Below are 259,248 nucleotides of genomic sequence, written 5' to 3' on the forward strand. Positions count from 1 at the left end.
ATTAAATCACATTATAAACGGTATCCAGTGGTCAGCGTCATTAGTATTTTTGGTTCCGTACAAAATAAATTCAGAAATAAGCCTTATATGACTTGCCCTGTATGTTATTGAAATGTTTAAAAAATCCTATGTCAATAAATTAAAGGACATTTATTTTTTGAGCCACAATTTTTTTAATTGCTTTTAGTCTTCTACGTTGTCCCACAACCTCGTAGGTAAAATTTCCGTACATTTTAAAAATATACCCTGTTTATCATATTTTATATAACGTATACCAATCCGGTTTCCTTGTTTTAAAGCATATTTCCTAGAGGTTACTTCGCATTGGCGTACATTTTATAAAATATGATATACCAGGTTGTGGAGTAACGTAGAAGATTAAAAACAATTAAAAAAAATTGTACCTCAAAAATAAAATGTCATTTTATTTTTTGACATAGAATTTTTTAATCATTTTTTCCGAGTTCTATACATAAAGCCAGTAGCTCGTGGTTAAAATTTGGTCACCATGCATATTATATTTTTTGGAATATTTAGTTTTTAGAAGAGATAATCCTTTTATCAAGAAACAGTTTATAACGAAATGGTTAAAAATATTCAATAAAAACATATTGAAGTCCTTTTACAATGATCGGTATTCAGTACCTATTTATTACTTATTTATTACTTATTTATTACATATTGTAAACATTTCACTCATACATTATTGTAACAGTGCAACAAAATTCAAACAATTACATGCACTGGAAAATCTACAGCACATTGCCACAGCAGAAACGTCAAATTCAAGAAAACCCTAGTTTCTCGTCATGAATCGATTTGAAGATATCACAGAACGAGAAATTCTGGAAAATGTCATTAGAAGTGTACCCAGAAATACGGAAAAGAGCAAGAACAGTGTCTGGAGACAGTGTATGTCGTTTTGGGCCCAAAGTTTTTAAAGTTCTTTTACATACTACCTAACTATCTGAATATAGAGGAAACATTGGTTTCAAGTATCCTGTATTTTTATTCGAGAAATATTCTGCCTAAATATCACTTGTGCTTAAAAATTAACCGGATAATTTCCATTCAAGCTTGTTTTATAATTCCACTCGTTCTTCGAACTCGTCGAATTATTAACAACAAGCTTTAATCAAAACTATCGGTAATTTTTAAGCACTCGTGGTATTACCTCCGAATATTTCACTCATGCATTGTTGTAACAATGCAACAGGTACTGAATTGTTATGTGGAAATTAAAAAAATTAATGTTTATATGTTGTTTACTGCAACTGAAATTTTTATTATGCAATAAATACATAAATAATGTTAAGTTTGTTATATCACGTTACTGGTTCAATAAATAAATAATTTGTTTTTTGTTGAGATTTTTAAATTTGTTACCTACGTCACACTATTTATCTGAATATTGGGGAAATATTGGTTTCAATTATTCTGTATTTTTATTCGAGAAATATTCTCCCTAAATACCACTTGTGGTTAAAAATTAACCGGATAACTTCCATTCGAACTTGTTCTCTAATTCCACTCGTTCTTCGAACAATTTATTAACAAGCTTTCATGAAAATTATCGGTAATTTTTAAGCACTCGTGGTATTATGTACCACCGATAATAACTTATCTCATGAAATGATAACGTACAGAGCGCCCAGAAATGTGGTAGCAAATTTTTCGATTGGTCCCGCAAGATGACACTTTTTTACAGAGACCTTTTTTTATGCATGGCAACGCCACTATCTAAATTGAGATAAGTAAATGTCAAGAATTGTCAAACGTAAAACATTCAAATTTAAATTTTATTGAAAATGTTCAATGCATAACCATAACTGAACCCTTCGAGCAACATCTCGACAAATTTTAGTAGGTACACAAATCGGGGGTAAAAATTGTTCGGAAAACGTCCTTAACATATTCTTTTGAAAAAATTCAAAAATTGAATGTTGCAAGATTGAACAAATTTGGCTTTTCGAAAGTGCCATCTTGTGACACTTTGTGTAAAAGTTGCTACCACATTTCTGGGCGCTCTGTAGTTACGGTAATTATGTAGCATGTTGGCTAGGCTTTGTCAAATAAAAATAATAAAATACGATAATTACAGGATTAGGCTTAATAAAATTTTAAAATCGCAGTGAACTGGACAGAGCGTTATGACACTGACGTGACAAATACAGCGTACAGATAAAAATGTCGGTAAATTATCTACACAAATATCCCGCGAACTTTGATAAATTATTAAAATTATTATTTTTCGTGCCCGTTACCTTCGTTTAGTAATTCATCTCGAAAATGATATGTGTTGTCAAGCGGCCAGCTGCGCTGTCGGTTAATATTCATACAAATATCATTTTCTCGATGATTTACTATGCAACTAGGCATTGCAAAAATTAGTATTTCGATAATTAATCTAGCTCTTGGTATATTACTGCCGATAATGAATTTAAATATCTGCGTAGGTATGTTATATTAGTGCGACTCTAAAGTATACCTGAGGACTAAAGGATAAGTTAATTTTTATTTCTAAATGGTTAGCTTTTAGCATAAGTTGCATTTTACATTTCATCCAGTGGCGGAAGTGGAGAGTGGTCAATTAAAAAAAAATTAAATGGCACAAAAATATTTTTGTTCTGTATCTAGTGAGAGCATCTTTTAAATCGATCTGTTGAAACGAAAAAAGTTGGTAGAGCTCAATGTGAGAATTCAGTTTGATGAGATATCGGGTGTTCATTTAAATTTCCGGTCAAAGTTGACGTTGAAGAATCGATTGTGAACGCACCACTCCTGTAAAAACCTAAGATTTAAACAGCTGATCCGTGATTCCTAATCCGTAATGCGTTCACAATCGACTCTTCAACGCCAACTTTGACTGGAAATTTAAATGAACACCAGATACATATTTTCATTCATAGGAAATTTTTCTGATACACTATTTTTTTTAATCGGGCGATATAAAATAGTTATTTGTATCACAAGGCTAGAAAATGCCATTTTGCAAGTGCAAGCACGGTTTGTGGGGCAGAGGCGTTAGCCGAGGCCCACAAGTGCGAGCACTTGCAAAACATTTTCTAGCCGTGCAATACACACATTTTTTTCGGCCGACAATTTATTTAAAGCAAAATATGATCATTTTTGTTAAAAAATTACCAGATAAGGAATTTATTTTTCTTCCATTGGCAACATTAAAGATTCAAGAAGCGACTGTCACGACAAAAATCAACCAATTCCTCAAATATTCAAAAGCGTCGTCGTCGTTTCTGTTATTCCTAACCCATCGCTTGATACCCCCCTCGGCCCCTACTGCTATACACAATGTACAGCTTGCGATAAGGAACACAAATTTGACCGACATCAATATTTTACACTTAAAAAATTGTACAAAAATGCCACATGACATTGACATTTTGTGCTGCCAACCTAAAATCTCTCATTAAAAATTCCTGTGTCGATTTTCTTGCCTAGGCAGGGAAATGCTAGTTTTCAGACGATTTAGACAAATGAAAAATCAGTGTTTCTAGACGGAAGCCGAAAAAATACTTGAATCGCTGATTGCAGAAAGGATACACGTAATGTTTTCTAGCATTTTGTGATTATGTATTACTTGAAAAATCACTAAGTCTTAAGCGAGTAAAGCAAATATTTTGAAATACTGCTGAAAAGGATAATGTTTCAATATGTATTTGATTTTTGATTGAAGTTCCATCAATTATCATACGCAAGTCCCAAAAAAAGCAATTTTTTTGCGTGTCTCTCAAAATTTCTGTTCACTGACTTGTACCCTTTCTGCAATCAGCGATTCACTTGCGTTATTGAATAGAGCATGAAAATACATATGTATATTTAAAAAAATATAAAATACGACCTACACTGCCGTTTAAAATATACTGGGCGGAATAGAAAAGTATAATTTATATCAAAAGATGACTTTTCGGAAATGTACAAATTGATCTGTTCGAGGACAAATTTATGGATTTTGTTCCTTACTTTCACTCGTACTGTATAATTTGATACGAATACAATTAAAGTATTATTATTATTCAGGATGCTCAATTATTAATTTCTAAATTTTTAATTGGCTATTTGAGGAGTACTAATAAGTTAATAACAAATCAGGTAGCACCGAACTCATTCATTATGTGAAAAACTAGATGTTAACCGGCTAAGTAGGACTTGGGATTAAGACATCAGTAAAGACTGTTATTCCTCAAGTGTGACACTCATACTCATCTCAAAAAACGGTGATGATATATATTAGTTTTAATATTCAAAGTTGTTGGTAACAACAATCAAGGAATAGAATAGCTTGCCAGAGGCTGCTGCAGATTGATTACAAATTCAAGGTATGTACTTAAATATTATAAAGAAATTCTGTTAAATTGATTTGTTAGACTAATTTCATTTTATTCATACAAACATTTTTGACATGATTCAACCGATCTTTAAATAAATTTTTTGGCAATGCAAAACGAAACCTCACTTTCAAATTTATTTTAATGGATATTAATTGTCATTTGGAGGCTTAAAGTAAAAGTAGAATGTATTTTTTGATAGCATTCAAGATCAAGAATAAATTCGTTAACCAAAGGACATTGTTTTGCATTTTTTTTTCATTTTTAAACTTATGTACTTACATATTTTTCTTTATTGTGTACATATGGTTATGTCGAGGAGATTGCCAGAGTGCGACATTTAAAGTAAAGTACACATTTTTTCATTTCATTTTGTCATTTTGTTTATGAAAAATTAATTTGTCTCTTTAGCAATTCAGAACATTTCAAACAATGTTTGTTCAGGACAAAAAACGAAAGAGTCTGAAAGTGATACGTAGTTGATACCTACTTGCGGCTTGTAATAAAAATAATCTTGACAATCTCACTTAATTAACGTAAAATGTGTCAACGTTTCCATTGTTGTCCACCGACTTGACCCACATTTACTTTGACAGATGATGAATTAACACCCGTGCGAGTCAATCTACGAGTCGCCGTCTGTTTTTCACAGCGTGCGGACTTTTAAGTCTCTTCGTCGTGGTGCAATAAATAAATTAACTCCTGTCAGTTACGGTCGTACGTCAAACGCCAATTTTCGTCAGCGACTTTTCCGGTTCCGTTTCCGGGATGGTGGTCGGCAGTCAATCGGGGCGTACGTCTTGGTGGCGGCTGTGGAACTCCTTCGTACGCCCCTGTACGCGGGGAGGGGAGCGGAGTTCGGCGCAAGACAGTCTTTGCCGGTCAATACTCCACTAGCCGTATACAGCGACTGGATTTCTGTACACGGTCTACTACGACGAGAGTCGCACTGCATAGCCGCGCGTGTGAGTGTGTTCTGTCTCTTGTGACACATGTGTGTACTTGTGGCAGACTCTTTCACTTAAAATTTTTGCCGAAGGAACTATCGTCCCCGCAGCTCTGTACGCTCAGTGATCAGTAAACAATCAGCACTGATATGTGGTTGTTAAGGTTACAACGTCACATGGAAAACCTGTAGACGCGACATGAAGAAGAAATCCTTGTTGCTTTCTTTTTGGATATTTTCGTTTGCACTCGGTAAGTGGCAGAGACGCCGAGATCAAAACTACCCCCGTCGAGGGGATTGTTTTCCGTGTCGTGTGGGAAAAGAGGGGGTGCGAGAGCGGACTCCTGGGGGGCGCCGGACGCGTCCGTCAACAAATTTTAAAGAGCCAATATTTGACAGTCGGAAGTACCGGCGCGGTGGTCGGCACTCTACATATGGGAAATCGTGTACAAATGCCGAAAAAAATACACTGGATGTTTATGGAGTAACGTTGCGTGTTAGAACGAGTGGGTCTAAAACAAAACAAACAATTCGAACGAGTTAGAGCCGCCAGCTATTTTTACTGAATTAGGTGGTGGTTTCGGGATGTGCGGTCGGATAAGGGCGGAATCACCCCGACCGGTGCACCGACTCCAAGATCATAAATAATTTATCGAGAGGGGCATATGTCGTCCGCAATCGATTGCCGTTTTTACGGCCCGATCGAATATTTTACGACTTCCAGACGAAGTGTCGCTCTGATTACGTTAAGCGTGAAGTTTTCGATCAATTAAGACATTCTTCCACGGTGTAATCACCAATCAGACAAGGAAATAATTAACGCGCCTCGCACCTAACTCACAGATCCCGTTCGACCAATCGCGGCCGGTTCCCTTGTTTGGAAGTTTTAGAGGGTTTGCGTTTACGACCATAAATATTAATCGGAAGTTTTCGTGGTTCGACACCGTGGTCCGTTTCGAAGGTTCTCCAGGTGTGCGGGGGGGAGAAGATTGATGATAATTACAAAGTCAGCTGTGGATTTTTGTGGGGAGTTGTGCTGTCGAAGCTGTAGGGATTTACGTAGTTTTTGAAGAAAAGTTAATTTCTCCCGAGCTTCGACTCACGGCTTAGGATAATTTCTCTTGAGCTTTCAACTTCGGGAAGCCGACCAGCAACTAACTTTTTCGTTTTTGCAAAGCCGCTTTCCACTTCTCGGCTTGGACCCGCCTGACTAACATCGATTCGCGGAGATACTTGATGGCATAGTTCGGTCGTTTTAAAAATGGACGCTGATAGGCAATCAGTGGTTCCGAAACTTTTTTAATCCTTGCCTCAATAGATCTTTATCCATTTCACATAATTTTCAGCAAAGGCTTGTGTTACTCTGTTGTCTGTTTCCAACACATCAAATTACTCGTGTTATGTTTGTATGTTTCGGATAAACTCGCCAACCACCCAACCGACTTCCAAAATTCTTTCAGTATTAGATACCTTGGTTCTTCAGGAGTAACACCGGCTGCGTATTATCACGCTATCACGTAAGGGAAGCCCCGGATTCTTGGACTACCTACTTTGAACAACGAAAAGCGTTGTGCGAATATAATTTAATTTTAATACACTACGTAATGCTGTACGATTAAGAGAATTTGGATAGTAGGTTGTGAAAAACAGCAGGCGATTGATTCGTAGAGTAAGGCCGGCCTGAGATATGACATTTGGTGGGGGAAATCTGCGCCGACAAAATATTCCAGTGGCGTGGCAAAACCGGTCAAAGCAGAGAACAGCGGTCACAGTAACAATCAGCTGATTTTTAATCTGCTGAACACCCCTATTTTACGAAAGATGGACTCGTCCGACTGTTTTCCGTGTACGCACACCCCCACCAAATGTCATATCTCAGGCCGGCCTCACTCTACGAGTCTGATTGATACTTGTGTCAATAACATATTAGGCTTTTAACCAATTTACAAAAGGGTTGCCAATAATCAAAAGTGTTATTGGCAGTGTACCCAGCTTTAATTTGCGTAATATAATGCGACAATATTTAAGTAAGTGTACATGTTTGAAAATTTTGAGTGACGAAGTTAATTCTGGGAGATGGATAACGTTTGACAGTTCCACTTTAGACCAGGACGAATTTTCATGCGAACCACTTGTAATGTGTGTATTTTGCCGATACTCAATCAAACTTTGTGTTGTCTTTCCAGCGATAAAGATGTATCAACTTTATTTAAGACGGGAGCGCTTTCCAACTTATCCCCACGTTTACAGCGGACGAGCTTTAGTGCTCGGCGAGAGTTTTCTCGTGGGGATCCTCGGGAGGGCTGTCAACTTGGACAACATCACCGACTCGTGTGGTGTCTATTCGGTTTTGTCGGTGTCTGCTTTTGTTGTGGCCGTTGCGACTGCGATAACTGTTTGATGTCGGCGCCTCGGAGACCAAACACATTCAGTTTGGTCGGTTTGTACACAGTCCAGTCGTTAGTTTGTCTGTCGTGTACGACTATTAAAGCACGACCCCGTCTCTTAACACTTTTTTAACTGCGCCTTAGTTCAGGAAATTACATTTTGTGGTCGTCGGACGTCAAGGAGGATTCGGGTTATAATTCTGGCGTTCTGCCAACGAATAAGGGAGGAAGGCGGAATTTTTTTTCCATGTTTGTTCGGCTGGCAAAGGGAGAATATTAAAAAAAACACGTCACAGGTTATCGGGATTAACGGGCAAGGGTGGATGTAAAAGAATACATTTTGCGTGCGACGGTTTTTTAAATTTATTCGTTCGTCAGAAATCCATACTGCATGCGTGAAATTTACAACTATGTGGCGTATCAAGTTGTTTAGTAAAAAAGTTTGTTATATCAGGCTCGGAGACGTCTGCTGGTACAGAGTTACGTGTCGTGCAAGATAACATTAAGGTGAATTATTTGCATAATTAGGAGAAGTTTTAGAATTATTTTATTACATTCAAAACTTCCTCATCCAAGATTAAAAAAATACTCGGTCTAATAAACTGCACTATCTAGGAGAAATAATGGCCGTGGAACTTTGGAAAGATGTTAGACTTTAAGACTGGTATTAACCAAACGACTCTTTTAAAGTTGTTAGGATACGAAAAAGTGTTACCTAGGGAGATTTTTGAAACAGGAACTTTTTTTTTGAACAGCATTGAAAACAACCTTTGATTTGGAGCTTTGGAAAATTTAGTTTAGATGCGGGAAATTTGTGTTCGAGCTTGACGGAAATGTGGGATTATTTAACGGTGAAGTTGTCTAAAGCTTTGCATTTGCACGCTGTTACATAAATGAAGAATACTTTATTTAAGTTGTTGGTAAACGAATTTGAATTCCCCAGATTTTAGTTCTGACAGTGTGCAAACACAAACATTTGCACTGTTCATCCTTTTTTAATTTTAAATACGAAAAACAAAATATTTGCTGGAAATTTCTGGACGAGGCTTAGCCGAGTCCATCAACAGCAATGAGTACGAAATATTGTTTTCGTCCATATATCATCCATTATTTTTTATTCGATTGCAATAAAAATACTCGTAACAATTTTCATTCCGTTGTGAAAGTGACGTTTAATGCATTATGATTTTGAAAAAATGCGAGCCGTTAAAAACTTCCTTAGCAACCCTGAGTGTTGCCAGGGTGTTATTGACAACTTAACTGTTGTCGATTGTTGAACGGTACTCATTGCTGAATAAAATAGCGGACGAAAAATAATGCTTTGACGAAAAGATGACATTTTTGTCCAGATATTCACACCGAAAACTACAACTTTATCAAAACAAGGAATTTTTTGAAATAGAAATCCAATTTCACCCTGTATAATAATAATAATTTGGTTACATCACTGATTACATAATGTGTGAGCAATTACCCAATTAGCAAATTAAACAATTACAGCATGCATTTTAACAAACGATAAGGCTTCAGACCATCCTTTTCCAAAAATGCAATATTTTTCTGCAAATAGCAATAAGGAAGTTATCTGTTACACACGTAGTCACAAGAATGTTGCGATAAGAAGCGACGACTTTATCACTCTGCTCACAAATTATTTTGGTAATGTGATTTAAAAAATGTACCTACTCATTTACGAGACCGTAAATACCAAAGCAACATCGTGATTCATTACGTCTTTAACCATCAAAGTTGTATTTAATTGTTGAATGACTCGAACCGAAACCTATCAGTAATTTTAAACATTTCGACTGAAGTGTTTTGATACGCTTGTTCAAATATTGTCTCAAGTACATACAACACCGGGTACTGTTAGGTAATCGCGCGAATACTCAAAAAATTTCCGTCGTCGTGTCTTTTATTTTCATTCCGCCGCTGAAAAGTATCCCGGGATTTTAATTTACACAAACCCACGCATTTCGAATGTGAATGTCGGTGTAATGAATCATAATTGCATTTCCATCGAATGAGTGCATTCGGTGGAGCTGTGCTTTCTGTGGTGCATTTAGGACTTTGCAAATTTAAAAAGCGATCGCTGGGATATGTTTCGTTTTAAAATTGGATTTTAATTAACGGTTTGAACACACAAAGATTTTTTGGTGAAATTATCAAAGTGGGTATGTATTAAAATTTTGCATTAAAAATAACTTCTATTATTAAGCTTGAAGTCTGCTAACTGGTCTATTTTAATAAAGTTTATTAAGAAAGTGTGGTCTGCGGAAAGATCAAAGGGCCTTGGCTGAATAACGCCACGTTTATCAGTTTATTGTCTTTGGAGCTTTTGGATGGGCTTTCATAAACAAACCTGCACTAATTAATACAAAAGTTCGCACAAATACACATTTCACTTTACGCAGCAATTAGGGGAAACTTTTTGATAACAATACACCTATCTAAAAAAATTAAAATTTTAATTACATTGTTTAATCTAAAATTATATAATGCTAGATAAAATATAAACAGAACAATATTGGACGTTTTTATATCGTTATTAAATTCATTCATGTGTTGATTGTTTACAGAATTTTTATCAATGCTTGCTTCTTCGTGGAACAAAACGCATGTACTGTATTTAACCGTCGTAATTATTGTTTTATTTATTTACCAAATACATATTTACGAGTATATGCGATTAATTTTATAAATATGTAACTTGTGATTTTATCAGAAATGAATATTAATTGAGACAATCAAACATATTTTCTGTGGGAAAACCAAATGTGTTGTCAAAATATGGAATAGAATTAATAGAAATGGAAAATGTTGGTTACAGAATATCGGAAAACCATTAGCGAGATATAATCGTAATGACATGACCATTTTAGATATTGTAACAACAGTTCGTTATGGATTTGAAGAAAAGCATTTTCATACACGTACACATAAATGGAAACCATTTTGTAGCATTTAGATACTATCAGCACTTGGTTGGTCACTTTTCCTTTTAAAACCTGTTGAGGCCATCAACGTAAATTAATTTAGTTTTTGAAAAAAAAGGGGGCACGGCATCGAGCCTGGATTATTTATCAGGTACACGACAAATCAGACATAATGTTCGTTTCAAAAAATATTGTACGAACTTCGTTGCGAGAAGACCTATTCGGCACATTCGCGCAAATGAAGCACTCGCTCCTTCGTCGCTCGTGCCTCAAATAATGCGCTCATGTGCCAAAAATGTCTTCCCGCACTCGTTTCGTAAATAACTATTTACTACGAGCCCACTTTTTACTCAGCATCTACGTCAGGGTTTCTTGATACGACAGACAAAACTGAAATCAAGTGTTAAAGCTGTGAAGTATCGAAATTACAACTGAACACATTTTCCCCCGGCGTCACCCATCCAAACACTGACCGCACCGGATACTGCTTAACTGAAATTTTGATTATGATTTTTACTTCTGTAAGTATTAATTGTAAACTGTTTTCGCTTCTTTTTTAGCATCCCGATTCCTTTTTCCACCGAGTTGACCTTAAGCTTTGACGGGAGCTTTTACAGCAGTTTTTTCCGTTGTTAATCATGATTAAATTTAAGATCCATTAAGGAGATCGGAGTTGGTTGAAACTTATTACGAACAGGTGTGCTTTTTTAGATCCACGTTATGTATCAGAGCGTTTTGACAAATGGACTTTTTTAATAACCCCGATGTATTAGTAAACACGCGTTTAATATTATATTTAGTTGCAACTAATCGTCTATTCTGACTAACCTTTCGTTGCCGACATTTTTACAAATAATGCGAGTGAAGTCAAAGCAACAGTCGTATCTAATTAAAATTCTCGATGTTTGTGTCACCGAGTACGTTTGTCCCTCGGCGTTGAAAAATACGCCATATATTAGACTTAATTGTAATCGGAAACCATAACATCGATTTTATTGCAGATGATTATATGCATCGTTTGTGCAGATAACAAGCAATTTATTTGATAATAACAAGCCGGAGCGGCCTTTTGGACGACGCATAAATAAAATATAAATATTTATTGATGTTGTCGGGGCACGAGGCGTTCAATTCTTTTGGGGTGCGCCTTTTTTATTATTTGCATATTTTCAGCGGCGCCGTTTTCAAGGGTGGAATTACTTAGTGTAACTTTTATCTGGAATTGGATAATAAAAAGGCCGTTAAAAAACAAACGTCGCCGTATATTTTCCGTTTCGGCCGTCTGCTCCAGATAACGAAGGAATAAGACAAGATAAAAACAAGTCAGAATAATTAATTTCTTACCGAACTAATGGACCTATAAAATTCTAAGAGAGATTTCAGGAGTCGCGTTGCCGCGGAATTCATACGAATTGACGATGATAACTTACGCAGCGAACATTTTGATAAGTGGAAATTGGTCGATAAGAATTCTACGAAATGTCAACGGATTGGTAATGGAATAAGATGAATGTGTCAACGATCTCGGTGCCAAACTGGAAGAAGAAGATTGAACACTGTTGAAACTTAAATAGATAGAAGTTGATACAGATACAAGATATCTCAGCTCTATACAGTACAAATTGTTTTTTCTATCATTGTCTTATTCCTTTAGATTTCTACAGAAACGGTTGAAGTGGCTTTTTTTTGTAACCGGACTTGAAACACTTCAAATTCAAGGAGTTGAACTTCAGAGTAGAACGTCTTTTTGTGCTTCGCCCAGTTGCCGACCTCGACTTCGTCTCGGTCTTCAATCTCTGGGCTTAGCACAAAAAGGCACACTTCTACTCTTTATGATATAATCTACTACATTTTACAAATAAACATGTTGTAAAGTACAATTATGAGTTGGTGAAGAACACTTCTAATACCTCTGTTGGCGTTTGTTGAAAGAAGTTCAAATTTCATTTAAATTTTCTAATTTTATTTTGGTTTTGGTTTGTTTAGATGAAACTTTGGTTTCGTTTTCGTATCCGTTCGTTGCAAGAAGTCACGACTCTTGAGCCAGCATCCCGTCCCGATCTCGCTCCCGTTATTATTTCAATATCTGCAGTGCCTGGCCCAATTCCGAAGGTGGCTGGGCGTGTGTGTAGAAAATATTTAACGATTGCTATTTCCTTTTTGTTTCCCTTTACAAAGGAGAGATAACCGAAAGGGGCACGTACCGCTGCGGTTCCCGTCGTCGTTTTCCTAACGCAAATTTCCCCATTCTTGCATTTTAATAAAAAAAAGAGTGGTCGTGGCGCGTCCGCATGAATAAATATTGTCATGTAAATTACAGGCCCGGCTTTGTTCAGGGGCAAAAATTGATTCGCCTGTCGCATCCTGACGTCATTATTGGGCAAAATCAGGACGCGTGAAAGGAGTCGGCGACGACCTCCGGTGTCGTCACAGTTTTAGGGGGATTCCCTGTCCCCATAAAACATGCGTGTCGTACATAATAAAGCCGAGTCGAAACCGGCGCGTAAAAATACGCTTAATCCCCGGAGACTTGCGACGCGTAAGCATAAAAGAGCCTTTATTCACATCTGGGTTCCCACTCAACTGACTCAATTCGAACGAAAATCCTCGACATTGTAAAAAGTGTTTTGAGGAGGACGTATTTTCTTCACGGACCGATTTTATATATCCGGAGAGGAGGAAACGAAATATTTGTTTTCGCAGGTGAAATTTGTTTGGAGCAGACGAAAGGTTTATGTCGGGAATATGGAAATCAGGTGGACGTCCTGTTTTACAAGGGGACTCGGAAACGAACAAGGACGACGGGGGCGGCGGTGGGTTTTACTGCCTCCGTCTCTGTTCGATTGTTGCGAATCTTCTGGTTCCTCCACTAGCGTGAAACGTATCTCTTCGCTGCCACCGACACTCTCATTATCGCAACTAAGAAAGTGTCGATCAAACTAACACAGAAGATCTGAAGGTTTCTGTTTCGGCCTTCGGATGCATTATCTAGTCGGCAAACCAAATGTGGATAAAACAGATCGCATTTTTGTTAATATTTCAGCGGCTGCGTTCTTTTCTCATGTTATATTTACACCAAGGCTTCTTCGCTGGAATAATAAACAGGATTTTTTGTCCATAGGAGTGAATTTACGCGATCCAGATTTGGGGCATAAAGTACACATGGACTAGTTCACTGCAGAGAGTTTGTTTTAATAATTCGAGTATTCCTGTTTGCTTCGTTCACCGCTTGCAATTATTCATCCTTTACCGCAACCGATGCGTCCAGCCGGTTCTAAATTTAGATAAACCGAACTGAATTTAATGGCCTTGTCAGAATACATTTATTCCATAAAAAAGTAGGATGCGCTCGGTTTTGGGGTAACGTTTCAGAAGAATGAAATTTTTCGGACGGTTAAAAATAGAATAATGCATTTTCCTGCAAATTCGAATGAGCAACTTCCGTCCCTGTTTTTAGTTGAAAGAAAGTCGACGGGATTATTTTTACTCAACATTGACGACGCGTGGGGAACTTGTAGAAAATAATAATTTGACGAAATTTGATTCGTGATTATTGAAGCCGCAGCTTTCAGGTCTGTCCTGTCGGTGGTACATATTGTCTTCTGTTTTCAATGAAATGAAATGATTTTTCAATAGGGTTGTAGAGGAAGCCGGATGATATGTTTGTTGGGATATTGATGTTTTTATTGCAGCAGTGGTTTTTCAAAATTTTTGGATAGCTGTTTCCTGATTTCAAAAACACCATTTTCAAGGAACCTGTCCACACAATTGATGATTTGAAAAGCAGAACTAAGGAAGAATGCGAGCCTCAGATATTAGTGCGTGTTTTTGAGAACATGAAAAGGCGTCTTACTCGAAGCTCAAGGCTATCATTTAGAACACTTGCTCTAGAGTAATTTAAAACACATTATTGTTAATTGTTGTGTATTTATTTATTGTTATTACATTACTTGTTTACACGTATTGCGCGGATTTATTTGTTTTTATTGATCTGGGTACATAACCTAACTTTAACCTGTTACGTTTACGTATACCACATATACGACGAAGACGTCTGCGGCGGCAGTTTTAAATCTTGGCGTCAACGCCAATTCTCGTAGAATCGTTCTCAAGCTCTCAAGCTTTTCCTGAAATTGTCATTTTATGACAGTTTGTTCGAAACAATTATTGTGATAAACACATTTACGCCTGAATTATTCAAGTTACGCCATACGTTCTTAATGTTTTTGTTTTTCATGACCAGAAATTTTTTGAAACATTGGTCCAACATACCAGTTTTTTTAGTCACCCAGTATATCTATTTTGAAGATATTTACAAACTCGAATAAATTCATAGAGAATGTATTTATAGCATTTCAAACAATTTCATTCATTCTAATTATTTAAACTACTTCCTCGACGAGTGTATAGCGGTGTTGCAATGTAGTAAAAGTCGTATCAACTCCGGTGGAATTTCTACGAGTTTAGTGATTACATGGAAGACGAGAGCGGTAAAATGTTCATCTTTTTATCGAGGCGATCGTTCATTTCCGGTTTAATTGTCTGAAACGAGCCCTCACGTATAATTGCAATTTTTGTCGAGGCGAATTGTAACAGAAGGGCCGTAACGACTGGGCCATTTTCCGGGGTGAAACTGTCATTTCTCATTCATAATGTACAAAGAAAATGAAACTTGCGAAGAATTTCCAAGACGGATACGGCGCCGTTATCCTGGTCGATAAAAGGGTGGTTCGTTTCCAGCTTTTTACGTTGTAATTGTGCGGCGATATTGCCCCGTCACAGGAATGCGGAATTTCCCTTCTTAATCTGCGATCGAGTTCGACACGGAAGGTAAAAATGACCCACGAACTGCACCGATTCGGGTCATTCGGAAAATTAATGGATCCGCCGCGGTCATGCAACCGTTCGCTCCAGGAGTATTTTCGTCCGGGAAAAACTATCGAGATTAACAGAAGGAGATAAGCACGCACGTAGCCTATTACCTGGGAAGGGATTTTCGTAGGGAGCACCTGCAGGTGTGCGCGGCCCCCCTTTTCTCAACTCGAAACTAAACGTACTTCATGTATAATTCCGTGATTTTCATTACAATTACGTTAACAACCGCTCATAACCTCAAATGCAGCCCCGGTCCCCCGTTTAATTAACGAAACCGACTAATTGCCCAACTCGACGATGTCCCTTTAATGTTCATTTACATTAGAATGACGTACGGGGAACGGTGTACAAACGAGTTATCGGCATGACTGCCTGAAAATTTCTGCACAAGTGCATTTGAAGTTGATTAGTTCACAGAGAAGGTCGCGGAAGCGCGAACAAATTCTGTATAAACTTGTGACTTTTAAACACTCTCGTTCGTGTAAACTTCTAATCGAGCCACTCACTTGCACTTTTCAGTTTTTGGCCTTCTGGATCCTTGATCTGGATAATTATGTCATTGTGGTATGTTTTTTGGGATGATCAAGCGAATTGGTACTGTCAGATTGACAGTTCGGGCTGTTTGGTGCGCCAACGGCTAAATGATGAACTAGTATGTGTGTCTTCAGTGTTTTTCATCTTTGCTGTGATCAGCAAACATTTTATATATTTAATTTGAGCAAATAATTGCCATTTTTGAAAAATTTCTGTCGAAGCGAACATTCCGGACATAATAAAGCAGACCCAGTCGTTCATTCGGAACCAATTTGTGGAATTCTGTCACTCGAGAAAGCCTGAATTCCTCGAAGATGTTTCTGTATAAGTGATTATACACTTTTTAGAACTTACTGTCGTTAACTTGTTTCTCGAAGTTACTTTTCTTAGAGAAATAAATATGCCATCTACTCCACTCTAAAAAATATAACATAAATCCATGTGATCTCTATAAATTTTCCAAATATATTCTTCCTGTACGGAAATTAAATCAATGTTTTTTTCATTTTATTATTTATTCCAGAAGAGTATTTTTTATTTTTTATTCAAATGAAACTTAGAAAATTTTGAAAAGCTTACGGATTTTATGAAGAGAAAAAAATTATTTTGTTCGAAACCTCCTTAGAAAGTGAGTCTGTATCCATAGTTATCAGTGGGTGAAGGTTTTTTTTTCGTTCACTTCACTTTCGCTCATCGTTTTTTGCTCACTGTCTTTCACTCACTGCTTTTCATTCACTTGTAAATTTTTCCAATTCTTTCTGATAATGTAATTTTGATTTTTTAGGCAACATTTAATTCTTCATCATCCATTTCCACAACGTACACACAGCCACTTTATTGACGTTACACAACTTTGTTTATTTTCTATTTTATTTATTTGTTTTCATAGCAACAGATCAGTCTAAAAATGTGCTTTATTTTTATTTAAAATTTTGTATACAAAGTTACAGACTCACTTTCAAAAGAGGTATCGAACAAAACCAAATACAGCACTCGAGAGTACAGCTGCTTTCGGTCACTTAAATTGCATCGTTCACTCAGCTCCGCTCTGTCGACGAACACATAATTCGCGTGAACGAAAGCTTTTGCCTTATTCATTCTTACTGTAAATAACTATTGGTTTCTCGGTACCCACCTGGGAATTTACAAAATTTGCCTTTTCTTTGACTTTCTTGGCATAATCACTATTTTAAAGGGGAGAAATATTAAAAAGTGGGATATTGTTATTGATATTGACCAATATCATTCTTTAATTTCTATATCTCAAGTTGCCAAATTTATCAAAAATTTTGTCGGAAAAATCTAGAACTTGGTCTACTTAAATCACTAAAAAAAGCTTTGGTGGTTATCCGACCAAATATGAAAGTTTGACAGAGTTGCAACTTATTTCCGGAAAAAAGTTTTTAATGGACCACTCTGTATCCAAAAATGATAATAAAAACGAAGACAGAATATTGTGGCGATTACACGAGACGAGATAACCTTGAAGAGATACTAAATTAACAGAGGTGATGAGGGAAATGTTGCCTTTATGATCCAGTAAGGAATTTGAGTGTTATTTTAAGTGAGCCGCACAGGCTTGTCGATGTAGAACCACCAATGAAAAGGCTTCATTGTTACAGTTTTAAATCTTGCCACAACTCACAAGTGACAGCAATGTGGTCTACCCACACAGGTATTATTATTTTAACCACCACACGTAGCTAATTAATTTGGGAGTAAATTGGCTCTTTTAATGTACCTAAAGACCAATTATACGTTAGTGTCGTTCTTGGGCAAATGACGTAAAACAAATACATACAACAGAGTTAATGGAAATTTACTGAAGAAACAGGCACAGAATTAAATACAAATGAGAAAAACAAAAATACAACTGGAATGAACTGTCAGAAGAGAGGGGTAGATAATTAAAATACGAGTAAAGGAAAAAACTTTAGACGGGATGTCAGTATTGATTTTACGAAAAGTGATGAAACGAGAAGTGAAGAGTGGAATTTCAGCATTGGAGATGGGAATAATTAGAGATTTATTATTTAAAGATGTAGATGTTGGATCAATTAGGTGGAGTGTCTCATGAGCAGACATTAAACGTTGTTCAGTTGGTGAAGAAACCAAACACCTTAACGATAGCTTACGGAGGAGAGAAAAAATTGGATTAATTCAGCAAGCGTGTTCAGCCTAATGGATCCTTTACAAGGAGCTGTTTTTACACAAGTAATCCATCAATTTAGATTTCGCAACGAAAATATTATAAGAGGACACGTGCGAGAACTTATTGGAAAAATTTCCAAAACGGAAACACACCCATAAGCATTTTTAAACCCTAGGCTTTCCCACTTATCCAGCGTAGGCGTCGACGCCTCTGTCAATTCCTATTTTGGCGTTTGTCCATCCGAGTACATCGATTTCGCTAATATAATTCGAGGAAGGGGTCCCCTCCAATATGTCATTCTTTTTATCTTGTAAAAGTGGAGTCTGCCAGCTTATTTTTATTTTTTGCTCGGTCCTCCCCACGAAGCGTAGGAAGAGCCCAGACCGATAAAGTCTCGTAATGGCAGCGATGGTTATTTATGTGTTTGGGGTGGTTATGAAAACGAACGAATCCAGAACAAGTTGTTCGGGGTCGTGCTCATGTCGGATCGCTTCTGACGCAATCCATTACGTAATTAGACATCGTTGGTATGCGCCGTTCCCGGTTTGCGGCTGGATTAAATATAATATCCCGGTTGTTGATGAGTCCTTAGTCCGAAACTGTTCGGAATGCGGCCAATAAGGACGGCGATAGTGGTCAGCGAATTTTGTTTCCGCCTGGTTCCCCGACGGGTTCTTTAATCCTGTTGTTCTCCCCGTACCGCACGTCGGTATTCCTTCGGGTCTTGTCCCATTAAGAATTGATTATTCATTAACGATAGATTTAGCGGCGTGCTCAAAAAGTAATTGTGGCAAATGGCACCCATGATTTTTGTACGCAATTTTCTGGATTTATTTTATTTCTCCCCTGGAATTAAGAAATCGGTATACACAGGTATATTTTCTAGGTTTGTTGCTTATTAAACAATTTATTGTTATAATAAAAAACCAAATTTTAATCCTATACGGCAGAACGGCTGTGTTCTTTCAGTAATGATAAATTCCTGGGTTGGTCAAAGGTTAATTCCGGAAAACCGCTACAGGTTATTAAGAAGAAGAATAATGTAAATTCCGCTGATTACATTTATTATGCTGGAGTACCAAAGAATTTAACATTGCGAGATGTAATATTTCTACCAGTGACGTGTTATTTACAATAACTTTATGGCAGAAGAATAGTTTTCTTTCTGTTTCTGAGGGACGAAAGCGTAGGATATTTTCCTGTGGGTTGGCTTTATTTTTTTGGTCTATAAATCCACCGAGTGGGAGTTATTGTATACTTCCAATCAATACGGATAATGTGTTCAAAGAAGATCAAAGTAACCGTCCAGAATTTATAGAAGATTATTTCGATATAGCATATTCGTTTAGTTTAAAGGGATAAATAAAAATACTAGTAAAGCACACTAGACAATCTAATTATGATTTTTTTTTTGCAGACGAAATCTTTATTTAACTAATTGCAATTTGTGCAGTTCATGAAATAATTTGTTTGCTTTTAATAAAAGCCAAACATGGTAATGCGGGTAATGGCTATTACTCACTAGGATGAATTACGTCACTCGCCTTCGGCTCCTGACACAAAATCAATCTCATGAGTAATAGCCATCGTTATCCGCTCGTTGAATAATATACTATTATGCACGTTTTGTTTTTTATCACTATTGTGCATATTTTTTTAATAGTGTGAAATAAAGTACTTAGTGGCGTATTCTGCGACTGTTCCGCTAAATTTTAAAGGGCATTAAATTAAGTTGTCATAGCAATGACCAATCAGGGCTTGAAATTTTAAATTTTAAACGACTCTAAAATTTTAACGCCCTTTTAAAAATTGCAGAATACGCCCCTTAATCTACTATCAATACATAGTGTTAAACTTTATAACATTCATTTGAATATTGATTTAGGACATTCATTTGAATGAATGAATACTTTACCGCGCTAGTGTGGTAAAGTGAGATATTTGTACTTTTATCATGATTTCGCTGGTATCGATGTTGCAATAGCCACATTTGCGGCAATCTCCGCGTCTGCGGCAATACTTTGTTGGTTTGTATCGCGTATATCGCAGAAGCGTGACAGAAATAAAACATGTCTCCAGCCTACTACTTTGGTTTGTTATGAAAGTAAAAAACTATGTAATTTTTGTATAAACGAAAAATCCTTTTGTGAAATTTTATACGGGAATAATAAAGAAAAAAGTAATTATTGCGAAGATGAAATTTAAATAAATTTAAATAAAGCAAAACAGAAAATTTTCGGACGATGCGTAACGTGTGCGTGTACTTACGCATTCCATCGTTTTACGAGCGCCTCCGCTGAAGTGTAAATTCGCTTTTGATGAGGTTCCGTCGGCTCTGCGGACTCGCTTTAATATGCATGTTAATCTTTATAATCTGGAGTATTCCGCGTTTTGAATATTTATCAGAGGACGCATCACATGAAATATGCAGAGAGTGCTCCGAAAAAACCCTCCCTGACCAGGTACCGAAGGGTTGAACTTGCATATTTATCAACACTTGCCGGTTAATTTCCGCAGGTTATTAGAACAATTTGCAAGCTCTTAACATGCGATCCGGTAATAGGTTCAGTGCGAGATCGCATAAATAAAACGACTAAAAGACCAACGGACGGTCGCTTTGAAGCTGCATTTCATAGAGAAAACTTCCGAGAACACTTTCGGGAGAGCACAATGCATTTGGCAACGTTTCAAATTATTTTGTTCGGAAAATTGCAGAGTAATTTGTCGGCAACTCCGGCTTATTTTAGAACAGACAGCCGAAGATGGACTCTCGGAAGAGCGACGAGAGAGCACCTGCACCCCCAACCCTTTCATTAGCCGGAGGTGGTCACACGAGGGCCGCTTCTTTGTTACCTCGAGCACCCTTCTGCGAAACAACAAGACTCCACTCTGCCTTCACCAAGAATTCGGTTACACGGGCCTTTCATCTCAGTTTTTTTTTTATGTCGAAGAATTGAACTTCTTTATGGAAATTTAACAAAAAAATCAGGTTTAGCCAATCCGAGATCATTACAAGTATCGGGTGCCTAAATAAAAATCAGATCAAGAATGCTTCGGCAGAAATTTTGCGTATCTTCCGGATGTAGCTTATGAATCCTGTCGCTGTCATTGTTGCCAAATTTAACATACAATTTGTGTTTAAGTGTCTTTGTTTCTCATTTTGTGTTCTATTTTTATAAAAAAAAAACCTGTGTTTTTGGATACACCCTGTATAAACCATACAGGGTGTTTCTGAAATACGTGTGTTAATTTTAACCAGTGAAAGAACTCGCCAATTTATGAAACTTTTCTCTATAACATTTTGTAAAATTCGTAAAAATATTCCAAGATTTTTTGCCCCACAATTTGTACCAAACGAGTCGTTTTGTGTGATTAACTAGTTTCTATTTTTTGTAACCATGAGAATCTAAATTTTGATTATTTATTTTTTTCTATAACAATGGAACTTTTTAACAAAGCTCTGTTTCTATCACAACAGAAAATTTTCGCCCTTACCCATAGGCGGGTATACACTTTGATGGTTAGTTAATTTATTGCAAATTTTAAATCAATTTGTATTGCTTTTTCGTAAAAATGTTATAGAGAAAAGTTCCATGATTTGGCGCGTTCTTCCACTGGTTAAAATTAACACACGTATTTCAGAAACACCCTGTATCAGTAAATGAGATACGTAGCGAAAAAGTTCCAATGGGAAAAATTTTCGTTGCTTCACACTCCACATTATAATTCGAAAATTAAAAAAAAGAAGGGTACAGCAAGGTAACCTTTCTTATCACCTAGATGTAAGAAGTGTTCGTAAAATATTTCAAAGGGCTCATCAAATTTTTACACTTGATATGATAGTGATAAAACTTTATCATTGGAACTGTTTCAATTGAGGTTAGGTTTCTCGAGGTTTCTGACCCACAGTGTCTGTGTGGCCAATGTTTCGTTAGTTTTCACTTGACATCGTCAGTGTTACGTCTTGAATTAAAATAAAATGAAGCGAGGAATATCTTCTTATCATTGAAATTAAAAAAAAAATGGCGGCGTCGTTGCTCGATCGATCTCCTTTGATTTTTCGGAAGTGGTTACAAATCTTTGACTGTTTTGTACAATGTTTTATGTGTAGTTTCAATTCCAAACTAACAGCTCTGATAATGTTAAGTGAAAACTAACGAAACGTTTTTTAAATATGGGTCGATTAAATTTCACCGACTTAGAGATCAAATAGAGGAAAAGTAGGGAAACAGTTGTAACGAAAGAATGTAGCCAACAAATTTTTAAACTAATCTACCCATTAAGGATAAATTAATGATAATTCTTTGGTCGGTTCTCTTTGACAGTCTGTAATGTCAGATATGACGCATGTGGTGACTGTTTCGTGTCACTGTTGCTGGTATTGTGCTTTTTAAATTATCATAAATGCGATAAGCTTCATGGGGGGGTGGGACCTAATTGGAGAAGATTTCACCAGTGAAACAGACGTTATTGTGAAGTCGTAAAGTTAAAGACTCGACTGTCTGAAAAGTTTAGATTAGAAGAGTACAAGTGTTGCACAGTGTCGCGACATCACTCTTCTTCCTTGGTTTTTTGTCGGTGTTTTTCAGCAGCTTTTAGCTAATGTGCGCCCTCGATTTTCTCGTCTCCTTCATCCCCCGGAAAGATTTAAAATTCTCAGCTCATTCTCGCAGACTCCATTCAGATCACGTGCGTATCACACACGAGTCGATGCAAGAAGTGCTTGTTCTCTGTCGGATTATCCATCGATCTTGCATCATTCGAATTTTTCCTTCTCCATCACCAGCTTGATTTACTTATCGAGGTGAACTCGACGCTGCAAATTGAGAGAGAATAATCGTCGACGGCAGGCGTCGTTATCTTTGGAAGTGTTAACCCCCCGGGCGGTCGGGGGTGGGCTGGTTTCCCGATCGCGATATGGAAATCCTAGCTTGCAACTCCGGAAATCGAACGTCGATATCGGAAAAGTTATCCCATTGAAACTTAATAAGCTGCCCTAATTGATACACCGTCGAAAAGCCGTAGGGTTAGCGGCCGGAAGCTCGCTTACACGTTTCCCACACACGTACTCTTTGAGGGCGCCGAATAATTAGAGAAATGTGGCGCCCGGTTGGTGCACGCCGTTGGATTTCTAGATGATTAAAAGAGTTACGAGTCCATCAAAAGTCCATTTAGAGGCGGGTTTGTGTGACAGCGCCGACACACAAGGACCGAAAGTCATAGCCTACAAGTCGATTCCATTCCGTTAAATTTGCCCTTCAAAAGGGGAAAACGATGTGGAGGAAACGGGACGGACTTTACAGAGAAATAAAAAAAATGCAATCGTACTCGTAAATGATTTGGAACCAATTTCCAAATCATTTGCACCTTTCATACAGTTTCTCAGTTTTGAGGACTTGATTATTTTCATATTAATTTGCTGTATTTGTACGGCATGTTTTTTAAGATATCTTAATGAAGGTAATAAAACAATTTAAGTTACAAATGACAGCGGTTCTGATTTCATGTCAGATGTTTATTGTTTCTGAAATATTACTGTAGATTAATTTCAAGACTAAAATAGATGTAGCTATTCTTTTTTAAATTATGTTTTGAAATATCTAACAGAAAATATATTGTTAAAAAACTTGTAATAGGTTTGAAATGAAAGAGAATTCCAAAATTTGACGATTTATATTTTTACAGTTGAGAAAAATTGAGCTGCAGCATAAAAGCAGATTGTTTCAGTTCATAGGCGCAGTAACAAAAATCAATCGAAAATCTTTACGGATCAACTACGGACGTTCAAATGAAATCCTGGGTGGGAAGGCGTTGGAAATCGTCAATTCAGTATTTTGATTTTTTAAAGTGTAAATTGACAGTTGTAATTAGAGCATGTTGACAGCTAACCTAAAATTTATCTTTCTTTGCAATGTTTTAAATTAAAAATGAAAAAACTAACGATTCCTATTCTTTGCTAAAAACAAACATGTTCAGTTATGTGTTTATTAAACATAAACAAAATGGCATTTGTGTCAAATGGCGCGAAATTCAAACTTGACACTGTTCCAAATAGTTTACTTTTTTCAACGCCTGCTCAGCCCAGGTTTTCATTTGAACGCATGATATTTTATAAGTTTGAGCACGACCGGCGATAATTTGCCGCCCCGAGCAAAAAGTAAATTCACCCGTTGATTTTTTATGGTTATGAAATACTAAATTCTGTACGTTTCACTATGTGTACTGAGGTGGTTTAAATGTTTTAAGTTCACTTAAATGAGTTGACGCCTAACTCTGTCGTTCTAGATTAAAGTAGTGAAAATAGTACATTCTTTAATGATCGCTATTATTCAAGGGGATGAAAATTCCAACACGAGCCGTAGACGAGTGGTGGAATCGTCCGAGTGAATAATAGCCATTATACGCGAGTTGAAGACTATACTTTCTATACGACTATACAAAGAAAAAACAATCTTTAAAAATTGAATTTACACAATTTGATTTTTAATATTTGACAATTAAAATTGTGCAACGTTTAGCGGTTGCTACGCGGTGCGCGAGTGATCTGATTGACGATCTGCCCGTGATAGAATGAAAATACCACATCCCTGGTTGGCCGACAGCCGTGGATTTCAGTATATTTTCTCACGGGGTGTGGAATTGACATTTTTCCATTGAATATCGAACAAGAATGCATTCATTCTTTAACAATCGTGGAGAAAAGATAGTATTATCCTTTTGATAACAAAAGAGAAAAACACGAAGACTTATCAATAGTTTCATTATTGCGCGATTCGATTTTATACAAATGTGGTGAGAATCTTTTGTTTGAGTGATCTGAATTCCAGATTAAACTTTAAATAGAAGAATTTTATGGTTTGACTTTCGAAACTAATTTAACAAAATGCTTTATGGTCTATAAAAATCTTCTATTACTCCTGAGAAATATTAACCGACTAACCTTTATTAGTTTCAATGAAAATTGATAGGGACATTTTGCTACCTCAAATATTTGTCGCTCTATGCAAATTATTTTGACAAGGTTTTTTAGAAATTCTTTTAGAAAAAATGTGGGGAAGTTGGAACTTAAATATGTTGTTTATTTTTCTGATTAAATGAAAATTTATATAAATCAAGGAAGTTCAAATCTAAGATCGGATGAACGAGGAGAATGTTTCTATAGCTACATTTCTTTTTCTTTTAAAACAATTTCTTATATTAACCACTTTGTGTGATTTGACGTGAAAAAGTACTACTCAATGGAAGTTGGCATTTGTTCATTCAAAAATGAAATTAAATTTTTTGATGGTAATGATCAATAGAAGACAATTTCATCAATCTCCATAGTCATCACACGTATACGTTTGGTACCATGGATGTTCTGCTTGGTCATATTTGGTGCTTATTCATCTTTAGATTAACATAAACAAAGAGAAGATGCACATTGTTTCCCAAGAGCAAGTAGTCGTACTTCAGCAACATTTAAATTATGATATTCCTCAGACGTATCATCATTTTAATAGTCCATTTAGAGGCTTTGTAATTACGGTATTGGTATGAATATTGATGTAACCAATTTTATCTACTTTGCATCTTTTTCGTTTATTTTGTTTTTGATAATAATTATCACGTATCGTATGTATGGTCCACAATGGACCATATAGTCTTCCGGAAATACCGCTGATCCGGTAGTTAACCGGCATTCGGCTGAATTATCATTACCGGTATTGCTACCAAGTAATAAAAGAGCAAATAGATGATTATAAGAGAAATAATGATGACCCCCAAATCCCAGGCCAACCATCCAGCACACTTCTGCTGTTACTCAAATAATATTAATTGCTACTATCAAACTTAAGGACATAAGACAGACCCTGTTTTATTATTATTATTATTAACCCATTGTCGGTGGTCTCTTAACCCAACTTTAACGTCAGTGTACATTCGAAGATTCCGCTCTTTTAGGTTATGTCTGATGTCTGTAAATTAATATTCGATGTTTCCGCCGTTTTCTCTGAGGATCGAATGCAAATTCAATGTTGAGAGTTCTCTTTATTGATAAAAATCCTCATAGGCCACGTGTGATTGATCCGTTCCTTTTTGATTTCATCATCTATGTAGTTTCGACTGGTGGACCCAGAACTCTAACCTTTTATGATAGGCAATATAGTTATGATGAAGTTAGCTAGCTTAACAAAGAATCAGGTAATGGACGTAAATAAACGGACCTTTAGGGCAGACGGTATACCAGGTAGTCTCCCTTGCACGAAGTGCTCGTCTTCGCACTAGGAGGTGTCAAATACTAATCCCTCATTATTAGTACATATTACCTATCATAAAACATTAGAGTTCTGGGTCTAGTATACTAGTATTTCCTATATTTTGTCGCTAGATTCTTGTTTGGCGTCAAATGGCGTGTAAGATATCCTAAAAAACTTTATTCGGAATCGTATTGTAATATGCACATTCCTAACCTTATACGAGGGCGGAAAGTTAACCATTCCTTTTTATCTTTACTTCCCTCTCTTGGTCAGTAATAGGCCACTTTCCCCCCTATTATAAGGTTTTTCCAGTGGCGTACTTACTGAAAGTCGAAAAACAGTAGAAATGAAACTGCATCAAATTAATTGTTTATTTGCTAAAAATGTAATTATTTCGAATAAAATAGTATACAAACCTCGGTGGGAATGTGTTTCATTCCTGTCTCGAACATTAGTTCTTAGCTCTCGACAGGAATGCAACACTTCCCACCTCGGTATGTAATCTACTATTGCGAGTCAAGTAAACTAAACTAAATAACTTTTTTAACGTCTGTCAAAAAAGTGCAAGTTTTTTCATTCGTTTGCGTTCATAAAATATGTGATTTTTGAATCGGTCAAGTAGTGTGCCATAGCGGTTTATTTTTGCACGCAGTTTGCGTTAAAAAAAGTGCTGTAGTGTCATTTTTTAACGCAATTATAAAATTTTTCTTTCATAATTAGTAGTTTTTTTAACGAGTTCGTTTGTAAATTGGGATTTTTTTGGCATGTGTGGACCAATTTAAATCGCGAGTAAAACGAGCGTTTTAAAGGTCCACGGGTTCACACAGGAGAAAATTTTGAAATTTTGTGAGTGTCGAAAAAATTGTTGTCTAAACTTACGGGCGCCAAAAATTTTTTGTATGCAACTCGTTAGTAAAGTTTCTTTTTTTTACTCGGCAAAATTTCCTTCTCATAAAAAAAAGTATTACTTTACTCACTTGTTGCATAAATAACTATTATTCCATCCTAAACGATAAAATGGTATTTTATCTACTGTTTTCTTCATGGTAAAATGAAATTTTATCGTCTAGAAAAATAAAATAAGTACATTTTTACAAGTTTCTTTATTCTTTTTTAATCAAAATTACAAACATCTCAATTAAAATAACCGGAAATAACATTGTTAATAAAAATTAAATGTGCACTTTTTAAAGACTTTTCCACCACATTTGACAGTATTTTCGTTAGCGACATCTTTGCTTTTAATGAAGTTAGCGACATCCTCACTTTTGATATAGGTTAGCCCCACTGCAACCAGGTAATTCGTTTGAAAATTCTTGACAATTCTTTGTGCTGCTTGTTCCCATCAAAATCACCTTTTATGTTTCTGCTTTTCCTCCAGGCACAGAAAATATTGTATCTTTTTTCATACAATGATACAGATTTTCGCGGCAATACGTTTTCAACAACAGACGTGGCTTCTTTAATAATATCTTCAAGAATATACAATTCATCTTCATTAAGGAAAGATTGGGTTATTATTTCCTCAAAATTGAAACACTTTCACAACCCTTTCACGAAACTGCTTTTAACTTTGTTGATAAACAAATTATCTCGGTAACCGACTCCTGTGCCAACAGCCCCCGCTTTGAGTTTCTAATGTTTAACATCCATTGTTGTTTTTCTGTTTTTGACGTTTTTTCGATTGTTTTGATTGCGGTACTATTCCCGTTGCTGAAATTATAAGTGGTAAAATCGAAATTTTTTCTAAACACCAAAGATTTCTCATAGCAACGGAGAGTTCTAAATATTTATTAATTTTTATATTATATGTCTGTGTTATATTGTGTGAATTTGGAATAGCTATATCTAAAAGATATACTTGCTTTTGTTGTTTGTTTAAAATAATAATGTCTGGTCTGTTATGCTGAATATGAATGTCAGTTAAAACTGTACGATCAAAATATAATTTGTAATTGTCATTTTCCAAACAACTTTCTGGTTTATAAATGTAATGTGGTTGTGTATCGTTTAATAAGTTGAATTTAACTGCTAAATTCATGTGTATAATTTTAGCGAATATATCATGATTGACGTTTCTTATATTCGCTTTGAGCCAAACAAGGTAATTATTATCGAATCATTTTCATAAAACTTTATAAATGAAAATTTTCAAATTTTATCGATGTACCTAATTAAGAAACAAATAATATGTTTTTTGAAATCGTCATACCAACTAAAAATTTGTGCTTTTGGCCCAAAATTCTCTTCATAAGAACTAAGCTTTTGCATTTTGTCTAATATTGAAAATTGGAAGGAACACGTACTTCTGCACCTAAAAGAGAATAAGAGTCTTGAATTCTTCTATTTTTTGCACAAAATTATGGTCTTGTAACAATTCTAAATATTTATTAATGGCGGTATTTTTTTTTTAATTGAAAATTCGATATTGATTGATTAATTAATGTTTTGTATTGTAAAAAAAAATCTTTTTATTGCGAAGTAGCCCATTCTGACTAATCTAAAAGTATCTAATATACTCGTAATTCCAAAAAAAAACCATTTTTGGTCAAAAATTTCTCAAACATGAATAGTTGTAGCACTGGATTTTATGAAGAACATTTTTCCTTATATTTTCTGTAAATAAAAATGTTGAGTCGGCCCTAACTGAATATACATTAAATTATTTTAAAATTTAGTTGGCTGTAAAATTTTCCATCTTCAATCGTCAATACATAGCGTAACAGCACTGTACTATAGACAGGGTGTATCTAATATGCGTGTATTAATTTTAACACGTAACAGAGCTTGTTTAATGAAACGTTTTTTCTGTTTGAATTTTTTACAAAAAAGCATTAGAAATTAACTAAAAATTTGGAATAAATTAGCCATCAAAATGTATACGCGCCTATGGGTAAGGCCGAAAACTTTCTGTTGTTATAGAAATGGAGCCTAGAAAAAAATAAATAATCAAAATTAAAATTGTCGCGGTTACAAAAAAATAGAGACTAGTTAATCATATAAAACAACTTGTTTAGTAAAAATTGGGAGGCAAAAAATCTTGGGAAACTTTTTCGAATTTTGCAAAATGTTATGAAGAAAAGTTTAATAAGTTAGCGAGTTCTTCCACTGGTTAAAATTAAAACACACGTTTTTCAGATACACGCTATATACCCAAGGTAAATTTATATGATTACTTGGTTGCCTAAAAACAAGGGGCAAGAAATTTCGTCTGTTTAATAGTTTAATTGGTTAAAAAAAAATTGGGAAATAAGAAAAACAAATGTATTGTCCTCAAAGAAAAAATGTTCACTTATGTTCTAGACATATTTGATTACTTTACTTTACAGATTTTCAAATGTTTTGCCATATTGTCTAGCTAATATTGCCTCAGCAACTTGTAGTTTCTTCCTGTTGCGTTTAAATGACAATTTAAGTAGTGGTGACAATTTAAACTGTCATTTAAACACTTGGTCTTTAACATATGCTTCCAGTCTTCCAGTAGATTTTTCTTTATTACATCTGTAATATAGGGCCATCAAATATTTTTCTTATTTTTGGAATAATGATTTTCAATAATAAGACGTTACAATAAATGTAACCCGTTTTAAACAAAATGTTTACTAGCCGCTACAACTAATGTCGTGTAAGACAGTCTTGAACAGGATCTCTGTTGCTGCCCTAATTAATTCAACGCACGTTAATTTGAAAAATAACGAATGATGAAAACAGCCAAGTGACAAGTGTGAGCCGTCAAATGTCATATTTACTAATTCAGAAAAGGCGGCAAATGTATACCTACGTGTACCAGAAATCACAGGCAACTACGAGGTAAGAAATATCTGTAGCAGCTCTGTGTATGGTGACCTGCAATAAAATAGTTGGTAAAAGTAAATAACAGAAACCAGGTTCGTGTGTGTCGGTCGTCTGGACCAGCCCGAGTTCTGTAAGAGGAGTGTTGTAATGCAAGACGTAAACCGTCGCTCCTCCGTCATTTTTTTTCTGTTTTCCCATCACGAACGGCATGGAAATAGAAGACGCGTTCGAGAGCCGGACAACATCAGTCTTCGTTCCGGTATCGATTCCCAAATTCAAAAAATTGGAATCGATGGGTGTGTCCCCTCCGAACCAATCCAGTCCCTCCGGCGACTGCATTTGGCTCGTCCGCTAATAGGCCAGTTCGTAATTGTTTTATTGATGGTCTGGTAAACGGTATAATAGCGTTTCGACGGTTTGTGCAGCGACATCTCCGAAACAATAAAATTTCCATTTTTATTAACCGCAATCCCATTCCGGTCCCGGCCAACTCCGAGAACACTACGCCAAAGCTCTAGTATGCATGAGTCGCGGGACCTGTGCGTATTTTACGGTGTATCCGTTTTGCATAATAATTGCCGAAAGCACGGTGGTCTTTGGCGAGAAACCACGTGACCGCGGTACCCCCGACCGTCGAACAGGGAAGATAATGGCATCGGCGGTCGGGGTGGTTGGGTCGGCTGACAAATATTTGATACAGAAAAAAGCTGAGGGCGCGCTGATAAAGAGGAAACTTGAACAAACTCCGTAATGATTTATTATCGTATTCAAATTTTACGGCCGCTTGATTCTTCGGGTCGAGTTATAAAAAATGTTTGACGGAGATAAGGGAAAAAAGGGTAATTATTTACGGTCCATTAGGGTCGCATCGACTTGTCAGGGCTCTATGAACTTTTCGAGTTGTCGAAACTCGGAATATGAATGATGCGGGATTTTATAAAATTTTTATTATAATGTCTGTTAGTGTTACGAAAGCGTACTAGCCAGTGGCGGCGCGTGAAGTTTTGGTATCGTGGTTCTGCAGGGGAGGTCCGGAGGTCGTGACTCAAAAACGTCTATTTTTCGATACGTATAAAGAATAAAACTGCAATAATAAGCTGTTGGACAGTCTGGAGCCACTGAATCGCCCAGAAATGTTTTGATTAATTTTAATCTGGAAGTTTCGTTCAGCTTCTGGTGTTGTCGTAGGAATTCTAATAATTATTTCCAGTAGTTTCTCTACTACCTTAAGGGGATCTTCTAGAGTCTTGCTAATTATAAAAGTCAATAAAGATGTGGCGCCGCCAATAATTGATTTAAATTCATCTTTCATGTAGATGATTGGAAATGCTCGTTTCTAGCGTTGTTTATCTAACATATTGTATTCAGTGACTGTGGTAATAAATTCATTAAATGATGTGACAATTACTTTAATCCATTATAAAAGACCACCAAGAGAAGTATTTTTGTTCGATACCTCCCTAGAAAGTCAGTCTGTATCCATAGTTACCAGTGGGTGAAGGTTTCTCTTTCGTTCACTTCACTTTCGCTCATCGTTTTTCGCTCACTGTCTTTTTATTTAAAATTTTGAATACAAAATTACAGACCCACTTTATAAGGAGGTTTCGTTCGCTTGAATTGCATCGTCCGTTCAGGTCCGCTTCGCAATTCGCGTGAACGAAAGCTTTGCCTTCTTCACTCTTACTGTCTTACTGTAAATAACTATTTCTAAGTAAATACATATATGTAGTAATATATGTATTAAAAAATCGCCCAATCATAACTACATAAATAGAACTGAACAGGCAACATACACTATATACTTCTTCGTTTCAATTGTATGGTAAAGTGAAAAAACCACTCTTTGGAGCTCCAAGCTGTGATCGAGTAGGGTTGATTTAAGCAGTTTTGACATAAGGTTTTTTTGGTGTTGAAGAATGATTACCTTTCTATTAGACAAACGTAAACCCATCAGGTTTATTGATTAGATATTTACCCGACTCGACTCTTAAAACGTGGGTGATAAGGATAAATGGACGTTCGTTTTATTTAGGTCAGGAATTTATTATGTATTCTCATACAGTTTTTTTTTTATCGTTTTGTGATACAATTTCTCTGTCGAATAATATCGGGCCTTCAAATAAATATATATTTAGAATAGGCGTAGGCGACATTCTAATTCTGTTAACAGTGTAAAGTAATTTTTGTAGGTAACCAATTATTCACCGGAGTTACACAGGTTCCATAGTAAGCTTTTTCCTAATTTCATATTGTCATATTCCGTGGAGGGGGAATAGGGAGAACGCACTACAAAAATTAAAAATATTTTCTAACCTAATTTTATTTCGTCAAAATGCCAGACGTTTCTTGTGTCATTTTCTACGCTGGAAAAATGTTGCAAAATTGAATTTCCATAAGTTGCTCTAAATATAAATTTATTTGAAGGCCCTTTATAATGTTTATTTTTGTCCAAGTTAGATTAATCAGGCTCGTAGGATTTAACTCGTAGCGTGGACGTTATTCCGTTTTCACGACAAACTTTTTCTTTATGTAAATAATTTCTTCAACGACTGGTAGATTTTTTGCACCGCTTAGTTTCAACAAATAAATTGTATTTTTAATAAAGCAATCTGGGCGAAAAACATGTTGCTCGTTTCGTTTAAAATGTTCACATTTTTTATTACACTTTAATTCACAAAATCTTACCGAATCCCTCCCGAATATTCTGGTTCAAAGCGGGGTGATTGTCACAACAGAACATTCGATATCGTTTGAAGCTTTTCCGCAACAGCACTCGACCAATATTTGGATTAATCTTAGGAAAATGGGTCTGGCAGCGGCGTTACAGTTTCTCTGTGGGAGAATCGGTTTGTATGTTTCAGTAGATTAAGCTCGTTCAATTAGTCTTATTGATTAATTGTTTGAGCAAACTACTCCGTACCTACCAAATGTGCTCGAAATTTATAGGTACACATCCGAACTATCTGCTATTTGCATCCCCAGAAGCTCCCACCAGACACACATTTATGCACCATAATTGTATAAATTTAATTTGGTCGAGACCCCTCGACGTCGTCGGAGGGGTTTCTCTCGTGCAGATTGTATTACCATGATGACGCAAGTATTTTTACACCCCCACGAGATGAGTCACGTCGCTACCCTTATGGCATGTCAAAATTACAATTAAATGATTAATTGTCCACCATCACAAACACTTTTCAATCAAGTGCACTCTCGCAGACAGTGACAAAAAGCTAATGATTTCCATTAACCTTCCCGTTTCTAAATCAGTTCCACGAAGACAACAAACGCGTCGCTGCCTGTGCAACTATTTACTCTCATTTATATTCAAATATGATAATCTCCGTTTCAAATGCATTAATTAGGTGCTTACATCAGCACAGTTTAAATCGACGTAAGACTTGATGGATGGGTCGCGTCGGAGGGACCCACTTGCGTTTTGAAATCTGCTCTGGTCCCACGAACTCTCGATTCCAACAGGAAGGATCGATTCGATATCGATTTGAAAACGCGAGCAGAGTGGCCTAATTGCAACCGGAAATTAACGCATTTGACACTTCTCTTTGTTAATGGCAACATAATTGTTATTTGATGTGGTCCGCCCATTGTAGCTGGTAACGATTTTTCCATTAAAAGGTCGCTCACATTCGTAACTCTTTGTGAAGGTAAACAAAATCGATGGATGTGTAATTTGTTTTACATTATCGTGAAAGCAGTCCCTTTTCTTTGTTCTTTAATGTTATTTGTATACAATTGAAGAGCAGGAGGTGCCTAAAACGCTATCTGACGAATCCCGTGTAAACAAGAGCGAAGAAATGTATTTGGAAGTCGATTCTTATTTACAAATCGAGTTACGAGACCAGCTTATTCTGAGATTTCACCGGTCTGACGAATTTCTCAATTTAAGGGGATGACGCGACCTGATGGGCCGCCCCGGGCCCCAAATTTTCATTTCGCAACGAGAAACCGAACTTTTTTCAGATTGTTACAAGTTTGGATTAAGTGTAATTGGCAGCGAGAGTCATGTTCGGCGGCGAGGGTTGTTTGGCATAGTTGGCCAAGAAGAAAAACCGCAAGCGGAGCTCGCCCCGAGAATAATTAATAAACTATGTCCATATTAAGTTAGTCAGAAAGTTATTCTCTTCCGTTACGTCACTTGGGGACAGGAAGTTTGGGATGCGTGCTGATCTCAGATACTGAAAATGAAAGTCGAGACTTGCACAGAGCAGTTAAACTGATACGGGTAGTTAAGAGTTGGGGTTGTAATTCGATGGGGATGAAAAATTGTAAAGTGGCGGTTTGGAAATTAACTGGACGTTAAAAATACATAATACCCTTAGTGTTTTTGCTTTTTAATAATTTACTACCGTACAAATATAAACTCAAAGAATATGCGGTAGGGGTATTTTACAGCACGAAACTAGGTTTCAGGCACGAGGCGGTGCCGAGTGCCTGATTAGTTGGAGCGCTGTGAAATAGCCACCGTACGACATTTGTATTAGCCGAAAGTATTATACATAATAACATTCATGAAACTGTAAAATGACTCCTTATTTATATTATTTTGTGCATTTATCTTATTCAGAACATTTTTGTTGCGACTTTACATTCAGACGAATAAATTTCGTCACTTCTGGTAGGTGCGAAGCAAGAAAAATTCAATATGTCTCACTTGAAGTGGAAATCATTTGAGGAGATAAGAAACGCGTTGGGCTTCAATTTATCATACCCAACACGAATATGTCCAATTACGCCACTGCCTTTGGATAAAAAGGTTGCAGCAGGTGTACCATATAAGTGGAACGTCCTACACGGTAAATATTTTGTAATGTACTTTCGGTTCTGCTGTCAAAACAGAATGGAGGAATTTGACGTTAAAACTTATCTATTTGTAAACAGCCGAAACGCCACTTCATTTCGTCATTCTTTCGTCTGCAACCAAATATTTACTTTCGCGTGTTATCGCCACTAAACTGAAATATTTACGCCGACAGATTGTTTTCAAGAGCGTTGCAGAAACGGCGTCTATGAATTTTAGACGACTCCGAGTTCGCACCTGTACTTCCATTCCACATATGCAATTCCCTTATGAAATTTTAAAGGAGAAACGTTCCAGCGACCGGACGGCTTAAGCGATGATGAATGCGTTCCAAAACTAATATCATAATGGCGAGACATTTATATCTGGAAGGAGCAGAACAGAAGGGAGGGTTCTAGTCGGGCGCAATATCCCGCATCATTTTTTATTTAAGATTAATGATGACGCCGTTGCGTCACCATTACAACCATAAACCGAAATCGACTCTATGAACATAACCTACATAAAAATTGCACGAAGGTGAGGTCGGCAAAGGAAAAAAAAAAGAAGGAAAACAGCGAGGGGGAAATGAAATCCCGACCGGAAGTTCGAACATTCAGTCACGGAGGTATCCAGGATGTCGAGCAACACACCCATGAATTTTGCAGCGAACAGTGAAGCATCGAGGTGATTGGCTGGTGGACCAATTTTTTACTGAAATCAACAAGTTTCACAGTGAAACAACACATATTCGCGATTGAATATTCACTAAATAATTACATTTCTTGTTTTACTGAAAATATGTACTTAATGTAATTTTACCAAAAATGTTTGTGCTAAACGTTATTTTATTATACAGGGTGTTTTTGAAATGCGTGCAGAAATTTTAATCACGAGCTCCTGGCTTCATGCAGAACTTGGAAAAAATATTTAAAAAATTCTATGCCAAAAAATAAAATTATGTACATTTATTTTTTGAGCTACAATTTTTTTAAATTGCTTTTAGTTTTCTACGTTGTCCTACAACATCGTAGGTAAAATTTCCGCACATTTTAAAAATACACCCTGTATATCATGTTTTATAAAATGTACGCCAATGCGAAGTAACCTATAGGAAATATGCTTTAAAACAAGGAAACCGCATTGGTGTACGTTTTATAAAATATGATATACAGGGTGTATTTTGAAAATGTGCCGAAATTTTACCTACGAGGTTGTTTGACAACGTAGAAGACTAAAAGCATTTAAAAAAAATAAATGTCATTTTATTTTTTGACAGAATTTTTTAGATATTTTTTCCGAGTTCTACATGAAGCCAGTAGCTCGTGGTTAAAATCTGTGCACGCATTTCAAAAACACGTGTATAATGAAGGTCCTGTAATTGTTCCCTGGGGTGCTCCTAAAGCCTGAACTTTCCCCGTTGGTCGCCCACGATTTGCATTTATATTTTAATTAATAAGGACATTACTAACTTCAGGATTACGCTTCTTATTTCAATTGTGGTGCTTTTGCATAAACGAGGTGTTCACAATAGGATGGACTAGAGCAATTGTTAGATGACAGTAAAGACAAAAACAAAAGTAAAGTACTGCTAGATGGGGATTAATGAGTCAGTGGGCATAGCTGCTCGTGTTAACACAATTGGGGTGACAAAAGGACCACTCGCACTAAGTGTCCTTACCACCTGTTATATGAACCCCCTAGCCTTGTGAAAGATGCATCACCACTTCAGAGTTTTGTTCGTTGAGCTCGAAGAGATAACAATTTCGCTTCGTGGAGAGTGTAGGATCGGGGCTTTTTAAATTTTTGGTGTTGAATCGCCTGCTAATTTAAGAACAAACATAAATCAAGTCAAACCATTTTTATTTTGTGTTTACAAAACGTGTCGAATTTATGATGAAAGCTATGAAAAACTGATTCACGATAAACATGTTCAAGTTAAAATAAACAGGCTTAAGCTGTCTGTGTTTACTTCATTGTGTTAACAATTTTGACGCTAAATGATAGGTTTGCAAGATTGGTGAGGAGTAAAATGATGTGTGAATCAAGATACGACAACGGAGGGAACAGCAATGTTTGGATAGAGTGTTAAGTGAAGTGTGAATGATGAAGTATAAACGAATAGATAAATAGAGGCTACAAATAGTTTTGAAAATGGAAAGACAAAATGAAGATGAATGCAGGAAAGGGAACAGGGAAATGTGATGAGAAATTGTGACAAAATAGAATCAAAATCTGGGAGAAGACTCGTTGAAGAAGGAGGGAAATGTAATTTTAAGTAAACGAGGTTTTGGTTATAAATCAGTGGACAAGCGGAAACTGACAGAATGAAGGGAAGAGCTGGCAATCTTATTATATTCGACATTTTCTTCTGAAAATTTGAGCATGGGTATAGAATCTCATTGCAATCACCTTTTTATTAAGACTTTTTGCGATATACAGGGTAATCATGAGTGATAATGAACCCGACGGAATTGAAAATGCAACCCACAATACATTTCCTGAATATTTGTTTTTTGATTTAAAAAACATAAAACATAGTTAGCTGTGCAGTTTCGTAAATTGTGTCATAAACGTCATTCGCTTGGTTAAATGAACTTGAAAAAAAAACGATGAGTTTTGGGTCTTCATAAACGCCTAAGACAGAAGCATTTTTATTACATTCTCCATAAATCATGATCATGTCTGTTTTCTCATCGTTCGAATACATTTTAATCGTCATATTTTAACTTTTTCGTAAATGTCAGTTGTGACATAAAATTATTGGAAGCAAAGCCATCATGGATTCATAATTTCATTTTAAAACAATACGATATTTAAGATACTCACATTAGCGTTGGAAATGTACTGTGGGTTGCATTTTTGCATTTTCAATTCCGCCAGGTACATTATGACTCATGAAATACCCTGTACGTATTTAATACAAACTCCATTTTCGATTTTTTTATGTCAAATTTGAGATGTATCGGAGGACAAGTAGCTTAATGGAGTAAAATTTTTGACAAATTAACGAATAAAAATGTTTACCATATGGTGCGAACTTCTTCGTCAACACCGTATAATTATTGAAGTGAAAACTTCTTTAGGCGCGCCACATACATTTTATTCCCGGGCAGTGAATTAGTTTCATGCGACACGGTAAAATCGTTCGCAGCACAAGCTAAAATCGTTCTCAGCACAAGCTAAAATCGTTCTCAGCACAAGCGAAAATCGTTCGCAGTACGACACGGCAAGCTAAAATCAAGGGAGTCGAGTTTTTAGCGGAACGAGCGAAAAACAATCAAAATCAACTGTGCGTCACTTGTCAATTTTAAATTTTCATTGTACGTTGTGTTGTGACCTGACTGACCTCAGTGCAGAGCTGCAGGAGTAACTGTATATATACAGAGGATATTTTATTTTTCACTTTTGTATAATTGCATGATAACTCCTAGGATACGAAATACATAAACATGTCCATAACAACCGGGGAATAATACAGGGCGTAATAAGAATAAGCGAGCGTAATAAGAATAAGCGGGGTAATGAATTCATAACGCCCTCATCAATTCAAAATTGCAAAGATGCCTATTTTTTTTTTTTTTTAAGAACACGTATAGTGAAAAATAAAATCTTGTATGCACCACGGCGTCACCGAATGATTACGCCCATCGATCGATATCCATCTCTCGGGCTAAAGCCCTCGAGCTGGATTCATCGTTCTCCGGGCGTAATCATCGTTGTAACGCCCTTGGTGCATAAATAGCTATTACGAGTGATAACACATTGTATTTCCGAAAAAAGCTGGCTACTGTCATTAAAATGTCCGGCTTTTTTTGAAAATGTATTGTGGGTTAAATTTATTATTCAGTCAGGCTCATTATCACTCGTGAAATACCCTGTATAGTTTTATATAATAACGGGTGACTATTAAAATTTTCACTTAGGGTTGGCTATGGATCATTCTTTGTTTTCCGTTGCACCTTAGACACTGACAAGTTTGACATTTCAATGAATGTTTTTCTCTTAATTTGGTTATGTTTGGTTATGTTTCAATTGTACATTTGTACAATTTGACATTTGTCGTTCGTTCTTGCGTGTGTCTAAAGTAACAGAAAAAAATAAAGATTCGTTCAAAGCCAACTCCAAGTGAAAATTTTAATAGTCCCCCGTTATAAACGATAAAGACACGACAAATATTGTAAGTTTACAGATGAATGTAAGATTTAATACGTAATTCTCAATTATATGGCTTCAACAATTCATCTATTGGAAAAATTTGTGTAGCAAAATGTGAAGAGGAAAATGGACAAATTATTATAATACAGGTTATTGGTATTGCTATGAAAACTTGTGTTGTGTTCAATATCATCGTCAAGAAAATAAAACTTAAACATGCAAACCTAACCTCACAAATTTTGCCAGAGTGTACCTCTCTAGATTTTTGATGTTTATTTAAAAACAGCATTGGATTTAAATAATATTAATTATTTATGCCTTGCTCCTTATTCCTCCAAGTCATCCATAATGATATATTTTTTATAGAATAGGTACATATTACTTAAAATCAGTAACGAGCATCATAGAAGTTTTCACTTCTGTCGTGTGGTCTTAAGCACACACTCTTTTTTTATTTTGTAAAATTTGGGAGATATTTCTAGGTAATTAATAAAAATCAGAAATAACAGTCTTAATTTAAAATCTTCAGAAACCCTGTAGTTACTAGCACATTTTTATGACTACATACGGGTTGTTAAATTCAAATAACACCCAAAGGGATACATTTTCATTAATGAAAAATTAGAGGAAGCATATATTATTTTTTTAATATCTGCAAACATACAAACAGAGAGCGTGAGATATGAATTGGAAGAGGTGGTTTCATGTCTTTTAAATGAAATAAATCTTGCCTAACATGCTTGGGCAGAAGAAAATTACAATTACATATTGAGATAAATATGTCGTATATTCTCCTGTTGTAATAGGAGCAATTTCAAAATCCCACAGGATAAGGAAGTAACTTTTTTCTCCAGGTTTATTTGTAGGTTTAATATCTGTTCATTATCGGAGGGAAGTTTTTAATTCTTTCCGGCTCCGACGACGAACAAGTGGCCCACACAGAGACAGATACGTATGTCGCCTGCATACCAACCATCCAGTTGAATCCTTTGGGAGTTCTCTCGTGGAGTGCGCCCAGACGGCGCTTTTTCGTCGGGTCGTTTGTTTTCAGTCGGCGTCAAAATCACACGCATCGCGACGGATGCACCGGAAATGCACGTCCATTTTAGGAAGAGCATTCCACTCCTGCGGCAGCAGGACTTGTTGCTGACGCACACTGCCCTGCGGCGTGTTTCGTCTCGTTCGGCTCCGTTACGTCGGGAATTTTTGCGCGATTTAATTAAAAGCACGGACCCACTTTCGCAGCCTGGACGCCGTCTTCATTTACTCGATGTAAATTTCATGAAGCGACTTTGGTTGGTAAAGAGCACTTGCACAGAGCCAATTTATTGCACCGAGTGCTCGCTCTGTAGTGCAGAGCGTAGTTTGCGGTCTAATTTCGTCGTTGGGTAATGTTTGTTTTTGTTTTTGTGTGACAATCATGCATCAAGTTTGCAGCGATGATCAAACATTACATCAGCAGAGAGCGAGTTCTAAATCTGGAAAGTTCGTTGAAATTGTGCTCACAGCAAACATTGCCCAACAGGCGGCTGCGACTTTTCTGAAATCTTATTTGGAGTAGGATCAAGATTCTTTATTACAATTGCATCTTGCTTGATCTTGCTTTCACTTATTTTTCTTTTGTTATTTACAAAGCTTTCCAATGGTAATCTCGGGGAGGCGAAAAACAATCTGAGGTTGTAACGGAAATATTGGCTTAATAGAACTTTCAATATTACATTTTCGAACACAATGGAATTGGTGTTCGCAGAAATCTACTACTTTGTTACAAATTCTTTGAGTCCAGTTTAGAAGGTGCTAAACACGGTTTGAAGAAAATATTTTGTCGCAGGGTGTTCCATTAAGTAAAAGATGCTTGAAAGCTGTAAAGCATCCAATGTCGCAAAAAAATTCTAAGAAAATGACTAAAACAGTTTACAACATACAGTGCCTTTTTTAACGCTGGCCATAGGGATTTACATGCTAAAATGTTGAGGGTCTGTTAATAAGCTTTTTAGTAGGAATTTTCAAGTGAAATTTGGCAGGATACTACTAGATTAGTATTTTATAAATCAATTTCAGTTTGGTCCATCGTACAAAACAAAATAATCACGGAATTAGAGCAAAAATAAATTTATTAAATTTACCACGTGGCTTGCCAAGCAGGCTGACATAATGTAAACTCAACAAACGTCAACAGGAATAATTTTCAATGGACACCTTTTCAAATAAAGAAATGATTGAATAGGACAGACTTTGAAAAATGTGCTGGTTTATTTCATAAACATAAAACATAGGAAATTATAATTACAGGCATCAAAATAAATAAAATTCCACTTCAACAACATTAAACTAGGTAGTTTAAATATTTTGAATTTTCATTTCATAAATTGTTCAAACTGTCTTCCATTGGCTGCAAGACATTAACCAAGACGATCATAAAAATTTCGTCGAACATTTTGTAACTGTCTAACGGTTATAAAACCTTCTGGGCAAGAAATAATGTAATAAATTTGATGTACTTTTTTAAAATTAATTCCGTAATTATTTTATTCTGTAGTACAATAAAATAAACTGAAACTGATTTATAAAATACTAATCTAGTATTCTGCCAAATTTCACTTAAAAATTCGTGCTAAAAAGTTTGTATCATGTAAATCCCTATGGCCAGCGTTAAAAAAACCTGGATAAATGTTTTTAAACCGAAACCTAAAACACATTCGGCAGAGTGGATGCTTCCGTCAGATCCTACTGTCGAAGGAATGTCCGTGACAGCACACTAAGTTCCTAATCATGTAAATATTTTGCACTTAGAACCGGAGGGGAAAAAATTATTGTTCATTTTTCTCTTACACCAAACACACTTTTGGAAGCTGACGTGCGTTTCGACAGCAAAGTTCTTTCTGAACACCTGTAAAAAATTGATAACTGTTCACAACTTTTTTAGCTGTCGAGTGTGAAAATAGCGTTTGTTCGATACCTCCCTAGGAAATGAGTCTGTATCCATAGTGACCAGTGGGTGAAGGTTTCTGTTTCGTTCACTTCGCTCAATATCTTTCACTCACTGGTTTTCATTTACTGGTAAATTTTTCCAGTTCTTTCTGATGACGTAATTTTGATTTTTAGGCAACATTTGGTGTTTTTAAAAAATGTGCGCTATCTGAGCTTTTTTAAAAATCGATTTGTTTTGGTAGTTCCTCGACGGTTTTTAAGGGTTCTATTAAAAGTTGATTTTATTTAGGAAGATGGGTATGAAAATCTTGCTATTTAGCCTTAAAAATGCGTTTTGAAAAATCTCCGCTAGAATGTAGCTATATCTAACTACTTAAAAACAATAGAAATATTATAGAATAGATAAAACAGTTTCATTAGATACTTGAAAATGTAGCTTTAGATTAAAAGTCCACATCACCAAAAATGTTAATGTTAGAAAAAGAAATACAAATAAGAACTTTTGGACATAACTTCAATTAAAAGACAACAATGACATTTGATAAAATTTGGGGGCTGTGGACTCAAGGTAATAATATTTAAAAAAGAGGAAATATGACACCATAAAATTACCCAAATAAAAAGGATGCTGGGTGAAAAAAAGAATTAAAAATTGTGCAGACTTTGAAAACAAACGAATTGCCAGAATAACTGTAGAGACGAAGAAAAAGTGAAAAGCGAAAATAAACTTTGGTTAGAAAAAGATGAGAGGAAGCGAAGAATGTGGAATGTAGAAAAATAAATGATAAATTATCTGTTGAGTGACAAATTGATAGAGGAAGAAGAAACAGAGGAAACATATTCATGAAGTCAGAACAAGCTTGAACTTGTTTGTAAATTCGAGACAAGAGAAATATGTGGCTCAGTTTTACATTATTATTACACATTACCCCAGACTAAGACTCCATAGTGGACCGTATCTGCTGAGTATTTGAAAAGGAGACTTGTTTTGCTATTTCCTCAACGTTTTTGAGGGTTCTGTTAAAAATTGCTTTTATTCGGGTATGAAAAATCGTGCTATTTTGCCTTAAAAATGTGATTTGCAATATCTACGCGAAAACGGGGCATATAAATCTAACTACTCTTTTAACATCTTACTCAAATTTACTGAAAGTGAGAAATAGTGAAAAAAATCCGATTTACGAGTAACTATTCATATTTTTTGTTAAACTATTAACAATTTTTTTTAAATTCATTTAGAATAATTGACAATTTTATTAAATGGAACAAAACAAATCCAGTCCAACATTTCTTTTAACTACATCAAAGTATCGGCCTTTCAAATGAAATCCTGGGCTGGGAAGGGTTGGAAACCGTCAATTATTGTGCTTTTTTAAAGTGTAAATTGGCAGTTGTAATTCTGTAGTTCTGTTTTTTTTTCTTTTTTTTTGCAATGTTTTACATTAAAAATAGAATAACTACCGGTTTTTATTCCCGAAACAAATATCTAAGGGCACCCTTTGCTAAAAACAAACATCTTCAATCATGTGTCGATTAAACATAAACAAATGTCATTCGTGTCAAACGGCGGGAAATTCAAACTTTACATTGTTCCAAATGGTTTACTATTTTCAATGCTTACTCAGCCCAGGTTTTCATTTGAACGCATGATGCTTTCCGTACATAAAAAAATTGTGAAATATTATTTCTTAATTATGTAATAATGAACGTTGAACATCTTGCTTTTCTTCTTTAAAATTATTGAATGAGAAATTATTCATACATACGCATGCAAATAAAATACAATTTTACATTGATCGATCTATTTTTAGCTTTGTATTATTAATTCATAAAACAAAACAACTGACAGCGGCGATATCTATTGTTGAGTAAAACCTACAAGGATACACGACTTACGTAGATTCGAAATGAGAAGAACATATCACGTGGTGTCAATTCCAATTTTGACGCAATGCAAATCTAAGCTCCACCTATGTAGTTCTACTGAATAATGTACAAAATCTGGATGAGCCTTTCATAATGCATTTGTATGCTACCGGTATATGACACATCGTTTGTTAAGGTTTGACAGTGAATAGCAAGTATCGTCATTGATTTTATAATAGCTAAATTGCTAAAAGGTTTTATGAATTTTTCATCTTAAGAATCGATTCATTTTCATTATTATTCAAGTGTTCTTGTGACCGTGAATGTTTTCAGAATATATGAGGCCTAGTTTCGTTGTTAGCTCGTCGGAGAATAGCGATAATATTAAATGAAAATATGAACAAAACGTGCACAGGTGTGAGATTATCAAGTTGATTGGATGGGGATGGATGAAATGGAAGATGTTACCATCACACCCATTCCCGTGTAAAACGGTCGGGAACGATCACGATGCAGATTAATAATGCAAAGTTCAAATTAAAACTTATCAGCAAGAAGCTTTTGCATCATATATGAAGCTAAAAGGAAAATCGTGTCGAAAGCTGTGCCCGATTTGGGCGATGTAAAACATTCTTTATTAGTTACAAAGAACCGACCGAAAATAAGGCCATTAGTGTGGTCGGCGAGCATTGTGCTAAAACGTCAAGATTGAAATCTGAATTATGTGTAAACTCGCTTTAGTTATAAAAAGCTCGTTTCGGCACCGCCATCAATTAACGATTTTTATTTCGGAAACAATTTTCCTAGAGCTCTAAAAGAATTAACACGCCATTTATCTTTTCCTCTTAAAAGCTCCAAACAAAAATAAAAATTGACGACGCGATTAAATGGAATTATATCGGAGAGCCTTGGCGGTTTTCGAAGCCGAATTCCAGACGCCCGTTTACATTGTTGTTAATAACTCATCGGCTTAAGTTGTCTTTGGCCGTTGTTACATCAGCGCTTCTGTCAACAAGAGTGAATATTCCGACCGGCCTAAAAGCTTCGATTAGATTTGCAACGGCAACTAGCGCATCTAAAATTAAATGGGTCGTTTTCGAACTAAGCGGTTTACTCGGTGACATAAAGTTTGCTATAATTAGGACGGGCCAGGAGACTGCCTGGAAATTAGTTCCGTATTGGAGTGTCACTTGTGGATTAATGCCGCTAGTTTCTGAAATTAAAGGGCGCCACTCGAACGAATTGGATCGAAGAAAGGAAAAGAAGCTCAATTGGAAATATCGTCGAAAGTAATACGATAACTTCGCCACCACTTTGTCTTCCTATCTCGCTCGTTATAACACATTTCGTACTTTTCTCGGTGATAGTTGTTAATTTTTTTTTATCGGGATAGAAATACTATTTTGCTTAATACAATGGAGCTAGGAACGTAACTTTTCTCAAACAACCCCGATTTGACACAGTTTCACACAGAAGCCTTCAGAACAGTCAATTACGGTTATACATCCTCGACACCAAAACGAGACATTTTCAAATAGTCAGCCATTCATTAGCGACACTAGTTTACAGCAACCCTGACCCTGGACTGCTTTAAAAGTAAACAGAAGTATATACACAACGTGCTACTACAGTGAGCGCCAAAAGTTTGGAATTACGGAAATATTTTCTTCCCGTTGAAAAGCTTGTCCAAACATTTTGCGATAATCTTCATTGTTCCTCCGGTTTCGTTTCCACACATTACATCTTCCGATATCTTAGGTTCCTGAGATTTGGCTTTTTGAATGTGAAAGCATATGATATTCCCACATCAACAAAGTGATTTTGACATCATCCAACTAAAAAAACAAATAAGCAAAACTTTCCCAATGCAGAATATAGCCTAAGGGAGTCCGTTTCGGCTCAGGGACGCGAGGGTCGCGGGTTCGATTCCGACCCAGGGCGAAAAAAAAGGCTATATTCTATGTCGTGATTCGGAAGTCACGTTAAACCATTGGTCCCGGTCTATTGAGTTGGTCATCACGCCCCTGTTAGATTTGTAAACCAATCCTAGACTGTGTAACAACATTTTTACGCTACAAGGTCGGTAAGTGCTTTATAACAGATCGAGAAAATTGCTCGATCTGTTGTAAGCACTTAACTTAACACCAATTTTATTTAAGTTTCCATGAAACATTTTTTTTTTCTGTTCATAGCAGCACCTTGTACCGTTATATTCCATAACAAGTCTGCTGTCATTCATTATATTTCTGATTTCTGTTATATTGTTGTTTCCATAAGAACCGACGTGGATGCGGTAATCTGATCTTTGTGTGCCTGTTAGGAAAACGGGAAGCCGGTAAGAATAGGTTGGTAGCGCAAACAGTTTTTTATGAGGTTATATCAAAAGCAAGGCTTACTTCAATTAAGCTATTGAGAAACTGAAAGAAAGGATCTTTCGGAACGAAATCAAGACAATCCAGCCCGAAGCCCTACAGAATGTTCGTTTTTATTGTGACTTCCCAAAACGATTACCGTACACTTAAGGAAAAAATGAGAATCAATTTGAACATTTATTTCATTTGATTTGCTGGAAGAAGCTTTTTTGGTTTCAAAAATATACGTTGTGGACGTCTCTTTAATTAATTAAATGGGAATTTCACTTCAACTTTATATTACCTTTAAAAATCAATGTCAGGGCAAAGATCATACATGGTACGTGGGTGTGATCTACCCAAATCTTTAAAAATGAGACAGTGCTATTTAAAAAATTACGAAGATGGTATTGCGTGGTAACAGTAAGTGGTGGAAATGTGAAAAATATTGGAGAATCTTGCTTTTTAAAATAAGTAATTTGTTTGAGCTCTTTTCGAAAAGCCAAGAAAGAATATATTTCCGCAACTTATTAATAATGTTAAATTTTTGCTTATTTTTATTTATGGTAATTCAGTTACCCTATTTAAATTATAAATTGTGGGATCTAAAGTAACTGCCTGATTTTTTTACAGTTTTACGAAGGTTATTTGTTTTTTTTTATAGGTAACGTATTTTCGTTATTTTGTCTAATCTCTGCTGTATACTGTTGATCAACTATTGATCAACGTATCTAGAACTACGTAATTGGTTAAACAATGAAAGTATATAAATGTTAAACCCATTTGAAAGAGGATTTGTTTTAATGTTACCGATTCATTTTTTTATGTTATGTTAGGTCAATAAAAAAAACGATTTCAGTTCTTGAGTAGGTATAATATAATATAATAATGATGATAACTACTTATTTTTGTTTTTTCCGTTTAATACAAACGGAAATTGCTTTTAATTTTAGTTTATCAACACTTAACTGAATCACTATTCATTAATCATAATTGGTAATTGTTAAAATAGATCGAAGTTTGCCACAATTAGCACACAATAGTGCGCATTGAATAATTAAATCATTAAAACAGCATTAATCAATGAATACTTTATAAGTGGAATGACGACTTTGAATAATTAAGTAAATAAAAACTGAAGTTTTAAAATTAACCCACATTTCAAATTAGAAATAAATATATTATAAAATTAATTAATAAAATTTAATTAAATTAATTTAAATTTAATTAATTAAAATTATTAATAAATATATTATAAAATTTGATCTTAATAACATGCGCCTTATATTTCGAAGATCAATATAAGGTAAACCCGTCGAAGTGTGACCTAGTTTTTTATTAGTTGATGTTCATTATGCTTGTAAAAAGCGTGTGGTGATTATTACAAGTTGATTTTTTTTTTGTAGGTCTCTTAGGGTCCTGACTTCAAACTGAAGAAGTTTCATAATTTTATAGCTCAGGACAAAAAAGTTAACAATTTTTTTTTTAAATAATGTCCATGGGTCACACTTTCCCTTGAAATTGGGGTAAGTGTGACAATGGATTGTAGCGATGGCTCAGTTAGTAATTTGTCGGGTAAGTGAGAATAATTCAAAAGTGCGTAAAAAAATAGTCTTCTAAGCGAAATTTTATTTTAACATCTAGAAATATAATAAATTTATGAACTTTTTAAGTTTTAAAGAAACAACCCGTCAAATTGAGTATTAAAAATTATATGACCCCTTCTGTCCTTAATCGGTTCTGGTAAAACTCTGATAATGTTTTCGTCCATTATAACGTCGGTGTCTTCTATCTGTGGCCAAGTGAAGCTATTATTTTTCGTATGTTTCAAAAATCCAACATTCCATTCGCATCCTGCTCTGCTTTTAATCTGCCCAATATAGTGTCTTGTGCTTTTCTTGGAGTTGTATTGTATAATAACCCACCGTCCTACAGCAATCTCGTTAATATCCGTCTCACTTTCGTCGTTTTCAAATACTTCAGGGTCCAAATCATCGTCTGTGTCTATAAATTCGGGCTCTACCATTTCTTCTTCTGAGCTTGAGCTGCTAAAAGTTTGTTGTTGTCGTTTTTTGGTCATTTTCGGTATCTTCGTTGCTTCTTTTCCTCTTTTCTTTGTTTCTTTTTTATCTTTTTCTTCTTTATCTTTTGCAAGTCTACTTAATACTTCATTTGCTGTTATCACTTCAGCTCCTGCGGCTACCTTCTTCCTCTTCTTAACGGAAGGAGTTGCATTGGACGTCTGTTTCATGGTATTTAATAATAGGGCTTCAAAACTCGTTGATGTACTGGTTCCTTCTTCTAGTTGAACAGAGGCACGGTTCATTTGGTCGCCTGCAACTACTTGAGCGACAGATTGTACGGTTTGATTGTTTGCAATGGTGTTATCTTCGTCCATATGGTCGATTCCGTGTTCTGCCTCAGCCATTAAAGGTTGTTGTTGGGATTCTTTCCATCTTTTTAGACTCTCAGGATGGTATTTGTCTTCAGAAACTACATCACGATTGAAAGGACAAATACCTGCCTTTCTAAATCCGTTTCTAATTACTTCTGGTTCTATATTTTTCCATGTAGAACCAATCAGTTCCGAAAATTGTTTTTTTGGTATTTTTAGTCCAGCATTGTGTCTTTGCCAAGTTACCAGCTTCTGGTCCCAAATATCCTTTACAGATTTAAATACTGACAAATCCAAAGGTTGCAACAGATGACTGGTATGCGGAGGAAGTTTCAAAATTGTGATATCGTTTGCACGTGCTAGTTCGACCAGTGCAATGTTTATATGCGTACCATGTCCATCATATACCAAAAGTATCGGTCTCACAGGTCCTAATGCGGGAATCAATGTTTTTTTGAAGTAATTGAAAAATATGTCACTTTCCATCCAACCATTAGGGCTGGCGGCATAGGCAGTACCTGGGAAAGACTTATCGTCGTCTGCCACCCAAGAATCCCATACATTTTTCCCCTTGAATACAATAAGAGGTGGAGCTTTTGTAGCTGATGCAGACACAGCTGACAGAACCGTTGTATTTTCCCTTCCTGGCCCTGAAGTTGTTCTGGAGCTCGGTTTTCCTTTGGCTCCAACAACTTTGGTTTTCTTCGGATCGTGTGACACAGATGTTTCGTCTAAATTCCACACTTGTTCTGGCTTGTCGTTTATGTTTAATTCGGCGATTGTTCTTGCCAAAATATTAAAATATTCGTTTATAACGAATGGATCTGTCATTTTCTTTCTTGAATACTCCACTGGTTGTGGTTTTTTAATACTCAGATTGTGTCGTTGTTTGAACGAAGAAAACCATTCATCCCCTGGGATATTATTTTTAAATGGAGTCTTTATCTTATTGCTGGTAACAAATTCACCCACAAGACCAAGAACTTCTGCTCGAGACAACCCGAATCCCCACTGTTCCATAGTCTTAAGCCCTTCAGCCAGTTTTCTTTCGTCTTCTCGTGAAATGCATGTGGGTCTACCTTGGGATTGGCTCTTTTGTCCACGGGTTCCATTCACATGGTAAAATAAGGTAGTTTTAGGAATTTGATACAATTTATGTGCTCGATATATATTTAGGGCCCCTCTCTGGATTTCCGCCACTGCGTGTTGTAATTGAGCTTTGGTATATTTGGTTGCTCTATCGCTCTTTCTCTTGTAATTTCTCACCATTTTTGCAACTAAAAAAATGTTTTTGTTGTATATTTATGTACCGTAAAATAGCAGGTTTACACTTGCCCCATGAACATTGTCACACTTAGCCATAAAGACAATATTTGCAAGGCAAGTGTGACCTACGTGGTAATTCAGCTTAATAGTAAAAATAGGACGATTTTCATAACCACTCAATAGAATCTAGCTCTTAAATGGTACAATACGCCGTAGAATATTTTTACTTACCATATATTATAAGATTTTGCTAATATGCAGAAAGAAACCATGTGCACTCATCATTTGAGTTGATCGCACTAGTACCGACAGGTCGTCAAATGTCACTTTGTACAATAATGCTACAGAGTTCCTACTTATAGAGTTGTATTCTTACAGAGCTTGGGCATTCACCCATGAGATGTCAGCACGATTGGTACACCGGAGGGAATTTTTAAATCTGATAGTCACACTTTCCCCAAAATCACACTTTGACGGGTTTACCTTAAGTGATCTATTTTGCGTTTATAACAAAGCTATTAACAGCAATCAAAAGAGTGCGTTAATAGCTGATTCGAGTGCTGTAATAGACCAGTACAATTTACATTTTCAAGGTTGGCACCTTTCAATGTTAAACATCATTTGAAAACTGTCACAATTTTAATTGACATTTATTTTATAAAGGTTTTTTTTTTTCGTTGCTATGATATGTTAGCAATGTTACGCGTTTGAAAACTGCTCTCCCACATCGAATTCCATCATATTTAACAGTGACGAAGAAACGGATTTGAAATGTATTCGTGAAAGGAATTTTTGGATGGTGCCTTTGAATGTTGACACATACAATTAATTATGTTCCCACATCAATAACAGGATTATTTAGTTTTACAGGTAGTTTAGTTGTAACTTCCAAAAGCTCTTGCGCATTAATTTCTTCATATTCCATGATCACCCTAAATTTTGTACCTTCTTTGGTGTCCGTCCTTTTTGACATACCCGATATAATAAGTATTTGTCAAATTTTTTGATTAATATGGATTAAACCAAATCGGATTACTTAAATGTTATTTCAAGTGTCAAGTTGTTATTTATCAAATAGACTAATCCTTCTAAATTGATTTTCCAAATTAATAAAGCAAAGCTCAAAAATATTGGTAAGATTTTAGAATATGATTTCTAACAAATATTTGTATCATAGAAAAAATATCTTTATCTTTATCTTTAAGTTTTAAGACTTAAAATAACTTCAAATGAAAATTGAAAAAAATAAAACAAAACCATTGTATTGTCTGTTTTATAGATATTTGGTTTAAAGGGACACCCTCCACGTAAATTTGTAAAATCTAGCTTAGAATAACAAGAATAATTTCTACTGCCTATAAATCAACAAATGAAACTCAAGAAAGAAATGTATTTTAAATTAGACTTGTATTTACGTACGTATACGTATTATTAGCAGATTAGCATAAATATGACAGAGTGGTAATTGTACATAATTGCCGGTAGTTATGTATAATTACCAACAAATTTGGCAAATGTAATAAATTTGGTCTAATTAATCACCTTGACCCATGATTACACTCGTACATAATAACCAAGCTTTCTTGGAAATGGTAACAACTTTGAAACATATTTTTATTTAAGATAGATATTTTTTTCTTATTGCGTTCTTTATGTGTAAAATATATTATTTCGGAATTGAAATACAAAATGGATTTTTATATTCTATTTTAATTACGAGAATAACATACATAATCATAATAATAAACAAACGATGAGGAAGAAATAAATTTGATGAAAATGTTTTTTTTTTTGTTCGAAATTGTCAGAATTTGAGAATTTTCTCCTGTGTGAACGGATTTTGATAAATGTGACAACTTGTCAAAACGAAACGTCAAGCTAAATTTAAAGATTTTAAGCGATTTGGAGCCTTTAAGGGGCTCGTCGAACAAAAAAACGATGTATTCAACTCGTTCGTGTGTAAATTGGGCCTTTTTTGGCACTCGTGGGCCTTTAACACTTGTGCCACAAAAGACCCAATTTACCCACGAACTCATTAAATAAACTACTATTTTATTTATCCATTTATACACACTTGTAGAGTTTGGGGAAGTTTTTCGTTATCTCTTTTAGTATTTGAGATACAAGTGGTAAATATTTTTCCAGGGACGATTTCAACCCTTCAATATGCATCTCGGCAGCAAATTTTTTATAAAAATTTATACTTTAGTATGGACTATAAAAAATAAAAGGTGATACGAATCATGGTTGTTATGCACAGATTATGTTAGAATCTGAAAAGAATAAACGAAGAGGAAAACTTCAGAGAGGAATTTTGTAGGATTATATAAAGTTTGACCAAATTCCTCGTCAATGATACAGCTCTGACCTATTAAAGATTTGAAAAACTCTGACTATTTTCTATAATTTTCATTACTAGGTACAGTAAACGCTGTGTGGATTTTGGTGGAGTAGTCCAGTGATTGTAGTAGATTCCTTAGGTTGGAATTCTTCGCTACTTTCTTTCATTAAGATGTACATATGTAGTTTTAAATCATATCAAAACTACCGATCAATCTATCGTACCCTTTCTTGTTTCTTTTTTTTTTTTGACAATTTCCTGAACTACATATTTGTTAATAACTATTTCAGTTATAGGAACAACAGATAACGAGATAATGACCAAACATCATATATTTTTGACAATTATTTTGCAGTGTAAAATGATCTCCGTACCATGAATTGTTGAGTCCTTTTGTAGTGAAAATTCCCAAGCTCAGTATTTTTTGACCATAATGACATGAATGACTGACTGAACTGGAGATTATATTGATAGTAAAAAATACATAAAAAGTGTCTAGATTTATTTATGTCCTCTTGGAAGTAATAATCATAGCTCGGTTTATGATGAACGATTGTTACCTCGTTCTACATAGCTGAAGCTTTTTCAATAACCCGGTCACATGATTCGCGACTATTGTCACTCTACATTCTACAAAACACTAAAAGTGCTGACAATTCTAATTTAGCTTTGAAACGAACTTTTATAACCTTCTCTTCCATTGATAACAATTTGCAAAAAAGGTAACTTCACAAAGAAAACAACACAACGTCTGAACGCTATGACAGTTGGAATAGAACATGATTGGAGAACCTGCGATGTTATTACTTATTACAATCAACCAAGAAATGTTACCACATTTCCAAAAATGAAACAGATTGTTAATGCAATTGTTACCAAAGAGTAAATTATTGCTGATTAGCTTTAAATGTGAAAAATGAAAAATCTATTACATTTATCAAATTTATTGGCAGGTAATTATGCATAATCACCAAATTTGTCACGTTTGCAGCAACACATGCAATAAATAGTTCATGGGCTTGTAAACAAATTTTGAATATTTTATTGTGATGCAGATATCATAATTTGTTAGAAAATCCTGCAGCGTATTTTTTCCGTATCAATTCTTTTATCGGCTTTATTGGTTTCACAAAAAAGCTTGTATCTCTGGTGAAAATTCAAATCTAATTTCAGATCTGTCTCTCCACAGATTATAAAGGGCTTTTATATTTATCCGGCCCTCGTAGTCCATTGATGAGGCATTTGTTATGAACGGCGTATTATTGTAGGACGAGATTGTGAGGGTTCTCGCCCGAATGACAAACTCTCCTCTCTGTATGGTGTCTTTGCTGCATAATTAGCTCCGAGTCCATTACCAGCTGCTGCAAGAAGCCCTCATCTCCCTGGAAGCTAATTAACTCTGCTAAAACATACGAGGGGATATTTCAATTACGCCCTCGACAGATGCCCAAAAAAATTACTTTGTTACATAAACTGCTCCGGATCTTTCGTGGCGCGCTCTTAAACTAATTTTCACCGTGACGCTGTTGAAGAAAAACAAACAGTGTGACTCTCACGCCGACACCATCCCATCCCTATTGGTATGAGAATTTATGGGTCCTATTGTATCACCTGGCTTTTCGAGTTTTATGTGTTAAGACGCCAACGAAGAACTTGTTATCACCCGGGCCAGCCTCCGCTGCACGTGCTCCAGCCAGCACCTATACGTAAATATTTTTTGAGAGGGAGGGAATTGAAGATTGGGTGTAGCCGTGGTGAATTTTACGAGAACGAGCGCCATATAATTACGGAACGAAATTACAAGGGAATTTACATAGCTTCCATGATACGGCGACGAAATTGGAATTTGTGCCGAGGTTTAATTTCGCAAATCACAAGTTAGCACTTCTCATCGAATAAACGCGAACTTCTGAATTAATGTCATTTGAATTTCTATTCGATTCGGAGGAAAATCGCCCGCATCACAAACTTCCCAGGTCGATGTGCCCACTAATGCCTTTTTATCCGGATCGCGGAATTTCAATTGCACCGCACACCCCTGACATCGGCAATCGAGTTAACCACCGACTTGCATTCCATCATCGGATCCGTCTGCACCGATCGACCTCTGACGGCTCATCCCGGATGAGACCTCTTCGGTCCGGCTCGATGCACCGGATTATTGCGGGGAAGATGTTGGGTTAAATTGGCAAAAAATACATTCTTCGTCTTCGAGCGAGGAAGAATTCCTCCCCGGAATCGTCGATCTTGCAGCGCGACAGTTGACCCAGAATTTCACTTTAATGTTGGAGTCGCTGGGGATGTGATGTATGTCCATGGAGTTAATTCGGGGGGATTAAAACCGAAGATTGCGTCGAACTTCCTCTGTGAAAGTTTTTATTTTGTAATCATATTAAGAGCTTCGGACTTTATAATTTACTGTCACGAGACGCTTAGAAGTTCGGTGTTCGTAATGTCGCTTTGGCTACTCAGGGAAAGTTCTCTGTAGTAGTAATCCGATTTTTAATTTGTTGTTCGAGTTACCAACTTGACAGTTAAGTAAATGAATGATGCAGTCTAATAATCACATAAAGTCCATTCACGTTGGATTTTCCCTGCCAAATTGTCGTCACGTTGCAAGCCTGCGCCTCCTTTCCTAGTAATTTTTACATTATCGTGTTTTATTCGTGATAGAGCGATTGAGAGCGATTTGACGTCTTTAATTTTGAATGTTAGTTTGACGTGTGAAATAAAGTCACAGATTTTTTAATAAAATTCTATTCCTGGGTGATTTTACCATGGCGAAAAGACAAAAGGTTAATTTTAAAATTGCGTTAACCTTCCACAACTGACGTAATGTGACGAAACCCGCAAGCTAATACGGACTCAAGAAAAAATAGCTTCAGTTCGAAAATTAATTAGTTAGAATCCTTTAATATTTAATGTATTGTATGTATTAACATGATTATAATCTATTTACGACCTTTATTGAGCAGTTTTAACAATACAACGTTATTTTAAAGGTAATATGTACTTACACCAAAAAAACTTAAATTAGAAAAAAATCATTAAGAATCAAAATACACATTTCTTTTGTGGTATGCAATTGTAACAATACATTCTTGAAACGTCACAACCACAATCAAATCTCTGAATAACTGAAATTTTATTGCCAAATTTGTTCCATCATTTAGATGCATTCCTTACTTCCATCGCTTCCAATGAAAGAAACTTCACACGATTTCGTATTGGGTTCATTTTCTATAACTTATTCTTGCTCCTCATCACTCATCATCTTAGTCGCAGAAGGTTAAGAAGGTAAATGTAGTCATTAAGGGTTTTTTCACTTAATCAACAACGCAAGCAGAAAAATACAACACCAGTACCTAGGTAGGAGTTAGGTATTTTTTTTTAATACCTATTGTATGTTCCTAATCCTATCATACCGATTAACAACTGACACTATTTTTAGTGCAAATGATAACAAAATGGATGTATTATTACCTATTGTTATCCTCTAAAAATGTTAATAACAATATTTGAAAAATGACTGTTTCTTTGCTGACAGCGAATAACATAACCTCTACAATCTACGAATGACTTGGTTACTTTATCAGCCCGTATTGGTGACATACACAGCTAAAGCATTTTTGAACTAAAAATCACACCGCCACAATATTGAATTATTTGACCTTGACTAGGAAAATCCAACGTGAATGGACTTTATTATATCAAAAGTGCCAAATTTTTTGTCGGAAAATTTTTTGCTAATGAACGAAAACATCCATAAATGAGGTCAGAAGACCAATTATTAAAAATTTAGCAAATAAGAGCACGAGACGAAGTCGAGGGCTTTTATTTGATAATAATTGGTCTTCTGACCGAATAATTTATGAATGTTTGAGTAAAAAAACCCAATTTACACAAGAACTCGTCAAATAAACTATGTACTATTATAGTACGCACACGTTTTAAATTTGTTTGTTTTTCGCAGCCACTTTTGATCATAGATGCTTTTAAACATATGGTATTTCTGAAGTCAAGATATTTTTAATATTTTGCGATTGTCCTAAAAAATGCTACTATACAGGGTATTTCACGAGTGATAATGAGCCCGGCGAAATTGAAAATGCAACCCTCAATACATTTCCAAAGTGAACGTGGCTATTTTAAATATCGTATTGTTTTAAAAGAAATTATGAATCCATGATGGCTTTGCTTCCAATGATTTTATTTGTCACAACTGACATTTATGAAAAAGTTAAAATACGACGGTTAAAATGAAAACGATGAGAAAACAGACATGATCCTGATTTATGGCAAATGTAATAAAAATGCTTTTGCTGTTACGCGTTTATGCAGACAATAAACATTTTCCCAAAAACTCTTCGTTTTTTCACAATTTCATTTAACCAAGCGAATGACGTTTATGTCAAAATTTACGAAACTGCACAGTTAACTATGTTTTGGGTTTTTTAAATCAAAAAACAAATATCCACGTTAACTTTGGAAATGTATTGTGGGTTGCATTTTCAATTCCGTCGGGCTCTCATTACCAGTGGTGAAATACCCTGTATTTATATGAAGTAAATTAATTCAAATCAACTTCATTTCCATTTTTTTAACAACATTTAATTCTCTGTTGTATTAACATTTTTACTTTATGTTAAAAGTTCTTGTCATTTTTTTGAATTGAAATTGAATTGAAAAAAAAAGAAGTCAAAAGAAGATATTCTTGTAGGTAGACATTGGTCATGCGTTGACTTTAGCGTGTTTTCGTATGATATTTACAAACAAATCTCGCAGCAGGCGACTGTCGACAATGGGCAGCGAAGAGTTATGCTCTATATTAGAGGAACATCCTGGCTTAAGAATTATGCTGGGATCTTAGTGGTACCTATGTTCTATACATGGCTGTGTTTATCGCCTTTATTTTGTTAGCAATCGCCGCAGAGAAGATCTACACAAGTTGTTTCAAGTACCTAATTTGCACTTAATAGTTGGAAAATTCTTCAGATGGCCTCGTATTTAACAGAAAATAGAAACGAAGGCGATGGATTCTTTGCGGTCAAACTACTAGTTCGATAAAACTGTTTTAAAGAAAAAGTTAAAGATCTGGGATCTTGAAGAATTTCCACGGAGTATGTACTTACATTATTTATTATGAGCGGTTGTATCGGGTGTTCATTTAAATTTCTCGTCAAACTAGGCGTTAAAGAGTCGATTGTGAACTCATCACGGATTACGGATCACGGAGATCCACAAAAAGACGGACAGTTGTAGAAAAGACTGAACTTTATTTTGCGAAACAGTTGTAATTTATTACGAATAAAATTTTGTCTTAATACTGCTTTACTTATTTTTATTTATTTATTTACTTAAAAAAATTGACTCGACCTATATTTTTTTAAATTTTTATTTTGTTTTGACACTTTATTTTAATCAAATGTAAATGTGTTCTGTTTTATTAAATCTCTATTGTCTTCATTTTAATTCCACAGGATTTTTTAACGTATTGTTTAGCAGATGTTTGTTAGACAACTGGATTTTCATTGTATTCAATACAACATAAATACGAGTAAGATTTAAGCAGGCGTATATTTTTATGTCGAGCAGAAACGTAATACATATTTTCAAAATAACTTTATAGTATTGAATACATACTATCAAAGTATACTAAGTATCAAAAAATAAGTTTTAATTCATTACGACAGAGACAAAATTGGCCAATTCTGGAGAACGCTACAGTTGATCAAGATTTTCAATTATTTTTTATGAATCTGAAAGGTACATTTCTTGTTACAGTAAATGCGTTAATTCAGTAACTATATACACTTACTAGTCAATGTATGTACATACTAATTTGGTAAGTAAATGTATTCATGAGCAAGCAACGAACTTTTACTCCAGCATACATTTTCCCATTTCATTTTGTAAAATTGTCCATAAATCAAAATGCATCAATGAACAATCTGCAGGAACAGGTCGAAGTTTTGCGAAATGTTACCGCAAAACAAAATGATTACAAAAAATGTATATGTGTAAAAAAGAGACTGTTGTTTAACTCAAAATGCCGTCCTCATTTTACTTTTACCTAAGTAAAAGGGTAGATATTATTTCTTTTCGTTGGAAGTATTTTCATATTTTGTTCAAGAACGTTACCAGTTTTGATGAAATAGATTTTTATGTATTTTGAATACGGTGCGATTAACAATTACTTAGATGACTATGACTTTGATCGTGTCAGATTTTTCGTATTTTTGCAAACTTAGCTAATAAACGTCAAACAACTGTCACTATGAATGAAAAGTGGTTTTACTTCGAAAGATAAAAGCTCGATCTTACTTTCGTAATGGTGTTTTCAATAATGGAGAATGGACATACAGCGCTGTTGCCTGTTGGACCGAGTTTCGACAAAAATTCCCAAATTTAAATTGAAACAAGTATATGCAACCAAAAATACTTCCATGCATTCCAAGGGATCTGTGGACATACGTCCAAAATCTCAAAGGCTTCTTTGATCTAAGTAATTGTTGATCGCACGGTAAGTAAGAGTGAGTGATACAGTGAGTTTTTTTAAAGACTGGCCATAGGGTTTTACGTGCTAATTTTTCAACCCCCTGTTAACGTTTATTTTTGTGAAAATTACAAAGCCTAGCGCTGGTTTTAGATTAAACAATTATATAATCGAGTCATTTACTTCATTTTGTGATACCTAAATGGTTGTAATAGACAATTTAAAAACAAAATGTTATTTGTAAAAAATAGTCTTTACATTACATTACATTTATAACGATAGATTAATTATTTATGGCATAACAAGGCTCTTTCCTTCAATAAAGATTAAATGTTGTTCAAAATGGCCTCCATAGGCAGCTAAGCAATTACACAATCAATTGCATATCAAAATTACAAATTTCAGGTGAAATTTTACCCTACTGAAAATTTAAAAATGAAGCAAACGGAATTCAAAAATAGTTATTTACATAAAAGTCAGGAAAATCTCACATTACTGAAGAGGAGCTAAATTGAAATACGAGGCACTTTGTGCCGAGTATTTTAAAGCTCCGAGTCAAGTAAGAGACTTTACTGACGTGTTTTGTATTAAATTTTTCCGGAAATCGTAAAAAATACGAAATTTACAAATTTTAGAATTTTTTTTTACAAATTCCACAAAAATCAAGTTTGTCAATTTTGTTGGTAACTATAGTTATAAAGTAAAAAACATTGAAAAAATTTATTTTGCGTCTTGTAAAGTCATATATATATTCGTATGAAGAAGAAAAATACAATTAAAATTCGAAATTCACAAAATAATTATGGTAAATTATATGTTTTTAATTTGTTATATATTTCAGTGAAACAGCATATTATTGCATTTGCCATGCCCGGTTCTAAAACGATTTAATTTACACCAGATTTTCCTGGGTAGGTGTACTGTAAAGTCTTTACAGTACTAGACCAGAAAATTCAATTTTCCTGCGCGTAAATAAGTAGGAAAATGTTGTTTCCTCCAAGACTATTTCCGGAAAACGTTTTTTTGCTAACTTATTCCTTGCTTCTAGTTATTAAATTGAAATTGTTCCAATACATTATCATATCCCACAACTTTACTACAAAACTGGGTTGAATATTTTCATGAGGATGAAAGTTGAAAAATTAGCATATAAAATCCTATGGCCAGTCTTAAAAAAAACTCACTGTATATTTATATTAAATTTTACTCTTTTACTATACAAGACATCACTCGTGTAAAATAATGGAATGTTGTTTTTTTGAAGGACTGACTTGTCTTTCCGAAAGTAAGCTACGAGTACAAGTCAAGATTTAACAAAAATATTCATTAATTTCTTAAGATGGTTAAATGCCTCCAACAAATTAGTTTATCATTATTTTATTAAATTTCTTTACAATTTGTTAATTTTGGTTGGTTTTTGGTTATAGCTCCTCTCGATCAGAAATTGTTACCGTCAAGATTTTTTTTTCACCTCATCTTTATTTATTTTCTCTTTTCTCTGCTCATCTCTGTCATGTTTTGTGAAATTGAATTTAGTATTTTTTTATTATGTATTTTTCACGTCTTGCTCGTATTTAGCAATTTATTTGTTTGTTGAACATTGCATCATACACAAAAAACAATATTTCAAATTCTGAAAATTGCCAAGTTTGGTATTGAATGTGCTTATTTCATAATTTGCGTAACATTGATAATAATTCAATAATTGTACAATGTACATGTTAGCAAAGTAACTTGAACTTTTGGAACAGTGACCCAACAAAACAATTAATTAAATAGTTGTTTGCATCAACGACTGTGCGAAATCAACAAGCCAGTGATTATTTCACGAAATTTGTAAATCGTATCCCTTAATACTGATTTAAATCAGGACGGATTAATGGCCTCTATGTTGCGATCCCCTCGCCCTCTAATTTGTGCTTTAGATTGGCACCAACACTCAACAGTCGTCACAACAAAATCAATTTCGAATTTAATGCAGCGATGTAGATTACATCGGTGATTAGGTTGGCAGGATTCGGAATTTTACGGCGAACGAAATGTCAGATGCGATTTATCTGCGCAAAATATGAAGGAAGAAATTATATTGAAAATTTATGTCGGAACACGGAGCCCCAACAATAAATGTAATGAAGTTTTTATTCTGTTGAAGATTTCACTTTATAAATGGGGACAGATATTTTCACATTTTAAACGCTGAAATTTCGAATTTTTGAGCAACAGAAAAATAGTGATAGACATGTTTCAGCGTCGTGGACATTCATGTGTGTGGAATTAATTCACATTAGTTCTGACACGCGTGAATTGTAACAAATGTCTTTTTGACTATCATAGTCATGTGAAATACATATACTTTGCATTATTGTTGGGCATTCGTTATTCAGTTCGGTGCATTTTACAGTAAAAATATTAAATTATGTATTAATATCAGCATACAAGATATGCGCTTAGGGGGTTTAAACTGTCTACTGTTTTATTCATATACTTTAATGCAACCAGTTAAGAGAAATTAGGAAATCTATTTTATTTGCAACACAACTCTATATGTGATGACGTTATAATTGACATTTAAAAAGTTTGAAAGTGAGCTGTTCAGGGCCGTCTTGATCTCTTATGGATTATCGGGGCTGTGGTCCAGGGGTGGTGCTTAAGTAAGAGGGGATTTTTCCTTTCCATTTAACCGTAAAAGCTCATAACTACCGCTTTAGATCACAGCTATGACACAGTGTAAAAAACATAAGACGTGATGTGACAGCACGCCGCGCAGATTAGAAATAGAAATAAGAGACGCGTGCTCGTTACACCATGATATACTCGGCACAGATTTATCGTTCGTGCCTAGCTCCCTGACGGTATATCGTGATGAGACGAAGTGCAGAACACAATCTGGCATTTCCCCGTCTTGGCAAATTTTGTTTGAAGGAAATCGATCTATTGGTTTTTGAGTTAAGAGGATCCAAACAGAGAAACAGACAGACAAACATTCTAAAACCTGGTAAAATGTCTTTTGTATCGTGGAAGCAACCTAGAAGTTCTGAAATTTGCGACATTTCAGTTGAATTTATACAGGGTGTTATTGAAAGATGTACAGATATTTTAACCACGAGCTACTGGCTTCATGTATCTAAAAAAAATCTATGCCAAAAAATAAAATGACATTTATATATATTTAATTGCTTTTAGTCTTCTACGTTGTCCTACAACCTCGTAGGTAAAATTTCAGCACATTTTAAAAATACACCCTGTATATCATGTTTTATAAAATGTACGCCAATGCGAAGTAACCTATAGGAAATATGCTTTAAAACAAGGAAACCGCATTGGTGTACGTTTTATAAAATATGATATACAGGGTGTATTTTTAAAATGTGACGAAATTTTACCTACGACTTTACTACTTTACCTAAAAGCAATTAAAAAAAATTGCAGCTCAAAAAATGTCATTTTATTTTTTGACAGAACTTTTTAGATATATTTTCCGAGTTCTACATGAAGCCAGTAGCTCGTGGTTAAAATATCTGTACAACTTTCAATAACACCCTGTATGTATGGGTTTATAGATTAAACAGTTCAAGTTCAACGCAACATTCTCTTGCTGCAGTTGGTTACGTAGGATGAAGTTATTATCTTTGTGAGTGACTCTATTGTTTGTCATCAATAGAATCACTCAATATGCAGCACAATTGTGCTCAGTGCAGTGTAGAATCGGCCACAACGGCAGTGACTACTTGCTTTGCAGTTCACGTTATCTGGAACCAAAACAAACTCACGCTGACCATGCTCTTTTCCAGGTTACACAGAATGCGTGAACGTACATTTCGAAAACAAAGACGGAGGCTTCTTCCTGAAACAATCCCCCCGTCAGCATTTCATGCCGGTGACGGAGTTGGGTGGCAGCTCGACGACGACGGGTTCTCCCTTATCGACGGACCGCTTCACCGTGTTCCAGAGTTCGCAACCGATATCTGTGCGAGCCACTTATGGACCATTCAGCACAAAACAAACCGTACCGGCCAGGTACGTCGTGCCCGACCCTCTGCCACTCAACACAACAGGTGAGTTCCGATAAATTGTCATCGTGTTCGGTATTAGACTACGTAGGTTTGCTGAAATATGCGAGTCTGTGCTACACCTGGCGGCTCATTTCTCTTCGTTGAACTGTTACAGTCGTTCGTGAACAAGGGCTCGAAGACGGTTTGTAATAATGAGCAAATTGATTGTCCGCATAATGATTTACATCCTCTTCAATATAAACACCGGTTGTTTTTTCTAAATATTATCAGTCTTGTGGGTTCTTGCAAGGGTTCAGTTTTGGAGATTCATTGTTTAGTACATGAATGGAATTGGCCCTGTCCTGCTAGAATTAGGTACTTGAGTAAGAAGAATGAAATTTTGCAAACTCAGATGCTTTTGAAATTTTAATCTCTAAATAGTCACTAAAATTTTTTGCCATTTTTTACTATACATCCTTTTCGAATTAATGAAAACAACAGGTACAGACTCTAAACAGTGCCCTGACTTCATTAGTCAACATGAAACTGTGTGAAAATGTTTATAAACGTCACATTTTACTTAGTTCGTTTTAAACGATTTTGATCGGTCATTGTTCATTCATAACACTCATCTTTAACCACAGCTGTTTTACCTTTCACTGCTTTTCGGTAACTGTTTTACCGATATAATTTCTAACCCGATGTCCAGGATCAAAGTTGTGTTGCGGGGAATCACCGGTGACTGGTATTTGCTTTTGGGGATACCCCTAGCCTGCCTGCGTTAGGCCGAGTGACTGTCACCAGATGGAATGCGCTTCTACTTGAAGCCAAATTTGCATTTTTTTTTTCATTAATTCTACTTTCGTCCAGAAAAAATGTCCATGCGAATGAAACACAGCTAGTCTCTCATTTGTTTTACTCCATCCAGAGGCGAGGGTAGTAAAATAAACATTTTGCAATGGATAAATTAGTCTTTTTTCAAACGTAGGACAAAACTGTGCTTTGGTGCTATTTCTGCCCTTCCTTTGGGAAAAATGGCGATTCAGTGTGTTCCATCTACTTTTGGATTTAATCCAGACAATCGAATTGCTGTGCCTGTTTGTGAATTTAATGGTTGCGTAAGATAGATCATTTGTATGGAACTTAATGGCGTTTTGACAATGGAGAAGCTTCTTGCAAGTTTTTATACTGATTTTATGTTATCCTTGCGCAGGCGTCATGCTGATTTTCTCTTTTCCTTGCGCAGGGGCCACACTACTCTGTTTACACCACACTTTTTTTCACATCCTTTTCCTCCGAGAATGTGTAGAGCCAGGACAAACAGACCTGACCTTTTTTTTTTTTTTCTTCCGGAGGAGGGGAAATAGATTTTACGTGCCCCAGACAACCCGGTGCCTTCTGAGAGTGTGGAACTCGCCGGGAGCTTCCTAACGATACTAACTAAAACCCTTTCTTCTGGAGTCCACCCCCGGTACCACCTTTTGGCATTGCTTCAGGAGTGGTTCTCGTCTCTGCTCTCGCTCCATCTTTATCGCTTTGTTTAGCTTTGCCTTCATTATGCTTCTCAGCATGTTCAGGATTACTTTGCTTGATTCTTCATCCCCACAGGGCAAGATCTCCCCCACATTGCTTGCGTCCACGATTGCTCCAACTAAATTCGTCCTGTTTCTGACTTCATTGATTCCATTCTGGGCACTGGAACACTATGTGCTCTGGGTCCGTTGCTTTCTTCGGCGCAATACCAACAATGACTCTGTACCTGCTTTTTTATTCTCTGCAGATATGTTCCAAACATCCCATGCCCCTTCAGGGCTTGGGTCACGCGGGGGTCCACTCCACCCCATGGCGTCAACTACTACCTTTTGACGTTCGGTAGGAACACTTTTGCCCATCCGTCATATCGCCGCCAATGTTGCTTCCAGGATTTTAACAGTTCGTCTCTCATCTCGGTGTTTGCTTCTGTTCCCTTCTCGTAGGTGTCGTACCCTTAGTTGTATTGACGGGACTCCTGCTATTGCCAGGACTGCATCTTTTGGTACTGTTTTTCACGCAGCGCAGATTTTCTTCTATTGACCCTTTCCATCATCTTTTGGTAGTGTTTGAAACAGACTTGGCCTTTTTGGGAGGAGGGGAAAATACATTTGCGTACAACCCCCAGGGTACCAAGCTGCCCTGGGGAGTGTGCGATTCCTCACTATGGTGTTCGGGGCGAGGCTACCCACTAAAAACCCCTCCTCGTTTATTTTGCCCCGCAGGGTTCCTGCTCTTGAAGGGCCTACCTCCTGCGACTGTCCCGTGTCACTGCGGTTGTTACATTGCCATCTCCAGTTCGTCTTTTTCCTTGGTGTTCATAACATTTTCGAGGAAGGCTACGACCTTCTTCCACCTTCCTTTGCTTCTTATCAATTCCTGCACTAAGGTTTCCGGCAACAATTCACAATCGGGTCTTTGCTCCAGAAGCATCCACCCGATCTCCCACCTTGGACAGTGGAAGACGGTGGTCCTCCGCCTCGCAGTAGGGACACCTAGCATCCTCCCGCTTGCCTTTCCTTTTAAGGTATTGACCGAAGCTACCATGTTCCGTCAAATATTGGCTCAAGTGAAAATGTATTCGGCCGTGTCGTCTCTCTACCCACGTCCTGACTGTGCGTCCATCTCCCGTTTGTCGACGCATCCCATTCTTCCTTCCATTTGGCTAACGTGTCTTCTCTGGCCTCCCTCCGGTCGGACAAACAGACCAGGAGGTCAGTTCTTGAAAATTATGAAAATTTTCATATCATATCATATCATTTTCATATCATCAGTTATCATCATATCATAAGAATAGTTTGCATCAATTCTTGAAAAATTGTGATATGATATATGACACCAGTCCAAATTATCACCCTTTTATAGCGGATCATAATTCGCCATAAAAAAAAAACAGAGTAATCGCTATACCTTGTTCGGCAGTCATCCGCTCGTTGCCAAGGGAACCAAATTATTATTGATTGTTGGGTGTGTATTAATTGCTTCTGTAACTTCTTTTAAACTTCTACACAGAGGACTGACTTATTCCCAAGTGAATATCATACCCAACTCCTGTCTGGTAGCCTCCACGCGCCAAAAATCTGAGAGTAGATAACACTTTCACAGTTGTAGACAGTGCAGAAGACCTGCTAGGAGGGTCGATAAATTCTTCAAGGGAATTAATTAGATTTTCAGCCAAATTCTTATTGAGCCTAAATAGTTTTATAAATTTTTTATCAGAAATATCGAAAGGATCATTATGTTCATAAAATCTCCGCCGATGCCCTTGATTTAGTTCTTGGAAACCATCCAAAACTGCAAACATTTCTTCCATATTTGCCATATTTTAATTTTTATCAGTGCAGACGACAATTTTTATATTCACAAAACGTCACTGTTATTTAATATCACATATATATCACCGCCTCAGATATAAGTGAAAAAAAAAAACGTAAATGAGATGATATGATATGATAAAATTTTTCAAGAATTTCAAATATGAAAATAGGTGATAATCACGGATCACGTGGTCAAAATTTCACCGGTGATATTTTTCACAAACTTCAAGAATCGGCATCCTGGCCTGACCTGACCTTCTTTGATCTGATCTGACTGCACCTGCCCTCCTGCAGCAACTTTTCTGAGCCTTATATTAGTAAATTTCTTCTATTTCTTACCCACCTAGTACTCGTATTCGTTGTACTGTCCTATTTAATTTGATCTGTTATTATAACAATATTTGCACAACATTTTATTATCTGAATGGCATTGCGGCAGTGCTGTGAAAACGTTTCCAAAGAAGTTTTTTTAAAATTCTAAAAGGATGTGTTGTGAAATTTTTTTTTTTTAAATATTTTTTATATTAAAAAAAAACATGTAATTAGTAGGATGTCATAATCTTACAGAGCTAATCGTTCCTCATTAAGTCATTAAAATGGTTTGACTGCGAAAATTAAAATTTTGTAGAGAATTACATACCTGACATTTTAAACTTCTCCTTCAATTGTTTTTTAATAACGTTTTAAATCCTAGATCTTTCTGCAACAAATACAGAAAGAGAGCTAATAATAAAACTAAATATAATATACATAATTTAGTGGAGAAATTTAAATGAACACCCGATATAATATGATACAGAAAAAATAGAACGTCATTTTAAATTTAGATGATAGATGCTTAAAATGTTTCGTTCCTGACTGCAATCAATTCTGTGGATAAAACCTCCTAATGTATTCTTTAACCAGCTTCTGATATTTCTGATTTGATCTTCAATGTGTTGTTTTAAATCGTCCAAAAAAGTTTGGTCTGTTAAATGCGTACACAACTTTTCAAATATTCAAGAAGAAGTCCTGCGTGTTTAGATCAGGGGATATAGCCGGTCATTCAATAGTTCAACGTCTCCGAATTTATTTTTCAGGAATTGTATTATTTAAGTAATTACATACGTACGAGTACATAACATCCACAGTGATGATGATCGTGTTGAAACTAAACACGTAGTTTCCTCGATGGATTCTTCTTATATGAAAAATTGATCCATGATATTATGGTCGATAAAGTCAGCCCATGGCATCTATTGACTTTTTATGGATGTTGGTTATGAATCTCGTCCAATCAGAGATGATTAATATCTTTCAATTGTGCCTATTTACAACATCATTGAATTGAATCGTTGTCTCATCTGAGCAAACAATGCTTTTAACAAAATTGTCATTGTCACAGATCACCTGTCATGATTGTTTCACTGCATTCCAACCTTCGCGTAACTAGTGAATTTTGTATCGGTGGAGTTTTGTTCGTTTTAGATGTTTGAAGCGATCATCGGCACATTTAATGATTTAAAGCCACTTGTTTGTAATACAGACATGTTAAAGTACTCTACATCTAATAAAACATTAAAAGAATTTTCTCCATTTGTGCATGTTCTTGGTCGTCGTAATTGAAGTTAATTTTTTACACCACCACCAGTTTCATTAAATATTTTAATGTACTTGTTACTGTTGACTTGCTAATGGGATTCTTGTCAGGATGGGTTTCCTTACATAGTGCACAGGCTTCTTGATGACTTCGTTTTCTACCTCCATACTGAATTATCATAATAATTTCAATTATTTTTCTCTTCTGTTAAATGATTCATGTCGAACTTTATTAGAAATACCAAATTGAGTGTCACTTATGCATGTCTTTCTACATTTGAAGTTTTTACTAAAACTACTTGTTTTGTGACCGTATTTATTACACATGATTGTATCGAGCGATCAAATTAATTTGTAATCGAGTCATCCATGGATTTGAATCCGTATGTCTTTGCGATTGATATGTCGAGATCTAACCTGTGTTTCGCGCTGTGATTATTGTAGCATGAAGTTCAAGTAACGACATACGGTTGCGGATTCATGGATAACTCGATTACGATTACAAATTAATTTGATCACACTTTACTTACAATTTACGTGAAACTCCTAATTCTATCAAATGGATGTAAAACATTATGATTGTGTAAATATAAATTATATTTTCTGCTTGATCTTGAATATTGGTCTAGTGTCTGGTGTTTTCTTTACACATACACATTACAAACATGGTATCTGCACAAAAGCCCTTCCTTTAAAATGTTAATCTTCCTTATTTGATGATTCTTATCCGGTAGAAAGTTTGGAAGCTTCATTATTATAATCTAGATTTAATTCTTATTGAGTGTCACAAGAAAATATTGATTCGGTCGACGATGTGATTCTTCACAATAGACGAGTCACAGTGCACAGTGTATAGCGTAAGGTTGTGATTTTTGTGTAGGTAGCACAGTAGAAAATTTTCACAATGGGTTATGCTTAAAAAAGGTGGCTCTCCGATTCGTATCAAAATGTTAACACCTGATTAGAAGCCATTGTACAACATCATTAGCCAGGGTCTGAATAGGTTTCTTGATGGGTTTTTGTGGAAGCGTTCCACGGAGTATTTGCCGTGTGGACAGAACATAAGGGGAGAATATTATACCAAATTACTTTTCGAAATACGCCAAAAAACAGAAGAAAACTGAAATGTGCTGTTTCATCAGGACAACGTTCCGAGTCTCAAAAACTGTACTTTCGTGGCTGTTGTTTATAGCACTGGTCGCAAAATATGGGAGCATCTCTAGTTGTTGTCCAGATGTAGTTCCCATTTAATCATGACTTTTCTCTAAAATTAAAATAACACCTTCGTAGTCCATATTTAGTTTCTGGATGATGAAGGTAAACGACTAAATCGAGAAAAAGAATTTTTTGTTGGCTTCAAAGCACGACAATATTATTACAGTAAAGGAGTGATTGTAAAAGACTGTTTAATGCGACAAATATGTACAATTAACCATTTCTGTGAATAAAAGAGCAATGTGTACGATAAACGGAATTCTCAATATGTGAGCTAATATAACTGGACTATTGTTTCGTAATCTCCGGCAGTTATATTGACTGATAGGTCAATTGCAAAAGTATTTGGTGGAATTAGGTTTCTCATAGTTTCAGTGCATACTATAAATAGTATCAAAGTGTTTTGTGCTTCGAGTAACTAAATTATTGAATATGTGGTTTGTACAACCATTCAGTTCTACTTCCCAAATGTCAGTCACAAGAGCAGAACTCGCTTTTATAAACCTCTTTGCAACTTGACCCAATAAGATATAGTTTAAATGAATAATATTCTAAATTCATAATTTTCAAACATTAAGATAAATTATTGATCTTTAATTGTCGTAAACTAACATAATAATTAGTACGATCAAAAAGTGCCTATATTATTTCCATTTTAAAAGGTAAAAATGTTCTGTAATTGAATTACAGGAGAAAATACGTGATAAATGAACCAATCGAATCCAATATCTTTCGAGGGAAATTTGTGGAAAAATTTTGACAAACAATTTTTTTAAATTATCGCTGGTTCAAATGAAATCCTGGACTGGGATGGCGTTGGAAACCGCCAAGTGTAAATTAATTGGAGTGTGTTGACAGCTTACCTAAAATTTAGAAACAAAAAATCTTTCTTTTTTTTTTCTTTCTTTGCAATGTTTTAGATTAAAAATAGAATAACTTAACGATTCCTATTCTCGAAACAAATATCTAAGGGCACCCTTTGCTGAAAACAAACATGTTCAATTACGTCCCGATTAAACATAAACAAATGTCATTCATATCAAACGGCGGCAAATTCAAACTTTACAGCCCTTTCACAATGACGTTAACGTTACGTCGATGTTAAAACGTTAATGTTAACGTTAGATCTAATTACATGTATTTTAGTATTTTTTTTAAATTATTTCCGTTGGCTAATGTTAGAATGTAACGTTAAGAATCCAGAACATTTCTGGGTCTAACGTTAACACTAACAATATCATGTAACATTAACTTTCATCATAACGCCATTGTGAAAGGTCTACACTGAAATACATGTCATTTTGAATTTCTAGATCTAACGTTAACATTAACGTTTTAACATCAACGTAACGTTAACGCCATTGTGAAGGGGCCTTTACACTGTTCTAAACGGTTTACTTTTTCCAACGCCTACTCAGCCCAGGATTTCATTTGAACGCATAATATTATTATTCATAGAAATCACGAGTGGTTTGTTAAATATTGTTCCTAACAGAACCATAAGACGAAGAAAATTTTAACAACATTATTTTTCAACATAGTTACCAAAACATTTGATGTAATGAACATTAGTTGTGTTGTGGCAGTCATGGAAGTGCTACTCTTGGTTTGTAAATCTTGCGAGTTGGAGTGTTGTCTTGATGGAACAGCACAGATCATGATAACTTTATTTTTTTTATTTTTTCATTTATACTTTGATATTTTGACTGACTTTTGACTAATTGAGCAATTTCAATCACAAACTTGCGATTCGGAACGTCTTTACTTTGATTTATGTGATTTGGAGTTGTAAAAACATTTTTAGAGAAGAACTAGCGCCTTAAAATCACGATTTCAGTAGTAATTAGGACATTTTCATTTCCAAAGAGCAATTTCAATCACAAAATTGCGATTCGGAACTTTTTCATCGTAATTTTTGTGATTTGGCGTTGTAAAATAGTATATTATTTAACGAGTTCGTGTGTAAATTGGACTCTTTGTGGCATGAGTGCGCCACTCATGCCATAAAGAGCCCAATTTACACACGATTGAGTTGAACACGACGTTTTTTTGTTCAACGAGCTTCTTAAAGGCGCCAAATCGCTTAAAATCTTTAAAATTAGCTTGACGTTTCGTTTTGACAAGATGTGACATTTAGCAAAATTGTTCACACAGGAGAAAAGTCTCAAATTCTGACAGTGTCGAACAAAAAACATATTTAGAGAAGAACTAGCGCCTTAAAATCACGATTTCGGTAGTAATTGGTACATTTTGATTACCAAATGAACCACCAGAACAAATATTTCAAAAAATACATCTGGACCCTGAACCCTGATTAATATGTGGTATGCGGTATTCATTGGGCAGCTATCTTTTTTAAATTTAATGTATTGCACATTTTTTTAATGCATCCAACTCCTCTATATTAGGTTGTTTGAAAAATATGTGTTGACTTCTTTCTTCTTGCACTTCCTTCCTGCAGCTTGAAAATTCCTTTCTGACTTTTTTGATTTCTACATAATGAACTTGCCGGGGTGATTTTTATATCCTTCTAAAGTTTCATCTTTTTCCTCTTGGGGGAATTTAGAACGACCTAAATCAATAAAAATCTGAGGGGGTTAATTCAAGTGAATATGGACGATAAAATAGGACATTCCAGCTTAATTCCAATAATGTTTGTGGTCTGACGGTGTCTTGGTGAAATACAACGCTTCTCCTCTTTCTCAAATCATTCCGTCAATATGATGTTTTTAGGAGCAGAATAGTTTGTAGAGTAATAAGGGTGGCATATTTCGCTGTTTCCAGGATGTTTTCGACTCTACATTCTTGTACCAGTTAAGATTAGTTTCAAAGATGGATCAATTTCGTTACTTTTATTCAACAAAAAGCACATGCTCAGATTCATTAGATTCCGGTTTGATTATTATCAAATGAATTATAATTTATTTGATACTTCAACATCATATCGATTGCATCCTATTTTGTACGACTGCTCACAAACAGTAGGTACTATTTGTTGATATCATTTTGTGAAAGCTCCCTCATTACGGCGCGTGTATTATTCATGGTGTAAGTTTAATGTGGTCTTCATCCAAGATGGAGGATCAACCAGAGCGTGGGGTCTCTTCTAAGTTGAAATTCTTATGTTTGAAGTTTACAGAGCACTTTGCAGGGGTGAATTCCAGGAGAGCACGTTTGTTGTAAAGTTGACGAATTTTGTCTGCTGCCTGAGCAGTGTTTTTGCTTTTACTGTCTCAAAAATTCTTTTTAAATAGGTCTGTTTGTGATTCACACTCTTGTTAAAACTGTGCTGAGTAAACAAATTTCCAGGCATTACGCTTTTCAATGTTTCGGTTTAATTTAACGTTTAATATGTTAAAAGCTGTGTTTACGAATCAAACTCCACCATTCACTTCAAAGTAAACACGATTTTAAAACATCACTGGGTAGTCAAATACTTTGAGCCCTCGACGTTACGTTTCATTTTAAATCCATTATGTAACGAATGCATATGAGCGACTTATTTCGGGTACAAATGTATTGATGTTGCTGTTATTAGATGTTTTTTTCAACAGGCCCAGCAATCGATCTGCAAGATCTGGCCACCCATCATCTGGACATGTCGGCCCACATAGTACGCAATGAAATCCCCCGCGATTCCCCCGTGTTGAGGGTGCTATTCCACACGGGGACCGACCCCGGGGGCCGCAGACAGATCCTGTTGGCACGCCACCACCAGCGAGTATGCATAGTCCTGCACGCCAGCCTCGGAACGAGGCCACCCCTGCACGCCGCCTGCAGTCCCGACGGCGAAGACGGCGTCTGCTTGACGCAGATCACCATACCGTCGTCGTGGTGGCCTCCTTTGCCGTCGCCCGATAAAGACGGCAGGCCGGGCAAGATCACCAAGACGCCGCCGAGACTCGTCCAAGTGGCCTACTCGGTGATGGAACCGCGCCCCGACGACGCTGAAGGGTGCCACGCCAAGATGCAGATACAGCCGTCGACCGTGCTCGGGAACGTCCCGCTTGTTCCGCCGAAAGGTGCTTACAAGGAATTGAAACTGACAGATGCGATCATGATGTTGCTGCCACATCCCCCTCTGTTTCCCAAATCCAGGATGCACGTTCCCGTTTTTATTGACAGGGAGAAGGCCAAGTTGCTCACGGCTATCGTGATCAGGTGAGTTTCCGTAGGTGTTGGTTGTTCATTGCGGTGCCAGATGTGGTTTGTCGACATATTTTATTTTTATGGATTTGCAGTCGCTCAATTTGTTAAGGATTGTTTTCTTTTATCAGCACTACTCACGGTTCCAAAAACTTCGTTGAATTATTTGAAAGCTTGTTCCAAAAGCTGTGCTGTAAGAATTGTTTCCTTAGGGCAGATGCATAGATTGGAACTAATCCAAAGAACAGATAATGTTTGTTTTGCAATGTAGTGACATTTAAGAAGGTTATCTTGTGAATTCTTGGCCATCTTTGATACTTTTATGTCGTGTTTTAGACTTTATTTCATTATCATTACTTTATCTTCAAGCAATCGAAAATCGCGCCTTTGTGTATGTCTATAGAAACAGTTGAAGTGACTTTTTTTTGTAACCGGACTTGAAACACTTCAAATCCTAGGAATTCAAATGTCCACAGGTGGCTCGACCGTGTCAAATGTAAAGTCACTTGAAGCATTTCTCACGATTTATTTATCAATAATTACACGAAATATTTAATAATGCATTTGTGGAGCCTCGGCTGACGCCTCGGACCACAAACCGTCCTCGTACTTGTGATACATACAGGCTGTTTGATAAAAAACGCCTCATCCCATAACTTTTTTATTTATTATCCCATTTCAATGAACAAAAAAACCAAAGATATGGTTTTTTATGCGCTACGAAGCAGCCGTAAAATAATTTTTTTTGGCGTTATTTTCAGTAGCTAACGATAGTCAACTTTTTTTTTTTTAAATGGACATATGTAGTTTTTTAGGCTCAGTCTGGTAAAGTTTTTTTTTCTGAATCTAATCATGTATTAAAAGTTATCGTTTGGTCCATAGCTGACTGAAAAAAAAAATAAAGCATTTTTAATTGTGGTTCAGCTTATTATGAAATTTTCAAGTGTGCCGTGAAAAACAATTGACATTTATCGTACTTTGTATTCTGATTGTTTTCCACAGCACTCTTAAAAATTTTATAAGCTGAACCACAAAAAAATGTTTTATTTTTTTTTTCAGTTAACTATGAACCAAATGATAACTTTCAATACATAATTAGATTCAGAAAAAAAAACCTTACGAAACCAAGCCTAAAAAACTACATATGTCCATTTAAAAAAAAAGTTGACTATCGTTAGCTATTGAAGATAACGCCAAAAAAAAATACATTTTATGGCTGTCTAGTAGCGCTTGAAAAACCATATCTTTGATTTTTTTGCTCATTGAAATCGGGTAATAAATAAAAAAGTTATGGGTTGAGGCGTTTTTCATCAAACAGCCTGTATAACTATTGTAGTAACACTGTTTTTATGCATCTCCTTGTTTTTAATTGAGTAATCTACGTCTTAAATTTTATTTAAATAGCTTAAAACATGTCGGTATAAGCCGGAACTTTTAAATAAATTAAGTGCAGTTTTTGGAATATCCTTACGCTCCTAACACTTTGTTAGGTAATAGTTCCGGGACGTTAAAGTTAAAATACATCGAAAAAGTTCGGATCTAGTTTCAGTTTTTAAGAGCGAGAACAATATGGAAGCGTTAAAGTTTTTGACTAGTTCAATTTCGGAAGTACGAACATGCTTGACCAACATCGCTTGAAGTTTCAAGCAAAAAGTACAATGACAAGTACAATAGCTGTTTATGCAGCAGATTGGAACATGTAATCGCATTACAGTTTTTTTCGGTTTTTAATAAAGTTAATTAGTTACTGCAGAATGCATGCAACACTGTCGTAATAATCTCCGAGTCATGAAAATGTGATTAAAAGTAATCACCGTTTCAAGTTTAATAACGTTTAAATTTTCATACTCATTGAGGAGCATAAAAGAAAATTTAAGTCGATTTATACAATGGTTGCGAATTGAATAGAATAGGAACACGACAGGAAGTTTGTATTATTTTTCAGTTTTTGGTGATCGATGTAAAAGAAATAAATCCGCAAATTAATAAGGCCATCCGCACCCTTGGAAAGTAGCAGAAGCGGTGGAAAGATGTGCGTTTGCTATACTTTTTGTTTTATTCTTGAAACATCGGGATTGTGATTAATGAGATTATGCGGAAAGATAAGCAGACCTTGTCGTACGAATGTCAATTAAATGAATTAAATTGACAAGCGTCCAATGAAAACAATCTACAATCGGTATGTGGCTAATTAAAGAACATGTTCAAAGAAGTCGTTAAGAAGTTGGGATTTAAAGTGATAAAATTCGAAGAAGAATTACGATGTACCAGGATGATGGTATCACTTAAGATCTTAATTCTATAAAATTTTACATCTGAGTATTTTCTTAATAAAGTGTCAAATCTGTATCGAGCCATATCTTTATACGATCCCGGGTAATGGTCTAGTAAAGGCCTTAATAGACATGATAAATTATCAGACGATTCATCGATTTCAGTACATTCAATAAAACTGTCGATTGAGCTGATTTCATTGAAAACCCTTAGGCTGTATATTGGACGTTGTGAATTAAGCTTTACTGAAATTATGAAGTGCTGAAACGGGTCGGTTATAATTAAACCATTTGTAAACTCGATCTGGCCGCCTGCTGTTTAGAATTTGCATAGCTCGTTTCAAACGATGTAAATTTTCTGAAATGCGTTCCAAGAGTTGTGAAAACTGTTGTGTTTTCATTCAGTGAGCGGAAGTGACTTCATTCGAGGAATGCTGAAATTTTTTTGCCGAGAATAAATCCGTGGTGGTTCACATGTGGCGTGGCAATTTTCGTTCGGCGAATGAACAGTATTAAATATTTGACTCATTTTCTGACCACACAAAAAGTTTGGTTCTGACGTAAAGTATTAAAAAAAAAAAACACAGAAAACCAAAATATTACATCACTACATCAGAGTTTAAGATGAATGCCACATGTTTTTTTAATTTGTAAGGTAAGGAAGTGTTCTTCTTATGTTAAAGTCTATTTCCACATGATGTTGGTTTGTATTAAATACATACAGGGTATTTCACGAGTGAAAATGAGCCTGGAGGAATTGAAAATGCAACCCACAATACATTTCCAAAGTGAACGTGGCTATTTTAAATATTGTATTGTTTTAAAATGAAATTATGAATCCATGATGGCTTTGCTTCCAATAATTTTATCTGTCATAACCTGACATTTACGAAAAAGGTAAAATACGACAATTAAAATGTAGGTATTCCAACGATGCGAAAACAGACATGATCCCGATTTATGGCGAAAAATGCTTCTGCCGTTTTGCGCGTTTTGCAGACAATAAACATTTTCCCAAAAATTATCACTCGTGAAATACCCTGTATACCTAGTACAATTCAAAAAAATTTCTGAATAATAATAATAATACGTTTATTTCCAACAGGTTATACACACAAAAATAGGAAAACAAAGTAAAAGGAAAAAGATAATGTCTGAATACCCTAGACAGGAAAAATAACAACCAACTTATTACCTTAATAAGAATAAGACCGACCGTGAAAATTGAAAGCAATCGGAAACGTGTGGCGTAGCTTTAGCCACAAAATCGTAACGTAATCCGAACTGTGTCGACTGTCATATCATGATAGTGACAGTTACGCCACAAGCTTTCATATATTTGTTCTTCACAGTCGATTTTGATTAAAATTCTTTTTTCTGTCGTGTTTTAATCGAGTTGAACTGCAACAAAAATTGTCAAATGAAATTAAAGAACAAAAGAAAAAATGGCGGACATGGTAATTTGTAAATAGGGTTTTATTAGTAGGTAAAGATAAAATATGTGAATTTTCAAAAAAAATACTTCGATTTATTTAATTAAATTGCAGTAAATATGTACTGCATTGACGTTTAAACAAGTAAAGAATTTGACGAAATATTTTAAAAGGCCTGTGCCTTAACTTATTTCTTTATTTATTTGCTTTTGAACGAATGTGAATGGAGTTGCCTCCATAATTTCTCTCACATCATCTCAACCCCAGCTGTTCTTTTGTTTGGTTTTCCCTTTTTGATTTTCTTTCAACATTTCCTTTTTCTCTACATAATTCAACAGTTCTCCTTGGTGAACGTCGTCATAAAAGTGGTCGACTACTTCGGCCGGAAAATATTCCTGAAATTCTTTATAGCAACAATATTAAATTTAAGATAAAATATGGGATTTTTTAATGTATTAATTTAAACAATGGACCTGAAGGACATTGATTTGAAGCAAAATTATGACTACTAGGCAATTATTTGTGGTTTTGTTAGTTTTTTTTTCTTTTTGCGTTATATCGTGCGATTAACAATTATTTAAATAAGGAGCGGTTATGACCTTGACAGTGTCAGATTTTTCGTATCTTTGCTAATTCAGCTAATAAATGTCAAATAACTGTCACTGTGAATCAAATTTTAACGCAAAAATGGTTTTTAATAACGGAGAATGGACATACATTGCTGTTGCCTGCAACCAAAAATACGTCTGTGCATCCAGATCATCCAATTGTCTAGATTCGGACAGATGTTTCAAATTCCAAAGCCTTCTTTGATCTAAATAATAATTGTTGACCATACGGTATTTGCATTTCACAGTGAAATGTAATTTGGGTTGCATATTAGGCTCGTACTCTTGTATGAATAACCCTGTATATGATAAGTTTAACTATACTTAAGTTTTGGGTATATCGATTAACAGTTTTTTAATTTTTCTGTTCGTCTTGAACCACATAAATGCGACACTAATGATAAAACATAATTGCGTAATAGTAATTTATTTAATGAGTTCTTGTGTAAATTGGGCCTTTTTTTGCACAAGTTTCACTCGCGTTTTAAAGGCCCACGAGTGCCAAAAAAGGCCCAATTTACACACGAACGAGTTGAATACAACGTTTTTTTGTTCGACGAGCCCATTAAAGGCTCCAAAATCGCTTAAAATCTTTAAAATTAGCTTGACGTTTCGTTTTGACAAGTTGTGACATTTATCAAAATCCGTTCACACAGGAGAAAATTCTCAAATTCTGACAGTGTCGAACAAAAAATAAGTCTTTCGCTAAACAAACTGGTCCTGTTCGTTAATGCGGTGCAATTTTTTGCTCCTGTAGGTGACAGCTTGATCCTATTCCAGTATTTGTTCAGCAAAGCACCTCGCCGAGAGATCTCCAGCCTGCCGGGATTCCCAAATTTTCTTGTTCTCACACCAGGATCGATTGTTGGAGAAAATAAACAGACTCTGCTGACTTGATTATCAACGGTTCCTTTGTCCCGTCCACAAAATATTGTAACAGACGCATTAATCAGGATAGAAACGCCGTGCTTGGCACACAAGTTCACCATTTAATCACTGTATTCAATTAAAACATGACAGGGACACGTTCCGTACCATTGCTATATCGTAAATTTGATTTACGATCAAGTGTAAAAATTGCGGTTTGTTTTTGAAAAAATTGCGTTTTTGTTCCGGTCCGCGTGAAATTATCGGGAAAGCGTTGGCGGTGGTGGTTTTTTCCATTTAACAGATGGCAGAGCGCTCTTTCTTGGATGTTGCGAAGTCGGGCTCCTGCAGATGATGTCTCGGAGTTGGCGGCGGTGTAGGTATATCAAACTGAAAACGTAATTAGGTTTTGATGATGTGACATTTCCAGATGACGCACTCGACTAAAGACACGCGTTTTACTGTAACTCCGGAGCGATTTTGTCGTACCCCGCTGGATTATAACGAACGCGCGCCGGATTATTCTCCGGCGCTTGTAAAATTATCGAATAATGTGTGACAGCCTCAACTGGTTAATTCTCTTTTTATTTTATTCACAGACGCTTTATAAAACTCGGTACGAGGAGCCAGTTAGAAACTTTCAGCCTTGTAAAATATGTTGCAAGCGGTTTTTCTCTTTGAGTTTCGACGATCGTGACTGCAGTTTAATAGTATATTATATATTGAGGGAAAGAAATGCATGATTTTTCCTAAGGTGCAGTTTGTAGCCAGAGGGCGAAGCCCGAGGGCTACAAAGCACCGAGGGAAAAATGAGCATTCTCTCCAGAAGTATATATACTATTTTTTTCACGGTAGGGAGTAGAAACAGCACAAAAATCTCAAATTTTAAGAATAAAAAAATGATGACAAATGAGTTGTCATCTTTCGATGAATTTAATGGAATTAGTAGTTGCCTTGACAACACAATTAGATTTTTGTCACAACAGTCAAAAAAAATGAAAACTCCCATTAGATTTTTGTCACAACTGTCAAAAAAATGAAAACTCCCTAGGGAGCAAGTATTTGCAAATATTTGCTCCCTAGGGAGAAAATGCTCTACTTCTGTCACGATGTTGACATCCGAAAAGTTGATTTCTACTCCCGATCGTGAAAAAAAGTTCTTTCAACGGGACACTATGCCTTAAAAAGATTCCTTTAAGCGAGTTTAGTTATAATTTTCATCACTTCATTCACGGCGATTTTAAACTTCTACAGATAAGAGGATGCTCAGAACATCTTTAGTATTATTTAGTGGTATTTCTGTTAGAATTTTTCCAAGTTCAGTTTAGAAGGAAGTTCACTGAAAAATATTTTTTGTTACTTCTTTGTAGCATGTAATATGTATGGCTACCGGAATTATACAGGGTGTCTCAACTAAGACTTTCGAGCCTAATATCTCGGTTATTTGCCAACGGATTTTTATAAAATTTAAAATGCAGATATTTTAGACCGTGAAGGTTCAATCAGTAATAATAAAATTACCTCAAGTTAAAAAATGTAATTTTCCGACGACCACTATGAAAAATGCGTAAATTCGCACAAATAACTATTATTGAAAGTTGGCTATTGCATGCAAATAGCGAACCCGTGTGCAATGAAACTGGTTAGCCAATCAGATACCTTCTAGCCTGTGCGCAATGAAATCATTGCACACAGTTGTAGTAACCATGGCCACCAATGTATGTTTTGTCCGCAGCTCTGTCGAATAATATTTGAAGTTTGAAGGAATACTGAATATTAGCGTTTTTTTTTGTGGTCGTCGGAAAAATATCGTGTATACCACGTGTTGAAAATTCGATTTCACACTCGTTTGCTTAAGCCACGCGCCTACGGCTTGTGGCTCAATTCTGCAAACTCGTGTAAAATCTTTCATTTTCAACTCTTGATATACAATATACTATTTAACACATATCTCTCGTCTGATTCAACGAAAAGATTAGATTTTGTTGTTAAAAATTTAATGTAAAATTTGAAGGTATTTGAGCAGTTACCTTTTGAAACAACTGATGAAAGATTGCCAAGCAACATTTTGTACACCCTTTAAAATCTGTCAAAATTGGGCGCGCGTTATTAGAAACGTCAAATTGTGTAAATTTATTGAAAATACTCTAAAAATAGACTACAATGGCAGAAATTTCAATATTGCGAAAAAGGAAACAATTTTTGCCTATGGAGAGTGTCGTAAGAACTTCAATGACACAGTTCGTTTTCTCGTGGAACACTATCCAAATGTAGTCTTTACAAAATGTAAGGTTAAGAGAGTCGTCAATTTATGAAGACACACGAAGCGTACGTGAACTAAATTACCTTGCTAAAATATCCCGATCGTGTTTTAGTCCTTTATGGAAGAATTAAAGCATCCAGTACATATAATAAATTACGTCCAAATGTTGTCTTTAACTTTGTAAGTGTTTGTAAGGTTAGCAAGATAAACGTCAAATATATCACCTGCGCTTCTGCGAAAAGGGATGACCAAAATTCTGCAAAATTGCGCGTCTGTTTCTATGTTTTTGCATTTGCAGCCACAGTTTTTTGCTTTTTTCTTGCAAACCAGACTTCTTTCAAGAACGAGTTTTTCCCTACAGCATTTTTTATTGACGATCAATTTTTTATGTAAATCTTAATTGATTCAACATTTTAAAAAGGCATGTAAAAATTACGTTTTTAAGACTTGGGTGATTGCATTAATGGGATTTTATTCTTCACCGTCTAAAATATCTGCATTTTAAATTTCACAAAAATCCGCTGGAGTTATTAGGCTCGAAAGTCTTAGCTGAGACACCCTGTAGTTTTGGAGAATTTGGGGGTAAATGTAAATGAGTTGAAGTTTGAAGTAAACTATGCTTTTGTTGTTGATAAACAGTGAACTTAGAAATATCAAAATTAATTCAGTTTGGTTTGTATTTTTCGCAAAATATGATGTTTTCAATGTCTCCGTGAAAGAATCGGAGTGATTAATATGTATATTGGCGGTTACGTAAGATACATTGTTTGTATCTTCTCCATATTCTAATCGGCGATTCTTAAAAAAACTGATTAAAATAGAATGTATCTGTGAATAATACAAGATATTATTTTTGATATTGTTTCGCAATTTAGAGATCCAGATTGAGTTCATTTCTCCTGGGAACCTGGCGGACACAGACAGTGCTGACAATTTCGGATTTGTATGAGAAATATTTTTTTTTTATTATTTTAATTTTTGTAATTCTTAAATTAGCGAGACAGCACGCGCTGTAATAACTAAAAAAATGTTTCATAAAGTAAAAACGTTTGATATGCCTTTTCAGACCTCGATGAGCTCTACATTTCTAATGAACTTTGTCGGACACTAACAGTTTAGCCACGATGCGCGTTTAAAATGTAAAATTAGCTAGTCGGCACGCGCCGCAAAAGCAAAAAGTGTTATATCTCATTTAAATGCCACGGAAGCGAGATGAGAGAGGCCACAAAATTGGATAAATAATTAGTTGGAAAAACAGCCAACACTGTCAACAGCTGACATGTATTCCCACACCATTCGAAAAATGTTAGTTAACGCCACGCCACATAAGCACCATTGTGCCTAGGCCGATTTTTTTAATGGAGTAAGAGAAAATAGGAAATATTTTGGTAGAGTCGAAGTTGTTTTTTAGTATACCTCTCTACAGTCTAGTGGATGAGTTATCCATAGTTTTCACGTCACTACTCGGTCCTTAGCGGCACCCAGCCACCCCTCTTCAAAATATTAAATGACGGATTATTTTTCTACATGAATATTGTGCTTAGAAGGAATCACAAATATAACAATCTAGTTTAATAAAAAAATATCAAAAATCAAATGATTTTTTATTACAAACTCACCGGCAATCAGCAACAGAAAATGACCCTGCCATAACATGCCTCTATTTTCCCCTTCCATTTACTAATTATTGAGTGGATATAAATAGAGAGTTTTCACAGGTCCTGTTGGATTATCAATTATGTCAAATTTCGGTCTATATTTTTTTTGGAGTTTTAACATAAATCTTTTGGCACTTACCTTTTTATCAAAACAGGACTTAATAACATTTTGGATTCAGAATTTTATCATTGTTGACCACAATGAAACATTTTTAGAAAGAATAGTAGATCATACGATTAAGAGTAGAAGTGAGTTTGTTTGTGCTAAGCCCAGAGATTGAAGACCGAGACAAAGTCGAGTATACGGTCTGTGACTTGTGTAAAATACTTCTATCTATCCATCTATGTTTACTTGTCATCCACTTTGTTTGGTGCAACTGAACAAAGTAAATTAGTCTAATTTGGAACCGAATAAACCTTTCCCGGGGGTAAATTTGACAGAACGATTTAATTTCCATAAAAATTTCAGTAGCACATATCACATACTGGAATTGTCATAATTACTGCTCATTATGAGTTTAGTGCTGGGGAAATAATCAGAATGAAACCGTCGGTGCTCATCGATTACCTCCTTCCTCCTTCCCCTTATCAGTTTCGGTACGTCCGTTAAATTTTTAATTCAGAACGCACACGCTCGACGAAATATTTATGAACCGCGAGCATATCACCGGCACCGAGAACGGGAAAAAAAGCAACAAAACTCAATTTATTTTTGATTAGACCGCGTGTACGTCTCTCGTTGAAAGCTACAACGTGTCACGAAGATAATTCTTTTGCTCCACAGAACTAATTATTTCTCGAGTCGGCAACAACAAATATTTTCCGTGTCTCTTCCATCGTTCACTTACTTGTCACCAACAACTAGAGTAGAGGGGTTCTCGGAAGGGAATTTCATTTTGGTAGTTCGCCGGCGAGATCTATCGGGCAATGTGTCCTCTATATTAAATTCAAAGCGATATTTCTCTTTTTTCCCAACTTTTACTTGGGGGCATTAAGCCGACGCGTCCGTGGGGATCACGGTCGAGACTAATCTCCTGATTTAGTATTTGCCCTGTACGCGGTTTCATAGCCTTTCCACCGTTTCCATCATTGCGTCGAAGGGGTGCGCTAATATGAAAACATTTGCGGAGGGATGAATTTTTTCGGCTTGCAAAAATCGGTGCCACGAACGGACGTCGATCCACATTCATAGGCGACGTTCGAAAATCAAAAACGACGATTTATAGATGAGTCTAGACGTGCCATTAGGGTAATTTATACCGATTTATTCACGGTGGGGCCGTTGACACAACGAACTTTGAAATCAACAAGAAATTGATCGATTGTGTTGGACGGATATCTATTTCGGAACGATTTAGAAACAATACATTTTCTGCGTTGTGTAAGTGGTGCATTCCATTTATTTTTGTTATTGATCGGATGTTACCATTTATTTAATGCTTGCCAGAAAAACGCTAATATTCTCCAACAATTTATCGAAACCATTAGGTTTCTAGTGGATTTACATTTATCATAGTTTTTTGTACTCCACACAATTGTGACACTAATGTTAACGAGGGACTAAAGAGGTTAATGGAGGTTAACGAAGGTTAAATTTGGTATTTACATCGATAATTTTGTACTATGACTCTTAACGTCGATTAACTGCAAAACCAACAGTCTTTTAAACAATAGAAGAAAATTAATTGCTTTTAGGAACACATTCTTCTGCTGTCGTACTTTATCATTCCCATAAATGGTAATGATAAATGGTTACCTACTGATCTTAATATATTACTTACGGAATTTTGTTGTTCCACAAAACACATTTCATTATCTCGATCAGCATATTTCTTATCTACTAAAATGGGTAAGTACTCTTTAAAAAATGAATTTTGCGCTTTTGGTTCATTCATATCGTTAACAAAAGCTAGATTAATTGATCATTTAGATAGCTACACAATATGACAGGTGACACGACATTTGTAGAAAATTCAAGAGTGGTAGATGTTATACAGGGTATTTCACGAGTGATAATGAGCCCGGCGGAATATAAAATGCAACCCACAATACATCAGGAGGAAAATCCGAATATTTATCGCCTCCATGTCCAGGTTTACGTTCCAATGTATTGTGGGTTGCATTTTCTATTCCGCCGGGCTCATTATCACTCGTGAAGTAGCCTGTATAATATTGTTATATGAAAACACCCCCTTTTCAGCAACCTTTCTTTTATTCGAATAGACTTATAAAGTTCTATTATTCAGTATTGAATTCGACATCACTGAATATTTTACTTAATTAATATTTTAATAACCTGAACGATTTTAATAAATTAATATTAGTAAACATACCATTGCCCATCAGTTTTATGCAAATCCATAACTAAATGATACATTCAATGAACATCGTAAATGCAGTGCAAATGAATTGAAAAATGCAAAATAAATAATTACATTATTTGATTAAAATTAAAATTGATAATAAACAAAATTGCATATATTGTATTAAGCCAAGCTATGTATTATACTGTTCTACAAAATGGAAAAATAAAATAGAATGACAAGTAGGTATAGTCGTTTTCAACGACATCCGTGCTGTCAATGTCATTTTTAATATGTTTGTGCAGATTGTACATAGAAATTCATAACTAGGATTCAGAGTATAAGCAAATCCTAGTTAAAAAAATGTCAAACAAGAAATTGAGGTTATGGTAAAAGAAAATTGCTATTTCGTCAAACATCAACAACAAATAATAAAACTCAGTCTTCAACATGGTGTAAAACATGGTTAAACCAGGTCATCCTCAGAATCCAAATCAGACTACATGGTTTCTTTGATTTGTTTGAAATTATAGAAAATAATTTGAATTTGTCAATTTGCCGCGTCAAGGTAAATTGCCAAATTAGGAAATTCAAAATTACTAAACTGAAACAGCAAATAATGCCAACATTCTGTCATAGTGACAGCACGGATGTCACTGAAAACGACTATAGTAAGATTAACATATTGGAATTAGAAGACATTGACAGGTTAAATCCCAACGAGGTGTACCACAATGAATAGAAATACGGTAACGACGACACGTTCTAGGAAAGAGAACAAGATAAATGAACCATTTTATTAAGGTAAATACATTAGGACAGTAACAGTCAGATATATTGTAGAAACTTTTTAAGGGACTTTGAAGAAAATATTTCAGTTTTTTTCTTTAAATAATTCTAAACGGTTAAGAATATTGGAAAATATGTTGCTATTACTCATAACGAACGAACAGTGAACCTAAATTGTTTGTCAAAATAAATTCTTAAGTGTAAGATTTCTTATGATGTCACATCGCTGTAAAACATAATTACCAGCTAAGTATAACATAATAAGTGGTATGAGAAGTGCTATTATCGGGGATAATATAATTAGTGTTATGATTATTATCATCGGTGATAGCACGAGTTAACATATGAAAATTGACCGAGTGCGTAGCACGAGTTCAATTTTCTATAGGTTTTAACGAGAGGTATCACCGTTGATTAATCATAACACGTGTTATATTTGGTGAGAGAATATAATGAACGCTAACAGAAAATAAATTTTTTTAAATGTCAAAAATTTTAAACGATCTGTCAGTTTGACAGTAAATAATTACAGTTACAGAATACTCACTACAACATTTTTTTGGAGTTTTCTTCTCAATTAACTTTCGGATCTCTTCCTCACTATAGAGCATTCATTTTAAATGTTGTTGAATAGGAATCGTTAGTTATTCTATTTAAAAAAAAACAGAAATATTTTTTTCTGATACATTTTAGGTTAGCTGTCAACATGTTCTAATTACACATGTCAATTTACATTTTCAAGAAGCAAAACAATTGACGGTTTCCAACGCCTACCCAGATCCCAGCCCAGGATTTCATTTGAACGCCCGATATAAACTATGTTTTGCTAACTAGTAGTATAGGCCGTGCCAAACCCAAATAACCACCACCTGTTGAATTATGTTGGTGAAAACAAAATTACACTAAGTGTATAATGGCAATTTTGATATTACTAGGATGCTAGACCAATCAAATCTAAGTGTACAACGTTGCCGGTTGATTTTTTGGGTAGAATGCAGTGTTGGTGGTTATTTGGCTTTGGCAAAGACTATATGTATAAGTCAGAATCACGAAGCAATGCGTATACGTTACTACACATCCATGACGTCACGACATTACTACGTTTATCTGCGTTAGTCAACGCGAATATTTGGCATCTTCGAATGTTTTAAAACTTGCAGGGATCGTAAAAAACACAGGCAAAAGTTAGCTCTGAAAAGAATTGTTTTATTACACGTAGGAAAGCAATGAAACGAGGATCTCCAGAGGAACGAAAACACTAAACAACAGCGACGACTTCTTCTAACCTCACAATTTGCTTTAATCGTTATCGATCAACAAGATGATGTAGACTGACTAAAAACTGGTTCCTCGGCATGCCAATCCTCAGGGATAAAAATTACCAACAATTGAACGATAGAATTCGCAGTTCTACAGTTTTAAGTTGGTACTGCAAAACTTTACCTAATGTTATCATTTCTGAATGAAATAGAGCTGCAGATGAACGAGTAGTGTAAGTTGAATGTGCTGCTTCGGTTTTACAAGTCATGTCACTAGTTTATATTTTATGAGAGAATATAATGCGGAACATTGAAATCCATAAACAGACGCCACTGGCTTTGCTTTTAGATAACTGTATTTTTTGGGACGCCCTTACTGATTGCTTACTTCTATCAATAACGTCTACCCTACGCTTAGTACAGTTAGAGACACGGAATTTCGGGCATCACTGTCAATGTACTGTCAAAAAATGTAAAATAGACTTTACATTATTAATAAAACAAAAGTCTTTACATGGGAGATATTTTAAAGAGCTAGAACAGCCAGAAATTAATATTCAAGCTTCTCATGCATGGCTTAAAAAATCAAATATTCATCCTGAGACTGAGGGTTTTATATTTGCAATACAAGATCGTGTTATAAATACAAGAAATTATAAAAAACACATATGCGGTTTACAATCGATCATTGATAAATGTAGGATTTGCGGAACTGAAGGGGAAACCATTGAACATATCATTTCTTCTTGCACCGTTTTGGCTCAAAGCGAATATAAAAAACGTCATGATATATTCGCAAAAATTATACACATGAATTTAGCAGTTAAATTCAATTTATTAAAGGATACACAACCACATTACATTTATAAACCAGAAAGTTGTTTAGAAAATGACAATTACAAATTATATTTTGATCGGACAGTTTTAACTGACATTCACATTCAGCATAACAGACCAGACATTATTTTAAATAAACAACAAAAGCAAGCATATCTTTTAGATATAGCTGTTCCAAATTCACACAATATAATACAGACATATAATACAAAAATTAATAAATATTTAGAACTCTCCGTTGCTATGAGAAATCTTTGGTGTTTAGAAAAAATTTCGATTTTACCATTTATAACTTCAGCAACAGGAATAGTACCGCAATCTCTTTTTAAAAATTTAAAAATTTTGGACTTAGAGAACACATTGGTGGTTGAAATTCAAAAAGGTATATTATTATACTCATGTATATAACACAAAAAAGTCAAAATGTGGAGGCGAGACGCCGGTAATTATGTTGATAAGCACTGCACTATTACTTGATAGTATTATCCGTAATAGTGTATGTACTCCGGCAAAATTGCCGTGCCGCCGGGTGGAGGTGGGATACGAAAACGTCAATGATTGATATGCGATTGACGTGAATAGAAAATAAATTTCAAAAATTGATTTTTCAATGTCACGTTGACAATAAAGAGTGATTTACAACGTAATTTTTTGAAGTGACAGAAAAATGACGCCCGAAATTCCGTGTCCCTAACTGTACACCTTTTTTCAGCTTATTATATTTGAAGAAATCTTTTTAGCTGTCAAATTTGACAAATGTCGTTACCGTTAGAAACGGACCAAAACAGGATGATAGTTTCTGTTCTTTTATGTATTATCACCATGATATCTTCTTGCTACCTTATTTCAGTCAATTAAAAACGTTGAAAAATGATCATGTGACACAGAATTATAATCTCAGTGTTATAATTAACGATTTGGGATCTTTCTACGAAAATGATTTTATTTTTCATTTGGAACTACAACTAAAGTGCAGTTTATTTGTCAAAATTAGACTGAAGTTTGACAGTATACTCCATACACTGATAGATTGCACGTTTTTTGACAGAAAGGCAGACAAAGGGACAAGTGTCTACACAGTAAAAAGTACATTTGTTATATCATTGATACTCGAAGAATCAATCATTTGAACAACAATTTATAACAATTATTGAAAACACTTGTTCTGAAATTTCATTCGGATTGACAGCTGCAATTCTGTAAATAATATCATATAGGCGTAGGATTATTACTGGGGGAAATGAGTCTGCAAGGCTACAATGCGTTCGTAAATAACGTGAAACAATTGAGATGGAGAGTTTAGTATTTTTCACTGCGTTATGTTTTGGAACTAGAATTTAAAAACCTGCAATCTATCAGTGTACGGACTACATCATCGATAGAAGTGACGGAAATGAAATGAATGAATTGACAAGTTTAAGACACGAAACAAATGCCTATACGAAAATAAGGCAAATTAAAGTACTCGGAATTGAGTCTTAAGAAGTCCGGAACTTGCAACATAAGAAATATATGTGTAACAAATAGTAATGAAATATGACTTTAAATAAAATAAGAAGCATGTTCTTGGGCCCAATAGTTTTGGTTTTCTCAGAATACTATAAATAGTATACCTCAGGCATCTATCAGAGTTTTCAAGATTTTTCAAAATAAATCACAAAAAATAAAGTAGATTGGTGACTGTGATTGTAATATGTGATATAAGAACCCATGTTGTGAGGGAGAGACAATTTTTCGCACAAAGATAAATTGATCTTGAATCAGAGACTTTGGCTTGTAAGTTGTAAAGGTCATCGACTCATTATATTTGAGAATCGAACAGAACTGATTCGGTACGTTCATTAAAAATATATTTGGTGGGTGGGGAAATCCATTACGATAGGTCTTAAACAAAAAACTTTGAGTACGGTTGAACCAGAGGTTACCAGGTCGCAATGAATTTATTTCTTTTCCAAATTTGTATTGGTTTAAGATTGAGTTGTAATCTTTGTACACCTCATATTTGCAAATGCAATGCGAAAGTTGACGAAATCGGCATCCACGGTCTAAGTTGTTCAAAAAGCAGTGGTAGATTTTCCAGACACTCTGAAATCAATTCTATTATCAACCGGTCTTTGACTTCTATTCATGATAATTCAACTTTAGAACCAAACGGAAAAAGGATACATCTTTCATTCCCCCCCGAAGGGGGGCGGGCTGCTGAGGCTTTCCAGAGCCTTTTCAGCCACATTGACGGGAAGATTCGGGATGGGTACGGTGTGGATGGGTGCGGAAGGAAGGTGGTAGGTACTGCAGAGGTTGATACTGACCCAGCAATCGCCTTATCTGTGATATGAGACATACCACGATGTGATGGTGTAGGGAAACCTCTGAAAAAAACCCACACCTGGTCAGGCGGCACCGGGGTTAGAACCCGGGACCTCCCGAATGTAAAGTGGCGCGCTAGACGCTTGGCCACAGTACTCGGTGAACCAAACGGGATGATGGAAAACGTCCAGATGGGATGACTTTAGTACCATGGATTAAAGCTCAACCTTTAGTTTGGGACGTTACTATTGTAGATACACTTGCAGATAGTTACGTTTTGAAAACTTCTGAAGATTCAGGTTTTGCCGCTGAAATGGCTTGCAAACGCAAACATAGCAAATATAGTTCAATTATTTCGTCAGATTACGTATTTAAAGGTTTAGCCTTTGAAACCTTAGGCCCTTGGTGCAAAGAAGCCATCGATTTCATTAATGTCATCGGAAACCGACTTATTGCGGAATCAGGCGATTCAAAATCAAAGAAATTCCTTTTCGAGAGGATTTTCCTTGCCATTCAACGTGGAAATGCTGCAAGCATTCGGGGCACTTTTCCAGATTCCGCATTATTATCGGAAATTTTTGTATTGTAAAACAAAAATGTTATGTACTTAAGTTGATTTATTTATCTATCTAATTATTAAAATCTCTAAACTTTTAACTGTTTCTGTTTGCGTATTACATTTAATAAACGAATGTATAAGTTACGTCAAGAGACCCGCAACTGACATACTATCAGGTGCACTTATTGCAAGTTTTTTTTCACCATTTTACAATCTCACAGTAGGTGTTGCCACCACAGCCCAAGATGGAAAACGTTCTGTTTGTCATAAAATATTCGCTCCGAAAGCGGTAACACTGGTGTGAGCGGTTCTCGAGAATTCGTTACCATAAGGTGTCAATCTTGAGGCCCTCTAGAGGCCAATTTAACATTTAACTTTAACCGGTCCCTTTGGGAAAACGTGACCAGTAGATTTATCCGATGATGAAGGTGTTGGTCAAAGTTAGGGGCTTATCAGACAGTCACTCCTTTTGCATTGTAACTTTGGTTCCTTGTAGCTCCCTTCCCAGGTTTTAAAGTTTTGGTCTCAATGGACAATGGGTATATTTTTTAACTTAGACAAGGGTTTTATCTGTCACAAAGATAACGTTGCTCATGAGAAGGACAGCAGATCTTATAATTGGTACCTGGTTTTACAATATTTTTAGTCTTTGGGTCAAGTTTATTATTTAACAGGTGTGGGGGTGAGATTTTTAAAGTTGCCGCAGCAAGGTTTTATCAGAATGCTTTGTAATACTTTATGTAATACGTGTTCGCTATTATTAACAATTTCTAGGTAGTATAGGTAATGTTAATTGTTTTCTACTTGGCTTAGCGGTTTTGGGCATTGTCTACACTCTACATTCTCCACAACGCCGGATTTCTCACTTTAACATCTACATTTTTACCAATACATATAATTTGGCTAAAATTCTGCCAGAAATTGGGAAAAATTAAGTGCGAACTTACAGCTATCAGTATTTTTAAAGAATTATCTGCTTTTGATGTTTCCTAAATAATGAGAATATTTATTAGGACAAATAAAAAAAATGACATCATTCTTATCTTCTAAGGGCCGGTTTCACCACCCTGAGTTAAATTTCACTACATATTAAAATATACGAAAACATTGTTATAACAATAGGTAACTAAAGTAACGAAGCATTTTAATTGGTCCCAAGTAGGCACTACAAACCGACCGGATTTTTCACTGGTTTATCGCTCCGCCTACGCGCAGATATTTCCAAGGTCACAGTCCATGAGAGAATCCATTACTTCTAACAGACAAGCATATTTTCCGCCATGTCTTATCTTATAAACTATTGGCCGTACAAAAATTTTGATAGTAAATCGCCGCTACGCTACGTAAATTGAAAGGTAAAAGTGTTTTACAGTTAGGGAAGCTGAAATAGCTATTTATGTAACCAGTTAGGAAATGCGTTATTTTGTGTAACGAGTGGAATATTTGCGGGACGAGCGCAGCGAGATCCCGCAAAATCACACGAGTTACACAAAATTGCATTTCCAAACGTGTTACATACAAGATTTTTTCTAATTTTGACAAAAAAAGTTTCTTCAAACGTTAAACGAAGTAATGAATTTCATTAATAATTAATAATTATTGTGTTAAAATATCAAGTAGGTAAGTAGGCACGGTTATTTTGCTTAAAAACAAAAAATATGACAGTGTCAAATTGATGGTACAATAAATTTTTCGTAACCAGTTAGGAAAGATTTTACTTTTCGTAACCAGTTACGAAAAGTGTGACGTTTCCCAACGTCAATTAATTTTGAAAAGTGTCACTTTATATGTCAAAATTAGAAAAACATATATTTATGTCTCTCGTTGTGTAATTCTAAAATTCCAAGAGCGTATAAATTATTACCATGGAGGAATCTATAAAAAAAATCCACCTTCAATGAACATGTTTCAGCAAAATCAAAAAACGATAGCGTCAGTACCGGCAGATTTTCATGAAGTGAGCCCTCGCTTTACTCGTGCCAACTGAAAAGCTTTTGAGGAGGACGAAGAAAGGCATTTCTTGGTTCTTTTAAAACAATTGAACAAATGTTCTCCTTGGTGTAATTCAGTATTTTGTGTATTATTTAATTATTTCTGGAATAATTAAAACTCAACTCCTTTTGGATGTTCAGTTTCCAATTGTGTAATCAAATCATTCTCCGCTCGTAGTTAAATTAAAAACGAAACTCCTCCCGATATTTTATCACTTGTAAAAGAATATAAGTTAACTTCGCCATTGCAGTTTTATTGTTCGTCGTTCCAAGATGAAAAGATAAAATTAATGCGAATGTTTTCTTGACTGCGGACGGATTTGTCCCACGACCTGCCCCTGAACGGACCGCGGCGCAGACCCGGAAAAATCAACGTCGCAATTGTTGAACTCCGCCGCAGAGGAAATTCGTGATTTAGGAGGAAGAAGGTGTCGTATTGGAGATTTTGCGTACACTCCATTGGCCGGGCCATTATTTATCTGAAAAGTGAATAAGTTTTAAAGTTGCAAGAAAATGCGAAATTAATTTCCGTCCTGGCTGCCAAACAAGATGTTTTACGGCGATAGTTTTAAGTCCTCGTCGGTGACTCGTCAATTTATTGTTGAGTTAGAAACTTCCCAAAACTAATCCCGCTCCGGGTCGTATAAGGCCGTGAAAAAAACACCAGTCCATTCTGTTGGTAATAAGTTTGGCGCGAGAGAAATGACGTGTACAAGCAGCGACAGTGCCAATTGAGCACGTAACTGACATTTTTATACTTTTTTTCCCGGGGAAATTTATTATCCGAATAATATGATCTCGGCGGGATGCGACGAAACATCTCATTCAAAAATTTATATGTTTTGTATTAATTTTAAAGAGAGCAAGGCAGAGATGATCTGGTGGGACGAGCAGATTCAAATCTTGTTACAAGTGTTCGGTACAAAAATTTGCCTTAAATTTATAAATAACTGGAAAACTGTAAATCGTGGAGAAGATTGATTTATGGGCAATCAATGTTTGTGGGGCAGCTTTACGACGCCAAGTACAGTGAAAATTTCGCAAAACTAAAATCATAAATAAAATCTAAGTGCGGGTATATCAAGCCCAGTTTGCGTGGTTGGTGATATTTTTATCAAAGTTATTATTTCAGCGTTTTCGCAGAGAATTATTCTGTTCCGACAGAAAAAGAAGTATTAAACATTTTAAAATGGAGTTAAACTTATCGCAGACTGTACTGAACCGAACTAATGGGTCTGTCACAATAGTGTTAATGTTAGTGGTAATGTTATAATATTAGTGGAGATGGCAATGGTGATGTTAGTAGTCCAGTGTTCACAATAATGTTAACGGAATGTTACTCTTACAGCTGTCAACGTGGTGTGAACTGTCACTGCGCCTGCGCGTGCGTGAAATTCTCGATAGTGATTGGTAGATGTTAAAGAACCAGACATTTTCTGGATCTCTTAACATCGTTTCTAACATTAACATCACCATCACCATTATTGTGAACGGTTGAACATTTCACCAATGTTCTGAAGATTAACATTCTGGCTAACATTAACATTAACATTACCATTAACACTATTGTGACAGATACATAAATCTAAGTAACTCTAGTAGTAGGAAACGATATTTGGAACTCATTATAAAATAAGGGGGTTGCCTTTTACAATGGTTTATGGCTTGTTCGTAAATACTACCTGATTTCGGTCGCTTCGGCACGCTCCGAATGTTTACAGCATACAGTTTAGCATATTTTATATTGTACTGTAAAGTTTTGGCGGCAGTTTTGGAACACCCTGTATATTTGTTCTATGCTTAGGTACATGTACATGTTTGTTACCAAACTCCTTATTCATATGGAAATCCAAATCCCGTAAGAGATAAATAAATACAAGGAAATTGTAAGGACCTCGATTTTTTAAAATTTTTACCTTCCATGTTTTTCTTTTTTATAAAAGAAAATTAAATTATCGTAAAAAATTGAGAATAAACGAAAAATCCCTAATTTGTTCAAGTTTAAAGCAATTTAATGTACGAATCGAATAATTCGTCGTGATGGTTAAATTAAAAAAAAAAAAAAAAACAGGATACAAAGTAAGAAACTTATTCCATTTAAACTACAAGAAATTTTTATTCTGTTTGTTCAGTTTCTTTCGTTATCGCAAAATCCAGATCTTATTAAAGTTGAAAACGTAAGTCATTTAGCTTTTATTACAGTTTACAGGAAAAAATATCGTTGTAGAAGTACCTTCATTATTCTTAACGTGCTGGCAATTTTATTTTTCTTGTACGAGTACATCCGCGTAATTACAATGTTGTACTTTTAATAACCTTTAATTAAATCTTCCACATTTTCAACTCGTCCCTGCACTTACCCATTCACGAGGCTGATACCGTTATAAAGACGATTTGTTCTTCGTATTAAAATTATGTAAATTGCTTTGCAAGCACGAATTTTCAGGTGTTTAATTATTTTTGCAACCGCAAACTTTGCTAATTTGCCCCATTTTAGTTAATGACTTCATGAAATATGTTTTATTTGCCGCCATAAAACGGAACAAATTGATCAACATCTCTGTGCAAGTTCTTTCAGCTCTGAATTTAAAAACTGAAATGTCGTCGGAATTCTAAAGAAGCTTCAGTAACTCGCGATGATATACACAAACGACGACAGTGCTAATTGAGCACGTAACTGTAATTTTTTTCGGGGAATTTATCGTCGAAATACGTTCCCCTTCAGAAAAAATAGTGCTTTGTGAGATTTGGAGCGGATAATTGCGTCAGTCGCGAATTATAAGGGAACCGTAACGTGGTCCTCTAATTTGTACCTGTACGTCCTGAAGGTCCCCCGAATAAGCGAGTTTGTAAGGATAATGAATAAGGTTGCGGTTTTGTTGCAGGGGTCGGGTGAAGAGCGGCGTCCGTCTGCTGGAGGCGGCGTCGGCGGGGGATCCGGCCTGGAACATGACGGTGGATATCAACCCCCGACATACAGGAGCCACAGTCACTCTGGTCCGAAAGGAGCCGCCCGATTCCGAAATTGCCAATTCTGATGCAGAGTAAGTTTTCGAATTGATTAGTTATAAGGAAAATATGGAAATTTCACTGTTCAGATTCATAAAAGACAGAGAACATTAGGTCAAGCTTTGACCTAAGCTTGAAAGCGAAAAGACCGCTTCCTCGGCCAATCTTATGATAACAAAGCAGAAAACGCTAGCTAAAAATACCAAGTGACTATAGGACGTTTTTTTTTTTTTAATATGTTGGCAACGCAAATGTTGGTCATTCTGATGACAATTCCGTATTTGACAATAGACATAAGCGTAAGGAAAAATCAAAATTCATTGAATTGATTGTACAAATAAACAATGTATATTTTAATTAAATTAACTTCTGCAACTTCTTTGTTGCAGTTCAAATAGTTAATAGGATTTCTGAATACTATATTTTGTAAATGGCGGAATAAAAATTCCTTTAAATAATTAATTGTTCGTACCGTGTGAGCAATAGTTCAATCTTGTTGGAATTAGCCGCAGTCAATAATTTGCTTTCGGGACGTTGTAATTCAAACACCAGTTGAACGATAATTGGATTATATCTCAATAACATAGTCGGGTTTATACGCTGACAAAATTCTATAATTTTGAGAGAAAAGTGAAACCAAGCCTCATCAGAAAAAAAGTAATATCTTCCATGTCATTATTAAGTAAATTGTAGTACCAATGGTAAAACTGGAAAGAATATTTGTAATGATGTAAGTGTAAATTTTTTTAATGATTTTTTGCAGGAAGGATAAATGTTATTAACTCAGATCTATTTATTTGTTGAGAGAAACGACACACACGAAATTTGTGGATTTCGTTGAATAATTTGATCAACATTTTCCACAACATCAGGTGTAGCTACTGTGGCACGTCCAGCAGATTTGCCTGTTGCTACATTGGCAGAATATAAAAAGCCTTCAACCACTCTTCCACAATGTTGTGAGAAAACACGAGATTTTACTTCTTCTTTTTGATACAAAACAAGAAACTGATGATATAAAGATTGTCCTAAATATTCTCAATACCAATAACTATTTCAAAAATATCATAATAATCAATATTCCAAAAAATAGTCACCTGTTATTAATGTATGACATTTTGTTCGTTGTTAATAATAATTATTATTGCTAAAATATAAGCAAAGGACGCAGTAGAATAAAATGTTTTCTTAAGTTCAGAATCTGTTGCGTGAAATGTATATAAATTAAGCCTCTCTAATACAGATGCCCCGTAGTTCTAACATTAAAACGCCATCAAATTGTTTAAAGTACCTCCTTACTACTGACAGTTTGCATACATTTCTCGGGTCAGGGTAAAGGAGTTGCCGCAGACATCCTACGTAAGATTAAAATAATACTTCCTTCTTTACCGAGTTCTTTACATACTTTTACAGTAAGCTCCACCATAATCCACAGGAAATGACCGCTGAGCGAACTTAAAGCAAATTCCTTTAAGTTTTTTTAAATGGTTTTTGTGATAAATATTTAGACTTGAAGACTATTTCGAATCTTATTGGTTAGTGATGGCAAATTATTATTACTACTGATAAGATAAGCAAAGTTTTCTTTGAGTTACCAAATTTTGGTTCAAATACTTGTTCTATTCTACAGGCTACCCGACGAGTATTAACTCTAACAACATGGTTCTTTGATAAGGAATCACCAGTAGTTGAAGATTTATCATATGTTGATTCAAATTAACAGCTTATCAGACCCGTTTGCCCGTTTCGTATTGTGCTTTTGACCCTTTGGCTCCTACACCCTTCTGGCTCCCAGATTCAAAAATTTTAGTCTTCCTTATATTGTTTTAACGTAGATTCATAATATTTATACAGTGCGAGTTTAAAGTAAGGAATAAAATATCGTGAGATCGAAAAAAGAAAAAATTAGAGTTGGCTGTGACCAAAAATTTAAGTTGGCAATTCGTTAAGATTATTAGATGTCAGTCTTAAAAGTTAGGTTAGTGATTTTGAGAACGTTGAAATCTTGATTTTCATAAAGGTGTGAATTATGTGTGACCTGTCTTTTGTAAAAGAATGGTTGTAAAAGAATGAATCAATGCAATACGATCGAATTTTGGTAAATAAAAAATTGATCAATTGAACAAATGTTGTTTCCAGGATGAAGTTTATGCAAAAGGATTATACATGAGGAACTCCAATCGTATTCTTACAAGAACTAGAGTAAATGTTCGAAATGTCTGCCTTCAGCTTCCAAACATAATGTTACTCTTCGCTTCATGTTTTCAAATGACCTTCGCAAAGTTAGGATATAAATTAAATTGCAGTTATCAGTAATTACTTGCATTAATTCGGGAATTGTGCCAGACCTGTTTTTGAACACGTTGTTTTTCAGGGATGGAAAAACAAAATAATCAAGGCAAGTTGTTGGTAAGTGCCTTGAAAGTCCGGAAACTGTTGTTGAAATTCCTCAAAAACTCGAGGTGTCGAATAGGACCATTCGCCGTTCTCAAGTCTTTCTCCATTTCTGAAGTAACACTGCACAATGAACATTTTTTGCTCTAAAATGAACATATTGTAATAGCAAATTTTAATAGTCAATAAATAATAATGACAGTTACGATTGTAATGACATCTGATGACATTTGAATTAAATTTTTACGTGTTGCCAGCTGAAGCGTATTAATCACGGCCCTATCGATTTTTTTTATTTTCGATCGCACGGTAGCTTAAATATCGTATGATCAAAAAGTCTTGGGATCAGGGTAGCCGTGGAATTAACGAGCTATCGATGAAATTATTTATTTCAATTATTTTTGACATTTACTTGACAACTTTGAAGTTAGCAGGTTATAATTCAAAATGTTCCAAAAAGAACATAAAATTGAGTGAGTGAGAACTAAAGAATCTGCAGACAGTTAGAAATGATAAGTTCTTGTTTTGGATGGTCAAAAAGTCAAAAATTCCAGACCTCGTAAAATATTACACTTAAGCATGTTGAGATGAAAGTGGAGCTTTTTATAGTGTTTAACTGGAAAGAAACATGTCTTTAACTTTAAAAACGGTAAACGGATTCACGAATAATATAAATATCTACCTCCCATATAAAAAATAACATAAGAATTTATGCAAGAGTAAGAAATTATGCAATAACATCACTTTACAGACTTATACACTAAATACATATAACAGTTATAGAGTAACTTAAAGCCATCTAAAGCTTTTTTTCTTCATGTAAAATGTTCTCAACTGTATTTGAAACTACATAATGTGGCAAAAATGTGATTTGCTAATTTTGGCCCGAATTCTCTATTTTTTAGCTGAACAATTACCCAAATGTGGACTGAAGTTTGCTCTTAGCTAAGTTCCTAATCTATCTGTTGACTTTGCGGCACGATACTCTTACTTCAGTTACTCTTATTTTGTTTCTAAATGATAATAGTGTATCCAAATTTAATTCATGATTACAATTTCACTTAAAAAGTCAGTAAAATTGTCTTTAAGCAGTTTACAAATCCTCTTGGATGTTGCTACCTTTGAATATTTTTGTTGATTAAGTATTTTTGTTTTTATTTAACCAATAACTTCTGCATATTCTGCAGTTTAGTGTGTCTGCTTCTGCCGAAGCGGTCATGGTCAGTTCAGGTACTGATCAATGAAATTCCACCTTTAATGTTTTTCAAACGGTGAGTCCTCCATTCCTGCGTTCTTTGATATTTTATTCTTTGTGAATACTGCAACTTAATTTTCATTGTAAAAGCGAGAGGCATTTATCTTATAAAGAATTTTCCATATCCATATTTTCGAATAAATTGTAAAAATTCACAAAAGAGAGTGGCCGCACTATCAACGTTGAATCCTTGTCAATAACGTTGAATAAAAAATCTACCTATTCATGGGAACGGATTTTATTAAATAACTTTTGTGAAAACGCCAAATACATATCAATACACTCGTATATTTTGAAGTAGCGGCTATGTTTTTTTAAAATTAATTCAAGCATCTTCAGCTATCCATCAATTACAGGGATTACTGAAGTAAGGGAAACATTTTACCACAATTAATAAGGTTTTCTAATTTATCCCGGAAAAAATGTCTCGTATTCATTAATTTATGTTCTTCAAAAAATAGCAGGCAAGTTATATTTGTATAGTTTGTCCAGTGAGAGTTTATTCATTTATTTACAATTATACAGGGTGTCTCAGCTGAGACTTTCAACCCTAATATGTCGGTTATTTGCCAACGGATTTTTATGAAATTTATAATACTGATATAATGTTTTCTGGGTCTTCGTGAAGTGCGAATAAAAACTATATTGTGTTTCTCCTGTAACAAGAGTTTTTTATTGATACCTAACAATTTTTCTTAATCTACCCATCACCAAATTTATTTACAATATAAAACAATCTTACCTGTAACAAGAGAAACGGCATTAAAGCTATTATTCGCTTTTTTTCGTTTCGAACAATCTCGAACGTTGGTCCCCTCTCTTCTTACAGGCTAACAACGACACGCCGCCATCTTTGTCGTCACATGTCGCGCGCGCCAAATTCAAATGTACCGAAGTACAAATTAGAAAGAACTAAAAAGAAGTACGACGAACTTTTTACACTGATATTTTAGACGGTGAAGATTCAATTAGTAATAATAAAATTACCTCAAGTTAAAAAATGTAATTTTAACACATGTTTCCTTTATTGAAAATTAAGCGCAATTATTACAAGATTGTTAAACATTAAAAAATAGGTGTCTACACAAACAATTAACAAAATCACTTGTCTGATCCAACGAAAAGATTATATTTTGTTGTTAAAAATTGAAAAAGGAAACAATTTTTGCCCATGGAAAGTGTCGTAAGAACTTCAATGACACAGTTCGTTTTCTCGTGGAACACTATCTAAATGTAGGCTTTACAAAATTTAAGGTTCAGAAAGTCGTCAATTATTTGAAGACACAGGAAGCGTACGTGAACTAAATTACCTTGCTAAAATATCCCGATCGTGTCTTAATCCTTTATGGAAGAATTAAAGCATCCAGTATAATAAATTCTTCCAAATATTGTCTTTAACTTTGTAAGTGTTTGTAAGGTTAGAAAGATACACGTCAAATATGTCACCTGCATTTGTGCGAAGAGGGGTGACCAAAATTCGGCGATAGGGCGCGTTTACGTTTTTGCATCTGCAGCCACGTTTAACATAGTTTTTTTTCTTTTTGCAAACCAGACGTCTTTCAAGGACGAGTTTCTCCTTACAGCATTTTTTTACTGATGATCAATTTTTTGATATAGGTACTTACATACATATCTTAAGTGATTCAACATTTTAAAAAGGCATGTAAAATTACATTTTTACAATTTGGATTATTTCATTAATGGGATTTTACTCTTCACCGTCTAAAATTTTAAATTTCATAAAAATCCGTTGGAAAATAACCGAGATATTAGGCTCGACAGTCTTAGCTGAGACATCCTGTATAAATCACAGCCCACTGTGATGTTAGAAACATTTGTAATAACCTTGTAAAACTCAAGCAACTTTTTCAAAAAATTAGAAGCGCTGATTTTTGTTTTATATTGCGAAGCTACACGTGTCAACTTTCCATTTTTTGATTTATATTTCTTTTTATTAGCATTTGTGACGCATTCGCTTCCCTCGTTAGAAGAACTAACGAACCGTGTGATAGAACTTGTGAATCACACAGTCATATATGATCATAGATTTTTCGTTGACTTTTCAGAACTGAATGGAATATCAAATAAAAGGGGACATATTATTGAGTGTGTGCGCCGAGTCGGTGATAAATTAAAAATCGGAAGGTTCCGAATAATTTGTCTAACGACCATCGATTGTAAAAGTTGGGAATTGGTCGTCGGCCCCGGGTTCGAACCGCCCCCTTTTAAGCACAATGCGGGAGAGACGCGTATGGAATTTGAATCGATCCGGTAACATCTGCGGAACGAGGCGAATTTGTAAAAAAACGTAACGATCACACGATCCAATAATGAAACTAAATACTTTAACACGTTATGAAGATGGCGACGGTGGACGTGAGACTTCCCGATTTTACGACGACCGTTCCGTCCTCTCCTGATTCCTGTATTGCTCTCAAAGGATTACGGTCTCGACGTTGCGGCTATGGCCAAGAATGGAGTCCTTTTTCAAAGGATCACGACCATAAATACATATAAAGCCGAAGTTAACTCGACTTTGTGAAGAGTAAATACCGGACCTATTGCCAAGGAGTCGACAGACAGCTAAAAAAATTTCACTCGTGTTTGCGGCAGACTGTTGAATATTAGCTCGTGGACGTTGGATTATCTTATTGATTTATGAAAATGCAGACAAACCGGCGACGACAGTTCAGACAACTTTCAACAATCATCAAGACTGTAGTTTGGGGATTGTGGACTTGTAATTCTTAAGAAATATTAAAATCCCAGGCGGCGCTTTTAATTTGTTGATATCAAAATTGCTTGCTGGTATCTGAAGATCATTTTCTTATAAAGGAGTTTATTATTGTGGAAAGTAGAATTTCACGACGACCCTGTTTTCACATTTAAAAATCGATCAAACATGCAAAAAAATTGGGGGTGCCATTTAAAAAGAACAATGGCGATGACGTCATTGCGCGGAAACGGAAAGGGACAAGGAATTGAAAATGATCGGAAAATGTTTATTTGAAAGATAACAGCTCAACGGGAAAGCAAATATTTACATTATTCCGAAGTTACTGGTCGTATTGCATTTAGTAATTATTAAAAAATATGCTGTCAGAGTTCATACAATACAAGCCATATAAAGATAACAACACGTAAACCTTTTTTTCTACTCCTATTGGATAGTACTGTACTTATTAAACTGTTTTTCATTGGATAACGGGATTCTTTACCCACGGCCTGTTGAATAATAATTTCAAAACTCACTGCAAATATCATAGCAACTAGTATATGAACTCCAATCGCAAATTTTAATGCAATGGTATCAAGTATGTAAAGTAATAATTTTAAAACGTCAGTTTCATTTTGTCTATCAATTTTTCTTCATAGTCGTAGAAAAAGTATGGTATTCTATTCGCGGATAATGGCTATTACTCGCTCGGGTGAATTACGGCACTCGCTTGCGGCTCGTGACACAAAATCATCCTCACGAGTAATAGCCATCATTATCCGCTCATTGAATAATATGTACAGATTGTCTATAAAAGAATGTGGGATCGCAGAGGGCTCTGGAATTTAAATTTGCCACGCCCTTTAAATTCATCCATTACTACATTACTATTAATTGCAAATTGTCAAATATTCACAACATGTCAACAAAAAGTCAACTTAACTTCATTTCCGCTTTCGAAGTCCTGCTTCGTTGTTTCTTGCGTTCCTGGTCTATTTATTCTTAAAAGAACAGCATCTTCCAAAGCTAGATAATTTCCGGTGGTGTTACAAAGGTATTGTCTTTATCTGTTTTTATATTGAAAATCAGAATAATTTTATAACCTCGCAAATATTTTAGAAGTAATTGCTGAAATGATGGCTTATGATGTCTTATTATCGCAACGGTGTTTAAAGAGACGAGGAATGGACATAAGCGTTCAAGCTTGCAAAGAAGTAGTGTAGTGGTAGTGTTGAAAAGGGGAAATCGTCAGGTCGTCCCAAGGTGATGGAAGATGTAGTTGAAAATATACGAGATCATTTAGAAGCACATCCGAGAACTTACTAGACTGTCTCTTCAAACTGTCTCTTCTGCAGTACATGTCGTAAAATTGTTAGAAGAGAACTTGCATTTACATCCATACAAAGTAACAACTGTACTGTCGCGAGCAAAAAAAAACTGGTCGTCAAAATCAAGCTTTGGCACAATGGAAAATGCTCCATTGTAAAACGGTCGTAAATATTATAACCTACCATCATGTTGAATGACATTAATTGTCATTTTTTTCTCATTTTTTTGATACTTTGTTGACATGGGCATAGTCAGGCAGGGATTTTTTTTTAATTTGTGACCATCTAACCAAATTTTGAAATGACAATTGACGACCAGAATTTTTTGCTCGCGACAGTACAATAGCCGCATAAATTTTTGTAATTGGTTTCAGAATAATCTGTTCACCTGACACAACTCTCTGAGACTTTTCTGTGTTCAGCTATGTGAAAAATGAAGTGTATAAATGAGAAATTAGTAATTTAAATGATTTAATAAGAAGAGATTACCATGTTGTCGTAACATCAATGAACAGATGTTACAAAATGGAGACATTTCGAACCATTTCTTTAATTTTCATTGTTACTTTTTTAACTGAATCACTGATGTTATTCATCTTCTTAAGTGTTTAATAAATACGTAATTTGTTGAGAGTGTTGAGACTTATCAATGATGCATTTCATTAATTTATTTTTGTACCTAATTTTTTTTTTGTGAGCATCAATTTTGTCAAGCTAGGCAATAGGCAACCAGAAAAACTAGTTTGTTCTGGGGGTTGCATATCGTAGATCAGACATATTCGATTTCTGGTGAAAGAGTCGGCACACTTTCAAAGCCTACTTCGATGCCACAATCATTTGCAGACACTCTGCATATGTACAGTTGCGGAATTAAAATTTCGGGCACTATTGTCAATGTCATGATATAAACTCTAAAACAACCTTTACGTTAATAACCTTATTTTTTACTCTTGTCATGTTTTTGTCTTTTTGGCATTCAAAAATTGTCATTTGTGGCATAATAACGGGTAGGCAACATATCAAAGCGATGATTTAATGTCAGTCATGATGACAGTAGAAGGTACTTTATAGAGATTTTGTTGAAGTGACAGAAAAATAGTGCCCGAAATTTTAATTCCGCAACTGTACTACAGTAACATTATAAATTAAGAAATTATCGGCCTAAGTCCATAAAATCACTATATTTCTGGGCCTACTATAGAGCTGCTGGCGGTAGTGTAAATTTGTCTACTAGTTTGTCTAACGTTGCGAAGCTAGCGGCACATCCCAAATTTGTGTGGGTTTTCAACGCCAACTGCGATGGGACAATCATTTATAATGACCCTGTATTATTGAAATTTCTTTTATAATTTTTGTGAAGATTTTTTATTACAGAAAAAATAAAAATTAATTAATATCTGTGAAGACGCAACTGAAATAATGTATTACCTTTTTTTAATCTATATCGGGAGAAAAAGTGAAAACATGAGAAACAGGCAGTATGTTTTAATTATATCGATATATCAATGTTTACTCCCTAAGGAACTCTTGCGAGCCAGTAATAATAACGTATTGTTGGCAACTTTTATCGGTATGTCGATAAAACGTGTAGATGTACTTAACACGTATTGACACATCATACCGTTTTTAAAGCACAGTGAAATCGTTTTTCACAATAACTTCAATAACTAAAATGCACATGCATGAAGGTATGTGCATTTTATGGACATAATTTATTTGACTTTTGATTGATATGTGTTTTGCTTTAATAGTTATAAATTCTTCTTTATCAATATCATATAACAATAATAACATACTATTTTTTCTTCAAACCTTCATAACAAATTATTTAAGAAATGTTAAGAAACCAGGTAGGAGATTGGGTAGACTGATAAATTAATATAGCTCGTTTTGCAAAGCGTTACTATGACTACGACTAGTATAAACAACGCTGTGAACAAAATGCGAAATAATTTTCCGTCTGTCAAGCCGTTTTAATTTAGATAGATTTTGTAAGTACGTTTTGCAATAATGTACAAGTTTCTTGAATAAACCTTAGTTATTCACTTCAGCTTTCAATATCTCACATTCAGACACGAATTTGTTACAATTTGAGGTAGGGATTCAAATGATTTAGCTAGTTTACTTCACAGCCGCTCATCAGCGGAGATAACTTCACGGACGCTCCTCAGCGGAGATAATAACTTCACGGACGCTGGTCAGCTCGTTAGATGCCATGACAATGAAGTGATACTTTAGCATTATCAATGCAGCAGTATAATGTCATAATTTACGGACGTTTGAAGAAAAAATTGATTTATCGGATAGGTGTATCCTGATATACCGGGTGGGGCATCGTATACGCGCACGCGAGAAATCGCGACTTCTAATTAATTAAAATTGGCGAAATTTTATATACGTGACTAATTATTGATAAGGTATATTTGAGAATTTTTAAAATTTTTTTTAAAGGCCGTAACAGTTTTATTAGTTTTCTGAAATTAACTGTTAATTTACCTATAAAATTTTTAGACTAAATGAAGCTGTATCTGCTAGCTAATCAAACCCTGGTGGCACAATTACAAATTTTGACTTGGTTAGCTAAATAATTCGCTTTTTTATTTAAACGTAAACCAGACGGGTGATTTACAGCACAATGGTATAATTTCCCAACAAAGGTATAGCCGACCGTTTTAAACCTTTTTGCCATAAAATTGACAGTTTCCATTGTCACCTAAATTTACGACAGCACAAGTAGCAGGTCATAAATAAAAATGATTTTGAAAGTTGAAATGTAAAACTGCGTTTAATTCAAAATCTAATTGGTATTTTTTTCCGTAGATTTCGTAAATAATTGTAGGAAGTGAATCTGGGTAGGTTAGTATAAAAATCAGAATTTGACTTTTTGGTTGAAATTTACATTTTAATTTTTTTTTTTTTGGCTTTGTTTGTAAGTGAAAAATTATCAAAAAATTATGAAATGTACCTTACCAATAGCCAGGTAAGTCTGAAAAATTTCGACAATTTTATTTAATTAGAAGTCGCGATTTCTCGCGTGCGCGTATACGATGCCCCACCCGGTACAGTGAGCGCCAAAAGTTTTGAATAATGAAAATATTTTCTTTCCCGTTTAGTTTTTCCAAAATAACTGGGACACGTCAATATTTTGAAACTAACTTAGGATATTAAATTTCTCCTCAAAGTTAGGGTTGAAGGGTCGATTGTGAGCGCACCACGGATTACAGATCACAGATAAATTGTTTAAATCTAACCTCACTTTTTGCGTTGTCTGTGTTTTTACTCTGTAGGCTGACGAGTGGTGCGTTCACAATCGACTCTTCAACGCCAACTTGGAGGATCAATTTCAATGAACACCCTATATATTATTGAAAAACCAAAAATTCACTTTTTATGAATTATTTTTTATTACTTGTAATTATATGGCGCCCTCTGACCTACGTAATAAAATAATATTTTTTTAGAATTTCGGGGCACACTCCGCTCGTTACACTTTGTTCGAAACAATAATGTGTTGCATTTTACATGAAATTTCAACGACCTTCATTCTACTTTATCTGCAAAATTCCCCAAGAGCTCTCTTTAAAAATTCATAAAATCCACAAACCTTTTCCCCGACCGTGAACTTCCAAGAAAAATCCGACCACTTTCGATTGTAGATCACAATCACGATAGGACCGTCGACGAAAATTTGGCATTTTGCCGTGTCACATTTACGCATCTTGCGACATTTTTGTCGTTCTTTATTACCGTGGTTATGGGAGCATTGTGTAAAGCTCAGACATGACTTGCAGGGGTAACAGCATACCGGGTTTTGTTTACTGTTTTTAATGTACGCACTTCAAAATACAAGAGAAAAATAACATAATTCCGAATATGTGAACGCATTTCTGCCGTCTAAAATATTGAGTAGTAGCATAAATAATGCAGCTTTTGCGTAACGTAACAAGTACATGAGTCAGCATAAGACTTGGCTGGAGAGAAATACGAAAATAATATGAATACGTAGGTTATTCTAAAAAATTCATCAAATTAATATACAGTGACAGTTTATAATTTGCCTTTTACAATTATTGTTAGATTTGCATGGTGAAGATGCAAATTTAACACGTGAGAATTTTAGAGTAATCATTTATTGTGGTTTTAAATGGAAACATACAGGCTGTCCCAAAAGATCAGATTTAAAGGGCATATTCCTTTTAGTCGTGATGGAGGTAAAAAACGTTAAGAAAAATATTCAGGGTGCAATAACTTCTTAGTTACGAATTTTTCAAATTGAGCAAGAGTGTTCGAGCAGTTTTCACTTGTAATATCCCTAGTGCATTGATTATTTCCGGAAATTTTTTCGAATGCATTTCTAAAACGTATTAATTAGCCCGAGTGGAACACGAGGGCTAATTACGTTTTGGAAATGCATGAGAATAAAATTTCCGAATATTAATCAATGCACGAGGGCATATTCGGTAAGAAAATCGCAACGACACGGACATTATGCTTCTTAAATTATAAATTTTTAAATCGTACGACACTCATTAAAGACCAATAGAAAAATTAGTTCACGAGCCATAACCAAGACAACAAAATAAATGATTTTGATTGGCTGAAAAAATTTCCACTTATTAATCACAGTTAGGTTGGTCTACCTACAAAAAATTTCCAAGAAATTTTTTTATTGCCATGGTTATGGCTCGTGAACTAATTTTTCTATTGGTCATTAATGAGTGTGTACGATTTTCACCAGAAAACTGAGTTCTTTCCTTCAGTTACTAAGTAACGTGTAATATAATACGCATGAATAATAAAAATTACTACATACTAGAATTATCTTGCTAAGCAATTTAAAGTTGAATTTACCTGAAATTGAACAGCGATCTTCTGATTGGTCAAATTTAATTGTTAATCACAAAAAAACTACTACACTCTGACCATTTTTTTGAACGCTATTGTTTTCATTTATCACCAAGGAAAACACACTGTAAGTTTGATCCACGAATTCTGGAACACCTGTATATCTAAAGATGCCGTCAAAGAAAACCAATTTCAGCTTTTTTTTGGCGAAAACATGGCTGGGGTTCGGAAACGATAGAATTATTGCTAATTGATAATGATATTTTGTGCTCAAAAGTAACATTTCGTTTAACGGTGCAAAGAAATTCTAAAAAATACAAAGAAGATGACGAAAGGTGGATATAGGTATTTACAGCTGAGTCTAAAAAGTAATCAATGATAATAAGTGTCTCGCACAGTTAATAAAGTATAGAGAGTACATAGAAAAAGATAATTGCTTGTTATTTTTCAAAATCTAAACCCACTTATTCGAAATGATTTATTTTGGAAGTTTCATAATGGATAATTATTTTTTGAAGTAGAAAAGAAGTTGTCCAGGACTTAGAGTAAGGACCTCCTGAAGATTTGGTTGGCCAGAAACAAATTTTACAAATTCAAGTGTGCATCCTTTGGGAAATCTAAAACACAAAGTTAACGCATACCTTTCTCATTTGGGAGAGGAGTTTTTCTCACACAAATTATAACAGATGAAAAATGAAACCTTTATTAGCTATTTATGCACCAAGGGCGTTACAACGATGATTACGCCCGGAGAACGATGAATCCAGCTCGAGGGCTTTAGCCCGAGAGATGGATATCGTTCGATGGGCGTAATCATTCGGTGACGCCGTGGTGCATACAATATTTTATTTTTCACTATACGTGTTCTTAAAAAAAAAAAATTGGCATCTTTGCAATTATCAGTTGATAAGGGCGTTATGAATTTATTATGCCCTGTATTATGCCCCGGTTGTTATGGACATGTTTACGTATTTCGTATCCTAGGAGTTATCATGCAATTATACTAAAGTGAAAAATAAAATAATGTTACGCGCCGGAACCTTGAGAATATGCCATCATCACATTTGAGACAATTTGTTTTACTCCAAGGAGGCAACTAGATCAATCTGAAGAATAAACGGAATTGTTTACCATGAGCTTTTAAATCTTAACCAGGCCAGCAAGAAAGAAGTTTATTGTGATCAGTTAAGAAACTGAAGGCCAAGTTAAAGAGGTAAGAGAAGCATTGCCAATAGGAATGGATGAGTAGGAATGATGCAGCCTCTATATTCTTCAGAATTGTTTCTATGGGATTACTAATTGGTAATTCGTCTTCCTTGCAACTTTTGTTCAATCTGCAGAGAGGGACTATTACAATTAAAATTAAATTAAAGTGCATTTTACTGTGCTCAAAATTCTTACCGTCTCTGTAGGTACATCTTCACATGTTCAAATTATATCATCAACAATCCAAACCAGTCCTCAACATTAAGTTTTTGTTACAGTTATAAACCAGAACACAAGAATTATGCCTTAAAAATCTGAGATTAATAAATAAAGCGCGAGATGCAGCCATATTCCATAAAATTATTCAACGCTTTGCCAGACTGCATGAAGAAGAAACCGGCATAAGTCCTTTTAATAAAGACTATTAAAAACTGTTTATTTAAACTGGCTTTTTTCTCTTTTGATTGTAACTTCATATGCATTAAATAAATCTTTGCGCGAAAACTTTATTTTGTTTCTTTGCTTTTAATCATTTAATCTTTTTGCTATACATAATTATATTTTTGTCGTCAAGAATAGAGAAGGAAAATATACAAGGTGATTCACGAGTAATAATGAGGCTAACAAAATTTGTGATGCAACCAACAATACATGTATGTTTTTATTGAATAGTGCCACATAATGATTTTGATTAAATCTGACAAATGTAACGTCGGGCATGTTGACTATGTTTTATAAAATGAAAATATGTATATATGTTTTAATTCACACAATCAGTCCAAACCAAATGTAATGTTAGCTGCATCACAAATTTCGTTAGGCTCATAAGTCATAATTACTCGTGAACCACCCTGTATAAAACTTAGATTGATTCAACTGAAAATATATGTTGAATAGGCGCAGGCGCTACTGGATTGTTCAATTCATCCAATGAAACCTGATCTATTATGAATTGATATGTCAGTATGTCAAAGTCGGGTCAAATGGAATTAATGATTAACATCGGCTTTTTAATGTTCAATTTATGTAAACATACGCGTTCTTTACATTCTTCACATTACTCCTTCTTCTACTTTAACTCGTACTAGTTTTTTTCAACTGTTCCCTAAAAAATATTTGAAAATTTGTGGATATCAACATTATTGAACGGTAGATGGAACGCTATAATGTTTTATTATGTAAAAATGAAACGTAGCGTGGTTAACTGAAAATAAATGCATTTTCTTGTTTGCAATATTGTAATAATGTTTTAATGACTGGATATATTATTTTTCTCGATGCGTCCGACACGTTGAGTGAAATATAGTCACGTTTTGTTTCATTTTGCATTCATTCGGGTATTAATAATACTTAAAAATTCGTTCACTGCTAAATAGAAGGTAAAAAGACCTCTATTGCCATTTAAAATTGTTGAATTGATCGTCCTTAGAGATATGTAAACTGACCTATCTGAGAATTTTTGCCAAACAAAAATTTTGGGAATTTTTTCTACAATCTGTAAACTGACACTTACCACATGCGATTTGGGAGATGTAGGTTGACTTTACTTCACGATTTGTGGTCGTCACGTGTCATGTATTGTTTATGTATGTTGACTGTACTAAATAAGTAAAAGTAAAGTAAGTAAAATTGAATTTTTATGATTAAATGATGTCACGACAAAGAATTTTGATTTAATTTTTTTTTATATGAGTAGTGAAAAAAGTAATGTACAGTCGTGGGCAGAAAAAAGTGGGACAATGTTTTTTCGCTAATGTAAGCCTGGTTGAAATTTTACTCTTTCTATGGTTACTACTAAAATATTTATCATACTAATTCTGTTTTTTTCTGATCAGGGCGCTGTGCAATCATTCTTATCGATTAATTCCCACGTACATCAAACGTGCGTGTTCAGCCAACCAGAGCGCTTGCTTTCATCCAATCAAAAATGTTTATCGCGTTAAAAACATCCTACTACACTGTCATCTGTCAAAAGTGATTAAAATTGCATGCTACTCCTGTCAAATTCTCAAATTGTTTTTAATAATTGTGTTTTTAATAACTGTATTATAAATAAATAATTACCTAACGTTAAAGTTTGTGTAATCTGTTTCAAAATTAAAAATCCACCACCTGTTGAATTATGTTGGCAGAAACAAAGAAATCCCTAGAATAAGTTTCATTTTTTTTGGGTTGGCCCAACACTACGCCAAAATTTGACATTGAACTGTTGAGTTTATTTACGTAACACAAAATAATTATTATGTACATAAAGGTGGTAGCTACCATATCACACTTTTCGTGTGAAAAATAAAATGAGAATAAATAAAACAGGATGAACTACGACCAAAACGACTGTCAACAATTTTCTATTATAACCCCACTTTTTCCAACACTTGCAAACACACTAAAAACAAAAGTTGGCGACGTTGTCGGTTGTATTTTCGATGTAGAATGCAGTGTTGGTGGATTTTTGATTTTGAAACAAATTATATTCTAGAATTAATCTTGCCAAAAATAACACTATCTAATTTTTTGCTTTAGACAATTTTACTCGCCGATATTTGGGCATTTTTATTCAAAGGTTAAACCTCTCGGGCCTATCAAGAATAAAAATGCCCAAATTCAACTCGTAAAAAAATTAGGTTTTGTTATTTTACCATAGAGTATTGACCATTCGTCCTCGGCTCTAGTGACGATCCCCGCTTTAACTACATTACTAATGTGTACCATGATCGTCTTATTACTTTTTTGGCTTTTTTTTAAGTGTCATCATTCAAACTTCAAAAGTAGGCCCGGTTTACTCAACTCAATTTTAGCTAAATTTCTTAATAAAACTTGTCCTAATTTTTTCTGTCCGTGACTGTACATTATATGGAAATTTACAGATTGACTATTTAATTCTAATGGATATAGAAGAGTAGAATAAATCTTACTTGCTTCCTTTGTAATCTAATACGAGTTTATTATAGCGTTTTCATGTGACTTTGACGGTTCAAGTGATAAAACTATAATATTCACCAAATTAACAAAGAGGCAGTTAGTATCTTTGCAGGCTACTCATTGCAGATGACGGATTGAATAACTGAGCATCTGCAAATAGACAGTTTTACGTTTCCTACTTGCTCATTCCATTTGAATCTATTTTAATTAAAATGACCTTTGTGCTGAGATATTTTTCAGGCAAACTTACGATGCAACATAATATGTAAAGGACAATCGCTGGTCCTTTGGTGAAGAATATATTTGATGTCATCTAGTAAACTGAAATTGCATTCGGAATGCATTTCAAAATCACAAATATTGTTTGCGTGAAAAATAATATTGTCGTATCGGGTGTTCATTTAAATTTATCCCCAAAGTAGGCGTTGAAGAGTCGATTGTGAACGCACCACGGATTACAGATCACGGATCAGCTGTTTAAATCTAACCTCACTTTTTGCGTTGTCTGTGTTTTTACTCTGCAGAGTGACGAGTGGTGCGTTCACACTCGACTCTTCATCTTAAACGCCGACTTTGAGGATAAATTTAAATGAACACTCGGTATTATATACTTCAGTTCTACATAAATTGTGATCAATGCCTAGACGTTTTTGTCGCTGGTAATAAACGTGAACAAGGTTTACATACGAGTATACAGAGTGATCAACAAGAAACCAAATCAAGAGTGCTACCTCATCTTTTGTTTTATCGAAACGTATTTCTATCATGAATCAGCCACTTTTACTTACTTGCTGTGCACTCGTTTTGTTGGTTGCCTACCTCTCAAAAATCTATTATTAATTGCCTTTATAATTTTTTTGTAATTCATGAATAATAGATTTAAAAGAAAGTTATAATTAATTATTATTTATTATTGATTAAGGAAAAAACACACAGTTACACAAAATTCCTTCATAAGGCACAATCTTTAGATACAACATTTTAAAAATAATTATTTTTTACAATTCTTTGTTTTGTTGTTTTCTCTAAGAAAAGGACAAAAGTTATTATTCTCTAATTTTTTGGGTAATTGAGAACTTACTCGTATCTTTTCTAGCAGTGTTTAAAACATTTAAATTACTCCAAGGTCAGAAAATAAGTTTTCACAAACACTGCTCAAAATGTTCTCCATTGTGGTCCAGACAGAATCAAACTCGCCTCTCATAATTTCAAAAAGCCTTATGAAGCTGTCAATTTGTTTAGGGTAATGTGTGGGTTTTATTTCTTGCAACACACAAAGGGAAACAAATCAATATCCTTCTTAAAAATTTCCTGATAAGTGCCAGAACACAATTTAACTTGTTGTCTTAAACGCCTTATGGAAGTTGAGGGATGTTCCTTGATAATTTATTGAACATTTTGCACCATTTCTAAAATGTGAACTAAGGATTGACCTGACTTCTTCTTAATGATGGATTATAATTTGCTAAAATTATGCACTATAATTTTAAGACATTGATAAACTTGTTGATAACCAATACCATCAGGTTCGGACATCTGGCTTGAAATTCTTCGGTGTAAGGGGGTACAAAGTAAGGCCAGTCTTCATTTTCTTGTTTCACCCTCTTTCAAAAATAATCTAATAAAAATGCCTTCTCTTTAATGGTAAAACCCATTTTACAACTTATTCTGGGATAATTATTGCTTACAACTTCAATAAACGTCTGTAAACTTTGCCGATATCGAAGATTTATTTTCTAGGTTAAATCACTTAAATTGTCAACAACAACAACCTTGAATTTTGAAATGTGACATTTCAAGGAAGCATCTCCGTACCAGTGGCGTCGCGTTTGGCAATAAAGATGATAATTTACTTACTCTTACAAATGTAAAATGTTGCTCTTATTAATCTTATAAATTGTTTCCCTTATCTTATAATAATAATAAAATGCACAATTATAATTCCAACGTCTAAAATTCATAAGGTATCATTTTTTATTAAGTAGCGTTTAAGACCATAAATTGTCTACGCCCATGTTTTGACCGCTTATGTGCATATGATTTTGCTACGACGTGATCGATAATTTGCAACGCTTGCTCTGATTTGGATTCTTGTTGATCACTCTGTACTATTTGTATACCATGTATACTATTTTTGAAAAATACACACTAAAATTTTTTGACAAGTTTTACTAAAATTAAATCTTTCTGAACAATGATTAGAATGTGAAAACAATGACAATTAATCAAAACAAGCGATTGATAATTTAGTTTCCAACAAATTGATTACACTTGAATTAAATATTAATTAGTAATTAACAATAAAATGTTAATGGATACATTTGTAGTTGTGTCTGATAATTAATTTCGTCAATCAATTTAACAAATAGCAATCGTAATAGGATTAATTTTTAATAGATTTCCTGTCCAACATGCAACTAATTAAAAACATCCGTGACATTTTATGCACCTTTAAAGTAAGTGGGAGTATTTCTGGCATTAGTCCGTACTCGGAATTGGTGGCAATGACGTCACATTTTTGCGCACACTTCAAATGCAGCCACAAGATCATTCTTTTAAATCGCCGTCGGAGTCCTTCTCTTTTTGTGAATGACCGAGTAAATGCGTCCTCGTTTGTGTGTCAGTCAAAACATTCGACTTTTGCCAGACTGAACCCGAAATGTCCCGTCCAGGATCTGACTGGCGTGTTATTTTCAGCGTTATAGAGCTATTCACGTGGCTGATAGAGGTGGGCGAGGACGACTCGGAGCCTTACGAGGGTGCCAGGATCGTCTGGTCGGCCAAATTCGAGCCGCATCAGGACGAGACGGATAATGGAGAGATCCATCGAACGGAAGGCCGGAAATCCACCACTCGTTTCGACGTCCAGAAAGACGACATCCAAGCCGTGGTCCCCATCAGCAAGGTAAAGTGCTTCCGGTCGGTCTATTTCCAGCCTATACTCGTCCGACCGCGATTTATTTGCATGTTTACGATGTGTGCGCAAATGGTCCGCTAAATAGGCCATTAGCACCCGTCAACATGTATCTTGGAAAAATTTAATCTAAGCGGAGATTTATGTCGCGACGTGCTAAAACGTTCCCTAATTAAATTGTTGCAAGGGTGCCTCTCCCAAGTCCGAACGTTGAAAGGTTGAGGACGTCGATAATTTTGCTTAGGCATGTTTCGAAGCCACAACGGATTTAATTCAGTTAAAAATCATACTTTTTCGTCGCTAACAGCGTTGGCCTAACTGAATTTACATGACTAGCGCGGATTTGTCGACTTAAAATATATTAAAGCATAATTAAAATTGTTTTTGGAAAAATGTACAATGATATAGAATTAATTAAAATACATATCTACAGGGTTTATTGAAACTTGTACAGATATTTTAATCACGAGCTACTGGCTTCATGTAGAACTCGGAAAAAATATTTAAAAAATTCTATATCAAAAACTAAAATGACATTTATTTTTTGAGCTACAATTTTTTTTAATTGCTTTTGGTCTTCTACGTTGTCCCACAACCTCGTAGGTAAAATTTCGGCACATTTTAAAAATACACCCTGTATATCATGTTTTATAAAATGTACGCCAATGCGAAGTAACCTATAGGAAATATGCTTTAAAACAAGGAAACCGCAACAATACAATTTTATAAATATTTTTTCCGAGTTCTACATGAAGCTAGTAGCTCGCGATTAAAATATCTGTATAACTTTCCTGTATAGCCAAATACAAAGTTTCAACTTTATTTTTACTTACACTTACACAGCTTGTCAGTTTGAATAAGACAGTGCAATAAAAAAATTAATCGAGTAAGTCATTATTATCATGGTCCAGTTGGCAAAACTTGCTGTATTTGACAACCGTGAAGTTTGCTGTTAGATGTTACAGAGCTTAAATATGTTTTTCTTCAAATATCAGTAAAATATGACATTACACTACTGGATGGATAATGATAAGTATCACTTCACTGCCATGACATTTGACGAGCGGCAGACAAAGTAAATTAGCCAAATCATTTGAAATTCTTAACTCGAATTCGTTTCTGAATCTGACATATTGAATGGATTAGGAAAATTCAAAGAAATTTGTTTTTGCTTACACAAGACATTTGATTTGTGTGATCAGAAAAAAAAGTGTTTCAAATTTCTCGTTATTACGTCTTCGACAGTACCAGAAAGTTGTTTTTCGAATTTTAACTGTAGTCGTTGGGACTGGATTTGTCGAATGGGGGGAGGTTACTCCCACTCAACTAAAAATGTTCCATCACCATCATAATCTCCAGAAACTATTGTCATAATTTCTCCTGCTGATTCCTGTGGATCAGGAATTGAACCTTCACGTTCTTGGAAATATTTTTCAACAAAAACGTAAAAGACGTTAAGGTTTTAATTAATTTAATATTTAAAATCAAGTTGATGCTAGATGCCAATGCCAGACTGCTTTATTTTCTGCTTCACCGTGAAAAACAAGTCAGCTTTAACAAGTTGTTATGAAAATTGCTGACTATTAATGAGCAACTCGTCGGTCTTTAAAACGCTCATTTCACTCGCGTTTTAAACTGGTTCCATAAAGAGCCCAATTTACACACGAACTCGTTGAATAAACTAGTATTTTCTATTTTGCACCTTTAGCACAGTCAGTATAACACTCAAACGGGTTTCGAAAAGAAGTTCTTTTCGATACCGGTTTCAGGAACATTTACTTAAATTTTTAATGTTGGTAGCGACTCAGTGAGTAGTTGCAATTGTTCGTTTAGTTACCAGTGTTACCAACCCTTTATATTTGCCAAATATGTATAATTTTTTTAGCATTGTGTTTTGAAATCTTTTTTAATTTAAAATAGGGGCAAAATAGAAAAAATATTGTATTACGCTCGTTTTATAAGCCATTTTGTCGCACTTGTTTGCTTTATAGCACTCCTCGCTGCGCTCCTCGTGCTCTAAAAAACGCGTGCGACAAAATGGTGTCTTATAAAACTCGTATAATAAATTACTATATTAGGGAGAAAAGTGGTAAAATTTAAAAAAAAAAACAATCTAACAAAAATCGCATTTGAGATTTTTCAATTATTGCCTATGAAAGCGTTATTTGTGTTGACATACTTTCAAAAGTTTTTGTGTTCCCTACAGAGAACATTTTGGAATAATCGATGAAAATTCCCATAAGATATGTACAAAAAAATATTTTTAATGTGTGTAACACAATCACATCATGTTGGAAGTTCCAGAAATTTTATTCGGGGTTATTAAAATCTGTTTATAGTGTTGTGCTGCGCAAAATACTTTCTTGTACGTTTTATATCTCCCCAACTAAAGCTCAGATTTATTAGCCTTGTGCAGGAATTTTTATGTTTCTTAAATAGGATATTTCCTGGAGGAAAATGACCATGTGAATAATGAAATATGACTAAATAAAATTCTAGACTGTGTGTAGAATGGGTGGAATAATCAGGAAAGAGTATAAATAGAAGGTGACTCTTAATTAATAAGTGTGAAATTATATAATGCACATAGGAAAACAAAATAAATACGGTCCATGCATACACATATACTCGTAAGTGAGTTGGTCTTCATTCCCTATGAACACTTAATTAAATTTATTTGATTCTCGTTGCCATTTTCTGAAATGAATTGAGTATTATTTAGCAGATTGGACGTTTTGGTCATATTTCAACCTCTCCGAGACAACAAATCTAATTGAGAACATTATGATCCGACCATTGTAGTTATTAATTAATGTAGAGTGAGGTCAAGTGTTATTTTATTGAAACAAGCTTTCAGGAAGTTTGCGAACATATAATAAAAAGTGGATTTAACAAACTTTATGAAACACTGCGAGATTTAAAAGCTTGCAATTTGTTTTTTGGGTCTTAAGTTTATCTCGTTTCCATCGTGGTGTTGTAAAGTTCTGGCTAATTAATTCCTCACGAGAAATAATGTTTTATTATCATTATTTATATAAAGAAAATCGAAAAAAGTTTAAATACTTTTGTATTTAATTAAGAACATCAGTCAGTATTAGTTGGATATTTGGGAAAGTTTAGAAAAATCGATTTAAAGTATCTACCTACGATATAAAATTTTTCTGCGTGTTTAATATGGAATAGCTTGTAAAGGTTTTAATTCTGGCAAACTTTTTCCAAAATTCGTTGACCAGAAGTGGATATTTTGTAATGTCAGTTTGGTAGAACGTGGTGGAAACGCAGGACGCAGTCCTAAACTAATTACACGATGCCCATAAAATTGTTAAAGATAAGAGACTGTTGCACCTGCTCTGTGTGCCGCCCAGAAAATATCCAGACTGAACTTCTTCATCATTTAGTTGATTAATGAACGGTTCCAAAATCAATTCTCCAGATATCGTATTGTTAAAAGAAGATCGGCACATATACATAGGTACTCGTCTACGAGAAAATGCCAACCACACTCCAACTTTTAAAGGATGGAAAGGAGTAGCCAAATATATGGAACCAGGCTTCATCACAAAAAAATCTAAGGTCCAATAACTTTAAAACCAAATCCAATATTAAAGATGACTTTGCGGATCAATCAGTAAAAGTTGTTGTATCCTGGATATTTTACGAGTATAAGGATACATATGTATTCTTTTTGTAACGCCAAGAGGCACTTCCGACCGTTGAGACAATCTTGTTAATGATGTTTGTGGATTGTGCTTCAGTCGTTGCCTTAAATCCTCAACAACTTCTTCAGACACTGCAAGCCTTCCAATTGATATTCCTTTATTTACGCTTCAATTTCCAACAAATCTATTGATTTCACGTCTAATATGGGCCACCAAAGACGTTTCCTCGGTCTGAACATCGGAATGGAATTCATTCTTGCAGGCCGATACTGAATAACTATTATTTACTGAATGTTCTACGTCAATAATACGTTACAGTAAACATACCTTGTTCTAGTGAATAAACCAATTTTACCGTTGCTAAAGCAAGAGGCTGTTTATGTCTAAAGTCTATTTTTGCGTGGTAGGCGGTTGCGCGCCCCATTTACAAAATCTTGCAACGAAATGCGACCTCCCCATTGGTTAGTGGAATAGAACCGAAAAAATATTTACTTTTTACTAAAACTAATGCCCTCCGCGGGGTAGTCTTGAAAAAGACTGTTTTGACCAACAAATAAAACTGCAAAATGACAAATACGAGTCATAGAAATAACAGGCAACTACGATAATAACATTTTTATAACACCCCTGTAGAATTGTTTAGAGGTTCACATTTTTCTTAATAATTAATGAAATATTACCACCAATTTTCTTATTCATCTGCTTAATGCTCAATTGCGGAAGTGCTATAATTTGGACCTTTTTTGTGGTTTTGAAATATCCACACAAAAACACTTCAAAATGTAGGTACAGAAGAAGAGAGACTGTCGAATGAAATTTATAGAACCAAACCCTTACGTATTCTGTTAGTTATGTCTCTATTCCATATTAAGAGCGTATTCCATGATCGGGTCGTTTTCCAATATTTAACAAATGGGTTACATTTGCATGAACTAGATAATTTTAATTTGACTCTGATTGTAACCGACCAACGTAAAATCTGTTTATTTTACCAATAATTTATATTGAATATTTAATCATGTATACATTTATTTACACAAAATCATATCTATTTCATATTCCACTACGTTTTGAAAGTGGATTAATAAATGCACCCTTAAATAAATAATCCACTGCTTTGGTAAATAAATCATTTGTTTGTTACTCTTCAATTATAAGATTTGGGATAATTCTACCACTGTATGTATTTAATTAGAAGCCCGACGTCGAATTCAGGAAACCTGGATAAAATACCGCCGCCAGCTATTGATAACCTGATTTTCAATTTGTCTCAACGTATCACGAAATTCTGTTGGTTTCACTCAATTAATTGCTTTCTGTTTGTCTTTATTCTTTTTTAGTTGAATGTTTGACCATTTTTATATTTCGTTGAGTTTCACTAACTTTGTTTCATTAAAATAGTCTGTTCTGTTTTTTCGGAACGCAGTATATATTTCTGTTTTGAGTAATAATAGTTGTATTAGAAATGATTTAATAAATATATCCAGGATTGATTTTTTCTAACACTTTCCAAAAGCTATAGGATCACATCACCACAACCATTTCAGTAGTCTAATTACACTGCGCCGCAAAATTAAGGCATAATTTCAAAACTCGTGTTTTTGAGCCAAATTTATTTCCGGTTACAACATTTAGAACTGTAAAGTATTAAAGAAGTAGATTTATAAAAGTAAACACTACAATAATCAGAACACAACAAAGAAATCAAGAAAACAAAAAAATAAAAAAAATCAAATTCGGAGGAAACAAAGAAATTCAACATTTAATAGTGCGTGTTGGCACACCGTGCCTTTATTACAGCTGCATAACATTGTCTCATGCTTAAAATGAGGTTTTGTATAACTCTTTGCTTAATTTCTTCTCAAACTTGAGTTAGACCCAAAGACAGCTGATGAAGAGTTGGTGGATTTGGTAACCTTCTAACTCTTTTATCTGTAGGATCCCACAATTACTCGATGAGGTTTAGATCTGAACTCCTTGCTGGCCATTGCATTTGCACAATTTCGACCTCACGGAAATAATGCTGCACTATTCCCGCAACGTGCGGTCGACCATTATCGTGCATAAAAATAAAGTCATCCCAATAAATGGTCGGAATGGGACAATATGAGGTTCCAGAATATTGGTAATGTACGTCGCCGCATTTTGGTTTCCTCTTTCTAGCACCACCAACTCTGTGCGAGCGTCGAAAGTGACACCTGCTCAAACCATAACGGAACCTCTTCCAAAATTGACTTTTGGGATAATGTTACATTGAGCATATCACTCTCCTGAGCATCGGTTCACCCGGACACGTCTGTAACTTTGATCCAGGCAAAATCTGGACTCGTCAGAGAACATTACTAACCTCCATTGATCCAATTCCCAATCAACGTGATTTTGGGTAAACAGCAATCGTACTCTTCGGTGAGCCGCTGTTTACTGTGGGCCCCTTGCTGGTATCCTGGGCCTTAAATCGTGTTCAGCAAGTCTTCTTCTAACAGTATTTGCACTAATTTGGAATTGATATCTTCCTAAAGTCATAACTTGCAAAGCTGGAGCAGTCAGAGTCCTGTGTCTCAACGACTGTAAAAGCAGAAAACGATCCCGTTGAGCTGTTGTTGTTCGTCTGCGTCCTTGTCCAGGTCTTCTAGAGTATTCTCCTGTCTCGTGGAAACGACGCAAAACTCTAGATACCGTTGACTGGTGCAGATCAAGACCATTTGCAATACCTTGTTGATTAATATCGTCTTCGCCTAGTACAACAATTTGTGCACATTGTTCGGCTGTTGTATGTCAACTTGAACGTTCATAGGGATTCATTTTCGAAATGTATGACTGAAGGAACCAAAACCTCTTACTAACCGTCTCTCAAATCCACAATCAAAATGCTTTACTAAATTGACCAATAACACTAATACAAACTTTTCATAATAAACAACTTTAGAAGTTATCAACATGGCGATTTTTGCTACTAAACAAAAGAAATACGATAAAATAAGAGATTCAGCCTAAGGAAATCGCAGAAGAAGTAAAATACAAAAGACTACAGTTCATTTTTACTTTATGCGATAATTTTGCGGCGCAGTGTAGAATTACTACCTGTAGCAGTGGTATAGGTGTTGGATTTTCTCATGGGCTATCGCTCTCAAGTAGGCACTACAAACCGACCCGAAAACATCGTCATTCGTTACGTCTATTACGTCTATTTGCATGTAAAGTAGTCGACATTTTCAATTTTCATTTACATATTTTTCACTGGTTCATGCTCCGCTTTCGCGCTGATATTTCCAAGGTCACAGCCTATGAAAGAATCCAATACCTCTAACATGTTTGATGTCTTTGTTGCTCTTCTTAATTGTTTTTGCAATACCTGTTTGAGTTTGATTTATTAATTGTTGGTTATTTCAACAACCCCAGCCTGGCAATACTAAATCGAATAAAACTGGATCCTGTCAATGTAACTTTTTTCTTTCTTCATATAAGAATCTTTCGTCTGTGAAGATGATCATTATTCTTCTAAGGAAATTGAGTTATTTCCGTAAAAAAATCACTTTGAAAATTTAAGAAATGTAATTTTTTTCTCGCTTAGAGTCATCATGTCATTTTTGCGTGTGGTTTTTAATCTACCGTGTGGAAATTACTTATGGGATAAATTCAGTAATTTCAAAACTAATCATTTGCCGAAAACGCTGAAACAGGTCAATTTTTGTTTTTAATAATGCTTATTTTAAGTTGCTTCACTTGTTCATGACGTCATCCATTTTTGAGCTATGTCATCATCAATTTTTTTAAATGACAACCCCCACTTTTTTCTTCTCTTTCTGATAGTCCTTCCTACTACCTAAACGATGAATGAAAAAAATTGGTACCTTACATAACAATTTTTTTGAGAAAATAAATTTTATTTCAAAAATTTAATTTAATTTTTAATGTACTTATTTTTTTTTAGAAAAAACCAAATAGAATTTGGTTATTTAAAATCGAGGGTTTACTTTAATAGACCAAACAATTTAGAAGATTTATGACAGAGAATTCGCGCTGAAATGGAACAAATGAGCCTTGACATTATTGAGCGCGGTGTACAGTGCCAAAAGTTGGCGGGGGATAATTTCAACATTTGCGTTACATTTTATTGTTAACCTTAGATGTTTGTTTCTTTCTGTTTAAGGTCAATTAAAATTTTTACATTAAAAATTAAATTTTTGAAGTAAAATTTGTCATTTTCTCAAAAAAATTGTTATCTAAGGTACCAATTTTTTTCATTAATCGTTTAGGTAGTATAAGGTCTATCAGAAAAAGAAGAAAAAAGTCAGTGTTGTCATTTAAAAAAAATGGTGATGACGTCATAGCTCAAAAATGGATGACGTCATGAACAAGTGAAGCAACTTAAAATAAGCACCATGAGAAATAAAAATCGACCTGTTTCAGCGTTTTTGACAAATGTCATTAGTTTTCATATTATTGAATTTATTCCATAAGTGGTTTCCACACTGTATATTACCTATTTAAAAACCATGTACACCTGACCTGACAGACCTGAGAGGAGATGTTCTCACTCCTCCCCCTTGGTTTAATAATTATGTTTTCTGGTGAGAGTAGAAAATAATTGTTTAGTGCTCTTTGATGTTAAAAACCATAGACCAATAGACATTTACTAGCTTTTATACACTTTTTTATTCTCAAATTTTCAAATGCAGATTTATGGATTTTTGTTCTCAAACTAATATAGGTGTTATCAATCTTATTTGCTTGACTTCATTCTGCTTGGAAGTTTTGGATAATCAAATAATCCACCAATTGATGTACGCTACATTTATCTCACATTTTCTCACATTTCTTCAATCCATTTGATAAAATTTGATCACGAAATTGGAACGCTGAGGTTTCTCAGGCTCCTTAATTGACTTAATTAATAAATTACTATCTTAATTATTTAATTAATAGATGTTGATTATGTTCTCATTGATTTGGTAATACAACAATATTCCTGGCATCTCAGTTCTTGAACTCCTTTTGTCTGAGAAGTTTTATGTTAAAATGGGAGACCATAATTGGAGTGAAGTTCAAATTTGATCATAGTTAAAAGTTGTGAGTTGAAAACAGCAAAATAAATCATGATCCTCGAGGTCGGAAGTTTGCTGATCATCTGCCATAACAAACATCCAGGATCCTGATTATGCGGAAGATTTGAATTCCTCTCCGTGCACGCTGCACTGCGTCGTTGCATGGGAACGTGAGCCGCTTTCTTCCGTTAGGACAAATCCGATCCGGGAACTCCTTTGAATAAGAGTTCAAAAAATATAAAACGAAAGCTTTCAAGCTTGGCGTTCGCAAAGAACGTAGTATTAAAAAAAACACATACGAAGTTGCGTCAGTTGCTCTTAAAGGCGTTATAATTCTTGAATTCCTGTAAACTGCGCCGTTTCTATTCAATTATTTAGCCTCCGGAGATACCGATGGGGCGCATCCGCCCGGAATATTAACTAAAGCCCACATTAAAACGCGCACTTGGCATAACGGCCACACATATCCCACCAAAAAGCAGGGCAATCTTGCAAGTGGTCGTTTATTGCCGACATGTTATGCTAAAAGTTCTAATGAAGCGTAAAAGGGGCGGATCACGGGGCACGCCCCTTCGCAGTTGACCCCTTAATGAAATTCTTTGGCGTGCCGGTTCACCTGGAAGTCGCGTCCGGAACGACAAATCGACAGTCGAAAGGATTTTGGCTCGCTACCAAACACGATGACGATTTTGTTTACAGTATATTTTACTCAATCAATAATCCTGAAGGACTTCCAAGAAGTTTCCAGGATCCGTTTGTTATGCAAACATCGATACGTCCTCTTCTCACCCCATCCATTATATTTCTCCATTTGGGAAGATCCGGGCCAATTCCGAGAACCAGCGGCGTGTTAAGATAACCCAGTGATAGAATTCTAATCTATCAATAGGGAACTGGAGAGCATTTAAAACATTTTTTTCTTTTCACTTAGTTTAATTAAGAAGACAGTTATTTTCGATTTTGAAACGTACCTAGTGGCAAACAAAAACTTTAAATCTTTGATGTTCACAGGGTGAGGCAAAAATATCATTTTTTCCATGTTTCTTCTATCATTTCAAGTTAACAAATATGTAGTTTTAAACTATTTTGCATGGATAACAAATTTCATTGTTTGGAAACTCGTGTGCTGGATCTCCATCACCACTCCATCATTTTTAGTCTGCACAATAAAAACTCACAACAAACAACGCAAAAAGTGAGGTTAGATTTAAACAGCTGATCCGTAGTGCGTTCACAATGGACTCTCCAACGCCAACTTTGACGGGAAATTAAACAAACACCCAATATGATAATATACTTTTGAATATTAAAATTTACAATAAAAAAAAATACGTTGTATGAATATAATTCTTTACAGAAAATGTCATTTCATACGAAGGACTCAACTTCTTAATCTAAGCAACTATAAATAAAAAAAAAACGATAGGTTAAAATTTCGTGTGCACTTGTATCTACATATTCGTTAAATATTCGTATAATTTAAATATTCAAATAACTACATACATATTTGAATTTAAAGTGCTCAAAAATTGGAATATTGGAATAATTCCAATATGGGTCTCAGTTCTACTTTCTATTCGTTTAAACAAAAAAGTCTAACACTGACGCTCAATTAACAGGATCAACCAACTCGTTCCAATTACAACACAAAAAATTACAACAGTTCACTAAAATAGTAGTTTATTCTACCCACGAGTGCCAAAAAAAGCCCAATTTACACACGAACGACTTGAATACAACGTTTTGTGGTTCGACGAACCCCTTGAAGGCTCCAAATTGCTTAAAATCTTTAAAATTAGGTTGACGTTTCGTTTTGACAAGTTGTGACATTTATCAAAATCTGTTCACACAGCAAATTCTAACAGTATCGAACAAAATAGTATATTATGCAACAAGATTTATAAACGGCACTTTAGATACGCGTTTTATGTTAGGCACGAGCGAAGCGTAGCGGAGCGAGTGTTTAATAAACAAGTGTCTAGAGAAGTTTATAAACGAGTTGAATACTATACTTTTTCTACGACCAAATTAACAAATGGAACACACAAACGAAACAAGCAACTTTTTTATTAAACGTTAATTTAAACATACAAACTAAATGAACATACCAAATAGGAATATATATATTTCTCAGGATACAAACTGTTGGTGGCTTCAGGTCCATATTTGAAAAATACAACGAATTATTCCACTGCAATGACGTTTTCTTTCACGCCGGATGCGAAACTGATAAACGTCAAAATAACAACTTGATCTAGAGCTAAATATGTCCAAAAAATTCAAGCCGTGTTTAAAGAAACTTCGAGCGTGTTTAATATCCCGAAAACGCCCGAATGGACACCAAGTTGTGACTAATGAACAATCGTTTTTAAAGTGACGTTTTATACACTATTTGTCAGTGCAAAATGTGACACTTTAGAGAAGGAAGTAAAAAAAACAATTTTCCCAACGCTGGCGAATGCTCAATGACACTTTGTTAAAACACTGAGCTGGGAAATGTCAAAATTTATAGAGGGTATTGAAAAGCTTAATTCTATTCGATGACAGAATGTAGGTAACGAATATACAGTCGATGGAAAAATAAAACTAGGACAAAAATGACAATCACATAAGTCTAAAGACTTTACAAATTTGCATGGTTTAGGTAATTTAGGTAATTATCACAAATAGGTTAACTTTGGTATGACATATTATATAGACCCTGACAAATATATTGACAATTCAATAGTCTGATTTACATAGATTAAATGTCCCAATTTTATTTGTCCACCGACCGTACCTATATATTACTGTTAAATAAAAATAGGTGAATTGCTTTTCTTTCCATTAAGATTTTTTTAAAAGTTAGAAGGAATTTATGATATGACTTGATAACAGAAATTGTCAGATTTTTTCAAATTAAAAATTAATAATTCTGGAGAAGTAAACAATGTTTCAAAGTCATTAAAAAAATTAATTTACTCGTATGATTGTACTGACTACATAAAACCACGTTTTTAAATTTTATTTAATCTTGAGTAAAGTGGTACGAGTAGGTACCTATGTATAATCCTTTGACAGAAGAAGATTGAGAGGTAGTCCGGCAAAAAAATTGAGCTTTAATTTTATGTACCATTGTGTTAACATGTACAATCGTGGCCATCCAAAAGTGAACGATAGCTTGCCAAAATTTCCGTATTTTTCGTTAAATTAAATTAGGTTGTTTTCATTGGCGTTCGTGCAGCCTGTTTTCTTGCCAACGCCTTGTTGCAAGTCTTACTGCAATGTAATTCTCTCGCCACAGTAGCCAATGAGCAATTTTCTTCTAGATTCAATAGCCTTAGCTGTCTGAATCGATGTGAGATGTCCTAGCATTTAAATAAAAATACAATAATTTTTTTAACGCTAGTGTCAAACTGTGACATTTTAGGACGCCTATGATTTAAAGTAAAAATCAAACTATTAAAAAAAAAAGTTCACTTTTGGATGGCCGCGATTGTACTCACCGAAAAAGTTCTTACAGTGAATATCGATGAAATTGTAGAGCAAGTTTCAAATTCTCGAAGGGCCTCAGGTTAACGACAAAACTTTGGTATGTTCAGATAAGAAAAACACGGTAATGTTTACATATTATACTGTATATTACTTAGTTAATTCGATAATTTAAAATTCATTTATAAACTTTAGCTGTGTTAAAATATTAATTGGTCAAAATGAAAGCACGATCGTTCGTTCGACCGCTCTTGTGATGTTGTTTCAAGGCATGATTTTAATAAAACAATTAAATCGATAGTTATTTACAGTAAGAGTGAAGAAGGCAAAGCTTTCGTTCACGCGAATTGCGTGCAATTCAAGTGAACGAAAGCAGCCTTGCTCTCAAGTGCTGTATTTGGTTTTGTTCGATACTCCTTAGAAAGTGAGTCTGTAACTTTGTATTCAAAATTCATTTTATTAAAAGTATATACAATGTGATTAAAAAAAAATCAATCATGGAGGTAGTATTAACAGGAGGGAGCATTCCCTATACCGTCAATGCATTAAGCTTGTTTGACACGATGCTAAATTTTGTAGAAAATTTGTTAGAAAATGAGAGAGACCCTCGACAGGACCAATGTCCTGACTGCTCGAATCTTTTCAGTAGCGTGCTCAACAAGAATAATTTGGGGAATTTGGGCATTTCAGTTATTTTGCCTTCGGCTTTACGTGTGAGTGGTTTTGGTATGAATTTTCTCCGTGTTTGGGTGTTGTTTTATTGTTTTTGTTGTTATTTTTGAACTTTTTGTAATTCAGAAGAATTGCAAAGAGAGCGAAAAATACCAATTTTACCACGCCACTGGAAAGGCACATGGATAGTGCGCCCTGTATTTAGTACCACTTTATAGCAGTGCGCATTTACGCGGCATTTCCGCTTTTTTCAAATAGTGCTCCCTCCTGTTAATACTACCTCCATGGGTTCAATGCATGGGCGCAGAGAATTTGTGGTCTCAAACGCTACTTTATAAAAAAATCATATCTAATGAATTTTATACGTTGTGCATTTTATTATTATTGTCTGATAATGGAGAAAATGTATAAAATAGACCAGCGCAACATTTTACATTCGTAAGAATGGGCTTTATTGCCAAACCCGTCGCCACTGGTAAGCAGATTTCTCAGGGAAATGTCAAAGGAACGTTAAGGATGTGTTGTTGTTAACCTTCTAACAAATTTTCGATTTCGGCAAATTTTTCAGACGTTTACTGTAATTGTAAGCAATAATTAAACCAGAATAAGTGGTAAAATGTGTTTTACCGTTGAAGATAAAGCATTAATTACCATCAATAATTAATTAATTTTTAATAGATTTTTCGATAGGTAGGCAACCAATAAAACGACTGTGCATAGCAAGTATACATATGGGTATCAATCAACGATGAGGTAGCACCCTTGATTTGTTTTCTTTTTGATCACTCGGTACAAGAAGCAAAAATGTTGGTTGGCCTGATAATATAAGGTATATTTTTTAGCTAGTTTATTAAAATTTTTAAATCTCTCTCAGAACAGAAATTAAAATATAATGAAACATTTTTACTTGGCGTAAATTATAATTTATTAAATTTTGTTTCCAACCATGACTCTAATTTCAATTTCCACCCAACGGTACCACGTCCTGAAGCTGTCACCTCACTTACTATCTGAAACCTAGTTGTGTTCTAAATTAGGTCGATTTCCTCTTTTTAATGGATTATGAAAAGTGATGGGGTCCTGTATTTACACAACTCTTTCTTGTAAGTAATTTTATTTTTAACTTCGCACAAATAACTTCAGTACAATTTTTTGTAAATTAACACAGGTCTACAACATGAATTTAATAAAGAATTGTTTCGTTTTGAAATGTTTTGTTAAAGTGTATTTATGTAAGTACAACTAAAAATTGTATACATAAAATTTCCTTCGCGTCACATTTAACAACTACAGCAATTTGCCAATTATGTCTTTGAGGTAGCTCTTTCTTCTGAACCCAATGTAAATTCTTACCTTCCCATCACATTCACAGAGAAAACAAGAAAATCCATTGATGTAGCTTTTGTGTTTACCTGAATATCACTATTTACAAAACATAATTATAGAGCCAAGGAATAAAATTATTTGACCTTGAAATTGCCAACTCAACGTGAACAACATATACGTATAAAAACATTCAAACTATGTAAATTTATACAGTCCCTTTTAACTATTTTTTTCGCTTTTTAAACACAGGATAAGCAACATGTCAACCAATCTTACCGATCTATAAAGCGAATTTTTATTCACAATTCGTCATGCCAAGTTGTTTTCCCATTCGTTCCCCGCTTTAAATCCTAACGAGCCACCACTGCTCCAATTGAACTTCAAAAACGCGATCGATTCGAATTATTTGTGTGCTTCATGAAGGCTTTATAAAGCCGTCTGGAGCCGAGATAAAAACCAGTCGACGTTGTTGGCAAGTCTTGACGTCGTCTCGTTTGTAAAAAGGCCATCCTTTTGTCTGGCAGGGGCGTCCCGCCATCGACTCCTTTAATGCGGCCGCCTCCACCGCCACAACCTTGGCGACAATTTCCCTGCAATAATTCATCGAGGCGCCGCGATGGTCGAAAAAATTTGAAAAACAAGCCTCCACAATTGCCACACAAGTGACGCCCTCGACCTCCTGACACTTTTAAATTATCTCCGCTCATTCAGTTGAAAGTTATTTATAAATCGCCACCAGAGCAAATCGTAAAGATTAATGATTTTCAACCCTCACACAATCGATTCCGAATTAGCCGCCCGATAAATCAGAGACCTACAATGAATTTTTTACTTTGCCAAAATTAGAACCTCGTTCGCGCGCAGGTGTCCATCACGTCGACAAGTCCCCGTCAACCCTTTTCAAAACGATTTTTTTTTCGTGGTCTATTGTTGGGGCAATCAGAAAATAACGATGATTTCTTATCGCGATTAACACTAACCTACATTTAACTTAATCTAGATAAATTGGCCATTATCCTCGAAGGGGAAGTGCAACGAGGCATATTTTATTGCTACAGTAATATAGTCAAGTGGTAATATTTATTAATTAAGCCGGATTAGTTTTCAGGAAAGAGCCAAAAAGGCGTTGTGGGGTGCAAATTGCACTCTTCGGTAGATGAAAAGGTGAAAGTAGCCCTCAAAGCGTGGTCCTTGACGAAATTCGTCGCCGCCTCTAGACAGTCACAGCTGAGAGGGTTCTTGTCGGCGTGCAGCTCCACTGACACATCTTTCAACAGTCGAAGAGTTTCAGGAGCAAAACAGTTGATCGAATTGTAATCAAAAATCAGATTACTGCGCATGGTGTTCATGCTGTTCACAAACTTGCTGTCTACTTCTGTCAGTCTGTTGTGCTCCAAATGCAAAATCAAATGCGCTTCTTGTTCGTCATTTCCGGCGGAGACCACCGCCCCCGGTTCCACTTCTTCGATCTCGTTTCCTTGCAGCAGTATGTTAATGCGGCTGTTCGCCGGCAAGTTGAACGCCCCACCCTGAAGCTTGCTGATTTTGTTGAAGGACAAATCGATCGAAGAGAGTCCGTGGTTCTGGAGGAACCATTGCGAATCGATCTCGTGGAGCTTGTTCCTGTCCAGATAGATTCTTCTGAGGTGGATGAGATCGGCGAAGGCGTCTTCGTCCACGTTCTCGATCTGATTCTTCGACAGATACAAAGTTGTCAAATTTGCCAGGTTCTCAAACTGTTTTCTTTCGATGGAGGTTAGATGGTTGACGGCCAACGACAGATGAGTTAGACGTGGCAGTTGAAGGAACGCCCCAGGTTGAATCTTGGAGATGTTGGCTTCGATCAAAGACAGATATTTCAGTTTGTGGAAATATTTTATCATGCCGTCGCAGAGGACCGAGACGTTCGCTCGCGTCACTTCGAGCATTTCGTGATTGTCCAACGAGTATAAGTTGACGGATTTGTGATGCAGGCCGCGGCCTTGGACGAGTTTGTGAGCCCAGACGTCGACGTCGTGAAGGGCCCATCTGTTGGGACAGTTTTTGACGCCCACCACAAACACGATCACTAACAGACACTTCAACATTTTTGGAGCAGACCGAATTACACACTGAACTAGATAGTAATTTATTTCGCGTAATAAAGCGTAGAGGTTATCTGCGGTGAACTCTTGGCTTTTGGGGGAATTAGATCTAGACCAAAGTTAAAGTTGTAGGATTGGGTGTTGAGTTCGATTCGACATTTTATGTTTCGTATCAAAACAGGCGTGATACTTGTTTCTAAATACGAGTACAATAACGTCATCTTCCTTATGATTCTTGGGACCGCAAAGTGTTTTGTTATCAACGTTTGGTAACAATAATTTATGTTTACTAAACATGCGGGAAAGAGTTGATACTGTTTTTACTGGAAATTTCCGACTATCTTCTTCTTTGGATTTATTTGTTGTAATATTAAATTTATATTTGATATTAATTAGTGAGCAGTTGCTATAAAAACAAATGAATGTAATAAATAGTTTTGAATAAAAATAATAAAAACAAAAAAGTCTGTCAATAGTTTATTGAATTAAAATAATACTACAAAGGGTTATGGGCCCAGGAGAATATTAAAAGAAAGAAGATTTAATAGAAGAAGATGAGTGGAAATGTAATAAGAATTGAACCACTGGGAAAAGAAAATTATGATACATGGAAACTTCAGATGGAGGCAGTTCTCGTAAAGAACGAAATGTGGGGATATGTAAATGGATCTATTGAAAAACCAAATAATGAAGAAAATACGATTTGGGAAGAAAACGACAAAAAGGCAAGAGCAGATTTAATATTAGCGATAAATCCCAATGAACTAAGGCAAATAAAAAATTGTGTAACTTCAAATGGAATATGGAAAAAATTAAAGGAGCTTTATGAATCAAAAGGTCCTGCAAGAAAAGCTACGTTGTTAAAACAACTAATAATGTCCAAAATGAATGAAGGAGAAACGATGAAAAATCACCTAAATAATTTCTTTAATATCATCGATAAATTAGAAGAAATGGAACTAAAAATTGTAGATGATGTCGTAACAATATTGTTACTGTATAGCATTCCAGATTCATAAATTTCCGGATCGCAATAGAATCTCGTGATGAGTTACCGAAGCCAGAAACACTGAAAATAAAGCTTACGGAAGAATATGAAGCAAGAAAAAGTAGAGAAAATCAAAATTCTCCGGGTGCTCTATTAATTAAAAAATGTTATAAGAAAGAAGATGGACCAAAATCATCAAAGGAAAATTTAAGAAAAAATAATTTCAAAGAAGCATTCAGATTTAAATGTCATTATTGCAAGAAAATAGGACACAAAGCTGAAAATTGTTGGTCAAAAGCCAAAGCAAGAAATGAAATTTCGAAAAAGGCAGAAGTTACCGAAACAGTTCTTCAAATCAATAGAACCAAATCAGAAAGCCAATGGTGGTGTGTGGACTCAGGAGCGTCTTCGCACGTGTGTTCATCAAAAGATCAATTTCAAAATATCGCTCAAAATGATCAAGTCCTAAATTTGGCAAATCACAGTTTCACAAAAATAAGAGGAACGGGAAATGTGAAAATAAAAGTGTCAAATGAAAATAATTTACGAACTGTCAATTTGAATAATGTCATGTATGTTCCTGATTTACGTTCAAATTTGTTATCTGTCGGAAAAATCACAGATAAAGGTTCAACGGTAATATTTGAAAACAACAAAGTCTACATCCTTGATAAGTCTACATCCTTGATAAAGATGGAAAAGAAATTATGATTGGTCAAAAAAGAAATCATCTTTACTATGTTCGCGAAATCCTAGATAAAAAGGGAGAGACAGCAGCTGCAAGTATGAACATTTCAAGAACAAAAATACAAGAGTGGCATGAAAAATTTGGACATATTAATGAACAACAATTAAAAGAACTTGCAAGAAGTAACGAAGTTTATGGTTTGAATATTGGATGCAATGAACATTTAATAAATTGTTCAATTTGTTTGAAAGCAAAACAAACTAGAAAATCTTTTTCAAGAAATGAATCACATAAAAAGGAAACATTATTGGAATTAATTCACACCGATATATGTGGACCAATGAGAGTAAACTCGATTGGTGGATCAAGATATTTTATTACGTTTATTGATGATAAGTCAGGTTGGTGCGAAATTTACTTTATCAAGAAGAAAAGTGAAGCTGCCAGTGCATTTTTTAAATACAAGGCAATGGTTGAAAATCAGCTAGGAAAAAGAATAAAATGTCTTCGATCGGATAATGGAACTGAGTATTTATGTAATGAACTTGAAAGTTATTTGGAGAAACATGGAATAAAACATGAAACGACGGTGGCATATACACCAGAACAAAATGGCGTTGCAGAACGAAGAAATCGCACTTTAGTAGAAATGGCAAGATGTATGATGATACAATCGCAATTGTCGCCCTCATTTTGGGCAGAAGCAATTTCTACAGCAAATTATTTAAGAAATAGATGTCCATCTAGAAGTATAAATGGACAAACACCGCACAAATTATGGACGGGAAAGGATTTTAGCATGAAACACTTTCAAATTTTTGGAACGAAAGGTTACAGGTTAGATAAAACTCCCAATAAAGGAAAATTTGATCCAAGAAGTAAGAAATGTATTTTCGTGGGTTATTCAACAGAAAGAAGAGCGTATCGAGTGTGGTGCCCCGATTCTAAAAGAATTTATGCAACAAGAGATGTAAAATTTGTAAATAATTTTGAAGTAAAAGAACAACCGATGCAGGAAGAATTTACTTCTGAAGATATTATGAAGAAAGAAAAAGAAGTTGAAATATATTTGAACAATTATAGAAAACTTGAAAATGAAAATGAATCAATAGAAAATCAACCAGAAAATGAAGAAACAGAACGTGAAGCTAGTAATAATGAGAATCAATTAGAAGATCAAACAGAAATAGACAACTTGCAAGAAAATTACAACGAAAGAAGAGAAGTAGAAACAAGAGAAAAGCGAAAACCTGGAAGACCAAGATTTCTTTATACAGGAAAGAAAGGAAGACCTAAGAAATTATACGTACAAGCATGTGAAGAAGAAATAACAGAGAAAGAAGGTTCAAGAACAAATGAAATTACTGAAGAAGATCCAAAAACAATTAAAGAAGCATTTTTACGACAAGAATCCGAAGAATGGAGAGAAGCGATGAAAAATGAATTTTATTCTCTAAAGAAAAATAAAACATGGGAAATAGTTGATCGCCCAAGTGATCGAAAAGTAATAGGCTGTAAATGGGTTCTGAAAACAAAATTTAATTCGGATGGTACGATCGCTCGTCGAAAAGCGAGATTAGTTGCAAAAGGTTATGCCCAATTGCCAGGAATAGATTTCCAAGAAACTTTTGCACCTGTTTCAAGATTATGTTCTGTAAGACTAATAATGGCCATCGCAGCACAATACAATTTAATAGTTCATCAGTTGGATTTTGTAACAGCATACCTGAATGGGGATATCGATGAGGAAATTTACATGGAATTACCTGAAGGAATAAATGAAATTGGAGAAGAAGTCGTGTTCCAGAACAAAGTTTGTTTATTGAAAAAAGCATTATATGGATTGAAACAGTCAGGTCGTCAATGGTACAAAAAATTAGATGAGAACCTACAGAAGTTGAATTTAAAACCCCTCAGCACAGACAAATGCATCTATATGAGAAAAACAAGAAGAGGAAACGAAGGAAACATGGTTTTAATAGCAGTGTATGTAGATGATATAATAATAGCGTCTAACAGCATGGAAGAAATGAATAATCTGAAAGAAAATCTTGCGAAAATTTTCCAGATGAAAGATATGGGACAGATAAAATATTGTTTGGGAATTGAATTTAACGTAAAGAAAAACAAAGTTACTATGAGTCAGAAGAAATATGTTGATGATTTATTAAAGCGTTTTGGAATGGAAAATTCAAAAGAAGTTTCAACTCCCATGGACCCAAATGTTAAACTGTCAAAAGAAATGTGTCCAAAAACGGAAAAAGAAAAAGAAGAGATGACAAGGTGTCCATATCAGAATTTAATTGGTTCCCTCATGTATTTATCAGTTTCAACAAGGCCAGATATTTCATATGCCGTAAGCTGTTAAGTCAATATAATACGTGTTTTGGAAAGGAACACTGGATTGCTGCGAAAAGAGTACTACGATATTTAAAAGGAACTAGGGACTACGGATTAGTTTACGAAAAAAATGTTGAAGATATAATTGGTTTTGCAGATGCTGACTGGGGAGCGAATCCTGACGACAGAAAATCTTACACAGGATATATTTTTATTTTTGCAAATTGTTCTGTCAGCTGGGAAGCAAGAAAGCAACAAACAGTAGCACTCTCAAGTACAGAAGCAGAATATATGGCTTTATCCGATGCAACAAAAGAAGCCATCTATTTACGACGATTTTTAAAGGAGGTGTTGAACATGGATAAACAAATTCAAATAATGAACGATAATCAAGGTGCAAGGAGCCTCGCACAAAACCCAATTCAACATTCCAGAACCAAGCACATAGATATCAGGCATCATTTTATACGAGAAATATTGCAAAGAAAAGAAATAGAAATCAAATACATACAAACGAGTGAAATGGTCGCCGATTTTTTAACGAAGCCCCTATCAAAGTTCAAACATAACTATTGCTTAGAAAATTCCGGCATTAAGAATATAGAATAAAGAAAAAATAAATTTAAGGGGGGCTGTTGTAATATTAAATTTATATTTGATATTAATTAGTGAGCAGTTGCTATAAAAACAAATGAATGTAATAAATAGTTTTGAATAAAAATAATAAAAACAAAAAAGTCTGTCAATAGTTTATTGAATTAAAAGGATTCTTCTAATAATACTACACGATTGCAGTCGAGAAATGTATAGCAGATGCAGAATTATTTTGAAATTAATTTTGACCTGTATGAAATACATACAGTGCGTTCGTAAAGTTCGGAATAAATTCGATAAAACTGTAAGAATTAATGTCTGAGAAAAATCCTCGAAGAGGTCAACTTTGTTTTTAGAAAGTGCATATTCTTCAGTACTTTACTTATGTTGACAGCTTTTCATCTCCTAATTATGAAATCATCAATAATTGTTTTAAATGGCAACCCCCACTTTTTTCATCTTTTTCTGATAGGCCTTGGTACTAGCTAAACGATGAATGAAAAAAATTGATACCTTACATAACAATTTTTTTGAGAAAATGTCAAATTTTACTTCAAAAATGTAATTTAATTTTCACTGTAAAAATTTTAATTAATCTCAAACAAAAACAAACAAACAGCTAAGGTTAACAATAAAATTCAACGCAAATGTCGAACTCACCGACACTTTGTACTGTCGCGAGCAATAAATTTTGGTCGTCAAGGTCATTCTTTGACGCAATGGAAAGTGCTCTAATGTGGAACGGGCATAACCTCTAATAAATTCTATTTGTCTTGTCAAGATCTTGTCAACTTTTTGGAAATTTCAACTGGGTTGCCACCCTAACTTCTGACACATCCGTCTCTGTCAGCGAAATAATGTTTACTCTGTTAAAATACGACATTGGGGCCATAATTTTGAATGTTTAGAATAAAACTTTAACAATTTTTTTTCTTTATTGAGGTTTTATTTACATTGGCCCTAATTAAGCAGGCAAAATTTTTAATTTGTGACAGTAGCGGGAAATTTGAAAATGACCTTGACGACTAAGATTTAATGCTCGCGACTGTACACTGCGCTCAATAATGTCAGGATTTACTCTAATTTTTTTAGCGTGTAAGGGCGATTCTTGAAGAAGTGGAGATTTTTTACAGTCCACATCCGAATTTTTTTAGCCTTCATATACAGGCTGTCTTAAAAAAAAACGGCCCACGCTATAACTTTTCTATTGATGACTCAAATGAAAAAAAAATATACAGGAAGCGAAATGGCTCTAAAAACACATTAAGCCAGTTCTATCTAAGCAATAAATAAATAAATAAATAAATAATCGTATACCTTCTGGCTAAGTGCTAGAAGTTTTAAGGTCGCGCAAGCGTCTAATTATTTTATTTTATCTAAGCAATACGTCTTTTTCTGACAAAAGTCACCCGGTATTAACAGTATAGTTTTTGTGTTCAGAGCAAAAATTGTAGTTAATAATTATTTTTATTATACAAGACGATAAAATTGTATTTTATTCGAGAAGATAATTAAATTTTATCGTCTTGTATAATATTCTATTTTTTTATATAGCATTTGTATTTTATTATTAAAACATTTCTTTTAAATCATTACTAATCGTGTCAGGTTTTAAAATCTCGTTAGTAGGTATGAGCGTTGTTAGGGTAATAAAAAAAATAAATTACTTTATCTACCCTTGCTGTTAAAGTAGCACTTTATCTACCCTTGCGGTTAAAATGCTACTTGAGCTTTTGATTTGAATAGATAAAAGCACACTAAACATCTGCTAGAGAAGAAAAAAGAGTGTGTACCGCACGACAGAAGTGAAAACTTCTATGATGCTCGTTACGGATTTTAAGTTGTAGCAGGTCAAAGTGCCACTATTCGTTTTGGCCGGGGTAGGAGGCCAAGAGGTCCTACTTATGCTCGCGGGACAATAAGATCGCTGTTCGAAGATCAGGAACAAGCAACACAACGCACGGCATATGACGTCGCGACGCGCCCACCCTGCCGTAACCTTTTTTGGGGACGCTCATTTCGAAATAATTCAGTTTGTTTGTGCCGTCAGTCAATTCATTTTGAGTTTATCGGTTCAGGGTTCATTTTTGTTTATCGGATCACTTTCAGTTTTATTTCGGTTTCGCTTTCAGTTTCACTTTCGGTTTTCGTTTGTTTCTTTCGCGGTTTCTTTAGAGTTTTCATTGTAGAGTCTTTGTGCCAGCCAGTTTTGGGGCGGCTGGAATCACACATGTTAGCCCCTAAATTTTAGGCTGAGGTGGCCTCACGCCTCTAGGCTGTCTAGCTGCGGCCTATCTATTCATCGTTCGCTTTTTTCTTCTTTCTCCTTTCCTTTTCCTTCAATCCTTCCTCTTCTTCTTCTCAGCTCGGGTAACCGTACGGCAAAGTTAATTCCGATTCCCTTTTGTTCCCGTGACTTGCCGGAAAGTTATCTTCTTCTCTTCTTTTCCCTAACCTTCTTCCTTCATCCTTGTGGTGTCCAACCTTTTGAGATCCTGCGGGAAATTGCCGTCAACATCTATCGTGTGTTACGCGTGGACTCACCGACACATTACCGCTTCGACATCCGGATTTTTCGATCGGTGAAGTCCAACGTAAACAAACCGGCGCCATGTTCGACCATCTGTCATTTAGCGCGCAAGTGTAGGATCGCCGGAAGTTGTCATCAAGATGCGCGGTCAGTACAATAACCGGGACGCCTTATCGCCCAACGGAATAAGGTCCAGATCTTTCGGGTTGATCTCCTAGAGCCGGGGGTAGCCAAAAAAAAAAAACCGATCGCGAGCGGAAATTAAAGAGGACTCGGTCGGCGACCGCCGAGCGGGCGGCAGGTGCCGCAAGTCGCGAGCTGCGAATCACGTGCGTGGCGTTCGGGATCCGCAATCATCCCTGTGGGTGGATTGCCGAACGCCATGGCGCTTATCGTCCGGCGCTGCCAGCCTTCGGGGCCGTCGAGGAGCCCGAAGATTTACCGTTTTACCGTTTACCGTTTTGCCGTGGTCGAGAAACCCCTCGTCATCTAGCGAGATAGAGGTAATTATCCTTCATTAGCGAATTCACTTCACTAATTTTCGTCCGTTAGGGGTAGTTCGAGCCAGATTACCGTTACCGTACCGCGAAGGAGAACCGGAAAGTCCTCCTTCGAATTATCGAGAAGCAACCCCTTTCAGCGGAAAGGTAATTACCGAATCGATTGAGTTTCGCAACACTAACGACAATTCGTTAGGGGTTGTTCTTTAGGGTCAGCCGGACCAGTCATCGTTATTTGGGGCGATAGTTCGGACCAGGAACGTTGTTCTTTAGGGTCAGTCGTCGCCGCGTCGCTTTTAGGGTGATTGTTCACCAGGACTATCGTTATATGGGGTGATCGTCGCCACATCGTTCGTCAGAGTGGTCGTCGCCAGACCGCAAACCGTCCATTAAGGTCATCGGACCACGTACCGTTTCACCAAGGACTAAAGAAAATCGTCAAGGTCACACCACGTTACCGGCGTAAGATAAGTCGCACAATTTAATTGCGGATTTGCGAAAAATCAAAGAACGCCTCAAATATCCCGCTTCTCAATATTTAGAACCGTTTCAATTTGTAAAAATCTCGCATTTCAATAATTTCAAATTTTTAGAAAGACTTCACAAAGCTCAAGTTTTCAAATTTCACATTTCAATTATTAGTAGCAGTTCTTCTACTTCCAGTAAATTTGCAATTTTTTCAATTATAGAATCGATGTTAAATTAACGTTGTAAATTTATGAAAGCAGAAGACTGCGCTTCATTCTTGTTTCACGCATGCAACAGATTTTCCTTTCGTTTTTTTTTTCATCGGAGTTGTATTAATTTTAAGTTTATTCACAAATAAGTTACAAGGTCACCTGTAAAGGAAAGCTTTCTTGATAAGACCAGAATAAGGTATTGAATAAGATCATTAATGTGAACTGGTTCGAAATTTCAATTAACAAAATTACGTAGAGTAACGTTGCCAATTCCACGGACCAGTGCACACTTAAGTAAGCATTTCGAATTTCCTGGACTGTTGGACAAAAATTGAATAAACCAATTATTTAATTCGCAAGGAATTAAGTTCTTTCGTATTGACTCCGAAGCATCCGAGAAACTGAGCACTTGTCCCGGCAGCTGGACAAGCTTAACAACCAGCTCAAGACAATAGCTGCCTGGCGCCCATTTTTTTATAATCCGAACCCACGCCCTATGCCCCGAAAACCCCCTGAGAGCCCGGAGCTGTCACTGGCCACTTTTTGGTCACAAAGTAATATGTACCTATTCTATAAAAAAATATATCATTATGGATGACTTGGAGGAATAAGGAGCAAGGCATGAATAATGAATATTATTTAAATCCAATGCTGTTTTTAAATAATAATAATAATAATAATAATAATATATAATATATATAATAATATAATAATATAATATATAATAATAATAATAATAATAATAATAATAATAATAAATAAACATCAAAAATCTGTATTTTTCAATAGAAACTGCAAATACGTCCGCTTTTAGAGGTACACTCTGGCAAAATTTGTGAGGTTAGGTTAGGATGTTTAAGTTTTATTTTCTTGACCATGATATTGAACACAACACAAGTTTTTATAGCAATACCAATACCCTGTATTATGATAATATGTCCATTTTCCTCTTCACATTTTGCTACACAAATTTTTCCAATAGATGAATTGTTGAAGCCATATAATTGAGAATTACGTATTAAATCATAAATGAAATCTGAATTAGAACGTATACGGTGAAGGAATGAGTTCTTCTTTATTACTGGTCATATTTATCTGCCTAAAGCGTTAAAATTATTAAGTTCGTTTAATGAGTTTGTCATCGTAAAATTAAATTGGTAGAGTTTATCGTACCAGGCAAGTAGTAATGTAAGCATAATTTTAAAACAATATCAGCGACCTCAGTAGCACTACTCATATGAAATGTGAAGGGCAGAATTAATATAAAAAATAAATTAACGTTGTAATACATAACACAGTTAAAAGAAAATTAATGAAAGTTTTTGACATAATCAATAAAGAAAAACCTAAAGTACCATTGTTTTGAAGTTTGACCACCTCTGGCGATAATCTAAAATTAGGAGCAGGAACCGTAGCAGTTTACATCATAGATTATAGACCCCATTCTAACATCTGAAGATGAAACAACCCTTGACCAAAGTAGACATTCAGAAAAGCTTCTTACGAGAGGTCTGACACGATTTCGATTATCATTTAAATTAACAGTATACACTCATTGAGACTACTGTCTGAGAAGCAGAATACATAGTTATTTTATTTATCTTGATAAACTAGCAAGAGAAGAGGGATTAAAGATATATGTAGAACAGATGTACTGTTTTTCACAGTGTTGCTCTTCTGTGCAGGTTTTCATTAGTTCGACCCTTTTCAACAGATCACCAATCAGGTTTTCAAATATGTACATACGTTATTTTGAAAACAAATGACAACGTTGCCTGTTGATTTTTTAAAACAACTAAAAATTATAGAATGGAACATTATTTAGTAATTTTCTGTTGTTCATTACATTATCACGCCATCGAAAAACATCACCTGTTGGACATTTCTTACTTCTTGTCTTCCCAGCATTATTGCATTTAAATAAAACATCGTCTGTGTTCACCTAATATTAAATTCTTTCTGAATGTCATATATCACCCTCTGATGATGTGATGCACGATCGTCGACATTTTTTGTTAATAATATCCAGTTTATTTAACTCGTTCATGTGTAAATTGGGCTTTTTTTGGCACTCGTTTGTGCCCACTCATGCCACAAAGAGCCCAATTTACACACGAACTCATAAACTACTATTATCAGAATTTACGTTCTTTCATTTCATACCCTTTTGTCACTCGATTATGAAGTAAGCGACAATCCTTGTCCCTCTTTTTTCAAAGCACAAAGTCATCGACGATGTGCTATCTAGAAACTGTTCATTCATATTAAGGATTTTTTTAAACTGTAATGACCTGATCATGTTTTGACTAGCGAATTGTTTGTTTTGTAATGCATTCAAGACTCAGTTCTTTACATGAAACCAGTCATCAAAATTCCGCTGTTCTTTTGGTCAGATGAACAAAGGAAACCACAAAATGTCATGTCAGAATATTTTAAATTTTACTCATGAAGCGTCCAGCAAGCGCCTTGTTTGTTACACAGGCATAATGTAAAATTATCACAGTTTTACGACTAATCAACAATTTTCAGACACATTTAGTACACGTTTTCAGTCAATTATTATTAAAGAATCGAGCACTTTTACACTTTTAAACGGTTTTCCTTTGATCGGATTGTGGCAATTGTTTTGTTTTTTAATTCAGATTCAAATGTGTATATTTAAATTTTGCCATTTCGTAGGATGTTGTAAACATGTTATTTTTTAGAATTTCTTTACACCGTTTACGTATTGTTGTTTTTGAGCATCTGGTAAAATAAATATTTTAGGACACAGATTAACAACAAATTTTGCTGATGACCGAGTGATTTTCAAAATTCTTTGATTTCAATGGTCAAGGTACTTGCTATAATTTTATAAAAGACTTAATTATTGTCTTCTACCATTCTCCAAGGTTTTCTTCAGTAACAGCAGAAATTGATCTTTCTTTGCGTAAATCTTCACTGAGTGAAACCTTTTCAAATTAAAAAAATTCATTGTACCAGTGGTGAATGGTTATTTCAGAAAGTTCTTCTATAGTGAACATATTTCGATTTTTAAAATCATAAAATTGTAAATTAAGTATATTATTAACAGTAGAAATGAGTCTTTTTGTGCTTCGCCCAGTTGGCGACCTCGACTTAGGTCAGAAAGACCTTCTACTGTCAACTTTTTTCATAGTCTTTTATCTTTTTTATTCTATTGATTCGACAGGAAAATGTATTATTCATTTCCAGTTTATCGTCAGTAAGATTCTTTTCCCAAGAAATTATTTTTTAAATACATAATATTTTGAAAACGAATGACAATTGACAACGTTGCGTGTTGATTTTTTAAAACAACTAAAAATTATAGCATGGAACATTATTTTTTTGGATATCGTAATCAAAAACAAGCAACCAACTGGCATTTCCTAAACAGATATACTTTTTACAATTTTTTTTATAGTTGTTTTATATATTTTTTTATTATTCATCGTATCGCCTTGGCGTATTTCCCTCCTAATCTAGTCAATTTTCGTGTGACTTGATTACGAACTTCGACACAGTGCAAGAAACGAGTTTGATGCCCCAACAGCTCGACTTTCCCAGCCCTTTGATGTTCTACTGCACACGAAAACATTTCATTAGCAGTTGAGCATTATCGCGGCGCGTTTCGTGGTTCACCAAGGGCCATAAAAGCCGATTTACGGCTCGGGTGGGGGCGGGAAAAAATTATCAGGCCCTAAAGGGAAATTATTGGAGCGCGGGGGGCGAAATCGATAACGCCAGTTGCGAGTAATTAGATAGGGGGTGTACGCGTGTGTGTGTGTGTGTGTGTACAAAGCGACGTAACAAGATGTCTGTTCTTTAATGGAAAGATAACAGACACGCCGACCCAAGGCGGCGAAGACCCAGATAATCTCGAAATAATTCGTCGACTGATCCCGATTTTATTGTTGTCTTTCGCGGTGGATGGAATTTATTGCAATTTTTGCGGCCTTATCGGTGCCGAACCAATATTGATACAAGTTTAAAGCTGAACAAACAGCGAAAATTATGGTGGAAAAAACCCGGACTTGTTCCGGTCGGTGGGTCGCGCTATCGATTATGGGGCTCACGCGACGCTCTTAAGACGTTTCTCGTTTTTAATCGACAATTTCAATTCCCCAAAGTGCCTCATTAATATGCCCGACAGGTCGATGGGCCGTTGCTGTGCATTCTGCCGTAGTGTCAAAAGAGTTGAATTTATAATCGGTTATTTCGTCCGGAGCGAAAACACGGAATCCTCGGCGGATGGGGACTATGTTGATGCCGACTAAAAGAGCAACAGAGGGACTTAGAGGCATTATCAAAAACGATTCTCTTTGTGTGCAAGGCGCAAACTGAGATGAAGTCTAAATCGGAACAAAGTCAACTGAAAACCTAGTTCGCGAAACATTGGAGTTAGAGATTATGGTTTGTTAACTACCTAGTTAAATTTAACAATACATAGTAGGTAACTGAATTTCTGAAAAAGTCATATTCACAAATTTTTGGCAACAAATGCGAATCCATTCTTTGTATCTATCGCGCATTCAAATGAAATCCTGGGCTGAGTAGGCGTTGGAAAAAGTAAACCGTATAGAACAGTGTAAAGTTTGAATTTCCCGCCGTTTGACATGAATGACATTTGTTTATGTTTAATCGGGACATAATTTTACATTCGTTTCAGCAAAGGGTGCTTTTAGATATTTGTTTCAAGAATAGGAATCGTTAAGTTATTCTATTTTTAATGTAAAACATTGCAAAGAAAGAAAAAAAAGAATGTTTTTTGGCTCTAAATTTTAGGTTAGCTGTCAACATGCTCCAATTAATTTACGCTCTAAAAAAGCACAACAATTGTTTCCAACACCTTCCCAGCCCAGGATTTCATTTGAAGGCGCGATATTATTATGTACTCGTATACAGGGTGTCCCTGAAATGCGTGGCAAAATTTTAACCACGAGTTACTGGCTTCATGTAGAACTTTATTTTATGACATTTAATTTTTGAGCTACAATTTTTTTAAATTGCTTTTAGTCTTCTACGTTGTCCCACAACCTCGTAGGTAAAATATCGGCACATTTTAAAACTACACCCTTGTATATTTTATAAAAACGTACACCAATGCGGTTTCCTTGTATAAATAAGTAACAATGATTTCTTCCTTGAAAGTACCAGGTGGCTATAAAAGGTCGTAACTATTTTTGATAGGTTGGTAATACTTTTGAAATATTGCTTTGGCCACGCTGATGTTTAAATCAAGACCATAGCGTGCACAAAAGTCTTGTGACATTTATTGTTAATTAATTTCACCGTTGAGCGCAACATATTTATGGCCCATTTCCGAAGCGGTTTTATTAATGAAAATGGTTATTGGGAATATTCAAGAGAATCGGTATTTTATCAGTTAAAATAAAACACACTAAATATCACTTTCAATTAATCGATAAAATGTAGAAGAGATTTATACCAGGTGAGCATAAAAAATTGTGACCATTTTTGATTTGAAACATTGCTCTGGCAAAGTTGTTCAAAGAGTGGCGTGCACAAAACTCATTTTGATATGCAGTGTTAATTAATTTTCTAAGATAACAAACGGAAGAAGAAGTGGAATATCGCGCTTGTTCACGTTACTGGACGTGCTACAATAAACTACAGCAGATATTGTGCAAAATGTTTTGACAATCAACGAAATCTACACATTTCCGTTTATCACAACAAAGAGGTAGATCTGAATTAACAATTAACCTTCTCTCCGAAATTAATTTGCTTCATTTTAGGACGTTCCTATGAACCTTGAAGAAAAATCCTAAAGAGAAAGTTAGATTTACACCCCTGGAAGTAGGAACCTCCAGATTTTTTTTGACCAATCAAATTTTGCACATTGGTACAATAACAATTTGCTTAATAATGAATGCAAGATATTACTTTTGTAGTGATGAGGCTTGGTTTCACCTTTTTGGCTTCATTAACTTTAAAAAGGGGGTTGGACGTCCCGAGGGCGAATTATTTGCCCAATCTACTTTAATGAAACGATTGACGCTCAAAGACACCTTCTTCAACCATTTATAAAGCAAGTGGAACTAACAAACGGTGCTTCAACAAGATTAAGCTACAACTCACACACCAAGAACAAGAATTAATTATTTATAGGAGTTTTTCTTAGATCGATTGATGGATAAAAGATTGTGGTCAAGCCGATCACCTGACTTGACTTCTCTGGATTTCTCTTTGTTCTCCCATTTAAAACATGTACGAGTGGTGTTTGGTGCTTAAAAATTTGCAAATTTGAAATGTTCACCAAGGTTTATACATACTTTAAATAGAAAAATTGAAAATAAATTCATGTTTTTCGCACTGAAAATTTATGTAAAGATTCTCTTGCACCGAAATATTGCCATTCTGGTTATAGCAATGAAGCATCTTCTAAAAAAATTTACAAGAAAGCAGCCCCTGCTTATAGAATGAAAAAAAAATAACAACCGAGTCCATATTAATAGACTAAAATAAGCATCTTTATCACTGGAATGGCTATTATTAACAATTTCATAATATCTAATATCACTCTTAATTCAGACAGTTACAAATAATTTATTTCACCGTATTTCAGGAGTTTAACGGAAGGTTTATCAAGGTTTATGGATGAATACGAAACACATCTGTCTGATGAGATATCATCACAAATAAAAAGCTCCAGGACATTGTAGTTCATCGTAAATATGCCACTAGAGATCCTAGATTTACGTGAGCTCAGCCATGTTATAAATGATAACGAGAGGATGTTAGCAGAATCATGATGTTAAGTACATTATTAATAGAATTTTGCTTCGGTATACTAGTAGAGTTTCCATCCAGAATCCAACACTATAATCTCCAAAAAAAAAAATGTCCTCACGAAGATCAATAGACTGGTCGGTTCTGCTAATTAATTATTAACAAAAAGTAACATATAGATATAAGAATAAAGTAAACACCAATTTGACCCAAATTTTCTTTCTGTTAAAATAACCTTTTTTGTCTGAATTTATGTTTGACAAATACACAGCATCCTTTGGGTTAATTGCTGTTTTTTTTCCATGTACAGTTAATTTCAAAATTATAGAGTACACCTAATTTTCGACAGTGTGAAATGCACTTACACTTTTTGTCAATGCTCAATGTCAATTTTGATAAACAAAATGCCTAATCTAACCGAAAACGCGAAAGTGCTCATTCTTTTCAAATTAGAAGAAAGGTGGTCGATCCGGAGGGTAGCCCAGGATTGTAACATCGCGAAGAGCATCGTGCAGAGGATAAAACAGACAATATTATGGTGTTCTAAAATATCAGTGACATTTTATGTTGTCAATCTTACCTAACCTATATAAAAAAGATGACGCTCAAATTTCAAAAAGGCATCTTTACATGGGGAAAAAGCTGTAATAAATCGACTTCTTGATTTTTGAAGTGTACTCGATAATTTTGAAATTAACTGTACTATTTCACAACTGTTCGCTGAATGTTTGGTTGCCTGTAGACTCCTCCAATTATAATATTTGTTCCAACATTTTAAATTAGTAAGTATAGTAGTACCATAGTATACATATTTCTCTACTCTTATTGGATAATACTGTAATTATTAAAGTGTTTTTCATTGGATAACAGGATTCAAAACTCACTGAAAATATCATAGCAACTAGTTTATGAATCGTAAATTTTAATGCCATAGTATCAAGTATGCAAAGTAATAATTTTATAACGTCAGTTTCAGTTTGTCTAATAATGAAACGTATTTTTCAATTTCTCTTCATAGTCGTAGAAAAAGTATAGTATTCTATTCGCCGATCATGGCTATTACTCGTTCGGATGAATTACGCCACTCGCCTGCGCCTCGTTTTGTCAAATATATAGCTCGATAGGGTACAAAAATATTAAAAATATTTGTCTAAGGTTATTTAACAGCCTGCTGTACTTTAGCGGGGCGGAGTGGGATGGTTCAAGATCTGTTTCTTTGATGGTGTGATTTATAATTTATAATTTTAGTCCATATTTCTATTAGGGATAAATATACTATAATAGTAGTACTTTTAAATACAAATTCATCCAAATGGGCTTATTCGGAACGTGGACGGGCAAACTTTCGTTTTTTATTTTCAAACAATGAACTGTGATATTTAAGATAGCCATACACGAACGGGATTTCCTCAAGGTTCGGCGTGAACAGTCCAAGCCTTGAGGAATTCCCAACGTGTGGAACGGTGTCCTTGAGGCCTCTGTGGGTAGAAGAGACACAAAATTCAATTCTTTTTCCGCCTTGAGGCCGGATTTTCCCAGTCTATTGATGCGTGTATGTGTTGTCATAACCGTATCTTCTTTATCGATAAAAGGGGTGACCAATGAAAGAAGATGTAAGTGGTCCATCCTCAAGTAATTGTAGAAATCTTTCGGGAAAACCTCCAGTTCAGTAATTAGTTACATTAGTGGGATTACACGCTTTTCTTCAAAGGCTACTCCCTGCACCATACAACTTTTTTGCGCCTTTTCTTTCTAAAACAGTCCTATGCGATCACACAACCGACAGCCGCTAAAATATCGTCATCTATTGATGCCATGATGACAACAATTTACAAAACCACGAGAACAACCAACAACCACCACCAGTCACCAGTCAACACAGAACTAGTGTGTTGACCTGGAGTTGAACCTGGAGAAAATCCGCAAGGCCTTTTCCTTGAGGAATTCCTCGAGGAAAATCGTTCCCGTGCGTGGGCGAGGGTTGGGTAGAGGAAATCCCGGAGGATTTTTGCTTGAGGAAATCCCGCTCATTTCCTGGCAAATTTTTCTGTTGAATGTTTTTCTCTGGTATAACATAGAAATTCTAACTCCTTTATTTCAATTTCTTCTTACTTTTCTATAAACTTCTCTACCTAGACCCTAGACAATACAAATGTAATATGGATTTCAATTTGTCTGCAATGAAACTCTTAATTAAATGAATAAACAGTCTGTACCCTTAGGATGCAGTTAATGGTCTATCAAGTTTTGTAGAAAAATTCAATACACAAATTACGATTTGTACGAGTATATGTTCATTTAATTGTTGTTAATATTAGAATAATATACAGGGTTATTCTAAATGATTGTAGTCCGAGTAGGCGTAAAAACTGGAGGTAAAATTTATGGTTGCCGCTCCACATAAAAGACATTAAAATGATGTGAATAAGTGAGTAGGTACACACTTTTCACACACAGAAGTTGAATTGATTCAATCGTTAATTTTAAAAAAATAAAATAAAATCCTACCACCGCTCTTTGTACCTAAAAAATGACAGTAACAGCCACAAAAATTGATAGTTCACTGAAAGCCACAAAAATTGATAGTTCACTGAAAGCGGCAAAAATTTCACATCATGGACATGGCCTGCTTCGACTACAATCATTTATAATAACCTGTAGTAGCAGTATTTATCTTTTTTTTTTATATATATAAAGGTATTTTTTTTTTGCAAATATGTTTTAACATCTTATGACAGAAATCATCATTTTTGCAGGGCTTCCTTTGAAATTACATACTTTTCTTTAATAACCTCATAATAAAACTTGACAAAACATAACATTTCACTGTTGATGAAATCCATCAAAGAAGAGTCATCATAATAATTTCAACGGATTTGTTAATTATGAAACGATTACATTTGAGAAATCCAAGATTTTTGTTTGAAAGTCGCACAGCCGTCTTATTTAACATTAATAAAACTGGCAACTTTATGCCTTGTTACTTCGTATTTTATTCTGAGAGCAAGTCGCAAAGATTTAAATTTATAATCCGTTAATTCGTTTGAAGTTCCCAAGGAGATGTTAAATCCTCAGTGCGAACAGACGAGACACAATGCAAATGCAAACTAAACAAGCAGCAATGGAACTGGAAGCTTTATCAAAAACAAAATAATTCGCTTAATATATGTTACATAAACTGTAATGAAGTCATTGAAATCATAACCACGCCAGGTGCAATTTCACTTGACGAGCAAATTAGCTTTTACGACGTGCTCAATTGTTTGCCATTATTCTCTGTTAACTATTAAACACTCGAGCGCTGATTTGACGGTGGTTGCGCCGTTATAAACAAGAAAACGCTTTATTTGTGGAGAAATTACCAGAATATTTGTATAACGTACAGTATTTACCAGGAAGTTTTGCAACATAGAATCATTATTTTTGTTCATTGATTTGGCAAAACTTTGATTACGATCGGCTCTGCTTGTCTAAAGACTAAAAGAATGACTGACAAAAGTTATCACGTGACTGCAAATATACTTCAAATTTAAATTTAAAAAAAATCAATTCGATTCGCCCAGTTGCGACCTTGACTACGCCTCGGTCTTCAATCTCTGGGCCTAGCACCAAAAGACTCACTTCTACTCTTAATGATAGAGGGTGTCGCAAAATTAACGTATTCCAAGCCGGGGGTCTTGTAGGGAAAAATCTCAGGAACCTCGAAAAAATAAAATAAAAAATATAGGGGGGGTCTTTACAAAGATATATGTGTCTGAAAGTTCAAACTTTTCATCATGTTTTCTTCAAATAAAAAATATAAATGGTCGACATTCATTTTGAAATATGGTGAGGATGATTATGTAAAATATTAAAATATAAATGATGACATTTCTTGAAAAAAAAGCTTTATCTCGAAAAAATAAATTAATCAGGTACTTTTGAACAAATATTGGCAACTTTGATATTTTTTTCAAAGGGACAGCAATTTTTTTTTACATTTTTACTTGGTCAACAGGATGTCCCCTACTAAGCCCCCAACTCGGAATACGATAATTTTAAGACACCTAGTATAATCTACTATATGTCACATCAAACGGTATTTATATTTATTAATTCTAAATCATGATATTTGACGGTTTTCACATGTCAGCTATAATGAATCAAGCCCTAAATTTATGTCGGACTGTGTCATCATTGCAAATTCTCTTTCGAATGACCTTATTGTGTTCTGCAATTTCAATGATTGAATTATCATTGCTATCTACAAAAATTTTCACCAGTGAAGAGGCCAATAACATGCGACATTTTCATATACTTACGTTTATTCTGATCAGTGAAAAACTCAACTTTGAAGCTTAAATTTTCCTTCAAGCAGATTCTTGAGGTATTCCAGTTACCAGGTTACAAAGCGTCATGGCGGTGTGTTTTCTTCCCCTTTCTAGACTGTTCCCGTATAGTATACGTCTCGATCGAGCTTAATTATATCAGAAACTGTTTATTTAGCTGAACCAAGGAAACAAATAATTGCTCTGTTTTATTTTCCCAAGTTAAAAACTCAATTAGTAGAAGGCGAAAGTTTGATGGTTGATATTGTAATAGCAAAAGTTGTTAAAGGGGATGAAGGATAATCAACTTGTAGGTAATACGTCCGATTAAAATGAAAACACTCTACGTTGTTAGGTAACCACCTGTTAATTAAGGTTAATCAAGTACTAGCAAGTCTTGTTGAAGTTTGAATAATGTTTAACTGGAGCCAACTTTAAACATTTATCCCCACTAAAGACTACCTTTTTTAAAAAACTAATATGTTGTTCCTGATGGTATTTTAAATTTTATATAAAAGATTTGGAAGAAAATGTACTGGTTTTAAAGAGATGAATGAATACAAATGACATTTTGGTCCCGCATTATTCGGTATTTTTTCACATAAATGTTGAATATCTCATTGATTGTAAATGACAGAATCGGTTAACAGGTGCGGGGGAAATAATCGTACAGTGACTGGGCCGTGGCAAGTTCGATCCAGCTAAGGTTATAAATTCGCAAAAAGAACGTTGTACGTCTTGTGACCCTTGACAAGCCATTCTTCAAGTTCACTCGAAACGGCACTTCTGCTAATCCCGACTCACGACCTGTATTTCTTACCGATCTTTAATATCAAGAGTGAACCGTCTCCGGAACGCCATTTTACGAAAGCGGAAATGGTGTAGGTGTGGGTGAAACCGTCGCATCCGCGTTTTTCCTATCGAAAATTCACTTTGCAGATCGATTTTGTATCCTTTTGTGCGGCCCGATTCGACGTAGGGATCGGGTGCGTAGTAAACCGTGCAAAAACGAATTTTCGAGCTTTTTCGGTCTCGGATGGGAACAAATGGGAATCGGAAGGGATGTGCTGCTTCCTTCTTATTGTGGTGCCCGATAGGTGAAATATTGGGTTTCGATATTGGATATATACGACTGGCCGGACGCCACCGTACGCTCGCTACTATGGAATTATATTTACAATATTCCCGGAGAGTATCTTTCGTGAAAGAATAAATAAAAAGTGGAGGTTTCATAAAATCGGTCTTCCTGGAACGGTTATAAAGCGGCGCTCGCTCTGTTTGCATCGACAACATTGAAGCGACAAAGAGAGCTTCGCTCGTCAACTATTAATGGTGAAGCACGATGGCGTGATGTTATTTGCAACTTTTTAAAAACCTAAACGTCGATGAATTTTCGATAGAAACAAACGTTTTTTTACGTTTTTACCAAACCTGTCGAGTAACATTACCCCGTGCAGAGACAGTTAGTGTAAATTATACAACTTTCGAAATGTTTCTCTCTTGGTGGTCTTGAAACTTTATCTGAAACACTACGAAAATACGTTCAAGATAAAACATATTGTATTTATTTTGTACTTGAATCGTGCAGTTATGCAATTGTACTTTTCCACCAATGTGACAATTTCTTGTGCACTAGCCAAAGACAAAATGTCTTTTAAGAACCAATTCCAGAAAAAATGCAATTTGCTAATTGAAAATCGTTCAGTACGTGCGGTTTAAAATTGCACTTTTTGAACTGCATTTAGTGCAACTGTTGATACAAGTTAATGAATATTATTTCATATTGTTGTCCATTTTCCTGTTATTAACCGCTATCTGGAAATGTTGGGTCCAATAAACTTTTTTGCAAGTTAAACAAAATGCTTAAACTTTTCTCTTTCATAAAAGTTTTCCTCTCGTTTTCAAGTTTTTTCACCCAAGGAGAATCGGTTTTAAATTTTTGTCGACTCCAACAAACTTTCTAGTGCCTCTTCTTGCATATTTTTAAAGATTTAACAATATTGTTAGCATTTTAATATGTGTAAGATTATTGTTTTATTGTTGACGATTCTCAAACCGTGGTCGCTACTTTAAATCTACATGTTTAGATATTTGATAAATATATGTGATTTCTATCTTCAAAGCCTTTTTATGTAGGAGTGGAAGTGTAAAAAAAAATTTGTGTGCAACCGTACGCGAAATGAGCACTTCGCGTGCGTACAACAGGCCGCGAAATTGAATTTCGCAGCCGTTGCCTTGACGACGGCCGTAAAAGTAATATTTTTTTAACTCTGGATTAGTACACGGAACTGAAACATCGTAATTTTCTTGGGACATTTTTGCAATTTTTCTCAAAGTGAATTGTTTTATTCATGTCGTTTCCATGGCGACATGTAGGCTGACTTTATTTTTATTGACACTGAAGGAAATTTTACTTATTCATTTTATAATTACAAATTTTCGGGTTGCACACAAAATGTTATGTACACCTTGGCTACGAAATCCTTTGACGATCTTGAGATTGTTTGCCTCGGCCGCAAAGCGGCCTTGGCGACAATTTTTCTCTCGGTTCGTCAAAGTACGATTTCGCATCCTTGATATACAAATAACTATTTAGGCCTTTAAGTAGTAAGCTCATTTAAAAAAATACTTTGCCTAATTTTGAAAACGTGAAGTACGTAGGGTGTTCCAATCATAACTTCAGCATCATTTTACTCAAATTAATGTAACGTCAAACAATATTTGTGGTATCCCCCCAAATTGGAAGAAGACATTAAATGCAGGTAACAGCGCTATTAAATTTACTATTATCTATTAGTGCTCATCGTTCTCTAGCTTCTCGTACAATATAACGTTGATGAAGAAAATTTAAATCAAGGAATCGCTTTAAATGTGCCAGTTGAGACGCAGAGGATAATATTCTAAGTAATTAAAGTTGATGGATTTAGTGTAATTACCGTAATTTAATCTTGTTGGCTTCAATTAATTGGCTCAATATGACGGCAATTCAATGTAAATTGTGATTCTCTGAAACAAAAATTAATGTGAAGTTTACGTCAAAGTTTGGTTATGTCTTTCAACTAATCATTGTGCCTGATTTTCTTTTCTTTTACATGTCCAAAGTTCATCTACAAAATGTGGCAAATACAGAATATTAAATTCTACCAAAAAAGTCGATTCTTACTTTTCCATTTTTATTAAACTAATATTTCTCAGACATTTGTGGTATTTACTATATCCGAAAATTTTTTGGTAATGGTTTCAGCTTATTTTTGAGGGTAGAACGAAAGAGTGGAAATGGACGACCATCAATATGAATTTGAAACCGTTGAAACAGTTAGGGAAATCAAATAAAATGAACGGAGAACTTGAATTTGTCATTTATCACAACAAATGAAGGTATCGAGTGTTCATTAAAATTTCACGTCAAAGTTGGCGTTGAAGAGTCGATTGTGAACTGACCACGGATTACAACTCTGATCGGCTGTTTAAATCTAACCTCACTTTTGGTGTTGTTGGTTTTTTAAATCAGCAAACTGACGAGTGCACGTGTTCACAGTCGACTCTTCAACGCCAACTTTGACGAGAAATTTTAATGAACATCCGATATAATCGAAATCAGGTTATACATCTCAAGGATTTGTCAACTAAAAACTAAACACGATCGACGTTTGGAAATTGTTTAAAAAAAAAAAAGCCACGGCCTGCTTGACCAAAATTTTTTTGAACACTCGTTATACAGGGTGTTATGGAAGTCCACCTGATAAATTTAATCACCAGTAGAAGTCTTTAATATAAACATTTTTTACATATTGATCTTTTTTTAATCGAATATTTTTTTTACATTTTTCTAAACCCTAATTTGACACTTCGCTCATCAACTGAAATGAAAGAGTAAGTGAAAATGTTTTTGTGCGATATAAACTTTACAGTTTTTTGAAGAAAGAACGACCGCTGTTCTAATACTAACAGTTTTCACCCGATATAGATTGTACCGACAGTATTGGACACGAATATTGTCCTGTCCTATGGGACGAGTTAATAATCGTTGGTGGTAAATCAATATGCAGTCAATCTCAAGGGTTCGCCAAGCGTATGCGAACACGAAGACATCAAGAAGATCCCAATCACCTGATTGGAAACTAACCAGACTTCACACTTGCCAAACGCTTACATTTCATGGAGTTGATTAGGAACTTCAATAAAAGTTATCTGAAGGGTCTGATAATAATATTAGTGAAAAGATTAAAACCATACAACTTGAAGGATTTGCTGAATTATTATTAGAGATGCACACAATTGGGACTAATGAAAATATGCATTTAACAAATGGAGGGATGAAAGATGGTGTCAAGTAAGAAGAGAGAAAATGCTAAAGGCGTCTTGAAAATAAGAAGAATGAAAGTGAAACACATTTCTGAAGGAACATTTTTCCAAAGGTGAAGTGAAGAATTAATAATAATATATTGATTGATATTGTTGTACACTAGAAACCAATTTGGAATTTACATTTGATCTTAGCAATTCATTTTAGTAAAAAAAATACAATTGCATCTCTTTGGAAATATGCAGAGAAGATTTTTATTCTAAAATGATCAAAGATACCAAAGATACCATTACAAAATAAAGTCCAAGTTATAATTACGTCACTCCAAACATCATGATAGATTGCTTTGTAATAAAAAAAATATTTCATTTTTTATTTATAACAGATCAGTCATATACTTTACAAAGGACGAGACAAAATTTGCAGTCTTAAAAATAATAATAATAACTAGAAAACAGTAGTGTTCGATGTGTATAGTCAGTCTAAGGTCTATTATGACTGCGTTATTTATGTAGGCTAAAGCTTCATTGTTCCCCAATATTGACAATATTCTGTTATGAAAATGGAACAACAAGAGGATGACTCTGATTTACGAGAGTCCATTTATAAAACATGTTCAGGCAATTATTATAACGTAAGCTCAGGTGCGATCGCATCAACATTTTAGAATTTTTTAAAACCCAGCCATTTATTTTACAAAATGTTAATCTTTAAAAATCACTTTCCCCAGACTAGAATAACGTTTTAGCAAACCATCTCCATTGGTGGAAGCAGAACGTTCAAGCATCTTCAGATAATTTGGATTTTTGTTAAAGTGACTACGATTTTAAGAAACTGCAAGTCATTGTTTCTTAATAAAATACACAAAACGTCAGTCTTGTGCTATAAAGAAAATTTTCCAATAACTCTACGTTGCTCACCCTGGAACGGTCTGTTTCAGGAGATGTGTTGCGGTTAAGTATTATATGTCTTGATGGAAAATATCTTCTCCTGGACGTTTTTCTAGTACATTGAAATTCAATATCAGGTTACATTGCAAAAAAAAAATACATACCGATTTTGATTAGGGAATACTTAATATTTTTTTATCAATGTATGTACAAATTTTTGTTTTTCATTCATGGTGTGAATAATAGTTAACAGAAAGGCATAATTAGTATATTAAAGAACGAGTTTTATAAGGGTTGATTTGGCGCACGAGTCTCAAGTGTAGAAAACGAACCGTAGGGGAGTTTTCTATGGGACGAGTGCACCAATGCCCTTATAAAACGAGTTATTTATGTTATTTTTTAGAATTTGCACCCTTGTTTTAATTTTTAAATAAAAAAATTAAATTTTCAAATTCTAGAGAATTTTGTATTAATTGGTAATTCAAAGTAACGGATGCAACTACATCTGCAACATATGTTAAAAAGTAGAGTTTGAACATTAATATTGGAAGTTTTTTGGTGTAAATGACAATAATACACTGAAATATTGATAAAAACTTTGTTAGTGATCTATTAAACCACGAGTGCTGTAATAGATAGCCGTAAACGACTCCAAATTGAATACAATAATAGACCTATTAGAGACGCAAATTCTAAAATAGTTATTTTTGGAACATGTCTTACTACATGCATTACTCTCATAGCTCAGCGAACGTCGTAGTCCCACGCGTAAAAATAGTAGATTATACAGGGTGTTTCTGAAATAAGTACATTAATTTTAACTGGTAATAGAACTCATCAAAAGGAACAACTTTTCTCTCTGCCATTTTGGCGAAAAAAGTTACGTAGTGGCTTAAAAAAATAGGAAAAATTTTCCTAAAACCGTTCATATCTCCAAAACTAAGCTACCTAAAAACGTGAAACAACTAGATTCTTACGAAGTGGATTTTTTGCTATACGGGTAGATTTATTTGAATTTCGATTTCGGCGTTAAAACACGTTTTCTGGATGAAAATGGATGTTTTTTTCATATTAGCGCTGATCTCAATTAGCCATTGCAGTATTTAGTGGCATAGGGTTATTTTAGTGAAAAATCTCTCCTTTTTTTTTGGAATTAAACATCGTTTTTCGGCAAAATGGTAGATAGAAAAGTTGTTCCTTTTGACGAGTTCTATTACCAGTTAAAATTAATGTACTTATTTCTGTTACACGTTGTATGATAAAGAGTAGAAGTGGGTATTTTTGTGCTAAGCCCAGAGATTGAAGATCGGGACTAAGACTTTCTACTCTGAATGATCTATACTATTTTATCTCCAAACAGATCACAAAAAAAAACATCGAATATGAACTCATTTATTTATTTTTCTCTTCCTGCAGTTACCTTAAAATTACACTTTTTGTCTGTGACAATCTCTAATTAGAAAAATATTAAATTTGACACGCTTCTAAAGCCAAAATTGCTTCAATCTAATGACCGTAGAAAGAAAACATTTTACCATAAATGTCAAAAATTCAATACACATAAGTATGTGAGGATTTTGTCACAGATTCACAGTAAATTATAATCCTGAAAAATATGTAAGTCTTCGACAGACTTTGTTCGAATAAATAACTTGTCGGGTATGCATTTGGTGAAAAATTCGCCTCGTCCCTGAGTTATCTCCTTTTAGTCGCAACTTCTGCTATCTGCAAGAAAAATATGGTCTTTTCTGGATATGATCGTGTTCGGCATTTGCGGGGCCGCATCCTCACATGTAAATCCACTTTATTTCCTCGATTGATTGGTTGGTGCCGACGAAGGAACAGAAGCGCCTCGCGATATTATTCGTACGTGAGCAGCAAATCCGCCAAGTATCATTTTCTGGTTAAATGGCGGCGTCGATCTATTTTCATATCCGGTCCCAGAAACGAATCCGAATTCGGATCGAATTAATCACGTGCCATTTCACGCGGGGTTCTTCTGTTTATCCGACGACGAGGAAAAAAAGATTCACGCCCAATTTCGGCCGCTTTAATGATGCAATAGCCCCGTCAAAATTAAGGATTATCAAGTCGGAATGAGACAAGACTGACGGTTGGCACTCACCGAAAGCAATTTCGTTAGATTTATGATATTAGAAGGCGGCCGTAAGGGAAAAAAACCTCACAATGACTGAATACTAAAGCTTACAGGACCGGGGAACAAATTTAGACGTGGAAAAGACATAATGTCGAGCAGACGGGACTAAATTCCCGACTCGTGTAATTTAGAGAAGACGTCTGAGGATTGTGTCGTCTCGTATGTGTGCGCGCTCTTTTTCCCTTCTCTCTTTTTGCTTTCTTGCAGGAGGAATCGCTGCACAGTAGTTATTGTTGCATTTTATTGTTGCAGAACTGGGAAGTACTAAACACGGCGGTTTTAACAGGTCGCCAGGTCTCTCAGGCAATGAAGGTTTTTATAGTTTCTCAAGCGGGAAAAGCTGCCGACGTCACGTTCCAGGCGTCGTGTCATTCCGAAGACGACAGTGTGTTAAAGGTACGTGAACTCTGTGCACCACAGGTGCCCCCATTAAAGTTGAATTGCAGTGCGACCCAAGAACTCGGGTCAACGGAACATTTTTGTAAATTACAATTCAGTTAAAAAAAAAACTAAAAAAATAATCCAGTAATGTCAAATCAGTCGATCGAAGTGGATGTGTTGTTTATGGAAGCGAATCAGACGATCGTCATAAAATTCCGTTGCACTCTTACTCTTCAAAGAAAACGAATTAAACGTCTTCGCGAATTGGTGGCCCATACTAAAATTTTTTGAAGGTGTAATGGCAATTCTTGAAAAAAGTAGGGATTTTCTGCACTCCACATCTGCATATTTTATGAGCTCACATATCTTGAGAAATGAAACCAAGCTTCATCGCTGAAGAAGTACCGTGAGATCGAAAAAAAAAATAGAGGGGGTCTGACCAAAAATTTCATTTGGCAATTCGTTAAGATTTCAATTATCACATGTCAGTCTTAAAAGTTAGGTTAGTGATTTTGAGAACGTTGAAATTTTGATTATCATAAAGGTGTGAATTATGTGTGACCTGTCGGTTGTAAAAGAATTTCCTCAGCTAGTGCAATGAAACAATGAGATTTAAAACTCCCGCGCCTTTATTCAGCGGTGAGCACGCCGCTTGTTTATAAATCGATTTAACGATCAATATTCAGAAAGGATACGTTGTGGGGGCTTTTATTGTCAAGGGGTTTAATTTCATGCACAACAGACACACGATAGGGAAAAAAGTGCAAATCTTTTTTAAGAATAAGCTGTACCAAATGCTAGGTTAGTTTCTTGGGCTAATCCCCGGATGGATTTATATGAGGTCTCTGCAATTTTTTGTTCAACCTCTTCAATATTTTCAGCTGTTCTTTTTGTCGGTCGTCCACCGCCATTTTAATGCAGAACACTACCTATTACCAAAAACATGTTTACCCATTTGTAGACTTTCTGGGCAAGTTGTTGGTAAGTGCCTTGAAAGTCCGGAAACTTTTGTTGAAATTGCTCAAAAACTCGAGGTGTCGAATAGGACCATTCGCCGTTCTCTTCTTTCTCCATTTCTGAAGTAACACTGCACAATGAAAATGTTTTGCTCTAAATTGAACATATCGTAATAGCAAATTTTAATAGTCAATTATTAATAATGACAATTACTACTGTAATGACATTTGAATTAAATTTTTACGTGTTACCAGCTGAAGCACATTAATCACAGCCTTCTCGATTTTTTTTATTTTCGATCGTTCATTGTTGGAGTGGACCAGTGACAATAAGTCATTCTCTTTTCATAATCTGGTGGCTGAAGTTCTGGGAACAACTGCGTTTTATAGATGCCCAAGGTCTTTCTTAATAATTTTCTGACATGTGCTGTGTGATAAGTCCACTTATGATGTATGGGGATTATCACCCATTACTTGTCTCACGTTTTCAACAGCGTCAGGGTTGGTCTGCCACTTGCTGATTTTCTCTTAATGCTGCCGGTTTCACGGAATGATTTTACCAATAACTCATCTCAACTACAGCAACATCAAAAAATTCTTCATGAAATTCTCGAAAATATGGTGAAACCTTATGCACCATTATGGCGAAACGAACTTTAAAACAGAAAAGGCAGCAGAAATAAGATTATGTTACGTAAAAATTATCACGGAAATGTAGGGTGGCCTTAGGCAATTCAAAGTACAATATATTAAACCTGTTCTATCTGAGCAATGCGTCCTTTTCTGCCAAAAAAGTCACAGGCGGATAGTGGTGATATTTTGAAATCACCTGATATATTATAATTGAAAAGTTTAATAGTATATTAAAAGACAAGTTTCGTAAGACCAGTCTTAAAGCACGAATTCAAGATTAAAAAACGAGTGGCGTAGCCACGAGTTATTTTAAAGAATGAGTGCTTCAAGGTCTTATGAAACGAGTTTTTTATACTATTTTTTGAATTTGCCTTTTTTAAGCCGTTTTTAAACAAAAATGTTTACTTTCCTCGATTCAGGGATTTTTGTGGCGGTTGGTAATGTCTTAATTTTAAAAGTGAAAATTTGATCAAGTCTTCAGAGTCGCCTTTTGTTTTATCGAAATTCTGTCGCAAAACACGAATATGGAAGATAATCTTTCATGTACGCCCGCTGAAATACGTGAAATTGCCAAAAATACGGTCGCGAATTTGTTGCCTGATAAATCCTGATAAATAATTCTTTGCACATTTTGTAATTTAAACTGACACGCATGACGGATCAAGCTTTGCCAACCTAAAAATTTTCGTAAAATGTTCCGTGAAATAATGGCTATAAGGACATCCCAGATGATGACGTCGCGTTCGTTAATATGTCTATTAGAGAATCAAAATGGAGGCAAATTACAAAAAAATTATTAACACACTGATCATTTTTAAGAATAACTGCAGAAGGCTCGTGAGTATATGAATCTAATTTATTCTTCCCTTTGCTCAACTTTACATTAGACATGGTGATTTAATGAAAATGAAATGCCTACATGAAAGTACTTTTTTCCACATTTTCGTAACGTATAAATTATCTAAAATTGTACAAAATGATAAAAATTGTAAACTAATCGAGCATCATGCCACTCAAGACATTTAAAAACATCTTTCATCGATGAATAGAAATTGGAGCACCATTAAATGTGTATAATTTCTAAAAAATTGTTTTGCTCTGCTTTTAAAATAAATTTTAGATGCACATCTATTTGTGCCTTCAGACATGATTTGTAATCCAGTCGATAGTGAATCCGAATGGAAAATTTTCCAAACAAAATGTTTAAATCAAAATTTAAAATTTAAATTTTCTTTATAGTTCATTGTTTTACCATTTTGGGATGACATCACGATTTCCGTTCTCGCTTTTTCTTTAGTGAAATGACATAAATAAACTAGGCAAAAATGAATAGGGAATTTTTCCTTTTTTGAATTTTTTTTAAATACAGTTTAAAATTTGTAATGAAATGTGTTAGAAATATATTAATATACACATTAAATGTAATGTTTCAAGTACTTGTAACATTTTAAATTTATTTTGTGTTGAAGAATACGTGGGAGGATTGGGGCAATTATTTTGCTTTCCAAGAAAAATTGTGAAATTCCTTATTCATTTTTGCCTAGTTTATTAAAAAATCAACAAAAGGATTAAATTCATAAAAAGTTGTGTGAGTTTAATATGAGTTGAAATAAGCGGAAAAAAGACAAGATACTGAGAACAAACGCAAAAGTTAATACATACTTAATGTGGCCCTTTTTTTGAAAATGAACGCGCAAAACTGCATAGAGAAGAAATACTTATTTGTACAACTATGTAGTTATGAAAGTTATACCTATTTTTTTTCACGAATTTGCAGATTGATTAACGAGGGCATAGTCCGAGTTGATCAAGCAAATAAGTGAAAAAAAGAGACTTTCATAACGTGGTGTGCACACTATTTTTTTGCATATCGAAAAAAGGTCAGAAATTTGGTCTAAAAGGATTTATGAAAAATTACAAAAAAAAAAATTGGTATGCTTTGACAATCATCTCCAAGGTGATGGAATAAAATGATGCAAAAAAGTACTACTTTCACTACGATTTTTCGTGTAAAAAAGTGCTACTTTCACTATGATTTTGCGTGTAAAAAAGTTCCACTTTCATTACGATATGCAAAAAATAGATTTTTCCAGAACACCATGGCATGGCATTTCGTGCATCCCTAGCTTTGACAGTGTCGGGAAATACAATAATAAAGCTCATGAAATGCGACATTCAAAACGATAAGGATTGTACATATAAAAAATATGAATCACAAAATAAGAATTTATAAAATGTATGACACCAATGATTATACACGATTATTCACGTAAGATGAAGAGCCTGGCCAGGTAAAAATGCAACTCAAAATATATTTTACAAAGCATTCATTGTGTTTTGGTATTTAAAAATTAAATCAGGAATCCAAGCAGGTATTCTATTATGTAGTTTGAACCACGGATTATAGCTCACGTATCAGCTAATTAAATCTAACCATACTTTTGGCGTTGTTTCTGTTTTTTCTCTGTAGACTGATAAGTGGTGCGTTCGCAATCGACTCTTCAACTTTGAAGATTAATTTAAATGAACACCCGATATAATAATGATTACCTACGCGATTATCGAGGAATTATATTAATCGGCACGGTACTATTGCGATCAAAAAATTTTGGACACTAATGTCATCGTGCTGTCATACATTCTAAAACGACCCTTATGTAATACATAATAATAAATAACCTCAATTTTGATTGTGTCAATTTTGAAAATGTGAATGTCAGATTTATCGAGAAAATATTCAAAAAGTTGTAAAAATCAGACAAATGGAATAGAACTAGGTTTTAATTAATAATAATAAAAAATATAAAACAAATACCCAAATGTACTCGCATATTAAAAAAATTATATTTTAAACCGTTGTCAAATTGACAACAATTTCATCTTTCATGTGACAGTTTCAATAAAGCATGATTTAGAGTAATTTTTTTAATGTGACAGAAGTTTGATGTCCAAAATTTTATGATCGTAATAGTACATTAAATTAGTGTAAAGAAATTGATGTTAAATGGAAAAGATCGGGTGAGAAAAAATACTTGATGGAGCAGTCCAACTTTTTTTTACTTTTTCATTATATTTTCCTGCCGTCTCTTTTTCCTTTGTTCATTTTTTGGTAGGTACAGTCGGTGGACAAATAAAACTGGGACAAAAATGACAATCACATAAGTCAAAATTTACAAATTTGCATTGTTTAATTTCGGCTTTATCACAAATAGGTTCACTTTGGTATGACATATTATATAGACACTAACAAATATATTGACAATTGAATGGTCTGATTTACACAGATTAAATTTTAAGTGTCCCAGTTTTATTTGTCCACCGACCGTACATTTCATTCTCACGAGCAAAAAATTCTGATTGTCAATGTCATTTCAAAATGTGGTTAGATTGTCACAAATCAAAAAAATGTCCCTGCCTGATTGTCCCATGTCAACAAAGTGACAATTAATGTCATACAACATGATGATAGGTTATGATATTTACGACCGTTTTACAATGGAGCATTTTCCATTCTGTCAAAGCATGATTTTGACGACCAGTTTTTTTTTGTTCGCGACAGTACATATCCTAACGCAGAATTGTTCATGAAATGTCGTATGTAACATAAATCCATAACAGCAAGCACAAAAAATTTTTGAAAACACGTCGGTTTAAAAGTTATTTAAAAAAATTGAAATGTACGAGAGAGAATGTAAGATATCCTATAAACATTTCTTACAATTTGTCAATATGTATTCTGTTTTAACAGATGTGAAAATAATTGATTTATCCTTAACATATGTGTCAAAATGTATCAAAAAATAGATAAACTAAACTACATACCAGTTTCGCTGTATTTATGGATTTTTTTATTACTATATTTCCCTTGGGAAAAATACGACTGAGAAAACAATAAATATTTTTCTTTTATACTTTATCGAATTACTTTATGATGTCGAAACAAATGTGTGTTTAGTAAGAGTTTTAAAACAGTACCATCAATTTTATAAAAAAAAGCTAATTAGCAAGAAACTCTAATCCGTAATTATAAATTGCTCCCTAGTGATAATTAATAATTCACTATGACGAGACAGTATTGGCAATTTATGAATTATTACTTAATTCATCCATTCCGCTTGGCATACACCCGTGACTGCATTAATTTAAATTTGCAAAATCATTTAAATTACGCTTATCATCTGTTATTTATTGTGAAATGTGCAAAACTGACATTCCAATGTATGCAGAATAAAAAAAAAAACTAGGTCACCGCATCGCGTCCAATAATTTTTTGCAAATAAATAATTCTGTATGGAGCAAACCTCGCAATTTGAATTTTTTCAATTTGCATATTTTATTTTCACCCCCAGGTGTCATCATCGTGCAGTTCGGTCTACGTTGACGGGAGCGAAGCTCGCGGTTCCGTTAACGGTTCAGTTCTCGTCAAATACGGAACTTACATTGGCCTGGCCCGCTTCACCGTGTGGATGCCCGAGTTTCCACTGGACCTCCAAGTGTCCGACACCAGACTCTCCCAACTGAAGTCCTGGAGGGTGCCCGACTACCACCCGAGGTAGTCACTCCCCGACTCGTTAAACCTTCACCGACCGTTGAATTTTTCCAGCGGTACGAAATCCAGACGCAAGAAGCGCTCGTACAGCAGCAGCTGGGGAGGGTCCAACCCCCCGGACGATTTAGGCAACGTGGTGGAGAAACCCACTTGTCGGCTTCGCTACCAGCAGAGTCCCGTCGACGTCTACGCCCACTTCATGGCCGTCGACCACGACTCCGGAAGGATCAGCTACCTGATCAACAGGAGGACCTGGTTGAGGGTGACCGATCTGGTGTTGCCGCTGTTGAGGGTGAGCGATCCGAGGATCGCGAGCCTCCACGGCAGGATCCTCCAGGGACGCAGCATGGGACGGACCGAAGTGCAAGTTCTTTCCCCTATCACGGGACGTGTCATAGGGGCGAAGGAGATAAGAGTGGGAAATGACAAAGTGGGGCTGTCGCGGCTTTTAGTTCAAGTCGTTTCGGGGCTGCAGCTCAACATTTCGCCTGATAGCTCGATAGAGAATGGGTATATCGCCGAAACGAGTGTCACGAGGAAGCTGACGGCCCAGTATCAGGTGAGTGCTTATCGATTCAGGGGGTGAAGATGTTAAGGGCAGAAAACATTTAAAATTCAACCGACGAAAGTTGCCTTTGTGTCAAACGGACAGCTCCCAAGTCGTAGTCCTGGACTAAAGGATGGTTCCCACATGCAAGGACTATTGGCGCCACTGAGCTGGCACCACTAATCGTCACGCCAGTAAAATGAAAACCAGTGGTGTACTGATTGACGCCAATGTCCTCCGCGCCAGTAAACTGGGCTCGATGAAAAAGGAGCCAGTTGGTGAATCGAAATTTCGCTTTCGCTTCTTTTTTTTTGCATTTTGTAGAGCTCTTGATGCAGAGCCAACGTTGAAAACTGGAAACATTAAGTGGTGCCACTAAACTGGCATATTTCTGGCGCCAGTAATCTTTGCATGTGGAAACGTAGCATAACGTTTCGACAAAATGTTGGGGGTAAAGGTGATTTTTGTGTCTGAGCGTCGGTGTGTTCTGCAGGAGGGTCTGTTAGACATCGAACTGGAGTTCTCGGACGGCAACAGAACTCCACTGAGAGACATCGCGGACACAGACTACCACCTAGTGGTGGAGAGTCTCGATCCGGAAGTAGTCGCTTTCGCGCCAATGGTAGCCTCCCATCATCCACGCGTCATCGCCGTGGGTGAAGGTAACGGTGATCTCCTCCAAGTCACTCTTTTGTTAGCTGAAGAATGTAGAACTAGCGCGAGACCGAAAATAAAAGGTGTCGGTCCGCTGGCGACCGCATCGGCTTCGGTCACCGTAGATTTCAGTACTAGCGACTTACAACATAGGCCTGATATATTGCAGAACGACGGCGGTTCGTACGGTGGCTCCAAGAGAGATTTTCAAGACCTACAAGATATGCTGAAAGGTAATTGTGTGCGTCCGGATTCCATTGTGAAAATTAATTCTTGCGACAGATTTCGATCTTGGTTATTTTTGTGTGAATATCTGATGAGAAATATTGATCTGGTGTTTACCCTATCAGCTACCAGTGTAGTGTTTTAGAAAATAAAAAAAGGTATACTCAGCAAGTCTAAAGAACATCATTGCAACGTAGCAAAATGTGAAATGAGGTAAACGAGCTGAAGTTTGTGCTTTAAGTAGATACATACATTATAGTTGGTAAGACCAACAGCGTTGGATAGAATAAAGGTATTATCTAACTAGCCTTGTTATGCAGTTTCAAATTCTTCGCACTAGTTGGCTAAATTACCCCATCTTCCAAATTATTTCGTGTATGGGGCGTTCAAATGAAATCCTGGACTAGGAAGGCATTGGAAACCGTCAATTGTTTTCAGCTAACCTGAAATTTATAAACAAAAAATTCTTTGTTTTTTTTCTTCTTTCTTTGCAATGTTTTACATTAAAAATAGATTCCTATTCTCGAAGCAAATATCGAAGGGCACCTTTTGCTAAAAACAAGCATGTCAATTATGTGCCCATTAAACATAACCAATGTCATTCGTGTCGAACGGCGGGAAATTCAAACTTTACATTGTTCCAAATGGTTTACTTTTTTCAACCCCTCCTCAGTCCAGGTTTTCATTTGAACGCATGATATATAGGGTGATTTTGAAAGTTGTGCAGATATTTCAATCACCACCTACTCGCTTCATGCAGAACTGGGAAAAATGTTTAAAAAATTCTATGTCAAAAAATAAAATGATAATGATATTTATTTTTTGAGCTGCAATTTTTTTTAATTGCTTTTAGTTTTCTACGTTGTCCTACAACCCCGTAGGTAAAATTTCGGCACATTTTAAAAATACACCCTGTATATCATCTTTTATAAAACGTACAGCAATGCGGTTTCCTTGTTTTAAAGCATATTTCCTATAGGTTACTTCGCATTGACGTACATGTTATATAAACATGATATACAGGGTGTATTTTTAAAATATTTTACCTGCGAGGTTGTAGGACAACGTAGAAAACTAAAAGCAATTTAAAAAAATTATAGCTCAAAAAATTAATGTCATTTTATTTTTTGACATAGAATTTTTTAAATATTTTTTCCGAGCTCAAAAAATTAATGTCATTTTATTTTTTGACAGAATTTTTTAAATATTTTTTCCGAGTTCTACATGAAGCCAGTAGCTCGTTATTAAAATATCTGCACAACTTTCAAAATCACCCTGTATGTACGAGTATACGTGTTTTAGTGTTGGTTGTTTCTGTTAATGATTTTGTTTCACAATAGACAACCTTTCGGGTAGAATAAAGGTTACATTTTTGTCAGACGAAGCTGCCATCTTTCTTCATAAACATTATAAGTCGCTTAAGACGAATTGTTGAATATTCATTTGAAAAATGTCACAACCTCACGAACTGACCGAGATTTTCAAATATCTCTACAATCAGAGAAAATAGATCAGTTGTTTTTACGCTGAGAAATGAACGAAAATCGGAAAACAGTGACATTCGATGCATTTGTAACTCGAACGATCATTACATAATGTTACACTTTATGCCATTCATGTGAATGTCGTAGTGACATACTTTACCGCACAAGTGTGAAAAAGTAAACTATGTATAATGTACAATGTTTGTGGTTTTACGTGATCTCACTGATATCAAAGTTGCAGGCCAAATCTGTTGCTGAGGAAATAATTTCTTCGTCAGTATTTTCGCAGTGGAGACAGAAGCTTCACATAAATTTAAAAAAATGCCTCTAATCTACTTTAGTTTGTGTAATATTATTTTTTTTCACGTAATAATAATTATTCCTTGCAATAATAAATTGATAGTAGATTAAACCTTATATGATATTCGTATCGTAACTTTATACTACGATGTTCGATGATTGTTCAATGAAGCACTTGGACATCTTGTAATGTAAGCTGTTACGATACTTATATCGTAAAACTATTACCTTTAGCAACGATTATTTTATCGTGGCAAAAATATTTCTTGTATAGTATCACTTAAAACAACTCTTTTTCTAACCATCAGTACTTTTATTAACCATTTTTGCTTGAACGAGATTCGTTTTTTTCTTTTAAATTTAATTTTTAAAATCAGTCCTAACTTTTGGTCGCTTCATCTCGCCGCTTTTATGTTTTATTTATACAAAATTATTGTAGCATTTGTAAGTTTTTTTTTAATAAAAATAAACTACAAATTAAATATTTTTGTCTTAGATTGTACAGAAATAAACTAACAGTTAATTATTTCATTGACTATATTTTCATATTTGGTCATTTGCTCTACAATATCGGAGGTAAATTCATATTGTGTAAAAGACATTATGAACAGATGCTTCCAAAACTTAACAAAGTTTACTTGTAGTTTGCTTCACTAAAGTACAGTCCACTTACACAAACCAAAAGTGGCATCGCTAATAATTAACAGTAGTATTTCACCGCAGAATACGTTTTCAGAATAAAATACAGCCGAACTTTCCGTAAACTGTCATTTTATTACACGAGTGCTGTAAAGTATGCCATGATGCCATTCAAATGAACGTATGAGTCGTAGATAATAGTAGTTTATTCGTTTCACTCCCGTTTTAAACTGGCCCACTCATGCCATAAAAAGCCCAATTTACACACGGACGAGTTGAATAGAACGATTGTTTGGCCGATAAGCCTCTTAAAGGCTACAAATCGCTTAAAATCTTTAAAATTAGCTTGACGTTTCGTTTTGACAAGTTGTGACATTTATCAAAATCCGTTCACGCAGGAGAAAATTCTCAAATTCTGACAGTGTCGAACAAAATAGATTTTAAATACTACAGAATCCACTAACATAATTCCCTCCAAGTGAATTTTCACCTGAAAAAAATTTCAAATTTAATATAATTTGTAGAAAAAGAACGGTACAGTGAAGTTCCCTACACATTGTTTTTTCAGAGAGATTTTCCATTATGATTAGCAATATATTTTTTATGTGGATACAACCAAAAAGGTGAAAGTTTATCGAGACTCAATATCTCTACCAGAGTGATTATTCATACCCACGCTTGCTTTATTGAGGCCTAGAGCCGGTCCTGTCTCGGTGCGCAAAGCGGCTTATACAATTTTTCCCCCTTAATTAGTAGAAGATTATCCGAATCCTCTTAAGAAATAAACAAGATATTTTTAATAAAAACGAACTCTGTTGTTTTGTGAGGTAAAAAAAGTCACGTTTTGACCGTAAACATTTTAGTGAATTTCATAAAACGGTCGCTAATTAACGTGGGGCTGCTTTGCTATAAGAAATTTTATTACAAAAACGGGAGGGTCACAGTAATGATGCAAGCAGGATGTTTTGTGGAAATGTCGTTTTCGTAATTGTTTATTAGGTCGGGATCGTCAAAGTTTATTTTCCCGTCAGCGAAACGAGGGTGATGACTAAATAACCAGGGAAATAACTACACGAAAATGTCGTACGAAATTTTCATTTAATTCGTTTTTTTACGTTTTATTTACATTACTAATGTGATTTTTGATAAGAGTCAACGAGGCACGTAATAAATATGGCAATTAATTATTCATGGCATTACGGAACTGTGGCAATTCGAAAGTGAACAAAATCGAGAACGTCCAAATTAAAACGAAATCGTATCGTCCTGATGAACCCGGCTTTACTTGTTTTAATTAAAAGTAAAACCAAAAATTAAATTAGAGTCGTTAATTCGTGGCTGTCTCATTTTTCAGTCGATAAAAAACACGAATTTTACATAAACGTGTATATCTTAAGCACCAACAATCACGCGAAGGATTAGATTTTTATTAAATAAACAGGTTTATACATATTTTAGTGCGTCGGGGAAGTGGTTTTTGTTTTTTCATTTCATAAAAAGGAACTTGATGCTCGAGCTACCAACAGAGACATTTATTATTTATTTATAAAAATGTTATGGAAATTAGGGAGTTTAATGTACCATAAAGAACTGTCAGTTTTATCTGTCATCTGTCATATTCAATACAAAATGTCCATGCTGAATCTATTTTTTTCCTCTGCTCAAGTAATGATAATGATAATCGTCGAACTGAGTCATTTTTAATGAGTTTAATTAATTTAGAAATAATTACCGAAAAGCAATTTTGAATATTTTGTTTCTTATTAAAATAGCTAAAATCACTGCGGAAACTCTCAGAATCGAAATTTAATCGCCCAATCTGATCGTTTTTAATGAAAATTGAAGAATAGTTATCGAAAAAAAATGTGGAAGTGCTAGGTGGCTTGTAGATATTTTATTTCACATCCAAATTGCAAGAACCACTGCTGAAAAGCTCCGAATCGAAATTTAGGTCATTTTACATTTTACATTTACAAATAAATACCAAACAAGCAATTTGAAAGTGCTAGCGTTGTTGCCATTGATCATTTATAATTTAAAAAAAAAAGGAAAACGATCATTACTTTACAATGATAATAACTAATGTATCGAAATGATTTGGTATGTAATCATTTTTATATAGAAGACATTTTATTTTAAAACTTAAGATGTGATACGAGGCAGCGTATCGTTAAGAAAAGTAAAGTCCATTTTTTTCCAGACTGTACCACCCCTAAAGCCTTTCGTTTCGGAACATCTGTATCGTAAAATCTCCCTAGATCAAGTTTGAGGTTATGTCCATAACTTTCAAAAATTAGAAAAGTTTCAGGTGTTGCAAATTTTATACCAAAAGACAGACACTTTGACAATATTGTTTTAAAAAAATATGAACTTTACAATTGCAAACACAAATAGTGAAAACTTATTAGTTTAGACCTGACCTGACCAAATAATTTTTCACGTACTTTGTGTGACTACAAATAGAAATACAGAAATTTTTACAAAATTTATCTCGGTCCGTTTAAATTAATTGTAATATATTTTTTTATGGATCATCCTACAGTTGGTTGCAAAAAAAAAAACGGGAACTGTCAGAATAAAATTGATACATTTTTACAACTATATGCCGTTCACGATTATTTTAAACACGCAGGAGGCCGCGATATTTTTTTGTTAGATTGGCGTCAGGTCCTGTCATATGACGTTTCGTTTTTAAATATTCGCATTGTTGTCAATTCCGTCATTAATTTAGTTAATACGAATTTACCCAGAACTGCCCTACAAATATGTATGTTTCATTTCAATTACAATTTTACGATTATTATTCCTAATGCGTTCAATTATTTAAAAAATGTAACAACTTGGGAGCAGTGTTCGGTTGAATTATAACCTAAAATAGATTTATTAAGACAAATCACAATACTGCCAACTAAAATGTCAGATTTTCATAGATAGTCCGAATTTGAAATAATCGTGAATGGTTTATATTTTATAGTGTGAAACCTTTTTACGAGAAATAGGTTAGAATTAACGTCAAAATTCAATGACATTTTTTAAAATTATTTGATAGGGATTGTCAGGTAAACAATTAATTGACAAAGGGGACAAAATCAAATTTACATTAGGAAAATTTTCGTTTCCCGTTTTTTTTGCAACCAACTGTGCACTCATTACAATGAATGATCTCTAATTGGCAACACCATTTTTTTCACATTTTAATCGAGTTATAAATTTTTTATATGAGTTTACTACAAACAGCAACATTTTAATTTTTCAATGCCCACGTAAAAACAAATGACTGCGGTGATTATCACACCTCCACACTTTGTAACTTTTGCATAAATATTAAACGCCACAACACCTCTTCACTCGAATGAATATCCGTTTGTGAATTTTTTATTTTAGCAATAAAAACAAAGAGAAAAGTTAAATCCTACTTAATTTTTTCAAAGAATAAAACAGACGAAATATTTGTGCTAAACTTATTTATTTTCTCTTCCCGTAAATGAAGGGAATGGTTTTTTCACTTCTGGGGTAGTGCTCCTCACCTTACATTTGAGGGTTTTCACATTATTCTTTGCAGAAATTGCAAATCATAAATTACGGTAGTATCTTATCAGAGGCATCCTTTTTCGATGTTGCAACTTACGCTCTTTGATTTATACGAGGCTGGTTCATCATTTATTGTCCCTGACACAAGAGTAGCAAAGCTCATACAGTTTTATTTCTCAACAGTTACTTCAGGAAAAACCTTCCGGAGTTTTTTAACATGTCATCTCTCCGGTCGCGACACAGGTGGAGTTCTAGACGCTTCCGGATTATTTTTCGTGCGTTACGATATTGTTACCGCAAAGAGACACTTACAGCAGCCAACCTACATTTTCAACTTTCACTGACTGGACGTTTATAAGGATAGAAAACGTGTCCTTCGGCAAATTGTAGAATTTTTATTTTTTCAGGATCGAAATTTGTTGCAATGTCTTATATTCTGTTGGACGGTTCCGTTGAGTAAATGTTTCAGGAACCCCATTGAAAGACGACGACTCGCAAGAACCTAACGTGCAGGCCAGACAACTCCAGGGGGGTAAAGGCGTGTTGCGCCAGCACGCAACCCAGCACATGACCCCATTGGAGATAAGCATGTACGTTCTGTTGGGCACTTTCTGTTGTGCCATCGTCGTCTTCGTGGTGTCGTGCGTGGTGTACGCTTCGAAATTCAAAGCGGAAGAGGGCGCCATCGCTCCCGGCGTCAGGGCCGCTCCGGTGAATCCCGGAAGCCTGGTCATCCACCGAGAAAATCGCAAACCGAGAGAGACCACGACGAACGCGCACGACTGGGTATGGCTCGGCAGGGCCACTCTAGACAGCTCCAACAGGAACTCGTCAGTCGTGAATACCAACGGGAACGAGATGAGGATCACGACGAACCCCCTCAATTTGAATTATTGTGACCCCGACGACTGTCTGGCGACGAGCTTCAGCAATCCTAGTCACATAGAGTTGCCCAGCTGTTCGGCCGACATAAACTCGAACAGGCCGATCGACACCAACACCTATTGCAAGAGCAAAGGGGAAGCACCCGTTGCGGCCAGCACCGACAACGAGGAGCTGCAAGTGTGGTAATTAATTATTTGTAACTAGTACTAGATGACATGTATTTATTCTTACCATTCCACCAACTTGCTATAAGCTATCAGCGAGAAGCTTGTGCAAAGAGTTTGTAAGGCTCCGCGGTACCAAAATATTTTTCCGATTTCGTAAATATGTATACAACACGTAATAAGAGAAAATGACAACTATGAGGCCTTACCCTCAGAACTTGTGATTGATTTTACCATCTTAGGTAGTTAGTTCCCAGATAATACAGGGTTATTCAGGAGAGACTTCCGATGGAAATTTCGTTAATGCAACCGAAACTACAATTTCCAATAGTTTCTAAATAGCTTCCTAAATTTATAAAAAGTAATACTTAAATCAACGATTGCTGCCCCTTATTATCTGTCATGTTAGTTTTCACATTTTTAACTACAAATCATAATTTCTTAATGTACAGTTAATTTCAAAATGCCTAATCTAACCGAAAACGCGGAAGTGCTCAATGTTTCCAAATTAGAAGAAGGGTGGTCCATCCGGAGGGTAGCCTACTATTATAACATCGCAAAGAGCACCGTGCAGAGGATAAAACAGACAATATTATGGTGTTCTAAAATATCAGCGACATTTTATGTTGTCAAACTTACCTAACCTATACAGAGTGATTCTGAAATAAGTTTGGAAAAAAAACGGTAATTGGTGATGATGAGAAGAAGTCATTGACAAAAAAATTTTCTTATAAAAGTTTTTTCGTTTTCGAGATACAAAATTGCTAGTACGCTGCTGAGTTAAAGGTGATTACCTGATTATCTTGGTAGGTTAGGAACAATAATAATCAAAGGTGCCCGTCAGTCACAAACGTAACCTTAAGGACTCCTCTCGATCATTTCCATAGAATAGTATATTAAAAGACAAGTTTCATAAGACCAGTCTTGAAGCACGAATTCAAGATTAGAAAACGAGTGACGTAGCCACGAGTTATTTTAAAGAATGAGTGCTTCAAGGTCTTATGAAACAAGTTTTTTACACATTTTTTTGTAATTTGCCGTTTTTAAACAAAAATGTTTACTTTCCTCGATTTAGGGATTTTTGTGGCGGTTGGTAATGTCTTAATTTTAAAAGTGAAAATTTGATCAAGTTTTCAAAGTCGCCTTTTGTTTTATCCAAATTCTGTCACAAAACACGAATATGAAAGATAATCTTTCATGTACGCCCGCTGAAATACGTGAAATTGCCAAAAATACCGTCGCGAATTTGTTGCCTGATAAATCCTGATAAATAATTCTTTGCACATTTTGTAATTTAAACTGACGCATGACGGATCAAGCTATGCCAACCTAAAAATTTTCGTAAAATGTTCCGTGAAATAATGGCTATAAGGACATCCCAGATGATGACGTCGCGTTCGTTAATATGTCTATTAGAGAATCAAAATGGAGGCAAATTACAAAAACATTTACAAAGCACTGTGCTTGCACCTGTGGAGTTGCTAATGAAGTGAACAAATTCGGACAAATTTTCCCTATTCATAGTCGTTGGAAATACAAGGATATATCCTTTTGATTTCACCTCCAAAAGTCATTTACGCAGAATTATTTTGTGTCAAAGACACTCCATTTTTTTTCCAAACTTAATTCAGAATCACCCTGTATAAAAAAGATGACGCTCAAATTTCAAAAAGGCATCTTTACATGGGAAAAAATCTGTAATAAATCGACTTCTTGATTTTTGAAGTGTACTCGATTATTTTGAAATTAATTGTACTATTCCGGCCAAAAAATTTCGTCCACCCTTTTCCTGTCATTTCACAAAAATTGGGTGTAGTTTAACCTGTATTGTCATTATAATTGACGTTTTGAAATTTATTACTGTCACCTGTAAGAACATGTGAAGAACATAGACACAATTTGATTGATACATGTCAACATGTGAAGTGAGGTTATTCGTTCCTAAAGGCTGCTTTAGAGCATACGTGAGTGAGTGGAATGACAGTTGTGGACGAAATTTTTTATCCGCCATTGTACACAAAAGATGAAAAGACGGATATGATTCTCATATATGGAGGATGTAAAAAAAAAAATGTTGGCGCAAGCTGCATTTATTTACAGATGGCAATTTCCAAATAGGCAACATCCATGTTTGTTGTAAAAACTTTTGCTCATAACCTCAATAAAGAGAAAGTGTCATGATTAATCTTATTCGCCAAGCTACTTGGATTGCTAACTTATTTCAAATTAAACAAAATATCAAGTTCTAGGGGTTTCTTGTATTTTGGGTTGCATATAACGAAATTTTCAATGGAAGTCTCTCGTGAATAACTCTGTATAGCAATCAGCTGTATACATACAAATGCTTTCGTTTTGTTACTATTAGATATGTTGCTTCAAACCAAAAATCTGAAATCGAATCTGCTTCATAGTCTCATTAAACGCTTTTCGCATCGAAAGATAATTTTCTTTTTAAACCAAAAACAATATGCAAACACTTTTTTCTACTTTACGTCTGTATGAAAGCTATTACGAAACCCATTTTGCGTGCTGTAATAGGAATTTCCGTTTTGAAACAAACTCGTTACTTTTTCAAGATTAGCGCGACAAATATGAAATATCAAAATAAACGCCTAAACAAAGCGAATTTGAATTTAAGTTGTTTCCGTGGAATATACAATTGTTGTTAACATTAATCCTTACATTAGAAGTGTTTTGGGCAGTTAGACTAATCCTAATCTCGTATTTCTGTAGGGGTACATACAAAATTGTCTTCGCTCATTTTTAATTTGTTAATAACAATTGAAATTTTAATCTTCCAAACAATATGACGTTTGTTGCCAACCCCGACAAATTACGCAAATTTTAAAATTGTTAATTTTCACTTAAAGATGGCTTAAAAGGTGCAAATTAGAAAAAAATGTGTATGATTTCTCGTTTATAAGACATTTTGTGGCACTTACTCCTTACTCCTCGCAAGCTCGTCGTGCCGTAAACCCGTGCGTTCTACAAAATTCTTCTTATGAGACTCGTATCATAATATATTATTAGAGTTTTCCAATATTATTATAACATTGGAAACATAGTATCATCATTAAAAATAATACATCGTTTTTGAAAACCCACCAATATTGATACACATTGGGTGATTCAAAATGATTGTGGATCAGTATGGCAACTATGTATGAAAATGTATGTGGCAATTGTGTGGTTAGGATGAAGTCGACATTTCTTTGACAGTTGACAGTACTTATCCACAATCATTTTGAATCAACCAATAGAATACTGACAAAAAAAAATAGGAAAAAGAAAATTTAGATTTCAGAGTGGAACAAATAAAATTAATTTACCAGATATCCTCGTCGGCAAATTTGAAGAAACAAAACGTAAATTTCTACATAATTTACATAGGTATTATTTTATGATATCAAAAAAATCACTTGGGGGTAAAGTATCAGTTCCGAACTTCCGAACGGTACAAAGAACGAAATTACAGATCAACAGCAAGTCATTTTGGAAACATTTGCAAAATGAGGTTAAAAACCTCTGCAGCTAATATTGTGAACGGAATTTTATATTCAAATTTTTCAAATTCATAAATAATTTGGCCACAACCTTCAACGTATGTAAAAAAAAATACATTCAGCTTATTTGAAAATCAGACAGGGATGACTGTAAAAAATGCAGGTTGTTTTATTGATTGATTTTTCTTGTGAGGACGTTTTACTAAACCTTTTATTTGTCTTAAGTACCCTAAAAGATCCTACGAATATTAAAACTATACATGGGTGTCTAAATTATTTCTTCTCTTACCTTGAAAGATAGGAGAGGGTCGGTAGCCTGTAATGAGCCACTGAGGAATAATGAATTATCAAATCATGCCGGCTTATGCTATCAAATGTATGTACGATGGATTGTGCAGTTTTTAAAAAATAATGCTTAGAAAAATAAACCTTTTTTCAAAAATCAGATCCATAGAAACTATAAATTGGTTATTCGGGTGTTCAAATTTCTCCTCAAAGTTGACGTTGAAGAGTCGATTGTGAACGCACCACTCGTCAGTCTGGTCTGCAGAGTAAAAACACAAACAAGCAGAGATTAAACAATGCAAAAATGAGGTTAGATTTAAACAGCTGATCCGTGATCCGTAATCCGTGGTGCGTTCACAATCGACACTTCAACGCCTACTTTGAGGAGAAATTTAAATGAACATCCGATATATGCAACTCAATAAACACGTTTCCTGGAAACCATTTTTTAATTAATTTAAAAAATAAACCCATTTCTAAAAATCGAAGGACCAAGTCCCATTCGGTAAACCAATATGAGCTCATTGCAGTATCGAACCTTCTGCAAATTATAAAAAGTGGAAATAACTTAAGTTCATAAGCGTTATTTTGTCATATAGCTGTCTTGGTACCAAGAAGCCATAAGCTTTTTTATCGCAGTGGGCTTTCTGGTCATTTATTATCATTTAATAACTGTGGGAATCGTTTTGCAAAAATGAACCAAATTTCCGTAATTGATGAGAGACTAATCCATCTGACGCTCTCTTCTTTCAGGAACAAGCCGACACCACCCCCGCCGCTGCCCCCGCACGGTGTGCCTCTGCAACCGAAACCCCAACAGGTGGAAGACTATCGGCCGCCCGTTCCGCCCCATCGCAACATCGGAGTGACGAGTTCTCTTGAAGGAACCCCGCCGAGAAAGCATCACCACCACCACCACCACCGCAACAGCAAACACCAAGACAACAAACATCACCACAGGGCGGCGAGCGACTACGGATGGGCAGTGTCCACCGTCCAAGACGAGGACTTGGTGATGACGGCGAGTCAGGAACCGTTGAAGAGCGTTTTCGAATTCGACGACGAACCACCGAAAGAGGAGAAAAAGGAGGAAGTGAAGATGAGGAGTAAGCCGGCGAAGAACGACGACGACAACGTGCAGTTCGTGCAGTACCCCAAGTCGCCAAATTCGAACGCAAATGGTTAGTTTTCGATTTGTTTTGAATTGGTCGTGAGGAATCGGTGTTTCAGGGAGGAGTAGTGCAGAAGTGAAGCGCGCGACGATCGTGGGGAATCCCATGTTCAGCGCAGAGAACAACACAGCGACACCTGCCGATCTGCCCGGTTTGGACGACCTCCAACTCGACATGGACTATGATCAAATCATGCATTATTTTGATAATTTGAAGGTACGTTACACGAAAACGTAGAGAAAACATGAAAGACTGTGACTGGGTCATCGTCATATCATTTTTGAAGACTGCTAGATACTATCAAACAGGCTACCGCTCTATATCGCCATTTTTGGTTCAACTGAAAACTCTTGCTTCTTGACACCAATTTCTAAACTCGGAGGATCTAAAAATTGACCTATCCTGTTGACTTGAACTATAATACAATACCACAATTCGACTAGCGCTTCATTTGGCCTTTTATGCAATATTGATCATTGTCCAAGTGGTTTCAGCTTTATTTTAATGAAATCACTAAACGTGGAAACTAAAACGCAAAATATAAATGCAAGAATTATTGACGCTTTAGTGTTTTATAAATATCTTGAAAAAAAGCTCTGCTAACCTCCAGAGTTGTAACTTATCTTATAGCTAATGGATACATTATTCTTGGACATTTTGATCTTTTTCGTGCAATGCTCGATTATTTTCATTTTGAATATTTTGATTGATTTGACAGATCTTGTCATTTTGAATATACGGCGGTTGCGCTACCTAGAGGTAAAACGAGAAAAGTTAAAAATGTGCCAGATGTGACAATGACAAAAAAAATTATCCAGTGGTTTCCAAAAGAGGCTGCCGGAATTCTCCAGAGGTTCCGCAAAGATTATGCAGGAGCAAGAATCGTATCAAGAATCATATTGTATCAAAGTAAATACCGGGTGATCAAAAATGACTGAATCTGTTAGTAACAACGAAATGCATTTCCGGTTGTCAGCTTTGTTGTTGACAGGCAAATTTGAAATTTACCATCAGGGATTCATTTTTGTAATAGCATAAACATAACGTTCGTTTTAATGTCGTGTCAAGTTAAAAAAAGTGTCAGCTGATAGCTGATGTGATTTACATTGTTTTCAATCATGGAGGTATGAATCATCAGAGAAGTGGTCATAATCTGGTTTTTGTCTTGTTAGACGGGGTGAGCAACAATAACTGTTACAGTTGTCAATAAAAAAATTACATTAAATTTTCAAGACTGTGAATTGTACAGTTAATTTCAAAATTATAGAGTACACCTAATTTTCTACAGTGTGAATTGCACTTACATTTTTTGTCAAAGATCAATGTCAATTTTGACAAACAAAATGCCTAATTTAACCGAAAACGTGAAAGTGCTCATTCTTTCCAAATTAGAAGAAGGATGTTCGATCCAAATCGTAGCCCATCGCGAAGGGCACTGTGCAGATGATAAAACAGACAATATTATGGTGTTCTAAAATATCCGCGACATTTTAGGTTGTCAAACTTACCTAACCTATATAAAAAATATGACGCTCAAATTTCAAAAAGGCATCTTTACATGTGGAAAAAATTATAATAAATCGACTTCTTGATTTTTGAGGTGTACTCTATAATTTTGAAATTAACTGTACCTATTTCGGTTTGTTTTATTGACATTATTGACAGCTGGCATACATTTCAAATTTAAACGTCTTGGTTTTTGTAATCTTTTACCAATAAAATGGTTTTCTCGTTGGAACATGACATAAAAATCACCAAAAGTCACCAGAATTTATTACCAACTCAAACAGTACTTGTTGCTCACACGGTATTTTTTTGTTCGACACTGTCAGAATTTGAGAATTTTCTCCTGTGTGAACGGATTTTGATAAATTTGACAATTTGTCAAAACGAAACGTCAAGCTAATTTTAAAGATTTTTAGTGATTTGGAGCCTTTAAGGGGCTCGTTGAACAAAAAAACGTTGTATTCAACTCGTTCTTGTGTAATTTGGGCTTTTTTTGGCATGAGTGGACCAGTTTAAAACTCGAGTGACACTCGAGTTTTAAACTGGTCCACTCATGCCAAAAAAAGCCAAAATTACACATGAACTCGTTAAATAAATAACTGTTTCCCTAGTCTTTTGAAAAGCTGAGCAGACAAAATAATATGTTATGGAACCCACCATACTAAGCAATTTAAGAATCACAATAGAAAGAAAATTAAAAAAATATATATGTTTACCAGCTAATAATTCGCTATGGCTAAATGTTGCACTAGTCCAATTTTAGCTTATAACATTCTGTCAGATTTACAAAAAGAAAAATACAAAACATTACTTACCACAAAAAATTTAAACAATGTCAAGAATTCTTTTCTTCTCTATAGTCTTTGCCAAAATCAAAAACCACCGACACATTCTAACGCTAAATTATAACCGACCACGATGAAAAATTGAAATTTATTGAAAATTAACTTACAATGGGCTGTTCTCTTTCTCCAGTCGCGCTAATACCAGGTGACTTTTAATGATTGAAATTACTTTTGTTCGGTTGACAACACGTACGATTTTTTGTTGGTTCGCTTAACTGTCAAATTCAAATACGACAGTTCAACATTCAAAATAAATCATTGTACATCTAGAATTTTAGCCTACAAAGCGAATCAACAGACAACTCTTTGACAAATGACTAGGCGTACCAATTATTTGGGAGTGTTAACCAGCTAAATTTGTCTCAATCATTAAATAAAAGTCACCCGGTAGTATTCTTTTAGACTGATCCAGTCCGTTACTTCAAAATTTCAAATCTAACTTCTAGTGGCAAATAGCACGTTTTCCATTTTCCCCCTCATATTTCAAAGATTCCATAACTTTCTGCAACATATCTTTCAAAAATTTCATAGTTCTGTTTTCCTTAAATATGTACTTCGTTCATTTTTAACTTGTTGATCCATCACCTCCCTCTAATTTTTGCACACGTTGTAGTGAATCTAATGGTTCTGATTCTTCTTGACTTCTTCTACGTGCTGTTAACTTTTTCATACTCATTTGGAAGTTATCTTGCTATTATTAAGCTGACGACATCATATTCTTATTCTTCTTTCCTTTCTGATTTATTAACATTGATTTCTTTAAAAATATACTCATTCCCCTACATTTACTGCTTTTAGGATCTTTGCCGATATGCCGACTATACTTATTTGTCTCTGTTTCATTTTCCAACACAGTGTATTATAGTCTGACATTTTCTATCTACTCTCAACACTTTTAAACTCTCTCAGTGCTTTAGCCCTCCTCACGCCTCTCACATTGATCGCTTTTTCGTCACAACAATGCACCACATTAAATTAGAAATCAACCGGATAGGTATAGTATGGGCGATGCGATTTTATGGCGGCACGTTGGACCAAAAATGGCTCTCGGTGGCCGAGACGTGTGTGTCCGGCAGTGGCGGTGTGTGCGATTGTCGATGATTTGAACTGTTACAGGAATCAAACGCCTGAGTAGAAGAGATCATTGCAAAAATCCGAGACATTTTATTGTCGTTCAGCGAACAATACAGAGCTAGCGCCCTCAACGGCAACATCAGTCCAAACCACGTGACGAATATTAACCAAAGTTTCGATTACTTCTTTGACCATCTGAGTGAGTCGTACGCTTAATTATACACACCTCGATTAGGGTCAATTAAGAATAGAAAGCCTTCGCCTTCTTCTAATTGTATCAACATGTATACCCGTACTATAATACATGCAATCTGCAAGACTGAATTATATAGCTTGTTATTTAGTTATTTAAACAATAGTTGTGGCCTAAATCTTATTTATCATTCGTAGTCAACAGAATTCGAAATCTAAACTAATCAATTAATTGTCTTCTGTCTATCTGTCAACAGGTTTTTGTTCGTGAACTTTTAGGCCACAACAGTTTGTCCTTGTGAACTACTTAATCTATGTAGACATGTTATTATTACTGTTCATGTGTAGTAGGTTATGACCTTAGAGTATTAACAGCGGTGGCGGTCGTTACACGCCCGCCCCCGATCAAATTCAAACGCAATATTGTTTTTAAAGGGGTACAACATCGAAACGACTATGAAATGTTGAGAGGAGGTTTGCAGTGATCTGAAATGTAATCTAGTCAAAACCGTTTAGCTTTATTTAACAAGTATTTTATACAACGTACGAACAATTGCCATACTTAATGTAAGCGTTATAGATGCACAAATATGGTTCCTGAGGTTACTTGTGTTGTGTTATGTTGAAGAGGAAACACCTTCGCTTGGTTCTCTTTTTGTTAGGGAAAGTGCGAGCGTAGAGGCGTTTAGCGCCGGCGCCCTTTCGCATTTTCTTCTAATTATTATTTCGTCGATTAGAATTGTGTACAGTTTTGTATAATTGTGTAAATAGTAGACTGTATATTGTGCCCTGACTGAAACCGAAGAGGGGTTGGGTTACATTTGTGTTGATAGTATTATATTATATTTTTCACGGAGTACGTTGCGCTGGGTTCTTTTACTTGCTGCATGATACTCTCTTAATTATTTTAGTGTAATGTAAATAATAGACTGCTTTGAGAGGAGTACGGAGTAAGCTTAGGCGATTTATCAGTTCTAGTCCGCATCTAAATAAACGCAAACAAATTACATTTTCAATGTTTAGACATGCTTTCGAACTTTTAGACCTCTAGCACTATGGCAAAGCTTCTAGGACATAATTAATACACGTTTCCGGTTTTCGTACGGGTGCTCACTTTCTTTTCGAGACCATCTTCCATGACACTACAGTATTACAAGGTTTCGTTCGAGGCGATTTTGTGTTCAAATATCTGTACCGAGGGTAAATGATTTTTTTCGCTTATGAATGTATATATTAAATATAAAAAAAGTTATCATTGTTAATGGATATAAAATGTTAGAACTTCCCCTTGAGAATATTGTGCTTTCAAGATGAAAATTAAATGTTACATCGTATGTAGTTACGAACGTATATTCAATTTTAGTGCATTTTATACATAACATTCCCTCCTGCGCTAGAGCTTGTTTTAGATATAGAATTTTGTATAAAACTGACTTTTAATTTTATTCAACTGAACCAAAGCTACGATGGATTTATCGACGAGGCGTGACTTGTGTGATTGACATATCAGAAATTGTTTGCCCAACTTCCAATTGTTTGATTTGAAGAGAAGCAGTCTCCGGTGAGATGTTTTCGTTTAGTTGTTAAGCAGAAAATGTATGTCATCCATATAATTGATAACTTGGTGTAAATTGAGACAACTGATATATGTACAAGTACAATATGTAAGTTACCATACAAATCAGTAAAATAAAGTATTTGTAACTGTGCTCTCAACTTATTTTATTTCGATCACGCTCTTATAAATATTTTCCTAGATATTTAAAGTCGAACGGAGACATCCACTTGTGACAACCTCCCAAATTGTTCTGCATGACGTACTTCATCGTGTAGTAATTCTGGTTGTTGTCTTCTTTCCATTTCTCTTCGGCTTTCGTTTTCTCCATGATCTCTTGCGACACTGCCATTGCCTTGAACGGCAGCTTCATCGCCACGTCGTGCAAGAAATACTCCACTTCTTTGTACTCACACTTTCCTCCCAACTCCAAGATGATTCGACCTGCAGTAAAATATTACAGTTTTCTACAAAAATACAATTAAAGTTTATAAAAAAGTTTGTTGGCGTCGACCAACGTCTTTGTAGGAGGAACACATAAAAGCAACACGTGAGAACGCAACATTTGTAAAGCTCACAGCTACGAAACCAAGCATCGCAAGTATACAATGTCCAAGGTCAAAATGTGCGTCTTGAAGTTCCGACACTGAATATGTAAAAATATTTGACGTGATTTCATTACTATCAGAACAATGGCACATGTTAAAAAATTAGTTGAAGAATTTCCTTGTTTTGCTTGTTTTTTTTTCTAAACCAGTTTTACGTTTTCTGTTGTCCTTGTGCAGAAAAAAAAATACAACTGCACTTATTTGATACCATCACATAAATTAGACTGATATTATGAACCTGTTAAATTACCTGACTTGATGGGAGTTACATAATGATCGATGGCCCCTTTGCCGCCCCCCATTCGCTGTCCTTGCCCCTTTCTAGTAACAGGCTGCCAGGGCGGATCCACCCGCCAAACTGCGAACATCCTTTCTGGATCCATCTTGCGCCCAATAGTGAGACGCATCATGTCGAAATGCACCCATTTCAAACGACCACCACCCAACGCCTTAAAACTGACCATCAAACATACGAAGTTAAAAACAGTGATTGTACCATAATTCCATATTGTTTGTGAATGAGAAAGTTATGTACGGTTTCTGGGCCTCTCATTAATCTAAGTCTCTTCTGCATTTTTGGGGGTCTGATGCCAGGAGCTAAGTATGGGATTTTATCGATGAACTTCAATTTTGATTTTTCGGGTATTTGGATATCTGCAATCAAACATCGTAACGATCGTCTTCTTACAGATTCTTATTCACTCACGGTCGTAGTTTGGCGGGGGTGGAAAATGTTTCATCCCGCATGATTGCATTGTGGAGACGGCTGGAACTGAGAGCGCTTTGATTTGGCAGACTTTCAAATTGCGCATACTTACGCCTAATTAAAATCAGTTTATGTATATTCATTTTTAGATAAGTTTCGGTGCACAAAAGCTTGGTTATAGATTATGGAGCAGATTACAGGTTAGAAATTTGACATTTACCAACATTTCGACTGAAGCGCCCTCTGGCGCCTAATTTTCCTTCGACAGGGTTGGACTTAGAAATAATCACTCCAAAACAGAGCACAAAGCTAAAGAAATTCCATAAACAAATTTGGAAACACCCTGCACCTGCCATACAAGACATAAATATTTCAACTGGAAAATGTACGATATGACAATAAATAATCGTTTGGTAATAATAAAAACTGTATTTGTTACGCTTATAACAAAAAATTAAATAATCTAGTAAAAAGTAGGTATTATTTTTTCTCCTCATCCTTTAAAGTTTCAACTTCTTCGTCATCGAAATCTGGTTCGCTAAACACCCAAGACGGTGTAGAAAATCTTTTGTTTGCGTTCGGTCTTATTGTAGGTTCTTAAAAGAAAAAAGAATGTGTCATTTAATTTTAACTTTAACGTAGGTGCTACTTACCAATGTATTCTTTTTTCTTTTTTTTCCTGCAGTAACAATGTGCTCCTATGAATATACCGCTGAGCGGAATCAGTAATAGCAACAAATATAAATAGTTTAAGTTAAAAGATTTAAATATTGACTTGTCGGCTGGTTTGTCAGGAGGATCAGTTGGAGAAGTACAATTCAAACAAGAAGTAGTCGTTGCGAAGCTTGTGGTGTTGGTAGTAGAATTTATAGTGGTGGTAGGTTCAAGGATTGTAGTATCTGAAGAGTTGAACGTGAGGTTTTGAACAGGTGTTTCGACATGTTTCACAGTCGTATTTGTTTGATCCGACACAGATTCGTTATGTACATCGATACGACTTTCGATGGGTTGTTCAATTGTTGCGTTTTCGTTGTTTGTTTGAGCTTGTAAGGTTTCATTATTCGTATCAAAAGAACTGTGTTCTGTTGCTTGTTCGACAGTTGTGTAATCACTGTTTTCGTTTGGTTCTTTAGTACTATCAGTTATATTATCAGTGTTATCATCTTCGTCGTTCTCTTTAACGTCGACAGTTTTAATATCCGAGTCTCCATTAGTTAATTTCGTTGGTTGTTCGCTAATCGTATCTATACTGCTTTGTGTTACAGCAGCGGTTACATCAAGGTGACTTACAACTAATGTGGAACTGTCGATATTCTCACTTGCATTTACATCACACTGTGCTTTTGAAAATAAAAGTGCTGTCAGAATGAGCAGAACTAACATTTCACTTTTGTTTAGGAAAAGAATTTTTCTATCCGTTAACATTAAAAATCACATTACGTTTGGATTTTGTGTTATCTAGCGTTATCTTAGTCATGGGTATTCCTATTTGAGCATTGTCAAGATAAGAAATTTACTCTGTATTCTAGTTTGACGACCAGATAGATCTTATTTTAAGTTCAGAATATTGCATCCCACATTATACAAATTCATATTTTGGTTTTAACGCCCTGTTTTAGTAGGTATACATTTTGATTGTGATTGTGTTTACTGTTTTATCTAACGTTATACTAAATTAATTTAATTCGTAGAAATGACTTCTAATTAGCCACTGTTCCCTTTTGTAAAAACAGACATCTTTAAGTGGCTATCACCAGAGTAATTACATAATCTAATCGTTAAAATTAGTCAGTGTGTACAAAATGATAAAGCATGTAAGTAGGTACATGTTTGTTTGAGGTTTAAAACGCTGTCATCAAGTAGGTACAGTAGCAGAATAAGTACCTACTTTCAACAAATCTTCTATATGAAATGTACACACCTTTTTGTTGAGGTGATATATGGACTAAAGAAAACGTTCGGTGTAAAAAACCGAGAGTGGCAGTTAGAGACAACAGATTCCAGTCACAGTTATTTAAGACAAGTATAATCATAATTTACAATAACAACATAAAATACATACTATTGTAATGCATTTCAAAGTATGCAAGTATCGGGTGTTCATTTAAATTTTTCGTCAAAGTTGGCGCTGAAGAGTCGATTGTAAATGTTTTAAACAGCTTTATCAAAGTTGTAATCCGTGGTGTGTTGTCAATCGACACTTCAACGCTAACTTTGACGGAAATGAACACCCGATATATTCAAAGTAAAGAAATATTTCCACGAGTATGCAACCGACAAAACCGATCAACCAACAAGCGTTGATGAAATACCTGGCACTGCTTTATCATCAGTTATCACTTTTAAAACAATATTCACTAATTTGACGTTAATAATTAAATTATAAAAGAACTAAATACCTGTCGTGCGATCAACAATTATTTAGATCAAAGAAGGCTTTGAGATGTTCTGGAAAGCACAGAAGTATTTTTGGTTGCATATACCTGTTTCAATTTAAATTTAGAAATTTTTGCCGAAACTCGGTTAAACAGGCAAAACTCTGTACGAACATTCTCCATTTTTGAAAACACCATGAATCTTTTATATTCTGAAATAAAAACCATTTTTCTACAATCGATGCAGAAAGTGGGTCTTTGCGCTTGCATTTGACAACGCAAAGTTGACGTTTTCCGAGGACTGTCACTTTGTCGCTCACGCGCGACAAAATATACAAAACGCTCGCTTTCCGAATTTTTTGTTAAAATCAGATGTCCAGTGATTATTGTAACTAGTGACAGTTTGTGTCGGCGTTCTTTGTGTTTTTACAAAAAACATTGCTCAAAAGCCTGTTGAAGGAAGTAGTGGAGTAACGTTAGGTTTTTATTTCGGAACCGGTAGCAAGAGCTCGGATTTGAACGAAATTTTTTTAATGTGTTAAAAATAAAACATGTTAAAACCTTTATAGGTTAAAAATTGCCGCTCATTGTTTGTTTCAATAATGTATTGTTTATTTATAAGAACTGAAATTTTCCAGTTAGAAATCGTTATTTTCGCAAGAAAAATACTAGAGAACAATATAGAATGACTTTGGGAAGAGTAGGTATATTGTTATATTGAAACTTGTTTGGAATTAATTGTATGTGGAAAAAGAAGAACAATAGGCAGATGTTCGGTAGTCCGGTGTTGACCGGCTCAGATAGAAACACGTTCAGTTTGTCTTCTAGAGTCGCATAGTTAGCATTTTTTGAAGAAAATATATAATTATTTTTAATGGTTTTTGACAAAAAAGTGTTTAGTAATACCATGCTATCGAAAATAAAAAAAATCCAGAGGTCCGTGAGTAATACGCTTCAGTTGGCAACACGTAAAAATGTAATTCAAATGTCATCAGATGCCATTATAATGGAAAACTGTTATTATTAATTATTGACTATTAAAATATGTTCACTTCAGAGCAAACAATTTTCATTGTGCAGTGTTACTTCAGAAACGGCGAATCGTCCTCTAGATTTCGAGGAATTTCAACAAAAGTTTCCGGACTTTCAAGGCACTTACAGTGGAGACTTGGAGAGTAAAAAAAACAGACATAATTTTTGACATAACAGTCATAAGTGTGAAACCGCCCTTCCTACATTTAAACTTATTTAGACTGATTGTGACAGTTTAGTTAATAACTGTGCTACAATCGTGTCAAAAATAAATTACTCGCTAGGATTTAGGGATATTCGATACTAGGTTGCCATACATTTGGTTAGGTTGGGGGCCATGTGGTTTCTGGTGGCAGACAAAAGATATCTCAAAAATGTAAGGCTGTGGCTAATTCCTTGTCACAGTTGCAAAATAATGACTAATGTCTCGCTAAGTGATAGATGATTTTTCTGAACTTAATCCCTCAATTCATAGTAACTTTAGGCATTCAAAATTACTTCTGAAAATTCAAGTTACACAACATGAAAAATGTTAGTTCTCTAAAAGTTCGAAATATAGGGAGTAATTTATTTTTGACAAGGTAGTAGGTACGTCTGATCAATTCTTCAAATGTTCCAGTTGTCATAAACTGTCACACTGACAATAAAGAATGGGTTCTATTGAATTTTTGAAAATGTCACAATTTTGATGTCCGTTTTTTTTACTCCCAACTGTACCAACAACTGGCCTTGATTATTTTGTTTTTCCATTCCTGAAAAACAACGTGTTCAAAAATAGGCCACTGTAATTGCCCACCATCAACAATTTTAGATGAAAATGACATAGAAGAGGATGAAACCGGGGAAAATATTTAATTTTTATAATACACTCTTAATAAATTTTTACTTTCAGCATCTCTTGTATATTTTTTACCAATACCCGTCACAATGATCGTTTGAAGAGTTCTACTCACTTTGAATTTTAAGTAATTCATTGTCTTTTGTGAAATTTAAAATGCAGATATTTTAGACGGTGAAGAGTAAAATCCTATTAATGCAATATACAGTGAGCGGCAAAAGTATGAAATAAATTTATTAAAAATTAAACATATTTTTTTTCAAAAAAATCTTTGAACAGGTCAATTTTAGTTTATAAAAATACATATTTTAATATAAAATAAAATTCCAAGCAGTAATTTGTTTTCGAGTTATGACGTCATCGATAGTTTTTTTCAATGGAAACCTCCTATTTTTTTTTCTTGATTCTGATAGCCCTTTTCATTGTCTAAACAACAGTATAAAATTTTTGTTATCTTACATAAGGAAATTTTTGAGAAAAAAAATAATAAAGTTGGAAAAAATAAATTTTATAACGATCAAAAACAAGTCAAAAACTGTGTTAGTAAGTACTTAAAATTATGGAATTAAATGTTCGAATTGCCATCCCTCAGCTTGTTGACAATAAGCAAGTTTATGAAGAAATTTCCCCTGTTTTAGTTTTATGCCCGCACCCAATCAAAATTAAAATTTCTATACGTTGTGTTTCTGTTAAATGAGTCATTTTCGAAAATGTTTTGTAAAACAAATAACACATACGAATGAAATTGACAGTAACCTTTGACTGTTTGATTTACCTACTTGATTTTTTGATTTGCTTTTGTTCGTTATAAAATTTATTTTTTCCAACTTTATTATTTTTTTCTCAAAAATTTCCTTATGTAAGATAACAAAATTTTTCTACTGTCATTTAGACAATTAAAAGGGCTACCAGAATCAAGAAAAAAAATAGGGGGTTGTCACGGTTCGAAAATTTCATTCCGTTCGTTTTTCGTTTTTTTGCGGATTTGGCCGGAGTGGAAGGCCCATGGGTTCCACTAATGCTTGGGGATGCACCATCGTTACTCGAACACCTCGGAAGTAACCTTAAAAGTAACGAATTCAGTAAACTCTCGCTCGCAGTTAGGCTGAGAGTAATCGCATGTTACCGCGACCGTTTTGTTTGTGTCTTTTCCTTCCCAATCCCTCATCCTCCCGTTCGCTTGTCGTTGTCGTTAATCCTTTCTACCTTGCCTTCTCTTTTGGTTTTCCTTGTCGGCTTTCTTCGTTTTCTTTTCGTTTGGCCCCAGCTGAAGAGGCAGCTGGAATCGTGCCCTTATCCTCACAATTTCAGCGGGACGGTAGCTATATACCGTCGGGTTTGTCAGGTCGCGAACCTTGGCCCTTCGCCAGAAAAATTTCGCTCTTTCCTATCTTCTTCTTTCTTCACGGCCTAGAGTTTATCGGAGTTGAGTAGGTCTTCTGAATGTACCGTTCACTTACCTTTCCCTTTTTTTTTGACACCAACTCCATAAATTCCCTTCACCTTCTCGTCCCTGGACATTTTTTTTTTTCTCCTTCTTTCACGGAACTCTCTTCATCTCCCAAAACACCTGGAGACGGTCTCGATCGACGGTTCTCATCGATGATCGACGGCGTAGGCCTTTTGGTGCCTTTGTTTTGATTTTTCTAACCTATCTCGGTCCCGCTGTCGCGCGTCAAAAATTCGACCACGCACGCACCTGTCGGTTCACGATATTCCTTCTGTCGACAGCTGTTAAGGTCTGTTTTCCTTCACCGAGACTGGTTAGACTTTTTTGGGCAAGGCGATAAGTTCGCGTTTCGATGCCACTCTTCCTCTTTCGCAAAAGTACCGTGACTGGGTGAACTTCGTGGCAGCGTTTTCTTGTGTATCGCACCGATTTTCGGGATTTTCACGAAGTCTCCCGTGCCCATCAGAAGAGTTGCGTGGTTCTCCGTTTCGTGCTGGATAGCGTACCTTTTGGAACCCCAACTCTATCGGAATTTCCGGATCTTGGGAGTCACGGACTTTTTTTTGGCTTTTCGTCGCCCCAAAAAAAAAGACCTCACGCCGACTGAGTAAGTCACAGTTTTCCCGTCGTACGTTACCTAATGGCGTTCTCTTCTTTCTATGAAAGGGTCTTTTAAGCGGATCTCTTACGAGGACCTTTTGCCGGACCCGTTCCAGCGGATCCGTCGAGTTTCCTGTTTTTCTGGCCTTCTTTTTTATCTCCACCGGAATCAGCAGCGGCCTCAACGGCAGCAGGACCGCCGAGCCGCGAACCCCGCAGGACGCCGAAGGACGACGCAGGAGGCTCAGGTCAGATCGTTCCCGAATATCATATCGCGCCTACAGGAACAGAGCCTCCAGTTTGCTCGTGCCGGGTATCTCCTCTCTCGAGGCCGCAGCCGTTTTTTTCGGCAAGGAGATAACGTCTCTTCTTTTGTTTTACTGTCTCTCTCTCTTGTGTCGCGTGTTTTATCTTGTATGTGTGTGTAATTTGGAATTCAAACTTTTTTTTGACAATATTATTTGTAAATCCGACGCCGGTAACTTAAGAGTTGCGTTTTAATTCGATACCGTTTGTTTTGCGGTCGCACCGAGCTTGTACAAGTATCGTCGGCGGCTCGCGGGAATTTCATCTTTAGTTTTAATTTATTTTGTGCGTTACCGGTCAGGACCGTTCCTTGATTTTTTTTTTTGTTTGCTGCAATCGAACATCGAACAGTAATTTTATTTTTTTTTTTTTACCAACAATCAATTGTACACATTATTTTTTTTTTAATGTTCACTTATTGTAAATATTTATTGTACCAGAGGATCTAATTTGATTAAATTTGTTAACTGGGACACGTGTGTTTCTTTTCGGGTATCGGCCCCGGAGTATCGTCGGATCCGGATACTCCCGAAGCATCAGTGCCGGAGGATCCTGGCGCCCTTATCTTCTTGTCTTTCGGGTCTGGCTAATTCGTTCGCTTACCCCGCCCAAGACTGAGCTACCGGCAACAATTGCCAACCGCCGACCCAAAGTAGAAAAATACCGTGGCAATTTTGGCGCCCAACGTGGGGCCAGCGTCAACAAAATTTTGATTTCCTGGTACAAGGATTTGTTACTGTTCGATGTCTCGTATTGTGTTAGAGTGTACCACTAGTTGACTTAGAGCGGAAGCAAGTCGCTCCTTTCCGTTGTGCACGTCTGCGTCCTTCTTTAGTCATTTTATTCACTTGTGAAGTTAGTTGATCTACGTGGTTGCGTGTGAGTACGGATCATTTTCGAGATGGCCTTAAAGTTTGAGGTCAATAGGTTGGCTTCGGACGAGCTGTCCTACGAATTAGAGATACGAGGTATCGTAGGATTGGCAACCGTCGCGGAGATGCGGAAGACCCTCCGCAATTTGTTGAGGCTGGAAAAGTCTCCTACTCCACTGACCTATCCCGACCATCCCTATACCTTTGAGGAGGATGTCACAGCGGTGGCCCAAAAGTTGGACGAAATAGGAGGTTTAGTAGAGTCTTTCGAAGGTGTTCGGGACGCGACCTATGCGAAGATCATAAGCAAGATCGCGCACGCGCTCGGTCGTGTGAATAAGTCTCGCGCTACTGAGGCGGCTGAGGAGTCGCGGAAGTCTCGGTTGATCGTGAGTCTCCTCAATTTGCATTCGACGGCGAACTCGAAAGCTAGACGACGCGAAAGATCGAGTCTGAACCAATCCGCGGGCGTCGTCGACGTCGATTTGATGGAAGGTTCAGGTGACGAAACTTCGAGCGCGGATGATGATGTGGATGGAGCCGTGGGAACTCCAGTCACTCCGCGAGCCGCGTCTAGTCCCACCGTGCAGCGTCCATCGTCGGGACCGATTTCTAAGTGGAATGTAAAGTACTCGGGAGACGATCGAGATATGTCGTTGAGCGCATTTCTCGCGCGGGTGGAAGAGCTGATGGTGGCCCGACACGCGACGAAGCAAGACCTCTTCGATTGCGCCATCGACTTATTCTCCGGTAAGGCTTTGATCTGGTACCGTGCGAACCGGAAAAACGCCACCGATTGGAATTCGCTCGTTACGTTGCTGCGTGGGCAATTCCAGCCGGCTGACTATAACGATCGCCTGTTCGACGAGATCCGCCAACGGACGCAAGGATCGGACGAGACGATAGGTCTCTACCTGGCGGTGATGGATAGCCTCTTCGATCGACTGACCATCAAAGTCGCGGAGCCGGTGCGATTAAAGATCATCCTCCGGAATTTGTCGCCTTTCTATCAGAGCCAAATCGGCGTTCATCCCGTTAGATCGCGCGACGAGTTGTTGGGGATCGGTCGCGTGTTGGAGGCTCGCAAGGCATCCGTCGAGTCGTTTGTTCCGCCCGTGACGCGCAAGAATCGAAAATTTTTGGAGCCAGATCTGGCGTACGTTTCCTCCGGACCAAGTACGGCAGCCATCGCGTCCACCGATGAACCCTCTAGCTCGGCCTCGCCGAATCGCCAGAACGTGACGTGCTGGAATTGCCAGAAATTGGGCCACATCCGTAGCAAGTGTCCTGCTCCGAAGAAACTACTTTGTTACCGCTGCGGTAAGCCGGATCACACCGTCCGGAATTGCCCCAATTGTTCGGGAAACGCCAAGGGAGGCCGCTAGCGGGTTGCGATAGTGTCCCCCGTCCCGTGAGCGCAACCGACGCCGAACATCTGCGGAGCAAATTCCTTCTCGATTATATCTTGCAGCACGCCAAGGGTGACGAACGTCCGTATCTGGAAGTGTCGATTTTCGGGCACCCCTTCAGAGGTCTGTTGGATTCCGGTGCCTCACACACGTTGTTGGGTTGTGGCGGCTGGTCGATCTTGGAACGTAGCGGAGTTCGGTTAAATAAGACAAAGACGCAATGTACGGTGGCCAACGGCGCGAAATGTGATTGTCTCGGATTCGTTCGAGCACCGGTCCAGCTGCTCGACAAAGTGCATGTCCTGGACGTACTAATCGTTCCCGACGTTCCTCATGATCTAATACTCGGGATAGATTTTTGGAAGTCCATGGACATAGTCCCGGACTTGAGACAGGATGTTTGGCGCTTTTCTAAGGACGTCGAGTCCGCGCGAGTCCATAGTATTCAGAGCCGCCACGCGTTGAGCAGCGAGCAACAACACGCGTTAGAGAGGCTGGTGCAGTCGGAATTGCACCACACCCGCCCTATCGGTTGTACGGACGTCGACCAACACCACATTGAGTTGTTGCCCGGAACCAGACCCATAAAACAGCGCTACTACCCTGTGTCTCCGCACAAACAGAAAATCATAGACGAGGAGTTGCGGAAAATGCTCGAGCTGGATGTCATTGAGCCGTCGAAAAGTCCTTGGTCGTCACCAGTTTGTCTGGTCAAGAAGAAGGACGACACTTATCGGTTTTGCGTGGATTTTCGACAGCTCAACGCCGTGACCAAAAAGGACGCGTATCCTTTACCGTACGTATCCTCCATCCTGGATCGTTTACGCGACGCCAAGTACATCAGCTCGTTGGACGTGAAAAGTGCTTTCTGGCAGGTTAGACTGACGCCCGAGTCTCGCGAGTATACAGCCTTTACTGTACCGGGTCGTGGCTTGTACCAGTTCAAGCGCATGCCATTCGGTTTGACCGGAGCCCCCGCTACGTGGCAACGTATCATTGATCGAGTCCTCGGTCCGGAATTGCAACCCTCGGTGTTCGTCTTCCTGGACGATATCATCGTCGTTTCCCAGGACTTTGAGACCCACATGAACGCGTTGGAGACCGTTTTGAATCGTCTCCGTACCGCCGGTTTGATTGTGAGTGCCGAGAAATGTCAATTTTGCAGGCCGCAACTAAGATATTTAGGGTACGTGGTTGATCAGTACGGCTTACGGCCCGACCCGGAAAAGGTGCAGGCCATTTTGGACGTCCCTCGACCCGCAAACGCCACGGAAGTTCGTCGGTTTATAGGTACAGCCTCGTGGTATCGGAGATTCGTACCGAACTTTTCGTCGATCGTCGCACCACTATGCCGCCTGACGAAAAAGAAAATCAAGTTCGCTTGGTCGGACGAATGCGAAACCGCTTTTCGCAATCTCAGGGAGCGTCTGATAACCGCGCCCATTCTCAGTTGCCCTGATTTCGACCGTCAGTTCGTCTTACAATGCGACGCGTCCGCCTACGGAATCGGTGCGGTCCTGTCGCAAAAATTCGACGATGGGGAGCGCGCAATCTGCTACCTCTCGCGTTCGCTGACCCGTCAGGAGCGTAATTATTCCACCACGGAACGCGAGTGCCTCGCTGTTATCTGGGCGGTAGAAAAGTTGCGCCACTATCTGGAAGGTGTGCACTTCGTCGTTGTCACCGACCACCATAGTCTCTTGTGGCTTAATCGGTTGAAGGACCCACAAGGACGCTTGGCGCGTTGGGCATTGAGGCTGCAACCTTATAATTTCGAGCTGGTGCATCGCAAGGGCAAAGATCACGTCATTCCGGACATGCTCTCCCGTAGTGTGCCGGTTTAGGTAGATTCGGTGACGGCGAAAAATTTTTCGAACACCACGGATCGATGGTATGCGAACCTGATCGGTCAAGTCGCTCGCTTTCCGGATAAATTCCCCTCGTTCCGAGTCGAGAGCGGTGTGCTGCTCAAGTACAGCAAATGCAAAATTCCGGAGCTGTGCGACGAGGCGGACTCCTGGAAAAAAGTAGTTCCCAAGGACTACCGGTCCGAAATCCTCAAGCGATTTCACGACGTTCACGCTTCCGGTCACGTAGGAATTTATAAAACGTTCTGGAAGATCCGCAGTCTTTACTTCTGGCCAGGGATGCGAGCGGACGTCGTGAAGTATGTGAGAGGGTGCAAGATCTGCGCGCAGTACAAAGTAGAGCGCAAGGCCCCCGCAGGGTTAATGGGAGGAAGGCCGTCCATAAGTTCCCCTTGGCAGATGATCAGTCTCGATTATATAGGTCCATTTCCCCGTTCGGCGAAAGGCTACACTCATACCTTGGTAGTTACCGATCACTTCTCCAAGTACGTTGTTTTGTTTCCGGTAAGGAACGGTTCCGCAAAGCTTCTGACCCAATGCGTCGAAGAGGGAATTTTTCTCGTTTACGGCGCTCCAAAATATCTCATCTGCGACAACGGTACCCAGATGCGCAGTAAAGAATTTCGGAAGCTCTGTGATGACTATCAGGTGACGCTATCTTACACGCCGCTGTACTATCCACGTTCCGACCCTACTGAACGCGTTAACGCGACCGTCAAGACCATGATCGCCACCACCGTCAAGCACGACCACCGACGCTGGGCAGACAACTTAGCGGCCATCGGATGCGCAATTCGTACCTCGCGTCACGAAACTACCGGTTACACCCCCTATTTCACCAACTTCGGGAGGGAACACAAATTGCTGGGTAGCGAATTCGATCACCCGATACCAGCATCCGACGACAATCCAGACTCGACCACCAGGAAACGACTCGTTGGCTTCCGGAAACTGTACCAGGACATCGCGGCGAAATTAAAGACGGCGCACGAGCGCGACAAACGCGTCTACGATTTACGTAGAAGGCCGGTACAGTACCTGGTGGGTCAGCAAGTTTGGCGCAAAGATAAAAGTCTGTCGGACGCGACCGCCAATTACAGCGCTAAATTAGGACCCAAATATATCGGACCGTTCGTGATCAGTCGCAAATGTGGATCTTGGACTTACGAGTTGGCGGATGAACACGGAAACAACAAGGGTATCTGGCATGTTCAAGAACTAAAACCCGTCCACCCGGACTATGAACCACCGTGAGTCCGACTGCTTGTGTCCGAGAGCGGGTGTCAGTAAATTTGCTCGGGCAAATTTACTTATTTAAGGAGGGGGGTATTGTCACGGTTCGAAAATTTCATTCCGTTCGTTTTTCGTTTTTTGCGGATTTGGCCGGAGTGGAAGGCCCATGGGTTCCACTAATGCTTGGGGATGCACCATCGTTACTCGAACACCTCGGAAGTAACCTTAAAAGTAACGAATTCAGTAAACTCTCGCTCGCAGTTAGGCTGAGAGTAATCGCATGTTACCGCGACCGTTTTGTTTGTGTCTTTTCCTTCCCAATCCCTCATCCTCCCGTTCGCTTGTCGTTGTCGTTAATCCTTTCTACCTTGCCTTCTCTTTTGGTTTTCCTTGTCGGCTTTCTTCGTTTTCTTTTCGTTTGGCCCCAGCTGAAGAGGCAGCTGGAATCGTGCCCTTATCCTCACAATTTCAGCGGGACGGTAGCTATATACCGTCGGGTTTGTCAGGTCGCGAACCTTGGCCCTTCGCCAGAAAAATTTCGCTCTTTCCTATCTTCTTCTTTCTTCACGGCCTAGAGTTTATCGGAGTTGAGTAGGTCTTCTGAATGTACCGTTCACTTACCTTTCCCTTTTTTTTTGACACCAACTCCATAAATTCCCTTCACCTTCTCGTCCCTGGACATTTTTTTTTTTCTCCTTCTTTCACGGAACTCTCTTCATCTCCCAAAACACCTGGAGACGGTCTCGATCGACGGTTCTCATCGATGATCGACGGCGTAGGCCTTTTGGTGCCTTTGTTTTGATTTTTCTAACCTATCTCGGTCCCGCTGTCGCGCGTCAAAAATTCGACCACGCACGCACCTGTCGGTTCACGATATTCCTTCTGTCGACAGCTGTTAAGGTCTGTTTTCCTTCACCGAGACTGGTTAGACTTTTTTGGGCAAGGCGATAAGTTCGCGTTTCGATGCCACTCTTCCTCTTTCGCAAAAGTACCGTGACTGGGTGAACTTCGTGGCAGCGTTTTCTTGTGTATCGCACCGATTTTCGGGATTTTCACGAAGTCTCCCGTGCCCATCAGAAGAGTTGCGTGGTTCTCCGTTTCGTGCTGGATAGCGTACCTTTTGGAACCCCAACTCTATCGGAATTTCCGGATCTTGGGAATCACGGACTTTTTTTGGCTTTTCGTCGCCCCAAAAAAAAAAGACCTCACGCCGACTGAGTAAGTCACAGTTTTCCCGTCGTACGTTACCTAATGGCGTTCTCTTCTTTCTATGAAAGGGTCTTTTAAGCGGATCTCTTACGAGGACCTTTTGCCGGACCCGTTCCAGCGGATCCGTCGAGTTTCCTGTTTTTCTGGCCTTCTTTTTTATCTCCACCGGAATCAGCAGCGGCCTCAACGGCAGCAGGACCGCCGAGCCGCGAACCCCGCAGGACGCCGAAGGACGACGCAGGAGGCTCAGGTCAGATCGTTCCCGAATATCATATCGCGCCTACAGGAACAGAGCCTCCAGTTTGCTCGTGCCGGGTATCTCCTCTCTCGAGGCCGCAGCCGTTTTTCGGCAAGGAGATAACGTCTCTTCTTTTGTTTTACTGTCTCTCTCTCTTGTGTCGCGTGTTTTATCTTGTATGTGTGTGTAATTTGGAATTCAAACTTTTTTTTGACAATATTATTTGTAAATCCGACGCCGGTAACTTAAGAGTTGCGTTTTAATTCGATACCGTTTGTTTTGCGGTCGCACCGAGCTTGTACAAGTATCGTCGGCGGCTCGCGGGAATTTCATCTTTAGTTTTAATTTATTTTGTGCGTTACCGGTCAGGACCGTTCCTTGATTTTTTTTTTTGTTTGCTGCAATCGAACATCGAACAGTAATTTTATTTTTTTTTTTTCCAACAATCAATTGTACACATTATTTTTTTTTAATGTTCACTTATTGTAAATATTTATTGTACCAGAGGATCTAATTTGATTAAATTTGTTAACTGGGACACGTGTGTTTCTTTTCGGGTATCGGCCCCGGAGTATCGTCGGATCCGGATACTCCCGAAGCATCAGTGCCGGAGGATCCTGGCGCCCTTATCTTCTTGTCTTTCGGGTCTGGCTAATTCGTTCGCTTACCCCGCCCAAGACTGAGCTACCGGCAACAATTGCCAACCGCCGACCCAAAGTAGAAAAATACTATTTAAAAAAAGTATCGATGACGTCATCACTCGAAAACAAATGATTGCTTGGAATTGTCTTTGGTACTAGAACATGTACTTTTATAAATAAAAATTGACCTGTCTAAAGATTTTTTTGAAAAAAGTGTTTAATTTTTAAGGAATTTATTCCATACTTTTGCCGCTCACTGTACAGAGTGATCAACAAGAATCCAAATCAGAGCAAGCGTTGCAAATTATCGGTCACGTCGTAGCAGAATCATACGCAAATAAGCGTTCAAAGCATGGCCGTAGACAATTTGTGGTCTCAAACGCTAGTTTATAATAAATCATACCTCATGAATTTTAGACGTTGGAATTATAATTGTGCATTTTATTATTATTATAAGATAAGGGAAACAATTTATAAGATAAATAAGAGCAACATTTTACATTTGTAAGAGTAAGTAAATTATCAGCTTTATTGCGAAACGCGACGCCACTGGTACGGAGATGTTTCGTTTAAATGTCACATTTCAAAATTCAAGGTTGTTGTTGTTGACAATTTAAGTGATTTAACCTAAAAAACAAATCTTCGATTTCGGCAATATTTACAGACGTTTATTGGAATTGTAAGCAATAATTATCCCAGAATAAGTTGTAAAATGGGTTTTACCATTAAAGAGAAGGCATTTTTATTAGATTATTTTCGAAAGAGGGTGAAACAAGAAAGTGAAGACTGGCCTTACTTTGTACCCCCTTACACTGAAGAATTTCAAGCCAAATGTCTGAACCTGATGGTATTGGTTATTAACAAGTTTATCAATGTCTTAAAATTATAATGCCTAATTTTAGTGAATCATAATCCATCATTAAGAAGAAGTCAGGTCAGTCCTTAGTTCAAATTTTAGAAATGGTGCAAAATGTTCGACAAATTATCAAGGAACATCCCTCAACTTCCATAAGGCGTTTAAGACTGCAAATTAAATTGAGTTAATGCACTTATTGCAAAAATTTTGAAGGAGGCTATTAATTTGTTTCCCTTGTGTGTTGCAAGAAATAAAACCCACACATTACCTTAAAGAAATTTTCACCATAAATGAATTTTGGCAGTCCATTTCACCTGACAGCTTCATAAGTGTTTTTGGAAAATATGAGAGGCGAGTTTGACTCTTTCTGGACCACAATGGAGAACATTTGGAGCAGTTTTTGTGAAAACTTATTTTTTGACCTTGGAATAATTTAAATGTTTTAATTAAACTGCTAGAAAAGATACGAGTAAGTTCTCAATTAACCAAAAATGTGAGAATAATAACTTTAGCACTTTTCTTACAGAAAACAACAAAACAAAGAATTCTGAAAAATAATGACTTAAAATTTTGTAACCAAAGATTACGTGCCTTATGAAGGAATTTTATGTAACTGTGTGTTTTTTCCTTAATCAGTAATAAATAATAATTAATAATAACTTCCTTTTAAATCCATTATTCATGAATTACAAACAATTTATAAAGCCAATTAATAATAGATTTTTGAGAGGTAGGCAACCAACAAAACGAGTGCACAGCAATTATATAAAAGTGTCTGATTAGTATACGACGTACGTTTCGATATAAAAGATGAGGTAGCACTCTTGATTTGGTTTCTTGTTGATCACTCTGTATAGGCTGTTTGATAAAAAATGCCTCAACTCATAACTTTTTTATTTGTTATCCGATTTCAATGAACAAAAAAAACAAAGATATGGTTTTTCATGCTCTACGAAGCAGCCATAAAATATATATTTTTTTGGCGTTATTTTCAATGGCTAACGATAGTCAACTTTTTTTTTTAATGGACACATGTAGTTTTTTAGGCTCAGTCTGGTAGAGTTTTTTTTTCCTAGACAAGGAAGACATCGACAACAACACCAGCAGATGACAGTAAATCTGAGATTGCTCGCTGTCAGGAAACGCTTCACAATACTCGACGTCTGCAAATGCAGCTATCCCGAGGAACGAATGTTCGAATTGGCCTCGAAACCATTCGCCAACGTCTTCAAGAAGACAAATTGCACATCCAACGCCCTGCTCCTGCACCTTTTGACCCCCCATATCTTCAAATCTAAAAGACATAGGATTTTTTAAATATTTTTCTCTTAATTTCCTAACATGAGTTGACATTGATTGCATCATTGAGTTGTTCCGCGAATTTTGGGGCACCCAGTATAAGTATGTATGTGTGATTGCGTAACGTGAGCTGCGTTTATAATGTATATTTAGTCTTCAATCAGCAGCAATCAAGAGTAGAGAGCAAAAGTTTTTATTGACAATTACCAACAAGTCAACCAACAATTATTAAAATGAATTGGTTAAGAGCTCTATTTTTTTTAAGTGTGGTGTTTTGTGTTTGTCAGAGTTACAAGATTTTGGGTGTTTTTCAAATACCCGGGAGAAGTCATTATATACTCGCTTCGAAATTATTCAAAGAAATTGCAAACAGAGGTCACGATGTAACATTTATTACCCCTTTTGTTGGAAAAACAAAAGTTAAAAATCTGAAGGAAATTCCGATAGAAAGTTTACAAACAACATTCAGTGGTAAGCAGTTAGGAGTTTCTTTTATTTCAATTATCTTTAACCTTCAAACAGTATTAGATTCTATAGTACTTGTTCACCAATTAATTTGATCAATATTAATTAGAGAACACAGGTTCTGAATGTACGTGAAAAACACAAACAAGTATGAAATCACGGTTGTCAAAAACTGAGTTTTTTAAATTTTTAGCAAACAACACTAATGTCATTTTTCAAATGGAAAATGCAACACCTTTTGCCAAAGCTAAATTGATAATGGATTATAACTACAAATTCAGCAGTCACTTGTTGGAAAGTGAGCAAGTACAGAATTTACTAAAATCAGAGGAAAAGTATGACGCTGTTATAATATATCAATATCTGAGTGATGGTCTCTTGGGAATTGGTCATCACTTCAAAGCTCCCGTAATTCTATTTTCTTCGATGCCACTCTATGCCCCAGAAAGTTTTCTGCTCTCGCATCCTGCACCTTCTTCGTATGTGCCCAACATACTGTTGGAATATACAGGTCGTATGAATTTTTGGCAACGTCTGAGAAACGCTTTTTACGACATTTGGATAATTTTATACTATAATTGGATAATGTTGCCAAAACACAGAGAACTCGTTTATAAATACGTTCCAGGAAATCCAGACCTCTATGACTTTCTCAACAATTCCAGCTTGCTTCTGATCAATTCCCATGTGAGCTCTTACGACGCCATTCCTCAAGTTCCTAATGCAATCGACATCGGAGGTTTCCATATTGAAGAACCAAAGAAACTGCCAGATCATCTACAGATATTTCTCAACGAGTCTACAAACGGAGTAATAATCTTTTCTATGGGTTCTGTTTTACAAAGTGCTGACTTACCCGAATTTAAACGAAATGCACTTTTGAAAACCTTTGCCAAATTAAAGGAAAATGTATTGTGGAAATGGGAAGATGATAAACTACCAGGACAACCGAAAAATCTTAAAATCATGAAATGGATACCCACATCGGATATTTTAGGTGTGTCTTTTTGCATTCGATGTGTTTGTTAATGGAAAGAAATTTTATTTAGCGCATCCCAATGTAAAAGCGTTTATTTCTCACGGAGGCTTGTTAAGTACCATGGAAAGCATGTACCATGCTGTTCCGATGGTGGGAATACCAGTTTTCGGCGATCAAAAAATGAACATGGCAAATGCTGAAGCCAAGGGGTATGCAGTTGTAGTACCTTATCGGAATATTACGGAAGAGAATTTGTCCGAGGCATTGCAGGAAATTTTGAATAATCCAAAGTATAATAGGTTGTCTCTTCTATTGAGATTACAAATGTTAATTTTCATTTGTAGATACAAAATTAACATGAAGAATCGTTCAAAAATAATGAGAGATCGTCCTCTTAAGCCCCTAGAGAGTGCTCTTTACTGGATTGAATACGTAATTCGTCATCAAGGAGCGCGCCATCTTAGATATCCCGGAATGGATTTAACCTGGTGTCAAAGATGCCTCGTCGATGTTGTTGCATTTGTTGTTGCGGTGACTCTAATTTCTATTCTTGTTGTTATCAAAACGTTTGAATTTATGTTAAATGGAAAATACAAAAATATTGACAAGGCCAAGAAATACAAATAATGTTTTATAACATTTTGATAAATACTTAAGTATACAATTTTATTTAATACAAATGAGTTTATTCTTTTCAACTAAACTAATTAAGTATACTAAATTCCATTCTTCTTATGTTTTTTGACAGACACGGTGACAACACTAGGTTAGGTACGAGGATGCGATAAAAAGTAAACGGCGCGTGAAAATTCATTATACAGGGTCATTTTAAATGATTGTCCCATGGCAGTTGGCATTGAAAACCCACACAAATTTTGGATGTGCCGCACCCTCGCAACGTTAGACAAACTAGCCACCTATCGGCATCGGCGATACCTACTAGTCTCACTCATACAGGGTGCGTCTGCTTAAACTTTATATTTGAATATCTTCGTTATTTTAAATGACTGTTCAATGATATTTAGTCTTAATAAAGGCTGCATTGCCCTCTTTACATAGGCACTACAAAAACTAACAAGGATGTGGACAGAAGAGGAATATTCAAGAAAAAAATTAATGAAAAAAAATATTTTCAGCATTTTCTAACATTACAACTTTTAACATGCATATCAAATGTTTCTGTGTAGATTTTCTGCCTAATAATCATCCTAGTGCTTATTATTGACCAATAAATTAATGTTAAATAAAGACAATTTCCAGATTTCATTCACCAGTGTGTATTTACGTAAAAAAATACTTCACTTCACGGCTTACTGATTTACAACAACAAAAAAAACATAATTAATTTATTATTTGGCACGTGTCAAAAAAGGCTCAATTTACACACGAACAAATTGAATACAACGTTTTTTTGTTCGACGAGCCCCTTAAAGGCTCCAAATCGCTTAAAATCTTTAAAATTAGCTTGACGTTTTGTTTTGACAAGTGGTGACATTTATCAAAATCCGTTCACACAGGAGGAGATTCTCAAATTCTGACAGTGTCGAACAAAAAAAATTGTTGTTAAATATTTTTTCCGAGTTCTACATGAACCCAGTAGCTCGTGGTTAAAATTTGATCACGCATTTCAATAACACCCTGTGTAAATATTCAAGTTAGAATTTCAGAGGCATTCATACTCAAATTATGATTCACTTCGAAATACGTTCAAGATGGCAACGATGATACCGTTTTCATTACATAATTTAACCTTAATTGAAATCAACCTAACCTAACGCGAAAACTACCAATGTTTATTAGGGAATTTTATTTCTTCTGTAGTTACTACCAACATACCAAGACCCCTTATCCACATTCCTCGTGAATAGACTATAGGAGCATAATTACTTTGCACCGGACCAATGACTGAGAAATGGGTGGAGTTTAATATTGGCGCCAATTTAGGAAGTTAAAAAAAAAACCGTTGGCACAACAAACCACTTCACGGATGAACCACTTGTTGTTACTTGTTGTCTGTGACTTGTTGTTGACATTTTATTTGGCGCCTTGTTTTCCATTATTTTACTGTTTTTTTGAACGATTTCCGCCTGACTGTTGACTTCAGCTGAACGTGTCACGATTTATTTTAATCTGCAATTTTCATTGCAAAATTTCATTTGATTTGTGGTAATTTTTGGGTACACCAATTCGTTTGAAGGTTATGTTACAGCGCGGTCTCGAGTTTGCTATGGAGAAGTAAGTGAATTTAAGTTCAATCGGTAAAAGAAGCGTTTAAACATTATAACTATTTTGTATTTCAGTGAAAATAAACTAATTTGCCATATATGCCAGAAGAAATTTATTTGCGTTTCAACAAAGAATCGACATTTAAGGACGATGCATAATGAGAAAGTAGAAGAAAGAAAATCTCAACACATAAAGTGCCCAATATGCGCTGAAGAAAGAAAAGAACCTTTAGCAAATCATGATAGCCTTATTCAACATTTAACCAAAGTACACGGTTTGAGTATTGAACAATGTAATTTAAATTTTAGGAATATGGAAGAATTTAAAGCTTGGAGAACTCTGGAAGATACAGAAAGGGATTATGCTTATACTACAAGTGTAAACCATCATAATGGTGAAAAGTTGATATATTACAATTGTAATCGTAGTAACTCAAAAGGTTGGGCAGTTACCATTTTTAGAACTAACGGCAACAAGTAATCAAATTTTTTTATAGGATTTAAAAGTAATTGTACTAAAAGAGCTATGAAGACTGGTGGCAGCATTCGAATTTGTGGAATATGCCCATCAAGAATACAGGCTAAAATCTACCGAAATGGTAACTTTTAATAAGTCATTTCCAGTATTAATAGGTAATGAAAATGTTACTGGTAATCTTTTAAGGAACAATAAATGTGCAATTTATTAAAACACATGTGGGTCATGAAGATGAATTAAGAACGAAACGTTTGACTCAGAAGGAACAGGCACTGATAGTCGAGAAGTTACGAGCAGGTATTTCAGATGACAGGATACTAGAAGATGCAAGAAAAGTTCGTGAGAACCAACTGGAGCGATTAAATTTAATTAAAAAAGCAGATCTAAGAAATTTAAAAAGGAGATTCAACATTGATAAGAAACGAGATCCGGATGATGTGGTAGCTAAAGTATTAAAAGTTGAAAAAAATCCTGAAGAATATTTATGTATTGAGGAACCTTCAACAAGAGATGAGACATGCAAAATTGAGAATAAAGGAAATGAGTTGATCAGTTTGGAAAGAAGAAAAAAGGTAGGTTAAAAGAATTGGACTAGAAGTAATGTTATTTATCTGTAAAATATATTTACAGACTTTAATAGCAGATTTTGCTAATTTTGTGAACAATCTAGATAGAGAACAATTGGAGAAATTGGCAGGGATTATGACAGAGTTGAAGAAAAATTTCGAGCAGGAAAGAATTAATTATGCAGAAAGAGAAAAATAGAGAAGCAGACGTATTATCCTAACAAGAAACGAGTAGTTAGTCTTTTACAAAATTTTTGAAGATACCTGTATATTTCATTTCTAAATTTCTAGTACATATGGTTATGGGCAAAAATGTTCGATCCTTTGAAGTCAGTGAAGTTATCAGATGAAGTAAAGAATTGTGATGAAAATTGTATTTTCTCTGTCCTCCATTTTTTTAAACATCCGTCTTAAGAAATTAATTTTTTAGGCACCCTTAATGAAAAAGGTAATTTTACGTCCTCCAAAGCGGACGAAAAGTAACTCTTTTTCGGACGCACTTTTCTGACCCTGGACCGTGGCGCCATCTGTGGGTCGGTTTAGTAAGTTAACAACGAAACCGAATAAACCGACTGAAAACAAATGAATATTTGACAGTTAAATTTAACCAAAGTATTCTATTTGCCAGAAAAAGTGTTGTATCGTTTAGTTCTGGTGCTTATTTGGTGCATAATAAGAAAAAAAAAATGTTCATATAATCGATTGCAACAGCGAAAGTGAGGAAGAAATGCCTAATGCAACAGCAAAAGTGATGAATAAATGTCTAATCCGTGGCCGGACTTCGCAGATGATAATCGAAATAATTGTTCTGCCACCATAAATTATGTTAATAAGTACTTAATTGCATTGCAAATAGTAAATTTCTCATTTTGTTGGCAACCTATTAAAAAAACTATAAAAACTTGTTAATATGTATCTATTAATAAATTTATTTATTTGACAATTTAATTCATACCTACACTAAAAATCCCATAAGCTGTCGAAGTAAACTTGACGTTTATAATTGGAGTTTTGTTGTCTGGCCATTAAACTCAAAAAACTCGTTGCTATGATATTTGGAAATATAACGAGTGCGAAGCGTAGCATTCGTTATATTTCCAAAATCATAGCAACTCGTAAAATTCAGTCGAAATATAATCGGCAATGTCCATGTCACTCGTTATATTACTACTGAAAATTTCTCATCACATTTTCCAACATCGGATTATTGTTCATTTCCATTATTTTACGTTGAATGCTTTGCTATAAGGTCGACCAAATTTGGCACAGGTATTTGAAAAACATAATTTTTTAGACAAGGCCTTAGGAAAAAGTCACACGGTGTCAAATCACAAGAGCGTGGAGGTCAAGGAATTTCTGCAATTTCGACTAATTATGCAATCATCAAAAAATTCTCTTAATACATAAGTCTAAAGTTTCGATTGTACAGTGAGAAGTTGCTCCATCTTGTTGAAAATAAAAGTTGTGAATTTTATCATCAATAAATTGATTCAAAATTTCAGTTCGATATCTATTGGCAGTCAGTGTACTATGGCGGCCAAAAAATTTCGTCCGTCATTTTTCCGTCATTTCAAAAAAATCGGTGTAGTCCATTCCTTATTGTCATTATGATTGATGTTTTTACTTGTCACTTTTGAAAGTCAAGCAAATGCCATCGGTATCAAATTTTAATAAAATTAAAATAGTAACTCTTGCACAAAGAGGAATGTCCCAAGCTGAGATTTCGATGGACCTGCGTATACCTAAAAGTACAATTTCGTCCATTCTTCAGAAATGGAAGCAAAATGAAACTATTGAAAGACGCCAAGGTTCAGGGAGGTCTAGCACATCTACTGCAGAAGAAGATAATATGCTTCTCAATAGATTACGCAATAGCCCTTTTATGACGGCTGTTGAAGCGGTAAATACAAGCAAATACAACGGAAAGGAGCGGTCGATTTTCGGCAAACATATGGACATGGATTTCAGTAGATAGTCCCGGGATAATGTTGCATCTAGAAGATCAGCTCAACAGTGATGTGTTTATGTTAGGATTCTTGAAGACGTGATGATGCCCTCAGTTTCAAGAATTTTTCCGAATTTTAACTTCATATTTCAACAAGACAATTGTTCAGTGCATACAGCACATAGGGTAGCAGAATGGTTCAGGAATAATAGCATAAACGTTCTTGATTGGCCGAGTCGCAGTCCTGATTTGAACCCTAAAGAAAACATGTAGGGACTTTTGGTTCGTAATTTGCAACAACGACAAGTGATTCGGAATAGGGCAGGACTTTTGACTGCGATTACTAATGCATGGCAATCATTACTTAGGAATTATCACAGAGATTTATGCCTCTCCATGTCGCGTTGTGTAAGGCGAGTTATTGATGCCAATGGAGCGATGACCAAGTATTGATTTTAAACTTCATTCATTTTATCTTTTGATTTAGCTAAGTACTTAAACAAAAATAAATGTTTCATTTCCATGTCTTTGCCTTAATGTTTTTCGTTTGATTTTTTTAAAACTACGGCATACTCGTATAATTTCCACGGTTCTCTGTTTGGTGCTTTAATCCAAAAATAGCCGCAAGTCTGCCTCTAGTGCCACTAGCGGTCGTGTGGTAATTGTGTAAGAGTAGAACTTGTCCTTTGTATTCACAAAATTTGAACTGATGGACTGAATGACAGATTGTCAAAATGACAATAACGATAAAAAAGCGAGGTTATTGGTGCTTAAGGGTAGTTTACACTTCATGTCAGGGCCTTGAAAGTGACGGACGAAATTTTTTGGCCGCAATAGTACCTAATTAAAACGAAATTCAGTACCTATTCTAAAAAAATATATTCCTTTGTTTAATGATAATCTTGAAAAAATATTGGTCCAATTATCCGTCTTTGACTAAATCCTTCAAGAACACCAATCTTTTTAGCATATAATGCCTCTTCGACAATTTCATGTGGATTTTTACTACTCCATATTCTGATATTCTGCGAATTTAAATATTCTGAAGTATGAAACCATGATCCGTCGGTGAAAATAATAATCTGTGAAAACTTCACATTATTGACTACGTTGTCGACAAGCCAATTGCAAAGATGTAATCTTGGATAATATGCTGGCTTCAATTCCTGCACTGTTGTGACACGGTAGGGATCAAGATGAAAATTCTTGTGTAACATTGTGTGCGTTGTTCCAACACCGTGAAAACCATGGTGAGATAGAAACAGCGAATGTTGTTTACTCGTGAAAGCAGTTGATTTATTATAATTCCACAGAAAACTCAACTCAACTCAGAAAACACGTTACACTCACAAAACACAACTGACATCTGTCAAAGAAGGCATCATCCCTTTTTCGTTCTATCTTCTTTCAAAGAAGATAGAACGAAAAAGGGATTCTTTCATCAAAAAGTCATAGTTTTTTTTGGGCACCCGTTATTAGTACAAAAATTACTGAAGTTAATCTGTTTTAGACAGATGTAGTTTCAGTACCTTTAATAATGTAAATAAACTAATCACGTCCTCGATGGAGGGGAGAATAAGTACTACTTGCAACAAAAGTGTGACAGTGCGAGTCAGTGAAATATGTGATTAGGATGAAATTGCTTCTGTTTATCGCAAGTTTATTCTTATTAGTCTTGCGAGTAAAATGTGCAAACATTTTAGGTGTATTCCCTGGTCCTGGTTACAGCCAGTTTATTCTGGCAGAAGCTTTGATGAATGAAGTCGTCAGTCGAGGACACCAAGTCACAGTAATCAGCCCGCACACTCCCAAAAATGCACCTCCTAATTACAAAACAATCAACACGAATGAAGTAATCGAAAATACGGACGGTAATTATGTGGTTGTGAAAAATATTATTATAATTGATTTCATATAAATGTGCATCAAGTGAGCTGTGCATTTGTAAAAGCACCTTTAATTTAGTTACATTACAAAAGTCACATTCATGAAGGTCATGTCCAATAAATCTTTACTTGGTAAAAATACAAAGACAAAAACAAATAAGAATTACTTTAATTTAATCAGTAAAAAGACGTAACATTGCTTTTAAAATCAGCAATGTTAAAATGGACAAAAATTGAAAAATTAGTCAAATCGGGTTCGCGCAGAGCAAGCAACTTTGAAAGTCAAAGTCACTAGCTTTAACTTTACTACCAACAGAAAATCAGATTTTCATGGCTTGCTTAGATGCACATTTATATGAAATTGAGTATAGTTATTTCCATGTTCTAAAAGCAAATGTTTGAGATAAGGCAGATACTGAATGTACCTACTGGTAGTAGGTATCTCTCGGATGATATTTTGGCGGACAAATACGAAACAAAAGAAAAGAAATATTTATTGATCCTACGTTGTGTTTTGTTCATAGTTTAATTTAATTAAGTTCCATGAGAGGCCTTGCGGTTGGAAGGATTTAAAAATGGAATTAAAACGATTGAACATACTTCACTCAAATTTTATTTAACAAGGAATCGTGTATGGTGGTGTTTGGTCCCAACAAAGGGTGTAAATAAATAAGTGAAATTTACTAAAGTCTTTCGGAGGACCATCGCGACATTATTTAGCTTTTGCCCCCTACGTTGGTTGAGGACACCACGAACTGGGTGGTTCATAGAGAAGCCCCGTGAAGGCGACGACGGCAATTCCAAGTCGGGTCCCGTAGCGTGTCCTTTCTTTCCCTTCCCCATGCTCAATCTGCCCTCGCGACGACAACCTAACCTCACACGTTGGTTTGGGACATCACGAACCGAAGTTGTCCCGTCATAGCGAAGCCCACAATACATTTCCAAAGTTAACCTGGATATCGTCGGTGTCCATATCCAGGTTTGCTTTGCAAATGTATTGTGGGTTGCATTCTTAATTCCATGGGGCTCATTATCACCCGTAAAATACCCTATATATTTAGGCTCTAAAATATCAAAATTTTCAAAACATTCTCCACGAGATTTAATTTAAACATTCAATATTTAGTACCTATAACAACACCGTCTAACTGGTGTATAGAGGCGTTCTGATACATTCTACTAAAATTATTCCCGTAAAAATTATTTTGAAAAATAATTTTAGAACATGGAAGTCATGTATGGTTCTCCTCAGCGATATTTTTTGTTGTGATTGCAGGTCTTGATTTATTTACATTGGATAGGGTGAATCTGTTTAAAAGTATTATGACAACTTATGCCTACGGAAATGCTATTACTGAAAACACCCTCAGAAACAAAGAGGTGCAAGAATTGTTGCACTCGGACGAGAAATTTGATTTAGTGATCGTCGAACAATTTTTCAATGATGCAATGAAAGGTTTTGCTACCCATTTCAACGCTCCATTGGTGTTGTTCAGCTCTATGGGTATTACCGAATGGAACAAACATTTCATGGGAAATCCAGTGTTGCCATCGATTAATGCAATTTGTTACACAAGTTACACGAATCAGATGAAATTTTTCCAAAGAATCAGAAATTTAGCTGGCACAGTTTTCGACTATTTATACCGCAATTTAATGTTCTACCCTGTACAAAAACAATATTTGGAAACATATTTTCCTAAACCTATCGATTTCGACCAAATCGTTAATAATGCAAGTTTAATGCTCTTGAATTCACACGTGACTACTTCCGAAAATACACTCCTAACGTATAACATGGTAGAAATTGGAGGATTTCATGTGACTCAAAACCCTTTAGATAAAGACATTCAACAGTATCTAGACAATGCCAGTCGAGGTGCCATTTTATTCAGTTTAGGCTCAAATTTGAGAAGCTCCGACTTGTCGAATGAAACTTTACAAGCGATTTTCAAAGTTTTTGCAAAAATTGAGCAAAAGGTGTTGTGGAAATTCGAAGCAGATTTGCCCAATAAACCTGACAACGTTTATATTTCGAAATGGTTGAAACAGAGAGACATCTTGGCTCATCCTAACGTGAAGTTGTTCATAACCCATGGCGGTCTGTTGGGAACTACTGAGGCGATCTTTAATGGAGTCCCAATGGTCGGTGTCCCGGTTTATGCCGACCAGAAAATGAACATGGCACGAGCAAATAGCGTCGGAATTGCTAACGTGTTGTCTTGGCAAGAGTTAACAGAAGAAACGCTATTTTCTGCAATCAACGAAACAATTTATGATCCAAGGTTAATTTCTTTCACTTGTCAGTTGGATGAATTTGAATTGTGTTATTTCAGATTTACCAAAAATGCGAAAGAGTTGTCCAGTTTAATGAGGGACAGGGTTGTGCAACCACTGGATCTGGCAATGTACTGGATTGAACATACGATTCGGCACAAAGGATTTCGTTTTGAAGGTCCAACTTTGAAACTTTATTGGTTCGAATTGTACATGCTAGATATTGGCTGTTTCGTTATAATTACTTTTGTAATTTTCTATTGGTTGATGAAATCAATGTTTAAGTTTATAACAAATTACAAATGTAATTGGTACAGAAAGAATGATGCAAGGAAAAATAGAAAGAAACAAGAATAAATAGGTAGAAAATTCTACGATTTTATTTCGTAAACTGTGCACCACATTGTAGTACACTTGAACAATGTGACTTTAATTTGGAGAATACACAGCCTGTAATCAAAATACACAGAAATCTTTAAACACGTAAGTACTGAATACTTCCCCGTCAATGGAAAAACGTAAGAATAAGTGCCCAAATGGTATGGCAATTTAGACTTAAAGAAAAGCCTCTAAAAAGCGAAATAACGAATTATTATTATTACCCAATATTTAACCGCTTCCCCTATGGCCTATCACGAGCCGCCCGTTGTGACCCGTTGTGGGCGTGTCCACGGCGTGGATGATGTCAAAATTAAAAAATAACCATTCAGTATTAAAAAGTAAACAGCTGTAATTTGTAATCGTTTGTTATTCACGTTTTGATAATTTTTGTTATATTTAGCGATTGGAATCGATGCCGTTTGAAACGAAATGCATTCCGCGCCTAGAGAAGAACAGAATAATTGACGCAGATCGCGGTAAACTATGTAGGATCTAGTCCCACCAAAGTCCAGAAAAGTGTATGATTGCTACATGATGCTCATAATGAACAGTATCTGGCTATAAAGGTTCCCTAGAGGAAGAATTATGAATTATTATTGTGGGTTATGTCTGACCAGCGCTTGGGATGCGACAATGAGAGACATAAAGAGTAGAAGTGAGTCTTTTTGTGCTTCGCCCAGTTGCCGACCTCAACTGCGTTTCGGTCTTCAATCTCTGGGGTTGGCACAAAAAGACTCACTTCTACTCTTTATGATGTGAAGCGTGTAAAAAGCGAGAGTTCGCTTTTTTTTACTATTGCTTTCATGATTTCTAATTGTCTAAATTGCCGTTTGTGCACGTATTCTTACTTTTTTCAAAAAACGCATATTTTTCAATTGATGCGGGAGTATTCAGTACTTACGTGTTTAAATACTTCCGTGTATTTTGATTACAGGCTATATAATCAGATAGTTCATGGTTTACATAATTTTCGCCACGCCACGCACAACGTTGATGCTACTTTCCGATTTATTATTTATTGATACTACTTTTCGTATTATCAGTCTAGGGAGTATATGGGAAAAAATGCCCTTGACTCTCATGATGCTGCCTCCCTACAGCTGGATTAATTCCACATGGGACGGGTATAATCCACGTTCGTGAACATGACATATTAGAGAGATAGGTATTGCATTCAACCTTTATTTGAGTAATAGGTTAATAAATGCATGCGCTGTGAAATATCGCTACGGTTTAACAGCATAGTGATTTAAAGTTATTGCAATTTATCAAGGTGTTAACGTTATTAAAAGACGATGCAAAGTTGACAAGTAGTATCAAAAATAGACGAAATGTTAGAAGTTGCAATTTTAGGTGGTGCAAATGACGATGATATTGAAGAAGCAGTTCATCACTTTATTTCTAACTTATTTCTGTCAAATCGCACTCAAACTTTTTTGAATTGTCAAACTGTTGACATATGAGAAATGTCAAAAATAACGTTAACGTCTTGCGGTATACGTTCGCAATTTACGTAAAGCGCAATCGTTATTACCGTCTTAAAAATTGACACTTAGATGTCAAAATAACGTCTTTCTAAATACTGCTAACCGCTATATGGCGCTGCAATATCTCTCTAATAATTGCTATTATTTATATTATAAAATGTATTTACGCTAAAATAAATATCATTGTAAAAAATTAAAATAGGTATGTGATCAAGAAGGACTGTTTGAGTTGGTAATATTAAATTTTCTTTTTAAATGGTACAACTTCAGTAACTTCCGGTTGTTGACGGCTTGACACTGACAGTTCCATAATTGACAAGTATTTGACACTTCAAATTAAAGCCCTGGATATTTCAAATTAATTTATTTGACATTGTTTTCACATTACAACATGATATTTTCATTGGAATGGCATATTTTCGAAGTTGGATTTACAGTCCTAATTACTGGTTGGCAGTACAGGACAGTTTAATTTTATTTTGCCATTAATTTTTACTCTCAACCTACCATTTTGTCGCTGTTAATGTTACGTCAGATATCTGTCAAATAAACTAACAAAACATATTCGGTTGCAGTGTTGCAAACAACAGAATAAGAAAATGTACTAATTAGTTATACAAAGTGTCAATACGAGAACGTATATCAAGAGTCCTGTGGAATTCCAATATACCTACTTATTTGATTTTTGCAGCTCTGTAGCATATTGTGGTATCAAATAGAAAAATAGAGGTTATGTAAGTCCATTAATGACAGGTTGTAATAAAGATTGTTGTAACATGAAAAGTAATTAGAATATAGAAAAACTGAAGAAGATCACAAGCAAAACATTAGTATAAACATTTGATCCATCACCCATCTATTCTTGCGAAATCAGCATTGATACTGCCCTATTTTTCTTTCCATTACTTCGTTTACTCTATTTTTTATTTTATACAGGGTATTTCACGAGTGCAACGGAATTGAAAATGCAACCCACAATACATTTGCAACGCTAACGTGAATATTTGTTTTTTGATTTAAAAGACGTGAAACATAGTTAACTGTGCAGTTTCGTTCATTTTGACATAAATGTCATATTCACTTGGTTAAATGAAATTATGAAAACTCGGGCTACGCCCTCTTTAATCAATATGCAAATTCGTGAAAAAAGTATGACTTTCATAACTAGTTGTACAAATAACTATTTTGCATACCGTAACGAAGAACACCTTTTTACACGCAAAATCGTAGTGAAAGTAGGACTTTTTTAAATGAAAAATCGTGGTGAAAGTAGTACTTTTTTGCATCATTTTATTCCATCTCCTTGGAGATGATTGTCAAAGCATACCTATTTTTTTTTTTTTTTCATAAATCCTTTTAGACCAAATTTCTCAACTTACATCGATATGCAAAAAAAATAGTGTGTACAACACGTTATGAAAGTCATACTTTTTTTATGAATTTGCAGTTTGATCAAACAAATAAGAGAGAGAGCTTTTGTTACGGGGTAGGTAAATAATCCTCTAGTAATGAGACCATCGTAAACGACCCAAAATGTTAAGTAGTGTTTGAAAAGTCGTTTTAAAATATGGATAGACGCACTAACCTAGTATTGGTGTCCCTAATAAATAACTTATAAATTAATTAAATTCTACTTAGGTGCGATACGTCCTTTCAAAGGCAAATTCTAAATAAAAGGTTGATATTGTGCCTATTAACCTAATTTGTATGTGCAAAGTGTATAACCATTGTTCATTCTGTTGTTATTTATACGCGACTGTAGCGCAAATAATTTTCTTTTAAATTATTCATAAGTTTTACAAATGACATTATTAGTCTAGACAGGATGATCTCCGTCAACAATTTCTTCGTCTCGAATTCGAAAATGATAGCTTTGTATATGGGAATTTCCTAGAAGAAAATTGCTTCCAGTAAATTGCCATCAACGATCGTTGCTACACTTATAAATCTATCAACAAAATCACGGTCGGGAGTTGAAAAAAATATATAAAAAAAATTTACAAAATAACAATTAGTTTCAATAATCATTTTAACCACTATTCATGTTATGGTTCTCCATGGAATAATCTATGTGCTGAATTGGCACTATTATGCGGAAAGCACCTAATGTTCCAATGGCCGAACACGCAGGATGAAAATAACTTTTTTTACCTCTTGTTATTAACTAGAAGGTTACTTTATGCTCATTGCCATTGTTGGTATGAGGCAAAATCTGAATTAAAATATAGTACCTACAGTGGTGGTCTCGATTTACATTAGTTGGGTGGCACAGCAACGTAAGCGTCTGGAAATGCATCACGGACATTTTTAGATCATTTTTTGCTAGCACTGCCTGACGTCAAATCAATGTAAAGAATCATTACAATTCTGGGAACAATGAATAATTTTAACTGGATGACGCTTTGCCTCGTTACAACAGGATTTACCTCTAATAGAGACAGATTGAAAAAAGTTTACTATATACTTCTTAATTTTTTTTATAAAAACGCTTGAGGTGTCATTTATTTAAATCGGATAAAGAATAAGTTAGATACAGCGTCAAATGTTTTTCGTCAGTTACCCGGTATATTGTATTATATTTATTTTCTGTCACGTATGCAGAAGAAAACTCAGAAACTCACAAAGAACAACAACTTTCAGATACGAAGTGTGATGAAGTTTTGAAAGAACGCTGAACGGTTGGCCGTTGGCGCGTTGACATTGTTGGCAACCATAAGAAAACAAAGCACTAGATGCGGGCCTTTAGCCAGGGTCGCCAAACTAAAATCAGCTTTCCATAGCCGCCTACGATGCACATTTATAATAAATGGAGTATAGTTTTCAATTTTTTCTTCATCAATTCTTCTTTTAATAACTGACACATAACTGGACACCCTTCTACCAACGACTGCATTTAGGGTAATACACCAAAATTGAATGGTTTAAAGAAAAGTCTATTCGACTGACAGTCATTTTTCAAAAATTTATATTATGAAACAATCAATAGACATTAAAACACTGTAAAAATATAGTTATAGTTTTGACAAATAAGAAATATAAATAAACAGAAAACGCTAGCTGAATTGTTTGTGGCAGTTACCAGCTCCCTGCTGACCCTAAATAATGGAGCTGAAACTAATCAAGAACTTGAGAAGAGAAGAATGTATAATAAATTGCCTAAATAACATTTTTATTAATTCAAATAATTAGCTTTGAGAAATATGACTTTAAAAAATCTTTACATCCTTCTCTAAAATTCAGCTTCTTAGAATAATTACGAACAGAGAAAAATATCCCTTCGTTTTTCTTAAGAAACAAAATTGCCAAAATTCAAAGATAAAAATAAGGTGAAAGCAATATGGGTGTACTGTCTAGTTTAACCGTAAATAGGTCTTTGACCTGTAGTATCCAACAGGACAGAGCGATAATGATTTTATTCCAAATCCAATTATAACATTGTTTAATAGTATATTATGATACAAGTTTATAAGGAAGCCTTTAAAGCACGCGCGACGTGCTTTTAACGTCGCAAGTGCTTTAAAGGCCCTTATAAACGTGTATCATACGCTATTTTTTATTATACCTGCACTAAAATCTGAAAATTATAACAAAAAAAAAGCAAATTGAAATACCTTTTCCAAAGTAATCTGTGTTATTAGTCGTTGATACAGAAATTGTCAATTGTTGTTGTTTCGTTGCCATGTATATTTGTTATAAATTGTGTATAAATGTGTATTTATTTATGTTAGTGTTTTAAGGGCCCTTTTCACTTTGATGCAATCTAAAAAGTGCATTGGATTCAGAACGTATCTCATGCCCCATGGGACTGCCTGTCTCAGTTTCTGGAAAAACAAATTTTACTGGAAGGAAAAAAATAAATAAACGTTCCAACAAAACGTGTAAAATTCGGTTATTAGGCAGACCACTAGGTATACTCATACTTCTAAACTACCTGCTTATTTGCAACACGGAATACCCATGCTAACACGTTCCAGTAAAAATTGAAAATTATTGTCCTCTGACACTATGTATAAGTAAATTTTTGTAGTCTTCGAAATAATACGTAAGATCTTAATAATTTATAAGGTTCGGATTTTATGTAAAAAACATCTTTTTTGTTATTAGGAATATCAAGCCTATATATTGAATACATATATCCATTCTACACTGAAATAATGAGATTAACAACAAAAAAAAAAAACATATTTTGCATAAAATATGGTTTTAGTACATATTTTTAGTTTTTGTGGATAAAGCGAATATTTTCTTCTTTTCCGACATAAAATCGTATATTTTTGACCAATTCTTTAGTTTATTACGGTCGCCGACAGTGTTCACTGGAATTTTTCCCACTGACAAGATAAGAAATGCTACTTATTTTAGTTTCTATGAATTCTGTTCATTTACAAGAAGAATTATATTTTACAAGCAGATGGTCCATTGTAGGTAAACGAGCTACTTTACCTGCAGTTGTGTCGGATTTAGAGTAAAAGCCTTTGAACCCTTTTAACCACCTTTACTTACTTGTTATCGGCCGGAGTTTCTTTCTTATTTACATTTTTCTAACGGTATTTTATTTTTATAACTGTTCCAAAAATTACGTAGCTTCGTACCTACTGTTTAACAGATTTTGAGATTATTCAAACAATTTATGGTTTTTTAAGTAGCTTAATTAAAAAATTAGAGACAGATCTTTATGCGAATCAATTTCTGTTGTAAGACATTGCGAAAATTAATTGAAAAAGGTTCCAGTTGGTAAAATCATTCTATATAAATTTAGTAGTGTTTTAGCAAAGGGAATATCAAACATTTTATCATTAGATGCCACTGATAAAGATAACAATGATTTAGATCCGGAACAAATTTCGTCATTCAAAAAAACGTTTTCATCATATAATAGTTATTTACACAATTAGTGGGATAAAAGCAATATTACAGGATTCGAGTGTGAAGAGTGCAGATGACGAGGGCGTTAGCCCGAGTTCATCTGTAATCACACGAGTTTGCTGTAATATGCTTTAGACCACGTGTTATGTACAACATTTTATCTAAGACCGCCCCGAATTTAAAGAAAAAAGGTAAATCTTATTTATTTCCGCCAGTTTCATTACACCACTCAGTTGAATAATAACTTACTTATCCCACTGAGTGGGGTAATGAAGCTCATTTATCCCACTGAGTGGAGTAATGAAATGCGTCCGGTAATGAAGTTCCTTATTCCACTCAAATGAGTGGGATAAGTTTCATTTATCCCACGGGAGAAGGCAAAAATTGAGTGTTCAACATTTAGAAAAACATTTAATTATTAACTGGTATAATAATAAGTTAAGCAAATCTGATTGTGAAACTGAACAGTTTTTGAGTGATACCCATGGTACTTAGGTTTAGTTATTATTATATTACGTAAAGATTATCTAATAATCTATTGTTTTTATGTGCAAATGGTATGTTTTAATTACATTTTGTTGTTTTACTACTTTTTCCTTGATTTCCAATTACCGAAGTACCATCGAAATAAAAAACATTAAATACATAAATGGTAGAGAGGAAGCATATATTTGACATATTTCTAGGAAAAACGTGACATATTTATGTGAATATTTGAACCATTTTTTGTGCATAAAAATCCGAACTTTAATAATTTAATTTTCAATTTTTTCTTCATCAATTCTTCTTTTAATAATTGACACATAACTGGACACCCTTCTACCAACGACTGCATTTAGGATAATACACCAAAATTGAATGGTTTAAAAAAAAGTCTATTCGACTGACAGTCATTTTTGAAAAATGTATATTATGAAACAATCAATAGACACTAAAAACACTGTAAAAATAAGTTATAGTTTTGACAAATAAGAAATATAAATAAACAGAAAACGCTAGCTGAATTGTTTGTGGCAGTTACCAGCTCCCTGCTGACCCTAAATAATGGAGCTGAAACTAATCAAGAACTTGAGAAGAGAAGAATGTATAACAAATTGCCTAAATAACATTTTTATTAATTCAAATAATTAGATATGAGAAATATGACTTTAAAAAATCTTTACATCCTTCTCTAAAATTCAGCTTCTTAGAATAATTACGAACAGAGAAAAATATCCCTTCGTTTTTCTTAAAAAACCAAATTGCCAATATGGTGTAGACTCAAGCTATCATTCAAAGATAAAAATAAGGTCAAAGCAATATGGGTGTACTGTCTAGTTTAACCGTAAATAGGTCTTTGACCTGTAGTATCCAACAGGACAGTGCGATAATGATTTTATTCCAAATCCAATTATAACATTGTTTTTCTACTCCTAATATTAAATATGCCACTTAAACAAACATATAATGTAGTAAATTACCTAGTATTTTTGGTTGCTATACACAATTGTACGAGAATATTTTTCCCGCACTGTTGGTTATGCCAACCAATGTGCAAATGAAAATAACGACATCGAGAATGCTGTTGCCTAGTGGTTGGCTAAGCAATGGTAAAGATCGCTAAACGGACTTCCGTTATTTTTCCACAGTTTTATGTTTGAAGCTATGGTGACTATATTTTTTGTTAAATATTAACGTTATCTCATGGGGCGACGGTCTCAGTTTTTTGAAAAATCGTTTCATTCTTAAAAAAAATTGATAACGTTTTTCACCAACTTCCGTTATTTTTGCTCAGCTTTTCACTTTGAGCGGATCTAAAAAGTGCATTGGATTCAGAACGTATCTCATGCTCCATGGGACTGCCTGTCTCAGTTTCTGAAAAAACACATTTTACTGGAAGGAAAAAAATAAATAAACGTTCCAACAAAACGTGTAAAATTCGGTTATTAGGCAGACCACTAGGTATACTCATACTTCTAAACTACCTGCTAATTGATATAATACAGAACAACGTTCATCTGTCATAATTATTTTTAAACGTCATAATTTCTGAGTCTACACTTTTTTATACTAAAAAGGAGTAATAAATGAATTCATTTTGATACTGAAAATTTGTACGTTGTAAAAAAGTACAATATGCAACGAGCAAGAATTGGTTATTTTGGCACTCGTATGATTCACATTTATTGTCTGCGTAGTGCGTACTCATGGTGTTCATAAAGCGAATGGGTAGTATACATAAGAATAAGCATTTGCTTATACTATACAGGGTGATTCTGAAATAAGTTTGGAAAAAAACCGGTAATTGGTGGTGATGAGAAGAAGTCATTGACAAAAAATGTTTCTTATAAAAGTTTTTTCGTTTTCGAGATACAAATGATTGAAAATTTGGTCAAAATTGCTAGTACGCTGCTGAGTTAAAGGTGTACCTGATTATCTTGATAGTTTAGCAACAATAATAATCAAAGGTGCCCGTCGGTCACAAACGCAAGCTTACTCCTCTCGATCATTTCCATAGAAACATTTACAAAGCAGTGTGCTTGCACCTACGACTTTATTATGGAGTTGATTAACAATGGTTGCTAATGAAGTGAACAAATTCGGACAAATTTTCCCTATTCATAGGCGTTGGAAATACAAAGATAAAGAGTAATTTCAATCCTTTTGATTTCACCTGCAAAAGTCATTTACGCAGAATTATTTTGTGTCAAGGATACTCCACATTTTTTTTCCAAACTTATTTCAGAATCACCCTGTATATTTGTCTTTTTCTATCTAATAGAGTCCATGTATTTCTATCGTTCACTAATACAAGTAAAAGCATTTGCTAATGGTTTATGCATATGACCCAATGACCATTCGTGATACCACCACAAAAATATTCGACAATCCATGACTACTCGTTGTATTATAACTGATTGGTTGCGTAAATTATTATCGTAATTTAAAGTAAAAAAATCCTCACAAATGATTAAATTTAAACCCCGCAACAAATTTCGTCTATTCACTAATTAATTCATTAAGAATTTTAATTATTGAACTAAAAATAAATAAATTATATTATAACATAATTACATAAAAATCTTTGTTTTATAATACAAAAATTTCCGATAATATTGCGGAATCTGGAAAAGTGCCCCGAATGCTTGCAGCGTTTCCACGTTGAATGGCAAGGGAAATCCTCTCGAAAAGGAATTTCTTTGATTTTGAATCGCCTGATTCCGCGATAAGTCGGTTTCCGATGACATTAATGAAATCGATGGCTTCTTTGCACCAAGGGCCTAAGGTTTCAAATGCTAAACCTTTAAACACGTAGTTTAATTAATTTTAATTAATTGATTCAATGAAAATTTTATTGAAAGGTGACAAAAAAAAACAACAATAAACAACGAAAACTGCAAAGTGACACGTGTAAGTTGTCAAATGTCAATATGTATACAAATCCAGAAGAGGCGGCAAGTCTATGCGTCTTTACCCTAACCGTTTTCCTAACAGGGAAGTTCCAGAACCTTTGACATTGTTATTGTTTTCCACGGCGCGCTTGAGTTTTTTTAATAATAAAACATCGTAACATGTAACGTAATATAGTGTGGAATAAAATGATTTACATCTAGTTACCTTTGCATTACCCTTGTAAAAATACGAAATGCCGCTCTACAAAAAAAAAAGAAAGCCTAACCTCAAAATATTCCAAAATTCCAAATGTGATTTACTGCGAAGGGATGATATGAATGCAAAGTAGAGATTGAAATTAAAAAGGAGCTAACAAAAGCAAGTCACAGCTAGTGTTGAAAGTGGCCACCAACGTTTGTTAATTCAATTTAGTAAATTGTAACAATTGTCAATTCGATTGATGACATTTATTGACAGAACTAATAGTTCGGCACTTCAAAAAAAAGTAGAGCGGTACAGGAAAATTTACATGTGCAAAAATTCCAAAGGTAACTAGATGTAAATCATTTTATTCCACACTGTAATTTTTTATTTATTTTCTTGAATTTTTATTGTACAAAAATCAACGTGTTAGACATCATTGAAATCAGAAAAAAATTCTCTACCAGAATAAAAATAAATATGGAAATATGTTTCCGTTTAAAAAAACAAAGTAACACTTATTTGACATAACAGTTAATGTTGGAAAAATAAAAAATAAATCCGTTTTGTAGTGTTTTTTTAAACATTGTATGGCTTCTTTTGTTTATTAAAATCGGACGATAAATAACGAAGCTACGGCGTTCTTTAAGAAACAGTCTGTATATTTATGTATTTTTGTCTTTTTGATGAAATGTTTTGAACACCATTCAACCTTTGTAGCAAACTTCGTATCCCACCTCCACCCGGCGGCACGGCAATTTTGCCGGAGTACATACACTATTACGGATAATACTATCAAGTAATAGTGCAGTGCTTATCAACATAATTACCGGCGTCTCGCCTCCACATTTTGACTTTTTTGTGTTTTATGTTCTGTGTCAATGTTAAGGAATTTCCTCACGATGTGACATGAGTATAATAATATACCTTTTTGAATTTCAACCACCAATGTGTTCTCTAAGTCCAAAATTTTTAAATTTTTAAAAAGAGATTGCGGTACTATTCCTGTTGCTGAAATTATAAATGGTAAAATCGAAATTTTTTCTAAACACCAAAGATTTCTCAGCAACGGATAGTTCTAAATATTTATTAATTTTTGTATTATATGTCTGTGTTATATTGTGTGAATTTGGAACAGCTATATCTAAAAGATATGCTTGCTTTTGTTGTTTATTTAAAATAATAATGTCTGGTCTGTTATGCTGAATGTGAATGTCGGTTAAAACTGTACGATCAAAATATAATTTGTAGGTAATTGTCATTTTCCAAACAACTTTCGGGTTTATAAATATAATGTGGTTGTGTATCCTTTAATAAGTTGAATTTAACTGCTAAATTCATGTGTATAATTTTTGCGAATATATCATGACGTTTTTTATATTCGCTTTGAGCCAAAACGGTGCAAGAAGAAATGATGTGTTCAATGGTTTCCCCTTCAGTTCCGCAAATCCTACATTTATCAATGATCGATTGTAAACCGCATATGTGTTTTTTATAATTTCTTGTATTTATAGCACGATCTTGTATTGCAAATATAAAACCCTCAGTCTCAGGATGAATATTTGATTTTTTAAGCCATGCATGAGAAGCTTGAATATTAATTTCTGGTTGTTCTAGTTCTTTAAAATATCTCCCATGTAAAGACTTTTGTTTTATATTTGCTATAGTGTCAGGTATATTGGGCTCAACAATATCTGAAATTATTTTATCGCTTAAATTTAAAGGTGTGTAACCTTTATCCGCTGAAACCAAAGCATTAAAAAAAGTGTTATCACGAGCTCTATTGAGAAAATAACACGACTATTTCTGTGTTTCACTTCACGCACTGTATTTTATTAGTTACCTAGCAACATGGTCACTGCATTGAAACTTCAGAGTTCCTTCAAAAATTTGAATTTTTAATTTCAATTTTTTGAATCAATTATAGAAAAAATATTGTTTATATTTCGTGCGTGAAGATGTTTTTGTGCATTCAAAGGCTTATACTGCCTCGACCTTCGTCTCGGCGTAAAAGACCTTTTCATGCACAAAAAACACTCTCTTCACGCACTTAATATAAAAATAACTATTTAGTGAAGCAATTTGATTGTGTTGTAGAATTTCTAGATTTGAAAAACCCCTACCACCATTTTCGCGTGGTAAATTAAATCTTTCAATAGCAGATTTGGGGTGATGTTTACAAAATTTTGTAAAGAGAACTCTAGTTTGAATATTTATATTCTGTAAACTAGTTTTGGACCATTTTATAACACCAAAAGAATAGGTCAACAATGGAACAGCATATGTATTAACTGCTTTAATTAAATTATTACCGTTTAATTTTGATTTTAAAATAGATTTAATTCTTAAATAAAATTGTTTTTCTAAATTTTCTTTTATAATTGAATGTTGAATATGATTTGATTGATTAATACCTAAATATTTATAAAATTCTCCTTTATTTAAATTTTTAATGATTTCTCCTTCTTTAGTTATATATTCTAAATTTTCGTAATGATTGATCATATTGATTGCGTTTTACACTTATCAATACCAAAACTCATGCCAATATCATTTGAGAAATTTTCAGTTATTGTTAGTAAAGATAAAATGTGATTCTTTTTTGATGCATAAAGTTTTATGTCATCCATATAAAGAAGGTGATTTAATTTGGATAGTGTGGTATTATTAAGTCTAATATTGAAACCATATCCAGTGCTATTTAATAGATTTGTCAAAGGATTAATGGCTAGACAAAACCATAAAGGACTTAAAGAATCTCCTTGATAAATTCCCCGTTTAATTTGAATAGGCTCGGATTTTAATTTAGTATTGTTATTATTATTATTATTAGTATGGTCAAAATTATTAAAGAACTAATTAGTTCTTCGCTTTTGTACACTTTGCAATAATATATTGGTAAATACCTACAAATCATTTTTCGTTCACTTTCCCATTAAGCAGACCGTGTAAAAATATAATTAATAAATAATTGTTGTTGTTAACTCTCTTATCTTATTGTTACTACTACGGCTACTACTGTTCAGAACTGACCACTTCATTATAAGCACACATTAACGACAACATGACACTGATGCCCTCAAAATAAATATTATTTATACTTAATTCATTAATTATTTTAATAATAAATGATATTAACGTCCAATTTTAGTGAAAATGGAATTTTATGTAACATGTCACAAAAAAATTATCTTCTGTATTTAACTAATTAATACAGGAAAAAACTTATAATGACTCGTTAAAATGATGTATTAAATTAAAAGATAAATCAGGACTGATAAGTCTAAGTTATGGAAAACCTCCAGTGTCTGTGAAAATCTGCATATCATATTGTAAAAAAATACACTACATGCTTGCATGTACACCAGTTACAAAAAATTTTCTCTTTCGTCAGTGGAAAACTATTCTGTTTACATATTTGTCAAAAACGATCTTCTGATTTACGGCAGACTTTGTTGAATATTTATGATGCATTTATTGTAAGAATTTATCGCAGACATTGTTTTATTTTTTTTAATCAAGTCGGAATGAAGAGATTTACTGAAGAAAACAATATTATTATAATTCAGTCAAAAAATTTCCTCCATAATACTGTAACATTGTTGTGTGTTAACTAGCCAAATGATAACAAAGAATTTAAAAATCGTCTTTGTACGAGAAATTGAATGAAACAAGAACTAATATTAATCGTTGCTGACACAATATTTTGGATAAATCACATCTCCAAAAGTTGTACATATTTTGTTATTTCAAGTTATACAGAGTGTCCCCAAAAAAAAAGACGAGTCCATAACTCCCTTATTTATCGGAGGATTTTAATTATATATACACCAAATTAAATGGTTTTTAATAGGCTACAAAACGGCTTAATAAATTGACGTATAGTTCCAAGGGCTTCAAGACTAAACTGTCAAAATATTTTTTTTCAAATGGGATTACATACTTTTTTTTAGTAATTCTGATAGAGATTTTAAAAACAACAATGTATCACAAGTATAACTTGACATAAAAAAAATAACACTAACTTTTGAAACAAATGACGAGCACCAAGCGAAAAGCTATCAAAATGCATTGCGTTACAATGTAATAACCAAATTAAGGTAGCTAGAAAAACAAATGACAAATAATAATATGTGGGATTGCGCAGATATGCCCCCAATGTTTAGCGCAAAATGGAACACAGACGATAGTAGCGTTTTTTTACCTTTTTTTTGTGAATTTTTGGTATTTAAGTGTATACTTGTGATACACTGTTATTTTCAGAATAAAAATCTCTATCAGAATTACTAAAAAAAAAATATGTAATCCCATTTGAAAATTTTTTTTTGACAGTTTACCCTTGAAGTCCATGGGGCTATACTTGAATTTATTAGGCCATTTTGTAGCCTATTAACAATCATTTAATTTGGTGTACAGATAATTAAAATCTTCCGATAAATAACGGAGTTATGGACTCGTCTTCTTTTTTGGGGACACCCTGTATAACGAACAACACCTATAATTAATTTTTTGTAATTTGCCCTTTTAAGCCGTTTTTAAACAAAAATGTTTACTTTCCTCGATTTAGGGATTTTTGTGGCGGTTGGTAATGTCTTAATTTTAAAAGTGAAAATTTGATCAAGTCTTCAAAGTCGCCTTTTGTTTTATCCAAATTCTGTCACAAAACAAGAATATGGAAGATGATCTTTCATGTACGCCCGCTGAAATACGTGAAATTGCCAAAAATACGGTCGCGAATTTGTTGCCTGATAAATCCTGATAAATAATTCTTTGCACATTTTGTAATTTAAACTGACACGCATGACGGATCAAGCTTTGCCAACCTAAAAATTTTCGTAAAATGTTCCGTGAAATAATGGTTATAAGGACATCCCAGATGATGACATCGCGTTCGTTAATATGTCTATTAGAGAATCAAAATGGAGGCAAATTACAAAAAATAGTATAAAAAACTCGTTTCATAAGACCTTGAAGCACTCATTCTTTAAAATAACTCGTGGCTACGCCACTCGTTTTTTAATCTTGAATTCGTGTTTCAAGACTGGTCTTATGAAACTTGTCTTTTAATATACTATAATTTCTCAATCATTTACAACACAAAAAAAACTTTTTTGCTCGACACTGTCAGAATTTGAGAATTTTCTCCTGTGTGAACGGATTTTAGTAAATGTAACAACAACTTCTCAAAACGAAATGACAAGCTAATTTTAAAGATTTTAAGCGATTGGGAGCCTTTAAGGGCCTCGTCAAACAAACAAACGTTGTATTCAACTCGTTCGTGTGTAAATTGGGCCTTTTTTGGCATGAGTGGGCCAGTTTAAAACGCGAGTAACCCGTGGGCCCACTAATGCCAAAAAAGGCCCAATTTACACACGAACTCGTGGGCCTTTAAAACACTCGTTTCACTCGCGTTTTAAACTGGTCCACTCATTCCAAAAAAGCCCCAATTTACACATGAACTCGTTAAATAAACTACTATTTTTAGAACTTGTTATTGTAATACGAGTATGTATATTATGTATAATAACGTGAAAATATTTAGTAACTGGCTTAATTTTGTTTCCTAGATGGTAATCTTATCACAAGTTATTAACTTGGTTTAATTAACATGACCATAACATGATGGTTTATTTTTCCTTGTGAATCAATACAAACTAAATGATTATTTCTCCTTCTTCTTCCTTTTTTTGTCTAATTTTTAGTTCCATAGCTGACAAATATTATCAAGCATTTAAAGTATTTAAAAACTATGGGCCGTATCACGACACCCTTATTAAATTTAATCATTTAATGGCGATGGCGACGCATTCATCTCTTTCTGGCACGTTATAATTGCATAAATCTATATCGTTTTATGTTTATTTTAATCACAACTCTAGTTATCGGCAACTTTAATAACGGTGTCGCGATACGGCCCTATGAGTTTATTTGTATTTGAGATTACTAAACCAAAATTGGTTTTTTCTATTTTGCGTTTAGGATAAGTCTATTCTAGCACCCAAATGACGTCATTTGAGTGCTTTAATAGGTCGTTGGGGTGTTAGATTAGACTAGTAAAATTTACTGTATTGATGTTGGTCGCGTGAAGTGTCAACTGACAGACGTCAAAAAATAAATCTCGCAGAGAACGAAGCAAATTAATAAATAACAATGAACAAAACGTTTAATTTTTGTTTTGTGCAGTTTGCCTAATTTGCGGCGGCGTTAGTGATAAACTTTCTTCAGCATTCATTTTCAAACATCAAATGCGAAAATAAAAAAAAATCCGCGTTTTAAATTAATTTTTTTCACAGCCGGCTAAAATTATGCCACATAAAAAATGTCACCAACCACCGCAAAATTCCCTACATTTAAAATTTTTATTTTTTTATTTATAAAATGGTATAAAGCGGCAAAATAGAAAAAATAGTATAAAAGATTCGTTGCAGAAGGTCCTTCGTGGGCCTTTAAAACTCTCGTTTCACTCGCGTTTTAAACTGGCCCACTCATGTCAAAAAAGCCCAATTTACACACAAACTCGTTAAATAAACTATGTACTATTAATTTTGTATTTTATAATGTTAACTACATCGCTTATCGAAACAACAAATCAAACAAGTCATTTTTTTTAAATGAAAATAAAAATATTGTGTCATTCTTTACAGCAGACATTGTTTACTATAAATCAATAATGTTAAGTTATTATATCTTTATATTATACAGGTGTCCCAAAAATGGCGTACTAACTACTTACTACCGTATCCAGGATGTTTAAATGTACACGAAAAAAATATGGAAAACATTTTTAGACAAAAAAATTAATTATTATTATTTTTATTATTAACGGTAATAAAATGTAAACAAAGATGTACTCGTACATCATTACCTTGCAGTGTTACCGTAGTGGATTTAAAATATTTTTTTCGATTTCCAAAGCTTCTAAATTCACTATTGTGCAGGATTAGATATTGGTAGTGAGTAATCTTGTACTTTGTGATAATATGTACGATTAGAGGTGGCTGTCATGACAATTTAATACATATATTTCAAAATAATTTTCCTGTTAAGTGCTACTTTCAAGGACCGCCAAATCAGCAATTAAGTCCAATAGAATTTTTTAAACATTTTTCTGACGTTTACGGTAGTCTCTTCTACACCGTAGTGCACCGTTAGTACGCCATTTTTGGGACACTCTGTATCTTTATATTAATTATATCTGTTTCGTCTTGAATGATGATACATTTCATGGCGTTAGTTGTTTTAATTATAATTTTATTACAAAGACTAATTTAAAAAAGCTACATGAAAGTTTTTGGTAATTGGTGGTTGTGACTTAGGTCAACAATCTACGGAACACAATGTAAAGAAAAAATGCCAAGACATTTGCGCGAAAGGGGCATTTTACATCACGTTGCTTAAAATTGTTTGCGAAGTGTCACTTGAAAACAAGCTGCCAAAAATTTTCTATTTCTGTCTTAATCGAAGCGATAGCTCATTTTATGATAAAAAAAAATACAAAAGTACAAAGTGCCACACCAAAAAATATCAGTAATGATACTATTATCACCGTTAAAAAAATACTGCACACGATGAAGTGTTGAGTCGAGTCTAATGAAAATCACTCAAGAAATTTCATCAGCCTGCACTGGTGGCAATCGAAACCAGACGAATCTTATTATTTTTTTATGGTCATTAATCTGTTATAATTATCACAAGCATTCGGTTATTGACTCTAAGAGCGCTGATAAATGTTCCCGATTAAAAATGTGTCATGAAGTCATGGTAATTACATAATTAGATTAGATCTAACGTTTGCAGACGGAATGGGTTGCTAACCACGCGGTTAAGGCAATTGAAAATACATATTTTGTTTAAGAGCAGGAAATCAAAGGAAAACGAAAAAATTTCTACATATTTTTTACACATGCAACAACAACTTATCAGTTTTGAAAGATGTAAATAAAATCCATATCTTTTTATTTTTGGATTTTTTTCATAATCACTCAATTAAATAATTGTAAAAATAGTATCGGATGCGTGATATTTTTCTGTCCAAAATTTTACAAAAAATTCGTTTTGAGTGAAGTCGCTGCGCTAAAAAATAAATTCTCAAATATGTATTTTTTTTGCAAATCGTAATGAAAGTAACAACTTTTTTTAAGGAAAAATCGTAATGAAAGTAGCACTTTTTTTCATCATTTTATTCCATCCCCTTGGAGATTATTGCCAAAGCATACCTACTTTTTTTTATTTATTTTGCATAAATCCTTTTAGGCCAAATTTCTCAACTTAAACAATATCCAAAAAATTATTGGAACAACACGTTATGAAAGTCTTTTTTTCACTAATTTGCTTGATTAACTCGGGCTACGGCCTCGTTAATCAAACTGCAAATTCATGAAAAAAAGTATGATTTTCATAACTAGTTGCACCTACAAATAACTATTATGTTTCCAATTTATTCTCTCATTACAAATGTAATTTTTCGTTAAGTATTTGTCCTACAATATAAAGTTAAAATAAGATAAAAGCAATGAAACACCATTAGTGGGGATAGAGTTTAAAAAAAATTAATAAAGCTAATTTTATATTTGTTTATCAATGAAATGTGCGACAGCCAAAACATGCGTTCACCTTCCGAAAAAATGCCCTTGCCATTAGTTGAAATTATTATTAGATAACTCTGTTAGACTTTTTAATTGTTGTTTATATCGTGAGGATGAGATACCACTTTGAACCTTCCTACAATTATTCCAAAGTGTTAAAAACAAGTTATTTGTACAACAATCGCTAATCAATTAATTACAATAAACAAGGGTAAATCACCTTTGACATGATGCAAAATGCGATTAAATCCCATATAAAAGCACCACCGTCCCCGGCATAGTCACACCAAACTCAGCCAACAAGTCAAGATGAAGTTCCTCCTTCTAGCAAGCTTCGTAGTCTTCTGCACTGCCTCCACAGTGTACCGAAACAGGAACATTTCGGTGAACGACGACGGCAGCATCCTCATAACATCGCCTACTGGAAGACGTGTGGTCATTTCGAAACCTACTGGACCCAGCGGACAAGGTAACCTCGACATCTCCGTCGCCGGCCCCAACATTCCCACCAAGAGGATCCAGATCAACGACAACGCTCTCTACACCCCGGGAACTGGTGAGGGCCCGTGGTCATCCGTTGACAGTCTCAGCGAAGAGTGGAGGTCGAAGAGGGGTTCTCTGAAGGGCAAGACCCAAGGAGACATTCTCGACGAGATCTTAAGAGAGTACCAGGGAGTTGTCGATGAGGCCCAGTATGAAAAACTCTTGAACAGAATCAACAAAGCTGTGAGGAACGGTGTGGTCAGCCCCCAGATCTACGATCTCTTGGCAGGACTCGACCAAATCACCAACCAACAAGAAGGAATCGTTTCTGGACAAAGTGGCCAAGGAATCCTCTACGGTCAGTATCAAGGACAAGGGCCATACCAAGGACAGGGATCATACCAGGGGCTGTACCAAGGACAAGGACCATACCAGGGGCTGTACCAAGGACAAGGACCATACCAGGGGTTGTACCAAGGACAGGGACCATACCAAGGACAATACCAACAATACCAACAAGGCTATGGACCAGTCTATGGTCAGTCGTACGGACCTGTCGGATATGGGTATGGAGCAACCGCCCTTCTTACCGGTACCTCTCTTCCTTGGTGGGCCGTCCGTGGCATCCCTCAATCCCAATCCGTTGTACTGAGCTCCAGTCAGATTCCTGCTATTTTATCTGGCGCTGGATCTTATGGAAGCTTGTACAATCTCGGAAGACAATACTATCCCACATCCTTGAATGTCAACCCATTGTTGGGAAGGATTTTGGGAGCCAGCCAAAGGAACTACTTGAATGGCTTGTTGGCTAACCAGCAGTTGAATGGTGGAGTCCAGTCAGTTTTGGGCAGCCAGATCTACGGAGGTGTTCCATCATTGAGGTTCGTTGTTTCAAAATCTGTCACATCAATGTCTAACTGAATTATTTCTTTACAGCGGAGTTGGAGGAAGCAACGCTCTTTTGAGATTGATCGGCTCTCAACAGGTCCCTTACGTCCAAGGCCAGGTTTCTGTCGGTGTACCACAGACCGTTGCCCAACTGAACGCAATCCAACAGCAACAGCAGATTGAACAATTGAACGAAGTTCAACAAGCTATTGAGCAAAACATTGAACAATTGAACGAGATCCAGCAAGAGCAACAACAGATTGGTCAATTCGGTGGAGTGCAACAACAGATTGCCCAGCTGAACGGAGTCCAACAGGCTATTGCCCAACTGAACAATGTCGAACAGGCCATTGAACAGTTGAACGAAGTCCAACAACAGCAACAACAGATTGCCCAATTGAGCGGAGTCCAACAGGCTATTACTCAACAACTGGGTGGAGTGCCACAACAGTTGAGAGGAGTCCAGACCATTGGACAGTTGAGAGGAGTCCAGACTATTGGACAATTGAGAGGAGTACCACAGTACACCGTTGGACAATACGGAATCCCACGAACAATCCAACAATTGCTTGGAATTCCACAAACTGTTGGACCAGTTAATGGAATCAACGCCTACTCTTCCAGCCTACCCCTTTACAGAGGTATGTACTCAAATGACAATTTATAAGTAGGATTAAATGATTCTAATAAGACTTGTTTCATTAGGTTATCCCACAAGACAACCAGTCGTTCTCCAGGGCACCACCGGGGGTTACCTTAACAACTTGCAAGTTCCACAAGTCCAACTTGCCTATTGACGTGTCTAATTGTAATTCTTAACTGGCTTGAATTTCGTAGTTTATGTATTTGCAAATTGGGAAATAAATATTGAATAATTGAAAAATGCATTTATTCTGAAAAATTGGTTGATTTCTTGATTGGATAAAATTTTATCCACGAATGTGAAAAAATGATATAGCAAAGGGCAGGAGTATATTATTCCTCATTACTAAGCAAACTTAGTGAAAAATTTGTAGAAAAGAATCGCGGGAAAGTTTCCGAAAGTTCTTCTTGCAAGGCAAAGAAATGCTCGCAATTTTTAGGTTGCCTAGAGATATACATACAGCCAACGCCGAACGTGGTGGCGAAACAACAGCCTGCGCACAAACCCATTTTTACTTTTATTCCCACTACAACCTTTATCCTCAGAGATGCATACGCATCTCACTAGTTGGCTCCCTATTCTCTCAAGGGTTTAGGTTCTATGTTAGATTGATCTCTTTACTTTCAAGAAAAAGAAAAATGTCTTCGCCTGGCAAAAAACCTGCCATTAAGAGTCAGACACGTGAAATAAATTCAATTTCCTTCATCATTTGCTACCCTAATTTAAACTGTGTATGTACGTCACTGGCCGGTCAGTTGCTTTAACTAACCCAATGATGCTTGAGCGGGGAGTGTTCGACATGCGCGTCCGCTTGCCATCACGTTTGGCGTTAGCTATATCTATGTGTATCCTTTTAAAATACTTGACAGGGACTTTAGTCTACAACAGGATAATGAGCCCAAAGATACATCTTTCCTTTACAAAAACCCTTTTTCTAATTCAGTTACGAAAAGCAACCATTGTGATATGTCATTTTAGTTGTCAAACGTGCTTCATTTAATAACTAGCCAAAAAAGTGACATTATAAATTATCACTAATGTTAAAAAGCTGACCGAATATAGCCTAAGGGAGTCCGTTTCGGCTCAGGGACGCGAGGGTCGTGGGTTCGATTCCGACCCAGGGCGAAATAAAAAAAAGGCTATATTCATCTCGTGATTCGGAAGTCACGTTAAGCCATTGGTCCCGGTCTATTGAGTTGGTCATCACGCCCCTCATAGATTTGTAAACCAGTCCTAGACTATGTAACAACATTTTTTTTTTATTATCCTGGAAAATTATTGAAATAGCAGATTTAAACAGGATTTTAATTAGAATGTGTGCTTTTCGTAACTAAATTAGAAAATAGTAGCAAAATGGCTATTTTTTTGCACACGACATGTTGGACCACGAGTGTCAACGAGTGTCATGTCTAGTGCAAAAAAGACGCTCATTTTGCAACTCGTTGCATAAATAGCTATTAAAAGCCTATCTTGATACAATATAACTACTACACGATGAAGTTGCTCTGTATTAGTCCAAAAAGAAAATTATCAAGATTAATAAACTGCGAAAAGTGTCACAAAAACACTAAAACAAAATAACGGTTGTGATTATTTAAAATTCATTGGTTTGGATGGCGAGAATATTTAAAGACTTTTTTTATTCAACTAATTTTAAAAAATTGGACAGTGGCATATCGTTGGATTCAGAAAAATAATCTCTTTCGAAATCGGAATGAAAAAATATACCAAGCTATACGTTATTATTTTTTCCCCCGTTCCCAGGTAATCTACAAATTTAATAACGATTTTTTTTTCTTTGGCTTCGCGTCGGCCCCACAGTTGTTGCCTCGAGAGCGCTGCAACTAGTTCGGTGAAGAAGGCGGACTGGCCGGAGTTTAGGAGAATGATACAATGTGGTATCTTAAACGAAATGTTTATTCACCCAAGGAGAAAAAAAAAATTGAAAATAAAATATCTCTAATGGATCTGAAAGGACCTAACAATGATACCCAAAATCGACCGTAAGGCCTGAAAGGTCCTTCTTCGAGTCCGCCATTAAAAAAAATGAAACATAAATAAAAACTAAGGGAAGGAGGAAGGGTGGCCGATCCTTGGAACGGCCACTTCTGATGAATAAAATACAAAAAACTCTAATCGCGATAAGGCCCGGAGAAAAACCTCGCACAAAAAGTCGTTGGTGAGCGCCGTTGCTCACTTCCAGGCAAGGTCGATGACAATGAGATAAGAAATTATATGAATTAAAAAATTATGAGATTCTACTATGTATAATGAAAATGTACAATGCTCCCAATCCAGTGATTTATAATAAATGAATAATGATGAACGAAAATACAGCAGTCGCCCAATTGATAATAAAATATATGATATAAGGGTAAGCCAAGTGACACCTCGTTTGAAAGGTTACTTAGCAAGGAATACAACGCACTATTTGTTTCCTGAATATTTTCAACGCCTACGTGCTAAAAAATAAAAACCCATTTTATAAGTTGAAGACTATTTAATGCAACAAATGTTCAAAATGGATACCGTTTCTTTCTTAGCAAATTGCAAATCGGTAGTAACATGCATTCTTTACGTTTTGTAACATTTCTGGTGCGATTTGCCTCATTTCATGCCTAAAACCGAACAGTATTGAAAACCCTAAGCAACGTATGGGCGTTTTCACATTTACCGACACCGGTACCGACAGGGACACAGCACGACACCGGTACCGACACGACAGCGGCATAGGTATTTTCACATTTTACCGATACGGCACCAGCTTGACTCCAGGACACAGTTGACGGACAGGGAGATTGCAAATTGCAAGTATCCACTCGTGACTACTAGCTCAATCCGGTGCTCTACTTCGACGTGTCCAGTCCGTAATGGCAGCAGTAAACAAATTATATTTGCTTTATCTGTTATATTTAAGACGCAAGAGACGAAGCGTTATACAAAAAAGGCTTAGTATTTTATTTTTGTTGTCGTTCGTTTTGTCCCACAGAGCGGGTTTTGATTTCACCAGCTCTATCAAAGTGACCACATCGTACTTAAAAGTAGCCATACTATACTGCTTATCACCAATATAACAATGAAAACAAGAAGAACACGGATAGGCTCTGCCAAAAACATATAAGTGTGTGCCGGCTGACCGTTGTGTCGTCCGGCTCTAAGGGACCCACGACAGAACGCCGACATATCGGTGCCGACATCGACACGATACCGACATGTCGCTGAGTGTGCAAGATTTCCATATGTTCCTTAAGATTTATAGACCACCGGCATCGGTGTCGGCGTCGTGCTGGTGTCGTGTAGGTAAATGTGAAAACGCCCTATTACAACAACATACGGTTATTAGTTATTTAGTTCGGCGTCATGTTAGGATTGCGCCAGCATCGCCCACGTCTCCTAGTCTTAATTCGTTACTGGTCTGTGACAAATTATTTACTACAGAAACGTATTTCTTAAATGCACAACCTTATTTGTTGGAGTTTCGGCAAAACATCTCATCATTATAGTGGTTAATTTTCTTGTCAATCTTGTAATTTGAAATACATGAGTGTTTTTTAGGTTGCATAAACTTCGAGTACCAAGGGTGTTATAATAAGGTTATTTTTCTATTTTGCGTTTAGAATAAGTCTATTCTTTAATAATGTATCAGAAAACTGTGTCATTATCGTTCAATAACAATACAGTTGGACATTAACATTATGAAATTATAATATACAGAGAATTCAAATTTGCAAACCAACCAATTATTGCCTTATGGATCCGGATTAATACTAATTAAAAGGAACTTTACTCCTAAATTCACACAATTTATTTGACGTTATTGCCAAATACTAATTATTAATATGGATTTTCTTTTTGTGAAAAACCGTAGTTGAGGTTTTAATAATTTATCACGAAAGAGGTGTAGAAATACAGAGTTATTCACGTAAGATGACGAGCCTGACCAGGTAAAAATGCAACCCAAAATACATTTACAAAGCATTCATTGTGTTTTGGTATTTAAAAAAAAGTTAGTTTGAAATGTACTATTGCGGGCAAAAAAAGTGGGACATCAAATTTCTGTCAGTTTTGAAAAATTCGATGTAGTTTAAGCTTTATTGTCATTTTTTTGACACTATTCCAGATGACAGTTTAAAAATTTATTTTATACTCCTATTTTCCTTTTCCAAATGCTCTCTCCTTTTGATAAAGATAGATTTTGATTGGGACTTTGCCTTAAATAAATCTTCACTACGTGCTTACTTACAATCATTCCCTACAACCTACAATACTTAATGACAACGTCAATCAATTCAAAGTAGGGTTAGAATAAGATAAGGGTTATTTCACATTAAAAGTCAAGACAATGACGTTGATGTCCCACTTTTTTTGCCCGCAATAGTACAGTGACCAGCAAAAAAAGTTAGCCATCATTTAAATGACTAGTTTTTATTGCCGGCCATTGTAGGGTTAGTGGACAAAAAAACCTGGGACACTGAAAATTTCTTACATTTGTATCAAGCTTTTAATTGTCAAAATATGTAAAACTGACTTTTACAATCACTGTTGACAGTTATCTTGTCAGCTGTACCTAATGTCGAATCTAACTGAATTCCAAAAACACCTAATTAGACAACGCCTTGGGGAAGGTATTAATTACCATACGAGCAATTGCTAAGGAGCTGAACGTTAGCAAACATTCTGTTTTGCTCGCCAAACAAATGTTTGTAAGTGTCACACTTGGCATTTTTGTCTTGTATCATCATACCATAGTTGTAGTAAATTCAAAAAACTCCTGGACTGTCAAAATTAAATTTTAAATAAAATGCTTGTTTTGACTGTATGTACTTGGATATAAAAAATTTTCGCTAGAGTGTACCGATATCACAATCTGGTTACAAAATATATTTAGGTTATGTTTTCATTTTTAATCATTGAACTAAAAATGTTTTGAATCATTCACTGCTGCAACTAAATGAATTAGAGCAATTTAATAAAGTTTATAAAAAACACGCGACAAACTGAAAAAGGTAACAAATTAAACAACAACCAAAATCATCCAAAATAAACTAATCTGTTTCATTTATTTAGAAGAAAATTATTATTTTAACACTTGATTAACACTTATCTCTCCAAAATTTTGATTTGTGAATCACAAGAACGAACACCAATTCTTAGTTAACAATATTGGAGCGTCTTTGGCACAAATTTGTGATTTCTTCCCGTTATTATCACTTTTTTGTTTGTTCCTCATAATAATTTCTTATGGCCCTCTTCTCTCGCGCCAATGGAACCACCCTTTCCATTTTTACCTTTTTACAAAATACACTTAAATAATTTTGCAATTTATTTGACAATGTCAATTTAAACAAATGAATAGTTTGAAAAATTAAAAAATCCTAGATAACAACTGGGCAATATGAAAATAACTAGTGATTTAACCAACCTAACAACTGCAATTTTTATTTTGACAGTCCAGATGTTGAATGGACTTTAACCTATTTGTTAGCAAGCCTGAATTAACAGTTGTCATTTTTATCCCAGTTTTTTTTTGTCCACCGACCGTGTACATTTATGTCATTGCATTTTTCGTTCATATTAGTATTTGAAAATATTTTCGAACGATGACAGAACCGACATGATCCTACTGAACATTACTTTTGTGATTTTAATTGCTTATTATTGTTATTCATGGATTTATTAGTACTGGATAGGGCAATACCCTATAAACGTATGTCGACTTTGAAAAAACATATCACAGACTTCGGTACCTTTCCCCATTTCATTCTAACCTGTATTTAAAATATGTTTCTCTCTGTTATTACAATGCGTATGTCGTTTTGATGTTTCGCAAATGTCAATTTTGAAGTTTGAAATTAATTCAAAAGTCTGAACCTGTGGTCTGAACTGTCATAAAACTTGATGTTTTAATTTCTAACATTATTCTTGCTTTCGTAAAATAGAATAATTGCAATAATGAAAACCTGCAGAATTTGTTCTACTCCTTATAGTTCTTCAAGACAAGACTTATCTTTTCACTTGTATGTACCTAAAATAGACGATTCTTTACAAATACCCAAGACCTGGGTACAAAAATGATTTCAGTTTTCCAAAAGAAACAAATGGATATCAGTGTGGATGAGTTTGGTGCAGAGGTAAATCTCACTTATAAATAGGCCCAATTCAAAGTAAAATTTTTAGTTTAATTATTTCTTTAAAAGCGTCAGCATGGAAACTGAGTGAAAAAGGCAAACTTGTAGTGTAGCGAAATTTTGTCAAGCCATAAAGTTATGTAATAACTTGTAATAAGTTGTGTTCAAAAGTTTTTTTATTGCAAAAATAGATATATGTACCTCGGTTTTTTCTTAAATGACTAGATAATATTATTATTTAATATAAAACAGTGCTAGGTTTTGTAATTTTTACAAAAATAAAGTTAACAGAGGGTTGAAAAATTTGCATGTAAAACCCTATGGCCAGTCTTAAAAAAACTCACTGTATGTATACTCATATCATGTACATAAATAGAGTATAATTTATAAATGCCGTATGTCATTTTAATTTACCCTTGTAAATAAAATTGTTTCTCCCTCTCATGAGTGTATTTATTGCCAATTTCAAGCAAAATACTCGTCATTATAATCTTGTCCGGCTACCACCCGTCGACTACCTATCGCAGTAATCCCCCATAACCTCGGGAGGAACTCGTCCGTTAAAAAGGGTTATGCAGGTAAAGAAGTGACCACCGGGAGGAACTCGGATACGCCCCATGGGCTTCAAGGGTAAACTGTCAAAATATTTTTTTTCAAATGGGATTACATATTTTTTTAAATTTTTGTTCTGAAAACAACAATGTATCACAAGTATACACTTAAATACCAAAAATTCACAAAAAAACAAAAAAAAAATGTAAAAAAACGCTACTATCGTTTATGTTCCATTTTGCGCTAAACATTGGCGGCATATCTGCGCAATCCTAAATGTTAGGTATTATTTGTCATTTGTTTTTCCAGCTACCTTAATTTGGTTATTACATTGTAACGCAATGCTCGTCATTTGCTTCAAAAGTTAGTGTTATTTTTTTATGTGATAAATATATTTATTCAGATAAATGACAAATTGAAGTTTTCTTTTCATTTTATTTATTTCCCTAACTCTGTCAACAGTCTCTGAAATACATATTGACCGTCGCCCATTTCCACTTTTTCACTTCCTGTTTTACGAAATATTCGACAGCAAATGAAGCTAGCCAAATGTTAACGGCAACAAAAGCAAACACAAGGTCACCTAACCACAGATTTTTTGAACACACGTTATAAGCAATATTTTATAGAACATGCATAAAATTTATGTTTTTTTATTTACATTAATTAATTATAACTTCATCTACTGAAACGTATTTGTTCTCGTACCTATTTGTCAATTAAGAAAAAAAAAGTATTTTGTGATTTTATTGCTGAAATACAGTGCGTAATTTAAACAATTTAGCCTAATGCATTACCCCAAAATCAATAATTATAAATAGACTAGCTATCGACGGGTATTTACAAATCAATTAAAGAGAAAACCAGTGCTAATATGCTTATTTACAAAGCGATTACGTACAAACTAACGCTCGAAATCCGTTTGGTAAAATGTTTATTTTATTAATAGAAATGTGGTCAAAAATTGAGAAGCACGTAATCAAACCGGCATAATACTGCCAACAAAGGTAATAAGTCACTCTTATGTAAGTTGGCGCAAAGTGAGTGTTGACCAAGGTCTTTTACAATGAGACATTATTCATCGAAGCCATGAAATAAATTATTGAATCCTCTTTGAGAAATCCCCCTTTCCCAAAAATGCAGAAGAGATCATATGAACCTGTTTATAGCGAATATGCTAATGAATTGTCAAATAGTGTAATTCGGTAATACCTACTCTCATCATTCTTAAAAATTAACAGTAACATTTTTTTAAATGTTTTGATAAAATGGAATAAATTCTTAATTTTATACTTTATATGCGGATTAAAGAGTGCCCCGCATGATTATTCATGACTTTCGGAAAATATGTATTTATTTATAGAAATTTTCAAGGAATTCAAAATTTCTTTAGCTATAACCCAACCCGAGCGGGTTTATCCAATTTATTAGTTTGTAATACAAAGTAAACGCGGAAACGCGGTGTTATATAATTTTCGCCAGAGCTTTTACAAATTGTTTGCAGAACAAGTAATTTACATTTACCTGAGAGTATGATTTATAGTTATGCTGCCTCTGCTAATTAGAAGGAACCCAGAAAAAAGTGATTACTAGATCCATTAAAAATATTCCATTATGTACTTGACATTAGTAATTAAGTCACCCTTCTTGGAAATATGTAACTATCCTTTAAGGTTCGTCGTTAAATTCTGATTAAAAAAGTACTTTCCTGCCACTCATTTTCCGGACAATGGCGGAGATAAATGAGTAATTTGTTGAAGTACTTGCTCCAGGACTCTTCAGAAGAAGCTAGGGATTGTCAAAATGGGCTTCTTGTTTTATTTTTGTCTAAAAATTTGTACGCAGAATATTCACTTGTGTGAATGAGTTATTTCATGTTAGTGTCCCGGATTTGATGGTCTGGCACAAAACAGTGTTCGTACCCGGTAACATTAAAATCCCGTGTATGATGTCACTCCTTGTGGTTGTGCTGTCTGAAGGAATGCCATTTATTCCATCCACTTCTAGGAGAATTCTAGAATACCGCGGACGAGGTCACCTTTGCTAAACAAGACCATAGACTACAACTTAGAATGTTATTTTTTATAAATTCGCGAGAAATATCAATCTTTATCGTCAAACAGCAAGACGTCTACTCCGATCTTTAAGAAATTAAAGCTGGAGTACCACAGAGTAGTGTTTTGGGCCCGACCCTTTATCTTCTCTACACGAGTGGTTCTCCCGAGTTAGATAATAATTATACTCTAGTCACTTTCGCCGACGACATTGCATCCAAAAGTTACAAATAGATTAGAAAAAGCGATAAATCAATCAAATTGAATGAGAGTAAATCTATTCATATCTATTGATTTCACTAATAGCAAACTACAACATATACCACTAAATATGAACGACCAGGAAGTCTCATATGCCAACACAACCAAATACCTTGCCTTAACATTAGACATGAGCTTCGCTGGAAAGCTCATGTGAAGAAAAAAAAAGAACAACTGGGTATCAGATATAAAAAAAATTACTGTGTTCTGGAAAGAAACTCAGCTTTGTCAACACATAATAAGCTTCTTCACCTCACCAATTGGTGTAATGTGTGATAAACAATATATACAGTGAGCGGCAAAAGTATGGAATAAATGTATTAAAAATTAAACAAAATTTTTTTCAAAAAAATCTTTGGGCAGGTCAATTTTAGTTTATAAAAATACATATTTTAGTACAAAATAAAATTCCAAACAGTCATTTGTTTTCGAGTTATGACGTCATCGATACTTTTTTTAAATGGAATGTTCGTTATAAAATTTATTTTTTCCAACTTTATTATTTTTTTTCTCAAAAATTTCCTTATGTAAGATAACACCATTTTTATACTGTCATTTAGGCAATTAAAAGGGCTATCAGAATCAAGAAAAAAAATAGGGGGTTTCCATTTAAAAAAAGTATCGACGTCATCACTCGAAAACGAATGACTGCTTGGAATTTTCTTTGGTACTAAAATATGTATTTTTATAAACTAAAATTGACTTGTCCAAATATTTTTTTGGAAAAAATTTTGTTTAATTTTTAAGGAATTTATTCCATACTTTTGCCGCTCACTGTATATTTTTTTTAAAGTGTTAAGTGTTCGGATTCGAAAATAAAGGAATTTTTGACATTTTATTTCGAAAATGTCAAAGTCAACGATAACTTAACGTTTATACAGCATGTTATTGAAATAAGTTAAGAAAATTGAAACGGTGATAGAACTCATCAAAACCAATTACTTTTCTATTTACTGTTACCACCGGGGCTTCTGGTGGTCAAGCTACGACCACTGTGGGTACCGGTGATAGGTGCGATGTCTCTTATCGTTCCCGGCTCGGGGACACTGACGCGGTTGAAAAGTCGTGCACTTACTTGTTAGAGGGAAATCAGTTAGGTATAACGAACACAAGACAAGGCCGATTTGCGGACGGTGATGCCAATTTTACGTAAGTTGGGACCGTTCAGTCAACAACTAAAAAAACTTCCGTCACTGTCATTTTCCTTTCGCCCACTTTTTTTTTTATTTATTTATTTTTTTTTTTAAATCAAAACCGATCAAATCATCTCGGTACGGAAGTAACATTACTTACCATTTTTTCGAAAAATCATTCTAAACCCAGATAAAATTTTAAGTAGTTTGATCGTAAATTCTAGTACCCGCCGATGTCTCCGCGCGTACACTTCTAATTAAAAAAAAAGCCTACAAGTAGTGAGCACCTATCTTTTAATTGTTTTGCTTAGAAATCTGTAACAACACTCGTGCTGACAGCCGGACTTTATCGATGTAGGTATTTTAATGTGTGTAAATGTTTTGCCTTATTTATTAGGCAAGTATTACCTACCAATTACTACAATTACAAACGCAACTCAAACTTTTATTCGTAAATTTATTATTATTTAATTTAAAAATGTATAAAAAGCAATTTTCACAATCTGACATATACAGGGTGTCCCCAAAAAAAAAGACGAGTCCATAGCTCCCTTATTTATCGGAGGATTTTAATTATCTATACACCAAATTAAATTGTTGTTAATGGGCTACAAAGTGGCCTAATAAATTCAAGTATAGCCCTATGGGCTTCAAGGGTAAACTGTCAAAATATTTTTTTTCAAATGAGATTACATACCTTTTATTAGTAATTCTGATAGAGATTTTAATTCTGAAAACAACAATGTATCACAAGTATAACTTCGCATTAAAAAAAATAACACTAACTTTTGAAACAAATGACGAGCATCAAGCGAAAAGCTATCAAAATGCACTGCGTTACAGTGTAATAACAAAATTAAGGTAGCAGGAAAAACAAATGACAAATAATAACATGTGGGATTGCGCAGATATGCCGCCAATTTTAGCGCAAAATGGAACATAGACGATAGTAGCGTTTTTTTATATTTTTTTAAATGAATTTTTGGTATTTAAGTGCATATTTGTGATACATTGTTGTTTTCAGAATATAAATCCCGATCAGAATTAGTACAAAAAAATATGTATTCCCATTTAAAAAAATTTATTTTGACAGTTTACCCTTAAAGCCCATAGCGCTATACTTGATTTTATTAGGCCATTTTGTAGCCTATTAACAACCATTTAATTTGGTGTACAGATAATTAAAATCTTCCGATAAATAACGGAGTTATGGACTCGTCTTCTTTTTTGGGGACACCCTGTATACAAAATGTCAGTAATACATTTTCTTGGAAACGATTAATTAATTTTATCCCCATTTACAGTAGCCTTCAATACGTGTACGCTTTTTTTTAATAGAAGTATACATTAAAAGCGAAAGTAGATAAAAACTTAGATAATCAAGCAAAAATCAATTCTTTATTCGTAGTAAATGAGAGTGACATTGAAGTTACACACCAACCTTTAAATGAAATGCTCGAAGCCCTCCGTTATCGATGCACGCTCTTGTGCCCTTCTACCCATAGAATCTTGAGTTCTCACCAACATGTCGGAATTTTGTCGAAATGACTCGGCAACATTATACAGCTTGACCATTGTAACTTGAGCTGTGAGAGGTGGGCAAAGTTGAATAACGAGGTCCTGGAAGCAGCAAAGAAATGCGACAAAACTAGTGCTAGACCACTGCGCATCCGGCTCTCACAGCTCAAGCTACAATGGGGAAGCTGTACGTTGAAGATGACAAGGATGTAATCCCTGTTCGTGCAGCGTTCTCAAAATTATAAAACTGGAATCGCCCATTCGTAAAGTCGTAGGCAACTTAGATACGGTTCTTCCTCAACAGCTTGCAGAATTTCAGGCTCCAAGTCAAAGACACGGCGAGGATCTTGAACGGCCCCGATCTCGGTTGACAGGACTTTAAGTATTGTTACGATTTAAATCGCCGCGCTTTTGTAAATCTTCGCGATTTTTCTAGAATGTTCTGGAATCCATCGCGACGGAAACGTACTCGGACTATAAATTGGGGGAACCAGAGACGGAACGAGATTCTTCACGACCTTTTGCCGGTAGTGTTGTCAGTGCCTGGGGAGAGTCAAGGGGACAGTGATCGAGTGAATTTGCAGGGCCGACGAGACGACGTAGTGGAGTTCACGAGGGCCGTTGGAGACGATTCGTCAAAGTACCACCGCCCACATCGCCAAGCGGATCAAGGACTTCACTACGGAAGGTTCCAAACCGAACGCTTTTGCGGATCAGGATCTCGTCGAGTCCTGTCAGTCCAGGTCGTCCCCGGACTCACCGGAAGGTGCCGGATCTACCCTCCAGCAAGTCAGGAGCAGTGGTGACACCCCATTTTCCACAGGCCGTGGGTTCCCAAAGTTTTGGTTGTACAATTTGTCACTCCGTCGAACTAATTGAGCGTTTGTATTTAACTGTTGTCAAATTTCCATTGTCAACTCATTATTTCGACGGGTGAATAGTTTCCATCAGTTTCATTTAATTTGTATATCGCGTTTAGGATTTATAATTTGTTCGACTGTTAAAGTTCCAGTTTTGTCATAAGGCGCGTGATTTCAATAATTGTACTAACTTAAGAAAAAATTTCCTTATCAAGTCCGTCGGGTTTTTATATTCACGAACGATTATCAATCCGTGAGCGACCTCGCCAGGAATTGTGTATCGCGCTCACCGAACATTTTTTTGCGCGTGGTTCTTCACGAAGAAAAACATCTTGACTTCAAATTTTTTTTGAGCGAAGAAAGACTTAGAGGACCTCTCCGCTTATGCGGGCGGCGTAGCCGAATAGCGACGTTACGTAGGATCAGTCGGCCTTCCTCCTTCGCTAAAGAAAGGATTTTTTTAATTGTTTTGCCGGTACTCGTTTGTTGAACGTCTGGGACCCGGAGGACCCTCCGAGGAGTTAGGTTATTGAAATTTGTACACGCCATTAGGCTAGTCAGGCTTCGTTGTTTCCTTTTTCATTTATATCATTATTTTCATTGTTGAAATCTGAATAAACGATTAGTTGGAAGATTGTGTATCATTTCAAGTACTCCGGGCTGTTCTCACCAATTTTTCAGCTTCAGTCGGCGTTTCTCGTGGTTCGCATTGTAAACCGAGTCGAAGCCACGACTTGTTCGTTATACCCCTGAACATTCCGGATTTGTAACCGGTAACAGGGTTGCCCAGTTTCGGGAGCGTAATTTATAACCTAACAGTATCTACCATAATCCCTTTAAAACGGTACAAAGGTACGTGCACAGGGTGCACGTCAGAGGGTGCTTAGCATTAAATCTTCCATTCCAGAGCCCTCTGCGATCCCACATTATTTTATAGACAGTCTGTGTCTGTACATTTTGTATTAAGAAATTGATCTTTTTTGTTAAGCCAGAAGCTTATTGCCCTGCCATAACTGACGCCCTCAAGTTAATGTACTCCATCCCTCATAAAATTACTACATACAATGTGTCCAAAAAGTCTGGAAACACTCAAATGAAAACGTAACGCATAATTTTTGAAAAAAATTTAAAGACAGGTCAATTAGTGTTTTAAAAAAGCTTTCTGCTGATAGTGTCTGTTCGGTCTTTTCGATAACCTTGAAAAAGTTATTATGCTATAAAAAAAAATTGCTAAAATAATAGAAAACGTCCAAAACGAATTTTATTATCGTTTAGGATATTGTCAAGATGTTCAAGGACAATATTTTGAACATTTGTTGTAAGAATTATAGTTGCCTTTCAAAATTAAAGTTTTCTTTATTTTCTAACCAATCAGGTTTTTTCAGGAAATTTTTTATGTAAATTGAAACTTTTTTTGATCGTCGGGTAGACAATTAAAAGATCTATTAAAAACGGTTGTAAAAATGCGACGTTGCCATTTAAAAAATCCTCTGATAATATCATAACTCTTTCAAGGTTATCAAAAACAGCAAACAGATACCATCAACAGAAAGCTTTTTGAAAACGCTAGTTCATCTGTTTTTGCGTTTTTGCCAGCTGTATTTAATGCGTTACCCCAACAAAGACTGCTGATCCCAGATGAGTTAAAAGCTTCTAGTCATTCAGAAACAAGAAAATTATTCAAGATCGAATAATCCAACAGACCGGACTACAAGTTACCTTTTAAGGGATTTAACAAACTTGAAGCGCCAACCTTAAATAAAGAAAAATTTTGAACAATGACCTTGGTTAAAAATTCACTAGATAATGGGCTAGCAGCATTGATTCAGAAATGTCAACAAAATTTGACATAGAAGTTACTTTGGTTGAATTAAATAATAATAATTTTTTACTTTTTAAAAATGGTTTAAATTTGTCGGCATGAAAAATTTTGTCGATTACACGTCGAGAAAATGTTTTGCGAGTGCTGGTGTTCGCCTCGGCTAGGCGCCTTGGCTACGCAATACCATTCACACTCGCAAAATATCATTTTCTGGATTAGTGATCCAAATAACTATTTCGTGCATCCGGCCGGAATTCGGAAGTTTGTAGATCTCGAAATCGTCCAGAAACACATGCGTTGCCGGCCTAGTCCGGCAAAACTTAGGGATTTTGAGTTGTCATCGGTTTCGGTTGGCATGTGTTTTCAGAATTCTGTCAAGCGCCAATGTTAATTCTGTGCATGGCTCGTTAAAACTACTTTTCTATTTACAATAACGTACAAACTACAAAGAAGCAATATTTAACTAAAATTAATTAATTAATTAAAATTACGTTTTAAGTGTTTTGATTGTTTTGAGCCACTTCTTGAATATGGACTGGTTACACCAAATGTTTCAAGAAAATGTTAAAAAACACAAATGAATTAAATTTAATAAATGTCAGGAAACAAGAGCGATGTTGATTTTTCATTTTAATTGTTTAAGTGTTGCCAACATAAAAGAAGTCCCTAATACCAATTATTAAAATAAGTGCTTTAACTTTTATTTCACAAAAGTCTGCAAAAATTTTGTGTATCACACGTCCAGAAACTATTTTGCGAGCATCCGTACTTGCAATACTCGCCTGCGATTCGTACAGCAAACCGTACTCATGCTCGCAAACGCGCAGTTTCTGGCCTTGTGATACAAATAAAACTATTATTCCATACTCTACAAATTTTTAATCGTGAAGTAGGTAAGTATAAGAAAATTAGGATTATCCAATAAAGATTGCGACACTACATATTTATGAAACCTTCTTTACAAATTGCCATCACTACATTTTTTTTTTGTTTTTTAATTTTATTCCACAATTATCCGTGCATTTCGATCACGGATATTTTCAGGACTGAGTCGAATACCCGAAACCTGCAATGTTTGAGTTTTCATTTTTTGGTTAATGGTGTACCTGAAAAAAATTTCCTTCTGTAGATTTTTTTAAATGGTCGAAAATTTTCACTAGTAATATGCGAGTGCATGTCAAATTGTCGATAAATATAATTTCCCGTAAATTAGCAGCGAATCCTATGTTTGCAAATTCAACGCACTTTAAATAGCGATCGAATTACAGCGATAATACTGCACTAGTGCAATTATCGATAATTTGCACTAGTGCCAAATTTTCGCGTAGTCCCAATTAAAAAAATATTTGGTCTTAATTTTATATTTTAAAAAGAATTACATACGTTTATTTGTACTTACTTATCATGTAAATATTTCTCAGGAAATAGTCTGCCAAAATATCCTCTCGTGCATGTCAAATTGTCGATATTACTAGTGATAATTTTAAGAAAGTGGAGATGATTATAGGGAAAATCGCACGACACTTAAAAATAGCCAATAGAAAAACAGAATTCGGTGTCGTTTCTATAACAATATAGAGATTTCCTGGAAATTTTTTGCACCTAGCTAACCCAACATGAAATTAATAAGTGGAAATTTTTTCAGCCAATCAAAATAATTTGTTAATTAAAAATCCAAGAAATTTTATTGTTGTCTTGGTTATGGCTCGTGAACTAATTTTTCTATTGGTCTTTAATGAGTGTTGTACGATTTAAAAATTTATAATTCAAGAAGCATAATGTCCGTGTCGTTGCGATTTTCTTACCGAATATGCCCTCGTGCAGTGTTCCACTCGGGCTAATTAATACGTTTTAGAAATGCATTCGAAAAAATTTCCGGAAATAATCAATGCACTAGGGATATTATAAGTGATAATTTTTCGATAATTTTAGGACCATGCTAATTATCGGTGTAATTCGTTCCTATTTGGTCCAATGATTCAAAATAGTACAAGCTGATTGGTTGAAATTTTCTGAGTGAAATTGTCAAATTAATCATATTTGCAATAACATTTAAAATAATTGAAAATTTATATTTCCATAAAAAATCTTTCTGTAAAAAAGGGAAAATCAATTATGTTTTCTAGTGCATCATTATTACTTCTTGTTGTAACCACTCCGTATATATCGGCATGATTGCTCTGCGCTTACGCGCCATTGTCCTGTGTTATTTTTTTATTTCAGACCGGAGGTAAATATAATTTCCCGTAAATTAGCGGCGAATCCCATGTTTGCAAATTCAACGCACTTTAAATACCTCGAGCTTGAAATGACGAAACCAGTTTCGAGTCGAAGGTTCTGTTGTCAAGTCCTCAAAATGAAAGTTACCGTCTCACTAATATCGTTCGTGTCATTCACCAATCTCGCAACAATCGTGTATGGTGAAACAGTGAACTGCAAAGTGGTACCGTTCGAGACGCAAGAAGGCCTCTCGGGTACTTGCTGTGTGTTCTTCAAGAACCCAACGAGTGCCAACGCGACGTTCCCGAAGGAAGAGGTGTCTCGGCAGATCCTCGCTAACAAAGACAAGGAAGTGCAGACTGAGCAAGATCCGTCAGGACAGGATACGGCGAAAAATGACGACGAAAAGCTGTTGTTTGTCAGTAATAAGGACGACAAGAGCAGCACGGTGGCTCCTGTTCAGAGTAAGGGAAAGGGTGACGATAAGAAGTTAGTGTCGGGACAAGGGAGTCAGGGAGCAAAGGGATGGTCGCCGAAGATGAACGTAACCATCCAGAACAAGAACGCTTTCGATACTCCTGAGATGTGTCCGCAAGGAACGCTCAAGGATCACGCCGGAGGCTGCACAGAACCGCTTTAAAATGCAACAAGAGAAAGTGACCGCATCACAATTTTAGAATCATGTCCCGCGTGATACACGACATGAGAGACATTTTCTGTATAACAGAGTAAAGCAGTGTGTATTGTTAATTTTCTTTATCATTATTTAAATGTAATAAAGGAATCAGACAAAATTTAGCGCTAAGTCTACAGTATTTTATTTGTGTCAATCATTACTTTAGTTATTTATCATGACAAGTGAAGATGAGTAAACATTCTAGTGCGCAAAAATTATCTTGTGATAAAAACAATACTTTTATTTGAAATGTTAGTCCGAGAAGATATAAAAAATAAACGTGTGACGCAATTGTTTCTGTGTTATTAGCGGCTTATGATATAAGTAGATTTACTTTCATTTATTGTAATTAAATATAAACAATTGCCTGTTGTCTATGATATTTGATTTTTTTTTACAAAATCTTCGATTTTTCTGTGTCTGAATCAGTTTTTTAAGCGATTCAAGTGAATTTTATTTATTGCTTCAAATAGTAATTTTTTTTTAATTGTCGTACAAGTGTTTTTAAAAATATATAAATCTGTTGGAATTTTTATATTGATACTCCTAGGACTCTAGTGAAACAATTTGAGAAAGTGAAAAACATAATCGAGTGCTTTTTATTAATACAAAGAACATGACATTGTAAAGAGCGTAAAAAAAATCTGTATTTTCTGTTTAAATATTTCCAACAATAATTTTACAATAAACAATAGAAAAAATTATTCATTTTTTACCACTGTACAGCGTGTCCCACCTATGACTTTCTAGCCTAATATCTCGGTTATTTCCAACAGATTTTTGTGAAATTTAAAATGCAAATATTTTAGACGGTGAACAGTAAAACCCCATTAATGCAATAATCCAAGTCTTAAAAACGTAATTCTTACATGCTTTTTTAAAATGTTAAATCACTTAAGATTTATATCAAAAAACTGATCTGCAATAAAAATTCTGTAAGGAGAAACTCGTCTGGTTTGCAAGAAAAAAAAAACTGTGTTAAACGTGGTTGCAGCGTATGAAACAAATGCGTATCGCCAAATTTTGGTCACATTAAATTTGACGTTTATTGTTATTTATTATTGCAAAAATTGTTTCCTTTTTCAACAATATTGAAATTTCTGCCAATGCCGTCTATTTTTAAAGTATTTTCAGTAAATTTATTCAATTTTATTTTTCTAATAAGGCTTTTGACAGATTTTGAGGGGTGTACTAAATATTGCTTGGCAAAAGATGATGACTGCTCAAATACCTTCAAAATTTTGATCAAATTTTTAACAAAAAAATCTAATGTTTTCGTTAGATCAGACGAGTGATTTAGTTAATTGTTTGTTTTTTTAATGAAAACGTAACGCCTAATTTTTGAAAAAAAATCTAGACAGGTCAATTAGTGTTTTAAAAAAGATTTCTGCTGATGGTGTCTGCTCAGTCTTTTCGATGACCTTGAAAAAGTTATTATGTTATAAAAAAAATTAGGTTTTTTCAGGAAATTTCTTATGTAAATTAAAAATTTTTTTTGACCGTAGGGTAGACAATTAAAAGATCTATTAAAAACAGTAGTAAAAATGCGACGTTGCCATGATGACATCATAACTCTTTGATGGTCATCAAAAACAGCAAACAGATACCATCAACAGAAAGCTTTTTGAAAACGCTAGTTCACCTGTTTTTGTGTTTTTCTAGAAAATCATTCGTTTCTATTTTATTGTGATATTTCCAGACTTTTTGGACACACTGTATAAAAACAATTGCTACTATAAAAATGAAAAATGTATAATTATTTCTCACCATTGGTAACTTAAAATAAAAAAATATATACTTAAACCTAATTACTTATAAATATTTTATTTGAAACAAAATCTCAGAATGTCAGAAACGAATATTTAACTATATTTATATTATAGAAACTAATATTTTTTGTTGAAAACAATAAATTGAAACATTTTCTTAATGATTGGCCTTGACAATTTCCTTAGAACTTTTATAGAAATAAAAAACTGCAGTTCTCGTCTATTTTCTGAGGCGTTTTCGAAGACAAAGATTAAAATAAACTTTTTTCAATGCACTTCTATTACAGGTGAATCCTGTTGTCGTAATGAACCTGAGCGTCATCTTGTTAAAAGCATTGATTATTCCGAGAATTTTAAAATTCTTTAAATTGATATGACGGCAGATCAGCAAAACTTGTTAAAAATGTTTGTAATGTTGCCAAATGCACTTAAGACGTTTATGTCTTTTAGTACAATCAATCTATGATTATCATAATTTTAACCAAATTACTATTGTACTGTACTGCACTGTAAATTGATACTGTTAGACTCTCTACAGACAGTAGATAAATGAGCGAAACCGGTGGATTTTTCCCGGGATTTTGCCGCCTTCCAACAATGTTAATGAGCATTAAAGTAACCTTCTACACTTAATAACAAGAGGTAAAAAATGTTATCACAACGTTATTTCCATCCTGTGTGTTCGGTCATTGGAACATTAGGTGCTTTCCGCATAATAGTGCTAATTCACGTCACAGATTATTTCATCGAGAACCGTAACATGAATTGTCATTAAAATGATTATGGAAACTAATCTTTATTTTGTCAAATTTTTTACCTCATTTTTATTCAATGCCTGATACGGTAATTTGATTATGATAGATTTTTAAATGTAGCAACGACAGTTGACGGTAGTTGACTGGAAGAAGATGTTTTCTGGGAAATTTCCTTAAACAGGTGTCTAGAATAATAATTTCCTTTGTAAAACCTACGAATGAATTAGAGAAAATTATTTACGACTAGAACCGGCTATAAATAACGAACGAATGAACAATGGCCATGTCCTTTGTACATACAAATTAGGCTAATCTGCACATTGTCAACCTTTTACTTAAAATTTTCCTTTGGGAAGATGTAATGTATAAATGTAATTTAAGTAGGTAATTCGTAACTTAACAGTTGCGCTGATTGTTGTAAAGAAACTAAACGCTACAGAAACGTTAACTTTTATACATAAAATTGGGTTCATTATTATGTTGAGGAATTCCATAAAAAATTTCATTATCTAGTTGTTGTTGTTGTTCTAGAAAATTGACACTTTTAGGAAGTTTGATTTTACTGCAAATAACTTACTTTCTTGCTAACGAATCGTTGCAAATGGACCTGATATCATAGTTATGAATAAAACGATTAATGGTGCATTCTTTATGGATATTGCCTTGGCAGCTTTCAATAATATTAGTCAGACCAGACGTATAACACTAAAATCGAAAAGAAAAGGAGAAAAAGAAAGAAAAGAAACAGGAAGAATGTTGACAAGAAGAAAAAGAAGAACAAAGGAAACTTTTAGAACATCGGAAAAACATATAAAATATATAAGCAAATGAATGACAAAGAAGAATTCTTGAATATTCATCATAGGTGTTAAAAATACAAGATGGCCAGGTAAACTTTAAAAATGAAGTGGACAGGGACAAGTAGACAAGGAAGTACATGAAGCATGAAAGAGTGTTGACGAACTAGAAAAGAGAGCCTGTGAAATTAAAGAAGATTCTGAAAAGACAGTCCTAGAATTAATGGAAAACAAAATGAGGGAGCTCATTCAATCCAAACGTGAAGCTTTTTTTGTATGACGATCGGATGTGTTTTTCAGGCGACCTTGTGAAGGGATTCATTCAGCAGAAGATTGATTGCGCCATCTCAAAGAGAAGAACGTTGTACATCTGGATCGGGACGCGTCGAACGGAGCTGATGTCATCGGCTGTCGATGGATGGACTTGTGATCCAGAAAAAAACTCGGGAAAATGTTTGTGAATGATCAGATAAAAGACGATGGGAGCAACACACTGTCAGTCTGACTGACTGTCAGTTAGTTAATTGGAGTTGATCACGAAATATTGACCAGTGAAAATGGTGAATAACAGTCGATAGTACAAGACGGCACAATCACATACATTAAATTGCTGAAGTGTAAAGTTAATCTTAATTTAGTGTAAGTTATTACTAAACAATAAAATTAGTTGTTATTGTCTTTACAGGTTTTATAAATCATCGGACTAAAAGTCATAGACAATGTTACAGTTGCAGTACTAAGTGTCGAATCTATCAAGGTTCTGGTAAATAGTGCCGTTTTTAACGAACCGGCATAATTAACAGACTTTTAGATCTAATACAGGATGATTCTGAAATAAGTTTGGGAAAAAATGTGGAGTATCCTTGACACAAAATAATTCTGCGTAAAATTAATAAAATTTAATAAACAAGTAATAGTTAAATGTATACATATAAATCATACTTCTTCAAGTGGAGTTACATAAGGTAGAGTGCCTAAAATACTTGCAGCATTTCCACGTTGAATTGCAAATGAGATTCTTTGGTAGAAGAAAAATTTTGCTCTGGAATCTCCGGATTCAATCATAAGTTTTGCATCAATGAAATCGATAAATGTTTTACATTCCAAACTCCATGGACCTAACGTTTCGAAAGCTAATCCTTTAAAAATATAATTTGCAGACTTTAAATTTTGATATTTCTCATGTTTTCGTTTACTTGCAGCTGATCCTGCAATTATGGAAGTTTTTCTTATGTAAGAATTAGCCAAAGCGTCAACACATGTTACATCCCATATTAGGCGTTAACCTTTACTCCATGGAATGAGTGTAGCACCATCATGTCTGTTACCATCGTCTGTCAAGAGGCCACATGGTTCAAGAGAGGAGGAAATGTGGATAGAACTTAAGGCTCGCTGGATAATTCGATTTAGAACCGAATGTCTTGAAAATCTGCCCCTATTTTTGGGACAACTAAGTCCGTGACGGCCATCATTTGAAACTCTAAAGCCGCAATGGCATGTATGTTTTTCAAAAATTTCACAACCAAAGCGATTTGCTACACATATTTGTAAAATCTTGTTATCCATAAAAGTACCGATGTTTCTTGAAGGAAAGGCATGAAGCCAACCATTGGATTCCTTTCTTTGTGCGGCAAGAAAATGAGCTGAATCAATTTTATCACAAAGATTAATTTCATTGGCGATTATTCTTGTTGTATTGATTATATCCCAGCCTTTTTGTAAAAATGTTTCCGTTGGAAATGTTTTACCATTTAATTCAATCCATAATCCAATAGCTTCTTCAGCAAAATGAACACTAACCTTTTTGTCCGTTTTTGGTAATATTTGAAAGACTAGGTCGTGAACACCATGTATTGAACCAAGGAAGGCTGGGAGAGAGATTTCTCCAATTTTCCTAATACCAAGACCACCATTCGAAATAGGAAGTGAAGCAAGAGTCCATTTATTTTCATTAAACTTGATGTTTAAAAATTTTTGTAAACTGTTACGAATAGCATTGTCTATTGATTTAATACAATTGGGAAATTTCCAGAAGGGAGATGTTCTAAGTAAAAAGTTTAATCTTGGAACAAAGAGACAATTTTTTAGCAAAAGGTAAGCCGTGTGCGAGTTTAAATTTTCTTGTTCAATATTTTTCAAAAGAAGAAACACTTTTTCAATTTTCTTTTTGGCAATGAAATCAAAAGCATCTTCAAAAATTGAGCTTCCAAGTAATTTTAAATTATTTTTGTTTACTACTAGAATTTCTGATGTTAGCGATTTGAATTTTCTTAAGACATCTTCATCAACAGTATCAGAACAAAAAAAAAGTTCACATTTATTTGGGTTAATATGTAGACCTACTTCCTTGGCCGTGTTGATAATTGTTTTGAAATTTTCAAAAACAATATCAGGAATGTCAGCTATTGTTGCGTCATCTAGATACCAGACGTTTAATTCAGTTGTAATTGACTCAACGATAGGATGAAATGTTAAGCTGAAGGCCATTGGTCCGCAAGGATCTCCTTATTGGCATCCATCTACTGAAGGTATTATATAGTTTCTAAAGAAAAGGTGTAAAGGTTCTCTATGGCACTGATTCAAAAAAGGAAATAATGACGGAGTTTTATTACTTGTTGCAAAATACTATCTCTTTCGATAGAGTTAAAGGCATTTGAGAAGTCAATTTTTAAAAGTATTTTTCCAAAATTCTCTGGGTTATGAACATATGTCCTGACAGAATGAATACAGCTTTCACAACCAAGTTTTGTAGCAACTCCAAGTTGATTTGGTGTCAAATAAGAATGTAGATCGCTCTGCAGTTTATAACATCCAATTTTTGCTGCAAGTCTTCGAAAATGTTACCAATGGCAATAGGGCGAATACCACCATCTTTCTTCTTTAAAGCACAAAGAGAAGCACCGAAGATGAAAGGACACATTTCATTAATTATTTTTCCTGATGATAGAAAGTTACAGAGCAAGGTAATTGACGATAATGCTCTTTGTCCTGCTTCACCAGCAGAAACAGATATCATATCTTTTAAGAACTGCGGTCTAAAACCATCTATGCCTGCAGCAGACCCACAGGGAAATGAATTAATGGCCTTTTTGACTTCAATTTCATTGACATTTAAGATCTGGCAATCAGTAAGGTTTATAAACTAGGCAAAAATGAATAGGGAATTCCACATTTTTTCTTATAAAGCAAAATAATTGCCCCAATCCTCCCACGTATTCTTAAACACTTGATAAATTTAAAATGTTACAGGTACTTGAAACATTACATTTAATGTGTATATTTGTTTATTTCTAACACATTTCATTATACATTTTAAACTGTATTAACAAAAAAATCAAAAATTGAAAAATTCCCTATTCATTTTTGCCTAGTTTATTTGGAAATATTAATTTTCGGGACGGTTGTGGATGTTTAGATTTAAGAATTTCCAAGGTTTCATCGTCAAATGTCGCTAAAGTGTCGTTAGAGCTGAGTAATCGAACAGAGCTTTTAACATCAAAATCGTTCATTTTAGCTTGTATAATTTTTTAAAGAGAAGGTTTGTTTATTTTTTTCTCGCCATTTTCTTGCAAATTAAAATTGATCACATTTTCTTTTATAACCGATGTGAGATTTTTTTAACGATTTTTCAGAGATATTAAAAACTTTATATGAAAACAGAAGAAGATTAAACCAGGCTGCATGGAATTTGAATCTAGACACTCTTTGATAATTGTGCAAAGCTTGACCGCTGCAGAATAACGTGCACCTTTCGGGATTCTACGTATGGTTTTAATATGAGATTTTGCATTCGCTAAATTTTCTTTCAGGAGAATTAAAAGTTGTTTACCTTCATAAATGTTCGAAGGATTATTTACATTAAGGATTTGAGGGTGTTTCTTCAATTTTTCTTCGGGCGAACTTTTGATATCTTCAAATTTATTATTGCGTGTCGAAAAGTATTTTTGAGGTCTATGTATTCTTCCATTATGAATTTTAAGATCTTTTTCACTCTTGAAAGATTTGTCACATTGAGAACATCCTTTTTCGAAAGTGTTTTTCTTAACATTTCCAGAAGATACATATTCTTTTGATGGTCCTGCTTCTATCGAATCTTTTTCGGAAATTTTAAATGATGATATTTTTTCCGCAAACTTTCCACTTGATGGGTATTTTAAAGGTAAATATTCGTCTTCGGAAAAATCAGTGTCTGACATTGACGTTAGTTGTCAAACATTTACTGCGTAAATGATTTTTGGAGGTGAAATCAAAAGGATGGAAATTACCCTATATCCTTGTATTTCCAACACCTATGAATAGAGAAAATTTGTCCGAATTTGTTCACTTCATTAGCAACCATTGTTACATCAACTCCACAATAAAGTCCTAGGTGCAAGCACACTGCGTTCTAAATGTTTCTATGGAAATGATCGAGAGGAGTAAGGTTACGTTTGTGACTGAGGGGCATCTTTGATTATTATTGTTGCTAAACTACCAAGATAATCAGGTAATCACCTTTAACTCAGCAACGTACTAGCAATTTTGACCAAATTTTCAATCATTTATATCTCGACAACGAAAAAACTTTTATTGGAAAAATTTTTGTCTATGACTTCTTCTCATCATCACCAATTACCGTTTTTTTTCCAAACTTATTTCAGAATCACCTGTTTGTTGGCAATAGATTGTGGTAATAAAAATAATTTTTTTTTCGACGAATCCGCGGTATTTTCACTGGTAAGAATGCTATAAAGAAAACTACCGAAGGTACCTTCGAACTTTCATTTTAATACAGGTATTTCAGTTTATTTATACAGGGTGTAATCAAAATAGGTCGAAATATTTTAAGCCATAAACCAAGACATTTGAAGACGATTTACATTAACTGAAATTGCGAATTTAATAATTCAAAATCCACGCTAATGAAGAGCAAATGAAAATAAAATGGTAAAAAGCTACAACGAAAACAATTACCACGCAAGAAATTTGACACTGACACTGAATTGCGTTCGAAAAACGAACAAAAATTTTTACTTTTAGCGTACTTTATTCAAAGTAAATCCTGAAAATGTTTCCTTTGATGCGTGATATAGACCCGTGCCCTCCGCGCTACTGATGCACGGATCCTTGAATAAACTTCACGATCTTCCAGAATTTAGGCATCAGCTGCCACGACTCGTAGAGTTAGTTCTTGACCAGCTTCTATTATTAAAAATGATTTCGGAATTATTACATTCACTAACGGTCGTGGAGAAAATTTGTTTCACCAACTCATGATCTGGGACGTCCATGAAGTGACCACGTTTTGGAAATAGAACTTGAAATTTTACAAGCCAATGAAGAAGAGCCAAATTTGAGTATCAGAAGACTTGCTTTACGTGTTGGTGTTTCCGCTTTTTTTGTCTATCGCACATTATATCTTTACCATGTCCAACGTGTTGAAGCTCTTCAACATGGAGATCTATTTCGGAGGATTGCTTTTTGTAAATGGCGTGGCCGGAAGATCGACGAGGTACCAAATTTTCTGAGTCGGTTATTAACAACAGACGAAATCGAAACCGTTTAATTAGACCCCATAATTTACCTCCACGCTTGGATGGCGCAGCGTATTTGGATTTTCTTCAAAATGTGCTGAATGATCCAGTTAGTACCATTGACGAATTAGCTGCCCGTGTGATGCAAACGGCCGAAAACATACGTGAAAATCCGGAAATGTTAGTGCGAACACAGGCTTCTTTGGTCCGAAGGACACAAGCCTGCATGAATAATGAAGGCCGCCATTTTGAACATTTATGATTAAATGAGGTCAGTGAAATTATTACTAACCTATCTCAATAATACGTAAACCCCTAATTTGACACTTCGCTCTTGGGATAATCGTCAATTAAAACGAAACAGAGAGTGAAAATGTTTTTGTGCATAGAAAACTTTACCAGTTTTTTGAAGAAAGAACGATTGCTGTTCTAATATCTACTATAAAACAGTTTTTATTGTTTTTCATTCGAGGATTTTAATCGAGTAATTCTTTTTTTGTGCTTCGTTCTCAATGGATGTGTAAACACATGAGCGGGTATGAATTTTAGGGTTCAAATCATATTTAATTTTAACTCTGTTTTGAAAATTTTGCAGAAAAAATTATAAATAAAAAAAAGGTTTATTTTAACGAATCCTACTGGTGATTAAATTTATTACGTGGACTTGCATAACACCTGTATTTTGATTACAGGCTGTAAAGTCACTTACGTGATGGAACTTAAGCAGCGCGTGGATTAGGCAGCAATAATTACTGTTACTTTACAGATTCTCAATTCGCGTCTTACTTAATGAATCAAGTCATGGCTCACAAGTACCTTTGCACAAAAAGCTAGGTGGCGCAAAGATTCGGACAATTGCAGCAGGTCTCCAGCATTAAATTTATATGATCGCCAAATCGCTGTTAGTGATCAAACCACGGTTCTTGGTTTTACCAAGCATAGATAATTTAATTCCGTATTCAGATTCAACCTTAGGTGGTCGACAACCTTCCTAGAACCAAATGTGCGTCATAATCTGCGACTTC

At 35.3% G+C, this 259,248-nt stretch overlaps 7 protein-coding genes and 3 long non-coding RNA genes across 14 annotated transcripts; 5 read left to right on the forward strand and 5 right to left on the reverse strand.

The window, feature by feature from the left end:
• The first annotated feature begins 5,229 nt into the window (after nt 1-5,229).
• dtn (transmembrane protein 132C dtn) lies at nt 5,230-183,052 on the forward strand. The gene is given in 13 exon segments (XM_069040843.1): nt 5,230-5,543; nt 62,605-62,868; nt 72,500-73,106; nt 95,124-95,282; nt 114,611-114,818; nt 158,071-158,214; nt 164,138-164,340; nt 164,392-164,896; nt 165,378-165,771; nt 172,187-172,784; nt 177,308-177,735; nt 177,785-177,942; nt 181,194-183,052. Coding segments are annotated over 13 exon segments (3,894 nt in total). The 5' UTR covers nt 5,230-5,491; the 3' UTR covers nt 181,368-183,052.
• On the reverse strand, nt 47,925-50,452 carry LOC138126725 (uncharacterized). Its single transcript, XM_069042501.1, has 2 exons — nt 50,208-50,452; nt 47,925-49,987 (listed from the first exon to the last, which is right to left on the reverse strand). Exon 2 carries the CDS (start codon nt 49,977-49,979, stop codon nt 47,991-47,993), a length of 1,989 nt encoding a protein of 662 aa, XP_068898602.1. The 5' UTR covers nt 49,980-49,987; nt 50,208-50,452; the 3' UTR covers nt 47,925-47,990.
• Nucleotides 112,804-114,017, reverse strand: LOC138125509 (uncharacterized). Its single transcript, XR_011157475.1, has 2 exons — nt 112,995-114,017; nt 112,804-112,938 (listed from the first exon to the last, which is right to left on the reverse strand). It is a non-coding gene; the product is annotated as an uncharacterized lncRNA (long non-coding RNA).
• Nucleotides 130,002-131,175, reverse strand: LOC138125484 (leucine-rich repeat-containing protein 70-like). The gene has a single exon (XM_069040825.1). The coding sequence runs from the start codon at nt 131,085-131,087 to the stop codon at nt 130,098-130,100; it is 990 nt and encodes a 329-aa protein (XP_068896926.1). The 5' UTR covers nt 131,088-131,175; the 3' UTR covers nt 130,002-130,097.
• Nucleotides 138,106-138,927, reverse strand: LOC138125486 (uncharacterized). The gene is made up of 2 exons (XR_011157470.1): nt 138,243-138,927; nt 138,106-138,189 (listed from the first exon to the last, which is right to left on the reverse strand). It is a non-coding gene; the product is annotated as an uncharacterized lncRNA (long non-coding RNA).
• LOC138125485 (uncharacterized) lies at nt 138,777-139,767 on the forward strand. Its single transcript, XR_011157469.1, has 2 exons — nt 138,777-138,871; nt 138,921-139,767. It is a non-coding gene; the product is annotated as an uncharacterized lncRNA (long non-coding RNA).
• Nucleotides 183,049-184,477, reverse strand: mRpL16 (mitochondrial ribosomal protein L16). 2 transcript variants are annotated; one of them, XM_069040860.1, is made up of 5 exons: nt 184,325-184,477; nt 184,213-184,278; nt 184,003-184,160; nt 183,757-183,955; nt 183,049-183,342 (listed from the first exon to the last, which is right to left on the reverse strand). In XM_069040860.1, the coding sequence occupies exons 1-5, from the start codon at nt 184,353-184,355 to the stop codon at nt 183,083-183,085; spliced, it is 714 nt and encodes a 237-aa protein (XP_068896961.1). In that variant the 5' UTR covers nt 184,356-184,477; the 3' UTR covers nt 183,049-183,082. The 2 variants fall into 2 exon arrangements, with proteins under 2 accessions (XP_068896961.1, XP_068896960.1); XM_069040859.1 differs by lacking the exon at nt 184,325-184,477 and having other exon boundaries at nt 184,213-184,318.
• Nucleotides 184,478-185,832: 1,355 nt separating this feature from the next.
• Nucleotides 185,833-206,094, forward strand: LOC138125502 (UDP-glycosyltransferase UGT5-like). Of its 4 annotated transcripts, none has more exons than XM_069040851.1 (11): nt 185,833-186,235; nt 200,216-200,909; nt 201,097-201,900; nt 201,953-202,172; nt 202,227-204,117; nt 204,183-204,547; nt 204,605-204,706; nt 204,772-205,157; nt 205,216-205,385; nt 205,443-205,524; nt 205,582-206,094. In XM_069040851.1, the coding sequence occupies exons 2-5, from the start codon at nt 200,672-200,674 to the stop codon at nt 202,507-202,509; spliced, it is 1,545 nt and encodes a 514-aa protein (XP_068896952.1). In that variant the 5' UTR covers nt 185,833-186,235; nt 200,216-200,671; the 3' UTR covers nt 202,510-204,117; nt 204,183-204,547; nt 204,605-204,706; nt 204,772-205,157; nt 205,216-205,385; nt 205,443-205,524; nt 205,582-206,094. The 4 variants fall into 4 exon arrangements, with proteins under 4 accessions (XP_068896952.1, XP_068896954.1, XP_068896953.1 ...); XM_069040853.1 differs by lacking the exon at nt 185,833-186,235 and having other exon boundaries at nt 199,998-200,909; nt 205,582-205,693; nt 205,749-206,094; XM_069040852.1 differs by lacking the exon at nt 185,833-186,235 and having other exon boundaries at nt 199,998-200,909; nt 205,567-206,094.
• Nucleotides 206,095-208,618: 2,524 nt separating this feature from the next.
• On the forward strand, nt 208,619-211,620 carry LOC138125503 (UDP-glucosyltransferase 2-like). Its single transcript, XM_069040854.1, has 3 exons — nt 208,619-208,967; nt 210,259-211,267; nt 211,319-211,620. Exons 1-3 carry the CDS (start codon nt 208,730-208,732, stop codon nt 211,614-211,616), a joined length of 1,545 nt encoding a protein of 514 aa, XP_068896955.1. The 5' UTR covers nt 208,619-208,729; the 3' UTR covers nt 211,617-211,620.
• An 18,795-nt stretch (nt 211,621-230,415) lies between these two features.
• LOC138125501 (uncharacterized) lies at nt 230,416-232,405 on the forward strand. The gene is made up of 3 exons (XM_069040849.1): nt 230,416-231,515; nt 231,571-232,163; nt 232,228-232,405. Exons 1-3 carry the CDS (start codon nt 230,461-230,463, stop codon nt 232,317-232,319), a joined length of 1,740 nt encoding a protein of 579 aa, XP_068896950.1. The 5' UTR covers nt 230,416-230,460; the 3' UTR covers nt 232,320-232,405.
• The last annotated feature ends 26,843 nt before the right edge of the window (nt 232,406-259,248 follow it).

The sequence above is a fragment of the Tenebrio molitor genome, chromosome 3 (genome assembly GCF_963966145.1).
Source record: "Tenebrio molitor chromosome 3, icTenMoli1.1, whole genome shotgun sequence".
Lineage (NCBI taxonomy): Eukaryota > Metazoa > Arthropoda > Insecta > Coleoptera > Tenebrionidae > Tenebrio > Tenebrio molitor.

Coding starts and splice junctions, on each gene's coding strand:
- LOC138126725 (XM_069042501.1), bottom strand. CDS start 49,979: ATGGTGAGAAATTACAAGAGAAAGAGCGATAGAGCAACCAAATATACC.
- LOC138125484 (XM_069040825.1), bottom strand. CDS start 131,087: ATGTTGAAGTGTCTGTTAGTGATCGTGTTTGTGGTGGGCGTCAAAAAC.
- mRpL16 (XM_069040859.1), bottom strand. CDS start 184,318: ATGCGCAATTTGAAAGTCTGCCAAATCAAAGCGCTCTCAGTTCCAGCC. Junction 183,956..184,002: donor ACAAACAATATGGAATTATG/GTACAATCACTG, acceptor GTCAGTTTTAAG/GCGTTGGGTGGTGGTCGTTT. Junction 183,343..183,756: donor TGTAACTCCCATCAAGTCAG/GTAATTTAACAG, acceptor ATTTTACTGCAG/GTCGAATCATCTTGGAGTTG.
- LOC138125502 (XM_069040851.1), top strand. CDS start 200,672: ATGAATTGGTTAAGAGCTCTATTTTTTTTAAGTGTGGTGTTTTGTGTT. Junction 201,901..201,952: donor ACCCACATCGGATATTTTAG/GTGTGTCTTTTT, acceptor AATTTTATTTAG/CGCATCCCAATGTAAAAGCG. Junction 202,173..202,226: donor GAAATTTTGAATAATCCAAA/GTATAATAGGTT, acceptor TTTCATTTGTAG/ATACAAAATTAACATGAAGA.
- LOC138125503 (XM_069040854.1), top strand. CDS start 208,730: ATGAAATTGCTTCTGTTTATCGCAAGTTTATTCTTATTAGTCTTGCGA. Junction 208,968..210,258: donor AGTAATCGAAAATACGGACG/GTAATTATGTGG, acceptor TTGTGATTGCAG/GTCTTGATTTATTTACATTG. Junction 211,268..211,318: donor GAAACAATTTATGATCCAAG/GTTAATTTCTTT, acceptor GTGTTATTTCAG/ATTTACCAAAAATGCGAAAG.
- LOC138125501 (XM_069040849.1), top strand. CDS start 230,461: ATGAAGTTCCTCCTTCTAGCAAGCTTCGTAGTCTTCTGCACTGCCTCC. Junction 231,516..231,570: donor GGAGGTGTTCCATCATTGAG/GTTCGTTGTTTC, acceptor ATTTCTTTACAG/CGGAGTTGGAGGAAGCAACG. Junction 232,164..232,227: donor CAGCCTACCCCTTTACAGAG/GTATGTACTCAA, acceptor TTGTTTCATTAG/GTTATCCCACAAGACAACCA.